This window comes from Cupressus sempervirens, chromosome 3 (assembly GCF_028749045.1).
Source record: "Cupressus sempervirens isolate cs-2001-9-10 chromosome 3, ASM2874904v1, whole genome shotgun sequence".
Lineage (NCBI taxonomy): Eukaryota > Viridiplantae > Streptophyta > Pinopsida > Cupressales > Cupressaceae > Cupressus > Cupressus sempervirens.
In genome coordinates this window covers 1,000,215,472-1,000,503,829 of record NC_143120.1, presented here as the reverse complement: position 1 = coordinate 1,000,503,829, position 288,358 = coordinate 1,000,215,472, and the positions used below count along the sequence as shown (strand labels likewise).

The window sequence follows — 288,358 nt, the reverse complement described above, 5'->3', positions numbered from 1 at the left end:
AAGGAATAAATAAAGGAGATACAATAGGCATTTGGAAAAACCATTATTGGCAATATCATAGCATATATCAGCTTTGATGATGATGAAGAAGAGTAAAAGAAGGAAGAGGCTGAGAAGAAGAGAAAAGAAGTGGAAGAAGAAGAAAAGGAGGAGGAGAAGAAAAAGTTATAAGGAGAAAGGAAGAAGTAAGAACAAGAGGTAAGGAAGAAGAAAGAAGAAGAGGAGAGAAAGGAGGAGGAGAAAAATAAAAAGAAAGAGGAAGATAAAATGAAGAAGAAAGGAGAGGAAGAGCAAAGGAAGAAAGCCAAGCACTAGGTGAGAAATTGGAAGAAGAGAAGAAGAAAGCCAAACAAGGAAAGAAGATTGCAGTTAACTCCACTCCAGTTGTAACTCCTATGATAGTAGTTGGAACAACAATAGTAGCAATGGCATCTGATGATGATGATGATCAAAAGAGATTGATAAGCTCATTGAGAAAATTGTTTGAAAAGAACAAATTAGTAAAGTCTTTGGAGAAAACACTGACAAAAGTCTTGGACTAAATGCAGAAGATAGTTACCGCAACTATTGCCATTCCAGACTTGCAATCTAAGGCCAAAAAACTTGTAAAGACCTTTGATGAGGAATTTATAACTTTAGTTGAGGTAGCATCAGCACAAGCTTAGGCCAAGCATGATGCAACATTATTTGACACAATGTGCACAAATGTGAGAAATGATTTGAAGGTACTGGATGTAAGCATCAAGGAACTTAGGAAATAGATTAATGAAGATAAGAAGTTGTATGGAAAATGTGCATTATCACACAAGTACCTGATAGACTTTGAGAGTTAGATAAAGGGTAAGATGAGTGAACTTAAAAAACTCACTACAAAAGCGTAACTTCCAAATACCAATATTGAAGAATGTGGAACAAAAGTAGAGAAGATCCATGGTATGATTTGAAGCTTGGAATTAGATAAGGAGAAGACACCAAAAAGGTTCTCTAGTCTTAGAGAAGCCTTGTCTCCAAAGATTGGCATTTTGCAAAGGCCATTAGAGGAATGTCATTCAGTAAAGACTTCCTATAACAAGTTTGTCTATACTAACTTGAGCACAGTTGAATTGGCATCCTATGCACTATGTGCACTACTCAATATCTCTAATACAATGAAGTTGAACTAGAAGAAGGAAGTGGGTAGGCTAAAACTTATTTATGCAGATTGTTTTTCTAGGATAACAAGTTGATTAGCAGCAGACCACCCAATTTTTGGATACAGTTTTTGACACCTTTGTCATTGATGTCAAAGGGGGAGTAATATGTAAAGGAAATTTTTTTGTATGTATTGTATATGTAAGGGGGAGTACACTTATGTATCAATGAAAATGAGTGATAAGGAACGTAATGATCCATCAAAACATGAATAAAATTGTTATGTTTTGAAGGCAATTTTGTGTAGTTACTTTTATTTGTTTTTGTTATTGATAACATCATTTTGGGACTTAGGAAAATTTTCCAAATGTTTCCATCAATGCCAAAGGGGGAGATTGTTGACAATGTGGTTAGACAGATGTCTTGATAGTTGTCATTTATGGCAACATGTATTCAACATTTCATTTATGCATTTACAGTTAGAAAAGTGTCTAAGTGTTAGACAGTTTGTAGCAACTCAGAGACATATGTGATGAGTGTGAACAACTCATTAAGAGTTAGCTTATGTGCAGTTGAGGAAAGATCTATGATAGTGTCATGATGATGTGTGTCAGTGTGCAACTGTATATGGTTAGTACACCATGAGTTATGATTGAAATACAAATATGGGTATTTGACAAAGCATAGAAAAGAATTGAGTTGTACGACTTAAGGAATTATTTTGTTAGCAAAATAATTACTAAGTCATGATGAGTTGACTTTGTGGATGTTTTTTATTAAGAAAAATAGGTTTTAAAGGGGTCTTGGAACCCTACAATAGAAAAATAAAAACCTAGATATAGCACTTAAAGTACCATTAGCATAAAATCCACTAACAAAAACAATAGAATCCCATAGTAAAACAAGAAACAACATAAAAATAGGGAAGCAGAGCAAAAAAAACAAGACAAGCCCAAAAAGGCAGGAGAAAGGCTCAAGAAATATCTCTGAGGATATCCATAGCCCGAATCTCTAGCTCAGTCATTCTTCCAGCTACCTCTTTTAGGTTTGAAAGATATTTCTGAGGTTCTTGGATATCCTTTTCCTTTGTGTTAGATTTGGTTCTCTTTCTCGAACCATCCTCCAAAGTCTTATCCTTCCCACTATTAGAAGATTGGTCATCCTCCTTACTATCCCTATGTTCTTCAAGTTTGTTTATGAACAACTTTATGTTATCATTTGATTCTTTTAGAATGTTATAGCTTTGCTCAACAATTCTCTACAGAGTGCCCTCATTAGTTTGAACTCTACTCTTCACTTCCTCCACTCTGTTATCCTCCTTTGTTTTCCTATTCTGCATGCAACAATTATCCCTTTCTAGTCTACCCACTCTATATTTGAGGTCCTGGATTTCATGGAAAGTCCATTTAGTGGTTTGATAACTATGTATAGCACTATTTTTAGCATTATTAAGCACATCCATATGAGGGTTTTCCTTTGTGGTGTCACTCAAAATAACAAGGGAGGGTCAATCAACTCCTCTATTTGAATTTTTACCTCCTTATTCTCCTTAACCATAATTTTTATCATCTCTCTCTTGAGTCCCATCCTCCCCAAAATATTATCAAAATTTCTCCAAACCACTTTCCTATCTTTGCCCAAAATCTTACATGTGTACTGGCTAGATCCATATTCCTCAAATTCTTGCTCCTTCTTTACCTCACTCCCTTACTTCTTATCTTCCTCATCGCTATCCTTCCCCTCCTTCTACTTTTCCTCTTTTGAGTTGATATCTCTCCCTCTTTTCAACCTCCTATTATGCTTGCCCTCAAAATCTTCATCTCTGTTGGTAGGCATCTTAATACTGATGTTTCTCTTTCCACTCGTCCTCTCATTACTTCCTCCCTCTGGGATTGTATTCCTCCCTAGCAGTGTTATCTCCCTCTATGCCCATGCCCTCCATCCTCTCATTGTATTCTCTATCAGAAGAAATCTCAAGCCCTGTATAGGTTCATTACTATCCTTTTTCCCTATTTTCTTCACATTGATTCTCTTTTTCCCCTTTTTGTGTTGTGGGGTGGCATCCTCCTCCATATCTGAATGCATGTCTTGACTATCCTCAGTATCAAATGGGGTTTAATTCTCTCCCAACTCATCCAAGTCAACTTTACCCTCCTTCTCCATCTTCCTATTCACAATTTCTTTCCCTATAGACCTAGCCTTAAAAAAATCATAAATTAACAACAAAAGCCCCTCATGGAAGGTAGGATTACTAGTGTGCTTCTCCCTTTAGTCATTAATAGAGGAATATAGGAAAAAAGGAATAGAAATCTTCACCCCATACCTAAAGTGATTAAGAAGCATGAAATGTTGAGTGCAGAGACAATCGAATCTCGTGTCGAGGGACATGTACTTGATAATGACCCTAAACAAAAACCTCCATAGAAACTTGATAGATCTCAACAAATATTAGGTGCTTCTCTTCACTAAAGCCTTCTTTTCCTCCACATCCTTGGTAAATTCAATCATCACCTGCCCAAAAATTTGTCTATCTCTATAGAATTTCTTCCAAATAATGGATATTCCAATCACCGCATAAATAACCTCCTCTGTCATCATAAAATCCACTCCATCAATCTTAACACTCCCCTCATTCTAGCTCTTGACCATACTATGTGTAACAGAGGGTTTCCACCCATGAAGTTGCTTAATAAAAGTAGTAACATCACTTTTTTTCAAAATTCTCCACACCTTAGAGCATTGGCACCACTTCTCTGCTTCATCCTCAGGTTCCCTCGTATGTCTTTCCCCAACCATGCTTTCATTCTCTCTTCAAGCTTAACTTCTAATAGTGATGTGCTTCGAAGGTTGTTTCCTATTAATATGATTTGTTTTCACAAAACACCTTTTTCACTTTGTGTACTTTATGCCCAAAATTGAACCTCAAAGTGTGATGATGGAAAAAATTAAAGTGATTCATGTTTTGGCTATCATACTTACAACCATATTTTGGCACATTTTCCATAGAATGTAACCTTTCATAATTAACCTTTAATGCTTCCCAATCTACTCAAGATCTTCTCCCTTTATATCATCTCATAAATTTTTGGCAGAATAGTGTGCTTGTTCTTCCATGTTTTCAATTCATCATTCTTGACTGCCTAGTTTGCCAACCTATCAGCCACTTGATTGGCTTCCCTATACTCATGAGCCATGTATATATTATCAAAAGACATAAGGATCTGAATGCACTCTTTAATAATATTCACAATCATCCACATAGGCTCATTCTTCTCAATAAGAAAGTCTACAATATTCTTGGAGTCTCCTTCAAGCCATAGATTTCTGACTCCCATGTCTCGAGTCAGTTTGAGGGTTTGATGAGCCATAGATGCCTCTGCATAATGGTTAGTTTGCATACCCAGAGGTGTCGAGATAGTAGCAATACCTTTTCCATGGGTATTTGTGATGATTCCACCCACCCCAACCTTGCTAGGGTTGCCTTTGGTAGGCCCATCAAAGTTAGCTTTACACCAATCCTCAGGTGGGAGAGTCCATCTGCAGTCCTCCCTCTTATTTTTGTTAATTTCCTTTGTGCTTAGAAGAGGATTATAACCTTTAATGGTGATGTAGGAGCATCAAGCTTGGATTTTGGTGGAGCTATGCTTTTCATGGTTAGGGATGTGTTGGAGACACATTGGGAAATCTTTTCTCATAATTGCATAGAGATTGGATGGATTGAGTTGTTTTTACCTTGCTACTGGAACTATGTTTTTTCTAGTTTATGGATGCTTGTTGTAGTATGTGTAACTAATTTTTCACAATGAGTTAGAGGATGTAATTTTTAGGGATTGAAGATGGCCTACAGTACTATATATGATCCAAGATGCAAGTTCTAATTTTGTATATGTTGGGAGATATGGCAATTCTCCTGGAGTATTGATTTTTGACAAAATATGCAATGGGTTTCTATATGTGACTTTCAGGATGGATGCACACTTTTTCTTGGGGAATCAGCCTTTGTGCACTTAAGGGGTTGTAGAGGACCTAAAGTAATACCTATAGTTCAAAGCATGAGCTCTAGTTCAATCAGAGCTAGGAGATATCGTGATTTTACTCAGATATCAATTTTTTGACATTTAATTGCTATTGCAGGCTGACTTGTGGCATTTAATTTATGTATGGGAATTTAATTTATATTCTAGAAGTAGGGGGTCTTGTGGAATCTTTTATTGATTCACTCAAAGGAGTGAATGTGGGAGCAGCTGAAGAGTGAGTTTTCCTAAGTTTGTGGAAAGAGCGCCAAATGTGAAGCAGTTTACAACAGGATTGTGATGGAGTTGTGAATGTGTGGACAAAGCACTGAATGTGAGATATTTTACACTTGGATCTTGGATCTTGGAGAAGAGCTAGTGCTGCAGTTGGAAAATAAGGAGGTTGCTTGGTGTTGCGAGCACAATTTTAGATTTCCTTGGTGGTTTCTTCTAGATTGCTATTATGTTATAGATGTGGACTAACTAGGATAGTGTTTGGGTTGGATCTTGAGGGATCTTGCATAACTAATTATTTTAATTTCTATTTGTATTTGGCTCTAACCTGGAAGGCCTTACAACTGGGCATATTGCATGTAATCAGTTATATTTTATGAACAAATTATTGTGTTTGGTATCAGATCTTGCATTGTTGCTTCTTACTATTGTGTTTTCACTATGTGGTTATATTGTTGGGGGCTAGGACATCTCCTTTGGGGATTCTCCCACCGTACACTACCTCAAGTGGTAGACAGATTGTCAAAGTTGAGGCAGTTTGCACCAGGACTTGGGTGGAGAAGTAAATCTGATTTGATCTTGATGTAGTTGTAAATTTTCTTTCTAGAGTCCTAGATTTCTTGGTTGCAAGGTGGCAGATCATGGTTTTGACTTGAAATTGCAGAGGACTTGTAGATAGATCAATGGATGCAAAGATGGAAGACTGATCTTGTTGAGGCATGATCGTAGAGAGTTTGTGGATTGCAGATCCGTGGTCCTAGACTTGTGATGTGGTTCTTGATTGTTCATGCGAGGTGGTAGGTTACAATCTGACTTGCAAATACTTCAAGGTTGTAACAAGTAACATGGGAAGGATTTATTAAAGAGGGTTTACAAAGATCTTGGGAGATGGCTCCAAGAGGATTGGACCCTTAGATGATTACAAATCTCCATGATGCGGTGGAGAGGAATTTTTTCAAGATGTCTGCTTGGTTTAAAGCTAGTTTAGCTTATTAAACTAAGAAGGTAGTTGCTCAATTTGAAACTAGTTCAAATGATTGAGATAAGGATAGGATAAGGAGGGCATTGCGTAGATGTTTGTGGAGTTAGATTCTACCAATCCGAAAGAGAATTGTTTTGCCAGTAAAGAGACTTGTTCATGAAAGAAGATGGCATAACAAGGTCAAGGTGGAAGAGGTTGGTTTTGTTGACTAGTTTGTGAAGTCTGATACAGAACTTGCAAAGCAACTGGAGGTTGTTGCTAAAGATATTCCTAACCTTGTTGATGCTAGGACAGAGGTTGGTTTTTATGATTAGTTGGATGAATCTGACATGGAAATTGCAAAGCACTTTGTCATGGATGATCTGATTGTTGTTGGTGATGAAATGTGCGTTGTGGAGCATCTTGTTGTGAACAATGAGATTTCTAGTGTTGTGAGTTTTTCATGTGTTGATGGAGATCTACATATTTATGTTGATATGGAGTTTATTGCTACTAATATTGAGTTTGTTTCTGCTAGTGTGGATTCACTAGTTGCTGATGTGAATGAGGGTTTGCTAATGAAGCATTATGTTCAATTTGTTCTTGGGTGTGACCATGCTGATTGGGTTGCTGATATGTATTTGATTCTAATGTTTCAATGGATGAAGCATAGATGGTGGATTCCCAAATTTGTTCTATTGACTTTAATGAAGTGGAAGGCTTTGGTAAAGATGAAGTTGGTTGCAGATCTTTCTTTGGGCATCAAAGTATGGGACATACTTTTCTATTTACTTGGGGAGTTTGATGCAGGAGCATTGAGCTTTGATTTTGGTGGAGCAATTCTTTTCATGGTTAGGGATTTGTTGGAGACACATTGGGGAACATTTCCTCATGATTGAATAGAGATTGGATGGATTGAGTTGAAGTTTGAGTTGTTTTTACCTTGCTGCTCAAACTATGTTTTTTCTAGTTTCTGGGTGCTTGTTGTAGGGCATGTGACTAATTTTCCAAAATGAGCTAGAGATTGTGCTTTTCAAAGTTGAAGACGGCTTAGAGTACCTTCCATGATCCAAGGTGCAAGTTCTAATTCCTTATATGTTGGGAGATATGGCAATTGTCCTGGAGTATCGATTTCTAATAGACTGCACAATGAGTTTTTGTGCATGACTTTCAAGATGGATGCACACTTTTCCTTGAGGAATTAGCCTTTTCACACTTAAGGGGTTGTAGAGGACATAAATTAATACCTACAGTTCGAAGCACAAGCTCTAGTTCAATCAAAGCTAGGAGATATCATGATTTTACTTGGATATCAATTTCTAGACATTTAATTATTGTTGCAGCCTGACTCGTGGCATTTAATTTATGTATGGGCATTTAATTTGTGTTCTAGGATGACTTGCAGCTTAGTTGGGTATAAGTAGGGGGTCTTTTGGAATCTTTTATTGATTCATTCGGGGGAGGATTGAATGTCAGAGTAGCTAAAGAGTGAGTTTTCCTGAGTCTATGGACAGAGTGCCAAATGTGAGGCAGTTTATAGCAAGATTGTGATGGAGTTGTGAATGTGTGGACAGAGCACCAAATGTGAGGTTGTTTACACTTGGATCTTGGATCTTGGAGAAGAGCTATGGTTGTGCCTAGAAAATAAGGAGGTTGCTTGGTGTTGTGAGCACAAGTTTAGATTTCCTTGGTGGTTTCTTCCAGATTGTTGTTATGTTATAGATTTGGACAAGCTAGGATAGTGTTTGGGTTGGATCTCGAGGGATCTTGCAGAATTGATTATTGTAATTGTTGTTTGTATTTGACCCTAACCCGGAAGGCCTTACAGTCAGGCATATTGCATGTAATCAATTATATTTTATGAACAAATTATTGTATTTGGTATTAGATCTGACATTGTTGCTTCTTCTTGTGGTGTTTTCGCTACGCGGTTATATTGTTGGGGGCTAGGACATCTCCTTTGGGGATTCTCTTGCCCTGCATTACCTCAAATGGTAGTGAAATTTTCTAACAAAGCATTAAAGATTTTGTTGACAAATTTAGCATGAGTTGCTTTCTCCCTAAAAATTATGTTGTTTTGCTCCTTCCATACTTCCTCATAGACATGAGGCAGAGTCCATTCCCACAAGCCCTTATTCACTTCCCCATAATCCCCAAGGTACCATTGTTCAAAGAGATCTAAAGTATTATTTGGAAAACACCAAACCATCTTGAAGAATGATATGAAATAGGACCATCTAACTCTAGTGAAATGACAATAGATAAAGATATGATCCACACTCTCACAATGATTTTTACAAAGAATGCATCTAATATGCATCAATTTCCCCCTCTTTGTAAGGTTGACCACCATCAAGATATGTTTTTATAGCATTATCCAGAAAAAAAAGTTGATTTTGGGAATAAGGGCAGGATACCAAGCTTTAGCCCAAACAAGGATAGTTTCCTTGTTTTGCATAGTTTTATAACCCGAGGCAACATTGTAGTTGTCATCCTTTGACACCCCCAAATAATGGTATCTTTTTTGGGCAATAGAGGAATATGCCTTATCATGTTCATCGGTCACTTTAGCTCCTAGGATAACTCTGTGAGATTCACCCATTCATTGTTATACATGTTGTCACTCACTTTACAACCATATATTTCCATACATAAATTTTCCCATTTGTTAAATGGCTCTATGTTCCATAATTACCCTTGAATTAGCCAGTCATCATGCCAGAAGTTTATATCTTCATCATTGCCCAATTTTCATATTGCTTTCTCAATGGCTAATCCCTTCATCCTTGGAATGCCATTCCAGATATTATAACCTCTTGGGTCAAGGTCCATACTAATGAATTGTTTGAAATTAATATTATTTACATACGTGTACTTAAAAATATCCCTCTACTCTCCTATGGAGTTGAAAATCCTCCATATCTATTTATCTTGAAGTGCCCTATTGAACTATTTCAGATTTCTAATCCCTAGCCCACCTTGTTTTTTGGGTCTACAAATATTCTCCCAAGACACCAATAGGTACTTCTTATTTCCTTTAACACCAGCCCATGAGAAATTCCTCTAAATGGATTCCAAACAATTAGCTACTTTTGTAGGAATAAAGAAAAGACTTAAAGCATAAGTTGGCAAATTTTGTAGGGGAGATTTGATCAAAGGTTATTCGAAAAGAGGTCAAGAGGTCTAGTCCCTAGAGGAAGCCCCAAATAAGTATAAGGAAGAGGTCCAATGACACACCCAAAAATGCCAGCAATTTTCCTCTATCTGTTCACAAGGGTGTTAATAAAGAAGACCAAGCTCTTGCTCCGATTAATGAGTTGACCAGTAGCTTTAGAATAAGTGTTAAGAATTCTCTCTACATTTCTACCTTTCTTCACCAAATCCTCTCCCCCTAAAATGGTGTCATCCACAAATTGCTAATGGGAGAAAATTAGTGGGCTAGAAGAAGGTTTTAAATCCACAATTTCCCCTCTGCTCCTTTTGTCATGAATCAATCTTCCTAGGCATTCTGCCAAAATGATGAAAAGGGTCAGTGAAAGAGGGTCACCTTGCTTAAGACCCCTAGAAGGTTTAAATAAATTAGAGGAGGTTCCATTAACCATCACTACAAAAGAGGGGGTGGAGAATATTTGAGAAATAATCTTTCTAGTTTTAATATTACAGCCAAAAGCTTCCAACACTTTATCCAGGAATATCTAGTCCACCCTGTCATAAGCCTTTGATAGATCAAGTTTAAGAAAAAAGCCTTCCTTCTTGCTTTCATTTGAGGAATGGATCACCTCATGCACAATAATGATGGAATCAAGGATTTGTCTCCTAGGGACAAATCTTGATTGCTAAGGTGCAATAATATCTGGCAGTAATTTAATAATTTTGTTAGTGAAAACCTTTGAAAAGATCTTGTAAAAAGAATTATAAAGGTTGATAGGCCTAAAATTATCAAAAGAATCCACACCTGAGACCTTAGGAATTAAAATTAAAAAGCTAGCATTTATCTCGTTTAGCAAATTCCTAACTCCAAAAAATTCTTGGACCACTTTAACAAGGTCATCTTTGATCACTTCCCAATACATCTGAAAGAAAAAAGTTGGGAACCCATTTCGGCTAGGAGCTTTTTTAGCAGGCAGGGAGAAAACTACCTCCTTAATTTCCTCAAAACTTGAAATAGCCACCAACTCCTTATTTTATGTAGTAGTTATCACATTGGGGATGGTATTAAGAATTTCCTTCTGATTGTCCTCCCCCAAGTTTAACTCTTTGGATAGGATAGAAGAGAAATACATAATTTCTTCCTCAATAATCTCTTCATCTTCCCCGATTGTATCAGCACCCTTTTTGATACCACTAATTCTATTGACAACTCTATGTTTCATAGTAGAAAGGTGAAATAATCTGGAGTTTTTATCCCCTTCCTTTTTTACCTCTACCTCCAAAATGTTTCCTCTTTTCCCACAATGTTATGAAGGTCAACCATAATAGCCTTTTCCATGTTCAATGTACTTTCATCATAACCAATAGTTTGTATCTCTTCATGCACCTCTTCTAGATCCTCAAAAATACTTTCTTTAGATTGAAAAATGTTCCCAAAGTCAATTTTGTTCCACTTTTTGATCTCCATTTTAATGTTTCTGAGTTTTTTAGCCACCTTATACATTATTGTGCCATCCACATCAATACTCCACCAAACCTTGATTTTGTCACAAAGACTAGGGTGAGCAGCCCATATCTTCTCAAAACTAAAAGGGAAAGCCATTTTCCTATTGAAGGTTTCTAAGATGAGAGTTATAGGGGTGTGATCTGATCCTATTCTCTCTAGAGAAGAAAGCTTGCATTGAAAATGGTTCATCCAATCCAAAGTAATTAGGGGTCTATCCAGCCTAACCTGAATACAATCCATACCAACTCTCTTGCTAGACTAGGTAAAATTGTCGCCTCCTAACTCGACATCTAGAAGAGCGAGATCAGTAATCAAATAAGCCAAATGTTGTCTACTCTCCAAGTCTAGTGGGAGCCCACCTAATTTCTTCATGGCCAAAAGGGGAGTATTCAAGTCTCCCATGATAATGTCCTTTGGGTCACCTAAATTGGTCATTAGATTATAAATTTTACTCCAATATAACCTTCTGCCATTTTTAGAGTTAGGGGTATAGACATTCATAATATACCAACTTTCCTGATCCTTTAGATTTTTGAATTGCATAAGCAAAATGTTAACTTCATCAAAAATGATGTTCACTTTTAAGTTGTCCTTCCATATCACTAACAACCCTCTTGAAGCCCCCTTAGAATCAGTAGCTACAGTCATCATTACTTTATTGAAAATAATGCCTTCAACTTTTTCCTTGTTCATTTTAGTTTCCTGAATCAAAAATATTTCATGCCTATGATGCCTTATCATATTCCTAACAATTTCATATTTGTGGATTCCATTGAGTCCATGAATGTTCCAAGATATGATCTTCATAATTTATTTTGAGAACATATCTCCTAGATGGTATGTTGGGTTCAGTCTGCTATATTCCTCCTTGTTTCTTTCTTTTTGATTTGATTCTTGTCCTTTCCGCTGGGAGTGCTAGATTGACTTCCTATGTTAGCTTTCACTTTGCTCCTCATAGTTGCAGGCGAGATAGGTGATGGGTACCCATTGTTCTTATTTTTCTTATTCTTAACTTCTATCTAAGGACCCGTATTTTCATCTTTATAGCTATCAAAGAGAACCTCCATTCTTGAAAGTTTCCCAGGAATAGATGTAGAAACCGTTTCTATAATCCTATTTATTTTCATAGGAGACACCGAAGTACATTTGTTTGGGTTTGATTCCTATGATTGAGAATGGACCAGCCCCTCCAAAGTTCCCACTAAATCATGGGAGTTTGGAATGGAGGAGTCCTCAATGATTTCCTCCACTATGATCTCTCCATCCTCAATATAATCTCTACCTCCAATGTATCCCTCCCCAACTTCAAGAGCATTGATATTAGGATTGGTCTTAGAGTCTCCCTTACCACTATTCCTTTTATCCATCTAGGCCTTTTTCTACTCCAATTCCAATTTACTTTCTCACTCTCTGATTGCTGGTGATTAGGAAGGTTCACCATTTTATCTTTCTCCCCTAGAGATCTCCTCTCAAAATTATTTCCAATGGGAGCTTTCTCCTTCCACATCTTCTTAAAAGCCCTAGCATGATTCAAGACTTTTTGTTGATTTTGGGTTTCTTTACTTTTTCCTTGTTTTCTATGAGCCTTGTGGGCTTTTTCCTACTAGACACGCCTCCCCAATCTTGATTGAAACTCAATCACTTGTGGCATATCTTGTCCTTCAGTCACCCGTAAACATATTTTGGCATAGGTGAGTCTTTTCTTGGCAGTAGTGACATGATCAATAGATTGAAGCTCCCCAAAAGAGTTAGCGATGTTGTCAAATAGATCTTTGTACCAATATTCTAGGGGAAGTTTCAGCAACCTTATCCAAATTAAGACCTAGGTCAGGAAATTATTGTTGAGGTCAAGGTTGGATGTTTATTTATGGAGAATGAGAGTGGATTTCCCCATCGATTAGTTTCCCACACAGAGAATCTTTGAGTAATCCTTGTGGCAAGAAAACTCAAAGGACATAAAATCTTTGGCCATAGTTGTAACTTCAACCTACCCTTTCAGATCCACTTGTTTCTTGTGAAGATACAAACCAAATCTATGTTTGTTTGAGGGCCAACAAACTTGCCAACAATAGATGCAACCATACACAAAATATTATAGTCAATAAGCTCCGCAGGCACTTCTAAGGCAAAAGTCCTCTTCTCTTTGTTAGAAATATCTACAATCTTGGGGAAAGAAGACTTACCCAATGGTTTGACTCCAAACAAATTAGTCCATCATCCCTGAGGTCCTTGGGCTCCTCCAGATGCTCTTGACTTTGGAGAATTACCCTCTTTTTCTCTTAGATGTGGTTGCAAAGCCCATGGGTCCCCATCTTCTATTGCATCCTCCTTTTCCTCTTCTTTTCCCTGATCCAAGCCCACATCTGCCCATCTTGACCCTTCTCTATAGGATTACCACTCAAACCCAAATTAATCCATAAGTTATTTTATATTATGTCAAGTGTGTGTAGACATGAAAGCTGACTGGGGAAAGATTTACTAATATATACAAGGTATAAGTAGAGATCTTATCTTGTGAAGATAAGTATGCAATATTTGTGATAGATGTGAAGTCGATGAGATGATATGCAAACTATATGATGAAAGATTTGATGTATGATCAAAGCAAGTGTAAATTATAGTAGTCAGAAAGTATTGTATGCATATCTACTCTTGTGAAGAACTCCATTGTATAAATGCATGTTAGGGTAGTGGGCTCTTCTTGCATACATTGTATTTGATCTACCAACTCCTAACAGGGTTGAAGCAACTCCTAATAGGTTTAAGGCTTCTAACAAGTCCTAATCCTCTAACAAGAACTCAAGACACTATATGTACGTCATAGACTCCTAACAAGATTCTTTTGTTTAGTGGATCATCTAATAGGTATCATCCTAAAGTTGTCTCTTCCATTACTTCTTCCTTCTCAACCAATCCAAGCTCATCATCTTCATCATCACAATCATTGAAGAATTCTTCTAATTTTGCAAAAAAAATTTCACCATCAAAAGGACAAACCTTAGGTATTCTTGACTTGTAAGGCTTTCTTGAATTCTTTACTCTCTTAGTATATTTGGATGAAAAATGACCAAATTCTTTACATGTCCAACAAGTAAAAAATTTCATACCTTCATCTTGCTTCTCATTTTCCTCTTTCCAATTGTCATAGTTAACTCCATCACACTTAGGACTTTCTTTTCTAAAATTACTCATCATTGATCTCCTTAAGTTGTTAAGCTTTTCCTTTAGGGACCTAATGCTCTAATACCAATTGTTAGAAAGTAAAGTCCACCAATATAATTGAGAGGGGGGGTGAATTAGTTATCAGATCAGTATAATTCTTATCAAGCTTATTAAACCTTAAACATGTGAACAATATAATCAACAACCTTTAGAAGATACATATACACAATAACACCAAATATATTTATAAGGGAAATCCTTGATCAGAGGAAAAACCCAATGCAGAGGGTACCCACAAAATGATCTACTAATATAAAAGTTCCTTGTAAGAGTATGGACTTTGTTAGGAGCTAAAGAAATACATTTGTTACATACCAGTCCATGTTAGAAGTTGTGCCAACCCTGTTAGGAGTTGTAGAAGACACATGGACCAATTTTCCAAATAGCTTTAGGGGCAAGACCACCGAACTTATTATCCAATTTTCCTCTATATTATTCTTTTCATAATAATAGAAATGAAATTGATCTCTACAACTCAAACTCTTATTCTATCCTCTTACTATGCCAATACCGTACCGAATACCTTCTCAGATCTTAATACCAGATCTTCAAAATTGCATCACACCGATCCCTTTTATCACTTACACGCATTTATCAATTGCATACATTACTTGCTTAGCTATATGAATCCACACATTATAGACTTTACCACAATGAAAATAACTTTCCTTTACACTATATCCTCAAAATAATTCTTTGAGTTGGCCTTGAGGATTTCCCAATTAATCATAATAGGACCTCATTAAGATATTACAATTTATTACATCTTTTTGCAATTACAAAAAATTGTTGGTTCATAGTCAATACAAATTCTCACACGTGTGACCTCAGACCTTGCAGAGTCATTGATATCATTATTAGGTTATTTACTATCATTTTCTAACTTTGTTTATCATGATTCTATCCTTGTTAAGGGATACAATCCAAACACCAGAAACCACTTCTCAAGTACTATATTTTCACACTATCCTATGTAAATAACAAATAACTATCTCATGTCTTTGACTTGTTGTAGACACATTGTCCACATAATAAGGACATACTTAGAACATATCATCAATTTTGTTTGACTTCATCATCAATACACAGTCTATACAACCTTGTTCTATGTTTGCTACTCTACCAGTCTTTACAAAACCAATACTATGTTGATATCAATGAAAAACGCAATCATGAATGTGACATGTCAATCATGTTAACAATCTTTCATTTTGTTCTATCAATGCTTAGGATACTCCCCTAATAGAATACCATCAACATTCATGCTAACGGGAAATTCAACAATCTTTTTTTTTAATGTTTCAAAACTCTTTTGTGCTCCATGTGTCCATTTGAAATCCTTTTTATCTCCTTTCATAGTCTTAGTCATAGAATTACAAATAGAACTAAAATCTCTAATAAACTCCCTATACAAAAGTTTCAATCAATGAAATGATCTTACCTCTCCAACATTCTCAAGTGTAGGCCAATCAAGAATAAATTTCACCTTTTTAGGATCCATCTTCAATCCATCAACTCAAATCACAAAACCAAGATACATAATTTCTTCCTTCATGAATGAATATTTCTTCAAATTAATCAAAATTTTCTCCTCCTTCAATTTCTAAAATACTTGTATGGTATGTTCAAGATGCTCTTCTTTAGTTTTATTGAATATTATAATGTCATTGAGATATACAATCACAAGCTTACACAAGAATTTTTTGAGGACTTCATTCGTCGACCTCATAAAAGTACAAGGTGCATTAGTTAAACCAAAAGGAATAACCAACCACTCATACAAACATTCATTAATCTTAAAATTAGTTTTCTATTCATCTCCTTATTTGATTTTGATCTAATGATATCCACTTTTCAAATCAAAAAATTATGGTTGGAGGAAGATTCTAATAACATTATAAAATGTAGATATTAGTTTTCCACAATCCATAAGAAATCTTTGATGTATTACTTCTGGGCAGATTGTGTGATAATTTTTGCATCAACGTTTTGGATCACACTCTGTGATCCATCATCAGGATGGAAGAGCTAAAGGAGAAATGTGGTAAGATTGCAGACCCAGGGTGGATTAAAAGAGCGGGTGGGGAAAAGGGGCTGGGGTTGTTAGGGTGCACAAAAATCGAGGAGAGTTTTGAGGTTTGGTAGCAAGGTGAATCAGGGAAAGATCACAGGTACAGGGAGAAAAATGAAAAGAAAAATCAAACCATGAGAAGAACTCAGCAAGAGTAAGGACACAAACTCACTCATGAAAATAAAGTAAAGATAAAAATAGCATGAATTGTTTATATATATATATATATATATATATATATATATATATATATAAAAGATAATGTGATGATGGATAATTAAAAAGAAAAATGTTTAAGAATATATATATATATATATATATATATATATATAATAAAATAAAAATTATTGAAAATATAAAAAAAAATAAACGATAATAATAATAATAATATAATTTTATATGTATAACATAAAATAAAATAAAAAATAGAAATAAAGTGCTAATAATATATGTGTGTGTGTGTGTGTGTGTGTGTGTGTGTCAAAAAATTATATAATGAAGGGTATTAGATAAAAGTGCTAAAGAAATATAGGGACGCCAAAAATAATGAAGGGTTATATATATATATTTATGACATTTATTTTAAAAACCCTTCATTATTTTTGGCGTCCCTATATTTCTTTAGCACTTTTATCTAATACCCTTCATTATATATTTTTTGACATATATATATATATATATATATATATATATATATATATATATATATATATATATTTTTTTTTTTTTTTCTTAAACATTTTTCTTTTTAATTATCCATCATCACATTATCTTAGATATATATATATAAACAATTCATGCTATTTTTATCTTTACTTTATTTTCATGAGTAAGTTTGTGTCCTTACTTTTGCTGAGTTCTTCTCATGGTTTGATTTTTCTTTTCATTTTTCTACCTGTACCTGTGATCTTTCCCTGATTCATCTTGCTACCAAACCTTAAAACTCTCCTCGATTGTTGTGCACTGTAACAACCCCACCCCCTTTTCCCCACCCGCCCTTTTAATCCACCCTAGGTCTGCAATCTTACCACATTTCTCCTTTAGCTCTTTCATCTTGATGATGGATCACAGAGTGTGATCCGAAACGTTGATGCAAAAATTATCACACAATCTACCCAGAAGTAATACAATAAAGATTATAAAATGTATTAAAGGAATCACTCAACCTTCATGGTCTATTGATGATGGATAATTAAAAAGAAAAATGTTTAAGAATATATATATATATATATATATATATATATATATATATATATATATATATATATATATATATATATATATATATATATATATATATGTATATATATATGTATATATATATATATATATGTATATATATATATATATATATGTATATATATATATATATATATGTATATATATATATATATAAACAATTCATGCTATTTTTATCTTTACTTTATTTTCATGAGTAAGTTTGTGTCCTTACTCTTGCTGAGTTCTTCTCATGGTTTGATTTTTCTTTTCATTTTTCTCCATGTACCTGTGATCTTTCCCTGATTCACCTTGCTACCAAACCTCAAAACTCTCCTCGATTGTTGTGCACCCTAACAACCCCACCCCCTTTTCCCCACCCACCCTTTTAATCCACCCCGGGTCTACAATCTTACCACATTTCTCCTTTAGCTCTTTCATCCTGATGATGGATCACAAAGTGTGATCTGAAATGTTGATGCAAAAATTATCACACAATCTGCCCAGAAGTACTACAACAAAGATTATAAAATGTATTAAAGGAATCACTCAACCTTCATGGTCTATTGCTAATTTAATTGAAGAGACCCGAAATCTCCTTCAAAATTTTGAATGTGTCCACGTCACCCATGTGTATAGGGAAGCTAACCCCATGGCAGACTGGTTCGCCAACAAAGCAGCCAGGCAAGATAAGGTGATGACCTAGAATTCAGGCAAGAATATTCTAGCAGAAGCAAGGAGTCTTATCGAACTGGAAAAAATCCAAGGTGGTACAGTAGAGATCTTAATGTAATAATGTTTATTAATGGAAGCAGGGGTGTGAGTTATTGTAATAATGGAATTTATGGCAAATGTAGTTAGAAGGTGAGGTTATCAGTGTCATATTGACACGTTTTGTGGCTAGATTTTTTCATCCGCATTTTTTCCTGGGGTATAGAAAAAAATTTGGCGCTTCATAGAGATGCGAAAACTAGAGCTTTCAAAGGATTGAGAAGGGTTTGCAGAGGTTGGAATTTATGAGAATTGTAGGGGTGGAGAGTGCAGAAATGGTGAGGGAGCAGAGTAGGAAGGGGCCTATGGAGGAAGCGAAAAAATGGAAAGAAAGGGCAAAAGTATAGGAGAAATTGGAGAAGTGAGGTATAGCAAATTACATCGCTAAACTCCATGGCTTTGATCTAGATGTAACTAACAGTATGGTCAACTCTTGGAAGGATGGGAGAGTTAAAGTGAATGAATTTTCATTTTAGATTATAGAGGAAGTCATTGCTTCAAATTTTATAGAGACAAGAAGCTATCAGTGAATGCAGTGAAGGATTTTGCAAAGAAAATAGAGGAGAGGAATAATCTAGTAAAATGTGAAACATACTATGAAATGGATTCCATCAAAAAACTTCGGAGGTATGTTTTATGAGTTGATATAGAGTATATTTCATTGGATACTAGATTTGATCGGGTGAGAACCCATCACTTTGTATTTCTTAACCATTTCCACCATGGCAACAAGATTTCTTTCCCCTTTTATTTGTTTACTTATATGAGCAAGGCTATCATAGGACACAAGAAAAAAACCCTCTGTGAATCCTACCCTACATGAGTGATTATTGTTGTTAATTTATGAGCATTTTAAAGCTCAAACTTTAAGCCAATCTCCTTAGCCTGGTGTGGATGCCTCTGAGAACTTAGACAGCTCTAGTTTTTCCTCTAATTTGAAGGATATTGAAATTATCAGCTCAAAGGGGTAGGGGAACATTTCCTCTGGAAAGAAGGCCAAAGAGTCAGAGAAAAATCACCCTCGTTTATTACCCCAAGCAGGAAGAGCCCTAGAGGACATAGGCCTAAAGTTATAGGCCATGATGATGAAGAAAACATTGAGGAAGGGGAGGAAATGAAATTTGATGAGGAGGAGGAGATGGAAATTAAGAGGGAGGAACTAGTTGCCAAGAAAAGGAAGAGGGAAAAATAGATGGATGCTGAGGGGGTTTTGGGGTCAGGGCTAGATATCTCGGTTATTCCTCTTTCCCCTATTCATTCCCAGGAGTAGGAGAAGGAGAAAATTGGAGGAGAGGGCGGAGAAGTGATTATTAAGGATAGGTGAAATGCATGGAGGAATTTCAATGTTAGAACATCCAAGATGGGGATTGTCAAAGAGACAATGAATCCCCAAATTTTGGAAGAAAAATAGGGCCAACTCTAGTTTGAAGAACTCATCAATCCTACTATGGTGGCAATAATGGATAATGCTAGGGAAACAGACATGAATCTATTGAATAATGCTTGCAATAGCATGATTGATAATTCTAGGTCAATCACATGGCTTTACCACAAATTGGAAGAGGTTAGGGAAAAAATTGGCCAAATGGAAAAAAATATGAAGGAACCAAGTCCAGGAAATTAGAAGAATAAGGAGGATAAAATTAGTTTAGCTGAGAAGAGAATCCTAAACCTAGAAAAATATAATCACAATCTGGTCAATCAGATGATCTCCATCCTCAATTCTATCAATGATAACATTTTGTCCCTTACTGGAATGTTAAAAGTTAGAGGCGTGTTGGACGAGAGTGAGGACATGGATAGAGAAAGAGCCAAGGTGGAAGAGGATGCAGCGACAAAATATATTTTTAGCAACCTAGACTAGGAAGCCCAGAAGTATTAGGAGTAGATGGCCAAGTAGACTCACAAAGTCTATGAAGTAGCTCAGACAATGCAAGAGCTCGAGCAAAAGATATAAGAGTAATCATGGTTTATTTTTTCCTGTCTTTTGCTATTAGTTTACTATTTTTTTTTTGTCAAGTTGGCTTTTTCTTGTTCTAGCTTTTTGGATGTAAGTTGAACTGGCCCTTTTGTTGGCCTTTGTTTTGGCTAGGCTTTCATGCTTATTATCAGCCTTGTAACTTGTTTGTGTTTGGTTGGGCTTTATATGCTTATTATCAGCCTTAATTTTTGTATTAACTATTGGGTTTGAGGGTCCCTATAAAACCTGTTCTTCTTATCAAAAACATTAAATGTTCCTTGCATGTCAGCTTGAATTTTTTTTACCTCAAAATCTATTCCATTCCTGACTTTTATGTAAACTTTGTGTTGCTTGACCTTTACTGTTTTCTAATGCTTGGCACTGTTGTCACTTGGTTTGTATTATGCTTGGCACATACTATGTAACTCAGCACTTGTATGCTTGAAACTGCTTAGATGATGTTGAACTTGGCTCATATAGAAAACACTTAGTGACCATACACTTACTTAGCTCCTATAAAGCTCAGTACATACTTGCTTATGTACATGACTCGACCTATATAGAGTAGTTTGATCGCAATGATGACTATCTAACTCTTTCTTGTAAATGACTAAGTGTTTGACACTTATAATTAAAAATAGTTGGAGATATTAACAATCTCGCCTTTGGACATTACTTGAAAAAACACTTTGTCATATTTACATCTTTTCAATACAATCTAATAATGAGCTCTCCCCCTAAGTATTATGACATATATCAAAAAAAAAAAAGAATATAAATCCATTTCCCCCTTTTTGAAATCTATTTCTCATTTGAATCTATTTCCAATTTCAATATATTTCCCCCTTGTTTTTGAACACTTATGTCACAGTTGTTGGGGTTGACTGGGTGGAAGAAACCCATATTTCTCAATGAATTCCTTATGAACTTGGGTGATCATGGATAGTGCATGATCCCATGTGGTTCTTGTTTCCTCCAAAAATGTGATTCTGCAACTAAATCAATTAAACTATCATCCATTCAAAGATTGTGATCTTTTGTGATAAGATCATGGGTCAATTTCATCTCCCTTTGCATGACCTGCAAATGAGGTGTCATCATTTCTTGAATAGAGATCAATTTGGATCTCATATTGTTGGCAGTTGACTAAAGCTTGACCAATGTGCCTTGAGTGTTCAGTAAATTATTGTAATGATCTATGCTAGATCCTGCTGATTGTGAAATAATATTGTTGGATCTCTTCATCTCAACTTGAATTAGGTTTATTTGTGCCTAAATATCATTTTTGAATCTTGGCAAATCTGACAAATTTTTCTAAAAATGTTGTACCTTTTGAATTAGTTATGTCATAATTTGTATTTGCTCTTGAAATTGCACTTTCTTCTTAGCAAAGGTTATGGAAACTTTGTACACAACCTTATTCTTGAATCTTCTTGTAAACTAATCCATCAATTTTCATTTGATTCCATATTACTAACATTCACTTGATCAACTATATTTACAAGCTAGGCGATGATTGGCGCGTCTTCATCAAAATTTTGAATATCAAAAGCATCAACAAAAATATGCATTAGATCATAGAGTACTTACTTTTGCTTTAGCTCTCTTCTTAACTCTTATTGTCATTACTTCTTTGCTAAAACTTCTTGTAGTAAAATTTAGGTGAGATTTGCCAAGTCTAATTGTGGCATCTCAATTATTTCATCCAGACTAACTTCAATATCTGGTGAAGTATCATTTATTATTTATTATTTTCTCAATGAAAAAGTGTTGTTGCTTACAACTTCTTTGGAAGTTGGTGATGGAATTTAATCACTCAGTCATATTGGTGGATCGATGCTCGAGACAACAATGGTCACACTTGGTTCAACTTTATTTTTTTCTTTGTTTTTGTTAATGCAAGGTGCCGAAATGATCTGACTATCTACATTTGTTTCTTTTGCCTCGGTTCCTACCTCTGTATATGTGAGCCTTGATTGCTCAACCTCTGGAGTGTCAGGGATGTCACCATGTATAGGCAACATGCCACCTTGCAAACTCGACACACCTAAAATTGTTGCAAGAATGAATGTTGATGATATTCTTATGGGGGAGTATTGTAGATATGTTACTATGATGATATGTTACATTCATGACTGAGTTTTTCATTGATGTCAACATAACAATTTTTTGTGGTATCTAATAGAAGAATAACATAAAGGTTAAGATGGTAAAAATGTCCATTTGATTATTTTAACCATCCAAGGTTATTGGAGATACTTTTGAGTATCTAGTATATGCAGTTAATGTCAGAAGAGGAAATAACAAGTCTAGAAGAAGTTATGTAATTTTTGGTGATGTCTATTTTGAAATAGAGTTTACAGAGACATGTTCTGGTAAACTTGTCATATCTCTTAGTAGAGTTGATATTTTGAGGATCAAGGCTGAGGACATGAAGAAGACATGTTGATGATGACATGGCTAAGTTCGCTCATCATAATATTGTGTGTACAGAAAGATATTCAATTTGTAAGGTGGAAGATTAATGTTATCACTAAGTGTAACATGTCCTTAATGTGGTCCTATAGTAATTATTTGAGAAGGTCTAATAGCTAACTTGGGAAAAAAAATTTAGGACACGATATAAATGAAGGACATTTTCCTTTATCATGGTATGATTTATATGGTTTTATAATTGATGATAAGCAACAGTAAGAGTGGAATGCGAAGTTAAGCAAAGTAGTGCGGAAGTAAAGGAAACTTCATTGCCAAAATTTTGTTGAATGATTTGAGGTTTGATATTTGGATCTAAGGTTCATGCCCTAGTCTAAAAGGTCTGAAAGTGATTGGTTTAGTTGACAGAACAAAGGAATGAAGAACATAATAGTAAACTACATGTTTGAGCAGTGAGATCTTCTTGTAGTTGAAATTGCATGTTTGGGCAATGGGCTCATCTTACATACATTGTACTACAACTCCTAATAGGGTTGGAATCTCGGTTGGAATCTCCTAACAATATTCAAAGTCTCCTATCAAGGACTCTATGTACTAAATGTTTTAATAGACTCATAACAGGGTCCATCCTCTAACAAGGAATATTTATATTAGTACATCATCTTGTGGGCATCATTCCCACTAGCATTTTTTGTCTGATCAAGGGTTTCTCTAGTCAACATATCTGGTGTAATTGTCTATGTGCATCTTATTATGGTTGTTGTTTACTTTGGTTGAATGGTTAAATTTTTTTAAAGAATATAAATGTTTTAATTATCGGATAACTAATTCATCCCCCCCCCTCTCAGTTATCTTGGTGGACTATTGTTTCTAATAATTGGTATCAGAGCTTCAAGTCCTTGAATATAAAGTTTAACAACTTTGGGAGATCATGGTGAGAGAAGATAGTCACAAGTCAGATAGTTGAAATTTTGACATAGAAGATAGAAACTCTTGGTGAATTATCCAAAGAGGACATGAAGATCAAGGAAGGTATTGATCTGGTTATGGAAAGAGAAAAATAAGGTTTAGAAATTTTTCCTGTTGGATATGTAATTGATTTCAGTCATTATGCATCTACATGCCCTAAGAGAGTAAGAAAAACTAGAAAGAGTTTGATTTCTAATGAAGATGAAGAAGTTAAAGCAAGTATGGAAAGATTCTTGAAAGATTGTGATAATGAGCTTGAATTGGTTAAAGAAAAGAAAGCAGTAGAAGAGATAGCTTTGGTAACTATTGTTGATTCAAAGGCTAACTATGAAAATGTGGAAGTTATCATTAACAATGAATTGTAGAATGGGAACCAAATTGAAGAATAGAGATCTGATCCTAGAGCAAAAGAAAGAATTGAGTTGAAGATCCCTGAATAGAATGGTATTGCAAAGAAAAGAAATAGGTTAATTACAAAAGCCACAAGAGCTATGTTAGTTGAGAATGATGCATCCAAGATGTTTTGGAGAGAAGCTGTGAATACAATAGTTTACACTATGAACAGAGTACAAGTTGGGAAAGACACAAATAAGACACGTTATGAACTATGATTTGGTCACTCACCTATAGTTAAGTATTTCAAAAATTTTGGGAGTAAGTGTTATATCAAAAGAGATGATTATATTGGTAAGTTTGATGCTAGAAGTGATGAAGGTAAGTTTCTTGGTTATTACTTAAAAATAAAATCTTATAGATGCTATAATCAGAGAACAAAGACTATTATGGAAAGTGAAAATGTGAGAATTGATGAAAAATTTAGGATACAAGAGAGAATAGTTTATTACAATTCAGATGATGATGTTATTACTAAGCCAAGGAATGATAAGATATTTCTTGAGACTAACAATGATTTGTAGAATGGAGAGCCAATGGAAAGCTCGGAACCTTCAGTAGAACAAAGAATTGAGATAGCAACTCCTACTTTAGGAAAGAATATGATAAAGAATCATCCATCCAAGAAGATCATTGGAAGCAAAGAAAAAGGTGTGATGACAAGAAATAGAGTAAATGAAGAAATATGCTTGATATCTCAAGTTGATCCTAAGAATGTAGATGAAGCATGTAAAGATGATTATTGGAAACAAGCCATGAAAGAGGAATTGGATCAAATAGTAAAGAATGAGACATGGGAATTGGTCCCCAAACTAGCAAACAAGAATGTGATAGGAACTGTGGGTATTCAGAAACAAAATAAATGAACCAGGTGAAGTTGTAAGAAATAAAGCAAGATTGGTATGTAAAGGTTACTCACAACAAGAAGGGATAGATTATGAGAGTTATGCTCCAGTAGCTAGAATAGAAATAGTAAGATTATTCTTAGCCTATGCAGCACAAAAGAAATTCAAAGTATATCAAATGGATTTCAAGTCAACATTTTTGAATCGAGAACTTGAAGAAGTATACATTGAGCAGCATAAAAGATTTCCTTTGATAGATGACAAGGACATAGTATGTAGACTAAGGAAAGCATTGTATGGATTGAAGCAAGCACCCAGAACCTAGTATGCAAGGTTGGACAAACATTTGACAGAACTTAGGTACAGCAAAGATATGGCAGACAATAATCTATATTGGAAAGAAATTGATGATGGTTTGATGATTTTGGTAATATTTGTTGATGATATCATATTTCAAGGTAATGATGAGGAAAGCAAGAAGTTTGCTAAGGAGATGAAGAAAGAATTTGAAATGAGTATTGATAGGAGAGATGAAATATTTCCTAGGATTGCGGATTGTACATAATAAAGGAGTCTTTATTTCTTAGACTAAGTACTTGAAGGATTTATTGAAAAGGTTTGGTTTGGAAACATGCAAACCCATTGGAACACCTATGGTAACTGGACGCAAGTTATCTACAAAGGATGAAACACCTACTATTGAGCAAAAAAAGTATAGATCTATGATCAAAGGATTGCAATATCTAACTCACGTAAGGTCAGATATAGCAAATGCAATTGGAACTATTACAAGATTCTAGGTTAATCCTAGAGAAGCACATTATGCAATAGTGAAAAGGATATTTAGATATCTAAAGGGAACATCAAAATTCAGGTAGTGGTATGATAGATCTAATGATTTTACTCTAAGTGCTTATACTGATGCAGATTGGGTGGGCCATATGGATGACACAAAAAGCACCAGTGGTGGAGCCTTCTTTCTTGGAGGAAGATTGGTTTCTTGGTTAAGAAAGAAGTAGGATTGTACATCACAAAGTACAAAAGAAGTAGAGTATGTTGCAGCAGAAAAGAATTTCAATCAAGTTGTTTGGATGAAGCAAATGTTGAAGGATGTAAGGATAGAAATCAATGAATTTGTTGTCATACATTGACAACACAAGCACAATAAATATGTCGAAGAATTCAGTGTTGCATCCTAAGACCAAGCACATTTCTATCAAGTATCACATGTTGAGAGAGAAAGTTGCAGATAAGGAAATAAGACTGGAATATGTGAGCACTAAAGAGTAGATTGCAGATATATTCACTAAGCCTCTTTATAAAGAGACTTTTGAGTATTTGTGAGGTATGCTTGGGGTTATGCCCCTTCCTACATCAGAATAGAAGATGAAGGAAGTGCATTAGTCTAGTGTAATAGAGCACCATTGGTGTTTGGACTGCATGTTAATGCTTCCTATATGGGGGAGTATCTTTGATAGAAAAATTCATTAAGGACTCTTGTTGGATATTGTTGTCAATAGTGTCTTTTGACACTCGAGTTGAGTAAGAATTAGTTGTTGCAGAATTTGATACAATAGAGTTGGTTGCTAAAAACCTTGACATTGATGTCAATGGGGGAGATGTTTGGCATGAAAAATAACATGGTAAAGTAGTATGCATGACAGTTGGAGAAGTTCAGCATGAGTACAGTATGTTCAACATAAACACATCATGGAATGATTGTTTGTCAAAAAGTACATTGAGGTATATCAATGGAGGGGAGAATGATTGATGAAGACGATTTAGATGAACAATATTTTATTGGTAATTTTGGAACTAGATTTTTTTCATCAATGTAGCCATCAATGCCAGAGGGGGAGATTTTTGCAAGCATGAATACTGATGATATTTCTATGGGAGAGTATTGTAGAAATGTTACCATGATGATATGTTACATTTACGACTGAGTTTTTCATTGATGTCAACATAACAATTTTTTGTGGTATTTGACAAAAGAACAGCAGAAAGATCAAGATGGTACATATGGCCAATTGAGTATTCTAACCATCCGAGGTTATGGAGGATACTTCTGAGTATCTGGTATATGTAGTTAACATTAGAAGAGGAAATAAAAAGTCTAGAAGAAGTTATGTAAGTTTATGTGATATTTGTTGTGAGATAAAGTTTACATAGGCATGTTCTGGTAAACTTGTTCTGATAAAGTTTACTAATACATATTAATGATTTTCTACATTTGACACATAGGTTGAGTAGAGATTATCAAAATCAAAATTGACTAGTAGAATAGGACTTTAAGTAAGATTGATTAACTGAAATTGGTTCAAAATACCAATGTGCCAATTTATGGGTATTACATTTGCCCCTCTTTGAATGAATGTGCAAGCAACATGTTAATTCAAAGAAACTAGAAATCTGAGAATATAGATCAAGAGGTCAGATTGGTTCTGAGATTTGTGACACAAAGACCAATTAATAAGATTTTATAAGTTATCTCTAGAATAGAGCTTAGCTTTAGGGAATCCAGATAGAATGCCTAGATACAAATATGAAAGAACAAATATTATCAACCTTCATAGAATTATTTCCAAAATGAGATTCAATTCTCAGGAGTCAAGGTTAGATTGCCTTGATACCTATCCATTAGGAGATGACAAGATTAATCATGGTTCATAAGATTATCCCCAGAATGAGGCTCAATCCTCAAGAGTCGAGGTTCGATTGCCCTAATACCTATTTATTAAATAGTGATTGAAAGCAAGAGTTTAGAATTATCTCCAAAATAGAGCTTAATCCTCAGCTAGAGTTTATCATTATCTCCAGAATAGAGCTTAATCCTCTAGATTCTAGATAGAACACCTAAATTCTAGTCCATAAACAAGCTAACAAGACCTAATCACGAGTCGTGGAATTATCCCAAGAATGAGGCTTAATCCTTAGGAGTCAAGGTTATAATGCCCCAATTCCTATCCATTGAACTATGACAAGGACTATTATAAGATTGATCAAATGAATAACATATGATGTTAGAATGGGGGAACAAAGATGCCCCAAGTGATGAGATGCCCCTAGCGAATAGGACATTATATTTAGATTTGAAGTCATATTTAAAATGTTCAAAGGTGTTCAATGACGTAATCATCATCTTGCCCCTCCAGAGCAAAGTCAAAAGATGACACATTAGAATGAAATTGATTTGAAGCATTTTGAAGGACTTGTTGACCATGGTTGACCAAATTTGACAAAAGTTGACTTTTCCAAAAAAAATGATTTTTTTTTTTAAAATGTGATTTGAAAATATTTGCAAAGTCACAAAGTATTGGTAAGTGGAACTGCAGAAGTGTTCAATTGCATTGGTCCCAAAAATTTAAAGTGTCTTTTTGAGTTGTTTAAGTGTGTTAGATTTTGAATTTGATCCCAAAAATGAGTTCAAAGTGGCCAAATTAGCTAACAGGGTAATTTTCATGTCGATCAAAGCACTTTGAAAAATTAGGTCAAAACCTATATAAGGGCCTAGAAGGTCATTATGAATTCATTTGTGCATTTGGGTTTTCTAGAGAAAAGAGCTCTAAGGAGAAAATATGATGGTTCCTATGCATCTTCATCGATTCGAGTGTTTTAGGCAACATAGTCGACTAGTGGACTATGAACCTCTAGTGAGTAGTCGATTAACCTCCTTTAGATTGAGAATATTATGCATTTTGATCATGTTTTAGCATTTTTTCAATGTTTTGAATGTTGTTGTCGTTGGGTCTTGCATGAGAACCCATTTTCTCACGCGACCCTATAGGAAAGCTTACACAAGGAAGTACAATTAGGACACTTTCTTGAGTGAGGTATTGGGTTACCTCATGCGGGAGGTACCCATCTATCGTGTGATAGACCCTAAATCTAGTTGTTTTTCACTTGTTTTGTTGAGTTTTTCACATGATAGAGTTTTATCGTGTGGTTAATTAGGGTTTCTCATGTGAGGAAGTTATAGCTTTGTACAGGAATGTGAAAACTTGCACAAGAATGTGAAATCTCACACGAAATTATGGTGTTATTTTTATGTTTAGTTTGATAAAAACTTGATTATTTTAATTGTCCTTTCACATTTTCATCAGTCATTGTCACATGTATTCAGTATGTTGTAGCACATGTATGGATAGTATGATGTTTCAGATGCCAGATACTAATCATACTATTATTGTTTCATGTTTAAAGATTAACTTTTTGGATGTCATATTTAGATCTCATTACCCCCTCATCGGGGCTCTAATTCACTAGTTAGATGCCATAGAGATGGCACATATTGATACCCTTGGTCTCTCACATCTTTATGATATCCTCAATCTATGAGTGAATCACAGGTTTTGATAGCATTGGTAGAGCATTTCCATTTGAAGACAAACACCTTCCATCTACCCCTTAGAGAGATGACTATCTCTACTGAGGACATATATAGGATTCTATAGATACCTTTTCATGAGCCATGGGTTGAGTATGACATACAACTATGGTCGAGTACATTGGCACCTAAGGGCCATTTTTCAATGGGACCTCATTATGGGTAGAGTTATCACATGGCAGGAGTTAGTGCAAACATACGATCTACCCACATATTGGTGGCAGTGCTTGGTGTATTCTTGAATTTCTTTTTAATGCCTGAGAAAGGCTAGAACAGGTTGGAGTGTGGTTGGGGTCAGATGTTGCAGAGGATGTTGGAGCAACTAGCATGTTTTGGATGGGGTCAGTGTATGTTGGCCCACATGTATCATGATATGCATGAGGTTGTGTAGCATGAGAAGAAGAGCATGACAGTAGGTGTTTATGTTCTACAAGTATGGGCATGGAAGCACTTGCCCATTATGAGGTTGATTTGTACTTACATGAGGTAGGATCATGAGCATTATATCTGCAAATACTGAGGGCAGATGACCCAGATGGCTCTGGGTAAGATCGAGCAGTGGCAAGGTTACCTTGACAATTTAGTAGCAGTAGTATGGTGGTCATGGAGAGAGATAGAGGCATGGGATGATGCATGAATGGAGCTCAAACACATGATTTCCTCTTGACCACTGGTTGGTTGCTCAATCTAGGTGATTGAGATATTTCCCTTGACTTGTGTGTGGCAGTAGTATGATCAACCACAAGACATATCTTAAGACTATTGCACCTACACCCACTTTTCCTTGGAGGTGGAGAAGGGGTGGTCTGTCAAATTATACACTGGGAGATCTACGATTGACATGTTCTCTATTGTCATGATGCACTAGGATTGCATGCCAACAGTTGCAGATGAGGCATGACTCCAACATACAAGGATCATTTTGTGAGTCATCCTTTTTCTCGATTTACAAACCCAGTGGGAATGAAAATACCTATACAACCAATGCAAGTACCTCAACAAAAACCACAATAGCAAATACCTAGGTAGCGTACAACATAGGTGTAGATCCCTCCTCATTAGATGAGAGAGGATCCAGGTGCTAGTAGGAGTGGGATAGGACATAGATGTCCTCGAGGGGATATGGGTATCTTGGGTGCCATTGGCAATGATGCATAGAGGGAAAAAGTGGAGGACCGGCCTACACAATAGGCAGAGCATATATTGGGTGATAAGGAGATGTTGGATCAGCCTACTCTTGAGCCACACCAAGATGCTCTAAGGAGAGCTAGGGAGAGATTGAGAGGAACACATTGACAATTGAGTGAGATGTAGATTCAGCTGATAGTTCATGATATGTGGCTAGGTGACCTAGAGTGAGAGATCCATGAGTTGCGTGAGTAGTTAGAGCTAATTATGGGCCTCTAAACCCATACACACTTCAACATAATCTTTACATGTCAGAAACATCCTGAGATGAACATGGGATTGTCTATTCGATATGATCCAACAAATTGATTTGTTGCCTTCTAACTAGATAGGATTTTGCTATTCACTCTCAGTTTTGAGAGATCAACAAGTAGATCGATTAGTACACATGATTTTGAAGGTAAGAAAATTCAATCTAATTCTAATAGGAAAAGAAACTAATCTAAGAACAATTGAAAATAAAACAAGACAAATGCATGTTAATCTAGATGATGAGCATATAAAAATAAGAGCAACTTTGAATGCAAGAAATTGAGTAATCAAATTGGCATTAATTGAATACTTTTCATGTGCCTCCTCCTAAAATGAGAGGTTGAAGGTTTCTTATATAGAATCCAAGAATTTGATCAATGGTCAAGATCGATCTAACTGCGTGGTCCTGATTGAGGATGAGATTGAGTCCTCCATTTTTTGTGGAGATGAATGAGATGAAATAGGAGATAACAATGATCTATTTAAATATGTGCTCATAATTAGATTTTCTAATTAATTAACTAATCAGTTTCAACAATTATGAGGACATATTAATAATCAATATTAGCTAAAGAGGTTGATTAAATTAAATTAAAGTACTTAGGACTTATAATTCAATTAATTCAATTAATAGGTTTAATTTAGCTATTTCAAATAATATTTAGGATTTAAGTAAAGTAAGTGATTAATACAGATTAATGATCTTATGCATTTGACACTAAGGTCAAGTAGAGATTATCAAAATCAGAATTGCCTAGTAGATAAATCAAAATTGGTTCATATTATCAATGTACCAATTTAGAGCTATTACAAGGGCAATGGGCTCTTCTTGCATACAAATGTAATTGTAATACCAACTCCTAACAAGGTTGAGGCTTTTAACAGGGTCTAGTCCTCTAACAAGGACCTAGACAATATATATATAATTCATAAACCCCTAACAAAGTCAATATCCTTAACATCATTCTTTTGTTTCGTGGATCATTCTATGGGTACCATCCCCACTAAGGTTTTCATGTTGCTAAGTAATTAATAATATCTAGTTGTGGGAAAAAGTTTGTAGAATATTAATTCCCCCCCTCCCAGTATTATCTATTTCTAAGAATTGATATCAAAGAACAATTACTTAGAAGATGCTTAATAGCTTGAGTAAGATCCCTATGGATATGGAACAGTTATAGAGGAATATTGAAGAAGCCCTAGAGAATATTGATCTTCTTAGAGAAGAAACATACAACCTAAAAGATATGTATAAAGATGCAAAAGATTACATTAGTCAAATGAAAGATAAGATTGATTATCTAAAACCTAGAATAGAATAAATAGAGTAGACTAGTGACAATGATGAAGTAGGAATCCTTAAGAAAGAAATGAGATCTTGAAAGATAAGTTGAAAATTGTTGAACTTATGTTGAGTCTAAAGAAGGATGATAGTAAGATTGAACCCAATCTAAGATATGAGAATGCAAACCTAAGATCCCATCTAACTCAAGTAACATTTGAGTTGGATTCTATAAGAACAAAGCAAGCAAAATTAGAAAATTACAATACTATTGTGAAAGGAGAATTGACATAGGCTAAATAACAGTTAGAGAAGCTTTATTCCAATAGTGAGAAAATTAATTATCAACTATTTTACCATAGATCCTCTTATGATAAGATAGGCCTTGGATATCTTGTTGGAGAGAAATTAGTCGAGAAAATTGAAGTTAGGAAAGAACCAAATCTAGTTGTTGAAACCTCTAAGCTAAAAGAAATTGATCAGAGTAGAATTCAATCAAGCATATCTATAGAAGTGTCTAAAGGAGTTGAGAAAGTTAATCTATCTAAGAAACATGATGAACCAAAGTAAACAAAGCAAGTTGAACCACTTAAGGAGGCTAGATATGAATTCAAAGGTAAACTTTTTTTATGAAATGAAGTTCATCATATGAAGAGAGATTGCACATGTAATTCTTTTAAACCTATTACTAATTTCTATCATTATAATTGTCATGGTTTTGGACATAAAGCAATAGATTATAAGAAACCTAAGTTTGATAGTAATAACAAAAATAGTAGAATGTTTAGTGATACTAATCCTACTAATAATGGAAGAAGGAGATCTTAGATTAGATCTAATGATGGAGAAAGACCTAATGGAGTAAGGAATTAGATTGTATGTTACAAATGTAACAAGCTTGGATACTTTGCAAGGAATTACAAAGCACCAAATAATCAGAATGGAGCCAATTAGAAAAATAATGTACATGTATGTTAGTTATGTAATAACTTTGGACACATCGCAAGATTTTTCAGAATGGATAGAAGAAATTTCAATAAGAATCTTAACTACAGAAGGAACAACAACACAAATGATAGAAGAAATGATAATGGTAGCAATAACAGTCAGAAGGAAGCATTTAAAGAGCATGTTAAAGAATAATAGAAGTATCTGTGAGAGAAAAGGATCTAGAAAGCTTACATTCAGTTCTAGAAGAACAATATTTTGATGCTTTTGATAAGAGATTGAAGTTAGAGATTATATGTGATTCATCTTATTTGAATTAAGCACCTTTTATTAGAGATAGAGCATTAGAAAGATAGAGTAGAAGTTAGAAGTCAAGTTAAGAGCTGTGAAGTTAGCACAAGTAGTAGAGGTGATGAGAAATCGTTGGTTAAGAGCACAAGTCATTTGGTGATCAAATAAAGGAGAATGAAGAAAAACAAGTTTACGAGTTAAATGAGTAACAATTTTACAAATTTTGGGTAGATGCACAATTAATGTGAAGTTCTATTTGAAAGATTTAAAGGATGTGAACAAGATTGAGTATCATTCAATCCAACAAAGAGTTAAGGAGCATCTCAGAGCGATTTGACAACAAGTAAAGATGAAATTGAAGCGTTTATTGTGCGAAGTTGAAACAGCCCTAGTTTCACAAAATTTAGTTATTTTATGAAGTTTCTAAAGTATTTAAATAAGCTAAAGTGGAGAATCCCACTATTAATGATATTAGTGGGAGGCTGAGATATGTATTTAAGAAGCATCCATTCATATCCCAAGTTGATGATCCCTTAGGATCATTTTTGCAAGTTCTGGAGAATGTTCTTCATGTAGAGGATGCTAGGTCATATATTCATTGAAATTTTGAGAGCATTGGAGAAAATGATGTTCATAAGGACCTAGACCTAGTGTGTAAGGGAGAGTACTTGTCATTGAAATAAAAGTTTACTCACCTACAGGAACTAAACATTGTGAACCATATGTTCTTTATGAACTTTGACAACCATGAATGGAGAATAATTATTCTGAGCCACATTCATGAAGGAATTTTTTGGGTTGAAGAGGTACCTATCATAATTGATAATGATATGATACATAGGTTAATTGGTTTGTGCAATGAGGGCAGAAACCCAGTTAATGAAAATAATGTGAGGAAGATGGTGGAGACCAATCTGAAGACCAAATCAGATGGTAGGAACATGAGGATTGACCTCATAAAGAAGACAAATGTGAGAGTGATCAACAAGATCATTGGCTACAAAATGAATCACAGTTCAAGATTGAACTCAGTATTTGCTGGTTTTCTACATGCAACTTGTTGGCTCCCGATTTAACAAAATTTGAATAACCAAGTTTGTAAGGCAAAATTGCATCTATGGGTAGCTATCTCCAATAATGGACACAATTTACCAAGAACCTGGGCCAACTATAAGGCTACACTCCTTCTACACTTCAGGCTCTGCAAAACCTAAGCGGACGAACCTCTTAGGATCCAATTATGTGACCAGTGCAATGAGCATAATCAGAATCCAGAATAATAGATGAAACCCCTAATTCTGCTATACTTAACCAGTATTTAATAAGGATGAAATAGCTAATGACCTGACTTATGAAACTAGTAAGCTAAGTGAGGGTTAAGCTTTGAATAACTTTCAACATGAAAGGGGAAACATTTGATTAATGATGTTGATTCAACAGAACCTCAAATATGCAACAGTATAACAAGTGATCCTATAGATAATCAGTGCCTAATCCATTGGGCAATTTCATGAATTCAAAAGATACGTCTATGACATCAGGACATATTTCATATATCCAGACATCAGATCTATCTAATCACCTTCTGATTCAAACATCAGTGTTCATTCAGATCTCATTTTCACAAAATATCCTTCTCAAGTAACCAGTAACCTTGTTAAACATATCAAGCATTTACTTGGCCCTTTGGTCCAACAGAAAAATACATCAAACAGACAACCTAAAGGAGATGCAAATGTATCTTAGATCTTTGTTCCAAGACCACCTAAGACTTAAAGATTGCTAAGATAGGAGACAAGAAATAGAATGAAACTAGTGAAATTATTGCTCATATGTTTTCATTTCCTTGAAACTATACATTCAGATGCATAAAATTAAAACATGAAAACACCTAACATATCAGAACTTGTTGTATTATCTACACTACTGATGTTCACATGAGAGAATTATGCTGAAGAATGTGGTCACAGTCAAGGAAACATGTGAAAATACTGGAACCAATGGTCTCGCAGCAATGAACTTTTTCTTCCCAAAAACTGGAACCAAAACAATGAGAAAGAATGAAATTGATATAGAGGAAGGAATTCCTAAATTGAATTTGCAATTGACATCTGTCCACATGAAATTCCTTCTCTTTGCCGTGAAAAGACTCTCTCTAATCTCTCTCCTCAATTGCCTATCAGATCCCCTTTTCAATTTGCTTTTAGAGCAATTAAATATCTCAAAAACATCATGATGAAAGATCATAACTAATTCTGAGGTAAAAATGAACTCAAGGTAAAAGGTAAAAATTAGTTGAAATGGCCTCAAGAATACAAGAAAACTAATTAAAAATGATTTTCTTCACTTTTACACTTCACCAAGCCTTTATATCTGCCTCATGACCAATTCTGATGATCAGTGACGAATTTTGGTCATTCTATTGAGTCACAAATTGGCTTATAGTCTGAACTAGTGAGCACCTATGCAAAAACCGACATCATATTTAGAAAATTTGGATCTTCCCAATTTCGATGGTATATTGAAGCACCCATTTTTGACAAAAATTTCCCAGGTTATGCCCTTTTGAAAATCAAGTCTCCATTCTTGGCTTCCATTGCATTATTGTAAAAATTTAACATTTTCATATAGTTTCAACTATATGATAAATCAAATTTTATTTAAAATATTATTCTGCCCCTGCACGTGAAACCTTGAGAAGAATAAAATAAACTTTTATTTGAGACATCTGAATTTCTCCTGCCTTTTCAATCTGGGTCAAACCTAGTTTGACCAGCTTGATGACACATGTCAAGACATGATTGGTTCATTCCTGTTCTTAGTCATCCACCTCTAATTTAGCACCACGTGTTAGCATGATATTTGTCCACATCGCCATAGCTTCAGTGACACGTGTCATCTTCCTATCACAATTCACTATGTCACCATGTTATCTTCCTTGCAACTTTCCTTTGGCGATATAGCGAGTACCCTCGGATCTGCCACGTGGCATAATTTGGTGCACCATAAGATCCGCTTGCCAAGTCATCATGCCACATGGCACCTTGTGATTGGACCAGAGCTCCACATCATTGCCATTTCATCATCTTGTTGATGCACACATTGTACGATTGCCACTTGTCACTCCCCGATTCGCTGACTGCCTTGAAAGTGGGACCCATGTGCTCACTGGACTTTCGTCAAATTTTCGAGTTTTTTCAGTGACTCGCTATGTCATTAGCCGAAAATCCTTGGATTTTTTGGCTAGCGACATAGCGACTAGCCAAATTTTCACCCTTTTCAGTGACCTCCAACTTGCTGATATCACCAGCTTTTGAATTGTGTGCCCGTTCAAAATTTATGCCATGCCTACATCCATTTGGCTAACCACAGGCCCACCTATGTAAGCAGTTGCCTTTGTCTTTCAGTGTAGACCACTCAAGACACTTATGAATTGTATGTTTGGGGTTTTAAATACAAATATTCATCTTCGCTCAAACAATGTGGGATATTTCCCCTCTTTAGTCCTCAAAAAGACCCGAGCCTCTCTTGTCACAACTCCGCGGGATGTTTTATTACCAATCTTTGGTGGTTACTGGATATCTATTTTCTGAGCTTAATACCCATATTGCAAACATTATTTAGGATTAAAAACTCATGGCCCATTTATACATCAATTCACGTCTTTTATCTTGAAAAATGTTTCTTCTTTGCGTGTGGAGATCCATTTGTTGTGTGGGCTTCTTTTGTTGGTGGTTGTTCGCATATGCACAGGATCTGCCCTCTGAACTTGGCGCCTCCATTATCTTCCTCCTCATGGGTTTCTCTGGCTTTTCCAGTGTCATGGATGTTCCTCTCATTGATGGCTCCCTTTGCCATGCTCTGGGTGCCTTTGAGATAAATCCATGGCATCTTTATTTAAAACCTTGACTTTATCTTTGACTAAGATCGTCTTCAAAAAGAGGCCTTCCCTATTCCACGCACACCTTTTGAAACCTGTTGTTTGTATCTCCTGCACCAAAGACTACCCCTACCATGGGCTTCCCTAGCTTGGCTTGTTGAGGCTTGCTCCTGATGATGGATGCCTTTTCCTTCATGTATTAGCCGTGGCTGCTCTTCTTTCAACACCCTCTCTTATATCTTGTTGATGCCCTCTCCTGCCCATTGCGTGAGACTAGACTTTGAGTGAACTGTCATGACTTCTCCCTTTATATGCAGCATGAACCCTCTTAATGTGTAGGTCTTTTTAACTATTGTTTCCCTTATGTAGATGACTCTCTATTTTTTGCTTGTTGCGTGGGGCTTCCTTTTCTCCCCTGCCACTTCCCATTGAAAATCCACCAATGCCCTGTGAAAGAGAGTAGTGTGTCCTTCGCCCAACAAGAAATCCAAGAGTTTATTTATTTGTCATGCAACTAGAAAGCAGACCCAAACAAGTACATGAACAATAGGTGCCATTATAGCATCAATTGCTAAACCATAGTGAGAACAAATGGATTGAGGTATAATCTCTCCAAATAAAAGAATGAGAGTCACAGGTATTAAAATAGCAAGCCATCCAAGAAAATAGGAAGTGCCTCCATAGAAAGAGCACTGTATATCAAAAGTGTACACAACAATAAATGACATTTTTTTTTTTTTACCACAGGCATAATTTTAGATGGACCCCATCCTACATAGACCATAGTATAGGGTACGTTGAGTACACTAGCACTGACCATAGCAATGACATTGTGGAATGTAGAGTATCACCATTTGCTACTTCATGGAGATGATGCTCCTTCATGATAACAAATATTGGTATTTTTGAAGATAATATTTTGAGTAGTACATCTTTTAAAAAAAAACATTTCTAGCCAATATTTAGAGCCTACTGTTAAAGCTTTGAGTCAACCAATTGCCTCGCCCAAAAGTAGATCTCCAAATGGCAATCCAAAATCATCATATCTTCTGCCATTAGACCATCTTGAACAAAGTTGAATATCTCTGTTACGTCCAAACTTCCTTTAGACCAACTACATGAAAACAAGTGAGGATCTTTGCTCATATCCTTAACTACCTTTTTGACTTGAGTATTCCTTTTACCTGCAAGCACATTCCAAAATGCCTCAGATTTGGTTCCTTCTTTTTGTGACTTGGACTATACATCAACCTTTATCTAGTCCAACATTCTCTCAACAAGTTCATGTTCATGTGTTGTGCTAAGACTACCCAACCATGTAAAATTAGTCATCCCCTCTTGCAAGATATAACAATATGATGAATTCAAGGGTGTTACTACTGGTTCAACTTAAAGTGCTTGCATATTATCTAGACCAGTTCCTTGCACCCTAAAAAATACAAGTCCATCTTCTTTGGTGCCCTGCTTGGTGCAGATCATTAAGATGTAGAGAATACATAAAATGAGAAAAGATAACAAAGAGCATCCTAGGGAACACATTATCTTTCTCAACTAAAATTGATAGAGTAATTATAACTTCCTTGTAATCAATTTCAATTTCTTGAAGTTCTATCCGATATTTCCTCAAATTCTATCAATTTGACCACTCAGGCGGGCCCCAAAGTGGATCTGACTAAATTTTTTTTTTGCTTCCAAACAACTGATAATTGTAACTGATCCATTCATCTCTTAATACTAATCAAAATCAAAATCAACCAATGGATCAACATTTGAAACTCATCTTATCATTATTTTGTTAACTATCAATTTAATGCTAGAGGGTCCTTTGACCGGCTTTAAAAACTGACCCAAACACCTGACTAAGGTCTGAGATTGAACACACTGATTCTCTATTCTGCATACTCCTACCTTGTCGAATCTCATCTCATGAAAAATTCTCAGTCAAAAGATATTGACAATTAAAGTTGACCTCTCAGAATTACCTGCAAGTAACCAAGTCAGAAAACAATAAATTGAGTTCAAATTTCGCTTTGAAAACTGGGCAAATGGACACTTGGGAAGATGAAAATTGGGGTGCTGGTTCTCTTTCATGAGGACATAACAAATTTGTGATTTGGGCTCATGAAGAAAAACTAGGCGCAAATGGCAAGTGGTCAAAGTAGACTGCTTGGATTTGCAAACTGGAGACAATGATAGGAAAGTGATTTCTGCAAATGGAATTGACCTGGAAAAGTGTACAAATGGATTCGTCAAGATGTGAAAACTAGCACACTTATTATATTTTCAGAGTACAACACAAGGGTACAATCCATTCGATCTCAGCAATCACGAATTTCAAGATATAACATCTCAAACAGGGGTACCAAACAATCTGTAAATACTGACACCAGTAAAAAGATAGAAATTGCATTTGGAATTGCGTTTGAAAATTGATCAAATGGATTTTTCATAATCTGAAACTTGAAATGTAATAAGTCTCTGACATTTAAAATGCAATGCAAAAGGAATTTCAACATTTTGGTCAACTAGGTCAAAGTTATAGCACGTCAAACAGGGCCTCCTAGAATTCAGAATTAATTGCAAAAGCATGAAAACTGTAATTGACCAACTTTGAGGGATTCAAAACCTAGTCAAACAGACTCGCAACGACTCAAAATCTGAAACATAAGTTCTCTGGTATGGAAATTAAACACTCCCAAAGTGGTGAGTCACGAAACATTTCTGGGTGCGAGATATTCACTTGCAAACATGGCCTCATGTCACTGTTTGACACAGGTGAAAATGCAGATTTGGAATTTGCTCAAAACAAGACTTCACGAAATGACTCAGAACATCAATTTAACTTCAAGGAACACTTAGATGCACTGAATGGAGGGTGTTAGAAACATTAGACACCTCATGGGGCTCAAAGTATAGCCGGGTACATGTGCACTCATGGGCATTTATAGGGCTCAATTTCTTCAATATTGCTCAAAATTTGGGCTACAATTTTGAGTGCCAACATGACTTTCATGATGATAGCTGAGAGAGAAAAGGTAAACATGTGTGATATTCCAAGGCATCAATTATTGTACAACATAGAGAAACATGAGAAGACTAGAAGTGTGGTGTTCGGGTTTTAATCATTTTTGATACACCTATTCGTCTTAGTGATGAGGGAATTCCCTAGTATGGCTTATAGGGAATGGGACAACAAGAATAAGTGCACCATGGGCTTGGTGACACATCATTACAGAAGAAAGATAGAGGAAAAGATTATTGAAGATATTAACAAGATGAAGAAAGGTTTTCAAACTACAATGAATAATAGGTATAGGATACCACCCTCATTGGTGAAGAAACACGAGGAAGACATATGTTTCATGTAACATACATGGAGGCAGTTGTGTCAAGAGTTAACTTCATAGACCTCGTGGGCTATGAGTTACGTGAAGAAATAATTGAAAGGTATGTGAAGATCATACTCGAGTCTCAAGAGGACAAGGACACTCCTAGATGGGGAACTTGTGCAGAGAAAATTTGAGAAGTAGAGAAAAATCTTTACAACAAAGAAATAAAAAAGAATGTTGAGAAGAAAATTGATTCTATTCTCAAAGATTCAGGGATGACTAGAGAAGAATTCAATGAGATAAAGGCTAGTGGTTAAACTAAGGTATTGGCAGATAATCCTAGTGCCATTGCAACACCTACAAAGGGATTAATAGTAGTAGGATCTACTACATAGATACCTATTGTCCCCTATGCCATAGTAGCCCAAGTACAACCCATTATTGCACAACTATTGAAGAAGGTTGATGAAGAGGAGGTATAAATTGTAGAAGGAAAAACCATCTACTGCTCCATCCAAGAGAAAATCAAAGAGACTCGCCAAAGTGAGTCAAGAAGTTGAGTCACTTAGAAAGAAAAGGACCAAGCAACTAGCAAGTGGCCCTAGAAAGAGGAGAAAGATATTACAAATGGTTGAATCAGATGAGTCTGGTGAATTTGAAGATGAAGATAATAGATCTATAGAAAAGGTAGTTGGTGAAGCAAGGACAACCAATGGAAAGAATCCTTAGAAGCCAAAGGTAAAAAAACTGAAATATGCAAATCATTAATGACAATAATTTCATTTAGTTGAATAAGTTTTATAGCATGTATAGCAATATGGATAGAATTCAATTGGAGAATGTGATAGTAAGTAATATGATCCTTAAGAATAAAAGGTTTGAAGATGTACAAAGAAACATTCCAGAATATTTGTATAATAGATTGATAAATAGAAGAAGAAGAGTCATTGGTGAAGATAGGAAAATAAGAAAAAATATGATCACTAAGCTTTGTGAAGTTAATAGTGATGAAGACTTGCAAGATATAATAAAGGGAATTGGGCCCTTGTTGCATAATAAAAGAAGACATATTCTTTTAGTGGGAGGAAATTATGATCAGGTAAACAAAGAGATAGAAGAAGCTATTGTTAAGTAGATGACTTTTGTACCCAAGGGAGTGAGTACAAAGTCAGGGGGAGCAAACTCTATATCTATTGAACAGAGAACTCTAGTAGTAGTAGTAGTGGAAACTAAGGACACTTGGATGATAGATCTAGCTTTGTAGATCTCCATTGGAAAAGATAATAGGCAAATTGGCACTACAAGTGTGACAATTAACATCATAGAAGATCCTTTCAACAATCTTGGGTCAAATATTGTTGATAATATCATTAATTACTCTAGTTCAGATGAGGAGGAAGAAAAGAGAAATAATGAAGATGAAGAGAAGAAGAGAAAAGTAGATGAAAAGAGAGAAGAATAAAGGAAGAAGAAGCATAGAATAGAAGATGAAAAGAAAAAGAAAGAAGAAGAGGAGAAAAAGAAGACAGAGAAAGAAGAGAAAAAGAAGCAAGAAGAAGAAAAGAAGAGGAAAGAACAAGAAGAGAAGATAAGGAAGGAAGAAGAAGACAAGAAGGAAGAAGAAGATGCAAAGAGGAAGAAGACAAAAGAATAAACAAAGAGAAAAGAGGAAGAGCAAGAGAAGATGAAGAAAGATGCAGAGGAAAAGAAGAAAAAAGACCAAGAAATCAAAAGAAAGGAAGATGAGAGGAAGAAAGAGGATGAAGAACATAAGAAGAAGAAATAAGAGAAGGATAAGATGCCAAGTGCACCCAACACATCTCTCACCCTCGCTACACTTACTAGTTTAGATGATGATGATCAATCACAATTGATATCATCCCTCAGCAAGATAATCGACAAAAACAAATTGGTAAAGAATTTGCAAAAAACTCTCATGCCAGTTACTAACAAGTTGCAGGGAGTCATGACTATGAAGTCACTTGATCCTAACCCTAAGGATAGAGCCGAAGCTATGACTCAAGTATTTAATTAGGAATTCACAAGTTCTTCAGAGGTTGCATCAACACAAGCTCAAGCCAAGCATGATGTGTAGATGTTTAATACTATATGTAAGAACATCAGAAAAAACTTATTGACTCTTGATACTTGCATCAAGTCATTAAAGAAATGTGAGCTTGAAGGAAAAGCTCTATATGTGAAGCGTGCAATGTCTTTTAGCTTCACAAAAGACATTGATTGTGAGCTTAAAGAAAAATGTGCAGAGGTGGAAGCATTGGCTAGTCAGTTGAGTCAACCTAGTGTGTAGATTGAAGCAGCTGAAGCACAAATTAGCAAGATTTATGATGAAATAAGTTTGTTGGAAGACAGAAAATCAAGGATAACAAAGAGGTTACCACTTCTAAGAGAGCAGCTACCTATGAGATTAAGCACAATTGAGTCATAGTTGGATGAATGTCTATCAGTCAAGACATCTTTTGACAATTTTATATACTTAGATCTGAATGCAGTAGAGATATCATCATATGGATTGTGCTCTCTTCTCAGCATCTCAAAAGGAGTCAAGGAATCATGGGAGAAGAACATGAGGAGTCTTGTAATCAGTTTTGGTGATTGTATTTCTCACTTGTCAACATAGAAGAGGTAATCAAACACATTTTTGACATAAATAGATTTTGACACCTTTGTCATTGATGTCAAAGGGGAAGAACAATTTAAGAAAATTGTATAAGTTGAATAGATGATGCATATATATGGAAGGTGGAGCTTATCTACGTATATAGGAAATCATTATAATAGTAGAGATAAGGAAAGACGGTAATATAATATGTGATGATCCAAGTTTTGAATAAAATTTTGAAGTTTTGAAGGCTAGTTTTGAGAAGCTTTCTTTTGTGTTATATTGTTGTTTTGTATAACATTTTTGGGACTTAGCTAATTTTCCCATATGTTATTGTTGAGTTGTCATTTTGCATGATGCTTAATAGTAGGAATCATTTTGAACTTCTCTCTTCAAAAGCTAATCAAGGATCAACTTGAAGATTTTGGGTGATTTTGCAACCTACTAGAATCCGGTCAGTTTAAGATAAATGTGTTTGTTTAAAGGGAGGCCTGTGTTGGTTCTGACCAATTTTGGATAAGATGTTCAATATGCTTGCTATTTCATAATTAACCACAAAAGAGACATGTTTTTGGTATTTTCTATTTATAAATGAATGCAATCTAACAACGCAACTATATGAATTCCTAATTTAACCAAGGGTTAGTAAAGAAAATAATGAAGATAAGGTAATGAGAGATGAAAGAAAATAGCATGAAAGGGAAATTCCTAACAGACATAAACCATAGTAACAACACATCTATGAGTTAAATCATCAAAAGGATCAGGTAGGAAACCAATGAAAATAGGAGCAACATTTCTTGAAATCCACTGATGCAAGCGTCAATGGAAACTTGGTAAAAACTGAAAGATTTTCACTTCTTATCAAATTTCAAGGCCACGAAAAGTGCACTCATGTGAGACAAGAAGCTATGTAGGAACAATAGGGTGATCTCTTCTCCAACTCGGTACGTTATTGGAATTCATCAATACATGGAAAATACCAAGATTAAAAAATTATGCAATCAAATCAACACAAAAAAACTATTGGCTCCATTATTATCATGAACAAGAGTTCACAAAAATAACACACTCCAGCAAGAATAACTATACTCAGAATGAGAGCACCAATAACATATATTATTGCATCAAAATAACGGCCCAAAATACAAATTACATTCCTAAATTTATAAGAAATTGTCTCCTCAATTTTTGTTGAGAGTGAGAGATCTCTTCATGCAAATATATGCTTAAAACTAATAAAACAAATCTAATTATATACAAATTGATTCTCTAAATGGTGCTAAGTAGGTCTCCACCCTTGTTTATATCAATTAATGGGTGCATTAGCCTTTACATGACTTAAAACAATAAAAGAAGAAGGAAGCTGCAAGAGGATCTGAGAGTCATTGGAAGTTCTAAATATGGAAGCTTGACCTTCTTTAGGAATTTCTAAGAGTTGAACCACTATCAAAATGTGTTTCCAGTGCATGGAATGCTCTAAAATAACAACTGGCAATTAATTATCAGTGCATTGCTTCTTCTTCAAAAAATGTTAGCACAACTATGTGAATAGCACACCTGCACACCTTGTGCACCTTAAGGGAATTCGTGATAAGGCAATTCACCAAAAAATCAAAGTCCTCTATTTTGAAAATGGTTTATGGGTTTTTCTCAAATGAGGTTTGGAAGCACTCTTGTGTACTTATTTTGCCCCTTTTGATGATTTATATGCTCTTTATAGCCTAACATTATCATAGAATCGAACTCCTTCTACTTCTTCTATCTGAAATCCCAAGGTACATGTGTTGAATCTTATCATTAATAGTTTCAAAAGATGAGGAACTTGTTCTAGTTCATTTGTCCAACCTCTGTATCTATGATCTTCAGTGTAAATTCATGAATCAAAACTTACGTGTGACTCCTTTGAAGGTGAAGATTACCATTTTGGGTGAGATCTTTATTGCTACTAATAATGAAGATGATATGTTAATCTGTGCACTTGCGCATTATGCACCACACCTTCATGTTATGCACACTTGCGCACCTTCGAGTTATGCACATCTTTGTGCACTGTGAAGTTTATTCCTTGATTTTTTCTCCTCTCTAACCGCCTGATCCTTCCTAATCAGATACTAGGTGATCCATATTATCCAAAACAATCAAATGTTTGAAACTTTTTCATATCTTTTTTAACAAACTTTTCTAGGCATTTTATACTGGCTTTTTCAAAGGTCTTCTGCTCAAAATTTCAAGTTGAAACTTTCATTGGTCCCTAAAATTTGGTAGCCAACAACTTACTATTTTAGGGACTAAAATTAGATTTTTAGTTCTTCTTTCCAATGGTGCAAATGGTTTTGAGTTCCAAGCTCTAGGTCAAAAGTTATGACCCTGACAAGTTAAGGATGTCTTTTTATCTACACAAAGAAGCAGACATTAGTTATCTTATGTTGAAAAACCCAAAAGAGGACTCCATAAGACTCAGACTAACAAAAAATTGGGTCAACACTAGTCAAAATAGACAAGACAGTGGATTTTTCCCCCCAAAAGCCAGTTTTGTGCACTAGCACACCTTTGAAAGTGAGCTAATGCACTAATTTGACTTGTGAATGAGAAAGTACACAGATGCACACATGTGCACTTGCATATTTGTGCATTATGCAAGTGAGGGGGGACCGGAGTGCGCACCTCCAAAGGTGTGCACATGCGCATGTGCGCATTCTTAGAGTAAAGTTGAAGTGTGCATGTGCGCACTTGGCACATATGCACATGTGTGCATGTACGCAAGTGTGCATTTGTGCACTTTAAGAACATGAAGTCTTAAACTTGATCTTTTACCTATGTCTAACTACCCAACCTTTCCCGATCAGAGACTAGGGTTTGATCTAGACCTAGGGGAAGATCCAAAATGAGTGAGGCTTCAAACTAGATGCCTCATAGGGAACTTTGAAACTAGCGGGTCCCCATTTTGTAACTCAAAATGGGGTGTGTGTTGTGAGGCCACAACAGTTGCCATCAATGCCAAAGGGGGAGATTGTTGTTAATATGGCTAGGTAGGATGAGTTAGGGTTACCATTTATGGCAACATATAATTCAGGATGAGATGGAATAATATATTGTTGAAGATTCTACAATTAGAGTTAGAAATTTGTCAAGTGTTAGACAGTTTCATGAGTAGCGTAGAGATTATTTTTGGTATAGTGAAGGCTATAGAGATATTTTGCATGTGTGAAGTTACGAGAAGGTATATCAGAGTGTCATGATGACGTACCTAAGTGGGAAAATTAGTATAGACAATAAAAACAAAGTTATAGGCCAAATACCAATAAAGGCAATAGGGACAAAAAAAAAAGGAATAAAGTGTTAAGAAATTATTTCGGTTATGAAATAATTACTTATTTATATAGGAATGAAATCCTAGATGTTTACCCTAAGTTAGCATAACATATAATTACATCAAGCTGGTTGTATAAGAGTTTTGTGAGAAGAAATAGTATAAGTAAAGAGTTATTTTATGCAAAGTATGAAGCAATGTGCGATATATGTGATATACGCGAATGCAAAGTTTATGATGAGTATGCAGACTATGTATATGACATGCAAACTTATATGAGAGATATGTGATGCAAATTTTGATGTCAGATTAGGGTAGTAAAGAGGTTTTTATATCTATCTCTTTTGTATAAGGGCACTATATTGTATAATTGCATGTTAGGGAAGTGGGCTCTTCTTGCATACAATTGTAATTGTAATACCAACTCCTAACAAGGTTGAGGATTTTAACAGGGCCTATTCCTTTGACAAGGACCAAGATAGTATATGTAATTCATAGACTCCTAATAGGGTTAATATCCTTAACAAGATTCTTTTGTTTAGTGGATCATTCTGTGGGTACCATCCCCACTGGGGTTTTCCCTTGGCTAGGGTTTTCCTAGTTACCAAATAATGGTGTTATGAGTTCTCTTTGTGTATGGTTTTATTTATTGTTAGCATTATTGGTTTACTTTCATATGCATGTTGCAAAGTAATTAACAATATCCAGTTGTGGGAAAAAGTTTGTAGAATACTGATTCACCCACTCCCCCCCCTCTCAGTATTATCTATTTCTAAAAGATTCTCCTTGTTCAGTGCGTGAATGTCCTAACCCATTAGAACAACTAGATGACTTCATAAGTTCTTCAAAGTACTTTATTGCCTCTTTAGGTTTGTTGAATCTCTCCATAGATTCTTTCTCAATTTTTAGTTCATTCTTCAGTATATCCCTTTGTGATTTGAGATTTGCAATTTCCACATCCTTGTGATTCAATACCTCATTTGCAAGCATAAGTTGATTCATTATGGCTAGTTGTGTGATTGTGAGCTTCTACACATATGATATCATTTCTTCAAGTCTTGTAGCCATAACTCTTTTGTCTTCATCATCCATGGTATTGTCTTCTTCGGCTTTCTTCTTTTGTTTAGTCACTCCACATAATCTTACTAATTAGATTTCATGCTTTCTTTTCAGTCCTCATATTTCTTCATTCAAAAGTTTATTCTTTTCAAGTAGATTTGTAGATTCTTTGTCAGTTGGATTGATTAATTCAAACAGTCCTTCAGTCTCAACTTCTTCATAGAAAAAATGTTTTATTTGGATAGCAATTTCCTTTCTTCTTTTTTGGGAATCCTTCAAATATTATTGTTCTTTCTCAAGTTTTTGCACTATGAGTTGGGTATTAATCAATTGATTGTAAATAATCCTATCTAGTTTGAAAGCCTCCATCTCCAAGATCTAATATCCAAGCGAATAAGCTTGTCTCAGAGAACAAACGCTCTGATACCAATTGTTGACTAATGGAGGTATAAATAGGATAACCAAGATAATGAGATGGGAAGTGAATAAGAATCTTAACCATTTTTACTTATCACCAATTCATTCACACATTCACCAATTATTCTATGCATGTAAAACTTGTAATGATAAACTTATGGTCACATGTAAATCTGATCTATCACATGCATGAAAATAAACAAATAACACAATATTTGTTACCTAGAAACCCTCCAAGGTGAAAGTAAAACTAGGGTGGGTATGGCACCCACAAATCTTCACTATTGCAATAATAAAATTAACTTGTTATGGTTACAATGTTTGATCATAAAATATGATCTACCCTACGAGGGATTTGCCCTAATAAAAGCTTAAGAGACTACTAGGTCTAACATTGTTAGAGGATTTAACACTTACAAAAAAGTAAGGACTCTATTAGAAAATTTAAAAAGATCTATTAAGACCACTCTATTAAGAGATTTACCCCAATTCAAGTCAGTTAGAATTGATTCAGTACCTAACTCTGAGTATGCTTTGTAAGCTGATTTGGAGTCTTCTCCTTGCTAACTAATCCTCTCCTCTGATATGATAGCACTTGTCTTCCCATTTACTACTATGATTAGGTCACTTGCTCTGTTAAGTGATAATAAAACCTTTCATTGAGTTTTGATATGATCTCAATCCTTCACTTCACTATTCACATATTACTCCTTGTTTTTATGCATACACTTCTCTTCTTCATGCCATACTTCTCCACTCTCTCTAATTTAGGTTAAGACCTTCTCTATTAAAAGAGCTCCATAAAGAGTCTTCTAGATGCTTCCAAGATTAACCTCTCCATCTCAATCATTGATCACAAATATGGGGATATGTAATCTATGTCATTCATGTTTAAAACTCTCTGTAACAACCTCTACAAACATTAAATGTTCCTTCCATGTCATCTTGAAAATGTTTTACCTCAAAATATGTTCCATTCTTTACTTTTATGTAGACTTTGCATTGCTCAGCCTTTACTTTTTTTTTTTATGCTTAGCATTGTTGTTGCTTAGTCTGTATTGTGCTTGGCACATACTATCTAACTCCACACTTCTATGCTTGTAATTGCTCGATTGATGTTGATCTCAGCTCGTATAGAAAATACTCGGTGACCATACATGTACTCAATTCCTATAGAGCTTGATACATACTTTCTTATGTACATGACTCGGTCTATATAGAGTAGCTTGGTTGCAGTGATCACTATCTGACTCTACCTTGTAAATGACTAAGTGTTTGACACTACTAGACAACAATAGTTACAGATACCAATAAAATATTGTAATGAATTTCAAGTATTAATCTATGCTTTATGAAGCATTTTGTCTTCTCTTTGTCTCCATATTGTTGTGTTTTTTGTTTGTGAGTTGGTAAGGGTGCAGCGGTCTCACATTTATTTTGTTTTCATATTTAAATCTCTTCTCGTATGTGTCCTGTTTATGGGTAGATGTTGGTGCCTTTGGTGCTTTCTAGTAAAAAGTATACCAACATTTAAATTCATTGCAAACCTTTCAAAGAGGGAGTTGTACCTCTCAATTTAGAGGAAAGTTATCAATCTAATGATAACTTTTCCAACTATTAGTAGCATTTGTACTTCTATTTGGGCATTGTGAGTTATTGTGTGTTGTTCTTTTTAAAGTGCAAATGTGTATACTAACAATGATTATATAAATCCTATTTTTCCTCAACTTGATTGGGTAATTCTAATTTTGGTAAGCTTAAAAATTAATTTTCTCCCACAAAAATAAAAGATTTTTTAACATGTAATAAAAATCTTGTTTTAGACATGAAAAGTTACACATTTATTGTGCATTAATGACAATTTTCTTTGTCCTTGTCTTATTTTATTTTAATATAAAAGTCTTTTAAATTATCTTGTGACATGTCCAAATAGAAGTAGATAATACTACTATATTAGATTTTATTATATAAAATTTATGACTTGATAGTTAAATTATATCTTATATTATTATAAAAATTAATCTTAGAATTTGAATGAACATAAATGCTTAGCTTTGTACAAGACATGTCCAAATAAAAGTAGATAATAGTACTATATTAGGTTTTCTTATAAAATTTATGACTTGATAATTAAATTATATTTTATATTATTATCAAAATTAATATTAGAATATTAATGAACATAAATGCTTAGTTTTGTAATCGTAAATTTAAAAATAAATATCTCTGATCTTTGCATTTTTTCTTTTTAAAATTTATTTCAATTATTAATTTTTGTACTTTAAATGAAATTTAATTTTTAATAGTTGTATATTTGTTTACAACATACAATATATAAGTATTTTAACAGTTATTTTATTTATAACATACAATATATAAATATTTTAACAATTATTTTATTTATTCATGTAATACATTAGCTAACTCCGCCAATTTTGAGCAATATCTTAAAAGCACAGTTGGTTCCTTTATTTCTTTCATCCCTCTCCTTAACAAGAAATCATATGTTTCATATTGAGTTGGAGATGAAACAATGTAGCAATTCTATGACTCATCTTCCCCTCTAAGTGATCAAATGTATTGACCCCTTTCTCTTGTGCTATGTAAAAAATTTGTATACACTTTACTTGTATATTAATTAATTTTCTTCTCAAACTTTTATAATTTTACGCATATTCAAACAATATAAACTTTAGAGGAAAAAGGAATGGAGAGCTTGAGCAGGAAGCTAGATGTGGTTATTGGTCATGAGGTTTCAAAATGCAACTGTGACTCAAAGTAGGCAGATGAAGCTGGAGATATGTAGATTCATGTGGTACTTGTCAACAACATTACATAATCAGTGGCAAATGAGGTCCCACAAGGAAAGGATGGCAGTGAAGAAACTTCACATGTGGAGAATATTGTTTGAGGGAACAAAGGATTAGACCCTCCACATAATCTTGGAGATGTAGATCAAGGTGATTTAGAAAAGGGGCTTCTCTAGTCTTCTTTATTTGGGAAAAATCCTACATGTAAGTCTTTGTTTCCACCTATCACTTCCAATTCTTGTTGGGAAGAACAAGAGTTTCAAATCTTTGTCTCATATACCATTATGGATCATTTGATATCTATGATGAAATTTAACTTGATTGGTAAGTTTTTTGGGATGAGGCCAGACATTACAAATATGTGGTCTCTAGTCAAAAGGAAATGGGCTCTCTATGGTCAAGATAATATTGTGGCTATGAAAAAAGGGTTTTTTTTTCCTTTCTTTTCACTTGTAAGGAAGATTTTTTATGTGGGGGTCCATGGTCTTTTGAGCAAAATACTCTAATTGTGAAAAAGTGGGAACCAAATATGGATTTTTCATATGCCTTTTTCCTTATGACCCCTATTTGGCTAAGACTTCTAGGTCTCCCACTAGAGTTTTGGCATTAAGATGTCTTTAAAGGTTTGGCTGGATCATTTAGAGAATTGATGGCTATTGATGCTAGGAAAGTTGCAAGGTCAAGGTTGATGTTTTCCATAATTTGTGTTAAGGTTCATCAACTTAAGGATCTTCCCCAAAAGATCAATGTTATTTCCAAACTTGGAAAATGGTCTTAGGAAGTTGAATTTGAGGACCTTCCAAATGCTTTCTTTTATTGTAAAAAGGTGGGACATTGGGCCAAGAAATGTCCAAAGAAGCCAAAGAAAAGTAAGAAGTAGGCTCCAAAAAAGATGAAATCTCAAGTGGAATAGAAAATGATATGGAAACTTAAGGTTGGGTAGGGTAAGGTTTATAAAGTAGAATTTAAAAAGGATTCCCAAGAAGTAGCTACTAAGACTATTAGAGAAAAACAAGCTAATGTTGAAGAGGAGAAGGTAGATTAGAATGAGATTAATGCTGAAGTAGAGGATGGATCTAGTCCTCTACCCTCTCTGAATGAGAATATTTGAAAGGAAGATACTATGATTAATCAGGAAGTGAAGGAATCACAACCTAAGAATAGTCAACATGAAAAACTATGTTTGCTGAAACTCCATACCCCTAATTTAGGATATAATGTGAATCAAGGGGATTTTATCGAGGAAGGAGAAATTGAAGAGAGTAGACATGAATCTCAATCTAGGATCTTGGCATGTAGGATAGAAGACTCACTAGAAGGAGGTAACTATCTGAAGTCAAAACCATACTTTGAGGTTCAAAAGTGTGGGGTTTTGGGTTTTGACTCCTCCTAGGTTGATTTTATAAAGTCAACCTATTCAAAAGAATGTGATAGATTTGAGGTATCACATGCTAGCAAATATATTAAGAAAGTGAGCATAGTTGTAGTGGAAGAAAAGATACAAAATCCTAGAAATAAGAAGAAGACAAACAAGGAAGTGGGTTCTACCTCTTCCTCTTCAATTGGGGTTTTAACTAGAAGAAAGAAAAATGATTAGGGATCCCCAATTGTGAAAGTGGATGTAGGTTCTCCAGGTAAAGTTGGATGGAAAATTCAAAAGACAAGAGAGAACAAGAGAGTTTACATAATTTAGTTGATGTAAAGCAGGCTACTATTTTGCAATTTACACCAAAAAAGAAATGAAAATCATAACATAGGATATAAAGGGGCTAAACAAACTCCATAAAGTTGATGTGGTAAAAAAAAAATTTTGTGACCATAAGATGGATAAGGAAAAGGTAGAGAAATTAGGCCTTTTAAAAATTGTGGAACGGTGGCTAGTAGTTTCGAAGGGGCTTCAGGAGGTACGCTGGATCTCTAGAATCAATCCTTGCTAAATGGTCAAATTGTTGATTCTAGCAAGCATATGATGGTAGTCAATCTTCACCACTCCAAATTAGATTCTAGTTGGATTATGGTAAATGTCTATTTAGCAAACAATGAGAATGCCATAAATAAGTTTTGGTAAAAACTATCATATTTATAGAATATTGTGGATGCTAGTAGTTGGATGATGCTAGGGGACTTTAATATGCCTCTTTATGATCATAAAAAAGTGGGAGGTTATCCAAGTCATTTGGAAGGTATATTTGATCGTATGGAATTCATTAATCAAGAAACTTTGGTGGATATGGATCTTTAAGGGATTAACTTTACATGGAGTAATAAGAGAGTTGATGAGAGCCATATTCAAGCTCTCCCTAATAGAGTTCTTATTTCATGCGATTGGATTTAGAATTTTGCTTGCTCTTTGTCCTTCATCCATAAGATGGCTTTTGATCAATTTCCTCTAGTTTTTCTGGTTGATTCCTATATGGGGAGAAGGAATTTTCATTTTACATTTGAAAGGATGTGGATTCAGTATCCAAATTGTATGCATGATTTTAAGGATGGTGGAATATCAAGGTGAAAGAGTTAGCTCTTTTTAGAGCTGCAAATAAATTGATACATGTTAGAGACATGGTGAAAATATGGAATAAGACTTCTTTTCAGGATATTTTACAGGTTAAGACATTTTTTGAAGGGAGAACTTAATGAGATTCAATATATAATTCAAGTTGAAGGATATTCTACTGATCTTGTTGAACAAGAAAATGCTAAGCTAGTTAGTTATCATGACATTGTTGCCAAGGAAGAGGTTTTTGGAGACAAAGATCAAAAGCTATTTGGCTAAAGGAAGGACAAAAAAACTCAAAATATTTCCACTTTATAACTATAAAGCATAGGGAAACTTTAATCCGGCCATGTGATCCTTAATTAATATGGAAACTTTCTACAAACTCAAGCCTAGGTACTGGATTTGGATAAAAGAGTGCATAGCATTGAAGACACCCTCCGAAATATTATAGACTAGAGCTACAATATTCTCAAGGCCTCCAATGAACACATTGAAATTCTCATCAGTAAATTGGAAGGCAGTCCAGGGGAGAAATCCATCATTACAATTGTTGAGGATCAAGGTGATGTTGTAGACAACAAGGAAGGGATTGGTAGGAGGACCAAGGCTAGCACAAGGAAAATGAATGTTGGGGCCCCTTCTGCTATCAATTAGTTGAAAGACTTTGCTAACAAAATGGACCAGCTAGAGCTACAAGTGGCCGAGATGATGAAGAAGACGAGATAGTTCCCTTTTGTTGTCATGTCTTTTTGGTTTGGTGTTGTCTTTTCCTTTTCTTTCCTTTTGTTAGTTTTGATGTCCTTTTATAGCTAGCTCTATTTGATTATTAGCTCTCTCTGTCTTTGGTTTGATGTTTCTTTGGGCATAATATTATATCATTAGATCCTTTTTAAAAAGGGTTTCAAGGTCCCTTCAAAACCTATTTTCCTAATAAAAAACTATGAAGCATAGGGAAACAAATTGAATTTTGGTTTGTAAACCTAAAAGCCATTAGTTGTTCGGATTTGGTTTGTAAACCTAAAAGTAAAGGGGGTATTGGTATTAGACTTGTTAGACTAATGAACAATGATCTTCTTACTAAATTGGGTTTGGAGAGTTTTTGAGGATAGTGAGGAGTGGAGGATGATATGGAAACACAAATATATGTTTAATACCCTCGTAATGCAGAATTTTATTAACTCTCCTCTAGTGGCTAATGCTTTGTCCATCGAAAATGTCATGCAAGGGGTCAATGACATCACTTAGTCAATAGATGTACTCTCTGTAATAGAGCTAATGAAAATATTGATCATTTCTTTATCCATTGTAGCTATAGCCAAGAGGTATAGAAAACTGTTCTAGGTTATTGGTCACACTCTTGGGTCCATGCAAAGAATTTGGTTGAGTGTTTTGAAAGTTGGAAATGCCCAATCAAGGGTCCTAAAGTGAAAAATCTTTGGAACTTCTCTCTTCCTCATTTGTGTTTAGGCATCTAGAAAGAGATAAATAGTCAGATATTTAGGGACAAAGACACCCCTTCATGAGTAGTGGGTCTTAAGATTATGAGGGTAGTTAAGGAGAAATTTATTTCCTATATTGTTGGTAAGGGGGACTTTAACATTTTCAACCCTAAAAGGAACTTTTATATGAAGCCTCCGTCAAAAAGGGATGGGGCAGTTTGGTTATCACCTCCCAATGGGTGGATTAAAGAAAACTTTGATGGATCTGTGAAAGGTAACCCTGGTAAAGCTGGATCTGGTGGAGTTTTAAGATATCATTATGGTAAATAGTGGATGTTGTTGTGGTTCTCCTTGCTATCACTTCCAGCCACATTACAAAGGCCTCTAGTGCTTTATTTGTGGTCAAGATGACAATGAAAGCTAGTTATAGAAATCTCTAGCTCGAAGGGGATTCTTTGAATATTATTAACACATTAAATAATAAAAATATTATTTCATGGACTATAGAATCAATTATATTGGAAATTAAGGAGCTCCTCCAAAACTTTAATAAAGTCCATATTTCCCATAGTTATAGGGAAATAAATAGGGTGGCAGACTAGATTTCCAATGTGGTTGTCATCTCAAGTAAGCAAATGACATGGGAGGATGACATAAGCATACGTTCAGAGCTTAAAGAGTTAATTAATTTTGATGCAACTAATGCAACTATGGGGAGGATTTGTTAATTATTTTCTTTTAATTTGAGGGTGTTATGGTAATAATGAGGGAAAATACTAAATTTTGAGGTGGTGCCTTTTCATAATTTCTATCTTAATGTGGCACATATTTTGGGTCTTACTAAGGGATTTTTATGGGTTGAAAGTTCTTTTTCTTTTTCTAAACGACAATGCTTCTTGATTTTTCATTTCTCTGCTCAAGATTAATTTGAACCAGCTATCTATGATGGGGGTGAGTTGAAGAAATAAGAGTTATCAAGATTCAACTTCTAGAAGAAGAAGAAATTAGTATGGGGAGGATTTTCAAAAGGTAAGGTTACTTGTTACCTTGAGAAACTTAATGGATTCAAGCCACATGTTACATAGGATTTCTTTAGGAGTTGGGTTGGGGATAAAGTTTATCTTATGGTGTTACTGTAAAAACAAATGAGGAGTTTATAGTTGGTATATTGAGGCTTCCTAATGTATAAATTTTAACAAGGAAACAAAGATTTCAAATGTCACATTAAAGAAATTCCATAAGACTTTGGCAGAGGAGAAGAAATTATTTAAAGTGGGGGATTTTCTTGACCTAGAGAAGATTAAATATTATGGTAGGAAGTTTTATCCTATGTTAGGGAGTACTTTATTTTGGATGGTTGATCTAAAAGGGTGCATAATTATCATTTTGTTTTCCTTAACCATTTTCGATATAAGGGCAGGATCTCTTTTCCCTACTATCTCAAGAATTCCCTTTTACAAGGACTTTAGGATAACCATAAAAAAGAAAGTCATCTTATTTTTCATGAAGGTTTAATTTTGTTAATTGCAGAGTATTGCAAGGATAGGGCTCCAGGGGCATCAATGTCTTCAATAAAGAATAAATGAAAACCTATTAGGATTTGGCAAAGAAGAAATCTATAAAGACGGGAAAGTAGGTTCTAGAGATGGAAAAAAAGGTATGTAGGTTCGAGGTATGGAGATAGAGTCTGATAATGAGTCTAATACTAAGGATGAGCAAGTGAAGGCCTTTGTGAAAAAGGGGAAGTTGGTTACTAGCATGGGAAAGAAGAAGGTTAAGAAGTAAGAAATGGAAATTGAATTAGACAATGATTTAGAATTTGGGGAAGACAAGAAGAAAGATCATATGGTGGCCAAGATCAAGAAGATATTACTGATAGTGAAGGGTGTAGTTCCAACAATGAGGGCTATTCTAGTAGCTAAGTTCATACCTCTTCTAGGTCTATGAACAAAATAGGTGAGGGTTTGAAGGTGATATCTGACAAAAAGGATGATACTGATGAAACACCTAAAATTGAGAAAAATAAAAGTAAAGGGAATAACAACAAAAACCTTAAGGAGACTAAGAACCAAGGTAAAAAAATATAAGCCTTCAACTGAAAATATTAGTAAAATGGAGGAGGAAGGGACCACAGATAATAAAGGGGGCTATGTGAAGGATATTGTTATAGAGAAGGAATCAAGGAAGGAGGAGGCCCTACATATTGACAAGGACAAAGAGATCCAAGAGATCCTAGTTGGCAAATTCAATAGTCAAAATGAAAACTTGGCAAATGAGAACCATACTATTGTTGAGTTGAATGAAGGTGTGAATGCGATGGATGAAAAAAATTTGTTTATGGTTATAGTGGACACTAGGATGGAAGAAATTAATGTTGAGAAATGCCTGAAGTAGGGTAACTACATAATTGATGAACCTAATGAAGTGATTGGGGAGAATCGAGAGGGAAACCTTGAATTCCTTCATAAAGCTAAAATGGGGGCTGATATTTCTCTCACGATTGATACCTGGATGTATCAAGAGGTGAACTCTTTAAAGAGAGTGGTTAGGGGTTTTTAAGTGAGCCTAGACATAGAGAACAATAAAAGGATGGAGCAGGAGGCTATGGTTGGAGACATACTAGGTAAAATTTTGGATTATGAGGCTAAAATTTTCCAACTAGTTAAAAATAGTGAGAAAAATATGAACATGGTGACTTCCAGTCTCTGTGTTACTACTACTAGTCCAGGCAAGAGAAGTGTGGATGAAATTGTGTCCCCTGTTGCTATCTCTCTAAGTGGAAGTCCAAGCAAGCATACTAGGCTAAGTACAAAGAAGACAATTGAGGTGGCTCCTTGTTCAATTGTGAAGGAATCATTTGAAGAAGTGGCTAGCCTTGGGAAGAAGTTGGCTAAGGTAGTGCAAGAGCTAGTATAACTCTCTGCTTTTCTTTTCTTTTTTGTTTTTTTGGTTCTCTTCTAGTTGTCTAGTTATTGATCGGTGGTTCTGGTCTCTGGTCTTGGCTGTGTCTGCTAGTCCCTGTTTTTTCCAAGAGTTTTTTGGTATCTCATTTTGTGGGATTTAGATTTGTGCCCTAATATTTTTTAACTAAGGTTTGAGGTCCTTGTAAAAACTGGTTTTATCTAGAACTTTGATACTATGGGCTAAATGCTTATTTCATGACATTTTATGTATGAGATTTTGGGTCCCCTCAAAACCTCATTGATGCATTGTGTCTCTTGTTAACACACAACTTTGAGATATACATACATACATACATATAATAAGTATTTTTTTCTTTTACAAAAAAAATTGTAGATAGAATAAGGAAAATACATATTTTAATAGAGGCGATCAGACATGTCTATAGTTGTAGTCAACATGTTTTTCATTGAACCCTAGTTGGTTTAAAATATCCATTTGCTAAATTTTCTTAGTTGAAATCACCTTTTTTTATCAAATGGTTTGAATTGAATATAAAATTTATAGGTTTTTTTAATTACTTAAGTTTCTCAGATCTGTTGATTTTCTAATCGAGTTTTCTTACTAACAAGATAAATGAGTTTTCTCTTTCCAAAATTCACAAACATAATCATTGATCCAAAGTCAAAACAATATTTAACAATCAATTTACATGCACCCTAATGGCCACAAAGTAAACACTACTTTTTGAATGAAATTCTACAATGGGTTTTCAAACCCTACCTCAAAACCAACAGCAAAAAAAGAGACAATCTAGTTAATTCATGTGATAAATTATTGCTAAGCTTTAAAAAGATTCTTTATCTTTGATCCACCGATTTGCTCTCCCAAAATCTGTGTCCTAAAATGAACCAAAGACCATCTAATAAAGAATCATAATCCTACCTAGGGTTTCTAATCTCCAATTTTATAAAAATTAACTCAAATTAAATATTAAATAATGTTTATACTAATCTTTCTCATGCACATTTAAAGAACTTTTAAAATTGAAATATTATTTTGTTTCTACTCTCACTTTATTTATTTGTGCACAACTTTTAAAAAGCATAATTATTATTTGTTGAGATGTATTTTTAAATACATTAAATAGTACATTTAAGTTAAACCTAAAATGTTATATGTGTACATTAAACCCTAAGTTTACATGTTATATGACAAAAGTTTTTGTGTTATTTTCATACAATATCTGATCTTAATTTTCTTGAATTTATTTAAACTTAGATTGGTGTAGGAACTTAAAGCAAACCTAGTTTCATTATAGATTACATGACACACACAATGTTGAAGTGACATGTTGAAACATATATTGATTATTTGCCATAAATTATCATGTACCAATGCACAAAAAAAAGAATTAAAACTATTGAATCTTTTGGTTTTGCTTTGTATTTTAGTAAACATATAGTGAAAGAAAACATTGACACTAACAAAAGGATACTTAGCAAAGACGCAGATTGATACAATCATGCTTACAATAAATTTCTAGATTACGTTGACCTTACAATTGTATCTCCTAGAGAGTTCAAAGGAAAACCATACCTAATTAGATCTAAATAACCATATTTACCTACACATTTTATAATATGATTTTATAACTATATTGGTTTAGTATAGGGTCAACAATATAAAAAACACCATATCAATACAACCTATATCACAAGGTAACTATAGTCAAATATTACTATCCATAAACCTTCAATATACACAAATTACAAGGCCAAGTACTGTATTAAAGCCATAATTGTCAGTAAGACTAAGAGGCAAGACCTAGCATTTATAAATATGACTATAATTAAATTCATTAGAGGCCATTGCAGAGAACCTACTCTCTTTCAATTACTATATTATAAATAAATATGAAAAACAACACCAACAATATTATTATAAATAAATATGTTTGGCTACAATTTCTCTCTTAATAGAAATGTTAGTATGCAAATTTCATTACTTGCTCCCTTACAAAACAATTCAAAATCATTCTTTCAATATTTTATTTATTATGATTATGAAGTAAAATCTCAACATAATTGATTAGTTACAGTGTCTATGTCATACAAGTGCATGATCTTAAGTCAAAAACAAAATTAAGAAGATTTGCCTTCCTTGTAAATATTTCATACTATGTGATTTTTGAAGAAACAATCTCAACATAACTTATGTCATACAAGTCAATATTCTTAAATAAAAAATAAAAGTAAGAAGATCTAACTTCCTTGTAAATATTTCATATTATGTTATTTAATTATAATATTAATTAAAAATACCAATAGTGGCTTTGTGTGATGGTTAAAATGTGGTTCTTGTCATAAGATTCAAGCCTCATTGGGGTGTTATTGTTGAATATTCTAATTGAAGATAATGTTCTCTATTTGTGAACTCACCGATTCATTACTTTAGGTAAAAATATTTACTCCTCTTTGAAAAAAATCTTGAGAAAAATAAATTAAAGGATACATCATAGTTTTAATTTAATACATTCTATTTCAAATATACATAAAGAACACAAATTTTCAGGGAGAAGATCTTGTGGAGCTCATTTTTGAAAAGCTCAATGCCACTTTTAAAAAGTAGAATGATGATAGTTAGTCAAGTAAATATCATTCTCAAGATGTGTTGAAAAGTTTACCTAATAAACACTCCACATATAGTCTAAAATCTATAAATTTGGACAATCTAAACTTCACAACCTTATGAAATACTTGTCAAACATTAGGGATTAGATATTATATAAACAAACTTAAGAGTAATTTTTTTCTTTCCATATCATAAAAATGTATTCTAATAAAAGAACAACTTTAGAAAAATAGACATTAACATTTACTCAACACATGTAATGCATAAATCTCATGTATAATGTTTATTCAATTGTAATTCTTATTAGCAAGTGTTGCTTTCATTTATTATGTGATAGGTTAACATTACACATAATTCATATACAAACTTTATTACACATTTCTTCATTTATTTAAAACCATAATTTCTTAGAAGTTTCTTATACAATATGATACATACAATTGATTTCATTTACAATTATTTATGAGCATTTCACTGTTGATCAACTCAAATACGAGAGCAACAATGCGATGGATTCAACTAGAATTTAATAAGGTAAAGATGAACTTTGATGGGGTATCTTTGGGGGAAACCAATGATTTTGGTTGTGGGTGTATCATTTGTGATTAAGAAGGAATGATTTTGATAGCTGAAGCAAGGAAGTTGCATGATAACACCAATAATGAGGATGAGTTCCAAGTCACATGGATGGGGGTCCAATTGTGTAAGCAAATGGGTTTTGATTAAGTGCATTTAGAAGGAGATTCATTGATCATCGTCAGTACTCAGTACCACTCATTACAAAGAAACTCCAAAACATAAATTGCAAAAACTCATCCCCTAAATGTGGGAGGGCTTGCTTTAGTTGGAGAATTTTAAAATATGTAATGTATACTATGAGGGCAATCACACGATGAACAAATGGGCCAAGGCAATCATCAAAATGTTGAAAAATCATTATGGAGTCTACTTGGCAAATTGTTGGGAACTCCTAGGCAAGTTTGAAGAAGATGAAAGGGCAATCGGTGGCACTAACCATTAATGGTTAGTAGGGTGGCACATGAGAAAAATAAGTGCAAGGTGGCAAGATAATGAACATGGGAGATGGATACCATATCTCCCTATTACATATAGTATAATATGTCATGAAGAAAACCATCTACCTGAATTATGAAGACAAGAAATTTCTTTTAGGGAATGGATATTGGACAACAAGCTATGTAAAATCTTTGATATTGTGAAGCAACTGTTTTGTAGGATAAGATAAGATAAGATAAGATAATAGTATTAATGTCCAACAAAATCTTGATACCTATAAATGTAAAATCTTCGACATTGTGAAGCCAACTATTTGTAGGATACGATAAGATAAAATAAGATAATAGTAGGTCATTAAATTTATTTTGGGGGAGACTTTTCTAAACTTAGGCCACACTTTCACGATCAATAGTGACATCACTATTATATTCATGACCTGTTTGCATGAAGCCATACAAGGATAATATTTTGATGAAGTTTTTAAACTCAATAGAGAATTGATATGCTACGTATTTTGTACATGACATCTATAGATATTCAAGACTTCACCTAAAGAGGAACCCTGCCTTGAATTAATATTACCATACATGACATGCATAGGTATTAAGATTTCATCCAAAGAAGAACCCCACTTGAATTAATATTACCATAAAATGTAAAATGGATTTCTTTGATCGTTTGGCAAACAAAGTAGATGATGAAGCTAAGAGACATATGAGAAGGTCAGAAAAGTATCACAAATAGTTCATTATTATTTTCAAGTTTAAATTAATGAATTTATATATTTTAATAAATTATTAATTATATAAACGAGTCATTTTGGCTTCTGTGTAGACGGTGGCCATTCGTAAGTGGAGATCGAGGTTTAAGGAGTTTTGTCTTCGTCCACTCACCACTCTAGTTCACTTTTTATCCGTTCCGCCTCTCTACTGAGAACACTATTCTTCAAACTTTGCTTCCGCATTCTTCCCCGCAGAACACCTGCAAACCATTTTGACAAGCATGGAGATTTATTGCAGTCTACACAGCACCCATCTATCTAAATCTCTTCATTCCCATTCTTTCCTTACACCATTTAAAAAATGTTACGGAATATTCCCACAACACAGAAAATTGGTGATTCAGTGTTCCATTTCAGAAGCAAAAGGAATTCGATGGGGTTGCGAGATCGACTCCATGGAGAATGCATATCGATTACAGAATTGGCTGAACAAGGAGGGTCTTCCGCCTCAGAAGCTCGCAATTCAGAAGGTCGACGTGGCTGGCAGGGGACTCGTCGCTCTAAAAAACATACGTAAAGGGGAGAAATTGCTTTATGTTCCCCAAAACCTTATTATTACCCCTGACTCTGTAAGTTTAAGATTAAAAAAAGTTAAAAAATAAATAACCAAATTGATGAGTGAAACCTTTGCAATTCATCATTCTTTTATAAAGTTTAGTGTTTAATTTGTTGTACAGGCTCCATGCATCCACCCGGTCTCTGAATTGGGGCTTGCATAATTTTTTTTAATGCAGTGATGGGAGACCTGAAACCTTTATATCTTCCATTTAATATAAGGTGTAAATTTAAGCATGTGGGTGGTTGTGGGGCATATGTGAACATAACCAACCGCGAGCGAAGCCTACACCTAGCTCACTCACGCCTTATATGCAAGGCATGCGATTCTAGGCTTACATTTGCTGTTTATTGCAATAATATTTCCGGGCCATTGCATTTTTGAACATTTTATACGTTTTTAACTCCGCCGATGTTTACCAAAATTTCGCTAGTTGCAAACTTGTTAATTCTTTGGCATTGGTAGACGTTGCTAAGTCCAATCGATGCAGCGGTCAAAATATGCTACAAACACACACACTTACTGATCTCAATGAGTATTAGATCCTTGAGATACAATTGTAATCATTTCTTACACATATACATGTGCAAATATGTTTCTTGCAGTGATACTCGCCAGCCCTTTTCACTGCATTTGTTCTGACGTTTATGATGTAACGTTCCGGGCCAAAACAATCTTGTATATCTTATTCGTTACATTTTACAAGCACTTATTAATTGAATAACAACACCATTGGCTCTAGAATTCACTAGATCTTAGATCTCAGATTAAAATTACTGTTAATGCATTAGCAACATCATTATATTTTGAACAGCAAATGGTAGAAACATCTCTCTCTATATTCTTATTATAATGAATAACAAATAACAGGTGTAAGTCCTAATCTCTTTCTTATTACAATAATGGGTGTACTGCATTCAAATAGTTGTGCAATATCCTTAGCTGCAACAGCAATGACTATCCGGATTAATAAAATGTGACTGGAGTCCATGACTAATGAAGCTCAAATATGAACTTTGTATGAGATTGGCCCCAAAATCAGTAGGGTTTTTGTCCTAGTATTCCCACACTTGAACACAAGTGCTCAAACAAATTCTGACAGGAATTTGATTCAAGTGTTCAAACAAATTCTGACAGGAATTTGATTAAGTGTAGATGATGCCCCATGAATGGATGTGTTCACTCCTTTATGTTTGTCACAACAATAATGGTTCTGCCACAATGTAAATCCGCAACTTCAAATTTGAACACCAACTATGGGTGCAAGAAGTCCTACTTTTGAAATTTATGGTGCCAAATCTGACCGCTAATAATATTTTGATGCTTGTTGGGGCATTCGGAGATAATTGGAACAAAGGTAGAAATATCAGGCTTTGAATGAATGAATGAAAGATTTTAATAACGTCCATGAGGCCAAAGCAGCCTACGGGACCCACACTCTAGCACACACCTCCAAAGGAGGGAAAGACCTAAGCAAGCTGTAATCTTTTGATTAACTCGTCTCTTCGCCAGTGGATTTTGATATCAGGTTTGCAGTTCTGCCCAACTGTTTTTCCTCAAATAAATAGTTCAGATTGCTGTCCACATACTCAAATTTGATATCACTGTACGCCAGGCATCCTGTGACCAAGTGTTGCTCCTTCTCCACAATCCCCATGTCACAGAATAAGCATGTCCAGATTAAATGGATAGCAAAAATTTCATAATGCTTATATCAGGACTAGTAGTGGGATTAAATTCCTTGATGTAATCAGATTTTTCCCGCCCCTTGTGCCTTGTCCAAATGGTATTATGAAAATTGTACAAACTTCTTTATTTCTTCATTACTAACTGGGCATGTATTAACATTAAAATCCCATTTTTGCATCCACTTGTCATTTTACTTGATCCACGTACCTTTTCTCCTATCAAGCTTTTCCTTATTGACTAACTTAGGCCAGTGATCACTTTCCATCCTTTGAGTTTTCTTTAAGTAACTTAGCATCCAGACCATTGCAACGGCTTCTAACAGAAAGGAACCAGCCTCAGCCAATAAGATCTCATAAGACACTGTAGTTTTGATTTTGAGATTGCTGATGATGAAGTGTTTTTGAATTCTTTCCACCTGTGTCCATTTCTGATTGGACATACTGCTTCCTCAAATTTCACACCTATACAAGAACACCGGGGTGACCAGCAGCCCAAGAAGCGTTTACTTGGTCTTCAAATCCCATAATTCTGAATTCCTACACTTATTTTGTAGAGAATACAACGCTTTCTAGCCCCCTTGAATCCTTTTTGATCTACAAGTATCTCAGCTGAGTTTGTTTTGAAAATCTATTCCTAGATGTTTGTACTCGTTCACAATCTCTAGAGGGTTAACTTCAAAGAGAAACGTGTCCAAAGATCTCCTATTTCTCTTCAACGAGAAGATCATAACTTTGGTTTTATTGGTGCACTTGTATTCTCACCTCATGAAAAAAACTTTCCAATGACTTCAGATGTTCTCTCAAACCATTAGTTGTCTTAGCAATTATGATGAGATCATCGGCATATAGGAGCAATTTTATTACATAGCTAGCCAGCTGCACCCCCTCACCACTGGCCCCATTTAGTCATTCTTCCAACATGTCAATGTAATGCTCAAACAAGGTTGAAGATAATAGGCACCCTTGTTTGTCACCAATGTTGCTGCCAAAACATTCACACAGCCCGTCCGTAGTTCTAATTTTAGCCTTAACATGCTCGTACAATCTATGCACAACATTCCTAAGTTCCTTAAGAATTTCCAACTCTTCCATTATATCCAATAGTTTGTTACGTGGTACTAAGTCAAATGCTTTTTTAAAGTCCAGGAAACAGCAAAAGCCTCCCCCCCTGAGTGTCCCAAATTTTCTCAACCAAATATTTGAGAGTAACCCCATGATCTATAGTAGAATGCTTCGGTCTAAAATTCGCTTGCCCCTTTGCTCTTTTACTTTCTGTTCATCCCATTTATTGATTTTCCATTCTACCATGCTACCAAATAACTTGCCGAGGAGGGCATTGACCATGATAGTTTGATAATTTGAAGGGTTGTTTATATTCTAACTTTCACTTTTGTGAGGTGAAATCACCGCACTAGTAGTCTATTTTTTAAGGCAAACCTTCTTTTTTGACATTAAAAATACGAATGATATGAGGTGCAAGAATATTAGCACCCCATTTTAAATATTCAGCCTACAATCCATCATCTTGGGCTTTACCCGTAGCTAACCTCCTTATGCCTTGTATAATATTTTCATTGCTGAATAGGTTAACAATGGTCTTGGTTATTGAGGTTCTGTGTATTACGGGTAGTAATTGGTAAAATACTTGATTGTTATTAACAATGATCAATAGATCAATATATACAAATGAATAAATGATGTTTCCTTAGGAAACAAACATAAAGAATAGAAAACATTCTAATATTTACAATAGATTGCAAATAGATGACCATTAAATAATAATAGATAATAATAGAAGGTATCTGTTATCATATTACCCTCCCTTAATGGTTAATCTATCCACAACACCAAGCTGTCCTCAGAATTTCACAAACTTATCAAGATCAAGAGGCTTGGTGAGACAGTTTGATCCGCTGTATTATCTAGTCTTCAACCAGTTGTCGTATGTAGTGATAGTGAACATCCACATGCTTGGTTCATTTGTAGAAGACTGTATTCCGTGCTAATTTGACAATGCTGCATTATCAACAAATAAAGTGGTTGGTCCTGCTAGTGACATATGTATATCCCCAAGCATCCGACAAAGCCAAACAACTTCACAACCTGCCTTAACTGTACCTTTGTATACAATCTCTGTGGAGGAGAGAGAAACTGCCTGCTACTTATTGGTCCATGTGATGACACCAGATCCAAACTGAACACATATCTAGGAGTGACTTTTTATCTTCAACAAAACCTACCCAATTTGAATCTGTGAACCCACTGACTCTAGGATTAGAACTCCGATAGTAAAAAAGTCCATAGTGCCCTTCACATAATGAAGCACACTCTTTGCTGCCATCCAATGATTAGCTTGATGAGTTGTCATAAAACGTGAGATGTAGCTGGCTGCAAAGCTATATCATTTCTAGTAGCAAAGAGGTAGATAAGGCTACTTGCTAATTGCCTGTGTGTAGTATCATCAACTGGAGGAGAATCAGACTTGGTTGATAACTTCAAGCCTTTCTCCATGGGTGTGGATGTAGGTTTGCAGTCCTGCATACATAATTTGTCTAATAGAGCCTTGACATATTTGGATTAAGAAATGAATATACCATAAGACAGCTGCCACACCTCAACTAGGCAATAATGCATGAGCTCGAGATTAATCATATCAAAAGATTGGCATCAAATTTGTTTGATTCTGTAAATCAAAGATGCATAACTACTAAGATGATCAAATCATCCACATAAATGACCAGAAGGATTATGTCACTGTTAGTAGTCTTGTTGTATAAATTTGAGACTGAATAACTCCGTTGGAAGCCTTGATCACTAAGGTACTTATCAATTTTCATGTACCATGCCCTAGGGGCCTGCTTCAAGCCATAGAGAGCTTTCACTAATTTGAGAACTTGATGTTCTTTACCAACAGCCTTGAAACTAGGAGGTTGTGTCATGTGGACCTCTTCTTGTAGGTCACCATTTAGTAAAGCACTCTTGACACCCATCTGATGGACCTTCTAGCCAAATTGAGCTGCCACGTCTAGGACTAATCTGATTGCTACATCCCAAATTTTGACCTAATTTTAAATTTATTTATAACTGTTAGATTGAACGGATTTTTCTTTCATAATCATGTGAAGTAGGTAGTTATTTATACTCGTTGTATTCATTAGGTTAATTGTTTAAAGATGGTCGTTATCGATTATTTGTCATGTGATGTTTAGCTGTTGCTTGATTTTGGAATTATGGTTAATAACTAAATTCTTTATCTATATGAAATTTTATTATGAAAATTATTATGGAACTTGTTATTATTGTGGAAATATTGCACAGGTGATTGCAGGAAGAAGATGAAGGGGGGAAGCATTGCTAAACAGGATCAACGGAATGGGATACTAGCTTAGTCCAATTATCAGGTTGACAAGTATGACCTTAAATTCCCTTGGCAAGGACCTAGCGACTTGAACTTTAGGATACAATTGAAGGATCTGCATGAGCTATTAAATAAACATTTTTTTAAAAACATAAATTAATTTAATTCAATACGTAACTCAAAGGATTTTGATTGATCTTTCCACCACATCATTGTAATAAATACCTATGTACATACACATAGACATAAGAATAAAGTGACACCATAATATTATTTTCTTTATAATAAAATGATACCACCTCATAAGTATATCTACGTGCATATAGAGATATATAAACCATAATTATTTCTGATTTATAACCTTCAAATCTTTTTCTATCTTTTTATTCATTTTTCTTGCTAGAAACTGATTGAACACTTGGCATATTTATTTAGCGTCCAAGAGCCAAGACACTTCTTTTATGTTACGGCTTCTTGGAAGCCAAAGAGACATATAATCTCTTTATATTATGAAGTCGAGAGAGGCAGAATACATTCATTTTTCTAGCACCTGACTTCCTTGTTCTAACACATGACTTCCTTGTTTATCATCCGACTTCTTCATATTACCCAACCATGTTTATCATAGCACTTGATATCCCTGCAATTATCCTTTAATAACCATTGCATTGTTTCCCTTCCATGATTCGTGGTTATACTGATGCCCTGCTGAAATCGTGAGCAATATTCATTCTGCAATTTAGTGTTCAAGATCTTTTCTGAGGTGGGTTGTTGAGCATTCAGCAAGACTCCTTTCATTCTTTCAGATTATACCAAGTTATACAGTTAACCAAAAATCCCATAACATTACAATATGATTTTTTTATCAATTGTTACAGCATTCCAATTTATATAGTAGTAAGCTATAGATTATATCATGATGCAAAATAACTTACTTAATATCATAGGTTAGACCTTCTCTAAGTTAAGTGTTTATGGCAAATAAAAGCCAAGTAACCATGTTATGAAATCATGATTTATTTATGCTGTTGGAAAACAAAATTAAATGATATTTTTTTGCAAGTCTTAAAGAACACATTCTTCAAATCACAGATTGTGATAAGCTGGAAACATATAGTATTCATAAATCAGTTGAGAATCAACAGACAGAGCCGATTGCTTTGAGATCCGAGCACCTAGGACTCACCGGCTGTATAGCCATGGAAAAGGTGAGATGGAATCTGCAATGACATGGAAATAAAGTCAGATATGATACTATAAATCTAAATTAATTTCATTTAATAGCGCATGCTTGTCCATATTATTGTTTCCCCTGTTGTCAAGTTGAGCGGTGGTGATTGGGTTAGTGAACTCATCAAAAAAACCTTGGCCAAGGTCATTTAAAGGCATGTTGCCATCTATAATCACTTGATGTCAATGGAGCCAATTATTCAGACATGTCCATCCATAACTGTGCGGACATTTTAAACACCGAAATGTTCAGGTGGCTGGACTAAGAAGTATCCCAAGCTTGATCTTGGGGTAGGGAGGGCCTTTCTATTCAATAGATTGTGTGGGGATAAATATGGTCTGAGATTGGGAGGTTAAGCCTAAGTCAATGCTTCTCCTCTTATCGAAAGCCGAGACTTGCACAACCAACTAAAGACTGATCAGATATTTTCTTGTGTGTTCTTTTTCATGTCAAACATTTACTTTACATATTGTAAATCGTTATTCAAGTTATTACAGTTGATCGTTGATACAGTTATTTCAGTTAATCGTTATTATAGTTATTACAATTGATTTAGTAAATCGTTATTTCAATTATTGCAGTTGATCATTGTTACAATTATTTCAGTTAACTGTTATTATAGTTATTACAGTTGATCATTAATATAGTTATTTCAGTTAATCGTTGGTAGTTAAAAGTAGTCAATGTCCCAAAAAAAGGAATTTAGTTTATTTGTTCAATAATTTGATGAGGAAAACTCTTTATAGATCACCTTTATTTTGTTACGAAAATCTGTTTGTTACACTGATAGTGCTCATCTTTGCTGTAGGAGCAAAGGTCTCCTCATAATCAATGCGCCGACGCTGGTGAAAGCCCTTTGCAACTAAATGAGCTTTGTACTTATCCAAAGTACCATCAGACATGTATTTTATTTTGTAAACCCATTTGCAACCAATGGGTTTCTTCCCTGGTGGAAGATCAGAAAGGACCCAGGTGTGACTCTTCAACGGGCTTTGGTGTTCTGATTTCATGGCCTATTCCCACTCTGGAATTCCTTTGGCCTCGGAGTATGTGTGAGGTTCAAACACACTGAATGTTGGTCATAAGAGAAAAGTTAACCGACTTCGTAGGTTTGCTCTTTATTCGAGCAGCTCTTCCATCAATGAGCTCATCATCTCGAACATTAGCAAGTGTCTTAGTCCACCACTTAGGCCAGAGAGGAGAAGGACCAACAGTAGCATCACAGGATGCTTTATGATCAGGTTCCTCATTTGAAGAATCTTTATCAAGCTTAGGTGAAGAATCTACAAATCTGGATGATCTTGTAGGAGAAGGCAGATATCTTTATATAGGAATCACTGGTTGAACTAGAGTTGCTAGAGCTACTAGAGCCCTCCATCAAGTAGACCTAATGGAAGTTGAACTCCCAAATCACGAGCCTGCATAGGATGATTTTCTAGATCAAGAACAGGAGAAACATACATGAATGGTCCTCACCATTCATCAACTACATCACGACTGTACAACAGATGAGATGTCTTAGTGTCGATTAAGTGGTAGGCTTTGTGAAGACTACTCTATCCAACAAGCATGAGTTTCTAACTCTTCGCATCCAATTTGGTGCGTGATGCATCAGGGATTCAAACATAAGCAAGAGAGCCAAAAACCTTCAAGTAATTGATTTTGGGTTTGCAAATAGCCTAGGCCTCTTTTGGAGTCTTACCTTTGACCGCCACAGTGGCTGACTATTTCAAAAGATAGACTGTAGTGTAAATTGCTTCTACACAAAACTTCTTTGGAACATGTCTGTGTACGAGCATGGATTTGGTCATCTTGGGGATTGTTTTGTTCTGACGTTCAACTACACTATTCTGCTATGGTATGTGGGGTGTGGTTAACTGACACTTGATGCCATGAATATCATAGAAGCTAGAGAACCAATAGAACAAAATTCCCACCCATTATCTGTCATAAGAGCAATAATAGATTTCCTAGTCTCTTTTTTAACTAGAGGTTTAAAATTCTGAAATATAGTAAACACATCTGATTTCTTTTTAAGAAAATATACCCACATCTTTCTATTGAAATTATCAATTAACAATAGAAAATACTTGGACCCAAGAATAGCAGTAGCCATAGTGCCGTAGATATCGGCATGAACAAGTTGAAGCAACTGAGAAGCGTGCCATGAATCGCCAATAGGAAAAGGTGTGTGATGTTGCTTCATAGCTTGACGTGCATCACAAACTCCAAGCCGAGTTTGAATCTCTGGCAAATTGAGGACAAGCTCTTATCTGAGCAAGCTGAGAGAGATAATGCACATTTAAGTGCCTATATCGTTGATGCCAAAGTTGAGCTGACAGAAGACTACCGAGCAGCCATGGCTAGGTCTTGAGAATCACTTGAATCAATGTCTAAAAAGAGCATGATCCTCAAGGCCAACTGCAACAACAAACTGAGTATCCCTATTAGTGATTGTGCCCTGATGTGAACTAAAGGTGATATTCGATAGTGGAGAGTGTTGCAACATCTGATTGACTGGGAGTAGATTGAGTTCCATCCTTGGAGTATAGTACACATCAAGGAAAATGAGATTCCTCCCAATAGACTGAATCTAAATGTTGCCTTTGCCAACAACAGTGTACTCTTCCCCTCCACCAGAAATAACTGAATTTGAAAAAGGCTGTTAGTTAGTGAACAAATCTCTGTGGTGGGTAAAATGACAAGAGGCACCTGAATCAATGTACCAGGCAAACAAATTCACATTATCTATAGGCCTTTTAGCCATAAAGGCGTAAAAGGTAGATTCTGTTTTCTTAGCATGCTTTGCACTGTTTTCTTTGGGCTGTGAACTAGATTGCTTAGCTTGGGCAGTTAAACGTTTCCGACATTCAACTTTCATGTGACCATACTTGTGGCAATAGTTGCATTGAATGCTCTTTTTCTCAGAGCCTTCTGCTGTTGGAGTAGAGGACTTTTGCTGAGAAGATTGCTATGAATGAGACTTGCCTTTATCTTTTTGAAAGGATTTAACAACAAAGGGTTGCTCGGTGGAGGTGGAGGTGGAACTGGAACTGCTACTGAATTGGTGTTTCCATTGATCTTGCTAAAGCAGAAGTTTGCAAAGATTTGTGAACTTCAGATGGACACTAGTAGAAGTGATGTTGAGAGTCTCAATAAAGTGCTCATAGGACTTGGGTAACCTTTTGAGGGTTATTCCCACAATGTCCTCTTCCTCCATCTTGTGTCCAACGACAAGAAAATGATCATGGATATCCTGAATCTTATTCAAGTGTTCCTGGAGCAATTTTCACTTATCCATGACAATAGAAAATAGAGAGTTCTTGAGAAAGAAGACCCTGCTTTTGTTTGAAGTCTCATGAAGTAATATTTAAAAAAAAATTGCATTGTATAAATCTATAAAACCTATGTAGTAGTTCATTGTATGTAAAATTATGATAGAATTGTTTAAGAACATTTTAGTTGTCTATACCATTCAGGTTCATTGCAGCGGCGAAACAATCTATGGAAATAGCTGTACTATCACTGTAGAAGGTGCACCACTAACTCACTTCACACATGCAACAACGACAATCTAAAAATAGTAGCTTTCTTGGACAAAAACCCTTTATGGTTTCTTTCTTTGTACTAAGTAGTTCCTTGGTCTTCAGTGATCAATGCGGTTCCTAAGCCTTCACTTGTGTTGTACTCAACTTCCCCTCACCATGCCTTTGATACCATTTAATGAAAACTAAGCACACAAAGAACCTAGATGCTTGAGAGAAACCTTGGAAAATGTAATGATCTAACCCAAATTTTTAATGCCAAATGACACTTTTTAGAAGTATATTGCACTGTAACATTAAACAGTTCATGTACGTGTTGTCCTACATTTTGTCACTACAAAATGTTGATAACATGAAACTTTCTCAAGCTAGTTTCACATTTCTCTAAGCTTGAATTTGATATTCAATTGCTTAATGTTGATTGATTGATAAATTTCAATTTGTATATCAAATCTTTTTACTGAAGACCTTCGTCATGTCTTTTTCGTTTTGTTTTCCGTGAAGCCTTTGCTTGATTTTTTGAAGCCTTCATCGTCCTTTCTTTGCTTTTGAGTTTGCGTTTTTTATTGTCCTTTGGTTTTGCTCATGTCATGCCTTTCGCTTTTCTCGTCAATTCGTACTTAGAGCTCAATCGGAGATGTTAGTCAAGAGATATGCCCGTTTTAGTGCCTCAAAAGTGGACCTTTTTGGCGCAACAACACAAATTAAAAATATGATATTATATTTTTAATTTGACTTTCACTTTTTGATAAATATTACTTATATTCACTTTTTGTTATGTTTTTAAGTTACTTTAACTTTAAATTTTTAACTTAAGGTGACTATAGTGCACTTTATGTTATAATTTTAAGTTGAGTTACTTTTTAATTTTTCACTTAAAGTAGCTATATAACTAAATAATTCTAGTTTAATTTTTGGTTTTTAAATCAAATTCTTATTTAAATGTTGCTTTTTAAATGATGTTTATATATTATATTTTTAAATATGATTGATAGCTATTGTTTATGTCCCATTTAGTAACATTTTTATAAATTTAAGTGAAAGTGGACATTTTATATGTATTATGCAATTATATGTAAAATCCATCAAAAGTGGAGTTTTTACGTGTCACTGCATATAAAGTTTATTTTGGTGGACCTTTTTGATGTCATTACATCAAAAGGTTATCATAAGTGGACCTTTTCGATGCCACTACATCAAAAGTGAAGTTTTTATACCTTCACATCTAAAATGTGAGATGCATTTTAAAATGTGCATCCTCTTTCAAAAGGTCCGATTTTGCTTGTAGACATATTTTAAAGCATGCATCCTCCTCCAAAAAGTGCGATTTTACTTATATGCACATTTTAAAACATGTTCTATTAAGACGTTTTATATATGCTATGGCCTCCAAAAAGTCCGATTTTGAAGTACTCCATGTTTTTGCTCTCCAAGAACCCGATTTTGATCATAAGTGGAGATTTTCTCAATGGATTTGCATGAGGTTTCTTCCATTAGAGGTGTTTTTGGTTGACAATGAGTTTTCTTGCATTTAAAATGGATTTAGCAAGCTCAAAAACATTTTTGAAAGCTCCAATCTAGGGCGCGTTTTTGAAAGAATCAGCAAATAACTTCATTTTTGATCCATGTTTTGGCTCCAAAGCAAATTGATTTGGCTTCTTTTTGGGATTGAATTACATGTTGATACATATTTTGGTGTTTAAACACCAAAATATTTTGATCTTGCATCATGGTAAAATACGTTTTCTACTAAAAACGTCCCAAGCATATTTTCTTCAAAATGTTGGATCTTGGAGTGATTTTAGGGCATGTTTTGGCATCTTTTACCAACTTCTCCTTGATTGCTGCCTTCTCCAATTCGAATTTGTGAAAGGTTGAAAGATTCAAACATTTTTTGAAGAATTTTTCAACATTGGAGCATCTTTCTCCTTCATTTTTGGCACTTGATCTCCATGTAAGTGGACTCTTTCTTTCTTGCTATTTAGTTTGTGCTTATCTTGCTGATTTTATGCACGTAATTGCTTGATGATTGCCACTTGTTGAAATTTTTGTCATGGAAAGTGCATTTTTTCTTTAAAAATGAAGAAATTGTTCATTTTCATATTTTTGGTTCTTTCCCAAGTCCCAATTTTGAATTTGAGTGTTGAAGTGTATTGCATCTTGGCATGTTTGAGTCACTTTCCAAAGGTACATTTTTCTTTGTGTTTTGTGTTTGCTGGCCGGTTCTCTCCACTTTGGAGAAGTTACAAGTTCTTTCCCAAGAACTTGTTGCTTCACTTTGTGCGAAAGCATCATCATGTTCCACTTTCCATTACCATGTCACAACACCTCATCTCTCACTTAATGAATGCGATTACATGTTTTCCATCTCATCCACCATCCGCACATGCATGTAATCTCATTGTCCGTTTCCATTTTCGCTCATCTCACTTTTCGCATCCATTTGTACGACGCGATTAGACAAAATGCCTTCTGTGTAATTGCATCCAAAAGGTCCGCTTTTGATTAAAAGTCACATTTTGAAAAGTCAAAAATATTTCATTTTCATCTTCCATGTACTTTGACTTCCCCCTTTCACCAAAAGTGACTATAAAATTCAAAATCCCTTTTCCATTTTCCATTTCCATCCCCTCATATATATTTGCGCCTCCATGAGCAAATACATATTTTCACTTCTTTCCATGGTTTCCATCTCATCCTCCATTCACACTTACATGAGAAGTGCATCCTCCACTCGCATTCGCATCTCATCTCACCTTCCATCTCTCGTTACATGTTGCGCTTACATGTACTCATTTTTCATGCAATAATGCCTTGAAAACACTAAGTCACTTTTGAAATCAGCAATATTCATTTGCACACATTTCCATGCGTTTCATCTTGACGCATTCTCATTTCATTCCGTTTCATTTCATTTTTCATTTTTCCATTTTCATAACACTTCATTCCGCATTTCGTTCTTTTCATTTTCATCCATTGCATATGCATATAATTTCTTCGAGATCATTTCATTGAATCTACCAAGTCTCCAATTTGTTTCCAAATCATTGTTGAGCAAAAATCAACTTGTATGGCGATTTCATTTGATGATATATTTATGTTTTGGGATTTTTTTGTTGCAGTACAAGCACAAGAAATGTCCTCACCTTTAAAATCCAAAGGCAAAATGAAATATCAATATGATAAAGAATTGACTCATGTAGCTACTTCATCAGTCATATCTATTTTGGATAATATAATGGACACAAAGGTTGGTCATGTGGACGTGGCTGATTGTCTACAGAGAGTTGAAACTCCAATTGGTCAAGAAATGAAGCGTATCAAGTGAAGCAACATTCACCTAGTGTCTACGTTTCCTATGGCGGCCATAGAACCTGATTTCATTCTCGGATGTGCACGACCTTTTACTCCAAAGACGAAGACTATCAAAGACGCTGACGTCAAGGTTATCATTAGCCTTGATCTTGAGGTCATTGAACAAATCTTCAAGGTTCCACATAAAGCAGCATGTGCAAATTTGACCAAGGAATCATCTTTGGCAAGCTGGAATAGGCAAAAAGGTGATCATCAGAAGTCTGTCAACCTATATTGGTTAAACAATAAAAGAAGTAACTTCTCTAGATGGCCAAAGATCGTTCATCGGTCTAACTTTAAACAAGAATTTAAGAATCTCATCATCCTTCTCAGCAGAATTTGTGGCCTTAAAGATTCTACTGATTTCAAGCCATGGATGCATAAGTTATGTTTGAAATTATGGAGAATAAAGAACACATCTTTTGGGGAGAGCTTATTAGCATTGCAATTTGTCAGCAAATAGGCAACGTGGGAACATCAACGCCTTCTACATGAATTCTTATCTTGTTTACATTGCTGCTACCATGGGATCTTTCTCTAGTCTTTCTACCAAGGGAGATCATCTTCAGGTTCCTATTTGGGATTATTATGATCAAATCACTTTGGCAAATAGTAAATTCCATTATAAAGAAGTCCAAGATGCTTTCTTTGGGCACTTTCAGTGTTTGTTCAATAAACATTTATCTATCAAAAGAGTATCAATGCGGCATGGGAGAAGGTGAACCAATATAGCTATATTTTTATTTAGTTTCCCACTTTCACATACTTGAGAGTTGGATATTTCAAAAGGGAGCCATATACCTTACCTAGATATGTTACATAGCAAATTATTTTGATGGAGCTAGCTAGACAGCTTATGAACGTGCAGAGTGATCAACATGCTATACATAGGCCTGGTTTTGGCATTACCTTAGCTAAACCGTTGTCTATTGGCAACTATTCGATCATTTCTGTGCCTAAAGCAAAGAACATGGAAGTAGAGTTGCAGTTGATCACCTTGAAGAAGTTCAAGGCCAGATTTGACTTTGACTACCGAGAGATGAACTCTCAAATGAAAAGAGCTTACACTCATGTTCATCTCATCAAGGACATTTAGATTGATATGAGGACAAAACTTGACATCATGAAGATGGACTACTGTAGATTAACCCTGTAGTAGATAATTGATCTTAACATGTTGGAAATCCCTTCAGATTTTCAAGTTGAAGATGATGGCAACATCCTTGATCATCAAGCTAATTTTGATAAAAAGTGCCCTTTTCTTATCTAGTGGCAACAAAAGGAAGGTACGTCTATCATGGATAGATTTCAATCCATCTTGGTAAACACCAACAAATGGTTGAAAAGTAAAGGCCTTAAAAGAAAAAATCCTAAGATGGGCTTGGATTGTGGAAGCTTTGGTCTTCCTAGCAAGAAGTCACAACTAGAAATCGTAGGGAACGATGGTGCTTCATCTTTTGATGCTAAGGGTTCTCTCAAATTCAAATTGAAGGGTGGAAAATGAGCTAGAGCATCTCAAATTTCTGAACCAATTCAAGAATTAGTGGAAGAATTAGAAGAGGAATTGGAAACAAAATCTGATAAAGAAGATTCGGATGAAGAAGTGGAAATCATGATCATATCTCCTCCAAAGCCTGCACAAGCTTGTACATCTTCTATACATGAAGAGCCTTTTCTGCATGAGATTGATGATGATGTGGATTCATTCTCTACTATTTTCACTCCTTCCATTCCAGTTTTGGAAGTTAATACCATGGCTCTTCCTATTTCCTCTGTTGCTCTTGGCATCCCTGGGAATGAACAATATGAACATTTAGCAAATGTGTTTGAGGATTTTCCAACTCTTACCCATGGTCAAGTTTCTCAACTTGATATATCTTTGACAAGGTTTGAGCTTTTCATGACGGAGTCTTCTTAGCATGTTCCTATGCCTTCAATTGTGCAGATTGAATCCTACTCTGTTACAACGGAAATATAATCAAGATCAATACTAATGGTTTCCACTGTATCTGCATCTACGAATGAAGGTTTTAGCCTACCTGCATGGTTGAGCAAAATAACAACGAAGAGGAGAAAAGTGGTTATTCCCCCGGACAATCTCCCTGTTAAGACCAAATCCAAATCTTTGAAAGATAAGATTGTTTCTAGGATTTTGGTTGATTCATATAAAACCAAATTTGTTGAAGTTGCTGAGCCCCTAGTAGACAAATTTGTTTAGGAACTTACTCGTTTTGATGACAAGTTTACAAAGGTTGAAATTGGAAAGCAATCACATTTGAGTTGTTTGCAAGATGCCCAAGATACATTGGCTAATGTATCAAAGAGCAATCATGAGCTTTGGGAAAAGAAAAATCAATTGAAACAGGAGGTCTCTTGTCTGAATGAGGTCATTTAAAAACAATCTTCTCAGAGTGTTGTTGTTATGTCTCAAACATCTAAGGAGAGAAAGCTGATTGAAGCCGCTAAGTCTTGGATACAGGAAATCATTTTTGAAGGAGTTCGAGCCATCACAGAGACATTTGCAGTCCTTAGGCGCAACAAAGAGATGAATGAAATGGAGCGAAACTTAATTTCTTCTTTGAATCAAGAAGAAGATAACTTGAAGGAAATCCTCAATGATTGGCATGTAATGGTAAGATTTGATTTGGATGCCTTGGTCACATGTGACGTTCTTCCATCGTGTGAAATGTTCTTCAAATATCAAGGACTCATTGATTACAAAGAGGAAACATTTAGGAAGCTGATCACAAAGTTGTAGGCGGCCTTTGGAGATTGTCAAACAGTTGATACCAGTGTTACTTGTGATTTGGAATAGATGGGATGCCATGATATTGATGAATCTGGTAATCTCATTGCAGTAGAATGAGTAAACTCGGAATATACAATCAGGATCAATGCTGATGTAGATTCCGAAGATTTTGGTTCACACACGATGAACAAGTTTGTCGTGTATAAATCGTCCACAAAACACTTGTTGGATACTATGGCAGCAAATTCCAAACTTGTACAAATAACATATGCAAATGTAGTGAGAGTAGAAGTCATATTGAAGACCATGGAAATTGTTGATCTTCCCACAGTGCATGACATCATTGTCAAATTCAAGGCACTGAGAAACAATCTTTAAGGTTGTTTTTGTTTTTATTTCATGTTAATTTCATGAAAAAATGTAATTAAATGTAATGCGAGTTACATGTATTTAAAAGGATGTAATGCGAGTTGCATGTAACCCTTTATTTTCTTCTGTAGTTAGACTAGGTCAAAGTTGGTTGAGTTGCTCCCACTTTTTCTTCCACCTTTTTCTCAACTCCTGTGCTTATACAAAGGAGTTCCTCCTTATTGTAAAATCATCATTATCTTTATGCAAGAGAGCTCTTGAGAAACTGTGCTGGCAGAACTTTGTTTGTGTAAGCACTATTTTGAGAGAAAGTGAATACAAAGGAGCATTTGAGACTTAACTTTGATTAAGTGAGATTGTTATTTGTTTGAGTTGTAAGCTTTGTCTATAATTCATCCAAGTTATCTTTGATTCATATTATTTTGTGTTATTAGTAATTATATCTTGTGATTTGAATAGAAAAGAGTTAAGAAGCAATTGGAGCCAAAGCTTTGACCAGGAGCAATTGTGGAAGTGTATAGCTAGAAGCTTTGTCTATATCTTATACTTCTTTCTTAATTCGCAAAATAGTAAGTTATTCTTACTTTTAGGAGTCTTTGTGTTCTTGATAGAAGTTTAGTTAGAGATTCACCTTGCCCATTACTCGCTTCACAAGTAAGTGGATTCTTTCTTGAAAGATAAGAAGAAAGGATATTGGTAACACACATTTTATAAAATCTCTCAACTTCTTGCTTACCTTGAGTTGATCCAAGGAACAGTGAGAAGGAGGAGCCTTCCCTTTAAGGTAGGAGAGACTCCGTCTCACACGTTGTGGTCGGTCATCCTATTTTGTGACTGAATTTTTACCCAAAAACTATCGGTTGCAAAATATCCACCCAATAGTGCATATTTGTTAAAGAGTTTTGATTTAAGTGTTCTACATACTTGGTCTAATGGTGTTTTGAGCACATTGACATTATTTAAACATACATATATTTAGGAGGAATGCAGCAAGTGCTTTGCACCAATCAAAACGACTGAGAATATTAAAATTTTATATGACAGTCTTCTGTAATGAATAGCATATTACAGAGATAAGCACATATAATGTTCTGATCTTAAGGAGAGCAGATTTAAATATCATGAATTAGTCCCAACAAGAATTCCCCACCATGCAAAGGCTCTAAATTACTTCCATTCCAACGTTGCATATCCCAATGTTCTACCAAAATTAATAATTATAGTGCCTAGCTTATGGAAGCCCACAATCCTCATGCCTTAAATCTGTTCCAAACAATCACGTCATGCAATGTATATTTGATGCCCATAAGAGTCTGCTTGGAAATGGATAATTCTTAAGCCCACAATAGAGGAATCTAATGCCCAATGATGGCTAATATCTATGCGCAGCAATGTATGATGTCAAACAACTATAATCCTCACACCTAGCATATCATCTTCAGTAACCCCTTATAAATGATCCAAATTTCACCTTCAGGCATTCATGTTGAATAGCTTCCAAAAATATTTAATATCATGAATCTTTCATCCAAAATTTAGATTGATAATAAATTTTTTGTTTGCAAGTAAATTTTAAAATATGATGCAATTGATGACAATACAACTTTCCTTCTAAGTTTCTTTGTTTTTGTCATACCACATTTACTGTGGGATTTTTCTTGGGCTTTATTATGGCTTTGGCCAACTTTGGCACAACAATTGATGTTGGTGTTGGAGTTGTTGCTGTGTATGCTAATGGCTCTTCCGAGCACATGCCTTCATAAGTTCATTCTGAAAGTGTTTCACAAGGTAATTCCTCCCCGAATATTTTTCTTAATAATGCTTGTGTTTGGCTTGAACAACATACCTTGATAGGGCATTTTGTGGGTTGTACTCCTTCTGAAAGCATGCTCAAAGAGTGGGTTGCCAAAGCCTGGACTCCTCATGGAGTGTAGCTGGATGGCATTCAAAGCCTCAACAAGGGCTTTTTTTTTGTTTCGTTTTGGTAACCCTAGTCATGCCGACTGAGTTTTTTCCCATGGTCCTTGGTTGGTTAGGTCTTGCCTCCTAGTTTTTCAGAGGTGGTCTCAAGATCTTATTGTCTTAGATGACAAAAAACTTTGGATCCTTGTTTGGGTTGAGTTCTCAGGTATCCCTGTTTCATGCTGGTCTTTCATGCAACCTATTGCACAAACCCTAGGCAAAGTGGTTTGCATGGAGCTTCCTAAGCTTTATAATGCTCGTGCTCAAAGGAGAGTATGTGTTAAGGTCGACCTTTCACGGGATCTCAAGGAAACTGTTGAGATCTAGGTTGGTAGCACCACCTTCACTTAGAAGGTGCTTTATTTGAATTTGCTCAACACCTGTTACAAGTGCTAGTCTATTGAGCGCAAAATCATAGATTGTCCATTTATTGAGTGCAACAAACAACCTCCCAAGGAGTTCTAGCTGGTTGCGGCTCCGAAAATGGATGAATGGACGGTGGTTGCCCATAAAGGGCAAAGCCCCGACGACTCCAAAGGAAACTTCCACTATTGCTGTTCAGGCTTCTCCGAAACCCATTACGGTGATTTCAAGTGTGGTTCCCACTTTCAAGTTTGCTCCTTTGTTGTTGATTTCAAACCCTACTTCTATCAGGATATTTGGGCCTATCATACCACCGTGGGAATTAAGAGAATTAAGAAAGGTCAACAGACCCTTTGTGAGCTTCCTGACATTCTCCAGGTATTTGTTCGCCATTCTGTCAAAGTTTTCACTACTCAGGGTCATTCCAATGCTAGAGATCAAGCCTTGCAATCCTACATTTCTGTGGTGCCTAATAGGCTTTAGGTTGAGCAACATGCTTTTTGTGAGAAAATGCTCACCATTAGTGATCGCAAGGAAGTCGTCTTTTCCATGCCGGATGACAAGGCTGTAATGCCTCCTGTAGGTAATAAGGACAATTGCTTGCAATCCCAAGGGTGGAGATTAATTTTTTAAGTGATATTTCTTGGAAATGCTTTGAATGGATAAATTGCTTCTATTTCTGATATGGAAGGTAAAAAATATAAAATGATTATATATGTCTGCTTGTATCGATAATGGTCATTATTATCTTTATAATCTTCCAATGCTATAAGAGTTACTGTTGAATATAGTTACATAGTTAGATCTTTTCTGAAATGTTAATAATAACTAATAAACCTCTTACAGTTCTGCCTTATAACTTGTTTACTATGTAATGATTGTTGAGTGGCATGACTGCTATATCGACATGTTTGGACAATCACGATGTGTTGCTATGTGGATGTGACAATATATCCATGCGATAGAGATGGCGATCTTGCTTTATATAAATGGTTCCTTTCTTTGATCTGATTATGTCTTCTTGCCACCCGAAATGGGAGTAATCTCTAATTGATACTGGATATTCGTAATTGGATTGGCCAATAAGGTAAACACTTGATCTAAGAAAATACACCGGGAGAATAAATAAAATAATGATATCCTTAGCAACTGCTTGCTAATTGCAACTGATGTATATTGTTCTTTCAAGGATTGTTTTGCCAGCGTAAATATCTTGCCTTATTTGCTGTTAGACATAGTTTGTATTGTTTGTTGTTTTCAATTCCCTTTGTAGTATTTGTACGCTGGAATAATTCTCTTGTATGTCTGATATCGTACAAGATTTATACTCAAGAATATGCAACAAGATTGTTCGATGCCCAATAGAATGAGGTCATTTCTCATTATATATTGTGCCAATCAAATTGTTTTTGAAAGATGCATCACATCTCTTGGTAGTTAATGGTGATTACAATCTTTGATTATGTAGTTTATACAAGGTGGGTATGTAAATAGATTACTTTAAGTAGTGTAATCCTTCCTAATGTTGATTGTCGCCTCAAATAATCTATTCATAGTTAACCAAATTTGATTGGATCCAAGTGCGATAATCTCTACTTGCATTGTCATGGCTATTGCTTGGAATACATAGGAGTCTATCGTGGTTGTCAGTATGGACTGGCCCTTCATATGTGTTGATGTTGTAGTCTATCATTGTTGATATTTGTGGATTATTTAATGACTCCACTTGGTGACCAACAATGTAACAGTGGCTATCTTTGTTTACGGCAATGAAGTTTCCTTTCCCCATCGTATCAATTATCTTATTCCTTTGCTTCCACTATTTGAGCATTACCCATCTATAACTAATCATAGTTTGTCAAATCGATCCTTGGCAAACCTCTAGTCACCACTAACGTAGATCATTGGTTTATGCTTTCTCAGGTCTTGTATAAATTGACCTTATCTCTATTATTGATATCGAATATATGTTAAGCTAATCTTTGGCTACTCTTAATTATTTTGTATTGTTGTTTTATTATTAATGCATTTGTTCATATATATATATATATATAGTTTATATTATGAATTATGTTATTATCATTGTTATATGTTAATGTTTGTCTTAGCAATATTAGCATAGTAATACTAGGCCTCCAAATTTTTATTTATTTGTTTATTTATTTATTAAGATTTAAATATTATTATTACACATAATATATTATGTGATGTTCTCGACCTCTGGATACTAGTCTGATTGGTAATATCAGTCTGACTCAACAAAATGTACGAAATGCAAGAAAAATGTTGAATGTATGGTATGCGAGATTTGCTGTGACCATACGACAGTGATTGGGTTCGTATGGTAGGGGAGCTAAAGCAAGCAGTCTGTACAGTAACCAAACAGGAGGCAGTGTGTTACGTATGGAAGCACTTGAAGGCTGCACGGTAAGCAATTTTTGACCCTACGGTAGTGAAGAGATTGTGCCGTACAGAAGTGGGAAGACAGGGCTGTACGGGAGTGGGAAAACAGTGTCTTACGGTGTTAGAGACAGGACCGTATGGTAGCGGTAGAGTGTATTGCAAGGAGGGTCATATGGTAGTAAGGACAAGATCGTATGGTAGTGTGAAGGGCATCTAGGTATGGGAGAGAGCAGTGAATTAGGCTGTACAATAGGCTTGAAGGCTGTACTACTGAACTTGGAGGTCGTATGGTAGGCTTGTGAGGTTGTACAATTGAACTTGAGGCCTTCCGAAATGTGGAGATCGAACTGTATTTGATATCAAGACAACACATTCACCAAATATGCTATAAAATGATAGAATAAATGATTCAATACAATTCCAGATATATATATGCATTTACTACAAAGATTGTGCTCCGATTTGCTAGATCTGAGCGAAGTATTTCAGGCGATGGAATAGGGTGAGGGTTGAATCCCACCAAAACCGGACAAGCCAAGTAGGGAAGATATTTCACTTCTAAAATAACAAACAATAGAGAATTTCAATAGAAATTCATAGTACAGATATAATAATCCAAATTGCATACCTACGACTACCTACATGCCATGCTTAAATAATTGTCGGGAAAACCTTCCAAGGGTGTACAGAGATAGTTGACAACCATACTTACCTACAAAAATAATTAAATTAAAAATGGATTCGAGATATATTAAATCAATTGGCCCATTAACAAGGTTTAATTGAATACATTTATTTTATGACAAAGACATTACAGTCCTCCCATCCCAAAATTTGCTTGTCCTCAAGCAAATGTAGATCCGGTTCTAGGAAACCTTCCATAATCAGCCTCTTTAGTTCTGAGTTAGGTACTAAGTAGATCTTCCTGTCGAAGTAAATGATATCATCAATAACTTTGTATCTTTCATCACGTACATAGCCATCCATCAACTGACATGCAAAAGTGTTCTTGGAGTACTCGACCAATAGATGGGCTCGGCAATTATCTAAGGAATGGGGTAAGGTGTTGACTGTCATGTTTTTACTTGCAGCTTTTGGGATCAAATCATGTTTAGAAATGGCCTCCATCTTCTTGATTGTGACTTCCCTTGATCCTTTATTTGACATTCCTCTTAGCAACACCTTCTTGCCATCTGTCTCGAATGAAAAGTCCATCCTTTTGAAACTTTGGGTGTACTTGTCAAGAGTTTCCAAGCACTGGATGCCCAAAATGATATCTGTATCAACCAAATCTATGACAAAGAAATCATCTGTCATGGTATAGTTTCCCATGGAAATTTGTAGCTGTGGGATCACATGAGTGCAAGGTAACAAGGTTCCTTCTACAACCTTAACCTCAAATCCTCCATGCTCAACTGTTCGCAAGCCTTTACTAGTGACCAAAGATGAATTGATGAAATTAAGTGTGGTGCCACTATCAATCATGATTGGGACTTGTTTTCTGTGAAGTGTGCCACGAACCCTAAAGATACCACATCCAGTCGCTGTACTGAGGGTAGCAATGAAACCCCCTTTTTGTATCAGGGTATTTATTCTCTCCTGCTGGAAAATTTCTTCATCAGTCCCTGCAGGTATTTGTCCTTCGTCATCATCAGGAATCACCTCAATGTAATGAATCTTTCTCTTCCCAAGGCAGCGATGACCAGGTCTCCATGGTTCTTTGCACGTGAAATAGAGCTTTTTCCTCTGGAGCTCTTGCCAAGAATCTTCATCAAACTGAGGTTTTTTTTGAATTGGCTCCTTGTCTTTATCTTCTTTCGGGGATAGTGTTGGTGTAGTTGCGTGAGTTTTGGAGGAGGATGCGGCCATGTTACACACCTTCTTAATAGCTTTGTTGAGTGCACACAGGTTGAACCCTTTGATCTAGCCTCTCAAAGGCTCTCTCAGCCCATCCATGAATAACACAATTCGACGTCTTTCAGAAATGTCTGTGACTAATACCGACAGCCTTTGGAACTCAGTGATGTTGTTGTCTACCATGCCCGTTTGCTTAAGTTGAGCTAGATCTTTGAAGTTTAGCTCAGCATCCTTCCCATCAAAACGGTCAATGAGTCTCACAGTGAACTCAAGATAAGAGGTTACTTGGTCGTGACTGAGAGTGTCCATCCATGATGCCACGACTCATGCGCCACTCCTTCGAGATGAAGTGCCGCAAATTTGATTGCTTCCTCTTCGGGCATTGGATTGAGTTGGAAATAGGTATCTACCTTCAAAACCCATGATTGTGCGGTGTTAGCCGATTGGATGGGTCCGGCGGTGTTTCTGTAGCCGACGGATTGACTGTCGTCAGTGTTTTGTATTTTGTAGCCGACGGGTAAATAGTTTGTAGCGGATGTAATGTTGTGGCCGACGGACTCCTTCGGGAAGGTTCGGCGGTAGTATTTATATCCCGTCTGGGATCATTGTAAAGCATCATTCATTCGCTATTGCGAATATTATGAAGCCTAATGTATGTTCTGGCATATGCGAATATAATTCTGCTGTTCGTGTTCTATTGTCTGTATGCCATTCGTTGCCAGAAGGAAATTGAATCGTGCAGGGGTAGCAGTTCTCAGCGGGAGGGGCAAAGAAGTTTGCTGGCTAAAAAATCGCACAGGATGAGAAGATGGATCTGCACCACCACCACCATTCTTTCCAACTGAGTTGAATCTACCATATTTGAAGCAGTCGTAGACCCAATCACACAGAACCATTTCGACTTATGCCTGTAATTTTCGGTGGCACAATAAAATCTTCATTCATCTCAAGCACTTTTACCGGCGGTTTTGGAAATCTTGAACGGAAGTGAGTCGATGGGTTATCAAGTACTACTTTTGATTGGAGGATCTCACTTGACCATGCCCATAAGATGTAATAGCTGAAGGAACGGGATTGGAGGTTCTTATTTGAGTCGGACTCCTCCAATGGTTATCTGCTACCGTAACGGTCCGTGGGAAAGGTGACTTCGACACATCCAGAGTGAGATTTTTTGTAATGGACGGAGGAAACAAATATAAGGAGAAATAAGCCATTTTTGCATGGAATTGACAGACAAACAGAAGCAGGAGGGTTTGCTAAAAATAATTTAAAAAAAAAAAAAAAAAAAAAACGACGACAGAATCAAACTGTTCGGAATGAGTAGCAGATGATGCCAAAGGGAAGGGGAAGCATCAGTGGTTGCGAATATCAGTCGTGGGAGTCTGACCAGTTGAGAAGAGTTGAAGTTGCTGCAGGCATGGACTTTCTGTGTACCAGAGGCAGTGGGAGCTGGTGTTGGCTGTGAGGCTGTCTTGGTGGATGCGTAGAGAGCTTGGGAGGAGCTGATCATCTAGTTGGAGGCAGTGCAGCGACACTTGGCTCAGGGTACCGAGGAGTTGGACAGAGAAAGCAGCACAGGTGGCTATCAAGGTCAGCTTAAGGAGGCAGTGTTGTGTTAGCAGAGGCTACAGGCACGGGACGAAGGTGACAGTGATGTGTCAGAAGCAGATTTCTCTTGTTGTAGTCACTTTGTTAATGTATTTTGTTTGTTAATTTGTCTTAAATATTTTGTCAGTCGTTAGGAGACGACTTTTCTTTTTTGGGGGGATGGTGTTAGCCGACTGGATGGGTTCGACGGTGTTTCTGTAGCCGACGGATTGACTGTCGTCGGTGTTTTGTATTTTGTAGCCGACGGGTAAATAGTTTGTAGCGGATGTAATGTTGTGGCCGACGGACTCCTTCGGGAAGGTTCGGCGGTAGTATTTATATCCCGTTTGGGATCATTGTAAAGCATCATTCGTCTGCTATTGCGAATATTATGAAGCCTAATGTATGTTCTGGCATATGCGAATATAATTCTGCTGTTCGTGTTCTATTGTCTGTATGCGTTGATTTCTTTACCTGTGTGGTAAACATGCGATAATGGCTCCAGATCCATCAGATGGCGATAAGTTTACCTTTCCGATCTTTCTCCTGAGATCATTAAAATAACTGCAATTTCCCTCGCTAGAATATCTCATTCTTAGATTAACATAGTCTTTGTAATATATATTACCTTCCATATTCATGTTCTGCCAATCTTCCCAAAGTTTTTCTTGCATTTCCAGAAAAGTAGGCTCTCTTTTTCTGCACAGTGCTTCTATTCTTGGAAAGATGTCGATGGTTGAGAGTGAGAGGGTTGAAAGTTTTCCCTTTTTGTCGCTATGCCCATTTTGTTCTCCTACCGTCTTTCTCTTGGATAATTTTTGTAGTGTGTCCTGCATCAGCCTTTGGGTTTTGTTGATTTGTATTTGGTTTCTGTTGAGCTCTCTTAAAAGATTCATGAGTTTTGCCGTAGGATCTTGATGATTTGCCATTCTAGCAATGAGGTTATTTTGCCTTCTCCTTCAAGTATAAACTTGCATTCACTTCTAAAGGCTGGCAGAATCAAAAACTCTGATACCACTTGATGTTCCCGACCTCCGAATACTAGTCTGATCGGTGATATCAATCTAAATCCTCAACAAAATTTACAAAATGCAAGAAAAATGTTGAATGTATGGTATGCGAGATTTGCTGTGACCACACAGCAGTGACTGGGTCCATATGGTAGGGGAGCTAAAGTAGGTAGTCCATACGGTAACCAAACAGGAGGTAGTGTGTTCTGTACGGAAGCACTTGAAGGCCACACGGTAAGCAATTTTTGGCCGTACGATAATGAAGAGATTGTTCCATATGGAAGTGGGAAGATAGGGCCATACGAGAGTGGGAAAATAGGGTCATACGGTGTTAGAGACAGTACTGTATGGTGGCGGTAGAGTGTATTGCAAGGAGGGCTGTACGGTATTAAGGACAAGACCATACGGTAGTGTGAAGGGCATCTAGGTACGGGAGAGAGCAGTGAATTAGGCCGTATAGTAGGCTTGAAGGTCGTGTGACTGAACTTGGAGGTCGTACGGTAGGCTTGGGAGGTTGTACTATTGAACTTGAGGCCTTCCAAAATGTGGAGATCGAATTGTATTTGATATCAAGACAACACACTCACCAAATATGCTATAAAATGATAGAATAAATAATTCAATACATTTCCATATATATATGCATTTGCTACAAAGATTGTATTCCGATTTGCCAGATTTGAGCGAAGTATTTCAGGTGACAGAATTGGGTGAGGGTTGAATCCCACCAAAATCAGACAAGCCAAGTAGGGAAAATCTTTTACTTCCAAAATGGCGAACAATAAAGAACTCCAATAGGAATTTGCAGTATAGAGATAATAATCCAAATTGCATACCTACAACTACCTACATGCCGTGCTTAAATACCCGTCGAGAAAACCTTCCAAGGGTGTACAAAGATAGCTGATGGCCATACTTAACTACGAAAATAATTAAATTAAAATGGGTCTGAGATATATTAAATCAATCGGCCCACTAAGAAGGTTTAATTGAATACATTTATTTTATGACAGGGACATTACATATTATTGTAATAATAATTGATTATATTTTAGTATTTATTATTAATTAAATATTGTATTCATCATTCTGTGATTATTTATCTAATTTGACATCTGAGATTGGGGACATCACAAAGGCCCCTGGGAGTGATGAGTTTCCCCGTGAATTTTATAAAACCTTTTGGGAATCCATTGGCCTTGACCTACATAAAGTTTATTGTTACCTATTTGACCTATTAGCTCAAATAGAAAGGTCATACTGCTGAAATGATTTATTATCAAACACTTGGCATTCCATGCCTATAGATTACAGTTTATGACGAAAAGCATTACCAAAAAGAGCAAATATAAAACAAGTATTATAAGTTTTTCCGAAAATGTAATTTTATTTATTAAATGTCCATAGTGTTTCACACAGGCAGTGAAACTGACTAGTAAGGAAAAATAAATTAGAACCTGATTTTTACACATAAATACAAGTGCAGAAAGAAAGAACAGAAAAGCAAAAGGGTTCATAGGTGCCAGCCATGACTGGCTTGTTGCTGGTTGTCCACACGCTTGCTTCCGCTGTCCTGCTTTTCCACGTTCCTGCTCCAAATCCTGCAAATGCGAAAATGAGTTAGATCAAAATGATCTAAGCAATGGCCAACAAACTATCCTCTTGCCCTACACATGCATTTACATCCAAAAAATCTTAGAATCCTGATTTATTTTTTCTAACATGTTTGTTTCCTGTGCAACATCCAATCTCTTAACAAGTACGCGGATATAACCGTAGGCTCCCACAAGGGTTATTGAGCCTAGCGTGCTTATAAGAGGTTGGATCATTAGAGCTGATCAAAAGTACAATAAGGATATTAAAGGTATGTATTCATTTATGACCTTTTATTCTTAAAACAAAGAATGCTACAGCAAGTTATTCAATAAGGAAAAAGGACATGGTATTTTCTAATTGTTTAAGGGACAAATTTACATCAGTTTGAAACCTTACAGCTAGCTGCAATATCTTTTGCCAAATAGTTACAAGTCCATTCTTGCTTGAAATCAGCTTGGAAATGAAGTGCATCAATGATTCCATAGAAACAAGCAGAGAAATATATTCATGATTTTAAACATGCTACAACAATGGAATTAAATTTACAACTGAAAGAAAATGCTGTAATATATTTAAAATCATCAGTTAGTGCTGATTTTCAAGACAATCAGCAAAAGGAGAGCGAAAGTAAATGCCCAGCTGGAATAGAAGTTTCAAGAGAGGAACAACAGAATTTTTTTAACCCTCAAGCAAAGCTGAATTGAGTAAAACTTTCAAGAATAATTTTGAGACAGGATTGGACAATATGTCCAAAAGATTGTATGCAGGCTGGACTATAGATAAATTTCAGTAGGAAAAGGCATATGAGAGCATCTGTATTTGGTGTCACAATCGTGTTAGTCAATCACAATGATGAACAACTGAGGAAAGATATACATATATTATAGTTTAATGCCTCTGGGATGACAAAATAAAACTTGTTGAAGCAATGTGTGAGGTAGCATATATGACATTGGCATCTTTCCCTTCAAATGCTATAGCGTCTTACGTACGACATACTATATATACAGTGTTGGGAAAGGTGATGTTAAAATACAGCATCAAAAGACCAGAAATAGTTGAAATTGTAATTGTAGATATTGCTTTTGAAGGTAACATTGGTGTGAAAATACAAAGTTCGAGAATAATAAATATTTGCCTCAATATTCGTCTGAGTGTGTTTTCTCGCTTCCATTCTGTAAAAAAACAAGAGAAAAATGGTTTCTCTTCTAGGTCGTTGCAGTCAAATAATAAGAAGGAATGCTGTAAGGAAAGATGCTGTTAAAATCTCATACATCCAGAATAATTTATTATTCATGACTTGATAGTAGGGAAGTATTCAAGATATCAAAACACCAGAAGAGGTATTGTAGCATGAAACGATTCTGGTGCGAAATACCATGAATGAAGGAAAACCCATTTTGGGTTTCAAGTTAGTTTTAAGAGAAAAACACATTAGCAAAACAATATATGTCCATTTCATGATATCAAACTCCATAATGAGCAGAAAATACTAGGTACATCTATGGCGTCCAACAAAGGGAAAATCAAATGAGATGCATATATTATCATGACAAAGACACTGAATCTAGGGATATATTTGAAAAAAATGACACAATTTCCTTTGCTTGTTGACCGTTCTGTTGGAGGTTCAAGTGTCTTTGATGGGGAGCTAGAGCTGATGCTTCATAGGCGGTTACTCCATGATGATAATACGGGTGCTACTGAAAACTTGAATAAAATAGTATGCTTCAATGACAACAAGACACGCGACGACTTAATTGTACAAGGTAAAATATTTTTGAATATAAATCCTATAGAACAAGCTTCAGAATGGAGACATACGAAGGGATAGAGAGAACTCTTTCCTCTACAAATTTTCTTTGCAACTGTAGAAGATGAAAGTTACATTAAGGAACCCCAATTTTCGGCACTGGCAAAAGGGTATGAGCTACCACTAAATGTTGCTATCATCACACTACAGGAATTGGAAGATGGACTAACCTTGCTATGTTTAACACATCTTTACGAGGCTAGCGAAAATACCAAGTTCTCGGCACTTGCAACTGTTGATATTTATAATTTATTTCCAGGAAGAAAGATTAAAAAGATTGTGGAGCTTAACCTCTTTGGTGTCCTAGATAAATCAAAGGTGACAACTTTAAATTGGAAATGAAAGAGAGATTGTGGCTCTAACAGCAAGGAAAGTAGAAATAACCATTAATGGCGGCCTCGATACCTTCAACAACAAGAGAAAACATAAACATTTTTTGCATTTTTAGGAGAAAATCTTACCCAGTCGCTGTTAGCAATTAGCTACAACAAAAGCATTAGAAACTCCAGAGGCTTCAGAGGTGGAAAAGCACAGAAAACCCATAAATGACAGTATGATAAACCCAAATAATCATGCGTATAACACCTTCATAGTGGCAAGAGATGGTAGAAGAAGATGCATTATGTCCATTCATGACATCGAGTTTCAGAACTCCACACTGGAAAAAGAGATGTCCAAGGTTGGCTTATGGCAATTGCCTAAACCCTAACCACAACTCTCATGATTTCCAACAAAGCTCATGGCAAGAATGAATTTTTTCCAAGGCAAAATGCCAATGTATATGCCCCCAAGTTGTATTTCATAAATTTTGGAGTTCGGGCATATTGTGTTTTTTTTAAATTGATAAATCCATGTTACTTATTTTGCTGTTGGGGCGGGGGGGGGGGGGGGGCGGATTTTAATATCCTAGTCTTCCTATGTCATTGTTTTTGTTGCATTTGCACTTTGTGAAACAAATTATTTAATGGTATTTATAAACCATTCAAATACATTAGTTATTATTATTAAAAATGCATTATAAGATCAAACATGACACGTGGAGTTTAGTATTTATTAGGATATTATATTTGACTTATGAGTTACGAGTCAGTTTGGAGACATGTGGAGGGAATATAGGAGACTGGAGGTCAAATTTGACTTTTGTTTGTCAGTTAAGAGGTCTTTATGGTCAGTTTGAGCCTTTTAGGGACAATTAACGATGAGTCATAGGTCTTATTATGACTTAGTGGGCTTGAGGGATTGATTGGACATTACTTTGGAGGTTTCTAAGTCCTTTTTTGGGGGCTATTTTCTGGCATCTAACCTAAGGGTTGTTTGAGGTGTACTTAGTGAGTTTTTTGAACTCATTTTGTTTTTGAGTTTTGACTAGTGACTTGGAGAGACTAAGTGACTTTTATCCTTGGTTTTTTTTGGCATTATTGGTTTGTAACTCAGTTTTTTAGTGGAAGATCGAATATATTTTGTAGGTCTTATCTCATTTGTAGAGCTCTTCATCTTACTTGATATTGTAGTTCAGTATGTCAAGTGCTAGTTTGTGAATATCATCTTTCCTTATTAGTATTTGCATCATTCACGCTAGTTAATGAAATATTTATTCATTGGGGTCCATAATAGGTTATGATTTTCTTTTTCTTCGCATCTGGGACAAAGTATCATTCATAAGTTGTTCGTCTTTGTTAAAGTTTTTAAGCTCAGGCTTTAAGTTTTATGTTTTTTCAGTTTTCTCTCTTCCCTTTTCTTGGAAAGTTAAGTAGTTTTGAGGTGTGAGCAAGCTAGGAGCTGGCCTTATCTGGAGATTTACTCCTTTTATAGTTCACCCACAGCTTAGGAGTGTTTCCATTGTCATCTTGAAATGTTAAATTATTGTTGAATTTGATAAGGATGTAATTTATCTCGAAGCTTTTCATTCTAAATGTCTAGGCAGTCTTATCAATAAAGGAAACATTAAATTCATAGCTAAGGCTGGGGATTTTGAAGATATTTGTAACTAGAGACCTATCACGCTTTTGAATGTCTCCTATAAGATCATTGCTAAGGCATTGGCCCTCAAGATTTGCCATCTCTTGCCATTGATTGTGCGCCCTGAGCAGACTAGCTTCATCAAAATCAGATACATCTTGGATAATATCATTAGCTGTTTGGGAAGGTATGGAGTGGGCTCATTAATCTAAGCAACAAACACTCTTCAAAATTGACTTTGCCAAAGCCTATGATCGGATTGAATGGTCTTTCATTCTTGCTATGATTAAAGCTCTTGGGTTTGGTTCTATTTTGCTTCAGTTGGTGCAAATGCTCTTTGGGGATGCTTTTGCTTGCTTCACTATCAATGGCAGGCAATCTTCTTCTTTTGGGTTGTTTAGATCCATCCACCAGGGTTGTCCTCTTGCCCTAATGCTCTATGTGCTTGCTGCCAAGGGATTTGGGTATTTGCTTGCCAATGCCATCTCCTCTGGTTTGGTTCGTGGCATCTCCCTACCGGATTCCTCTTCCCAACTGGTCAATGGGCACTTTGCTGATGATTTCTTCCTCACTCTCATCGAGGATGATGAAAATATTGCCAAAGCCTTGTAGTGTCTGGACACCTTTTGCTTGGCCTCAAGCTCAGCTATTCAATGGCATAAAACTCTTTGCTATAGGCAATCCTTTCTTCCAGCTCTTTCTTGGCTCAACCAGTACGAGTGGAAGAAGATTCAACATGGGGATGCTTCTGCTTTCTAGGCATTCCTTTTGCTTTCCAGGATTTTCCTGTTGAGCTTTGGAATGTCGTGCTTGCCAGAATTAAGAAAAAGCTTGAATACTAGATTGCCAAGCCTCTTTCTCTGGATGGTAAATTCTAGATTTGCTCAAAGGTTCTAGCTGATACCAATGTTTATTATTCTTCATGTTGGGCTCCCTCTAAAGCTTCCTACCTAAAGTTTGTAATGTCCCCATTTGTTGCTAGCATCACAATTTCAGGGATTAGCCTAATATTGGATCCTCATAGGCTATGAGGATGGTTACAGGGTCTTCTAAGGATTGATTCATCTCCAACATTCAGCGATTTATGGATTTGGCCTTCGTTCGATATCATTTGGACTCCATTTGCCATACTTACTATGCATAGTAAGTTAGGAGTAATAGAGATGGACCCTTTCTATTTTTAGAAAGTGTATTTGGTCACATGGGGAATTATGAGGAGAGATTCCTATTTCAGATGACATGACAATCAGACAAGTATTTCAAGAGATATTAAAGTTTGAGTGACTTAAGTGATTTATTTAAATATTATAATGTTATTATAAAGTTATAAAGTAACTTAAATGACTAAAAGACGAAATTGGCTTTTAATCCCACATTGCCTAGTTGTTTGTGTCGTCCCTCATATCAAGGTTATAAAAGCGTAGAGCTACATTGGGATTGGGAGCATGAAAATTATGAAATATGTTATTTTCTCAAATCCTAAAGGTTGCTTAATGTGATTGGATATTTCCTAAGGACGAAACCCCTTAAGGAAAATAGTAAGGATGGACACAAACCGGTATCTCACCGTTATTGGTTCAAGTCAGAATTAGAGGCAGTACGCTGAAGATTATATGCATTCTTCCTGAGATTGCGACAAGTAGAGATAAATGTACGGTCAGCCAAAGGGAAGGCTTTGAATATTAGATCACTGGTACGGAGCTCATGAGGCAATAGGTTGGATGACAGCTTGAAGATATCAGCTTGATAGACGACAGGTGTGGGCAGATAGCAGGTAGCGTGGGTTGTTCTCCAACCGTAGCAAATGCCCATCATAGAAATCGTGACCTGCACATCTTTCTCAGGTTTCTTCCATCACGTTTTCTTCTGCATATTAAGATGTCATCCTACGTGAGCTAGGAGTTACTTCATTTAATTTTGCATTCCAGTCAGTAATTTCTATCAGCAGTTGTAATAGAAGTTATATGTATTAATTCAATAGTACTGTTATTCTTGAGTTACCATTTGTACAAACTACTTTTGGATGTCCATATATCATTTGTTTTGAACAGTCACACCATAAATCGGAATAACAGTCACAGCAAGAATATCATAGTAATATCAGTACTTTCATCTTTGGGAATGCACACCAACTGTTTGTAAAAATGCCATAGACAAATTCTGAATTCTTTTGCAAATATAAGGGATGGGATAGTATAATTGTGCACTATATACTGTGATGTGTTATGAAATTAAATCTAAACATATAAACTATAAGAATTCAAAAACAAAAGTTTGCTGAGCGAGGAGGTATTTTTTAGACTTGTAGCACTTGTTTCTATTGTTTCTTCTGCTGTTCTATAAAAGAAAAATATTCAATTTCAAGTTTAGAATAGAGATTTTCTTGTTGCCTGAAGACGAGATGCAAAGTGTTTGGTAAAATGAATTTCAAAGATAAGTGAATATTTCAGAATGCTATACTCATACAAATGTTTGACAGAATGCCTATGCTATGAACTTGAAATTTGTGGTTTAATATTGGCTCAGTTCTAGTAAGGGTTCTTATAGTGGTATTAGAGCCATAAGTCCTGCCAACCTGTGGGAAAATTTATTATGTAACAGGTTGGTTTAAACAGGAAACATGACAATTAGGCATGAGGAAGAAACCTTATAAATTTGGTCTCCTCCAACCTAAACAAGCAGAATCTTCAGATCAAATTGACATTGAGGATAGTTATTCAGTTGATGAGGACTTAATTTTTGGAACAGGTAAACAGGTTGAATCAGATTGAGCAGATTGAACAGGTTGAACAAGGTGAATAAGTACAGGATATCTAGATGGCTCGTAATGAGAATGAACAAGAACAGGAAGTGAGGGATACCTTGAGGGCTATTAGAGATGGACAAAACAATATAGCTATTGCACTTCAGCAACTTACAGGTGCTATGTAGAAGTTAGCTCTGCCTCACAAGGCAACCCAGAGTCATCACAGTGGAGGTGGTAGTGTGGCAGGATCACCCCGAGTTGCTGGGCCCCCCACACGGAACACTGACAGGCCTTTGATGCCTGTTTTTAATGTAGAGGAAGAGGTAGCACCACCCGGGAAACCAAACTTGCTACCAGATAATGTTATGAAAATATACGATGAATGGGATTTATTCCCCTGATCCAGTTAAGCAAAATTTGTCCTTTGTTCAATACTTAAATCAAAAAAGGAGAGCTTGTCAGATCCAGAGATAGTTGAGAGGACAATGAGGTATATGGTTTTTGCCTTTAGAAGGCCGACATTGAGATTGCAGGGAAGGAAGCTTGAGTTTTCCACGACACGTGTCCATGATGCAAATGTACCTGTATTTAATACGACACCTGCTAGTCCTATCTGTAGTGTTGGTGATGGACCCATTTCATAGAGATCGGTAGATGTATCAGTACCCTTGGTGGATAGCGGCACTAAGCTTCAGCATGTTGAGGTCCCTAGAATTGTTGCAGTTAGTGCAGAGACAGTTGATGCAGTCATTACTACTGATACTTTAGGCTCTCTTGAGGAGGGAATTATTATTGGAGATTTGTATGGGAGTTGTCATAGTGTTGCTCCAGTACAAGAAGCAATTGCTTCCTTAGGTGGGACCGATGCATGTATGGAGTCACCCAACTGTGATGTCGGTGATTTGGGTGTTACAATGGAGTTAGTAGATATGGGTTCATGCTCTAGCATTATTGATTCACAGCCTGACATAGAGTCATGTGTGCAGAGTCAGGTGACGATAGTTGAGGCTCTATTAGGTGATGGGGATGTAGACAGTATGGACCCCTCTGGTGATTTGTTGGATGATGCTATGAGTTGCACCAGGTATGATACCCCTTGTCAGATATTGGGTGATGACTCTATGAGGTTTTGGATGAGTCCCAGGATCAATGTTTACACGATCTTACTATTGAGGTGGAAGTTGAGACATGTGGGGAGATTGAGATTGCGAGGGCTTCTATTTCTTTAGAGGAGTTGTTTGAGGTACATAATAGTTGTATCTCGAATGCTAAGTTGTGCAAGGACGATTGCGCATGTATGAGTGATCTTGTGGTGGATAGTTCCTATCACAGTGCAGTTTGTGAGACACAAAGCTTGTATAGGAGTCAGGGGTTACAAAGGCATCATGTGATTTATCAGCTGAAGGTGACTGATAGTGACATTTCTTCATCTCTTGATCATTATGATGCTATTCGACATATGGTAGCTACATCTGGTTGGGGTGCCTCTGTGTTAGATGAGCACGATGATAATAGTCTTTCTGTAGCAGAGGTTCATGCACTTCGAGAGGCTGTTAGGATCTTGAAGCATAGCTACTCTTAGTTAGTTGATGACAAAGATTACCTTCTGGAGTGGGGTAGCACTTGCTATGAGATGTTAGAAAAAAAGGAGGTGGTTGAGCTCACCTGGGACCTTGAGGTGACGGTGGACTCTCTTCAGTTTACTCAGTTGGCTCTTTAGGAGTCACAATCACGGTTGGATGAGGTTACCGTGGAGTTAGAATGAGTATAGTCAACACTAGCCTTAGACCTTGTTTAGTTACATATTGTGGTTGGTGGTGAGTTTGCTTCTACGATTGAGGATGAGGGATGTGATGTTGTGGCAAACACATTCGTCCAGGATATGAGTGTAGTATGTATAGAGGAGGTGAGAGTATCACTGGACACGGGATCTCATGTTGATTTGCTTCCTTCTCCTAGAAGTGAATCTATTTCTTCTTTTCATAGAGTTGGTAGCATTGGACAATTGGCATTGTCACATTTTCAGAGAGATAAAAGCTATGGATTGCGGGGGAGTAGATTGATGTTTCCACATATAATTTGTACTGTACTGAGTCATTCATGGAGTATTTGCTTGAGAGCTCGGATTTGCAGGAGGTTTCATACATTATATCTGAGGGTGCTCTCATTCGGGGCTATTTGACGATTAGTGAGGAAGATTGTAGAGACCTTGGCTACAATGCTTCCCAATAGGGATTTTCTGGTTGGGTTTGTTGAGAGGGTTGCCCAGGATCATGCCCGACCAACAGTTCAGAGTCGAAGATTGGAACCATCTTCTGATTTCTATTTTGATGACGATGAACCCTTGATAGAGATTGGGAATTTTCATTGGCATTACACTGTGAGGAGTGCTCATCACTTTTCTTTTGACCCACAGGTATAGGACTTTGTTTTAAATGTTATGGATGGTGACAAAAGGTTTGGTATTCATTACACCCGTAGAGGGCGTACTTCTCCGCTAATGGAGGGAGATTTTGAGATACAGGGTATTGTGAAATAGTTGGATGTGCTAGTGAATGAGATGTTTCAAAATCACAAACAAATGACCCAACTAATTTCAAAGCCGAGATTTGAGCAGAGAATGATGACACTTTTTTTAAGAGTGGAAGGTGATGATATGGTTGCGGCTTCAGATTTGCGGGATATTTCTTATGAGACATTGCAATAGTTGGGCACAATTGAGGTGGAATGTGATGAGGATTTATGTCAGGTTAAGTCAGATGATGCAGTTGTTGGTATGAGTTCCTTGGATCATGTATTTGATGGCGATGTAGCGATTGTGGGAGTACGAGCATGTGAGGATATTGTCATATCAGCAGCCACTTCTGTGTCAGTTGAGCCATACAATGAGGAGTTTAGCAATATGCAAGCGATTGTATATGTGTGCTCCGATGATAGTACACTTGTTATTGTTGATGAGGTGAGCGATGTAGTGATAGAGTCATATACTATCGATCAACTAAGTGGTGATGTTCACTTCATGAATAGTCTTACGTTTGACATGGATGCAACATTGTCTTATGACAATCCGTTGTTGGAGGTTGATGGTGATCACTCACCTGAGTGGAGTTGGGCTACACTTGTGGTTGATACAGTTGGCATGAGTGCATATGGTTCTTTTGAAGCTACATCTCTTCAAGGGATTGTTGATCAGGATTCCAATCCAGTTTATATTATATGGGTGAGAATCAGGATGAAGATATTTCTTGTGGGGGATTCTTTTGGTGATATTCTAACTCCTACATCATTAGCACAAGTTTTGAGTGCTATACTGCAAGTTATGTTGTTGGTCCTAATGATGTTAGTTGTATGCATTGGTTCAATGTTAACAGGGGTGTCATGTACTACTTCATTTGGGATCCAGGTGGAGGTTGGAGTTCATTGTCATTGCTGGATTGCTTGAGGGCAAGCAATGTTGGGAAGGGAGGACTGTAATATCGTCATTTGTTGCTAGCATAAGAATTTCAGGGATTAGCTTAATATGGGATCCTCGTAGGTTGATGAGGATGGTTAGAGGGTCTTCTGAGGATTGATTCATCTCCAACATTCAGCGATTTATGGATTTGGCCTTCATTCGATATCATTTGGACTCCATTTGCCATACTTACTATGTATAGTAAGTGAAGAGTAATAGAGATGGATCCTTTCTATTTTTAGAAAGTGTATTTGGTCACATGGGAAATTATGAGGAGAGATTCCTATTTCAGACGGTATGGCAATCAGACAAGTATTTCAAGAGATATCAAAGTTCGAGTGACTTAAGTGATTTATTTAAATATTTTAATGTTATAATAAAGTTATAGAGTAACTTAAGTGACTAAAAGACAACATTGGCTTTTAATTCCACATTACCTAGTTGTTTGTGTTGTCCTTCATATCGAGATTATAAAAGCATAGAGCTACATTGGGATTGGGAGCATGAAAAATATGAAATATGTTAATTTCTCAAATCCTAAAGTTTGGTTAATGTGACTGGATATTTCCTAAGGACGAAACCCCTTAAGGAAAATAGTGAGGCTAGACGCAAACCTGGTATCTCACCATTAATGGTTCAGGTAAGAATTAGAGTCAATAGATTGAAGATTATATGCATTCTTCCTGAGACTGCAGCAAGAAGAGAGAAATGTATAGTCAGCCGAAGGGAAGGCTTTGAATATTAGATCACTGGTACGGAGCTTATGAGGTAATAGGTTGGACGAAAGCTTGAAGGTATCAGCTTGATAGATGACATGTGTGGGTAGATAATAGGTAGCATGGGTTGTTCTCCAACTGCAGCACATGCCCATCATAGAAATCGTGATCTGTACATCTTTCCCAGGTTTCTTCCAACATGTTTTCTTCTGCATATTGAGATGTCATCCTACGTGAGCTAGGAGTTACTTCATTTAATCTTGCATTCCAGTTAGTAATTTCTATCAGCAGTTGTAATATAAGTTATATGTATTAATGCAATAGTACTGTTCTTCTTGAGCTGCCATTGGTACAAACTACTTTTGGTTGTCAATATATCATTTGTTTTGATCGGTCACACCATAAATGGTAATAACATTCACAGCAAGAATATCACAGTAATATCAATACTTTCATCTTTGGGAATGCACACCAACTGTTCGTAAAAATGCCATAGACAAATTCTGAATTCTTTTGCAAATATAAGGGATGGGATACTACAATTGTGCACTATATACCGTGATGTGTTATGAAATTACATCTAAACATATAAACTATAAGAATTCAGAAACAAAAGTTTGCTGAGTGAGGAGGTATTTTCTAGACTTGTAGCACTTGTTGCTATTGTGTCTTCTGCTGTTTTGTAATAGAAAAATGTTCAATTTCAAGTTTAGAACAAAAATTTTCTTGTTGCTTGAAGATGGGATGCAAAGTGTTTGGTAAAATGAATTTCAAAGATAAGTGAATATTTCAGAATGCTATACTCATACAAATGTTTGATCTCAGAATGCCTATGCTATGAACTTGAAATTTGTGGTTTAATATTGGCTCAGTTCTAGTAAGGGTTCTTACAAAGTTGGAGCGTCTCTTGAGGGATTTTCTTTGGGTGATGGACTCCGAGCATCATGGCTTTCACAGAGTGGCTTGGGAGTACTGTTGTCTCCCCAAAGAGTTTGAAGGCCTTGGCCTCCTATCCATTTAAAAGCAAGGTATTGCCTTGTGTGCCAAATGGGTCATTCGTGCTCTCACTGGCAATGAAGCTTGGAAGATTCTCTTGAGGCACCATATTTCTTTAGTGTATCCAGTCAAAAAATCAACCTAGAAGGGGATTGGTTTTCAAACTCTTCTCATATCTCCTAAACCAATGCAAATCAAGGGCACTTTTGTGGTGAAAGCTTGGGAAGCCCTCACACCTTGGCTTCGCTGGGCTAGAGATGGCATGTCTATGAACCAACACAACATTTGGTGGGCCCCCTTATTTATTGTTGAAGGAATCCCATTGGCTAAGGTTCAAGGGGCCAATGCTTTGCATTTTCTCAAACGTGGCATCCTGACTCCTAAAGACCTTTTTTAAGGGCCACCATGAGTCTAAGCTCATGGGAGGACATTCAAGTCCAAATAAGGCTTAATTGTCCAGATCATCAGACATTTGATCTTCTAGTTTTTGTGGTGCCTCCTAATTCTACACAAACTAGGGGTTTAGTTAGTGAAACCATGGTGGAAGGATTGGAAGTGGTACCCTGCCACTCCTATGACCAATTACAAACCCAAGATGGGTTATCTCTGGCTGGTTACTCACTTGCCTATGGTTGATGTCCTGATCAAAGATTGTAGTACCCTCCCCTAATTTGCCCAAATAAAGAAACTTGCAAGCTACTTTATGATATCAATTAATTTGCTTAATAACTCAACATAGCATTTTTGTCAAACACTTGGCACGCATACTACAATATATAGGAAAATCTGAAATTTCTTATTTGCTAATTAAATATTGATTTTTGCCATGTAAATGTGCTTATACAATTGTTTAACATGCTGCGAAAAATATCAGTCTCGTATTCAACAACTATAATGCAAAAGTATAAAAATTTGACAGAAGAAACTTGGAATTAGTTGCTGTAGTATTTTTGCAGCTGTAGTTGGCAGCCTTCCAAACGCCAAAATCAGCAAGAATAAACAATAAACTTGTTGCAAATACTGTTCACGCACTGTAGCAAATTCACTATTCATGCGCACTGTAGCAACCACTATTCACGCGCACTGTAGCAAAACACTATTCATCCGCACTGTAGCAAAACGCTATTCACGCGCACCATAGCAAAACACTATTCATCTGTACTGTAGCAAAACACTAAATGAAACCCAGTGTGTTTGGAAACACCGTTAATCCTCCTGACTATGTCTTTCAACAGCAAAGAGAATGCTAGCAAAGAGGGATTCCGTCCTCCAAGCTCGATAATTAGATATCCAGCAACATAACATTAATCTTCATGCAAGCATACTAAAAAGAAGCTCTTCCATTTTTTTTATAGTGTTCTCACTAGAGCTCAATTCTTCGTTTTCTCAATGTAGGATAAAACATAACTCCCTTTATGTAACTTATGTCTCCAATGTGTTATAAAATAAAGGGGACTCTTTTAATTTAAATATTTCTCACAAACTATAATCTATGCATTAATAAAGTTAAATATTTAAATTTAACTTTATGAAATAGCTTTATCAATGTATAACAAATCTTATCAATGATAAACAAGTCTTCTTGTCGATTTTACACAATTACCATCGACATACCGCTGCCACTGGATGTCCGACTATGTCCAAGATGACTTACTATAAATAGTAAGTATGTCCAAAGTTGCCTCAAAACCCCTCAGAAAGACCTGCAACTGAAACTATCTAGGCCAAGTGGCCTCTAAGTCCCTTTAATGTCCTGGTTAGCCTACGAGACCGTGGGGAAATAGGCTAACGACAACATTATGCTATGAATGCTAAAAAGGGGACATTACAAAGATGGCATTTGCTGTCTCCTCAGAAAAATTGGAGTCTTGGATTCAATACATCTGGAATGCTATCACTAAGCTAAAGATTCCACAGTTTACCTGGTGTGTTCTTTTCCAAGGTTTGCCTTTGGGCCCTTGGCTCAAGCATTTGGGAACCCCAGATCCTAGGTGCCCTTTCTGTGGGAAATTTGAAAATTTTCTTCACATCTTCTGGTTTTGTAGAAGGGCCCAACAATATTGGCTCTGGATTCATGAGTTTTTCAAATCCTTCCAGCTTGAGCCCTTTTCTTGGCATGTTGGGAGATTCTCCTTGAATTCCTTTCAAGTATTCTCAGGTTTGGCATGCTTTCAGACCAGAGATCTTATTTACTTTGTTAAAGGATAAAAGTGCTATTTTGTTTACTCTGTTTTTTGGATATTAATATCTCCATGTACACTAAGGCTTATATGTAACAACGCCATGATGCAAATTCAAGTACAAATTTACAAGGTTGCGTTGGAGGTGGCCCACCTTTAGGAATTGTTGAACCATTGGGGTAATACGCCATGTATGGTTGCCAGAGTGCTGTCGGATTTTTCCTCCATGGACCATACTCCTCCCTGTGGTCATTTGCAGTGTTGCAGTTCCTCTGCTATCCGCTCCTAGATGCCACATTCTAAGGCTCCCCGCCGCTCTCCCAGGGGTGAATTTGTTGGCCTGCGTCGCCACTTTGTCTCTTTGCGGTGGGGTTCTGATTGGTCCCTAGTTGCTCCTCTTTTGCTCTTGCTGATTTTGGTTGGCCCTCCTCTAGTAGTGACCCAAAGTGGTCGTTCCCCCGCCCGGACTTGGCGATCTCGCCTCCCAGGGTGAAGGGAGAGAAAGATAAAGATAATGCTGTTGCTGATGACGGGTGGGCTCCTTTTGATCCACCTACTAAGGTGACCAACATGATCCTGCTCCATTGATTGTCACTGCTTTGGCCGCATGAGGGCTGCTTATCTTTTTTTTTTATGAATAGTTGTTAAGCTTTCTAGGCTTTAGACGAGTGAACTTTCGTGGGGTGGTGTTTGTATCCCCCGGCCCTTTTTTTGTGAATATGTAGCTTTAATATTTTAATAAATAGAAAGGGACTATTCATCAAAAAAAATATATTATGCAATCTTCAATGGTTCAACACGTCTATTAAAACTATGTTATTCACCTGCAACTTGACTAGGTTAGACATCTCACCATGGAAACCAATTTTTGATTGTCCACAAGAAAAATAGAATCAAGCATATGTAAATGAGCTTGCAATTTACCTTTTATAATTTCTCGTAGAGCTTTTGCCCAAGTTACTTTAAAATTCTTGTCATAAAATAATTCATTAAAGTACTTTTATATAGTGACTTTATAATATTTGTCTTTTAAATCAATTAAGTCACCTCTCTAAATTAATTAAAGTAAAGTCATTAGGAAAATTACTTTATAGGACAACTTTACTTATATCACTCCCAAACAAAGCTCAAAATTGTCCTTCGAGAATTAAATAGGCTAAAAGGGATGCTTTTGATTACTCAGCAGAAGCGGACATTACAAAAGAAGAAATAGTCGACTGATAATAAAATAGAGTCAACATCTTTTCATTGAGACGATGCCATAAACGTAAAATTAAACACTTGAATAACTTGAAGTGTACCTTAAATTATAATTTTATATGACTGAAGTGACTACTATAAAAATTACGTAAAGTACGTAAGGATATCTAAAACAATTAAAATGACCATTATAATGTTAGGAATTGATAGGTGAAATAAATAGAAAATGACAATTGTAATGCATATTTAAAAAGTAGATGAATAAAAATAGGAAGAATGTACACAACACACAATTTTACATGGTTTGCCCAATATGGGGAATCTCCACAAAGAAATCAGCCATCAAATTTTGTTATTATTCAGCAACATGAATTACAGACTTACAGCAATATCCATTACCTTATTGAAAACCTACCAACACAATCTGTTGCTATTTGTTTTTATCAAAACACCTATTGCTGCTTCAAGAAACCCTGATGTTTCATTTCACAGAACCATTTAGTTTCATACATTTTATTGTTCAACCAATTATAAGTTATAATTAATATTTGACTTCCTTCCTGTGGCATAGTTAACATATTAATGACCTACATCATTGATGTTCTGCAGCGTGTACTTCCTGCAGTGCAAATGTCCTACATTATGTTTTACATCCTTCAGCATGATCAGTCAACACATATCATTATATAATTATATACTAATAAAAAAAACATATAGTACTAACATGTTAAAGGTTCTTATAGTCAATGATTCATGTGGTTATGACCAACAAATTGTTGATGGACAGCTTTTTAATGAACCTTTGTCCAGACTCCAAATGCAAGGGTTGATTATAAATTTATAAATGACATTTTAAAAATAAAATTCTGTTTTACAATTTTGATTGCGGCATTGTTTTGGTATTATGCATCAGATTTATGATGTTAAAGTGAATTGAGAGAATTTTCAGGATCTAAGGTCATGGTCATCATCAATCAATTTCTGAAGATTTTTTTCTTTGTGCTTGTTTAAGGTTATGTAACTGGTTTATATTGGCTCACTATTTCTTTTTAATTTTACTATAGGCCTGGAGTTCTCCTGCCCTTGGTGATATTTTGCGTAGGAACAGTGTGCCTGAGTGGCCATTTCTTGCAGTATATTTAATCAGTGAAGCGAGTCTGAATAGGTCTTCAAAATGGAATGCATACATTTCAGCCTTGCCTCAACATCCATACTCAATTTTGCAGTGGTATTTTATTCTTGCTGGTATTATTCATTTATGTAATATGGAATCATTGTTAGTCTACATTTTTGGGTTTCAGAAGATGATTTTTATCTCTTTTCTTTGTCAGTTGCCCTACTTTCCTAGATAAGTGCAATGTTCTGCATTTTCTTTTTCCAATTTCAGGTCTCGTGCTGAAGTGGAGATGTACTTGGCTGCCTCACCAGTCAAAATCCAAGCCATAGAATGTATCAATGATGTTAATGAAACGTATGGCCATGACTTTTCTCTCTGAAATTTTCTCTGGCATTATTTGGTTCTTTATATCTTGGTCACATCGTTCATTGGATATGGCATTTTGTAGTACAAAATTCAATGATTAATGTTTCTTTTAAATTTTGATTTGTTAAATATGCTTACTATTGTAGAATAGTTTGTTCGGAAAGTGTGTCAATGGGAACCGATCATCACAGTAGAAAAGTTGTTGCAGGCACTGGGATTTGCAAACCAGGATATTTTCCAAGTATCCTGACTTATTTCCACAAAAGGTAAAACTTTATTTTGACATCATCCAATTCAAAGGATAATCTCAAAACACAGACTATATTTGTCATTTACATTGAGTTTTCAGGTTCATCTTTCCACATTCGCTATCATCAAAGGTGATGGTATGGATGCAGTTATGTAAATAAATTAATCATTCAACTTTTCTTGTATCAACCTTGCTTCCCTGAATGGATACATATCACATCTTATTGCTTGACTGGAGATTGTTTCCAAACTGTTGTGCTATAGTAGTATTAAGCATGCAGACACTGCATATGTTCTTCTTAACATTTAACATGCTTGAAATGATCTGTAGCAAGCTCATGATGCAATGCTCGGATGCTCATGGTCATAACAAGTTCAAGCCTATCCATGATTAGGAGCCCAAGACTATTGCAATTTTTTGGTGGAAATTCTGAAGGGATCAATTAATGGATAATCTCAAAACTCAGACTATGTTTTTGTTACATTGAATTTTCAGGTTCATCTTTCCACATTAGCTATCATCAAAGGCGATAATATGGATGCAGTTATGTAAATATATTAATCATTCAACTTTCCTTGTATCAACCTTGCTGCCCTGAATGGATATATATCACATTTTATTGCTTGACTGGAGACTGTTTCCAATCTGCTGTGCTATAGTTGTACTAAGCAATCAGCCACTGCATATATTCTTCTTAACATTTAACATGCTTGAAACGATCTGTAGCAAGCTCATGATGCAATGCTAGGATGCTCATGGTCATAACAAGTTAAGCCTATCCATGGTTGGAGCCTGAGACTTTTGCAATTTTTTGGTGGAAATTCTAAAGGGATCAAATAATTGGTCACCATCTGTTTATTAGTGGTAAATTTGATGTGAGTTTAAAGTTCAAACCTATGGATGAGGGTGTGTTAAATCTTGATAAGTGTTCAAAGAGTACAGATATATGGGTGGTCGTTTATTGTGTATGGGACCCAAGCATGAAAGGCTGAATTTTCATACTTAGTATACTGTTTTGAAATCGAGCCGTTCAAATAACATAAAACAGTCAACTATAATATTGCCATTAATGATGCTAACTATTCAAATGCATGGTTTGGTGATTGATGATGAAGATGACAAAATATGCGGAGTACTCAACTGAATACCCAAGAGCCTATGCATGGATGCCATCTGTTGAATGGTGTGATTTCCAGCTTCCAAGGGTGTCATTTGGAAATTAAATAAATAAACTCTTTGAAAGAGCAAAAAGCATGAGAGAGGAATGCCAATGTAGGTCACATCTTGTGACTAATGATCAATGGACACGACTAGTGGCCTTTGATTGAGGATCATGACTGGGGACTGCTAATTGATGATGAGACTGGAAAATGATGGTTATTGTGCCTTAGTTTGTTTATACCAAAAGACATCAATAAAGCATCATTTAGAAAATTTGAATTTCAAATGATTGTGTGCCACTATGATGGATTCATAAATAAAATAAAATGAGAGTATAGAGTTGAAATGAAATTTATTTTCAACTCTATTGCCATGATAGACATTACATTGGACTTAAGTTGTGCACATAAACATAATTATCGATAATTCTGTAACACCAAAAGTAGATGGTGACGAGTTTGTCTATCTTTCAAGTTCTGTCTATCTCTTAGGTGTAGGGTAATGCAGGTGGCATAAAGAGTACTTGGATATGTTTTCTGTAGAATTAAGCATCAGGTTCTCTGAGTTTAATTATGCAGCTAAATTATAGTTTATTCTAATTTAGTTAGTATATCTAAAAAGTATCAACAAAGGTTGCCCTCGAATGTAACTTCACATTTGTAAACAAGTGAGCTCATTTCAAGTAAGGGATTCATCAAGCTATATCATTCACTTTCTATTCATTGCAATTTACATTATATTACTTGTTCTGTTGTTATACCGTTTTCTATACTTTCTGAAGTAAGATGTAAGCACGCACACAGCAGAGTGCATGCTATCACTATCAATTATAGAAGAAATGTGTATATATATTCTGCTTCCCAACTCATTAAAAAAATTCATTTTGTTGCAATTTGTTAACAACTTAAGCTCTTTTCTTTTAGAATAAACCAGAATTTTTTATTTACAGAAATAGAATCAAGTGAATGCAAGTATAACACCTTTCACATTTTTTGTGGCATTGACATTAATTCTATATGTAATTGTTAAAACAACTTTTCAATTTTATTTCAGGTGTTTAACTTGGAGACATTAAAATGGGCATTTGGTATCCTTTTCTCTCGTTTGGTGAGTTAGACTTATTTCTGCAATCAAATTTTCATCAAAAGTTGCTTGATCAAATGGCACACATGATAAATTTTTTCAATTAAATAATAGATTTTGTAGTGTAAAGCAAGTCAAAGTGCTTAGTGACAACTTTGAGGTCAAGATAGAAGTCTTTTGAGGTGTAATCTCATAATAGATTTTGAACCAATTCCATTGATTTGTTTAGTCCATAAAGCTTGGCTCAAAGCTCGCTTTCAACTCAGATGCATTCTTATCAATGATACTCCTTTGCATACTTGCATATCATAGTAGAGGATTCCTAGTACTGATTAGCTATTCTATCATGGGTTTCCTTTTAGAATCATTGGGGTTGAGTTCTATAGATAGATTTTTGTCTATATTCTTTGCACTGAACACAAAGTAGATTTACCACATCTGTTTTGTGGCATAAATGAATCATGACTCTATTGGGATTATAGATGGAGTAATTGAGATGGGGGGGGGGGGGGGGGTGAATGTGAATCAGTTACTACAAAAATAATTTCACAGATCCCTTAGATGTCTTAAATAATTAGTTATTGCTAATACTCGGTAAACAAAAATGCTGTAACTCGGTAAATTGACTTGTTACTAATCTTCAAGGATTCATGCATGCAAAAGTAAATAAAATGAACACGAGAGACACCAGATTTAACATGGAAACCCAATATGGGAAAAACCACCAAGTAACTAGCTACCAATTTTCACTCTTCTGAAGTGAGCCCTGTTAGGAGCCAACCCTGTTAAAGGTTACAATACACACTATTAGGTGTGACCTTGTTAGAGGATTTAATCACCCTGTTAGAAGTGGCCTTGCTAGAGGTTTTTAGAACAATTCAACTGAATTGTCACCTTGTTAGAGGATTTACAAAATGGCTGTTAAACCAACTCTGTTAAGAGATTTGAAATCACTGCTATAATGATTAGAAAGTAACAATGAATTGACCTGAATAAGATGCAACTGAATTTGCTGATTATAGATCTCTATTCTGCACTATTAGATCCTTTTTCGATCAAATATATTTTTTCTGCTCCTCAATAATCTTTGATCATCCTTCAAAATTCGCTTTCACAATAATCAATCTTCCTTCTCATTCATATTACATCAAATCCATCACTTACACTTAGAATTTGCAACTTGACTTCTCATATATACCATTCAGATTATCAAGTCGGCTCATTCATAAGTTACATTTACCAATAAATCATACATCAGTCGGCTACAGATATTACTTTAAACAAATAAACATTATTTCATAAATCAATGAAATCCTTCATTGGCCGACCCTGCTCGGTAACTACTGCTTCCAGAAATAATTTCTTGAGTTAATTGTCTTGACTCGGTTAACATTGCAACATTTGCGAAATCCTTTGGCTGTCGAGTTAACTCGGTAAGAACTAAATTCCTTCGCTGTCCATGAGCTCAGTAAGAACTGTTTCTGCCATATTTCCCTTTGATGACTGAGTGAGCTCGGTAACAACTGAATTTTTTTGTTTAACCTTGAGATCTCGGTAACAACTGTTTCCTCAAGGTACAGAGTGAGAACGCTCGGTAGACACTGTAAACCTTCTTTATTAACCTTCTGAGCTCGGTAGGCTCTGTCTTTTGCCTTGTTGACCATCTGAGCTCGGTAGACTCTGTCTGATGACTAATATGACATTTGTGTAACATTAAAGACAACACACAATTGAACAATTGTATCCAACAATCTCCCTCTTTGGCATTGATGGCAACACAACATGTCATAGCAGAATGAAATTTGAAGACAGGTCTTTACTGACAAAATACTTCACCCTCTTCCTCAAATATAGTAATCTCCCTCTTTCATAATAATCTCTCCCTCTTACACAAACTCTTATTATTTTTGCAAATTTCAGTAGGATATGACAGTATACTCTCCCTCTTTGACAACACATGCCAAAGACAACACAAATCAAATGAATAGCATTGTACTTGATGTACTGATTCATATGCAATGTCTTCATTACTTTGCTGCATCAACTGATCTTCAATTTTGTTTGTGTTGATGCATCACTAAAACTGTATTTTAGTAAGCTTCAAATAGGGGAATGACCCCTAACTTACCTCTTAGATACAAGAATGCATCCTTAGGTAAAGGCTTTGTGAATATGTTAGCAATTTATTCTTTTGTATGGACATATTCCAATCTGATTTCCTTTTCTTGTACCAATTCTCTAATAAAGTGATACTTTATAGCAATATGCTTGGTCTTTGAATGCATCACTGGATTCTTGGATATGTTAATTGCACTTATGTTGTCACAAAACATAACAACAGGTTCTTTGATTTCTTGCTTCATACCTTCCAATAATTGTTTGAACCACACAATGTTTGAGCAGTTTGCTGCTGCTACAACATATTCAGCCTCTGCTGTAGATTGGGATGTACAATTCTGTTTTTTACTTGTCAAAGAAACCAACCTCTTTCCAAGAAAGAAAGCTCCTCCACTTGTACTCTTTCTGTCATCAACATTCCCTACCCAATCTGCATCAGTGAACACTTTTAAATCCAGATTTCCTCCAAGTTTATATCATAATCCATAATCTTCAGTTCCTTTTAAGTATCTCATGATCCTTTTGATTGCCATCATGTGATTTTTTTTTGGTTTTGTTGAGAATCTTGCTACAATTCCTACTACAAGAGAAATGTCTGGTCTTGTGTGCACTACATATTGTAACTTTCCAATCATAGATCTATACAATGTCTGATCCACTCCCTTTGATTTATCATCTTTGGTAAGTTTCAATCCAGTTACATAGGAGTTCCAACTGGTTTGCAGTCTTCCATACCAAATTTTTTCAATATCTCCTTGATGTATTTAGATTGAGTGATGTAGATACCATTCTTACTCTGATGAATTTGAAGACCAACAAAGAATTTGATTTCTCCAAACATTGACATTTCAAATTTTTTGCTCATTTGTTTTGAAAATTCTTTGCAAAGATCATCATTTCTTGTGAACAAGGTATCATCAACAAATATTTTTGTCAAAACAATCTTATTATCTGGTCCTTTTATGTACAAACTACTGTTGTCATTAGTTCTTTGAGAACCAATCTGAATAAGATAGTTATGCAGTCTTTCATACCATGCTCTAGGTGCTTGTTTCAGACCATACAATGCTTTATGCAATTTGCAGACTATGTCCTTGTTTAGATCAACAAAACCTTCAGGTTGTTCAATGTAAACCTCTTCATCTAATATGCCATTGAGAAATGCTGACTTGACATCCATCTGATAAACTTTGAATCCTTTGTATGCAACATATGCAAGTAAGGTTTTGACACCTTCCAATCTTGCAATAGGAGCAAAAGTTTCTCCATAGTCTACACCTTCTTCTTGAGAGTATACTTTGCATACCAGTCTAGCTTTGTTCTTTGACACCTTACCATCTTCATTTATCTTGTTTCTGAATACCCACTTAGTTCCAATCACATTCTTGTCTTTAGGTCTAGGTACAAGAGTCCATGTTTTGATTTTCTCTATCTGTTCTATTTCTTCATTCATAGCTTCAATCCAACTTTCATTGTCTAATGCATCTTTGACATTTCTAGGTTCAAAATCAGCAAGTAAACAAGTGCTTTTCAACTTACTTCTTGTCATTGGTCCTTCTGATTTATTTCCAATGATTTGATCTGGTGCATGATGCTTCTTGACATACTTGGCTAACACAGGCTCCTTGTCTTTTAAGTGACTTGCATTGTTATCCTTCTGTGCTTCAACTTGTGGTTCTGATTTTGGTTGCTCGAGCTCAGTAGGTGTTGATTCGGTAGCTTCTGTTTGCAACTCGGGTTCTTGCAACTCGGTAGGTATTAGCTTGGTTTGAACTTCCTACGACTTGGTTACTAAAGACTCAGGAGTTGAAGATTCCTGATTGACAGGTGTATTTGGCATTGTATTAGGTTCAATGTAAACAAATTTCCTGTAATCTTCAGGTTCTCTTTTGCTTTCTTCTTCAGTTCTTTCTGCAAACTCATCAACTTTCACATGTGCACTTTCTATGACTTTGTGAGTAGATAAATTCAAACCTCTATATGCTTTGCTTTTGCAAGAGTATCCCAAAAATATTCCTTCATCACCTTTTACATCAAATTTACCTTTTCTAGATTCTTTCAAAATGTAATATTTGCTTCCAAATACTTTTAGGTAACTTACATTGGGTTTGTAGCCATACCATAACTCATAGGGGGTTTTGAATGAGTCATTTTTCAACTGTACTCAGTTCAAGGTATGATTTGCAGTGCTAATAGCATCCTTCCAGTATTTGATAGCAATGCTTTTCTCAATCATTAAAGTTTTTGCACAGTCCATGATAGATCTGTTCCTTCTTTTTGCTATTCCATTTTGTTCAGGAGTTGCAGGTGCTAAAACTTGTCTTTTGATTCCCCTTTCAATGCAAAAGTTATTGAACTCATGTGAAATGAATTCACCACCTTTGTCAGACCTTAAGCATTTCAATCTTTTACGTGTTTTCTTTTCTACTCTGGCCAAATACCATTTGAACTTTTCAAATACCTTTGATTTCTCTCTTAGGTACATGACAGTCATCATTCTTGAATAATCATCAACAAAAAGAATGAATATTTTTTCACCAGTATAACTTTCAATGCCAATGGGTCCACACAAATCAGTATGCACAATTTCTAGTATTTCTTCAGACTGATAATTCTTGCTTTTAAAGCCAGTCTTTCCCATTTTGCCAATTTGACAATTCTTGCATAAACCAACCTCAGGTTTCTTTATGTTAGGAATGCCTCTTACTTTCCTAAATTTACTTATTTTTACCAAATTGTCAAAGTTTACATGACATAACCTCCTATGCCATAACCAACTTTCTTCAACTTGAGCAATAAAACATGAACATTCACCAAGTTCAAGATAAAACAAGTTACCTTTTGTTTGAGTGCCTGATCCAATCAGCTTACCTTTGCCATCCAGTAGTCTTGCTTTTCCATGCATGAATTCTACTTTAAATCCATTATTGAGTAGCTGTGCCACACTTAACAGATTGTGCTTTAGTCCTTCTACCCAATATACATTATCACATACAAGTTCCTTGGTCAGTGAGATTCTTCCTTTTCCTTTTATACAATAAAGTTCATTGTTACCAAATCTTACACTGCCACCATCATAGTCTTCAAAATGTTCAAACTTAGTTTTATCACCAGTCATGTGATGAGAACAACTACTATCTATAATCCATGTATCATTTCTATTCATATGAGAAATGAGTGCCATTTCTTCATCATTATCAGACTCATCTTTTACAACAATGTCAACAATTTCATCTTTTTCTTCATCATCAGAATCATTAGAATCTTTAGCCATGAAACATGTTTTCCTACCTTTATCCTTGAATGATTTGAAGTCTTTCTTAACATTGCACTTGTGACCTTTCTTCTCATCCTTGTTCTGCTTATTTGGGCACCTAACAGCAATATGTCCAATTTTTTCACAAGAAAAACAGATTAGAAGAACTTTACCTTTGTATTTCCCTTTGCCTCTTGAATATTTCCTTGCTAGCAGAGCTTCAACCACCTCAACATCACTCTCTGAACTCTGTTCTGATTCTTCATCACTATCTGATTGAGGATCCTTTATCTTCTTGCCTTTTTCTTTGAGTGAAAGCTTGGCTTCAAATGCTGATTCAATGTTCTTGGCAACTGGAACATAATTATCATAGTTGTTTAGCTCAAATGCAGTCAATCTTCCAACTATAGCCTCTAAATTTATCTTATGATTTGCTTCACATCTTCTTTCTTGAATTGCATAGACTCTGATTGCATAAATAGGAAGTAGAGTTCTAAAAACTTTACTTATAACTGTCTCCTCCTTGATATCTCGTCCAGATGCTTTGATTGCACTAACACATGCTTTAACTCTTTCAACATATTTTGCAATATTTTCATCCTCTCTCATCTTCATTTGATCAAATCGTCCTCTCAAACTTTCTGCTTTGGCTCTTCTTACATTATCATCTCCTCCATAGATTTCTTTTAGCTTGTTCCACACTTCAAAGGCAGCTTTGCAATCCTTGATGTCATCAAATTCTTCATAACTTAGAGCAGATGCTATATCTATCATCATGTTGTTGTGAGTCTTTTTTTCAGCAATATCATTGATAGAGAATATACCAGCAGGCTCTGCATATTTTTCATCAAGGTACTTTAGTCTTGAATCACCAATAGAAGCCAGATGAAGTCTCATCAATCCCTGCCATGTTGAGAAGTTGTTCCTATTAAGTCTTGGAATTTCTCTCTTGTAAGACATCCTGATCTTTAGCTTAGATTCTTGAAATCTTTTTCAGAAAGCATCAAGAGCTCTGATACCAATTGTTGGGATTATAGATGGAGTAACTGAGAGGGGGGGGGGGATGAATCAGTTACTACAAAAATAATTTCACAAATCCCTTAGATGTCTTAAATAATTGGTTACTGCTGATACTCGGTAAACAAAAATGCTATAACTCGGTAAATTAACTTGTTACTAATCTTTAAGGATTCATGCATGCAAAAGTAAAAATGAACATGAGAGACACCAGATTTAACGTGAAAATCCAATATGGGAAAAACCACCAGGTAACTAGCGACCAGTTTTCACTCTTCTGAAGTGAGCCCTGTTAGGAGCCAACCTTGTTAAAAGTTACAATACACACTGTTAGGTGTGACCCTGTTAGAGGATTTAATCACCCTGTTAGAAGTCGCCTTGCTAGAGGTCTTTAGAACAATTCAACTGAACTATAACCTTGTTAGAGGATTTACAAAATGGTTGTTAAACCAACTTTATTAAGAGATTTGAAATCACTGCTACAATGATTAGAAAGTAACAATGAATTGATCTGAATAGGATGCAACTGAATTTGTTGATTACAGATCTCTATTCTGCACTATTAGATCCTTTTTCCATCAAATATATCTTTGCTGCTCCTCAATGATCTTTGATCATCCTTCAAAATTCACTTTCACAATAATCAGTCTTCCTTCTCATTTATATTACATCAAATCCATCACTTACACTTAGAATTCGCAACTTGACTTCTCATATATACCATTCAGATTATCAAGTCGGCTCATTCATAAGTTACATTTACCAATAAATCATACATTAGTTGGCTATAGATATTACTTTAAACAAATAAACTTTATTTCACAAATCAATGAAATCCTTCATTGGCCGACCCTGCTTGGTAACTACTGCTTCCAGAAATAATTTCCTGAGCTAACCATCTTGACTCGGTTAACATTGCAACATCTGCAAAATCCTTTGGTTGCCGAGTTAACTCGGTAAGAACTAAATTCTTTCGCTGTCCATGAGAGCTCGGTAAGAACTATTTCTGCCATATTTCCCTTTGATGATTGAGTGAGCTCGGTAACAACTGAATTTCTTTGTTTAAGCTTGAAAGCTCGGTAACAACTGTCTGCTCAAGGTATAGATTGAGAATGCTCCTTAGACACTGTAAACCTTCTTTACTAACCTTCTGAGCTCGGTAGGCTCTATCTTTTGCCTTGCTGACCATCTGAGCTCGGTAGACTCTATCTGATGACTAATATGACATTTGTGTAACATCGAAGACAACACACAATTGAACAATTGTATCAAATAGACTCTCCTTATCATTTACGGTTTTACCATATATTTACATGTATATATCACCTCACATTGCATTCAAATTGTAAAATTCGTTCTAGCCAAAATAAGTGTCTTTTGACAAGTTAAACCTTTTGTTTCTGTTTGTGTTTGCAATATGTTGGATTTTTTCCTAGGCTTGTTATGGCTGGGTATGGCTGTAGACATCGTGGGTGGATATTTTGGAACCAATAATTTGTTCAAATCTAGTCGCAAAATAGGTAGACCGACTACATCATATGAGACAATGTCTCTCTTACATTTAAGGGAAGAGTCCCCCTTTTGACCGTTCCGTGGATCAACTCAAGTTAAGCAAGAAGTTGAGAGATTTTGTAAGGGGTGTTACCAATATTCTTTGCTCTTATCTTTCAGGAAAGAAGTCACTTACCCGCGGAGCGAGTAATGGGCAAGATGAAATCTCTAACTACACTTGTATCTAATTGTTGGAAATGGTGATACTAATAAACCAACACCAACTCAAATGCTGACTGAAAGCGTAACGATTTGGCTCTAAGTTATGTTTTAATCTGTTCTGTAAGAATAACCTCTACCATTGGGGTGCAAAGACTTTCAGAAGTAGGAAATTCTAACTATTTTTGTGAATTGAGATGGTAGTCAAAGCTTCTATAGTCTATGTATTACCACAGTCACTCCTAGTCAAAAGCTTCTGCTCTGATTACTTCTTAACTTTTTATGCTCTATTATTTGAAAATACAATAATTGTTACTTAATTTTAACACGTTAAAATTCAGTTCTAAGAATTCAAATTTTATTTGCTGAAAACGCTTTTTCCTTACCGTACGGGTAAAATAAATGAACGCATACAGACAATGAACATGAATAGCAAAATTCCTTAGATTATTTGCATATGTCAGAACATGACATTATGCTTCTTAAGATCAAATGATAGAAGATCAATTACAATGATCTCGGACGGGATATAAATACTATCCGCCGAACCTTCCCGAAGGAGTCCATCGGCCACAAACATTATGTCCACTACAAACTATTTACTCGTCGGCTACAGAATATAGAAACATTGATGACATTCATCCCGTCGACTATAGAAACACTGACGACAATCATCCCGTCAGCTACAGAAACACCGACGACAATCACTCCATCGGCTACGGAAACACCGACGACAATCCAGTCGGCTGACACCATCCCCCACAAAAAGAAAAGTCGTCTCTTGACGACTAACAAAATATTTGAGACAAATTAACAAACAAAATACATTAACAGAGTGACTACAACAAGAAAAATCTACTTCTGTCACATCAATTCCACATTCATCTTGTTACATCTGCAGCCTCTGCTAACACAATAGTGTCTCCTCAAGCTGACCTTGATGGCCACTTGTGCTGCTTTCTCTGCTTCCAACACTGGTTCCACTGAGCTAAGTGTTGTTGTACTGTCTTTTGGATGACCCACTCCTCCCGAGCTCTCCATGCATCCACCAAGATAGCCTCTCGGCCAACACCTACTCCCAGTGCCTCTGGTACACAGACACTCCATGCCTGCAGTAGCTTCAAGTCTTCTCTACTGGTCACACTTCATGACTGATATCTGCAATGACTGGGGGTGCCCCCTGCGAGGTCTGCCCCTGGCCATGAACCCAATGATATTCTGTTTGTCCGTCTCAAATCAAAACCCATGACTTGCAAATGCAGTATCGGCAACAGGCTCTTAAATCAGCTCTTGTCAAATACAATTAGTTTGTAGCACTTAATTTTATTCTTGCCGAAAAAGAGGCTTCTGTGCATGCCAAATTAAGACGCTGTGCTCAAGACTGGTGGAAAACGGCAGAACAATTTTCGGAGAAGGAAAAATTTCCACGACCTGGTATACACGCAGCGGGAAAGAACGCGCGGGTTGTCTTCGCCCAAACGTAGATCTTGTGGAGCTTCTTCAAGCTACGGAAACCCCTCAAAGACGACACTTGAATTGGTTTACACATGGAACAAACAAATGCCGTGGTTAATGAGAGGATGCCGCGAGAATACAGTGTTACATCTACGGAAGAGTCCTTGACATCCAGAAGAAATCATTGACGGAGACCTTGCGGACACACCAGCGTGGAAAAAAAAAAAGACCTTGCGGAATAGCTTCCGCGGATCCGTCCTCCAATTTCGCCCAAGCTGAGCAACGCTAGGTGATGCTAAGCTGAATTGGCACTGCTGTTGCCCTTCCCATGGAATCGAATACCAGCTTGCGGATGCTGATTACTACGGACTCGCTTTGCTTAGATTGCCTTTTCATGTGCTTTGTATCCTTGGAAGGAAGTGGTATCACCCGCTGGAAAACTATTCGCCATTGCAACAGGTGAATTGGAAGTTACCGTGGCAGATAAAAATGGACAGGTGCTCGCGGAGAACCTCCCGTGGAACATCTTCCGCGGACAGGTGCTCGCGGCACTTTTTTTTTTTTTTTTTTTCAAATTTTTTTTTTTTTCAAAAATAAAACAAATAAATAGCACCTCAATTTTGCCTCTAAGCGTCGCCATTCTGCAATGACGAGGGAGTCAGCTGGCCATTCTACGACAGCAACGGAGTCTTCCTGGCACCGTATATTTTCAATTCACATCAGTTCATTGCATGAGGTACCTCTTGCCCATCCAACATCCCCAGCTTTATCTCTCCCTCGCCGACCTCCCGAATCTGATATGGTCCAACCCATCTAGCCTTAAACTTTCCCGGTTTGATTTCATTCCGACCGTCGTACTTGAGTACCAACAGCCCCGGCTGAAACCTGTTGAGTTTGTCATGCCACGCCTTATGTCTATTCTGTGTCCCCTCCGTCACCCACTGTGCCTGTGGTCGTCGCGCATCTAGCTTATTTCCTTGTTGTTGCACCCTTCAAGTAATTTTATAGTGTGATGCATTCTTTTTTTCCTGTGTGGTCCGTTCGTTGTGTACAAGATGATGGAATTTTTCTTTCTCTTGGGTTTGTATTGTATGTCCTTCCCTTCTTCGGCCGTAACCTCCTTTGCTTCATCCGCTTCTCTGTATTCCTTCGGACATTTATTTTCCTCTGTTTTCTCACCTTCATCGACCCTTAACATATTACAAATCAGAAAGAGTTCGTAGTCTTCTATTTGCCAGTGGTGAAGGCCATTCACTGAGTCTAGGTCGTCATCATTCGATCCTCCTCCTAGTGTCAATACTCCTTCATCCGGTTCCATTCTCCTCTTTACTTCATCGTCACTTTCGCCTTCACCTTCTGAATCTGACGATACTACCTCCTCACCTACCATTTGTGTGTGCAGGTCAATTATGAATCTTTTGCCTCCGTGCTCCATTGATAGGGTGTTACATTTTTAATCATGTTTTACTTTTGCTTGCAACAACCAATTATGTCCCATAATAGCATCATATCCTTTTCTTTTCAATGGAATGACCACTAAATCCAATAAAAATGGCTGCGTTCCAATAGTTACCAGTTGTGCCCTTAAGGTTTCCAATGGTTTGATCTCGTGCTGATCTGCAATGAGCAACTGGAATGTAGGTGGCCATAACATCGGCTTTCCCAACTTCTTCCAGGTATCCTTCGGTAACACATTCACATCGGACCCTCCGTCGACAATTGTGTCTATCAGAACATTTTCCAAAATTCCCATCTCGACGACCGTCGGATGCCGTCTGGATGTGAGGGCTAGCAACATTGGGTCTTCTCCACTGGTGGCAATTTCCTTCCCTCTGCTTGGTTCTTCTGGTAACTTGGCAGTTGGCGCAATATTTGTGATTGCCGATTGGAGCTGAGGCATTGTGAGCAATAGATTGCCAATTTTGACAGGTACCTACATTTGTAAAATCTGTCGTACGATGTTTTGTTCCGCAGCATTCCTTGCCGAGGTGCCGGTGGTGTCTTTCAGTTGCGAGGTCTCCGCTTGCGATGCCTTTTCAATCTCTGCCCCTGCTTCTCCAAATTTTCTCTTTTCTTTTGCCAGATCCGGGTACTCTTTTGCTTGCCTCTGCGTAATTGCCAGAACCTCTTCTTCATCCATCCAGACGGTGATCAGATTCACTCCAGACTTCGGCCACTTGGCATCTTCATGATCGCCAGGTTCACACCATCTGCATAATAATTTTGGTGTGTTCGCCATTGTATAGTCCCATGCAAAATGACCCCACAAATTACATGCTTGGCATTGAACAATCGGCCGTCCATTTGCATCATACTAGATTCAACTTCGGCTGCCATTATTATTGTTATTATTCGCATTGTTGTTATTTTGCCCTCTGCTATTATTCCTGTACCCATCCGGAGTGGCACCATCAATGTTTGCATTTCCGTTCCCTCCTGACGTGGAAGCTGCCTGTGTAAGAAGCACCTGCGGAGATCCTCTTGTTTTCATGTTAAAGGGGCATTCCTTTGTCGAATGGCCCATGATCTGACAAATGTCACAGAATTGGTTCTTTGGACAGGATCCTTTAGTATGACCGTCGGTTTTACACTCTGTGCACCACAGCTCACTGCTCTGTCTCCTCCTGCATATTTTTGAACTCTTTCATCATGCGGATCATTTCCTTCTGTAGGGCGCGGACTTTCTTGCTACTGCCTTCATCGTCGCTGCTATCTTCTCTGGAAGGCTCGTCATCAGAATCAGAGGAGCTAGTCTTCTTCTTCGTCTTCTGTTCACTTTCGAGGTTCAATGCTCTGTTATAAGCTTCCGTGTATGACGATAGTGGCACAATTTTCATTTTCTTCCGCAACTTCGAGTGTAGGCCTTCCATGAACCATCTTTTCTGAAGTCCGTTCGCTGGCTTATTTTTCATTTTATTTATCAAATCTTTTAATTTCCTGGCGTAGACGCGGATAGTTTCATTCTTTCCCTGCTTGGTATTGAAGATCTCGCCAACAATTTCATTATCATCGTGCAACAGTTGAAATTCGGCCAGAAACTCCTTTTTAATATTATTCCAACTGTCTAGCTTCTGCGGATCTGTACTAGTAAACCAGTCAATTGCCACACCTCATAGGGTTGCCAGAAATTGTCTCATCCAATCGTCTTCATCAGTTATGCCATTTTCCCTCTAGATCATTTCACATGTTTTGCAGTGTCGAATGGGATCGGTTGTACCATCGCCATCGAACTTCGGCAGTTTCTCTTTTGGTGCTGCCATCACAATTGGTTTTTGTAAATAGGCGTTGCTCGATCCTGCAACACTAGCACTGTTCACTCCCACATCGTGGCTTTGCACTCCCACACCGACGAACTGGTCTCCCTCACTGGTGGACTGCACTTCCACACCGGCGGACTGGTCTCGCACACCGGCGGATTGCACTCCCACATCGGCGGAGTGGTCTCCCACACTGGCGGACTGCACTTCCACACCGGCGGACCGTTCTCCCACACCATCAGACTGTTTTTCCACACTGTTAGACTCAACAGTTGCCAACCTTGGTGAAGAGGGATGTTTTGAAGTTGTTCCCTGCGGAAGTATATCTCGGACGAAGAGTTCACTCCACACTCTTGCTCCGTCAGCACTCCGAGCCGTGCAAGTCGATGCTCTTCCGTCTGGATTCTCTTTCCTCGGTGAACACATTCAAAAACTCCTCCCATGCTTCTTCCACCAATTCCACCCGCTGTCAAGTTTCCTCCAACAATTCTTCCACGCTTCGGTTTCCGTTGGCAATCTTCTGGAATCTCCTTCGGCGTTCGGCTTGGAGTGCCAGAATTAAATTTTCTTGCGCAGTATAGATCCCATCTTTTCCCTTGACCTTATTTTGATCCTTGTTAAGCTGATTTGGCATTAATCTTCATTCCTCCCACCTTCCAGGTTCATAGGGCAACGACGCCAAATGTTTACCGTACGGGTAAAATAAATGAACGCATACAGACAATTAACATGAATAGTAGAATTCCTTAGATTATTTGCATATGCCAGAACATTACATTATGCTTCCTCAGATCAAATGATAGAAGATCAATTACAATGATCCCAGATGGGATATAAATACTATCCGCCGAACCTTTCCAAAGGAGTCCGTCAGCCATAAACATTATGTCCGCTACAAACTATTTACCTGTCGACTACAGAATACAGAAACACAGACGACAATCATCCTGTTGGCTACAGAAATACCGACGACAATCATCCTGTCGGCTACAGAAACACCGACGACAATCACTCCGTCGGCTACGGAAACATCGATGACAATCCAGTCGGCTGACACTTTTCATTTGTTATTTGAAAGAATATAAATGTCCTTGTATCATTCATTTCTTGAATATACAATTGATATTTTACAAAATAATGAAATGCTGAAGGCAAAGTATTTCACACAAGTCGTGAATACAGTTGCTATCTTTCATATGTACGAAAGAACAAGAAAAATAAAACATATGGGAGAAAGTCAGAGATAACCAGTCATTGCCTTTTAGACTTTGACTGGTTAGGTGTTTTGTCGTTGCATTTTTGCTCATGGTACAGCCCTCGATTTGGTAAGCTCCTGGTTCCTCTTTCCCTTGCAAGAGAAAGAGGTGGGGTTAGATCTTTATGATCTAAGCAATGACTAGTTATCTTCAGCCACATTTCTTGCACACGTCATATTCCTCTTATTTTTGAATACATAAAAAAAATAACAAGTGTATTCTAGGTTTTCAGATGCAAATTACAGAGAAGTATTTTGTGAGTGTCACGAGCCCGTGCTCGAACCTCATAAAAGACCATTTCAAATATCAGAAAATTGAAAAGAGCGAGTTGCTGGAAAACAGAGCACTGTGACAAGGAACAAGCAGGATTGAAAAGACGAACCCAAGGAAAAGTTTTGTAAGGAAAACCTTCAATGCTTTGTCCAAATTCAGCATCAAGGAAGATCAATTTTTATAACATTCATGGTAACAAACCAAATAAGCTATCTATGCTACTGTCAACAAACAAATATGAGTCTGCGTATAATAAAGCCAATCTTGTACTGATTCATCATCAAGTTTTACAGTTCCAACAATAAATTTTCAAATATTCTCAATGAGAACCCTGATGCAACAGCAAGCAGAGATAAGAACAAATTGAAAATTGTTAACAGTACAACAGATTAGTCAGATACATGGAAGTATTTAAAAGGTATGAGCAGAGAAGGATAATATGATTTACAACTTGTAATCTATCCAAGGTTTTATAGCACAAATCTAATCCTAAAAGAGAACATCACTTATAACCAGCATGATGCAGTAGCAAGAAGCAATATACAGATGCAGAGAGATATCTTTTCAGAACAATGCAGTGAGTACAAAGTTTTAAAAGTACAGAAAGGACAGAAATGTGTATATAAAAATTGAAACCTTTTCCAAGCAGCTGCAAATAGAATCATATTGCATGCATTTTCAAAAAACATATTATCTGGAGTACTGAAGCATAAACATTAAAAGCAAGCAACGCCATGAGTAAATAACTCAGCTAATACACCAGCAAAGACGGAAAAGAAGATACATAAATCTTAATCATAACAGAAAAGATGGAAAATGTCACTGTTCTAAAGAGAGATTCTAATGAGTAGAGTACAGTACAACAGGAAATAATTTCTTGACTCAAATAATTTTGAGCTTTAATATACTTGAACTCATTGAAATTGGAAATAATGCTGGAGATACAAGCAAATTCATCTGAGCTATGGGGCTTGCCAACCAATGAAACTGATACGGGACGGTGGAATGCAAAGGGTTTGGTGGGTGATGATGGAATACATTTAATCTTGAAGAGCCATTGAATTTAGATCAACTTAAACAAAAGATGTCAGTTCAGATTTTTTTTATTCCTCAGGAAAACCATTGGAACAATTTGTGAATCAAACTACAACTGAAAATGTTCTACAATGAGCATGACAGATGGTGCCTGAGCAAGTCGCTGATCAAATTTCAAAAGACAGGAGGTAAAGAGAAAATATGCCCAGAATTTTGTTACAGCAGTAATGGTGGGTGCATATTTTCCATGTAGAGGTGATAAAACTTTCAAACAACCAGTTAAAGCAAAACCCTTATCATAACAGCAGCGAAAGTTGCTTCAAATGATGGAATCAAAGCAGCAGATCATGCTAACAAGATGATGAAATATGCCCATAAAAATGTGCTTCCAGCACTAGTGAGCAAAACATTTTCTTTTGCTTCTAAAACGCAATATTGATGTATACCTAGAAAACAACAAGCAAATCTAAAAGATACTTGCAATATATGGTCAAGTGTGACAGTTTTCCAACAAGGAAAGACAAAAACGTGCCCTCCAAATAAGATCAAAGTAAAACCCTGCAGACGGTTTCATAAAATGGCGACAATATGCAAAAAAATAAAAATAAAAATAAAAATAAAAAGTGCTTCCAGCATTAGTATGAAATGCATTTGTCATGGCGTTTCAAAATATACCATCAGATGTAACAGACAAAATACATGGCGTTTCTCAAAGATGTAAAACGTCACCTCCAGCAGGTAAGCCGTAAAAGATCACGGTGACTCCAAAACAACAGCAAAAGAAGAAAATCATGCTTCTAGCATTGAGTCACATCACAGAATGGGCACAACAATGTGATTCGAATGCTACAGCAAGCTGGTGATGGCAAAACAATGGAATCTTCTCTAGCAAACCCTAGCCGACTACCTCTCTCATTTTCTCCATGCGATGTGAAGCACAAATGAGCAACTTTTAGGGTTGCTAATACCTCTAATATCTCTAATGCCTTTCCTGCATTGAATAAATTTTGAAATCCGTGGGAGACTTAAGTTGTTTTTGCTTTTTCTTATTTTCTTTTCACTATTTGTATGTGCCATGGGTTAGAAGTGTTTATAAACACTTAATTGTTTTTTGCAAACTCATTTGAAAATGAAAATATTTAATAGTGACCTTATAAACTATTCTATATTTTTGTTTTAATGGCAAATCTTTATCAACATGTGTCCCTTATATCATTATAAGTGTGACGTGTTTAAAGAAAGAGAAAATGGAGAAAGATTAGTTGAAGACTTAGTATTTCAAATCCTTTGGATTATGAAGAGAGATTGTAGAGATTTCTATTTTGGTCGAATTCATACTTTGACCAAGCTTTTTGGAGATCTTTATGGTCAGTTAGAACATTTTTAGGGATTTTTAACAGAAGTCATGGGTCTCATTATGACTTAGTGCAGTTGTTAGAAAGTGAGTCATCTTCTTGATAAGTTTTAACTCCCTTTTTGTAGCCTGGATTCCTGAATTCGACCCAAGTGCTAGGATTGTATTTAGGGAGTTTTTTGAATTCATTTTGTGGGGTTGGGAATTATGCAAAGAAGACTTATGTGACAATTTTTTTTGTCCTTAATATTTTTGTGCAGAAATTTGTAACCCGTTTTTGGAAAGATCAAATACAAGTGACAGTGGTTGAGTTTATGATAATCTGAATCTATTTTGGAGCCTTCCCTTCTTTCTGTAATTCTGTGTATGTTCAGGTGATTTGATAAAGACAATTAGTGAATCATCATTTTTCCATGTTGTTTTGTCTCACCCAAACACCTAGTTGCAGAAAAGTATGTTTCTTTGCAGGTTGTAGTTCATATTTTGAAAGGTGAAGATTATAAGAGAAATATTCGTTTTCTTCCTTATATTGGTTTATTTTCAGACTTTATTACAAAATATTTATGCAAGCCTATACAGAAAGGAAGTGTTTTGTATTCATTCAGATATGCTAGTAATCCCTCCTAGTTATTAGTATTTGAATTTTCATATCATTTTGGTGCATCACCTGATTCTCTAGTTTAGAGTTTAAGATTTTAAGTTTATTTCAGTAACTTCTATCCCTTTCTCTCACAATTTCATCTTAGTTTTTTGGAGTTATTAGTGATTATCCGATAGGAATCGGCCTAGAATCCGAAGGTTTCATTTTTACGCATTTCCCACATGCAAAAATGAATCCCATGTTAGGCAAGATTGTTAAACTTGTTTAGTTTAACAGGGTACAAAATTTTAGTCTTAACAATAACATCATGAATCAAAGATAGTAGACACAAATTACAGTAACAACGTGTAATTTGTACTATCACAATTGCTTTGAATAAAAGTTTTAGCTCCAGTTGTTTCTTTGTATTCACTTTTCTTCAAACAGTACTACACAATCAGAGTTATGTTTGCACAATTTTATTAGAGCTTTCTTGCATACAAATAAAATATGATTTTTTACAATGAGGGAGGCACTTCTTATATAGGAAAAGAAGTGAGAGAAAAGACGAAAAAGTAGGAGCATTTCAACCACTTTGACTCGGTAAAACTAGGAGAGAAGAATTATTGGATTACATGTCATGAGGACATGCAATTGCATCATATGCAATTCATCTTCTCTAACTACAAAGATGAAATGCTAAAAACTAAAAAGAAAAAGGCGGAGAGAGTTAGATCAACCCTTGACATTGTCAAGAAAAGCCTGATATTTGGCAATACAATTATGAACCATAGGAAGGTCTCGGATCTCCATCGTCTTTGAAATCGTTTTAACTTCGATTGCATTTGCATGTGCTGATTTTACTACTTTGTAATTCTCTGCAAGAGAACCCCACAAGTGTTTTGCCATAAACTTGTATGCAGAGAACCTGTTCATTGTATGCAACTCGAAATCTTCAGAATCAAAATTAACATTGACTCAGTTGATGTACTCCAAAGTCATTTCCTCTTCTGTGAATAGGTTATCATCCTTAGTAAGGACCTTGCATCCCATCTGCCTCAAATCACTCATAATCTTCATTTCCACTGCTTGATAGCTTTCTAAGGCTCCCTATAGTTTTGACAAAAGATTTTCCAGTATATGCTCTTTATGACCCATGAGTCCTTGATATCTATAGAACATCTCCGGGCATGGAATGACATCACATGAAATCAAGACATCCAAATCAATGTTTTCCATTTGATCTCAAATACCCAAAACTTCTTTTAGGGTATTGGTCTCTTGGTTAAAGGAAGTGATCATGTCATGGAGTCGTTCTTCAACACCTTTGATATGTTCAAGGACTTCAATTGCATCTTTGATCAAGTGAACTCCTTCTAAGATAACCTCTTTGAACCAAGCCTTTGCCACTTCGACTTTCCGATTCACTTTGACTGTCTGAGACATGAAGACTACAGGTTGCAAGGATTGTTGGCGAATGATCTCATGAAAACAAGCATTCTCCTGCTTCAGTTGACTTTTCTTTTCCCAGAGCTCGTGATTGCTTTTGACAAATTCAAGAGTGCATCTTGGGCATCCTGTAAACACCTCAGTTGTGACTGTTTACCAAGTTCAATTTTGGTGAACTTGTAATTTGAGTAAATAAGCTCCTCAGTTGGTTTGTCCACCAAAGGCTTTGCAATCTTGACTTATTTGGTCTTTTTAGAATCACAATGATTCTTGAAATGACCTTTGCCTTTGGGAGTTTAGATTTATTCTTCTTAGTAGGGAATCATCTAGTGGTAGAACAACCTTCCTCCTTTTCATGGTGGTTTTTCCCAACCATAGAGGCAGATTGAAACCTTCATCTGCTGAAACTACAATGGAGGCTACAACACATTGTTCTTGATTGTATTTCTAACATCACAGTGCATGCTTTACTTTGCATAGCCGGAACCATGGGTATTGTTTGAGATGATTCCATCACACACATCTCAAACCATGCAACCAAGATATCATGTTGGGAAACCTGACCTTCTGTGAGAGTTGGAAAATCATCTAATATATTTCCCAACTTCTCACATTGCTTTGCTATGAGGATAGGAGGAGTTGCAGAAGAGATGGGAAGTGCTGACATGTTCACTTCCGAGATGGAAATGGTAGGCGTGAATATAGTGGAGAATGTGTCCACATCATTATTTACGGCATCCAAGAATGGTTCTTCCTAAGTAGATGGTTCCTAGTTATTTGTTGGCCATGGGGGAGATATGATCATTATCTCTCCCTCGTCCTCTTCCTCCTTTTAATTAGATTCTTCTTTTGATTCTTGAGTTTGCATGGGTGCTTGAGAGAAATCTAAGCGTGGATTTGATCCTTTTCCTTCTTGAGCTTAAACTTGAGTGTTTAACCAACCCGGATGAGGAAGAACTATCTTTCTTCTTGATCTCCACTTGTGATCTCTTCCCAACCAGCCCAAAGTGATTGCAATCTACCCCGTTCTTTGAATGTACTATCTTGAGGCATTTGCTTTTCAACAAATTGTTAGTATTCAGTAAGATAGGTTGGAATCTAGCAGAGACAGAAGTTCTTTCCTTTTGTTGTCATTGAATAGGAAAAAGGGGCAAGATTGTGAAACGGAGTATTGTGATACTTTGGATCTAGGATTATGCTATCATCTTCAATCTCAAAGCCTTTTGGAATCTCAACCATATTAAGGTTGATGATTTACTGCAGCATAAGCCTGCAATAGTCCATCGTCATGATGTCTATCACTGTGCGCAAGTCAATCCATATATTGTTTATGCGATGAACATGGGCGAATGTCCTCTTGATCTTTTAATGCATCCCTCAATAGTCAAAATTGAATGTAGCCTTGAACTTCTTCAGAGTAATGAGATGATGTTCTGCTTCCATAGCTTTTTCTTTATACATTGAATTGAGCGTATGTAGACCAATTTGGAGGGGTTTTAGCAGTGGTAATGTTGAATCCTAGCCTATGTTGATTGTGTTGGTACGATTGCACCTCCATGAAATATCTAGCCAACTCCATTACAATGATCCTATTAGTAGGATATCTAGGTAAGGTGTATGATTCTTCTTGAAAATAACCAACTCTCAGATAGGTGAAAGTTGGAAATTTCAAGAAAATGCACCCGAACTAGTTTACCTCTTGCCAAGCTTCATTGATATTGTTTTGAATACTAACTCTTTCTCAAAAAGACACCGAAAATTTTCAAAGAACCCTTTTGCAATGAAACTTGCTTTGTGTTAGTGTAATCTGATCATAGTAGTTCCAGATGGGAATTAGAGAGTGATCTCCTTTGGTGGAAAGTCCTAAAAATGTTCCCATGGCTGCAACAATATAGACTAAATATGAATCATGTAAAATGGTGTTGATGTTCCCACATGAATTAACTGCTTGCACAATGCCGTGCTAATGAGCTCTCCCTAGTAGATGGGTTCTTTGTTTTCAAAGATCTAGGAGATGAACTTATACATCCAGTGTTTAAAGTTACCAGATTCTTTGAGGCCACAGATTTTGCTGAGAGTTACCGAATCGATAACTTTTGGGGAGAAATAGATATGTGTATTGTGGGGAGAAATAGATGTGTATTGTTTTAGGCCATCTAGGAAAATTAGATTTCTTATTCTCCAACCAGTTTTCATTGGTATGCCTCTGATAATCCAATTTGCTTTGAATCCATAGTCGTAGAGACATCTCTTTAGACAAATCCACGCATTCTGAAGTCTGAGGGACTTTGAAGATCTGCTCAATAACATCAGGATTCAGGCTGATAATGACTTTACCATCTGTATCCTTAATTGTTTTTGATTTAGGGCTGAAGTGACGAGCACATCCCAAGACAAACTTAGGATCTAGGGCAGCTATATACTAGATGAATGTTACTACTTTTGATACTCTTGATTTCCTTGTTGGCAGGAGCATTGGTCCTCTGCAAGAAATTGGCCATGTTTACATGCCCAATCTCCCTATCAGATATTTGATCGAGAGTAGATGAAATGAGCTATGCAGTTGTGTGAGCCAGCTCCTTATCATACTGATATTTCATCTTTCCTTTGGATTTTGATGGTGTAGACATATCTTGCATTGCAATATGTAAATTCCAAAGATTGAATACATCTTTTGAAGGGATTGGATCCATGAAGGTGTTGGACTTTGGTTTGCAATAGAAAATCTATGAAGAACAAGGTGTTTGAAGTATTGATTAGATACTCATGGAACACGTGATGGCTGGAAATGAACCGGAGAGAACATGCATTTGGATAAAATGGGCCAAAATTGGACTTAGAAGTATGGATTGCATGTGTGATGTAACACAAGGTAGGTTGCTAACACTTAGTATCCTTCTTTGCAAGGTTTTAATACCCGTTTGTTTCCAGACCAAAACTACCCAAAATAGGCCCAGTTAATTAGGCCTCCTAGTTAGACAAAACAAGAAATATCTCAAAACTTCCCTTAACAAGGTGGCAAACAAATTTGATTTATGAGTACCCTTTTGGAAGATCTCAAGGATTTTCAAGGTTTTAGGTTCTCAAGGTGTCTGTACAGCAGAAAGCAAGAATTTAGCCTTAATACAAGGGTTTCAAGCAAAAATTGCAGCATTACCTAGGGCCTCTTCACAAGGGTAGCAAATTTGATCTTGGAAACTTCTCCTTTGGCACAAAGCTTCATTTCTTGTCCCTCTACCTTCTCCAAGTCTGGTTTGAAGTATTAGCAACATTCAAACCTTCATGTTTCTTTCTTTTAGCAGTGTGATTCTCTAGCCAAGTGCACAATACTTGCCTAGGGCATCATTGGAAAAATAGAAAACTTCATTTTCAGTGCCCAAGCTTTATAATACATTATGTACATGATGTCCTCTCCCATTTCCCTCATTTCCATGATGATTCCACGGTGGGAACTCATGGGAGAGTCATTTTTGTGTGGGCTGCCTGGTAGGACCAGCAAACAGGGTGTTTCCAAAATAATTTTCAAAACATTAACAAATGAACATTTGAAAGGAAACTTACTGAAGAAAAAAGTACTGTACTATCATGAACTAATTGAATCTAAAGTTAAACTACAGCCATCAATCCGCTGATTTGATCTTGCATTGCAAAAACTAAAAACTTTAAAGGGAAAAATACTCAAAAATGTTTGTATTCAAATGCAATATATCTTCTTCCAACGTCCAACCTTTTGATCTTCATGATCCTTTCAGGTCTTATAAGGCCTCCGAAGGCATTGGTTCAGTTACACCAACCATTTTCCTTCTTTTCCATGCCATTTCAAGAAAAATGGAAAATTTGTTGTCAAGCAACTTTGGCAATTTTTACATTTTTGACTTCTATACCCTTGAAACCTTTTTGGATGGATATAACTAGGTCCAATAGAGGTTATTAGGCATACCTTAGCCTCCTTGCAACCAAAATACTCATTTTTACCCTCTAGACCCCGCTTGACAACTTTTGGCAACTTAGCAACTTTTTACAATTTTTGACAATAATTGATCAACTTTGCATTGTAAGAGTTCCAAACACTCGGAGAAGATGGAAAATCACTACTTAGCACTTGGGTCATATTCCATTTCCCAATGACTTGTACGGACTTTGACCCACTTTGACCACCTAGTGTCCACCCAGAGTTTATTAGCACCCCTAGACAAGGCTTAGCCAAACCAACTTGGCCTAAGCACACCAACACAACACAATGACTTGGCTAGAGTCACAACAAGCCTCAAAACAAAAAATGAACACAAACCAAACCAAAAACAAGGGTTTAGGTGCCATGCAACATACTCCCCCAAACAAAAGGAAGTCAAACCATCCTTCGATTGACTAAGGTGGGATCAATGCCCAGGCTGTTGATGTCTGATTCTTTCACCCATGTAGCCTCATCATCATCCTTTCCTAACCACTATACCAAGTGTTCCATGTAATCTTTGTTTCTTGTCTTTTTGTAGGCTCTTGAGTCTAGGACCTTATTTTCTTGTAGGGGTGGAGTGAGAGGGAGCTTAAGATCTCTTATCGCTTGAGTGATCTCAAGAATATTTTGAATGGCATCCATTGCTGGTCCTTTGTAAGAGACCAGGTCTGTAATATTGAAGATAGGAGACAATCCTAGGTCTACAAGAAGATCCACCTTGTATGCATTGTTGCCATAGTTGGCAAGGATTTGGCAAGGACCCAACCTCCTCATTTGCAGCTTGTGTGGTACACCCTTCTGTAACCTTTGCTTGTTTAAATGCACCATTACCAAATCTCCAACCTGAAATTGAACCTCACTTTTAGAGGCATCCACCTTTTGCTTCAGTTTTTTAGTATTGTCAAGTAGTGTTTTCCTGGCTGTCTCATGAACCTCCTTCATAGATTGGGCAAAGTCTTCCGCAGACCCACTGCCTTGTGCTCCATTTTTCAGGTCCCTTAGTTCACATATGTCTCAAGGATGTAAGCCATAAACCACCTCAAAAGGGCTCTTACCAGTAGACCTATTTATTGTGTCATTGTAGGCATATTCAGCTTGTCCAATGAGTTGTTCCCATGATTGCCCATACACCTTTGTAAGGCACCTCAACAAGTTTCTAAGGCTCCTATTGATGATCTCTGTTTGGCCATCAGTTTGTGGGTGGTAGGCTGATCCAAATGATAAATTTGTTCCAAGTTTATGCCATAATGTCTTCCAAAAATGGCTCATAAACGTTGCATCCCGGTCTGAAACTATACTGAGTGGTAGGCCATGGATCCTAACCACCTCTTTGAAGAATAGATGAGCAATGTTAGAAGTATCATGAGTAGTTTTGCAAGGCAGAAAATGGGCCATCTTACTAAACCGGTCCACAATGACATAAATGTTGTCATATCCTTGTCTTGTCTTGGGTAAACCAACAACAAAATCCATGCTAAGACGTTCCCATGGTCTGCTAGGTGTTGGAAGTGGCTGATAAAGTCCAGTATTAGAGGATGTCCCTTTTACTTTTTGGCATACAATGCAACTCTTCACATATTGCTTGATGTCCTTAGATATTCTAGGCCAATAATAGAACGTAGTGACTAGCTTGTTAGTTTTGTTGACTCCAAAGTGACCACTTAGTGCCCCATTATGTTTTTCTTGAATTAAATTCTCCCTTGTGGACCCCCTAGGGACGCAAAGCTGACTGCCCTTAAACAAAAGATCATTTTGCAATGTATAATCAGAAAATTCACCATGAAAACTATTCTTAAACTCCTTGCATACCTTGTAAATATGAGCAAAGTCCTCATCATCAGCATAAAGGGCCTTGAAGCTATCCATCCCTATGCTTTGGAGTTGTATTTCTTGCATTGTGAGGAGCTTTCTGCTCAAAGCATCAGCAACTTTGTTTTGTACCCTTTTTTTTGTGCTTGATTGTGAAGGTATAGGCTTGTAAGTACTCTAACTTCATGTGCTTGCTGCTTAATTTGTCTTGAGAGTTTAGAAAGCTGAGAGCTTGGTTATCAGAATACTCCACAAACTCTTTAGGGAGCAAGTAGTGCCTCCGCTTTCTTAATGCTTGTACTAGAGCATACAACTCTAGGTCATAGGAGGAGTACCTCTTTTTGGCATCATTAAGTTTCTCACTATGAAAGGCCACCGGTCTGCCTTCTTGGCTTAGAATAACACCAATGGCTACATTACTAGCATCACATTCCACTTGGAAGAGCTTGTCAAAACTAGGGAGTACCAAGGTAGGCAATTCTGCAATTTTCTTCTTTAGTATCTCAAAACCTTGATCAGCTTGTGGAGTCCAAAGGAACTTTTTCTTCATTCCACCCTTGATTGTATCTAGCATAGGTGCACATATCCCACTGAAGTTTCTAATGAACTTCCTATAGTATTGAGCCAAACCATGGAAGTTTCTCACCTCTGATGCAGTTCTTGGAGTAGGCCAACTTAGGATGGGACCTACCTTCTCTTGATCCATCTTGAGATCTCCTTGAGACAAAACAAAACCAAGGTCAACTAGCTGCTTCTTCGTAAAGTCACACTTCTTCAAATTGATCATTAGCTTTTCATCATGGAATTTCTTGAAAACAATTTGCAAATGCTTTAGATGCTCCTCTTTAGTTTTACTGAAAATTAAAATGTCATCTAAATAGATAACAACAAACTTACCAATGCAATCTGCCAAGACCTCATTCATGAGTCTCATGAAGGTTGATGGCGCATTAGACAAACCAAATGGCATAACAAGCCACTCATATAAGCCTTCAGTAGTTTTGAATGCTGTTTTCCATTCATCCCCTTCATTGATCCTTATTTGATGGTAGCCACTTTTCAAGTCTGTTTTGGTGAAGTATTTTGGCCCCCCTAAACAATCCATTAGGTCTTCAATTCTAGGTATTGGAAACCTATACCTAATGGTGATTCTATTAATGACTCTAGAATCGGTGCATTGTCTACAAGTTACCCCCTTTAGGTGCTAACACAGTAGGGACTGCACATGGGCTAATGCTTTTCCTAATCAGTCCTTGGTCTAGGAGTTCTTGGATTTGTTTGGCAATTTCTTCATTTTGCTGTGGTGTCATCTTATAGGCAGCTTTCTTGGGTAGGGTGGCTCTTGGGATAAAGTCTATTTGGTGGCTAGCAAGTCTCTTAGGAGGTAGGGAGGCTGGTTGCCCATCACACGCTATGTCCTTGCACTTCTCAAGTAGTTCTTTCACCTCACTAGGGATCTCTGTTTTCTTACTAGCAGATTCATCTTTGGGCTTCAAGACCAAGGCATATCCAACTCCCCCTCCTTCCTGTAGGGTCTTTAGAAACTCCTCTCCAACCATGAGCACACTTGGTGTAGATTTCAGCTCTCCCTCTTCTAGCAAAGATTGAATCTTGAATGTCACTTCATCTTTCTTGAAGGAATAGGAGTTCTTAGTACCATCATGTATAGCTTGACTATCAAATTGCCATGGCCTTCCAAGTAGAAGGTGGCATGCATCCATGGGAAGAGTGTCACATAGGACCCTATCTTTATACTTCCCTTTAATTAACTCCACCCATGCTTGTTCTCCAACAAGTATATGTTGCTCCTTGTTGAGCCAAGTGACCTTGAAGGGGTTTGTATGAAGGATTCTTTTCAATTTCAGTTTGCTGACAACTTCTTCACTGATAATATTATCAGTTGAACCTAAATCTATGATCACTCTACATACTTTCCCCAAGATTTTGCATCGGATTATAAAGAGGGCTCTCCTTTGGCTTGGTTCCTCCTTAACCGGTTCTTTGATGAGTGTCCTCCTTATCGTGAGGTTCTCTCCTCCTGATTCAAGTGGGACCTCAGAGTGTTTATTGCTTCTGCTACACTCTTCTTGTACATAATTTACCCTTTTTGTACTTCCTTGGGAAGTTGAGCTCTTCTCGGGACACTGGTATGCAGGATGTCCTAGTTGTTGACAATGATAGCATTTCATGGTAGCAAAGTAGGAGGAGCCTCTTCCTTGGCTGTTGCTTCTTCCCCTCCAATTGGTGTTAGAACTTCTGCCCCTATTTGAGTTTCCTCTTCCAGAACTTCCTTTTTGCTGATCATAACTTTTAGTGTCTCCTTGGGGTTTGTAGTCCAGTCCTCTTCCTCTATAGCCTCTACCTCTTCCATCTCTTCCCTTGCCTCTACCCCTTTGATTTGAATCTGCCTTCTTTTTGTACTTTTTTTCTACCTTTAAGGCAAGTTGAAAACATTTATGGACTGTTGTAGGAGTCCACAAACTGATTTCTTCTTGAATGCTCAATTTAAGGCCGCCTAGGTACCTAGCCACTTTAATGGCTTCACTTTCTTGTACTCTAGATCTTAGACATAACTTATGAAATTCTTCAGTATACGTGGCTATATCCATGTCCTTTTGCTTTAGACTTCGCCTCTTCTTATGCATTTGGATTTCATAATCCCTAGGCAAATACTGTTCTTTTATTTTAGTTACCATTGCCTTCCAATTTGCTATAGGCTGCTTGCATAACTTCTCCCTTTCTTCCTAGAGGTATTTCCACCATGTAAGTGCTACTCCTCTTAGTCTTGACTTGGCCACTTTGACCTTTTGTGCTTCAATAATGCCTTCACATTCAAAATGGTTTTCCATCCCTTCTATCCAATCCATCACCAGATTAGGATCCATCTTCTCATTGAACAAGGGAACACCTTCTAGGGTCTTTCCTCCCAAGGCCTTAATAGCTTTCAAAAAAGGCTCTTCATTGATATGAGGGTCAGGTTCAGGGACAAGGTCTTCTTCATCTACCTTCCCCTTACCACTTGTGCTGCTTTCACCTTCTTGATTCTTCTGAGTTGCCTCAGCAACTTCCTCTAACTTTGCCTTCATTTCTTCCAATGCTTCTTCTAAGATTCTATTCCTCTCTTTCTGTTCACCCATCTCTTTGGCTAGCTCTGCATTGGTCACCATGGCTGACTCTCCAATGGATTCTTGAGTTTGAAACATCTACCCACTTTCCCAAATCAGCAAGCTCTGATACCAATCTGATGTAACACTAGATAGTTTGCTAACACTTAGTTCTAACTCTCTTAGGACTTTCTTAGGCCTATGCTCAGCCTAATAGGGTTATTTGCTCAACCCCAACCAATAGAGGATCTTTATTAGATTCTTCCACAAACTCCTACCAAGGTAACATCAATGAATTGCTCGCATGCTCCTTTACAAGGTACTCTTCTTAGGCACCTCCATACACCATTTTGCAACCAAATGGAATATAACTTCTTTTTGATGGGATGAGGGTTTCCCCAAGTCATATTTGATCTTCCCTAGATTCTTGGTATCCTTCTTTGCAAGGTTTTAATACCCATTTGTTTCCAAGACCAAAACTGTCCAAAATACGCCTAGTTAATTAGGCGTCCTAGTTAGGCAAAACAAGAAATATCTCAAAACTTCCCTTAGCAAGGTGGCAAACAAATTTGATTTATGAGTACCCTTTTGGAAGACCTCAAGGATTTTCAAGGTGTTAGGTTCTCAAGGTGTCTATACAAAGAAAAGCAAGAGTTTAGCCTTAATACAAGGGTTTCAAGCAAAAATTGCAGCATCACCTAGGGCCTATTCACAAGGGTAGCAAATTTGCTCTTGGAAACTTCCCCATTGGCACAAAGCTTCATTTCTTGTCCCTCTACCTTCTCCAAGTCTAGTTTGAAGTATCAGCAATATTCAAACCTTCATGTTCCTTCTTTTAGCGTTGTGATTCGCTAGCCAAGTGCACAAAACTTGCCTAGGACATCATTGGAAAAATAGAAAAATTCATTTTCAGGGCCCAAGCTTTATAATACATTATGTACATGATGTCCTCTCCCATTTCCCTCATTTCCATGATGATTCCATGGTGGGAACTCATGGGAGAGTCATTTTTGTGTGGGCTGCCTGGGCAGGACCAGCAAACAGGGCTTTCCAAAATAATTTTCAAAACCTTAACAAATGAACACTTGAAAGGAAATTTACTAGAAAAAAGTACTGTACTATCATGAATTAAGTGAATCTAAAGTTAAACTACAGCCATCAATCCTCTGGTTTGATCTTGCATTGCAAAAACTAAAAATTTTAAAGGGAAAAATGCTAAAAAATGTTTGTATTCGAATGCAATATATCTTCTTCCAACGTCCAACCTTTTGATCTTGATCCTTTTAGGTCTTATAAGGCCTCCCAAGGCGTTGGTTCAGTTACACCAACTATTTTCCTTCTTTTCCATGCCATTTCAAGAAAAATGGAAAATTTGTTGTCAAACAACTTTGCAAAGTTGTTGGTGACTTTGGCAATTTTTACATTTTTGACTTCTGTACCCTTGAAACCTTTTTGGATGGATACAACTAGGTCCAATAGAGGTTATTAGGCATACCTTAGCCTCCTAGCAACCAAAATACTCCTGTTTGCCCTCTAGACCCCGCCTGGCAAGTTTTGGCAACTTAGCAACTTTTTACAAATTTTGACAATAATTGATCAACTTTGCATTGTAAGAGTTCCAAACACTTGGACAAGATGGAAAATCACTACTTAGCACTTAGTTGAGTCATATTCCATTTCCGAATGACTTGTACGGACTTTAACCCACTTTGACCACCTAGTGTCCACCCAGAGTTATATTAGCACACCTAGACAAGGCTTAGCCAAACCAACTTGGCCTAAGCACACCAACACAACATAATGACTTGGCTAGAGTCACAACAATCCTCAAAACAAAGAAAAACACAAACCAAACCAAAACCAAGGGTTTAGGTGTCCTGCACCAATGTGGGCAAAGATGGGCTTTCGTTTGTATTGTCAAGAATGCAAGTTGGATGCATATGAATACATGCGCAAAATGAAAACTTTTGTTTTTAAAATGTGACCTTTAATTAAAATTCGGTTCTCTAGAGGTAATTACATGTGGTAAAAATGAATGATCTTTACTTAAGATAAATATGTAATCACGTTTTGAGGATGTAATTGCATGTGTTGAAGAATGGAATTTGGAAAATGGATGAAGTATGGATTGGCATGAAGGATGAAAGCATGTTATGGACTTGTATTCTCACGTGGGAATCCTCAACTTTTTTCCAAAAAGAAACCAAAACAAGCAACAAACATCCAAGAAAAACTAAGAACAAAACAAAAACATACCTCTTGCTAATGACTCAAATACAACAAACTTCAAGATATCCCTTTACATGCAACTTTCGCTTTTGGAGTTTGGAATAGTTTTTACTTTTGCAATTGAGAGAATTTCAAACTTATTTAAAGACAAATTACCTAAGACGTGGGCTGTATTTGAATAAATGGGAAAAATGAACCAAGGAATGCAATATTGTAGCAAAACAAGTAAGAAATACGAACAAAATTAAATCCTTCTACTTACTTGGAGCTCAATGAGCCAAAAATGGAGGGAAGAGAAGTTTAGATGAATAAGTCTTCTCCAAAATGGGATTCTACCATTGCAAATGCATGCAACAACTAAGAGCCTTTGACTTATTTGAAGTTACGAATTGTGACCTCCAAGGCCAAATGCATGGATGATTTTGCTTGTAGATGCCAAAATGTGATCTCAAAACTCCTTTACATGCAAAAAGTTTTTTGAAAATGCATGTTCTTGGGCGTTTTTGGAGAAAAACATGCCTATAAATGCAAATTCATAAGGTGTTTTGGCATGAAATAGTGAAAAGCATTGATCCTAGATGCAAATGCATGCATTCAAATGCCAAATTGTTTCCTCAAGGTGCAAACACATGGGCTGGAAATGAATGTTTTTGGGCGTTTTGACGAAAAACACAGTCCTTGGCTGCCTTTACATTTAACGTTTTTTGGTGTTCTTGCATTCTTTCATGGAGAACGTGTCCTTGGAATGCTTTAGCATGAAATGTTTATGAGAAAATACATGCATTTAGGTCAAAGTCGCATTCTCCTCATGCAAGTCCATGTTATAAAGGGGCATGTATTTGTGACTTTTAGTGCAAATTGCACTCTTGAGATGCCATTACATATGATGCATGGTCTATATTTGGGAAAATCTGCCTTAGAAATGCTTTTGACATGAAAGTGAGATTCAATCACACTCTAGGAGCCTCGTTGCATATTTAAAATGACTTGGCAATAACATGTTATGATTCTTTTAGAGAAAATCTCACTCTTGGAGTGCAAACACAAGTGACGTTTTGCATGTAAAAGACATATCTCATGGATATCGGACTCATTGAAGCCTTTTGCATGTTTTAAAATTTTCTTTTTAGTTTGCTTACGTCAATCTTTTTTCCTCAAAGAACAAATCTTTGCACAACTTAAACTTCCTGTTTAGCACATCTAATTTATCATTGAGTAAGAATCACTTAAATGGGTCAAATAGAATATTTATACTATATAGTTAACATATTGTGTAAATATTTATTTAAAAGCAACATTTTACATAGATGTTTTTAATAAAACATTTAAAGCAAATCTTAACATTAAACTAGACTATATAGTGCATTATAGTCACTTAAGTGAAAAATTAAAAAGCAACCCAACATGAAAATATAACATAAGGTGCGCTATAGTTACTTAAATCACTTAAGTGATTAATCAAAAGTGATAAAGTAACTTAAAAACATAACATAAAGTCATTTTAAGTTGAAATTTTCAAAATGTGAAACTCAACATTAGAATATAACATTGATATTTTAAATATGTGATTGAGTTTGGAGAGTCCACTTTTTGGGCACTTAAATGGTCATATCTTTTGACTAATAAGTCTGATTAAGCTCTAAGATGTATCGAATCAAAGGGCAAACCAAAAGCAAGAGATTGCACGAAGCAAGAAACTTAAAGGAAACTAAACAAATACTTGAAAATGCAAATAAGGACTTTGAAGGCTTCAAACATAAAGCGTAGGATAATAAATGAAAAATCGGAAAGGATTTGAGGAAAGGCTTCAGTAAAAGGATTTACTATGCGAATTGGGAATAATTGCTTGATCAATATTAATTAATTAAATAGTGAATTTTCTTAGGGATATACGAAGCTTAGTTGAAAAGTTTCATATTGTTACCTCCATTTTGTGATGCAAGTGGCTCTATCTGGGGGATGTTACTTGTTTGTTCTTGAAAACAATGTGGCATATAATCCAGTTCTATAAGTGGCTTCATTGACTCCATTGGGTTGTAGAGTTAGGCAACTAATAAAAACAAAAATCCTAGGACCAAAAACATAAAAATTACCAAAAAACTGTTTTTGCTTGCAATCTAGTGAATTGTGAAAGGACCTCGCCAAAGAGAGTCAAATTTGCCATGCATTCCTTTTGGTTCTCATCTTTTGTCCTAGAGTAGAACAAGATTCCCAACTTGGAATTCTTTGTATTTGGTCTTCTTATCAAAGAGAACTTTGACTTGCTGTTGATGAGTAGCAAGTCGATCCACCACTTCTTTTCTTTGTTCTTCCAGTTGTTGATAAAACCTGCTTATCCAATGAACTTGAATAAGTTTCATCCTCAATTGATTGCATCAACTTGAGAGCGGGAAGCTCTAAAGTTATAGGAATCTCAGTATTGATCCCATATAGCAATAGAAAAGGTGACATGCCAATAGCCTACTCTGGAGTAATCTGGTCAGCCCACAAAGCATCAAACAATGCCTTGTGCCAGGTTCTTTGATTTGGTTCCACAAGCTTCTTGAGAATAGTTACAATGTTCTTATTGATTGATTCCACTTGACCATTACCTTGTGGATAATAGTCTAAAGCATGTGCTAGAGTTATCCTGTGATTGAAACATAACTTAGTTACTTCCTTGGAAGAGAAAGCAGTTGCGTTGTCCGCGAAAAGCTTATTTGGAACACCAAAACATGAAATGACGTTCTGCTTCAGAAAGTCTCAAATTATTTCTAATGTAGAGCCCTTGATAGGAATTGCTTCCACCCACTTAGTGAAGTAATCTGTTGCTGCTAGGATATGAGTGTGGCCTTTAATGGAAGGCGGATTGATGGTACAAATGAAATCAATTCCCCATTGTTGAAATGGTTCCTTGATCACTACTGGCTTCAATGGAAAGCAACAAACTTTTTTTTACATACAAATTGTTGGCATATTGGCATTTCCTTAACAATTAATGACATTGTTAAATAGCGTGGGCCAATAATATTGGGCTCTCAGGATCTTCTGTGCTGTAACAGTTGAAGAGAAGTGTCCTCCACAAGCTTGATTATGGCAACACTCTAGAATCCAAGCTTGTTGAACTTTATCCACACAAAGTAGAAAAATCCCATCAATTCCTCATTTGTAAAGACAATTCTCCCATAGAATAAAGTCAGCAGCCTTTCAGTTGAGAGTCCTTCGTTCTTTGTATGATAAATGGAGGCGACATTCACCATATGTCAGATAATGAGCCATATCAGAATACCACTCATTCATTGTACTGAAGAATAGAACAATAGGAAGAGAAGGAGAGTTCTCATTCTCTACTTGCAAGAGTACATTTTAGCCATAAGCTAACAAAGTCCCTTGCCATGAACTAGCTTGGTTGGTCGTATCTCCATATCATATTCCTGGATTTTGGCAATCCAGTTTCCTCTCTTTGTACCAAAGTCTTGTTGCGTCAAGATGGTCTTGACAGTAATATTCGGAACTGGAGCAATGGTATGCGAGTTCAGAATGTAGATCTCAAATGCTTCACTTCTTTGACGACAACATAAGCATGCTTCTCTTTCTAATTGTATTTTTACCTTCAAAGGGAAACTCATGAATGAAATGGGCGATTCAATACCTTCATCATTCCTCTGTATCAGGATGGAAGACATAGTATGCTCGGAAGCATAACTATACATGAAACTCTTTGTGTAATTAGGGCACTAGCACGGGTGCATGTGCTATTGCATTTTTGATTTTTGCGAATGCTTTCCTCCCTTCTTGACTATAGTGAAAGGCATCTTTTCCTTTCTTCATATCAACAATGTGACGAGTCCTTTTGGCAAAATTAGGCACAAATCTTCTCAAGAAATCCACCTTCCCTAAGAAAGAGTGAACTATTGTCTTATTTTATGGCAAAGATAGGCCTTGAATTGCCTGCACCCTATGTGGATCAATTTTAATACCTTCTTGGACATGCCTTCCATCAGACCAAAAATTGACTTCTTGGTATTCAGTGATATGCCATGCTGTCTGCATCATTCGAAGACTTGTCGGAGATGATAGAAATGATCTTGATGTGTTTTGGAGAAAACATTAAAGTCATCTAGGTACACAATGATGCTTTCATTGATAAGACCTTTGAAAGCAAGATTCATCGCTCATTGAAATGTGGCCCCAACATTAATTACATTGAAAGGCATCCGCTAGTATGCAAATGTTCCCAATGGGTTAGTCAATGCCGTTTTATATTGATCATCTTCACAGATTTCAATTTGAATGTAGCTTGAGAAACTGTCTAGCATAGATGACATCTCTGAACTAGTAACAACTTGTAATACTTGGTCCATGACTAGCAGTGGATAGTTATCCTTGCGGGATAAGTGATTGAGATTGCGGAAATCCACACATGCGGATTTCTCCATTCTTCTTTCTTACAAGAACTATGTTAGCTACCCATGATGAATGATGGATAGGAAAGACAATACCTGCCTCCAACATCTTTTGAATTTTGCATAGAGTAGTAGCCAAAATCTTTGGATTGTATTGCTATGCTTTTGGTGGAAAGGAACTGCGCCAAACTTCAGAGGAATACCATGTTGGACTTCCTTGGGATGGAAAGACTTCAGATCTTCATAAGAGTAAGCCAGAACATCCTTGTATTCATGAAGCAATCTTATGAATGTCTCCTTTCCTTCGTCATTGCAGTAGTTATCGATGTTAACCAATTTAGAAATCTCTAGTCACAATGTTGTACTAATCATATTTTCCCAAGGAACTCGTCCTCGTCTTTTCTTGCTCTTAGACATACATGTGCTTGTTAAATAGCTTTTCTAAGAAAATTAGACCCTTGGGGATCTTATTCCCTTTTAGTTGAATAACTTCCTGACTGGTATCGGGATCTTCATTAGAAATGACTTTATTTGGCGAATTTTCACCTCCTTCAAAGTACACATCATTAAATCCTTCCTTGGTTTCAAGGAAATTGATGATCTGAGTATCATCATTGAACACTTGACAATGTTCACAGTTATCTGGGACACTTGGTCGATAAAACAACTGTATCTCATATATGCCATCCTCAAAGTCTTGATGAGGGATGAGCAGAGTGCTTGAAATGGCAAGTGAAACAGCCCTATCATTTAGTTCCCGAGGAATCACTAAAATATTGAAAGCATCAAATATCTTAATGAAGTCCCATACTAAATCATGATAATGTCTAAGCTGGTTAGTTTAGGCTTGATATTGACCCTTGACATACTACTAACTTAGCATCTCCTTTAACATGTAGGTTTTGGATTCCTTTAATCTGTGCCATATTCAATCCCAATATCAAGGCCTCATATTAGCCGTGTTATTGATATTCGGAAAGTGCCACTTGTATGAACAAGGGAAATATTCCCCTTCAGGTGAAATCAATACAATTCTTGCACTAGATCCCATAGAGGCACAACTTCCTCTTGATGTTTTGGTAGCTTTAGTAGGATAAACCTATGAGATCAAAGAGAAATTAATATAATGGCAATGATTCATATATATATACACACATCTAATGTCCCCATTTTTTGTTAGCATCATAATTTCAGGGATTAGCCTAATAGTGGACCCTCGTAGGCTAATGAGGATGATTAGAGGATTTTTTGAGGATTGATTCATCTCCAACATTCAGGGATTTATGGATTTGGAGTTCATTCAATATCATTTAGACTTCATTTGCCATACTATTTATGGTAAGTAATAGAGATGAAGCCTTTCTATTTTTAGAAAGTGTATTTGGTCACATGGGGAATTATGAGGAGAGATTCCTATTTCAGACGGCATGGCAATCAGACAAGTATTTCAAGAGGTATTAAAGTTCAAGTGACTTAAGTGATTTATTTAAATATTTTAATGTTATTATAAAGTTATAAAGTAACTTATAATAATAAAGTCACTCTAATATTATAAAGTGCAAATATAAAGTTACTTTATGATTTAAAGTCACTTTATGAGAAAAGTAACTTAAGTGATTAAAAGACGAAATTGTCTTTTATCCCACATCGCTAAGTTGTTCGTACCTCTCCTTGTAATGTCCCCTTTTTAGCATTCATAGCATGACGTTGTCGTTTTTTACCGTACAGGTAAAATGAACGCATACAGACAATGGAATAGAATAGCAATATTATATATGCATATGCCAAACATACATTATGCTTGATAAGATTCATGATAGAAGATGCTTTACAATGATCCCAGACGGGATATAAATACTATCCGTCGAACCTTCCCAAAGGAGTCCGTCGGCCACAAACATTATGTCCGCTACAAACTATTTATCCGTCGGCTACAAAATACAAAACACCGACGACAATCATTCCGTCGGCTACACAAACACCGCCGGGACCATCCAGTCGGCTGACACCATCCCCCCCAAAAAGAAAAGTCGTCTCCGGACGACAATTACAAAATATCTGAGACAAATTAACAAACAAAATACATTATCAGAGTGACTACAACAAGAAAAATCTGCTTCTGTCACATCACTTCCACATTTATCCCGTTACATCTGTAGCCTCTGCTAACACAATACTGTCTCCTCAAGCTGACCTTGATAGGCACCCGTGCTGCTTTGTTTGCTTCCAACACTGGGTCCACTGAGCTAAGTGTCGCTACACTGCCTCCAATTGGATGATTAGCTCGTCCCGAGCTCTCTATGCATCCACTAAGACAGCCTCCCAGCCAACACCTACTCCCAGTGCCTCTGGTACACAGACAGTCCATGCTTGCAACAACTTCAACTCTTCTCAATTGGTTAGACTCCCACGACTGATATCCGCAACGACTGGGGGTCCAGGGGGCAACGCCCCCGGCGGGGTCGAGGGGCAGCGCCCCTCGCCGCCAAGACCAAATTAGCACTGTGAAACCCACACAAAAATGCACGGAATAGACTATTTCTGACATTTTCTGCCGATTCCACTCTTTTTGGCAATCACTGATGCGTCCCCTTCCTGTTGACATCATCTGTAACTCATTCTGAGCAATTTGAATCTGTCGTCGATTTTTTTTGTTTTTTTTGTTTTTTTATAAATCCATCCTTGAATCAACCCGCAGGAGCATAATATCATCAACGAACTTTCTTCGTTCGTGGGGTAGAAAAATAGCTCGCGGAAAGCAAGACGCGGGGGAATGCTACAACAGCTGGAGCCCTTAACCATAGCATCCGTAGCTTCACCACAGATCGCAATGCCTAGTTATGGAGGAGATCGAACGCCACCGACTTCTTCATCTTAGGAAGTCTGTCTCCAAGAACGGCTATGCTTCCAATACCCGAGGGAGAGAAATAACACGGCTTCTTGCACAGTCTGCTCCTTAGTAATGTCCTCTATTACCAACACCCTACAGAAAACATGAGAAAGTTTGCAAAAAGAAGGGATCAATGCCCGCGGAAGAGTGCGAACTTGAAGCCGCGGCCACCACCAAAGCCCCCCCCGCGGGAAGGAGTCAAGCTCGTGGTTGAAAAAAGTCCACGGAGGAATAGAAGCAGTTACAAAATACCCACGGCCCCTTGCACAGTGTGCAGAAAGAGCGGCAGAAAAACATAAAAAAATTTGTGCTCGCGGCTAAGGAAGGACACTCGCGGAGAAGTAAGAATCACCCACGGAATACACAACATCCATGGAAAAATGGAAGGCTTGCGGACAAGTGGCCGCGGACAGGTGCCCACGGAGCACCTCCCGCGGACAGGTGCCCACGGAGCACCTCTCGCGGACAGGTGCCTGCGGATAGATGCCCGCAGAGCACGTCCCATGGACAGGTGCCCGCGGAGCACCTCCCGCGGATTTGATTTTTTTTTTTAATTTTTAATTTTCCAATTTTTTTTTTTCATTTTTCTTTTTTTTCAAAAATAAAAATACAGAAAAATATAGAGGTACCTCAATTTTGGTTCCAGGCGTCGCCATTCTGCAACGATGGGGGAGTCAGCTGGCCATTCTGTGACAGCGACGAAGTCTTCCTGGCACCAAATATTTGCAATTTAAGTCTGTTGACTACCAGAGGCACCTCTTGCTTGTCCAATGTCTCCAATTTTATCGATCCATTGTCGTCGACCTTCTGGATCTGATATGGTCCAACCCATCTGGCCTTAAACTTTTTCAGTTTGAGTTCCTTCCAGCTGTCGTACTTGAGTACCAACTGGCTCGACTGAAACCTGTTAAGTTTGTCATGCCATGCTTTATGTCTGTTCAGTGTCACCTCCGTCGCCCATTGTGCCTGCGGTCGTCGCGCATCTAGCTTATTTCCTTGCTGTCGGTATCCTTCAGGTAATTTTATGGTGCGATGCCTTCTTTTCTTCCTGTGCGGTCCGTTCACCGTGTACCGAATGGTGAAATTTTTCTTTTTTCTAAGTCTGTGTTGTATGTCCTTCCCTTCTTCAGCCGTAACCTCTTTTGCATCATCTGCTTCTCTATATTCCTCCGGACACTCATTTTCCTCCTTTTTCTTACCTTCATCGACCCTTAGCATATTACAACTCGGAAAGAGTTTGTAGTCTTCTATTTACCAATGGTAAAGGCCATTCACCAAGTCTAGGTCGTCGTCATTTGATCCTCCGTTTGGTCTCAATATTTTTTCATCGTCCGGTTCCATTCTCCTCTTTCCTTCATTGTCGTTTCTTTCATCGTCATTGTCGCCTTCACCTTCTGAGTCTGACGATGCTGTCTCCTCACCTACCATTTGTGTGTGTAGGTCAATTATGAATCTTTTGCCTCCGTGCTCCATTGATAGGGTATTTCAGTTCCAATCATGTTTTACTTTTGCTTGCACCAACCAAGTCCGTCCGAGAATAGCATCATATCCTTTTCTTTTCAATGGAATGACCACAAAATTTAAAAAAAATGGTTGCGTACCAATGGTTATCGGTTGCGCCCTCAAGGTTCCTAACGGTTTGATCCCGTGCTGGTCCGCCGTGAGCAACTGGAATGTAGGTGGCCACAGCGTCGGCTTTCCCAACTTCTTCCAAGTATCCTCCGGCAACACATTGACGTCGGACCCTCCGTCGACAATTGTGTCTGTCAGAACGTTTCTGAAAATCCCCATCTCGACGACTGTCGGATGCCTTCCCGTCGTGAGCGCCAGGAGCATTGGGTATGTTGTCATCACTTTCCTGCTGTCCCTTCCTGTGTCCTCCGTTGCTTCCAAAAACAGTGTATGATTTAGAATGGCCATCCGTAATTGGGGCATTGTGAGGAGGAGGTCACTTATCTTGACTGGTATCTCCGTTTGTAAGATTTGCCATACAATGTTTTGTTCCGCGAAGTTCCTTGCCAAGGTGCCAGTGATGTCCTTCAACTGAGATGTCTCCACTGACGATGCCTTTCCAATTTCCGCCTGAGCTTCCCCAATTTTCCTCTTTTCTTCTGCCGGATTTGGGTACTCTTTTGCTTGCCTCCGTGTAATTGCCAGAACCTCTTCATCTGTCCGGACGATGGTTAGATTCACTCCAGACTTCGGGCACTTGGCATCTTCATGATCGTCGGGTCCACACCATCTGCATAATAATTTCGATGTGTTTGTCGTTGTACAATCCCGTGCAAAATGACCCCACAAATTACATGCTCGGCATTGAACAATCGGCCGTCCATTTGCATCATACTGGGTTCGACTTCGGCTCCCATTATTATTGTTATTGTTCGCATTGTTGTTATTTTGCCCTCAATTATTATTCCTGTACCCTCCGGATGTGGCACCTGCGCTATTTGTATTTCCGCTACTGCCCGACGGGGAAGCCTCTTGTGTAAGAAGCACCTGCGGAGATCCTCTTGTCTTCATGTTAAAGGGGCAGTCTTTTGTCGAATGGCCCATGATCTGACAAATGTCACAGAATTGGTTCCTTGGACACAATCCTTTAGTATGACCGTCGGTCTTACACTCCGTGCACCACAGCTCACTGCCTTTTGGCTCCTTCTGCATGTTTTTAAACTCTTTCATCATGCAGATCATGTCCTTCTGTAAAGCGCGGACCTTCTTGCTACTGCCGTCATCGTCGCTGCTATCTTCTTTGGCAGGCTCATCATCATCAGAATCAGATGAGCTAGTGTTCTTCTTCTTTTTTGTTTTCTGCTCACTTTTTAAGTACAATGCTCTGTTATAAGCTTCCGTGTATGACGACGGTGGCACAATTTTCATTTTCCTCCGCAACTTCGAGTGTAGGCCTTCCACGAACCATCTTTTCTAAAGTCCATCTGCCGGCTTACTTTCCATTTTGTTTATCAAGTCTTTTAATTTCTTGGCGTAAACGTGGACAATTTCGTTCTTCCCCTGCTTAGTATTGAAGATCTCTGCTACAATTTCATTATCATCCCGCAACAGTTTATATTATGCTAGAAACTTCTTTTTAATGTTATCCCAACTGTTTAGCTTTTGTGGATCTGTATCAGTGAACCAATCAATTGCTACGCCTCGTAGGGTGGCCGGAAATTGTCTCATCCAGTCGTCTTCATCAGTTATCCCATTTGCCTTCCAGATCGTTTCACATGTTTTGCAATGTCGAATGGGATCGGCCGTACCATTGCCATTGAACTTCGGCAATTTCTCTTTTGGTCTCGCCATCACAATTGGTTTTTGTAAACAGGCGTTGCTCGGTCCTGCAACACTGGCGCTCTTCACTCCCATACCGGTGGTTTGCACTCCCACACCGACAGTCTGTACTCCCACACTGGCGGATTGGTCTCCCACACCGGCGGTCTGCACTCCCACACCGGCGGACTGGTCTCCCACACCGGCGGTTTGCACTCCCACACCGACGGACTACTTTCCCACACCGGTGGACTGCACTCCCACACTGGCGGATTGCTCTCCCACACCGGTGGACTGGACTCCCACAGTGGTAGACTGCTCTCCCACACCGTCAGAGTCAACAACTGCGAACCTTGGTGAAGAAGGGTGTTCCTTAGTTGTCCCCTGCGGAAGTATATCCCGGACGAAGAGTTCACTCCACGCTCTTGTTCTGTCGGCACTCCGAGCCGTGCGAGTCGATGCTCTTCCATCTGGATTCTCTTCCCTCGGCGAACACAAATTCAAAAACTCCTCCCGTGCTTCTTCCACCAATTCCATCCGCTGCCGAGTCTCCTCCAACAATTCTTTGGTGCTCTGATTTTCGTCGGCAATTTTCTGAAATCTTCGTCGGCGTTCGGCTTGCTGTGCTAGCATTAAATTCTCTTACGCAGTACGGATTCCATCTTTTCCCTTGACCTTATTCCGATCCTTGTTAAGCTGCTTTGGCATTAATCTTCATTCCTCCCACCTTTGAGGTTCATAAGGCAACGACACCAAATGTTTACCATACAGATAAAATGAACGCATACAGACAATGGAATAGAATAGCAATATTATATTCGTATATGCCAAACATACATTATGCTTGATAAGATTCATGATAGAAGATGCTTTACAATGATCCCAGACGGGATATAAATACCATCCGCTGAACCTTCCCGAAGGAGTCCGTCGGCCACAAACATTATGTCCGCTACAAACTATTTACCCGTCGGCTACAAAATACAAAACACTGACGACAATCATTCCGTCGGCTACATAAACACCGCTGGGACCATCCAGTCGGCTAACAGTCGTTAGCTTATTTTTCCATGGTCCCGTAGGCTAACAAGGACATTAAAGGGATTTAGAGGCCATTTGGCTTAGATAGTTTTAGTTGCAGGTCTTTTTAAGGGGTTTTGAGGCAACTTTGGGCATACTTACTATTTATAGTAAGTCATCTTGGACATGGTCAGACATCCAGTGGCAGCGTTATGTTAATGGTAATTGTTTAAAATTGACAAGAAGACTAGTTTATCATTGATAAAATTTGTTATGCATTGATAAAGCTATTTTATAAAGTTAAATTTAAATAAACTTTATTAATGCATAGACTATAGTTTGTGGAAAATATTTATTTTATAACACATTGGAGACATAAGTTACAAAAAGGGAGTTATGTTTTATCCCACATTGGGAAAATAGAGGATTGAGCTCTTGTGAGAACACTATGAAAGAAATGGAAGAGCTTCTTTTTTGGTATGCTTGGATGAAGATTAATGTTATGTTGCTGGATATCTGATTATTGGGCTTGGAGGACGGAATCCCTCTTTGCTAGCATTCTCTTCGCTGTTGAAAGACACAATCAGGAGGATTAACGGTGTTTCCAAACACATTGGGTTTCATTTAGTGTTTTTCTACAGTACGGATGAATAGAGTTTTGCTATAGTGCACGTGAATAGTCTTTTGTTGCAGTGCGGATGAATAGTGTTTTGCTACAGTGCACGTGAATAGTGTTTTGGTACAATGCGGATGAATAGTGAATTTGCTACAATGCGCGAACAGTATTTGCAACAAGTTTAATGTTTATTCTTGCTGATTTGGGGTTTGAAAGGCTGCCAACTACATCTGCAAAAATACTACAGCAACTAATTCCAGGTTTCTTCTGTCAAATTTTTATACTTTTGCATTGTAGTTGTTGAATACGAGACTGATATTTGTCGCAGCATGTTAAACAATTGTATGAGCACATTTACATGGCAAAAATTAATATTTAATTAGCAAATAAGAAGTTTCAGATTTTCCTATATTTTGTAGTATGTGTGCCAAGTGTTTGACAAAAATGCTATGTTGAGTTATTAAGCAAATTGATTGATATCATAAAGTAGCTTGCAAGTTTCTTTTTTTGGGAAAAATAATAGGGGAGGATACTACAGTGGTATCAGAGCTATAAATCCTGCCATCCTGTGGGGGTCTTATAGAGAATTTGGAACAGCCGAATAGAGAGGAAAGTGTTTGACAAAATGTCAAAACACTAAAATCAAAGCATTTATGTTTGAGCATGCAACAGGGGCCTTATAATTTTTGCAATACCAGAGCAAGACAAAATAGGATTTCAAATCTGTAGAGAGAACAGTCTAGTTCATCTATGTAGGTGGACATAGAATCCAATCATACAGACACAGAGGTGGTATTCTTTGATCAAGATAGCAATATGGGTGATCGAGATGACAGGAATACAGGATTAGGCAGAGGCGGGAATGCCGGTCCAAATCAGGGAGAGGAAAGATTCTTATAGTTATTAGACACCTTGGCATAGGGACAGCGATTAGCAGAGCATAGAGCATAGGAACAGAGTTAGAGATTGGAGCTTATGATGCAGATGATGGCTCGTCAAATGGGGTTGAATGCTAATGTGGGTGGAGGAAATAATCAAAATGGTAATAATCAGGATGGGACACATAATGGAGGCGAACAAGTTGGGAACAATTTCGGTCATGCACCCTAGCAAACTAGGACAGTGAGTTCGAGGCCCATGATTCCCATATTTCCTCCTACAGCTCCAGAGCAGCCCGTACCAAAGCCCCAGATCACTGATATATAGGACCAGTTCAGGAGAGATTAGGAAGCCGGAGGTCCAGATTTTACTGCCGCAATTACCTTTAGGGAGTATATGGATGTGCGGATGAAGCATATGCCACGTGGACATGACAGGAACCAGAGCTATGAGCTACGGAAGAAAGTAGGAAAATTTCAGTTACCATATTATGATGGCTCGGGGAAGTCTACAGCAAGAGCTTGGGTTCAAAAGCTTGACACATACTTTCAATTGAACCCTGTGCCTGAGGAAGAAGCTATTAAGTATGCAGCAATTCACCTGGATGGGTTAGCACATGAGTGGTGGCATCATGGTATGGTCACTATGGGTCATGCACACATTACCTCATATGTGGAGTTTACAGAGAGACTGACTGAACGTTTTGACAGGAAGGATCCAGAACTCCATTTCAAGGAGTTAGCTCAGCTTAAACAGTGGGGATCATTGGAAACATACATTTTAGAGTTTCAAAAACTTGCAGTACTAGTAACAGATGTATCTGAACGAAGGATATTGGTTCTATTTATGGATGGGTTAGCTGATCCGTTGAGGGGGTGGATTAAAGCTCTTCACCCTCCCACTTTGCAGGAAGCCATTAAGAAAGCTCGTGACATGGATTCCTCTTCAGCTTCTAAAAATAAATTTCAGGCAAAGAGTTTCCCTTCGAGGAAAGATAAGGACATGAAACCTTTCCATAGAGAGGCTCAGCCACCTAAGAGGAAAGTAAGAGGTTGGACAATGAGACACTTAATGATCTTAGGAAGAAGAAGCTTTGTTTTCATTGTAGGGAGCCTTGGGGTTTGTCACATAAGTGTCCATTGAAAGCAAAAGCTAAGCAGATGGAGTACTTTTCAGCCGAAGAGTCAGCGGATGGAGATTCAGAGTAGTCATCAAAATCAGATGGAGATGATGATAATTCTTCACATGAGGAAGCACGCAGTGATAGCAAAATAGCTTAGCTGTCCAGTATATAGGAGGTCGTCACTTTCAGAGTTAGGGGAACTTTGGATGGACAGAGATTTGTGGCACTCATTGATACAGGGGCAACACATAACTTCATTGATGAGAAGTTTGTGTTACGCAGAGGGCTACATACAGAGTAGCATAGGGGATTTAAGGTGATGGTTGCCGATGGCTTCAAAATCGACTGTAACAAGAAGATCTCCAACTTGTAGCTTTGTTTGGGAGATTATGACATGACAGGAGATTTCTTTGTGGTCAACATTGGCGATCAGGATATGGTGCTTGGGATGAACTGGATGAAGTCTCCGAAAGAGTTCACATTTAACCTCCAGAAAATGGAAATGAGGTTTGAGGCAAATGGTAAGAAGATAGTGGTTAGAGGGTTGTCAGATGAGAAACTTCGGGTGGTGTCGCTCAAGCGGATGCATAATTTCTTTAGACATGATCAGGTACAGTGGGCAGCAGCAGAGTTCAGAGCAATGCTTTAGATGACAGAGCAGCATGCACAAAAGTATCCACCTGATGTAGAGGAACTAATAACCAAACATACTAAGGTGTTTGGTGAGATACCTCTCGGGAGACCCCCGAATAGGGGAATCGAGCATGTTATTGAGTTAGAGGAAGGGGCAAAGCCATTCATCATCACACCCTACCGCCTTCCAAAGAGATATAAGGATGAAATAGAAAAGGCAATCAAGGAGTTGATTGACATGGGGCACATACGGCCAAGCAAGAGTCCTTTCGTTTCTTCAATGGTATTGGTGAAGAAGGATGGTACAATGAGGATGTGCATTGATTATACAGAGCTAAACAAGAAGACAATCAAGAACCGGTACCCTATTCCACGCATCGATGAGCTTATTGATGAATTGCACGGTGCATGCTACTTCTCTAAGATTGATTTGAGATCCTGCTACCACTTGATACGGGTTAGAGAGGTGGATGTGGAGAAGACAGCTTTTAGATGCCACTACGGACATTTTGAGATCTTAGTCATGCCCTTTGGGTTGACTAATGCCGCCACCACTTTCCAGTCTTGTATGAATAGAGTATTCAGAGATCAGTTGAGGAAGTTTGTGTTGATTTTTTTTGATGATATATTGATATACAGCCGTACTTGGGAGGAACATTTGAAGCATATTGATGCAGTGCTCAGCATTCTAGAGAGGGAGTCATTATATGCCAAGATGAATAAATGTGAGTTCGGAATGACTGAGTTGCTCTATCTAAGGCATATTATTAGTGTAGGAAGTGTTCAGGTTGACCCAGACAAGATCAGGGCCATTCTGGATTGGCCACCGCCAAGGAACACTTTACAACTCAAGGGATTTCTTGGGCTTTGCGGGTTCGACCGCAGATTTGCGAAGGGATTTTCACAGATAGCAGCACAACTTACAGATTTGACATGGAGAAACAGTTTCAAGTGGTCAGAGAGGGCTCAGGATTGTTTTGACAGGTTCAAGGAGCTGATGAGTACATGTCCTGTTTTAGCCATTCCAGATTTCACCAGGCCTTTAGAGCTGCAGTGTGATGCCTCGGGAGAGGGCGTAGGAGCTGTCCTCATGCAGGACAAGCATCCCATCGCATATGAGAGAAAGAAATTACAAGGTGTTGAGACAACTTACAACATCTATGACAAAGAAATGCTAGCAATCATGCACGCGCTAGCTAAGTTCAGGCAATACTTAGCAAGGAGCCGATTCACAGTAAAAACAGATCATAACCGTTTGAAACATTTCCTTGGACAGAAGGATCTTAATGATAGGCAACAGAAGTGGTTTAGTAAATTACAGGCCTATGATTTTGACATAGTCTATGTCAAAGGGAAGACAAATATTTTCGCAAATGCTTTATCCAGAAGGCCTCATTTGCTTGCTGTTGGGATAGTCATGTATGATTGGAGAGAGTTGATCTTGGCAGAGTATGCCAAGGATAGTTGGGCATCTAGTGTTATTGAAGGAGCTATTCAGGATAGTCGATACACTGTTGTAAATGATTTGATCATTTACAAGGGAAGGATTTATTTGGTACCTGGGTCTACCATGAAGCAAAAGATCTTGAGAGCATTTCATGATTCACCAATAGCAGGACATCGAGGATTTTTTAAGACATATCGATAGGTGAGAGAGCGCTTCACTTCGAAGGGGTTTAAGTTAGAAGTGTTACAGTTTGTTAGGGAGTGCCCAGTGTGTCAGCAGAACAAACATGAACATTCCTTTCCAGGCGGTTTACTATAGCCCCTACCTATACCGGAGAAGAAGTGGGATAGCATTTCCATGGATTTTATCACAGGCCTTCCAAAGGCACAGGGTTGGGATTGTATTTTTGTTGTGGTAGACAGATTGACGAAATTTGCACATTTCTTTGCGATTTCGTCCACATATTCAGCAGTACAGACAGTAGAGCTATTGTTTCAAGAGGTATTTAGATTACATGGGATGCCATGGAGCATAGTCAGCGACAGGGATAGTAGGTTTATGAGCCACTTTTGGCAAGAGTTGTTCAGGTTGTGTGGAACAAAGCTAACTCCGAGTACCAGTTACCACCCCCAAACTGATGGGTAGAAAGAGATAGTGAATAAATAGGGTGCGGGGTACTTTCAAAACTACATTGCAGGAGAGCAGAAGGCTTGGGTGAAGTGGGTACATCTAGGGGAGTACTGCTATAATACCTCTTTCCATATGTCTATTCAAATGTCCCCTTTCATCGCATTGTATGGGTATGATGCTCCTAATTTTTTGGATTTATTATTTAGAGACAGTAGGGTGCCTAAGGCCAAGGAAATTTTGCAGGAGTGTCAGGACATTATGCGATCCTTGAAGGAAAATTTGCAAAAGGCACAAAATCAGTAGAAGCAATATGCTGATCAGCACAGGTTTGAGAGGTCTTTCGAGGTAGGAGACATGGTGTACCTCATGTTACAGCTGTATAGATAGTCCTCTCTCAAGAAGAGTGGAGCAGAGAAATTGAAACCACGCTACTATGGACCATTCAAAGTAATCAGGAGAGTGGGCGAAGAAGCTTATGAGTTGGAGTTGCCTGTAGATAGTAAAGTGCATAATGTGTTCTATGTGTCACGCCTTAAGAAGGCATTGGGCCACAATGTGGTGCCTTTAGTAGTATTGCCACCTCTTAATGATGAGGGAAAGCTTATGTTGGTTCCCGAGGCAATACTTGACTGTAGGGAGAGGGTGCTTTGCAGGCGGATCATCAAGGAGTACTTGGTCAAGTGGAGGAATCTACCAGTGGAGGATGCTACTTGGGAAAATGAGCAGATATTATAGCATCCAGAGTTGAAATTGCTTGAGGACAAGCAATTTTGGGAAGGGCAGACTGTAATGTCCCCTTTTTAGCATTCATAGCATGATGTTGTCGTTAGCCTATTTCCCCATGGTCCCGTAGGCTAACCAGGACATTAAAGGGACTTAGAGGCCATTTGGCCTAGATAGTTTCAGTTGCAGGTCTTTCTGAGGGGTTTTGAGGCAACTTTGGGCATCCTTACTATTTATAGTAAGTCATCTTGGACATGGTCGGACATCCAATGGCAGCGTTATGTCGATGGTAATTGTTTAAAGTCGACAAGAAGACTTGTTTATCATTGATAAGATTTGTTATTCATTGATAAAGCTATTTTATAAAGTTAAATTTAAATATTTAACTTTATTAATGCATAGACTATAGTTTGTGGGAAATATTTAAATGAAAAGAGTCCCCTTTATTTTATAACACATTGGAGACATAAGTTACATAAAGGGAGTTATGTTTTATCCCACATTGGGAAAACGAAGGATTGAGCTCTTGTGAGAACATTATAAAAGAAATGGAAGAGCTTCTTTTTTGGTATGCTTGGATAAAGATTAATGTTATGTTGCTAGATATCTAATTATCGGGCTTGGAGGACGGAATCCCTCTTTGTTAGCATTCTCTTCGCTGTTGAAAGACACAGTCAGGAGGATTAACGGTGTTTCCAAACACACTGAGTTTCATATAGTGTTTTGCTATAGTACGGATGAATAGTGTTTTGCTACAGTGCGCACGAATAGTGTTTTGCTGCAGTGCGGATGAATAGTGTTTTGCTACAGTGCACGTGAATAGTGTTTTGCTACAGTGCGGATGAATAGTGAATTTGCTATAGTGCGTGAACAGTATTTGCAACAAGTTTATTGTTTATTCTTGCTGATTTGGGGTTTGGAAGGCTGCCAAGTACATCGGCAAAAATATTACAGCAACTAATTTCAGGTTTCTTCTGTCAAATTTTTATACTTTTGCATTGTAGTTGTTGAATACGAGATTGATATTTGTTGCAGCATGTTAAGCAATTGTATGAGCACATTTACATGGCAAAAATTAATATTTAATTAGCAAATAAGAAGTTTTAGATTTTCCTATATTTTGTAGTATGTGTGCCAAGTGTTTGACAAAAATGCTATGTTGAGTTATTAAGCAAATTGATTGATATCAGAAAGTAGCTTGCAAGTTTCTTTATTTGGAAAAAAAAATAGGGGAGGATACTACACTCCTCATTTCAAAGTTATAAAGGAAAGCATTGGCATTGGGATTGTTACAAAGAATATATGTTATTTTACAAATCCTAAAGGTTTCTTAAATGTGACTGGATATTTCCTAAGGACGAAACCCCTTAAGGAGAATAGTGAATCTGGACGCAAACCTAGTACTCACATTGCATTTTCAGAGCTGAGAGTTGAATTGATACATTGGTGTATCAGAAGTTGGATTCTCCATTGTAGGTAGAAGCAATAGAGATTCAAAGGTCATACCAGATAGTGGTAACCTATAGGCAGCAGGTTCAGGCAGGTTGGAGTTCATAACAAAAAGAAGATTGGGCATGAGAAACAAGTCTAGAATAGTGGCACGTACAGGACATGGTTTGGTCGTTTGGAGTTTGAATAGCAAACAGATTGGACAACCATTACATAGTTGATATAGAGTTGGCGTGAGTCTAGTTCTAGGTCATTCAGAGGCCATTACATAGCCCCAGAAAGTTTTTGAAAGAGCTTCAGCAGAGAAAAACACAGATAGAGAACAACATCACAAGAACCAAATGGCTGGAATATGCCAAGACCCTCTACGAGTGTGATTTAGAACATAGAACCATTGTAATCGAGTCTATAGGTGAGTTATTCAGCCAGAAGGATATTATTCAAGGCATAAGGAGGTTAGCTGCTGGTAAAGCGCAAGATATAGATGGGCTACAAGCTGAATACTTAAAATGGGGTGCTGAAACCATGGCACCACACATCACTAAGATTTTCAATAGTGTCAATAGAGAAGGCTTCCCTATAAATTAGACAACAAGTGTGGTGATCCCACTCCACAAAAGCGGACATATAAACAACCCTTCTAATTAGCGAACCATCATGATCAGTTGACTCTTCGGAAAGTTATTTGGCAGAATGGTAGAACAAAAATTCAGTAAATGGGTTGAAACAGAAGGCAAAAGAGCAAAAGGGCAAGCAGGCTTTAGACCGAAACATTCTACAATAGATCACGACATCACTCAGATATTTAGAGAAAGTTTGGGACACTCAAGGGGCCGACGCTTTTTGTTGTTTTGTGGACTTTAAAAAAGCATTTGACACAGTACCACGCAACAAAATTTGGGACAGAATGAAAGACTTGGAAGTTTCTAAAGAACTTAGGTCTTCTGTTCACAAATTGTATGAGCAGGTCAAAGCTGAAATCAGAATGATGGAAGGGCTATCAGAGGATTTTGGCAGCAATATCGGAGTTAAGCAAGGGTGTCCACTATCTCCAACATTATTGGGGCTCTATATTGACAAGTTAGAAGAATGGATAAACAAGACCAATGGTGAGGGGGTACAACTGGCCCACTTTGTGATAAGATTGCTTTTATGTGTAGACGATCTCATAATACTTGCTAGAACAACTAAAGGTTTGAAAGAACACTTGAAATCACTAGAAAGTTTTTGCCATGAAGTGGGAATGCAAGTGAACACTAGCAAAACCAAAGTTATGATCTTCTTGCTAAAGAAGCATAGGGGTATATAGGACGAGTTCTTGTTTGAGGGTAACCCTCTTGAGATTGTGGAGGAGTACAAATACTTGGGCATAGATTTTCAAAACAAACTCAATTGGGATACATGCAGATCAAAAAGGATCCAAGGGGGCTAGAAGGCGTTATATTCTTTACAAAACAGGTGTAGGAACACAGAATTATGGGATTGAACGATCATTAAAACTCGTTTTGGTTTTCTGGTCACTCCGATTATTCTATACGGATGTGAAGTGTGGGGTAGTAGTATGTCCAAACAGAAATGGCAACAGGTAGAAAGAATTCAAAAACACTTCATTACATGCAATCTTAAAGTCAAGACCACGATGCTGTATGAGATCTTATTGGTGGAGGTGGGTTCCTTTCTGTTAGAAGTTGTCGCATTGGTCCGGATGCTAAGCTATTTAAAGAAAACCCAAAGTCTAGAAACACATCGCTGGCGCAAGCCAGTCGTAGAGGAAAAAACTTGTCAGGCGGAAAAATACATGGAGGAAGCAAAATGACAAATGGATGCGAAAATGCGATATCAACATCCATACTTGCTCGAATAACATTAAGGAAACAAAGAAGTTTGTCATGGAAAAATTTCGCAATATTTTATGGACAAGGCACATAGGGTGGAAAAAATCTTATTACATTAAAGAATTTAACCCCACTTCTAGTTATGATGAAAAGGCCTTAAGAGCACCTATTAATTGGAAAGAAAAAATGTTGATGGCACAAATCAGAACTAGTTCACACCAGCTGCAGTGAGAAACTGATAGATGACAAATTCCAAAGGAAGAGTGGGCAGACAAAACGTGTTTATTCTGTAATATGGGAGCAGTAGAAATGGAGCAACACTTTGTCAAGGATTGCCTGGCATACAGTGACATTAGATCTGGTTATACAGAGATATTGCAAAACAAGGACTTCAACTACTTATTCGAGGAAGATCAATGAAGAGAACAACGACTTTGATTATCAAACTTTAGAGGAGAGACAAGTTAACCAAAACTTTGCAGCTAGATTAGTTTTCACTCCTGCCTTGCGGGGGGTGATCGTGTAGGTACCATAGGCTACTTTAGCCTTGTGGATGTCATTAAGATCTATCATATCATATCATTATGTTTTTAAGTTACTTTTAACTTCAATTTTTTAACTTAAAGTGATCATAGTGCACTTTATGTTATAATTTTAAGGTGACTTATGTTGATGTTAGTTTTGTACCACTACGTAACATATAGCAATTAAACACTTGATATGGAATATCAAGTCCTCAATTCCTCTCTTGAAAAGTTAATACTTATGAAGACATAAGCAAGAACTCCAATGTTCCTTACACCTGTGGATACTAACTCAATATATCGATGTGATTTGCTGGTAATCACGTAGGCGGCTTATGTTATTCATTCGAAGATAACTTGGTGGTACTTCGCTTGCTTGACTTGTTTTTTTCCTCCTTGATCACTTTTACTTTCAACTACTGCTACCACTAATGCTTATTGCTCTACTACTACTCCTATGGATGGAGAAATTAAGAAATGGACGGGGATCTAACCAAATGAAAGCTTTTCAGCGGTGCTATCTCCATTGGTGCGATGATTCTAAGGGATACTCGTAGGATTTTCACACTGACACCTATCTTCCAACTCAACTTGAAGTACAAGCGGAAAGATGATATGCAAGTAGAACTTAGGAGCGATTGGACTAGATTACCACACAAGGCTTCCTAACAAGCCGCTAGGATGCTAGTGGCCTAGTATATAGGTCCCTACCAAACATTCACTAACATCACCATACAATTAGCCATCTACTACTCTAGCAACGTGAAATGAAATCCTACTTTTAATTTGAGAGATGAGAAGAACCATGCAATACACCAAAATGATCATGTATATCCACCATGCAGGCCACAACAATGAATAGAGAACAATTTTGATAGTATTTTGGCAACAATTCTCTAACATAACTCCCTCATAAATGAGAGCAAAATGGCCTTATGTAGAGGCTCCAAATTACAATAAATGGCCGAGATTAAGAGGCAAAATCAAGGGCCAAGATTATATCTTACAAATCTTAATTAGGGTTACCATTATTCAACAAGTTACATGAGGGCACCAACTTTGTGGGCCAATGAGAAAACTACAATAATTTGTCAACCAATGAGAACATAGGACACTTGGCATGATTTGATTGCATGTACATGAAAGTGCCACCTCATCAACCTTATCTTATAAATTTATTCAATCCTTGAGATAAGGTGAAGCCTTGGATGCTTGAGCTTGTCCTTAGAAACTTTCTCATCACCACTCGAACTTGCTTGTACTTGATGTCCTGACCTTGAAAGGATGAGGTCTTCATGCACTTGGGGTAATCTTGCCTTGGCCTCAATGGCTTCCCTGGATGTGAACTTCTTTGCAACTTGAGAGCCTTGCTCTTGGCCACTACCTTGAAATCAAATTGAACCTCCCCCATTATCCTTGCCTTCCTGGTGTTCCAACCTTCCCATTCGAATCGAACAAAGCTAGTTTGCACGATTAGCGAAGCCTTGCCTAGCCTCAAATATTTTCAAATCTCTTCTACTAATCCGCTCTTTCTTGAAATTGTAGGGCTTCTTGAATCTCAATCTTCAATTAAATTCGCCCTTCACCCGATTTCATTCTTCACCAAAGCTCGCACTTCAACCTTTGCCGACTTGCAATCAAATAGAAGGGCTAGGACCCCATGTGGAATTGCTTCTAGTTTTGCACTGCCCTAAGTTATAATTCTACCTAAGTTGTAATTCTAGATTTTCACTTATAATTCTAACCCAATCAAATTTGCCCTTTCCATTTACAATTTCATCAATAAATAAATATATCCAATTCTCGAATTGCATACGTTGTGAAACGCCCATGACTCAGTTGAGCAGCACAATTAGGTCGCCATACTTTGATTTGAAGTCTGATCGGATGAACCTTGACACCTTGGTCACTCCCTTCTTGCCTTCATGTACCCAATTCTGTTTTAGGAGAGTGAAGTAGGCATCTTGATTACCCTGGTGGAACTTGGCAGCCTGATCCATTGCTTGTCTCTCAATTGTATCATGTTTATAGTGCCACTGTTGGTGTTACAAACTTGCTTCAATTTCGAGAAGGTGGTCTTTGACATTATATCTTCTTTGTCTTTTTTTGGTATACGTTCCTCTTGGGTTCTTGCTTGCACTAACATCTACCATCCTAAACACTTATTTTTGTGCCTTCGTTCTAAGTGATATGGACTACCCTTATCAGTCTCCAACTTTCTTTCTATTGATGGATTCTAACTTATTTTTGCCTCGCCAAGTCCTATCACTACACCTATCAATCTCCAATCTTCAACCTAGGGGTGGGACTACCACTTATTTCTGCCTCTTCGTGCCTTATGATGGACTATACTTATGACTCCCTCTCCAATACTTAGGGTGGTCTAGCTTATTTCTGCCTCCCCAAGTGACCTATCATGAAAACTACACTTATATCTCCCAACTCCAACCTATCAATGGGATGATGAAGTGGTGGATGAAAAGTACAAGTAAGAGAAGAGGAACGAAACCAAGCAAGAACAAGAGAGAGACAACCTTGCCCTTAGAGCGGCCTCCAAACACAGAATAAAGTTCGTCCTTCTACCAGCAAAGAACACCTTTGGAAATTTGTCTCACATGTGAAAATTTAGTCCTCCAAGAAAGAATGTGAAGTCGTGGCTATTGAAATAAGACCCTAGGAATTTTGTCTACCTTATGCAAATATTGAAAATGCTGATCAAAGCTCCATGTCTAGGGCACCAAAATGTGTGTAAATCTGCCCTTATGTTGTCCAAATCAGACTTGATCAAATTCTGGAAATTGTCATTGAAATACTTGATCTAGGGCACAAAATAATGTCCTCAAATCTGCCTTCAATATCCTTCAAAAAAGTTGCCAATAGTAGATGTCAATGAAAATTGCTAGAGTTTGGTTATGACCCAGCTAGGGTATGAAGTGCTGCAATAAAACTTGTCAAATCAGGCTCTCAAATTTGTCATAAATGATATAAATCAGACCTCCAAAACACTATCCAAATTTTGTCCAAAATGCCCTAGAAGTTGCCGCCAATAAAACCCTAACATGCACATGCAAATTACTTAGAATGAAGGTGCTCAAATGTGATGGATTTTGCTGCCTTATGAAGACTGGAATTGATGCAAAAGGATCAAATCTGAAAATGAATCAAATGCTTCCCAAAACAATCCACAATGGAAGCAGCAAAACCCTAGATGCTAACACATGCCTCAAAACCCTAGGTCGCTGCCCATGAATAGATCTGATATAAAATTGCCGCCCCTTTGCAGGAAAAAAAAAATGAGGCCTCCACAAAATTCGCCCAAAAATTAGGTCTCCACAAAATTTGACCAAGCAAGAAAAATCTGAATTTGCCTCAAAATCACCTATGTTAGAAATTCGCCCAAGATGGAAGAAGGAAAAAAATGCCTCCAAGCAAGGAAAATCTGCTCTAAGAAGAAAATCACCTAGGCTGGAAATTGCCTCTCCGCAAATTTCGCCTAGCACGTGAGGAAGAGGAAGATGGAATGAGAAATGAAAGAGGGGGAAGCCTTTCTTATACCAACATTTCACTAATCCTCCAAGCTGGCCGACTTGCCCTGGGAGAGACAAAAAAATTAAATTAGGCCACCATTCATGGTTCAAATTTAAATGCATTATTAAAATTACTTCTTCCATAGTGAAATTAGCATGTTTAATTGCCGGTTAGGACCAAAATTGCAAAATAAAATTAAGAAATCCTTAGAGATGTTAAAATTTCCATTTAATAAAATTTTAGTAATTAAAATATCATTTAAAATCAGATTTAACAAGCTAAAGTTGATTTTCAACTTTAATTTACCAATTTTTTTTTTTTAAAAATAATTTTAAAATCTTCAAGGCAAATTTAACCAATTTAATGCAAAATTTTGCAATTTTATCCATTTTCGATTTTGCAATGCAATGCAATTTTTTTTTTATACCAAAATAAATCATTTCTCTAACATCCAAAATCAATTTTTTTCAATTCAATTTCACTATCACAAAATCCTCTTTTCACCAAAAAAATTAAAAATTTTCCGAAATAATTAAATCTAAAAAGATTTTTTATTTTGAAAAAATGCTCAAGATATACAATTACATCCAATTTTCAAGATAAATCGTCTAAGTCCAAAAATATCCTGCCGAATATTGTTTTAATTATCAAAAAAATGTCGTTTTTGAAATTTGTTTGGCCTAAGGATAAAATTGTGAGTTCCGAAAAATTGAGCTAAGACCAGGTGAAAAATAAATTTAACCTCCTCTCTCTTGACCCAAAGGCGTCCAAGGCGTAAAATTTTCTAAAATCAGAAATTTTTGGACAACTTCAAAAAATTATTGCCAAGGCGATAAAAAAAGGGGGTCCCCAAAAATTTTGGGGCGATGATGTGAAACTTCACAACAAGTTACTTTTTAATTTTTTAGTTAAAGTAACTATATAGCTATATAGTTTCGGTTTAATTTTTGGTTTTTAAATCAAATGCTTATTTAAATTGTTGGGTGGATATTTTGCAAATGCTTATTTAAATTGTGGGGTGGATATTTTGCAACCGATAGTTTTGAGTAAAAATTCAGTTGCAAAATAGGATGACCAGCCACAGCGTGTGACACAGAGTCTCTCCTACCTTAAAGGGAAGGCTCCCCCTTCTCATTGTTCCTTGGATCAACTCAAGGTAAGCAAGAAATTGAGAGATTTATAAACTGGGTGTTACTATTTTCCTTTCTTCTTAACTTTCAAGAAAGGATCCACTTATTCGTAAGGTGAATAATGGGCAAAGTGAATCTCTAATTACACTTCTATCACGAGCTGGGAACAGTGATACCGATAGATTTTAACTAACTCAAAAGCTAGCCAAAACGTACCAGTTTGGCTCTAAGTCCTGTTGTACTTCTATATAGTAAAATCTCTACAATTAGGGCACAAAGACTCCTAAAAATAAGAACAATCTAACTATTTTGCAAATCAAGATGAAAATACAAGCTACAAACAAAGCTTCTAGCTATGGATTTTCACAATTGCTCCTGGTCAATGCTCGGGCTTCAATTGTTTCTTAACTCTTTTCTATCAATCATAAGATACAATACCAATGACAAAAGATAGTACGAATCAAAGGTAACTTGAATGAATTATAGACAAAGCTTATAATTCACACAAATAACAATCTCACTTAATCAAAGTTAAGTCTCAAATGCTCCTTTGTATTCACTTTCTTTCAAAATAATGCTACAAAAACAAAGTTCTGCTAGCACAATTTCTCCAGAGCTCTCTTGCATAAAGATAATGATGATTTTACAATGAGGGGAGCACTCCTTTATATAGACAAAGAAGTTGAGAAAAAGGGGGAGGAAAAAGTAGGAGCAACTCAACCAACTTTGACCAAGTCTAACTACAGAAAATAAAGGGTTACATGCAATTACACGTGCAACTCGCATTACATCTTTTACATACATGTAACTCGCATTACATGTAATTACACTTTTTCATGTAATTCATCTTCTCCAACTACAAACATGAAAGAAGAAGAAAGAAGATGGAAGAGGAAAGAACAATTCTGAAAGGCCTTGTACTTGATGATGCAATCCTAGATGATAACAGGATTGGGAGTTCCTGTACCATGTACTGCTGCATTCATGTTGATAATCATAGTGTTGTGTCTTTTGATAACCTCTAGCTCTCTTTGATGAATTGTCCATTATCATGTGGAAACTTGATGTGATCCATCTTTTCTCGCTCAAGTTGTCGTGAATTCTCCTTTGTAGATGAGCACAAACTGGAGTCTTTGACACTTTGAAAACCTTCTTGACGATGTTCGGATGTACACTCGAAACAACTTTCCATCAGCACTTTCAGCTCCTTTTTTTTTTTGAAGTAAAGTGCTTGGCGCATGGGAATGCGTGTAAATGGAAATTGCTGATTTTCAAAAAGTGACTTGGGCTTTCAAGATGTCATTGCATGGAAAATGGATTACATGTAAATGCAACATGTAACGGAAGGTGGAGGGTGAAATGAGATGCAAGTGTGAGTGAAAGATACACTTTACATGCATATGTGGATGAAGGCTAAGATGAAAAGCATGGAAAGATACAGAAATATGTATTTGCTCATGGAGGTGCGAATGCATATGGAGAGGAGAAAATGACATCTTTTTGACTTTTCAAAAAGTGACTTTTAGTCAAAATTGGACCTTTTAGATGCAATTACACTTACGACATTTCGTGTAATCGTGTCGTGCGAATGAAAGCGAAAAATGAGATGGATGAAAACGAAAATGAAAAATGGGATTACATGCATGTGTGAATGGCGAATGATGGTGAAAAACATGTAATCACATTTGTCGGATGAGATGTGAGATATAATGACATGGAAATGGAATGTGAAAAATGAAAAAATAATGCGTTCGCATATAGTGAAGGAAAAACAAGTTTTTGGAAAAAAACTTGCAACTTCTCCAAAATGGAGAAAAACCGGCAACAAGCACACAAAACCAAAACAAAAGAAAAACAACATACCTTTGAAAACAACTCATAACATGCCAAGATGCAATGCACTCCAAAGATGAAATTCGAATTTGGAACTTGGGGAAGAACCAAAAACATCAAAATGAAGGAGAAATTCATATTTAAAAGAAAAATGCACATTCTAAGGCAAAGATTCTTACAAATGGCATCCATTCAACGATTTCATGCATAAAATCAACAAAGATAAGCATGAATTAAAATGCATGAAAGAAGATGTCCACTTACATGAAGATTAAGTGCTAAAAATGAAAGAGAAAAAGCTAAAATAGCAAGTTTTATAGTCTTAAGACCAATTCTCCCTTAAATCCGGATTTTCAAACAACCTTTTGACTTTTTCTGCACTTGCATGTAATGGACATTCGATGGTCGGATTTGACATGAAAGTGCCAAATAAATAGTCTCCAAAAACAATATCATGCATTTAAAACTCAAAAACAATCCCTTTTGATCAAATGTATGGGTTGAAAATGCAATTTTTTGAGTTTTTTGAACAAAAACATGACTTTTTAATTAAAAAATTTAGGCCATTTTTGCAAAAACGTGGCCAAAAACTGCATGTTTTTGAGTCATTTTTGACTTGTGAATGCAAAAACGACTTCCCCAAATGGATATACATAGATCCAAATGCAAAAAAGTTGCTTTAAAACACATAAAAGTAGATTAAAACTCCAATTTTCTGAGCATTCTAATAAAAAACGTGTTTCTCCAAGCAAAAACGATTTGGTGTTTTAACACCAAAATAATGATCACAATGTAATGGAATCAACAAATAAGGTCAAAACGATTTGATTCCAAACAAAAACATGTTCCAAATTTGAAGATTTATGGAGTTTTTTGCAAAATTGTGCCCTAGCTTGAGAGTTTTGAACACATTTTTGGGTGCAATAAACTGATTTTTGATAAGGGCAAAATGATCACATCTCTAAAATGTTTTGAATGCAACTGATTTCATCCAAATCCATGGAGAAAAATAAAAGTTATGATCAAAATAGGAGGTTTTTGGAGCAAGAACATGTTTTCTTCACATAATAGGACATTTTTATGTTCATTAAATATTTTAAAACATGTTGGAAGGCAAAAGAGGACCTTTTAGAGTCCATTACATGTTTTAAAATATGTCTTGAGACATAATCTCACTTTTTGAGACTCATTGCATATTTTAAAATGTGTAAGATTCCAAAATCTCACTCTTTGGAGTCACTTATATATTTAAAAATGTCTCACCTTTTTGATGCACAAGCATAAAAACTCAAATTTTCATGTCATTGCATCAAAAAGGTCCACTTTTACAAGCTTTTGATGTAATGGCATGAAAAATATCCTCAAAGCGAATTTTTAAGTGCAATAGCATGAAAAGTTTCCACTTTTTATAGATTTTTATATGCATTTGCATATAAAAAGTCCACTTTGAGGCATTTAAGTTATGTATTTCACTTAATTTTATAAAAATGTCATCAATATGGGTCAAAAATAACATTTATGCATCATATTAATCAATATAATACATAAACATTATATTAAAGTGACATTTATATAAGTATTTGATTTAAAAAAAATAAAATTTAAAAAGTAACTATATAGTTCTATAGTCACTTTAAGTGAAAAATTAAAAAGTAACTCAACTTAAAATTATAACATAAAGTGCATTATAGTCACTTTAAGTTATAAATTTAAATGAAAAGTAACTTCAAAACATAATAAAAAGTGAGTAAAATGTTATATTTTCAAAAAGTGAATGTCAAAATGAAAATATAACATCATATTTTTAATTCGTGCTGTTGCACCTAAAATGTCCACTTTTGAGGCACTAAAATGACCATATCTTTTGACTGACAACTCCGATTGACCTTTAGGTTAGACCGAATCGAAGGGGAAAACGAAAGGCATGACATGAGCAAAACCAAAAGACTAAAAACAAACAAACGCAAACTCAAAAGCAAAAAATAGACTTTGAAACCTTCAAAAATCAAGCAAAGGCTGGATAGAAAGCAAAACAAAACGACTTGACGAAGGCCTTCAGTAAAAAAATTCATTGTATCAATTGGTACTGATTGATTGATCAATACTAACCAATTAAATAATGAAATAAACTCAGAGAAATGCGAAACTAATTTGAAAAAGTTTCGTACTGTTACCTACATTTTGTGGTGACAAAATGCAGGACAACATAAATGTTACTTTTTAAATGATGTTTCTGTATTATATTTTTAAATATGATGGATGAATATTGTTTATGGCCCATTTAGTAACATTTTTATAAATTTAAGTAAATTAAATGACTTAAAGTCATCTAAAGTGGACATTTTATATGCAATTACATGTAAAATCCATCAAAAGTGGACATTTTACATGTCACTACATATAAAGTTTATTTTGGTGGACCTTTTTGATGTCAGTACATCAAAAGGTTATCATAAGTGGACCTTTTTGATGCCACTGCATCAAAAGTGAAGCTTTTTTGCCTTAACATCTAAAATGTGAGATGTATTTTAAAACATGCATCCTCTTCCAAAAAGTCCGATTTTGCTTGTATGCATATTTTAAAATATGCATCGTCCTCCAAAAAGTGCGATTTTACTTATATGCACATTTTAAAACATGTTCTTGACTCCAAAAGGTCCGATTTTATAGTAAGACATGTTTTAATATATGCTATGGCCTCCAAAAGGTCCAATTTTAAAGAACTCCATGTTTTTGCCCTCCAAGAACCCGATTTTGATCATAAGTGGAGATTTTCTTGATGGGTTTACATGAAATCTTTTTGATTGAGGCGTTTTTGGTGGGCAATGAGTTTTCTTGCATTCAAAATGGATTCAACAAGATAAAAAACATTTTTGGAAGCTCCAAACTAGGGCACGTTTTTAAAGATATCAGCAAATAACTCCATTTTCAGTGCATGTTTTTACTCCATTCTAAATCGATTTGGCTTTATTTAGTGTTTGCATGGTATCTTGGTGCAAATTTTGGTGTTTAAACACAAAATCGATTTGATCTTGCTTGTTGGTAAAAAACGTTCTTTACCAAAAACGTCCAAAGCATGAACATCTCAAAAACGTTGAATTTTGGATCAAATCTAGGGCACGTTTTTGCATCTTTCAACAACTCTTCCTTGTTTGCTGCCCTCTTCAATTCAAATTTGTAAAAGGTTGAAAGATTCAAACAATTTTGGAGAATTTTTAACCATTGGATCATTTTTCTCCTTCATTTTTGGCACCTAATCTTCATGTAAGTGGACTCTTTCTTTCTTGCTATTTAATTCATGCTTATCTTGCTGATTTTATGCACTTAATTGCTTGATGATTGCCACTTGTTGAAATCTTTGCCATGGAAAGTGCTTTTTTCCTTTAAAAATGAAGTTTTTGTTCATTGTCATATTTTTCATTCTTTCCCAAGTCCCAATTTCGAATTTGAGTGTTGAAGTGTTATGCATCTTGGGATGTTTGAGTCACTTTCCAAATGTACGTTTTTATTTTTATTTTTGTGTTTTGTTTTTGCTTGCCGGTTTTCTTCGCTTTGAAGAAGTCACAAGTTCTTTCCCAAGAACTTGTTATTGCTTCACTTCATGCGAAAGCATCATCACATTCCACATTCCATTTCCATGTCACAACACCTCACCTCTCACTGAACGAATGCGATTATATGTTTTCCATGTCATTCACCATCCACACATGCATGTAATCTCATTTTCTATTTCCATTTTCACTCATCTCACTTTTTATATCCATTCACATGACATGATTACACGAAATGCCTTACATGTAATTTCATCCAAAAGGTCCAATTTTGATTAAAAGTCACTTTTTGAAAAGTCAAAAAGATGTCATTTTCATCTCCCATGTATTTTAACTTCCCCTTTTCACCAAAAGTGACTATAAAAATCATTATCCCTTTTCCATTTTCCATTTCCATCCCTCCATATGCATTTGCACCTCCATGAGCAAATACATATTTTCACTTCTTTCCATGCTTTCCATCTCATCCTCCATTCGTAGGTACATGTGAAATGCGTCCTCCACCTGCATTCACATATTCCCATTACATATTGCACTTACATGTACTCATTTTTCACGTAATAATGCCTTGAAAGCACTAAGTCACTTTTGAAATCAACAATCTTCATTTGCACGCATTCTCATACATTCGACCTTCGCACATTCTCATTTCATTCCATCTTTCATTTTTCCATTTTCATAGCATTTCATTCCACATTCCGTTCATTTCATTTTCATCCATCGCATATGCATATGATTTCTTCGGGTTCATTTCATTGAATCTACCAAGTCTCCAATTTGTTTCCAAATCTTTGTTGATCACAAATCAACATGTATGGCGATTCCATCTGATGTTGTATTTATGTTTTGGAATTTTTGTGTTACAGTACAAGCACAAGAAATGTCCTCACCATCAAAATCCAAAGGCAAAATGAAATATCAATATGATAAAGAATTGGCTCATGCAGCTCCTTCATTAGTCATATCTATTCTGGATAATGTGATGGAGACAAAGATTGGTTATGTGGATGTGGTTGATTTCCTACAGAGAGTTGAAACTCCAGTTGGTCATGAAATGAAGCGTATCAAGAGAAGTAACATTCATTTGGTGTCTACATTTCCTATGGCGGCTATAGAACTTGACTTCATTCTCGTATGTGCATGGCAGTTTACTCCAAAGACGAAGATTATCAAAGACGCTGATGACAAGGTTATCATTAGCTTTGATCCTGAGGTCATTGAACAAATCTTCAAGGTTCCACATAAGGCAGAATGTGCAGATTTGATCAAAGAATCATCTTTGGCATGCTGGAATGCAAAAGGCTAATTGTCAGAAGTAAGTCAACCTTTACTAGTTAGACAATAAAAGAAGAAACTTTTCCAGATGGCCAAAGACTGTTCATTGCGATTACTTTAAACAAGAATATAAGGATCTCATCATTCTTCGCAACAGAATTTGTGGCCTTAAATATTCTACTATTTCGAGCCATGGATGTATAAGTTCATATTTCAAATTATGGAGAATAAAAAACACATCTTTTGGGGAGAGCTCATCAGCACTGCACTTTGTCAACAGGTACTCAATGTGGAAACTTCAGCGCCCTTCTACATGAACTCTTATCTTGTTTACGTTGCTACTGCCATGGGGTCTCTCTGGTCTTTCAACCAAGGGAGATCGTTTTCAGGTTCCTATTTGGGATTACTATGACCAAATCACTTTGGCAAATGGTAAATTTCATTATAGAAGAATCCATGATGCTTTCTTTGGGAATTTTTGATACTTGTTCGATAAACATTTATCTGTCAAAAGAGTATCTGATGCAGCATGGGAGAAGGTGAATCAATACGGCTATATTTTCATGCAGTTTCCAACTTTCACATACTTGAGAGTTGGATATTTCAAAGGTGAGCTGTATACCTTACCTAGGTATGCTACAGATCGAATTATTTTGATGGAGCTATCTAGATAGCTTATGGATGTGCAGAGTGATTAGTATGCTATGCATAGTCTTGGCTTCGGCATTACCTCAGCTAAACTTTTGGTGATTGGCAACTATTCGATCATTTCTGTACCTAAAGCAAAGAACATGGAAGCAGAGTTGCAGTTGATCACCTTGAAGAAGTTTAAAGACAGATTTGACTTTGAATACTGAGAGATGAATTCTTGTTAGTGAACAGATTGTCCTTCGAGAAAATGTATGCAATTCTGACCCTAAATGCCCAAGTGAGAGGACAAACTAACACCAACAGTTGGATAGGTTATTATGGATTGATAACCTTCCTCTGAATTTTTATAAGGTACAGCTCCCCGTGTGAAATATTCAATGAATCAAATGTGAATGCTTTTACCAGAAAGCATAAAAGGATAACAAACATCTACCTATAAATATAGTGTAGATGCAGGAAAGACTACACAACTACAAGAAATTAAACGGTAAATGACACAAAGTCCATTCACCTTGACATGCTACAAAAGACGGAGTCAAGAAACACATTATCCATCTTGAGAAAGTGCAGAAATTAAGATATGGAGATATAACAACATATTTCAAAGAAAACTAAAGTGACACAAAGATCACAATTAGTGGAAAGTAGATTGCTCAAACTCAAAGTTTTGACAAACAATTAACTCTCAAGTCTCCCTCCTCTGAAAGCATAAAATGCATCACTATTACAAGCACCATTAATAAAATCATGAGGTTTTCTTTGCATTTTAAACAAAATACAACTCTCTCGACACACAGTTCAGAAAGAAAAGAAAGAAAACCCTAGCTTTGCTTCCCACGACCTGCACAAGAAAATGAGCTAATGCTTGAAAAATCTAGAAAAGTTTTCCCCCTTTGCTGAAGCACCAAGACTACAGTTCCAAAGAGAAAGATCTGTGTCACCCCCTTATCACTGTATTCACAGCCTCTGTTTTGCTGTAGCTCAAAGTCTCCCAGTCAAAATTCAGAAAAATTGGAACCCTGTTTACTTTGCCGCTGGCTTATTTAATCTTTCTTCTTCCCGTGACCTTTCAGTTTCATAACTGATTCTTGGAGGCCTTTTTATCTGCATCCTTTCACCTTCTTCGTAATTTCTCAATTATTAAAACTGACTTATATTCCCCGCATTACTACATACATCCATCTTTGCTCTATTAAAGTACGTTATGATAGTGATGAGTCATCATTAATATGAATTTGATTTGTAAAATTTTAATAATACCTTCGAGAAGAACTTTGTGTCTTTTACCCATGTTTCCACATGCATAGGCTTTAATTCCTCTTCTTCATGTCAAGAAATCAAAACATCACCCATGTTGATAGAGGTGCATTTTACCAATCAATTCGTTCCATTTGCCCGTCGTCACATGATTTTAAAATAAAGCCCTATATCTATTGTCATGAAGAGGAGTTGATCTATCCATGGCATATTTCCTTGTGACCCTTCCTTATAGCTATAATAGCAGACTCATTGATGAGATTTTGAATATTTGCTCCAGAAAAACCTGGTGTATGGAATGTAAGCTTCTGAAAACCTACATCCTTAGTTAAGTGTTTCTTGGAAGTGTGCATAGAAAAGATCTTTACACGCTTTTCCTCCGTAGGCAATCCCATATATATTTTTCGTGCCGTGGACTTCAAGTGTTTGGGCACGATATATCGTCAAGGTGTCAACTTATGGATGACCACAACTCACTCCTTGTATTTCAAGATGTTTTGACATCGAGCATATTCTCTTACCATTCCTTTAATTCACTTTAGCCTCATGATCTCAAACTGAGATCGAGACCTTCATGGAATTGTCCTTGCGAGTTCTAACACTATTTCTCCATAATGTCTTCATTCATAGGCGAGTCCCTATGACTCGATATGTGCTTACTCCAATGTTCTTTGTTGAATACTCCACATACATTCATCCTGAAGCTCAAATGATATGTTGTCCAAGTTCTGTGTAGCTTGCAGCTTTAAGAATCTCCAATAATGGATTGACAATTATCATCAAAATGCTCCAGCTCACGTGTTTTCCCGTAATCTACTGCAACCATGTAAGTCAAGATGTGAGAGGGACACCTGATTTGTGATATTTTAGGGCAACACTTTTAATTGCTCGCACCCACAAAGGTTCACATGCTCGAGCTCTGTCACTACTGCAGTCACCAAGAATACGTATGTATTTGTTCATCTCTCTCTTTGAACAACCTCATTGAATGATGGATTATTGCTGGTTGTGGCTCTCTGTTGTGAGGTTATTTGTAACCAAACTCCCTTTATTCCCTTCACCTCCCTGCCAGATGACAGCGAGGTTGTGAGGAACTGCAGATGACGACCCTATCATTGATACCTGTCACCTCCGAGAGCTATGACTTGTCGTTACATTGGGATTGCATTAGGAATAACTTTCTTCTCTGTCACCTTTTCCCGGTTAGACTGATCATATGCTTTCATTAACATCTGGCTAATCCTTACTCTATTACCAATAAACATTTTGAATGCCGCGGCTCCATCCTTTACATTTACATCTTTGAATCCTTTGATCGACAGATTCTACTAGCAGAAGGTGATGATGTATGGCTGTAGGGTGCTATCATCATCGTGATAAGATACCAGGTTGCAATCATCTCTATAAAGCCCACGATTATTCTGAGATAAACCAGCATGAACAGCAGAATATGCCGCTGATAAAACTGTTGTAAGTATTCCAAGTATGAGAATGCCTGTTGAAACAACTTTACATGACTATGAAGACCGTTGCACTCATAATCCCAATGTTCACTCGAAAGCCCACTGTAGCATCAGTATGAGCAGTTCGGTGAAATTATTGAAGCTGGCAAGAGATTTTCATTCACCTTAGCATGAAGTGCAACTATGACAAACGTAAATGCGAGAGCCAATGTAACAACAATGAAGAATGTATTCGGGCTTCAATCATAGCCTGCAAGGTGGACCATTTGAACTACTTTGAACTACTTCGAACTGAGGTTCAAACTCTGCACTTAAAGTTTTAAAACTGTGACCACCTTGGGTACTAACAATTCTCAAATGAAAAGAGCTTATACTCATGTTCATTGCATCGAGGATATCTCGATTGATATGAGGACAGAGCTTGACATCATGAAGATGGACTATTGCAGATTAACCCTGCAGTAGATAATCGATTTTAGCATGTTTGAGATCCCTTCAGATTTTCAAATTGAAGATGATGGTGACATCCTTGATCCGGAATTTCGTCAAACCAGTTTTGATAAGAAGTACCCTTTTCCTATCCAATGGCAACAAAAGGAAGGTACGTCTATCATGGATAGATTTCAATCCATCTTGGTAAACACCAACAAATGGTTGAAAAGTAAATGCTTTAAAAGAGTAAATCCTAGATTGTGGAAATTTTGGTCCTTTTGGTAGGAAGTCACAACTCGAAATCATAGGGAAAGATGGTGCCTTGTCTTCTGATGCTAAGGGTTCCCTCAAATTCAAATTGAAGGGTGGAAAAGAAGCTAAATCATCTCAAATCTCTGAACCAATTCAAGAATTAGTGGAAGAATCAGAAGATGATTGGAAATAGAATCTGATAAAGAAGATTTGGATGAAGCAGGGGATATCATGAACATATCTCCTCCAAAGCCTGCACAAGCTTGTACATCTTCTATACATGAAAAGCCTTTTCTGCATGAGGTTGATGATGATATGGATTCATTCTCTACTTTTTTCACTCCCATTCCAGTCTCGGAAGTTAATACCATGGCTCTTCCTATTTCCTCTGTTGCCCTTCGCATCCCTGCGAATGAACAATATGAACATTTAGCAAATCTGTTTGAGAATTTTCCAACTCTTACCAGTGGTCTAGTTTCCCAACTTGATACATCTTTGACAGGGTTTGATCTTTTCATGACAGAGTCTTCTCAACATGTTCCTATGCCTTCAACCATGCAGACTGAATCCTGTTCTATTACAATGGAAATACAATTAGGATCAATGCCAATGGTCTCCATTGTATTTGCTTCTATGGATGAAGGTTTTAGCCTATTTGCATGGTTGAGCAAAATAGCAACGAAGAGGAGAAAAGTGGTTTATCCTTCGGACAATCTTTCTGTTAAGAAGACCAAATCCAAATCTTTGAAAGACAAGATTGTTTCAAGGATTTTGGTTGATTTAGATAAAACCAAATTTGTTGAAGTTGCTGAGCCTTTGGTAGACAAACCTGTTGAGGAACTTATTTGTTCTGATTACAAGTTTACTAAGGTTGAAAATCGAAAGGCAATCACGTTTGAGTTGTTTGCAAGATGCTCAAGATGCATTGGCTAATGTATCAAAGAGCAATCATGAGCCATGGGAAAAGAAAAATCAACTGAAACATGAGGTCCCGTCTAAATGAGTTCATTCAAAAACAATCTTCTCAAAGTGTTGTTGTTATGTCTCAAACATCTAAAGAGATAAAGTTGATTGAAGCCGCCAAGTCTTGAATACAAGAAATCATTTCTGAAGGAGCTTGAGCCATCACAGAGACATTTGCAATTCTTAGGTGCGTCAAAGGGATGAATGAAATTGAGCAAAGTTTAATTTCTTCTTTGACTCAAGAAGTGGATAACTTGAAGGAAATCTTCGATGATTGGGATGTAATGGTAAGATTTGATTTGGATGCTTTGTTCTCATGTGATGTTCTTTTGTATTGTGAAATGTTCTTCAGATATCAGGGTCTCATTGGTTACAAAGAGGAAACATTGAGGAAGCTGATCACAAATGTGCAGGTGGCCTTTGGAGATTGTCAAGCAGTTGAAACAAGTGTTACTTGTGATTTAAAATAGATTGGCTGCCATGTAAGTGATGAATCTGGTAATCTCCTTGCAGTAGAAAGAGTAAACTCAGAATATACAATCAGGATCAATGCTGATGTAGATTTCGAAGACTTTGGTTCACACATGATGAACAAGTTTGTCTTGTATAAATCCTCGACAAAACACTTGTTGGATACTATGGCAGCAAATTCCAAAGTTGTACAAATAACATATGCAAATGTAGTGAGAGTAGAAGCCATATCGAAGACCATGGAAATTGTTGATCTTCCCACAGTGCGTGACATCGTTGTCAAATTCAACGCATTGAGAAACAATTTTTAAGATTGTTTGTGTTTTTATTTCATGCTAGTAGTTGTAAAGGATGCATTACACAAAAAAGTGTAATTACATGTAATGCGAGTTACATGTATGTAAAAAGATGTAATGTGAGTTGCATGTAATCCTTTATTTTCTTCTACAGTTAGACTAGGTAAAAGTTGGTTGAGTTGTTTCCTCTTTTTCCTCCACCTTTTTCTCAACTCCTATGCCTATATAAAGGAGTGTCTCCTTATTGTAAAATCATCATTATCTTTATGCAAAAGAGCTCTAAAGAAATTGTGCCAACAGGACTTTGTTTGTGTAAGCACTATTTTGAGAGGAAGTGAATACAAAGAAGCATTTGAGACTTAATTTTGATTAAGTGAGATTGTTATTTGCATGAGTTATAAGTTTTGTCTATAATTCGTTTATCTTTGATTCATGTTATCTTGTGTTATTGCTAATTGTATCTTGTGAATTGAATAGAAAAGAGTTAAGAAGCAATTGGAGCTAGAGCTTTGACCCGGAGCAATTGTGGAAGTGTATAGCTAGAAGCTTTGTCTATCTCTTATATTTTCTTCTTAATTCACAAAATAGTTAAGATTTTCTTGTTGTTAGGAGTCTTTGTGCCCTAATTGTAAAGCTTTCCATATAGAAGTACGATCGGACTTAGAGCCAATCCGGTACATTTTCAGCTAGCCTTTGAGTTAGTGAAGGTTTATCGGTATCACTGTTTCCAGCTCTTGATAGAAGTGTAGTTAGAGATTTACCCTACCCATTACTCGCTCCACGAGTAAGTGGATTCTTTCTTGAAAGTTAGAAGAAAGGATATTGGTAACACATTTTATAAAATCTCTCGACTTCTTGCTTACCTTGAGTTGATCCAAGGAATAGTGAGAAGGGGGAGCCTTCCCTTTAAGGTAGGAGAGACTCTGTCTCACACACTGTGGCTGGTCATCCTATTTTGCGACTGGATCTTTACCCAAAACTGTCAGTTGCAAAATATCCACCCGATAGGATCAACCCTTGAAATTGCCAAGGAAAGCCTTATATTTGGCAATACAATCATGAACCATAGGAAGATCTAAGATCTCCATTGTCTTTGAAATGGTTTCAAGTTTGACTACATTTGCATTTGCTGATTTGAGAACTTTGTAATTCTCTGCAAGAGAATCTCGCAAGTGTTTTTCCACAAACTTGTATGTAGCGAACTTGTTAATTGAATGCAATCCAAAATCTTTAGAATCAAAATCCGCATTGACTTTATTGGTGTACTCCAAAGTCATTTCCTCTGTAGTAAATAGGTTATCATCCTCAGTAAGGACCTTGCATCTGCCTCAAATCACTCATGATCTCAATTTCCACTGCGTGAGAACCTTCTAAGGTTCCCTATAACTTTGACAAAAGCTTTTCCAGTATTTGCTCCTTATGACACATGAGTTCCTGATATCTATAGAACATTTCCAGGGATGGAATGACATCACATGAAATCAAGTCATCCAAATCAACGTTGCCATTTGATCCCAAATACCCAAATGTCTTTCAGGGTATTGGTCTCTTGGTTGAAGGAAGTGACCATGTCGTGGAGTCTTTCTTTAACACCTCTTATACGTTCAAGGACTTTGATCGAATCTTTGGTCGATTAAACTCCTTCCGAGATAACCTTTTCAAAACAAACCTTTGTTGCCTCGGTTCTTTGATTCATTTGGGATGTGTGATATGTGATAACCATGGGCTGCGAGGATTGTTGGCAAATGATCTCGTAAAGATGAGCATTCTCCTGGTTAAGCTGATTTTTCTTTTCTCAGACCATGACTGGTTACCAAGTTCAATTTTGGCAAACTTGTAACCTGAGTAATTAAGCTCCTCAGCTGATTTGTTCACCAAAGGCTTTACAATCTCAGCATATTTGATCCTTTCAGAATCAACAATGATTCTTGAAATGACCTTTTCCTTTGGGAGTTTAGATTTGTACTTCTTGGCAGGGGAATCCTCTGGGGGTAGTACAACCTTCCTTTTCATGGTGATTTTTCCCAACCATGTAGGTAGACTAAAACCTTCATCTGTTGAAATTGGAACAGAGGCTACAACAAACATTGATCCTTATTGTATTTCTATTGTTACAGTGCATGCTTCAGTTTGCATAATCAGAACCATGGGTGTCCTTTGAGACGACTCTGTCATAAATATCTTGAACCCTGCAACCAAGGTATCAAGTTGGAAAACTGACCTTCTGTGAGAGTTGAGAATTCATCAAATACATTTCCCAAGTTCTCACATTGCTCTTCCGTGAGGATAGGAGCTGTAGAAGAGATAGGGAGTGCCGACATGTTCACTTCCAAGATAGAAATGGTAGGTGTGAATGCACTGGAGAACGAATCCACATCATTATCTATGACATCCAAGAAAGGTTCTTTGTGAGTAGATGGGTCTTGGTTGTTTGTTTGCCGTGGGGAAGATATGATCATTATCTCTCCCTCTTCCTCTTCATCCTCTTCATTAGATTCTTGATTTTGCATGGGTGCTTGAGAGGAATCTAAGGGTGGATTTGATCATTTTCCTCCTTTGAGCTTAAACATGAGAGTTTTAACCAATCCGAATGAGGATGAACCATCTTTTTTTTCTTGATCTCCACTTGTCATCTCCTCCCAACCAGCCCAAAGTGATTGCAATCTACCTCGATTTTTGGATGTACTCTCTTGAGGCCTTTTCTTTTCAGCCGCTTTTTAGTATTCAGTAAGATAGAATGGAATTTATCAAAGACAGAAGTTCTTTTGTTTTGTTGCCACTGAATAAGAAAAAAGGCAAGCTTGTCAAACTGAGTATCTTGATATTCTAGATCCAGGATCATGCTATCATCTTCAATCTCAAAGCCTTTTGGAATCTCAACCTTGTTAAGGTCGATGATTTGCTGCAATGTAAGCCTGCAGTAGTCCATCTTCATGATGGCTTTCTCTGTGCGCAAGTCAATACATACATCCTCAATGTGATGAACATGGGTGAATACCCTTTTGACCTTCGAATGCATTCCTCGGTGATCAAAATCGAATCTAGCCTTGAACTTTTTCAGAGTAATGAGCTAAAGTTCTGCTTCCATAGCTTTGGCTTTATACACTAAATTGATCTTATATAGACCAATTTGGAGGGGTTTGGTAGTGGTAATGCCGAATCCTGGCCTATGTTGAATGTGTTGGTGATTGCACCTCCATGAGTTGTTTGGTCAACTCCATCAAAGTGACCCTATCGGTAGGATATCCGGTAAGGTATATGGTTCTCCTTGAAAATAACCAATTCTCAGAGAGATGAAAGTTGGAAATTACAAGAAAATGTGTCCAAACTGATTTACCTTTTGCTAGGCTTCATCTAATACTCTTTTGAGTACTAACTGTATCAAAAGAAAGCCTGAAACGTCCAAAGAATGTATTTTGGACCCTTTTGTAATGATAGTTGCTTTGTGTTAGCATAATCTAATCATAGTAGTTCCAGATGGGAACTAGGGACCGATTTCCTATGGTGAAAAGTCCTGAAAACATTCCCACGGCCACAACAATATAGACTAAGCACGAATTCATGTAGAATGGTACTGATCTTCCCACATGAATTAACTGTTCGCACAGTGCCATGCTTATAAGCTCTCCCCAGTAGATGGGTTCTTTGTTCTCAAAGATCTGGAAGATGAACTTCACATCCATGGTTCTAAGTTACTAGATTCTTTGAGGCCACATATTTTGCTAAGTAGAGTTATCAAATTATTTAACTTCGGGGGAGAAGTCAATTCTGCGTATTGTTTTAGGCCATCTAGAGAATTTGGAACTCTTATTCTCCAACCAATTTTCATTGGTATGCCTCTCATAATCCAATTTGCTATGATTCCACAATTGTAGAGACATCTCTTTGGACAAATCCATGCTTGTGAAGTTTGAGGGACTTTGAAGATCTTCTCAATAGCTTCAGGGTCTAGGCTGATAATGACCTTACCATCCGTATCAATAATTGATTTTCATTTAGGGCTGAAGCGACGAGCACATCCTAAGACAAACTCAGGATCCAGGGCAGCTATAGGAAATGTAGATACTAGATGAATAATACTCCTTTTGATACTCTTCATTTCCTTGTTGGCAGGAGCTTTGATCCTCTACAAGAAATTGGCCATGTCTACATGTCCAATCTTCGTATCTGATTTTTGATCCAGAGTAGATGAAACGAGTGATGCACTTGTGTGACCCAGCTCCTTATCATACTGATATTTCATCTTCCCTTTGGATTTTGATGGTGCGGACATATCATGCATTGGAACATGGAAATTCTAAAGAGTAAATACATTGTCTGAAGGGATTGGATCTGTGAAGACGTTAGACTTTGGTTTGCAATGGTAAATCTATAAAGAAAAAGGTGTTTGAAGTATTGATTAGATATTTATGGAACACATGTGATGGCTGGAAATGAACCAGAAAGCATATGTATTTGGACAAAAGGGCCAAAATTGGACTTGGAAGGTTGGATTGCGTGTGGGAAAAGATGCAGTCAAGAATGCAAGTTGGATGCATATGGATACGTGCAAAATGACAACTTTGGTATTTAAAAGTGTAACCTTTTACCAAAATCAGGTTCTCTAGAGGTAATTTGATGTGGTAAAAATGAATCATCTTACTTGAGATAAACATGTAATCAGGTTTGGAGGATGTAATTGTATGTGTTGGAGAATGGAATTTGGAAAATGGATTAAGTATGGATTGGCATGGAGGATGAAAGCATGTATATGCACTTGCATTCTTGGGTGGGAATCCTCAACTTTCTTCCAAAGAAAAATAAAAATAGGCAACAAACATGCCAGAAAATCTAAGAGCAAAACAAAGATATACCTCTTGTTATCGATTCAAAACCTCTTACTATTGACTCAAACATGACAAACTTCAAGATATCCCTTTGCATGCAATTTTCATTTCTGGAGTTTGGAAGACTTTTTATAGTTGCAAATGAGAGAATTTCAAACTTATTTAAAGACAAAATGCAAAAGACATGGGCTACATTTGAACAAATAGACAAAAATGAGCTAAGGAATGCAATATTGTAGCAAAACAAGTAAGAAAAACAATAAAAACTGATCCTTCTATTTACTTGGAGCTCAATGAGCCAAAAATGGAGGAAAGAGAAGTTTAGACAAATAAGTCTTCTCCAAAATGGGGTTCTCCGAGTGCAAACGCATGCAACAACTAAGAGCCTTTGACTAATTCAAAGTTGCAAATCGTGATCTCTAAGGCCAAATGCATGGACAATTTTTCTTGTAGATGCCAAAATGTGATCTCAAAACTCCTTTACATACAAAACATTTTGGAAAATGCATGTACTTGGGGACATTTTTTGAAAAAAACGGGCCCTAGAAATGCAAATGCACAAGGCATTTTTGCATGAAATAGGAAAAACATTGATCCTAGATGCAAACACATGCATTCAAATGCCAAATTGGGTCCTCAAGGTGCAAGCACATGGGCTGGAAATGACTGTTTTTGGGCGTTCTGATGTGAGACGCACTCCTTGGCTGCCTTTACATGTAACGGTTTTTGGTTTTCTTGCATTCTTTCAGTAAAACGTGCCCTTGGAATGCTTTAGCATGAAACCTTTCTGAGAAAACATATTCTCCTCATGCAAGCACATGTTTTAAATGGGCATGTATTTGTGACTTTTAGTGCAAATGGCACTCTCGATTTGCCATTACATATGATGCTTGGGCTGTATTTGGGAAACATGCCTTAGAAATGCTTTTCAGATGAAAGTAAGATGCAAATTGCACTCTAGGAGCCTCATTGTATATCTAAAATCACTTGGCAATATCATGTTTTTAGTCCTTTAGTGCAAATTGCACTGTTGGAGTGTAAATGCATGTGATGTTTTGCAAGTAAATGGCATTTCTCATGCAAATCAGACTCTTGGAAGCCTTTTGCATGTTTTAAAATTTTCCTTTTTATTTGCCTAAGTCAATCTTTCTCCTTCAAAGGGCAAATTGCACTCTAGGAGTGTAAACACATGTTTTACTTTTGGCCTCAAGTGCAAATTGCACTCTCCAAGAGTATTGGCATGTGCTGAAAATATGCTTTGACTTTACATGCATTTGGGTTTGTAAGACAAAATCGTACTCTAAGGATGCAGTTGCATGAAACATATTTTAAGGACATGTTATTGAGTCGTGCAACTTAAACTTCCTATTTAACATATTTCTAATTGATTATTGTGCAAAAAATCATTTAAAATGGGTCAAATAGAAGATTTACACTATATAGTTTACATATTGTGTAAATATTTATTTAAAAGCAACATTTTACCTAGATGTTTTAAATAAAACATTAAAGTAAATCTCAACATCAAATTAGTCTATATAGTGCACTATGGTCACTTAAGTGAAAAATTAAAAAGCATCTCGACATGAAAATATAACATAAAGTGCACTATAGTTACTTAAATCACTTAAGTGATAAAGTAACTTAAAAACACAACATAAAGTCATTTTAAGTTATATTTTTCAGAAAATGAAACTCAACATTAGAATATAACATCCATATTTTAAATATATAATTGAGCTTGGAGAGTCTACTTTTTGGGCACTTAAATATCCATATCTTTTGACTAATAAGTTCGATTAAGCTCGTAGATATGCCGAATCAAAGGGAAAACCAAAAGCAAGAGAATGAACGAAACAAGAAGCTTAAAGAAAATTAAACAAACACTCGAAAATGCAAATAAGTACTTTGAAGGCTTCAAAAACCGATCATAGGATAATAAAAGGAAAAAAAACGGAAAGGACTTGACGAAAGCCTTCAAAAAAAAGATTCACTATGCGAATTGGGAACGACTGGTTGATCAGTGTTAACCAATTAAACGATGAATTATCTCAGAGATATACAAATCTTAGTTGAAAAGTTTCTTATTATTACCTCCATTTTGTGATGACAAAATGGAGGACAACAAGACACACATGCATTTAAAATAAAAAAATGATATGTATTATAAATAAATAGAAATATATGAAATTATTTCGATTAAAATAGTCAATACCACATTAGAAACATATTCAGAAGGTTCAAAAGACTAGATTTAAAGAGACCAACCAACCCCCATTAGTATTAACAATTACAAAATTGGGGGAGGTGACTTGAATATATGGACTTTCTCCTATCTATTGCCTGCTAATTTTATATATGAGTGTCTTTACAGTATAGCTTGTCAATACAAAAATCGTTTACAACTTTTCATCTAAACTGTTTGAAGCTGAGAGCTTAGTCCCAATCCCCTTGCTGCGGAGTAAGTGCTATGAAACTTGATGCAGTAACATTAGGAGCCGGTTCAACTGCACTATTCCAGTCAATGTTTGCACAGGATCCTCTGTATTAACCACTGTATTCAAATGACAGTCTTCCATTAGCTTGTTAAGATTATCAATTTCATTTTGAGTAAGAAACTTTGGTAGTTATCAATGTAAAGTGCTGCTTTCACTTCATCTTTGTATTTTAGCAATGAGCCTTCTTGAACCAGCTTCATGAACCCGCTTCTTGGGATATCCAAGCATAATGAAACTTGAGGGATTGTAGAAAAGTGTGTGAGTTTAAGATTAAACTCAATAGACCTTCTCCTTTCATTTTGAAAGATCTCTTTATTCCCGTCTTTACAAAGCAGCCATAAGATCTCACCAGTTAGAACAAACTAGAACCTATTTTGCGTAAAATCAAATATCTCAACATAACCAGCCAAGACTTCTCTCTAGGACAGACCAGGCTTTTTATTCCACACAATAGAAAGACCAAAAAATATAGACCAGACTTTTTTGGCATAAATACAATCAAAGAACAAATGTGCAAAACTTTCAACCTTATTAGACAAATCACAAATGTTAGGCTCAATATTGATAAAAGATAAGACATGTCCTACTGCAAGTTTTTAATCAACAATAACCATCTAAAATAGATCTTTTTAGGTTCAGATGGGCCTTTCCAAAGTACTAAATATAGAATTAGCCAATTTGAAAAAGGACAGTCTAACCCCCTCCAACATTGAGACATGCGTGTGACTATAGATTGATCATTATTGAGCAGGCTATATGGTTGTTTCTTGTAGCATGCAGGAGAAGAGTGCCATCAATCCATTTTGAGGATTTACCGTATGTATCACTATCCATAATTATGCCCATCTGTTCACTGTTAATCACTTTAGATAATAGAGTATATGTTTTCTTTTGAGAATTGGGGATACTATATTTATTAGAAATCTCATCCCACAACCCTAGCTTATTATTGACCAGTAGATCACTGATGATAGAAATACCTTTTTGATTCCATTTTGTTGCCAAGCAACTCTGTGTTAAAGCTAGTGACTTGTTATTTAAATATAGTCCCCACTGGATCAATCTGTCAACAACAACATAGACTGGAGTTCCACCAAAAACACCTCTGAAAGTGACAACTCCCTCAATTGAGACCAAGCATTCCAGAAAGAATTGAATACTTTAGACCCAAAAGTCTTCATTTTAAAGTCTCCCATTATGATGTCCCAAATGAGATGTCCTTCCATTGTGTAGCTTTTCTAATCACTGATCTTTCAATATTGTTCCTCACTATGACCTAGTGTTCATCTCCCCAAAAGGCTTTGTATATCCATTTAGAGGCAAGAGCTATCCCATGAGCTTTAAGATCTTTTAAGCCAAGACCCCCCAAGTCTCCTTGGTAAACACACCACTCCCACTTTACATAGTGCCTTCTCTTTGAACCCGTCCCATCTGACCTAAGAAAGTCTTAAGAATCTTTTCAAGCATTTTAGTCTGATATATAGAAAACAGCCAAGAGGAGGCAAAATAAAGATGATGTGAAGAGAGCACTTTCTGTACAACTTGGACTCTCCCAGCAAGAGAAAGGGAGTGAGTTTTCCACTTAATGTGTTTCTTATTTATCTTACTATAAATTTGGAGATTGAAGGCTCTATAGCAAAAGGAATACCAAGATATCTCACGATTTTGCTTTGGCAGCCCAATTCCAACCCATATTGGTTAAGCATATACGAGGCGTATCTGGCCAACCAAGGACTGAAGACACGAGGGGCCACTTTAGCACCAGATGCTAAACAAAAAAACATAATTCTATCAAAGGGCATTTGCAAAGTTGGACTCGGAAAGGTTGAGAAACAGATATGGCCTTCGTTTACTGATAACTTGAAGACTACCATCTCATAAGCTGATTCAGGAAGATTGTGCCTAGTAACTACATTCAGTCATTTTAAGAGTCACAAGAGTGTAGGATTCTTTGCAATAAGCTTAACTCAAATAACCATTTAAAGTGCATTTTATTGTTTCATTCTTATTACATATTCACTTTTTCTATTGTTCCTTATGGTGTTAGCTTGCCTATCTACAATTGGACTATTGGCTAATCCTTTCTACCATGCCTCATGGAAGTTGCTTACATGTCATAAGCATCACTACCTCCATTCACAATAATGTAGGCCTCAACTCATGTCTCCCTTCATGGGCTTCTTGGCTAATTTTTCATTTATTTCTGCTACCATCCCTGTTGGAATGGATTGCAATATTTCATCCATTTGTGTTAAAATCCAGAAGACAGTAGGGTTGTCTCAACTTTAAAGCATGCCCCTATGAATGAGGATGCTAACTCATCAATCACTGCACCACCCATGGGCCTTCAATCTATTCAATCAGGCCATCATCAAGGATTTTCTTAGTATGAATTTACATATTTGTTAAAATTAGTCAACCATGAATTGCACAAATTTCTTTTTTGTAGCTAAATATTTTTGATGTTGAACTTTCACATACTTAATTTGACATATTTTTGTGTAATTTTATTTGATTCAACACAAAATAAAGTTTATCAAATCCTGCAGTAAGTGCATAAGATCATCATGTTTGTGGTCATGCAGGTTCGTTTACCATCAATGAACAATCAAATTGCATTAATTCCATGGGCAGATATGCTTAACCATAGTTCAGAGGTATATTGATCTTGGTTATAATTTGATTTCTTTCAATTAAAAATCAAACCTTATGCCAGGAAGGAGACTAATTCTTTAAGTTTTTTACCTTTTTATTTGCATTAGAAATTTCTTACAAGATCTTAGTGGTTTTGTTCTTCAGGTAGACACATATTTGGACTTTGATCTTTCATCAAAGGGGATTGTTTTTGCTGCTGACAGAGCATATCAACCAAGAGAACAAGTTAGTAAAACAAAAAGTTTTGACTTTGCAACAATAAAATCCTGATTTGTGTACAATTTATGAGGAAAAATAATTTAACATGAATATAAACCCAAACTATTTATGCTATAAGAAACCCTAACTTACAAGTAATATTATTTAAAGTAATTCTAAGCCATAAACTTTTTTCCTGAACACGTGCTTGATTATGTCCTAAGCTACATAAAGAGTATGGTTTGCATGATGAAATGCTATGGTGACTAACCCCAATTTTTCTTGAATTTGTATGCGAAATCTGAAGGTTTTTGCTTGCTGAACTGAATAAGTTTATTGCATGTGTCTACATGGAGGTTTATGCCCACACAATGCCTTTCATAATGTAAGAAAACAAATACTATAAGTCTGAAGATTCAAAACTGAAGAGACTTAAACCTTCAGCCAATTTAAAGGTTCAGATGTACCTTCATTAACACTCCAGATTCAATGACATCTGATTACAGCATCTCAGACTTGTACAAACAGAAACAGAAGTAGATTATCAACAAGGTAAATCCTTCAATCTCCCTTAGATTGGCCTCCCACAAATATTCTCTGAATATACTCTATGTAAAATTAGAGATACAATCCACAATGAAGTCTAGCTGTGATTCTTGAATGAAACCCCGAGTCAATCTTTCAGATTGGGGCTTTCGCCAATGTAGAAGATGTTCCTTGCAAGAGTTTTCGTTCCCACAAAGCCACAAGATGATCAAGTTCAACCGATAAATGCATTCTTCAAATCATAGTTGTAAAATTCTGCGATATATCGTGAGTTGTATTTGAAAATGAATTAAACACCAAATTACTCAGCAACATTATATCCCAAATATCACGGCGGTATTGTGTAGTTTATATCACTCCAAATAGCAAAGTCTGCAAATTAATATCATTGACTGCTTTGTCAACGGGAAAAGAAAAAAAATTTAGGTTGTGCTTCAGTGCTTTATAGTTTTGACTTTTAAGTTTATATTGCATTGTTTTAATGCCACAGGTCCGAGGAAAGTCAGGTTTGAGAAAAGCAGTGACACAGTTTGAGGAAAGTCTGGTTTGAGAAACGAAATGGGGCCATGCCATATACTCAAAAAAACGATGCTGTATGAAAACGACGCCAGACAAGTAAAAATGCCTCAGTCAGACTAGTCACAAAAACACTCCCGGGGAAAAATCCGATGCTAGAGAAAAATATACAGGAACTAGAGAACAAGAGAAACTCCCTTATTTGCTGATACCTAACCTAGCTCTGATACCATGTTAATGTTTTGCCCAAAAATAAAGATAAACAACAATAACCAAAATAAGAACAATAAGACACAAAGCACAACTATTTATCTTGGGAAAACCCTCCAACATGAGGGGAAAAACCCAGCCACACAAAAAAAAACCTGTTTTATTAAATTAAAGAAGTTCGATTAAAATACTTTCAACTGAATACAATACTTATCACATAAAGAAATTATATATAAATTGAATTGAGAGACACATTATATCATAACCAAAAGTCTCTCCATTTTTCCGAATGCAAGTCTCTTCATATTTCTAAATGCATGTCTCTTCATATAATAAAATGTCATATATTTAGGATGAGACACCTAGCACACCTTGAATGTCACATCGTGCTCACTTGGTTATAAGAAAGATGTAAATGAATATGACAGAAATATCATCATAAATCTCTTCTCTAGCAATATCAGAGGTGAAGATCTCTATTGAAGCTATAATTTTCAACAACAACATGGGTTGGGAGAATGACAGCAAGGTATTTGGCTATGTACATGCCAATTGCATTTGCTTCAAAGTTTGTCAAGTAACTCCCTTAATTGTAAAAGAAATTATGTGGGTGCCTATAAATAAGATTCGATCCCTTTGGTAGTCATAATAACTACTTCCTTTGGCTTTTGAGCAGAAATGAGAAACTCCCTTTGTTGGAACGTTTTGCAAATTGGTCAACTTATGATTGTTATTAAATTGCTGATACAATATTATGTTTGTCTTTTCGGTATGTTGTGAGCCTTGCTAAAAATTCCAAAACTCCGATGACTTGAAACTTCCTGCACCATTATTCCTTTTGTCCGCATTCTGAGCAACTTAATAAACTTGGCTAAATGACTTATAGACATCATGGTCACTTGTTGCCTTTATTTGACATGCTTGGCCAACTTTGGGAATATGAAGTCGAGATAATGCACCAATAGAAATAGCTTTCTTATTCATCATCAGACTTTGGATGCACTTTTGTTTTCGAGAGTTTTGCAAGTGGATCTTGTCAGTCACCTTTTCTTTTTCAGCTTTTGGAGATCTTTTATCAACTTTGAATTCCCTACTAATGTTGTATGATGTATTAATAATTATGAAGCTATCTTGTACTACCACCCATCACATGCGATCCCATCAGTGGTTTGGAAATTTGAGTTGGTAACTGGACCAATATAACTATTTCGTACATCCGTTATGTAAAAGAAGAGCTCATATTGTTGATCATTTTAGAAAGTTTATTATTTGACTGATGGCAGGATGACTTTACAATACGCATGCATCCATTTTTGTTCTAGCAAGTTAACATTAACTTATAGATGAGACCTTTTATGGAAGGTTTGAATGATTTTTCACATTATTCTCAAACGGACTTTTAAAGTCATTTTAATAACTGGACTGAATTAGTGATGTTTCTTCTTTTGAATGGCAGAGGATTCAACATGTACTCTTTCAAACTCCAAATGCTTTGGGCAATGATTTTGATGCAAAAATTTCATATTTTGGCTTGTCAAAAAGGGGCTAACACAGATCAATTCTTGAACGTTTGCAACCTCAGCCTATGTTGTTTTTTATTAGTCTTCTATTCATGCAATCCCGGTATAGTCTCTGATCTGATTTTTTTGATTATAATAGCTTTCTGGTTTTTAACATTTATAACTGTACACCCAAACTAAGATAACTGCTGCATTTCCATACTGGATATGAAATTCCTCCCATCTCCATTTAATAAGTCACAAAGGGATCCAATTGTGGGTTGCCAGCCTTATTCACCGCACCATTTGACTGATTGAACAAATAATTCCTGTGACTACTTTAGACTAAACTAATTAATTAACCATTTTTTTCAATTGATATTGGTTTGAAGCCAATGCCCTAGTTTGGCAGATATTAAGCATCATAATTATGTTGGTGTATGTTGTCGTCGATAGAAATTGTGTATCGGCCGACGGGTCTCTTCGGAAAGGAAATTGTGTATCAGCCGACGGGTCCCTTCTAGAAATTGTGTATTAGCCGACGGGTCCCTTCGGAAAGGAAATTGTGTATCAGCCGACGGGTCCCTTCGGAAAGGAAATTGTGTATCAGTCGACGGGTCCCTTCGGAAAGGAAATTGTGTATCAGCTGATGGATCCCTTCGGAAAGGTTTTTATGTAACGACATGTATGTGGCCGACAGACTCCTTCGGGAAAGTTCTTCGAAAAGTATTTATAACCCCTTCCGGAAGCATTGTATTCATCTTATCATGAGATATCATATCATCGAAGCATAATGTAATGTTTTGGCATATGCGAATAATAAGGAGAGTTCTGCTGTTCGTGTTCGTGTTCTTTATCTATGTGCAATTCTTAATTAACCTATGCGGTAAACATTTGGTGCTATTGACCTGGTACGCAGGCAGGTGGATATGAATTAAATGCCGAATCAGTTGAGCAAAGATAAGAATAAGCTGAAAGAAAAAGATGACATATGTGTTGTGCAGGAAAATTTAATTCTGGCTCAGTAGACAGAGCGTCGAAGGAGATTTCAAAAAATTGCCGACGGAAACAAGAGCGCAGAAGGATTGTTGAAGGAGACTTGACAACGGCTTGAGTTGGTGGAAGAAGTGAGGTAGGAGTTTCTAAACCTGCATACGCCATGGGAAGAGAATCCTGACGGAAGGAGATCGACTCGCACGGTTCGGAGTGCCGACGGAGCACGAGCGTGGAGTGACCTCTTCGTCCGAGATATACTTCCGGAACGAACGGCTTCGGTTGACGAACCCTCTTCACCAAACAGCGCAGAAGCAGAAAACAGCGCGGGTATTGAAAACAGTGCGGAAGCAGAAAATAGCGCAGGTGTAGAGAACAGCGTAGGTGTGCAGAACAGCGCAGGTGTCCAGAACAACGCGGCTGTGCAGAACAGCGTGGGTGTTCAAAATAGCGCGGGAGTTCAGAATAGCGCGGGTGCTCCAAATAGCGCGAGAGTGCAAAATAGCATAGGTACACAACAAAACCCTCGACATACAGTGATAATGGCAGGTCCGAAGGAAAAATTGCCTAAATTCGATGGTGATGAAGCAGTTGATCCCATTCGACATTGTAAAACATGTGAAACGATCTGGAGGGCAAACGGCATAACAGATACAAACGAATGGATCCAACAATTTCTTGCTACCCTACGGGGTGTTGCGATTGATTGGTTTACTGATGCTGATCCACAAAAATTAAATAGTTGGGATAACATTAAGGAGTTCATCGCAGAATTTCAACTTTTGCGTGATGATAATGAAATTGTAGCGGAGATATTCAATACCAAGCAAAAGAAGAATGAAACAGTACGGGTCTTCACCAGGAGATTAAAGGACTTAATCAGTAAAATGGAGAATAAGCCGGTAGATGGGCTTCAGAAAAGATGGTTCATTGAAGGCCTTCACCTGAAGCTGCGAAAAAAGATGAAGATCGTGCCACCATCAACATACAATGAAGCGTACAATCGGGCAATGAACCTCGAAAGTGACCAGAAGACTAAGAAGAAAAAGAAGACCATCTCATCGGATTCAGATGACGATGACCCTTTAGGAGAAGATAGCAGTGACGATTACGAGGGAAGCAACAGGAAGGTCCGTGCCCTCCAGAAGGATATGATGTGGATGATGAAGGAATTCAAAAACATGAACAAGGAGACTAAGGGTAATGACCTATGGTGCACGGAGTGTAAGAAAGAAAGCCATACGAAGGGGTCCTGGCTGAAAGATCAATTTTGTGAAATTTGCCAGATCCTGGGACACTCGGTAAAGGAATGCCCTTTCAACTTAAAAACAAGGACACTGCAGCAAGTGTTCCTGTCGCAGGAGGCATCCCTGTCAGGAGGGAACGGGAACACCAGTACGGAAGGTGCCACATTAGGTGGATACAGAAACAACCGGTGCGGTCAAAACAACAACAGCAATAACAACAATGGTGGCAATAACAACAATGGAGGAAGGAGTCGAATTCAGTACGATGCGAATGGTCGGCCAATTGTTCAATGCTGCGCATGCAATCTGTGGGGTCATTTCGCCTGAGATTGCACAACGACGAACAAACCGAAGTTGTTATGCAGATGGTGTGAACCTGGTGATCATGAAGATGCTAGGTGTCCGAAGTCAGGAGTAAACTTGATCACCGTCGGGACGAACGAAGAAGAGGTTTTGGCCATCAATCGGCAGCAAGCGAAAGTGTACCCCGACACGGTGGAAGAAAAGAAAAGACTGGAGGAAGCACGGGTAGAGATCCAGAAAGCAACACAGGTAGAAACGACACACTTGAAGGACACACCGAGTACTTCCGTACGGAATTGCGTAAAACAAAACATTGTACGGAAAATTTTGCAAGCCGAGATACCTGTCAGGATAAGTGATCTGTTGCTCACTATGCCTCAGCTCCAATCGACACTCACAAACATCGTTCCCATTGCCCAACTACCAGGAGAACATGGAAGGAAGCAGGAAAGTGGAGAAAGTGCAGCGGACAAAAAAGATAAGGAAAGTGGCGCAAGTGCAGAAGATCCGATGCTGTTAGCTCTTTCATCCGGACGCTATCCGGCAGTTGTTGAAATGGGCATTCTCGAGACTGTATTGACGGAAACAATTGTGGACGGAGGGTCCGGTGTCAATGTGTTGCCTGAAGACACTTGGAAAAAGTTGGGACGATCGACATTATGGCCACCTACCTTCTAGCTGTTAACTGCCGATCAACACGGAATCAAGCCATTGGGAATACTTACAGCGCAACTAGTGAAAATCGGAACACAACCATTCCTGTTGGACTTCGTTGTGATTCCTCTCAGGCGGAAAGGGTACGATGCCATTTTGGGCTGGGGGTGGTTGATACAAGCGAAGACAAAACACGATTGGAAGAAAAATACTTTATCACTTGAAAGCAAAGGCCGCAAGTATGTCATCGATCTACACACTCAGATGGTTGGAGAAGAAGCTCTATCGTCTGATTCTGAAGGAGAAGACGATGAGAGGAGGCAGAGTATGGAACCTGATCAGGAGGGAGTCCTACGATTGGAAGGAGATGACGATTTGGATTCAGTAAATGGTCTTTACCACTGGCAGATAGAGGATTACGAGCTCTTTCCAAGTTGTAATATGCTAAGGATCGACGAAAGTAAGAAAGAAGGAGGAAATGAATGTCCGAAGGAACACATAGAAGCCGACGGAGGAAATGAATGTCCGAAGGAACATGGAGAAGCCGAAAGAGGAAATGAATGTCCGAAGGAACATGGAGAAGCCGAAGGAGGAAATGAATGTTCGAAGCAACACAGAGAAGCCGAAGAAGGAAACACAGATATGACTGAAGCTGGAGGACAGAACATATAGTACGAACCCAAAAGAAGGAAAGATTCTACTGTACGACTGCGTAGGAAGAAAGTATTATGTCAAACCACAGATATAGCAAAAGGTACCGGCGGCAAGGAAGACACACGATACGGTCTGCACAGGCAACAAAGAGGAAGGGTTCAATAAAAGTTGTAATAGTACAAAGTGAATGTGTTATTGACGGACAGAAGGGGCAACTGACGAAGTCCATGGTAGCGAACTTCGACAAACTGGGCGATATGGAGATGACACAGAACAGGCGTAGCAGGTTTCAGTCCGGACAATGGGTATTGAAGTATGACGGCCGGAATGAGATCAAACCGGGCAAGTTCAAGGTTAAGTGGGTTGGGCCGTATTAGATTCGGTAAGTAGGGGACAATGGAGCAATCAAATTATGGACTTTGGATGGACACAAAGTGCCTCAGGCGGTGAATGGGTCGAAGTTGAAGATATATCACGAGCGGAAGACTTTTGTGTCAGAAAATGGCCTTTCGGAGACCCCTTCATCATTGCAGACCGACGGTGACGATGGTCGAAGGGTACTGACTTAGCTATTCTTTCTTAAAAAAAATTTAAAAAAAAAAAAATTAAAAAAAAAAAAAAAATCGAAAAAAAAAAACCAAAAAAAAAAAGAAAAAAAGAAAAAAAGAAAAAGTACCGTACGGTACCGTATGGTTTCATAATTACAGGGGACAACATCGTACGGGTTTTCATTTGAAGGGAAAAGGAAGTAACGTATGGTTTTTCATATCTAAAGGAGGGTGTACGGTTTTTCAGATAATTTAATAATTGCAGCACGGTTTTTAAAGACAATGTACAGATTTCATGTTTGTAGTACGGTTTTTAAAGACAATGTACAAATTTCATGTTTGTAGTACGGTTTTTAAAGACAATGTACGGATTTCATGTTTGTAGTACGGTTTTTAAAGACGATGTATGGATTTCATATTTGTAGTACGGTTTTTAAAGACAATGTACGGTTTCCATCTTCAAAGTTGGTGTACGGTTTTGCTGTGGTACGGCTTTTTCTTGCACTGTACAGTTTTTAAAAGTTGCATATTGTAACACTGAAACCATCGTACGGATTTTGATAGCTTCAGAAGGTTAACGTACGGAATTTGGAGCCAAAATTTGTTAATTTCCATCATACGGATTTTGAAGACTTGGTGGGATATTGCAGTACGGCTTTTCCAAAAGATTGAAATAGTGAAGACGCCTTCAGAATTGTTTCATCAAAACCCGTGTGCATGGTAGCTCTAGGAAGGAGGCATCCATATGCAATCAGCAGACAGTGTCAAGATTGAAGCCGTACGGATTTCATCACAGAAGGGTGGTAGGAGGTTTTCTAAAGAAAAAAAAGAAAAAAAAAAAAAAACGACGACAGAATCAAGTTGTTCAGAATGAGTGACAGATGATGCCAAAGGGAAGGGGACGCATCCGTGGTTGCCAGAAAGAGTGCAGAATCGGCAGATAATGACAGAAATGGTGTGTTCCGTGCATTTCTGTGTGGGTTGCGAAGTGCTAAAGCGCACCAAGGGCGCTGCCCCAGGACCCCGCGAGGGCGCTTCCCCTTGACCCCGCCGAGGGCGTTGCCTCCTGGATCCCCAGTCGTTGCGGATATCAGTCGTGGGAGTCTGACCAGTTGAGAAGATTTAGAGCTGCTGCAGGCCTGAAGTGTCTATGTACCAGAGGCACTGAGAGTAGGTGTTGGCCGTGAGGCTGTCTTGGTGGATGTGTAGAGAGCTCGGGAGGAGCTGATCATCCAGTTGGAGGCAGTGCAGCGACACAGGTGGCTATCAGGGTCAGATGTCAGATTGGCTAAGGTGACAGTGTTGAAGACCAATTAGTCAGTCAATGTATTTTGATTGTTGATTTGTCTCAGAGATTTTGGAATAGTCGTCAGGAGACGACTTTTCTTTTTTGGGGGGGATGATGTTGTCGGTAGAAATTGTGTATCAGCCGATGGGTCCCTTCGGAAAGGAAATTATGTATTAGCCGACGGGTCCCTTCGGCAGAAATTGTGTATCGGCTGACAGGTCCCTTCGGAAAGGAAATTGTGTATCAGCCGATGGGTCCCTTCGGAAAGGAAATTATGTATCAGCCGACGGGTCCCTTCAGAAAGGAAATTGTGTATCAGCCGACGGGTCCCTTCGAAAAGGAAATTGTGTATCAGCCGATGGATCCCTTCGGAAAGGTTTTTATGTAACGACATGTATGTGGCCAACGGACTCCTTCGGGAAAGTTCTTCGGAAAGTATTTATAACCCCTTGGGAAGCATTGTATTCATCTTATCATGAGATATCATATCATCGAAGCATAATGTAATGTTCTGGCATATGCGAATAATAAGGAGAGTTCTGCTGTTCGTGTTCGTGTTCTTTATCTGTGTGCAATTCTTAATTAACCTATGCGGTAAACATATGTAATGACTATCTCACAACTCTTACCACTCAATCGTTGGTGTCTTGATAGGCATCATGACTGATAAACATTGGTTAACTATTACTGTCGACTCTTCTTGATTAGTCGACTCCATTAGTAGATGAATCTCATAATCCTTACCTCTGAATTGGATGGGCAATCACAATATGCTTTTACTACCAGCATTAGTCTATATTTGCCCACTTTGTTGTAATTTTTGCCTCGCAAAGGATCATATTTGATGGGTGCCTGACATTGCTGTCCTTGTTTAATTTTAATTTTATTATATTCCATTAATGCTATTACATTTGTTTATTATTTAATTTATATTATATTCATATTTCCATTATTGTATTTTATATATTTTTATTATTTGTCTTTATTGTTCATATTTATAGTATTTTATTAAGATTATATTCATATCTTAATATACTGAAATATTAATATACTGAACCATACATCTAATGAATGGTTCATAAGGCACAACACTTGGTGAAGGTTTTGCAAATGGGGTTGCAAGCTTTGGGTTTAACCATGGAGGAAACTCCGTAGTTAAGCGCGCTCAAGCTGGAGTAGTATTGGGATGGGTGACCTCCTGGGAAGTCCCGGTGCTTCACCCTTGTGAGCATCACCTAGATCCAATGAGTGCTAAGTGTTCCATTTATTCTCATGAGAGATGGATTCATGTTGAATCACTACTCATGAAACATGGGTCAATGAGTTTGACTCAAAATCACAGTTTAATCTTGATAGCAATATCACAATTTGACTTGCTGTGGAAATTATCTCCGACTTATCAATTCTTATTATAGTTATAATATACTATTACTTTATTATATATATATTTTTTAATGTTTTAATAAATTATTATATTAATATTTTAATATAATATTAAGGATTATATTGTATTTTTTAATTAATTGTTAGTGTTTAATTATGATTTACTACTCCAAAACGGGGACATCACATCATATTTGATGATAACCTAATTTCTTGTGTTGCAAACTAGGGGTTGGACGTTCCCACTTGGCATTCTTGTGTCTATTTTGATTATCTCTTACCTTGTTAATGCGCCATTCCTAAACTTTAATATTATGTTGGATGTCAAATATAAAGCAATAAAGGCCAAGCCATTCCATCAACTATATAGATCATCCTATGATCATGGGTAGATAGTTTCTTCTATCTATCCAATTCTCGGAGACAAGCTTAATTCACCAAAGATTATGAAATACTTAACTAGAATCCTTACAGTTGTAGCCACTGATATGTATGCCAATAGAAGGTTTGATGCCCCAATATAGATACTTTAATGATTGATTTGTACGATGACATACACAAGAATGATTTGACTATAATGCAGTTGTGGTGATATCTGATATAGTTGTTTGATTATGCAAATTATTTTGAAGTATTTACAGAATTATCTTGCTGTTTCAGATATGACAAATAAAGTATGAAATAAAGATTAACACAGCTAAAAGAATATATTATGAAATTAAGATGGCTGTGCTTACAGGGCAATCCCTGCAATCTTTCAGATTACTGATAATGTATGAAGGCAATCCTTGTGATCTCTTAGTTTGGACAAACGAGAGACTCAATTAATTACAATGCTGAAGATGCTCTATATGATGTATCTTTTAACAATATGCAGTGACCAATAAGGTTATTGTTTCAGCCATATAATTGTTGGTTCTGAATATTGAACCTTTCACCTGTGCAATATAAATATGTAATGCTGATCTGATAGTACAATATAAGTCTGCAAATGGGGCTGTCTCTGATATAGAGTTATGAACTCACAACCGGTTAGCCAAAGTGGCAAATGCTTATAGAGGCAATCCAGTCTGGATTAAAGAAACAAGCAAATTATTCGATGATGATTGAAAGGATAGATCGAGTTTCTTCTTATATTCATGTTATGGAATGAAGAGTCATGTGGTTTGGATGCATCTCATCCCTTCATCTATAACAACACCTTTATTACACCCTTTCAGTTAATGACAATTTTGTAATGATTCCATCAGATAACATCTAAAGTTTGTTATTATTAATCATACCCTTATGTGAATGATAATCACTGCTCATTTAATTGTTTTTATGTCTTAATTGACATAGTTTTCATTAGTGATATCTTCTTTAGCCGATTACTTGGTAATCTGGTTTGATTTTTAACTGTGGGTCTTTATGCTCTTATGATAGAATTGATACGCCACATGTCTTCTTTGCAAGTTGACATATCTGTGCATGAAGTGTGGTATGTATAGGAGACATTACTTTCTCTTTTTCTTGGAAAATGCTTGCCCACAGGCATTCTTATATTGTCATAAAGATTACTGGATCCCAAATAAGTCTCTAGAATGATTTAACATACATCCATTGCTTTAGGTTGATATCATCTGACTCATCATGCAATTCACTCGTCACGTAGATTTCCAGATACCAAAGACTAAAGCTGCAACTGAAAATTGAACTAAATTGTCCTTGTGTATCATCATATAGATGCTTCGTTTTTTTTTATTTCAACAATTTGACTTTCATGTCCAAGCTGTAAATGCCTCTTTGGAGGTCTTGGGAAGTGTTTAATGGACTCAACCTTCATTGATGATTAAAGAACATTGTTCAACCATTGAATCAAAAGCCTTGTATCTTTTTTGAAGATGCCAAAAGAATAATTTCTTAATCTTCTGTTATGTCACCTTCTTCGTCATGGGGTAGGTGGTAGTGTATACTTATAGCATCCTCTTAGAATGTTGATATGGGTGGATATTGGAATGATACTTGCAGACTTAATTAGCTTCTCTAAAGTTTGCCATGATCTAGCCATTTGCTCATCAACTAATGTCATCTTGAGCAATGACTACTTTTGGGTAGAATGCACTAAGGGTTACCCCTTCTCATTACTAAACTCAAACATTCAACATCTGATTGTCTAAACAAAGGAATCCAAATTTGAATTACAACCTTATGTAGATCACTTAAATAATGTTTACTACCACCTTTGTTAGGGTTTGATATACAAATCCAAATTGGTCTGATTTGCTCCTTGATTAAATATGCACTGGGATCACAATTTTTTTTCATCTTTGCCTTTGTGTGATTTTAAAATAGCCTCTTCCTTCACTTGAAGGAGTGGGCTATCGTAGGTTTTGTCTACTTCTGTTTCAAACAAGGGATTACAATGTAATGTCCCCGTTTTTGGCTAGTCTATGCAGTTGGTAGAGTTAGCTCATCATAGCGACCCTTGTGAGCTGACAATGCATTTTGGGGGTCTCAATTATGGATTTACTATTTTTAGTAAGTCTATTTTGAGTAGTTGCTATTTTGGCAGTGCAGTGGGTGGCTTGGCAGTTGGTTGTCACCTATGGTTGATCAGGCTAATAATTGCATGAGCTCTTATTTATTTATTATTTATTGAATTGCATTATTATAATAATGTTTATATTATTATAATAATGACTTATAGAGATATTTCTAAAAAGCAAGTTGAAAAGTTTTTAGTGTTGAGTTCTTTTGAGAAACTTCCATGTTTTCTAAAGGGGGGTTTTATGGAAACTTTTGCCAACAAAAGCTTATAAACGAGAGCTCATTTCATTGGGAAAAGGATGCTCGATTATAGATTTAATTTTGTGCCTTTGTGGCTTTTTCCTGGGTTCTTAACTGTATGCCCTTGCTGATGTATAAGGGTCTCTGAGTTTCTGAAGTTTGTTTGGAGTTACTGCTGATGTATAGTGGCTTCATTGGATAGATCTCTTTACTGTGTTTTTCTGTGATGGGGGATTGGTTTCTTAATTCTGAGAATTCTGAGTGTTGTGCAAATTATTGCTGATTTATAATAATTTGCTACTTTACTCCTACTGTTTTGCCTGTGTCTACGGAGAAGCTGATATTGGAGTTTGGAATTTGAGACATTGGCTGAATTGTGGAGATTCCTGTTAGTATTCAAATACTGAATTGAGGAGATTGTGTGTCTTTGCTGGGAGATATTATAATTTTCATTACTTGTGATTTGTCTAAATTGTTAGCTTTGCCTGCGATTTGTAATGGGGAAGGAATGGTGATATTACAAGTTGGTGTTACTGTTTGAAAGGAGCCATGCACAAATCTCAAACACAAACCTGCAAATTGAGTGGTTATGATTTAGTTAGGAGACCACACGGATTTTGTGTAAGCTGTGATCCTTCTTCATAGCCGGCGGCCATTGTTTGTGACCTGTGATTCACCATTGAGAGTCGTGATTATAGCTGAGGAGGTTGTAGCATTAGTATGGGCCAGTGTCTCCAGTTTGCATGGTAAAATCAGAGCTACAAGTCAGCATAAGCTTACACTTCAAAGAAGCAGCCATACCAAGACAGGAAAGGTGACACGTCACAGCAGCTAGTTCCTTGCATGTGACTAGTAACCTGCACATTAGTTGATGACAAGGGCATTCTTCATTACAGCTGGAATTGGTAGTTAAGGACGGATAATTGGCAGCACAGCTAGGCATATTTGACTACAGTGCAGGTGCCCATAGTTATATATGCAATTCTGGTTTGAGATTCTCAATAAGAAATGAAAGAATTTTCCTTGCAATTATAATCTGATTCTACATCTTCTTTTCAAAATTCTTGCAATTATTATTGTGTAGTGGACTTGGGAAAGAATTAAATAAGTTAGAAGCATATAAACGTTGCTAACAATAAATTGTGCACGATATTCAAATTGGGAGCCGGCAACGGTTTTTTACATACAAATAAGTTGAAGTTTATCCTTGTTCTTATGATCAAGCTTTACTTCTTCAACTCTCCTCTATCTGATCTCTTTGGATGGCTTTTCAAGTTATCTTCATCTCTCTTGTTATGATTTTGGGTTCCATGACATGTAGATGCTCTTCTATTTATATTTACTATTTCTTGTAATTCATCTCTCCTTACCTTTAAAGTCAATTTCCCTTGTTTAACAACTTCAAGATGATGAAGCGGAATACACAAAGTGACTTATGATGGACTAGAAGCACTACTCATAGTTTTTCACAATCATGGTTGATAATCGCTGGCCATTTAATCATCTTTATGTCTTAACTGACATTGTCTTCATTAGCGATCTCTTACTTAGCTGATTACGTGGTAATCAGGTTTGATTTTAATTATGGGTCTTTATTCATTTATAATGGAATCAGTATGCAACATGTCTTCTTTGAAAGTTTATATATCTACACATGGAGTGTGGTATGTAGGGGACATTACTCTGCTTCTTTGTAGAGTGGAAATATCACTCAAGTTCACAGAGATATACATATGCTAACCATACAAAATAGCCCAATTGAAATACATATGATGTAAAATGTAGAGCATACCATTCATACCACAATACCATCAGGCGAGGAAATGATTTCTTTATTAATACCAAAAATCAACATGAGTACATTGACAATATTCCAAATATTTATAAAAGGGTCGGTTGGTTGGAAACCAACGGATGCATTCCCTCACCTCCTAACTACGTACCCTGACTAGTTTTAACAAGTACTAAACATAATAGTTACTTTATTCCGACTACATCTATTCCGCCCCCCCACCCCCACCAAAAAAAAGAAAAGTCGTCTTCCAAACAACTGCGGAACATGAAAACAACAAAAACAAACTTTGACTCAAGAAGAAGGATGGGAGAACATCCCTGTGCTCGGAGCTCCCCTTAGCCGTTGCAGGTCTCGTTCAGCTGTTTTCTGCTTTGTCCAAACGCCTTGCAATACCTGTAAAGCATCCATCTTCTTGGCTTTTGTGGTGGTGGCCTTGCTCTCCAATTCAACTTTTTCTATGTTCCAAGCTTCCTGCATGGCAACTTTCTCAGCTGCCCACTGATGTTGAAGATTCTTCCTTTCCATCCCTCGAAAGGCAACCTCCATAGCTATAAGTGCCTCTATGAGAGGCGATTGTTCCTGTTCAATGGAAATGATAGAACTTCCCCTCCACGTAGCAGCCATGCCCTCTGAATATCCACCCTGTTCTAGAAGTCCCCAATTTGTATGGTAGTCAGTCTGCATAAAGGGGGCCAATGCCTCTGCTGCTGTTATGATAGTTTACAAATTCTGAGCCCTAGGTTGTTGCATGAGCTTCCTAGTAGAATGCTCCATGGCATGAAGCTTAGTGAGGAACAGTTTGGCCTTGGCTGCAAAAGAGGCTTTGTCCGGTAGTTCCCTACGCTCGCTTTGTATCTCTACCTGTTCCTCAGCAGTTGCCTCTAAGGGTGAAGACACTATGCCTTCTTCCTCGAGTAACCTGTCAGCCTCCTCCAGGATTGTATCTGCTTTGGCAACATTCGTACTAGCTACTATCGTCATGCTTTCCTAAGTGTGAATTTCCTTGGTTTGTTTATCCTCTCCTCCTATTGGCTGTACCACAAGAGCAACTGGATGGACTATTTCTGGGCCAAGAGGTATTTGTAACCTCAATTTATGGACACACTTTGGCTGGCATCTTAAGTCGATTACCTTTGTACAGGAGTTGTTATGGGTAAATAAGTGGTGCCAACCTCGGAAGTGATATTCTCGATGCCCCCCATGTCAAAAGTTGTTGCTGGCCGCTTGCTCCTTGATTTAGTTCAGAAGTATCAGTTGTAATAATTCCTTTTGAATCACCAGTCATGTTAGGGTAAATCTCTGGGGATTCTGATATTCTCGTTGGCAGTGGCCCCTATGCAAGTGGTAAAAAAGTAACATCCCCTGGAGTCCCCTGTAGGTGACTTAGGTGGATTTTTGCTTCTTGTGAGTCTAAGGAAGATAAATCCATATTGTTGCCTTCCTATTCTAAACTCCATCCTCTTCATCCTCCGCTTCTTTGATCACCATTGCTTGTTTTAGTTTCTTTTTCTTGGGTTCACCTCCATTGTGAGATCCTACACCCATGGTATCTAGATGGAGCCCATATGTTATAGCCAGTTTGTAGGGTTCTACTCTATTAGCCGGTATCAGTGTCCCTCGGTACTCACTGCTCACCTGAGTGCGTACTGCTTCTAAGAACAAGGCCACCGTATGATGAGGCATATAAAAGGCTTTGTGTTTCAACTCCATGAATTCTTGAGGTCTATCAGAAACAAATTTAGCCTAGTTATATGCCTGTCCTTTATAGACTTCATTAAGGAGGCAATATTGTGTTAGCAGAGGCTACAGGCATGAGACGAAGGTGAAAGTGATGTGTCAGAAGTAGATTTATCTTGTTGTAATCAGTTCGTTAATATATTGTCTCAGATATTTTGTAATTGTTGTCCGGAGAGACTTTTTCTTTTGGGGGGGATGATGTCGTCGGTAAATATTGTGTAGCCAACGGGTTGATGTCGTTAGTAGAAACTGTCAATTGACTTGATTGTCATTGGTGTTTTTGTATTTTGTAGCCGACGTCGTCGGTAAATATTTTGTAGCCAACGGGTAAATAGTTTGTAGTAGGCATAATGTTTGTGGCTGACGGACTCCTTCGGGAAGGTTCGACGGATAGTATTTATACCCCATCTGATATCATTGTAAAGGATGGATCTTATGAAGCATAATATAATGTTCTGGCATATGCGAATAATACAAGGAGTTTTGCTGTTTGTGTTCATTATCTGTGTGCATTCCTTAACTTAGCTATGCGGTAAACAATTTGTTCTTGGATAATAAGGACTTGAGAATGAATGAAATTTTTTATATTGGTAAGATTCACAAAATGTACTCCTCGGTCACTTGTTAGATGGAGTGGAATCCCGAATCTTGTGACCATTTGTTCATAAAGAAATTTCGCTGTGCTCAGAGCTGTGTTGTCTGGGAGAGCCTGTACTTCAGCCCATTTCGTTAAGTACTCTGTTGCCACCACTATGTACTTACATCGATGAATTTTTTCTTACCGTTAATGGTCATACAAAATCTAGTCCCCATAGCTCAAATAATTCTTGTGGTTTGGACAGAAATAGTGGCATGAAGTCTCTTTTGAGTGGTCTTACTACTCTTTGACAAGTGTCACAACTCAATACCCATTCCCTCGCATCTACGAACAATGTCGGCCACCATAGTCCTCTCAAAAGTACCTTCCTCGCTGTAGTATCTGGTCCTAGGTGACCTCCTGCCAGTTCTTCATGGGCTTCGCTTAAAACCCCTAGAATTTCTTCCTCCATTATAGATCTCCTCAGTATTCTGTCCAGTCCCATTTTGTACAATAACCCTTCAATTAGCTAGAATGTGCACTTTTTAAGGCAATTTTTCTCCTTTCCACTGTAGGCATTTCCTTTTGAAAGGTTGTTGATAAGTAGTGTCCAATTTTTTCGTACCATTGAGGTAACATTGCAATTTGAAATATGGGTGCATCTGGAAAATCCTCACACACCCCACTACTTGAAGCTTCTCCTGACTTGATCCTTGACAATTGATTAGTAATCACATGAGATTTTCTTGGCCGCACTATAATTTTAAATGTAAATTCTTGTAGTAAAATTAGCCATCTACTTACTCTCCCTTGAATCATCGGTTTGTTTACTAAGTACATTAGTGCTTGGTGATCAACAAAAAATGTAAAGGGTGTAGCTAGTAAGTAATGTTTGAATTTTTGTATTGCATACACCATACCTAATGCTTTTCGCTCCGTGGTACTTTAGTTACGCTCTGCTTTAGATAGAAGCTTGCTTGCAAAATATACAGGATGATCCGGCCCTTCCTTCCCTGTTTGTGCCAAGGTGGCACCTATTGCATAATTGGAGGTATCCACATGGAGACGAAATTCAGTCGGGATATATGAGGATAGGGGCCCTAACTAATCTTTTCTTTAGTTCTTGGAAGGCGTCTTCCTGCTCTTCCTTCCACCCAAACCGCTCACCTTTCTTGGTTAATCTCTCCAGTGGCATTGATACTTCGACAAATCCTTTTATAAATCTTCTATAGTATCCTACATGACCCAGAGATGATTTGATACCTGTTACATTGGACGATGCTTCCATTTCCAAAGTCACCTTGATCTTATTAGGATCTTCCTTCAATCCTTCTTTGCACACAATATGCCCAAGAAGTCTCCCATGTGAAACCATGAACCTGCATTTTTTTGGATTGAAGGCTAATCTTGCTCTTCGACATTTCTCCATGCATTCTCCAAGAATTTTGAGGTATTGCTCTTGCTCACTGTACATCAACCAGTCATCTAAGAATGCTTTAAAATTCCTTACAGAGATTCCAACGAAGATATGTAGTATGATCCTCTCGAATGTGGTTGGTGCATTGCATAGTCCGAAGGGCATCCTATTATAGGCACATACCCCGTCTTCAACCACAAATATAGTTTTTAGCTTATCCTCTTCCGCAATGCTAATCTGATTGTATCCTAAAAATCCGTCGATGAAGGAATACATCTCATGGCCGACTACCTCCTCGAAAATGCTATTAGTAAATGGAATGGGGAATGGGTCTTTTATTTTCATTGCATTCAAACATTTGAAATCTACACATCTGAATTTGAGCGCCATCCTTCTTGATTGATATGACTAGGGGAGAGGACCCAGTACTTGAATGCATTTCGATAGTTGTGATAGGAGTTGTTCACTTGATACCTACACTTATTGACTTAATCTCCAATTTTTTTGACAACATTGTACCAATACTTGTGACTTTAAAGTTCTTAGTACAATGCTAACTACTCAAAATTGAATAAAATGCACCCTTAGTTATAAAAGTTAACCAATGATGTGATGAAACATCAGCTGTTCAACTATGGGTACCCTTTATGCATGACCATTGGTCTCACTTTTTTTTTGGGCTGTTGTGGACAACTTGGCAAAAAGCATGCTGATGTGGCATCATAACGGGTGACATGGACTTGAAACCTTAGTTATCAGTAGGCGACTCGCCAAGTAAGCTGCTGTAAAAAATTGGGAGCTATTTGAAATTTTTATGTAGGGTTTTGATAAGCACGAAGTTAGGGTGTTCAAGTACTGGGTCCTCTCCCCTATAGGAGATACCCATTCACTTGTTTGTACTTAAAATATTATCCCTGCTTCCAACATCTTTGTGATTTCTTTCTTGACCCTCTCTGCATAGTTTCTATTCATTTTATAAGGCCTTTTCCGCACTGGTCTTTCTCTGGGTATCAATGGAATCCGATGGACACACAATTACGGGGGTACTCCCTTCAAATCTTTGTACGTCCAAGCAAAGACATCCTTATATTCCAAAAAGATTCTAAAGGCTACCGCTTTTAATACTGGGTCCCAATCATCTCCTATCCATATTTCCTTAGGTTGGTCCCCTTCTCCAAGGTTTAACGCCTCGAGCTTGGCCTCTTCATAGTCCACTTTTTTTTTTCAAAAATGTGTGTAGGTGTCTTGTTGAGAGTTGCCATCCCTTCCTTAATACTTTGTGTAGCCTTCCAGGTATTGTTCCTCTGACTCCAATTCTTGTACTTCCAGCATATTACATTCCACATGGAAAACTTCATAGTCTCCCATCTACTAGTGAAATAATCCATTAAGGGAACTTGTGTCGTCTTCTGAGCATTCCCCTAATCTAAGTACTCCTTCCTCATCAGGTTCCATCCCTCCACAGTCTTCTCCTTTGGAGTTTGATGCCAAGTCTTGATTTACTGACTGGTTCTTGAGATCTATGATGTATTTTCTTCCCTCGGACTCAATAGATAGAGTGTTCCGTTTCCAGTTATGGGTAGCTTTTGCTGCAACCAACCATCCTCTTCCTAATAGAGCATCGTATCCTTTCTTCTCTAAGGCGATGACCACAAAATCGAGAAAAAATTGTTGCGTACCAACTATGACTTTTTGTCCCATCAGCATTCCTATACTCTTGATTCCATGTTGGTCCGCCCCTACTAGTTGAAATGTTGGTGGCTAGAGTGTAGGTTTCCCTATTTCCTTCCACATTTCTTCTTATAAGACATTTATGTTGGAACCTCCATCCACAATAGTATTTGAGAATTTGCACTCGAGTATCTCCATCTCTACTAGTGCTAGTGTTCTCCCCATTCCTATGGTGAACAGGGTATTGTCTTTTACCCATACTTCTCCCTCCTCTTTCTTTGAGGTTATCCTTTTTGAGTTTGCCCCCTATGTTAGTGCTACCTGTAGTTGGGGTAATGTTTCTAATAAATCACCTATTTTCATGGAAATAGTAGTTTCAAGAACTTGCCGCACAATATTCATTACACCCTTACTTGAAGTAGGCTTTTCTAGCTTTGTCTTTCCTTCCTCTCTCATGCTATCTTGAATGTCGTTCTTTATTTCCTAGAATCTTTCGGTCTCCGTAGTAGCATCTGGATAGGTTAATTTTTTGGCTTGCATCCTGGTGACTGCAAGAATCTCGCCCTCTGGATCTTCAATGTCTAGCATATTTACCCCCTTTTGTCTTGGGTAATTTGCATCCTCATGATTGCTTGGCTCATAGCATTTGCAAAGCATCCCTCCATTTTGTCCTCCTTCACTTTGACAATCTCATGCAAAATGTCCCCATTCATTACATCTTCTACATTGAATCATTGGTATCCCCTTGGAATCATACTGAAGTGGTCGCCGCGGTGTGTTGTTATTGCTATTGTTGCTATTATTATTACTCCTCTCCTGTTATTTCTGTATCCTCCTGGTGAGGCTTCTGTATTTGTGTTCTTCGATGGAGTGGAAGGAGGTGTAGATTCCCCCTTTGGGTTAGGAATACTTGAGCTCTCCTTGTTTTTAAATTATAGGGGCAATTTTTAATTGCGTGTTCCAGTACTTGACAAATCTAACAAAATGCTTTCTTGGGGCATGCTCCTTTTGTATGGCCTTCTTTTTCACACTCAGTACACCAAAGTTCTCTCCCTTCTTTCTTTTCTTCTTTACTCCCTGTCACTTCCTTCATCAACCGCCTTAGGTCTTTTCTCAAGGCTTGAATGGTTTTGGATTCTTCTTCGCTTTCCTCCGAGCTTTCACTTGCACTTCCATGCCTTCTTGCCTTGGAAGTTTTACTCTTGCTTTCTATGTCCATGACATGGGTACACGCATCTCCAAAGGTCGATGGTGGGACTATCTTCATCTTTTTCCTAAGAGATGGTGTTAATCCTTCAATGAACCATTGTTTCTTTAGTCCATCTGCTGGCTTGTTGTCTAGTTTCCCTATCAGCTCTTTCATTCTTCTGTTGTAGGCTTTGATAGATTCACTCTTCCCTTGTCTTGTGTTATAGATCTCCGTTACAATTTCATCATTATCTCTCAAGAGTCTAAGTTCTTCCTCAAAGGCTTTGTAGATATCATTCCATGTGTTTTTCTTTGCTGCTGCCAAATCTGTAAACCAATCAATGGCAATACCCCTTAATGTGGCCGGAAAGGCTTTTAACCATTTTGTTGCGTCATTTTGCCCATTCGCTTGCCATATGGTTATACATGTTTTACAGTGACGAGTGGGGTCCTCCGAGCTGTCCACTGTGAACCTTGGTAATTTTTGGTTGTCTATTGCCATAATGTGAACACCTCCCGATGGAACACCTCCACTCGGTGGAACACTCCCTCCCGACTGGAAGTTCATTCTTGAGGAGGAACCACTGAAAGTATCCCCTTCTTGACTTTGCTCCTATCGGAGGTTTGTCCTATCCGGTGTCCCTAGATTTTTGTATCCCAACTTCCTTGCTAGTGTCTTTGAGATGATCAAATTTGCTATACCTTCGATTGTATGCTCGATCAACCCTTCTTGGATTCTCGTGGAATCCTCTTGTCCTCCATTCCAGCTATGACGTCTCTCCTCCTGTTGCTCGAGACGTAGTATCCTCAAAGCAACTTCTTCCTCAGTTTCTTCTCCTTGTACTCGCCTGGGATATATGTTTGGAATCAGGGGCATGGATCATTTTATTGTTTGTTTCCCTTTGGAATCTTCATGTTCTTCGTGCTCCGTGGTCCTTCTTTTCGCAAATTGTTGTAGTACTTGTCTCCTTCGTTCCCTTTGTGTCTCAACTCTTTCCTCTTCCACTCTTGACAAATTTTGTGCTAACAGTCAAGGGATCTCTCCCAAGAGACTGTACACTGTTGGTGGCATTGAAAGTTCGTTCATACCGCACCTTCAGGGACCATTCTCTCACGGACTTCCCTTTGTACGTACTGATCGACCGCAACTTCCCAGGCCGTTACCAGATCACGTGTCAACTAATCTTCCTTGGTTGTTTCCTCCTCTTCCCCATCACTATTTGTTACTTGGATGAGTGGTACATATGGCCTTCCCATTATTCCATCCTGCCAACCTCCAAGTTTGGACTTAGGCAACGACGCCAAAAATATAGAGTGGAAATATCACTCAAGTTCACAAAGATGTAATATGCTAACCATACAAAATAAGCCCAATTGAAATACATATGATGTAAAACGCAAAACATACCATTCATACCACAATACCAGTAGACAAGGAAATGATTTTTTTTTTAATACCAAAAATTAACATGAGTACATTGACAATATTCCAAATATTTATAGAAGGGTCGGTTGTTGGAAACCAACCGACGCATTCCCTCACCTCCTAACTACCCAACCCGACTAGCTTTAACAAGTACTAAACATAATAGCTACTTTATTCTGACTACATTCTTTCCTTATCTTTAGAGTTTTACCTCCCTATGTGCAATCATCTTAATTTTATATAAATAGATCTCTCCCATTTCTCTTTCTTTATGTGTCTAGGATTCACCCACTTTAACATCTCCCTAGTTAGAATTTCGTACTATTTCAGCCTTTTATCATTAATTATTTTTTGGTTGTTGAAGTTTCTTTTCATAGTCCTTGAAAATGGTATTTTTGTTTCTCATCAATCTACTTTGGTCATTGAGGATCATTAATATGATGTCTTTTATCCGATTTTCCTTGCAACTTCTTCGTACTCCTCTTTTATTGAATTACTGTACAAAGTTGTTGTTCGCAAGAATTATAAAAGAAATATCATAATATTTAGTATAATGGTCATGTAAGTAACTTTCTTTTAAGTCAGTTTTTAGTAACTTTCTGTTCTTTAAGTTGTTTAGTTCGATAACTTTCTATTTTGTCTTTAATTCTCGATCGTTTCTCTTACGGAAATATCTTGTAATTGCTTATTCAAGGAGTATTCCTTTCCTTTGTTTAACATTGAATATCTCATTCAATTATCATTTCAATAATATCACTTTTAAGCTACCTAAGAGTGCTCTTTGATGAAAATTATCTACAATTTGCAATAAAGCTTGAACTGATTTCCACGTTCCTATTGAACATGCCACACACTTTCTTTTGTTAAGTTGCAAACTTCTCTATACATTTTAACTCAAGTTAATTTCGTTAGTTATTTGTATGATTCCTTCAGGTGTTTATATCCTATGGAAAGAAGTCAAATGGTGAGCTTCTACTTGCATGTGGATTTGTTCCAGAGGAGGGCACTAATGCAGATGATTCAGTGGCAATATCGTTAGCAATTGATGAAAGTGACCGTTGCTATGATCAGAAAGTGGAAGTTCTGCAGAAGCATGGTTTGTCAATGTAAGGATTGAAGTTATCAACATTGGTTCTTTATGTGCAAAGACTAAATAGAAAGTATCTAATCTTCATCACCCATTACTTCTATGTTATTCTTTCAAACTTTCAGAAGCAATTGTAAATGGTTGCATTGCTTTAATATCAGTATATCAGGCCTGGATTAGAGCACACACTTCTTGCTTAAAATTTTGTAGGATATCTGCTTGAACCCATTGCACCATGTCATTCATATCCCCTCTGTAAATGATGTTGGCATATAGTGTCATACCCATAAATATTGCAGTCTACCAGTCTGACTCTGAACCTTTATTCACACAATGTCATATGTCAGTTCAAAGTATATGATGATGAAACATACTGTGATTACGATGACTTCTCAGCAGCACCATTCCATGCTTGGAAACTATATGGTAGGTCTACAGTCATCATTGCCAATACTTGTGGTGAAACTTCTTAGGGAGAGGATTCACCAAAACTATGTCTATTTTTTTGTGCACTCTTCTAATCCTCAATGCAACTATGAAAAGTCTATTTCTCGTTGATTTGAACTTTATTTACTAGACAGAAATCATTAAGATCATATGTCAAACAGAGTGAGACACAATGATGTATTGATTTAGGAAGGATTGTATAAGCAATAAATCAATCCATGCCATATAAGATTTATAAGGATAACCCCCTAAGCAATGTTGAGTCCATCCTTCATAGTTGCCTATTTGACTTGTTCCAAAGCCTTTATTTCTTCTTTTTTCATTTATCTTTTATGAATATTTTCAAGTGATGGCTTCCCTATAGATAGTAGGGCAAAGCATTCTCCCTCCCACCTGGAATCAGCCCCCCTGGCTAGGTAGGTGGATCCATCCATTATATATGTGATACAATCCATAACATGAGAAGGGCTGCCACCAAGCCCGTAGTGCGTAGGGCCCCCAGGGGTTTGATAGTATGACACTGCTTTACAAAGGAGGAGAAACATAGGAAGGAGGAGATTTAGAGAAAAGAAACAGAATTATGTTGCTGTTAGTGATAAAAGGGGAGATTGTTAAAATGTTTTCATTGATGTCAAAGTTACAACGACAAAGTTGTTTTTGATGTCAAAGTCATAAAAAATGGTTTCATTATCTGAGCATATAATTGTTGATGTATGGATGAGATTGTTAGAAGGTTCTTATTGATGTCAATGGTGTGTTTAAGAATGTTGGTAAGGTAATTGAAATTAGTTAACAAAGGATGTTTTCCTTGAAGAATTGCCCTTCTATATGAATGGTATGCCTCTCTTCATAAGAACATGCAATGGTATAAAAAGAGTGGGAAATAAAATATGTAAGTCTTTTTGCAATGAAGATTAGTCGAATAGAAGAAGATATAAAATCAGACTGATTTGAAGATAACTAAAAGTATTTTAAAAAGCAACCAACATAAAGAATTGTTAACAAAAGGTGATGTCTTTTGAAAAGGTCACCTCTATTCAATGAGATGTCTTGTTTCATGAAGAGGTATAAGGATGTGTAGATTCGAAATGTGATAGTGAAATGTTGAGAAGAAGAAATTGTAAGAAGCAAGGATGTCATATTCAATGAAAAAGTGTTATACAAAGATCTGTTGCAGCAACATGAGAAGAAAGAAAATGATTATGTAGTACTGGATGATACTCCAAAAGATGATATTTCAAAGGTCTCTCATGCTCTGCAACAACAAATACCACAAACCCCAGTGAATGTTAGACCGTCCACAAGGCTAAGTATACATCTAAAAGGTCTTTCCCCCCCTTTGTACTCCATTTTATTAATAGATGCTGGTGAACTAGAATGTTATGATGAAGCTATGCAGCTAGATACCAAGGTTCAATGGGAGCATGGAATGAAAGAAGAAATTAAGTCCTTGTTGAAAAATCAAACTATGGAATGGAAGAAGAAATGGACTCCTTGTTGAAAAATCAGACTTGGGATTAATGTAAGTTGTTTGCAGTTAAAAGGACTTTACGAAATAAATGGGTTTTTAGGTTGAAAGAAGAGGATGAAGGTAAGAAAAGACTTAAAGCCAATTTAGTTGTAAAGGGATTCGTACAGATAAAGGGCATTGATTTTGATGAGATCTTTTCTCCAGTTGTTAAAATGGCTTCTATTCACGCTATTTTAAGTATTGTGGCTATTGAAGATTTGTATATGGAATAGCTTGATGTTAAAACAACTTTTCTTCATGGTGATTTGGATGAAGAAATATACATGGAACAACCATACGGGTTTGAGGTCAAAAGGAAGGAGAATTCAATGTGAAGATTGAAGAAAAGTTTATATGGCTTGAAGCAAGCACCTATGCAATGGTATATTAAACTTGATAATTTTATAAGTGACCATGGATACAGTCGGTGTCACTCAAACCATTGTGCTTACTTTAAGAGGCTGGATCATGATAGCTACATTATTTTATGTTTATATGTTGATGATATGCTTGTAGCCATGTTTAACATAGACCATTAAGGGATTGAAACAACAGTTAGCACATTTGTTTGACATTAAGGGATTCACACGGACTAGTACACCTTTGCTTAGTCATTTGAAATTAAGGAGATGTGTAGAAAGACACAGGAAGAGGAGGACAAAATGTTCAAGGTACCTTATGCTTCAAATGTATGCCATAGTATGCAATAGACCGGATATTGTGCATGTTGTGGGAGTCATTAATAGGTATACAAGTCATCCTAGAATGAGCATTAGAGTGTAGTCAAATGGATTCTTAGATACTTGAGAGGTACATCTAGTAAATGCTTACATTTTGGTGGCTCTACTATTGATTTACAAGGCTATGTTGACTTAGATTTGGTAGGTATAGGCGGAGTACTATAGGATATGTATTTACTATTAGTAGGACAACAGTGAGTTGGATTTCTTAGTTAGAGAAGGGGAATGCTTTGTCCACTACAAATGTCGAGTATGTTACTGCTACATAGGCAAGTAAGGAGATGATATGGATACTGTAAAAACCCCTATCTGGCTATATCCTTAACAAACGTCAATTTGCTTTTGCTAATCAACAATTTGATATTTTGTCAAACATTTGGTAGGCAATTTATTATCACTCAATAAATAATGCTTTAAATTCACAGCCAGCTGCTCACAAGTTTAATTAAGTCTTTATCAATTTGGACCTAAACAATTCAAGAGTAATTCTATAATTGATGGCAATGCTACTAATATCCAATTAAAAAAAATTGACTTCTGAAAATTTACAAGCATGCAATAATGAACCTAGAAGTTGACTTCTAACAGATGAAATATGAATCGCAGCTCTCATGAAATAATCCAATTTAGTCGCAGGTTTAGAAATACATGCTCCTTATAATCACAGGTGCTCTAAAACCTGATCGCTGCCCTCCAATAATTGGTTGCAGCCTTCCACAAAGTCTGAAATCGCTGCCAAATACAAGGATGACAGCCACAATACATTCCTCTTATAACCATGCCAAACAGTAGATAGTAGTGGCATTCCAAATCACAAATTTTCCAGCCACAATGAAATTTCCAGGTACAGTACATAACAGTTGGGAAATACTATAATTTAATTAAGACAATTCTTAGAATTAATTCACAATACCTCAGTTGTGAATTACCAGGCACTTCTTAATTCCTAACTCTTATACTTCAGCAAGGGCAAAGAAATCGGCAAACTAAGAAATCGACAAACTCAGAAACTCTTCATAGGCAACAAAAGAAAAATAATCAATCGAATGCTTTACTTATCAAATGGGCTCATATTTATAATCTCCAAATGGCACAAAGTTTCTTAAATGAACTTCACTTAAGAAGCTTCCCACACATAACATTAAAACATAATAAACTGCCATTATAAGCTAATTTATTAATTGCTTTTGGCTCCGAAAATGACCTTTTCCACCATAACTTCAAATTTTGACATGTAAGGCCACTGTTTCTTGTTCCTATGATTTAAAACTTTTTGTCCTGGTTCCAACGAGCTATGATACTGAGGTGACCAACCAACAACACCAACAAAAATAGCAACCTCAACGTATTTAGATGAATAATAATAATTCACCTCTCTTGCAAAAATAACTGAAGAAGCATCAAAATTAAAATCTGACAACACCAAAGTGATCTTGATGATGAAAGATGATGAATGAACCAGACGAGGTGACTTACTATAAATAGACGCTCCCTCCAAGATTCTTGGAACCCAAACTGAAAGCCCAAAATAAAAGCTGAGAGCATCCTCCAACTCCTCTGACTGAACTAAGCTCATCGAAACCAATAGATTGACTTACTATAAATAGTAAGTCCCTCAAACGAAGCCAAAACACACCATAGGTTGTTGGAAAGCCTATAAGCACACAAGTGAGACCCTCAAATCCTACTGTCAGCTCACGAGGGTTACGATGGTGAACTAACCTGGCCAAATGCAGGAACCTACTAAAAATGGGGACATTACAGTCCTCGCTTCCTAAGATTGCTTGTCCCTTGTAAAGTGTCTTGACAATTTTTGAAGTTTTATCCCTATTTTTTTGCCTTAGGAATTTTGTCAAACACTTCCCTTGCAGCCTTAGTTTGTTGATGTTTGTTGTTTTGCTACTATTTTTGAATGCCAATGATATTGATGAATACAAATGATTGCAAAATAACTAATTGGAAATCAAAGTGATATGCAACTTCTTTTTATTATTTTCCAAATGCAAGTACCTGAAATTCTAATGTAAAATGTACACCTACAACCAAGAGGTTTTTTCACAAACACTTGGCATGCATCCTATGAATGACTATGTAATTAGACATTTTTACAAACATTTGGCATACAAACTGAACAACTGAATTAAGTTGATTTCCCTTCAATACTTCAATGTTTACAATGACTGAATACTTTGGTAACAAAAAGACATATATTACTTGTCAAATGTATCCATCTACAATTGCCAAATGTAAATACCAAAAGAACCTGTAATAACTAGCTGAGATGACATGTTTTTTGGCTTTGCTTTTTTCGGATTTGCTTTTTCGGACTGCTTTTTCGGCTTTGCTTTTTCAGATCCGCTGCGAAAACTAAAACCTTTCTCCTTGCCAACTGATGTCAAAAATTAGATGCACGGGTTGAACAAAAATCACTGAATATTATCTTCCAATAAATCACAAATGAATTGGTTGAATACCAATTCCTCCACTCCCAACTAGGGTTGATATCTCACAACCGAAATTGGCACCTTAGAGTCTTCAAACCCTTAGCTAAGTATGCAAGCACTAAGGCTCTTAGCACAATAAATGAATATGCAACTCAAGATGTGTAAAATGACCCCCCAAAGGCTCCTTATAAAGATTTCACAAGCAACTCCAAGAAGTTTCTAGAGGAATCCAACACTTTATTCTTTTAATTGACTTTTTGATATTTTATTATGTTAGTCACTTTAATATTAAATCAATTAAATATAAAGTTACTTTTTAATATTTCATTGTTTAGTAACCTTATAAGTAATTAATTTAATATATCTTTTCCCCCTTATTTCTTCCTTTTTAGCCTTCGGGGAAAATAAAGTCTAAAATGAAATAAATAGTTGTTGCCTGTCAAAAAGGGGACATTACAGTCCTCCCTTCTCGAAATTGCTTGTCCTCAAGCAATTGCAAACTCGGGTGCTGTAAAATCTACTCATTCTCCCATGTGGCGTCCTCTGCAGGCAGATCCTTCCATCTCACCAAGTACTCCTTAATCACTTTGTTCCGCAATTTCCTCTCTCTGACATCAATGATCTCTTCAGGCACCAAGACCAAATGTCCCTCGTCATCAAGTGGTGGAAGAGATAACCTGGTGACCTAATGCCTTCTTGAGGCATGAAACATGAAATACATTATGAATCTTGGTGCTCGTAGGCAGCTCTAACTCATGCTACCTCCCCAATCCTCCTGGTAACCCTATATGGACCGTAGAACCTTGGTCTTAGTTTCTCTGCTCCACTCTTTTTAAGAGAGGACTGTCTATAGGGTTACAATCGTAGATATACCATATCACCAATCTCAAAGCTACGCTCAACCCTGTGCTTATCTGCATAAGTCTTTTGCTGATTCTATGCCATTACCAGATTATCCTTGAGTGCCTTCAATATATCTTGGCTTTCCTGAATCCAATCTTTTGCTTTAGGTGCCCTACTCTCACCAAAAGCCATCTCCATGAATGAAGGTGCATCATACCCGTACAAGCCTCTGAAAGGACTCATTCCAATGGACATATGGTGTGTGGTATTGTAACAATACTCTCCTAAATGCAACCACCTGATCCAAGTCCGTTGTTGTCCTGTTAGTCTAAACAGCTCCTGCCAAAAAGCACTCATAAACCTGCTATCCCTGTTGCTGACAATGTTCTTAGGTAGCCCATGCAATCTAAAGATCTCCTTGAAGAATAGCTCAGCCACCTGTGAAGCCCTGTACTCTGTCGGAATAACAAAGAAATGTGCATATTTTGTGAGCCGGTCTACCACAAAAAAGATGTTGTCTCTCCCTTGTACCTTGGGTAGGCCTGTGATGAAGCCATCGAAATGCTCTCCCACTTTCGCTCAGGAATGGGCAAAGGCTGAAGTAACCCAGCTGGATGTGTATGCTCGAACTTATTCTGTTGGCAAGTCACGCAGTCCTTCACATGCTTCAACACATCATCCTTGAGGCCTTTCCATGAAAACCTCTCTCTAATCTGTCTATAAGTTTTGAAGTAGCCCTGATGACTTGCTAGGGGTGTATCATGGCAAGATTGTAGTATTTTCTCCTTCAATTTTGATTCCGGTACCAGGTAGATCCTATCCTTGTAGTAAATCATATCATCAACTATCCTGTACTTGTCATCCCGAATCAATCCATCCATCAACTCACAAGCAAATGTATTCTTGGAGTACTCCACCAGTAAGATGGATTCCCAATCTGCCGAAATCTCAGAGAGTGAGCAAGCTGAAGGCCTCTTGGAGAGGGCATCTGCAACAATGTTCTTCTTCCCCTTAACATACTCTATGTCGAAATCATTTGCCTGTATCTTGCTAACCCACTTTTGTTGTCTCTCGTTCAAGTCCTTCTGCTCTAAGAAGTATCTGAGACTATTACGATCCGTCCTCACCGCAAATTTTCCCCCAACTAGATACTGTCTGAACTTTGCCAAGGCATGCATAATGGCGAGCATCTCCTTATCATAGATGGAGTATAGTCTCTTAGCTCCCCTCAACTTATGGCTCTCAAAGGCGATAGGGTGTCGATTCTGCATCAATACTGCACCAATACCTTCCCCTGAAGCATCACACTCTAGAATGAAAGGCTGCATGAAATCAGGAATTGCCAACACTGGACAACTGCTCATCACCTCCTTGAGCTTATCAAAAGCTCGCTGCGCCTCTGTTGTCCAACAAAATGCACCCTTCTTGGTCAAATCTGTCAAAGGTGCCCCCAACTGTGAGAACCCCTTAACAAAATGCTTGTAGTAATTGCACAGTCCGAAGAAGCCCCGTAGCTCTGTAAGCGACCGTGGTGTGGGCCAATCTAGAATAGCCTGTATTTTCTCTTGGTGCACTTGGACACCCTCTGCACTGATCACGTTTCCCAAATAAAGAATCTCTCTATGGCCAAACTCACATTTTGAAGCCTTAGTGTACAAGGATTGCTCCTCCATGATGGTAAGGATCTCATCAAGTTGCTGCAAGTGTTCTTCCCAAGTTTTACTGTTTATGAGAAAATCATCAAAGAATACCAAGAGGAACTTATGCAACTGTTTGTTGAAGATATGATTCATACAAGAATGGAATGTGGTAGGTGTGTTAGTTAATCCAAATGGCATCACCAAGAACTCATAGTGCCCATAGTGGCATCGGAAAGCAGTCTTGTGCACATCTTGTTCCCTCACTCTAATCTGATGGTAACTCGATCGAAGATCAATCTTTGGAAAATATACTGCCCCATGTAACTCATCCAATAACTCATCGATCCTGGGTATCAGGTACTTGTTCTTGATTGTTTTCTTATTGAGGGCTCGGTAATCTATACACATTCTCATGCTCCCATCTTTCTTCTTCACTAGGACCATTGAAGAAGCAAAAGGGCTGGAGCTAGGACAAATGTGTCCCATATCAAGCAATTCCTTGATTGCTTTCTCGATCTCATCCTTAATTTCTTGTGATGGCGATAAGGGGTAGTAATCACTGGCTTGGCCCCTTCTTCCAACTCAATTGTATGCTCGAAGCCTCTATCCGGTGGCCTCCCTAGGGGTATCTCACCAAAAACCTTGTCATGTTTGCCCAATAGCTCCTTCATGTCAATGTGGACTGGCTGTCCTGAATTTGTAGATTCCTTAGGAGTGATCACACACTCTGCTGCCCAAACTATGTCATCATGCTTGAAAATACTCTCCATACGTCTAGCTGAAACAATCTTAGGTGCTTTAGATGCCATACCTCTAAGCACCACTCTACGCCCATCAGCATCTCTGAACTTGAGTTCTATGGTTTGGAAGTTCTGTGAGTACTTCCCTAATGGCTGCAACCATTGGACCCCAAGTATGGCATGGATATCACCCAAGTCAACCACATAGAAATCATTTGTAATTGTGTGGTTGCCCATCATAATAGACAACTGTGGAATCCATTGAGTACAAGCTATCTTACGCCCATTAGCCACCATCACACTGAATCCCTCAAAATCCTCTAGAGGAATTTGTTGCTTGTTCACCAATGATGCATCAATGAAGTTATGAGTAGCTCCACTATCAATGAATACAACTATCTGATGACCTTGTAGGACCCCACGAACTTTGAAAGAGTTGAACTTAGGAGCACTGGAGATAGCAGCAACGATCTCATCATGATTTTCCCCATCTGAACCATTATTGTCTTCCCTTTGAGGTTTCTCTTCCTTAGAATTGCTCTCATCATTTGATATCACCTCAATTAAGTGAGCCTCACCTTTCCCTAGGCAATGGTGTCCACTAGACCATTTCTCCTTGCAATGATAGCAAATCCCCTCAAGCCGACACTCCTGTCTATAGGCTTCATCAGAGTTCTCCTTATTATTTTTTTTCTGGAATGGCTTTTTCCTCTAATCCTTATGGGATGTGAAAGGCTTGCTAGGAGCCCTAATGCTAGATGTAGAATATTCCATGTCTCTAGTCTTCATGATAGCATCCTGAAGAGAATCTGGTTTGAAGGCCTTAACCCAACCATGAAGAGGCTCTGTCAATCCCTCAATGAAGAGCATAACCAACCGCTGTTCTAAAATATCTGTCACCATAACTGCCAACTGTTGGAACTCTGTGATGTAAGCATCCATTGAATTAGTCTACCTGAGTTGTGCTAACTCCCTAAAGTGGAGTTCAAGATCCTTACGATCAAACCTATCAATGAGCTTCTGGGTGAATTCCAAATATGAAGTAATGTTGGCATGCCCCAAGGTGACAAGTCCATGGTACCACCATTCATGTGCTTCACCTTCCAAATGGAGTGTGGCGTACTGGATAGCCTTTGTTTCCAACATAGGATTGAGCTGCAAATATGTGTCGAGCTTTTGAACCCAAGCTCTAGCTGTACCTTTGTTACTTCCGTCAAATGATGGTAAGGTTAGTTTTCCCACCTTACACTGCAAGTCTTGATTTTGCACTCCCCGTTGATTGTTTCTTGGTCTATTTCTCAATTTAAGACCACAAAAGTCTAGTAGTGACATGGCAGCCTTGAAATCATCACCTAGAGAGTTGTACTCCCTCAAATAATCACCATATCCCTCTTCTCTTACTTGCTGGTCATGATTTGCAGCACCCTGTTCTCTCAAAAATGTAGGCATAAGAGGCCTAGGAGTAACTCTACTTGCTGTTCTAGCACTGCTTTGAGCTGTGTCATTGTTTTCTTGACCTCCATCGTGTCCATTCTGCCCATTAGTCCTGTTATGGTTCCTATCATTTCCACTGTTTCTGTTATCTACCAGCTGTCCAAGGATAAGTGACAGTTCTTCTTTTTCTTTTGTCATTTCATCTCTCAACTCTTGTTGCCCTCTTGCAAGAGCATTAAGCATTTGCTGGGTACTGCTTTATTCCATGAGTTCTAAAAGACTTAAGCCCCTTTCTTGCCCTGTTATAGAATTTATCCAAAGGATTTATGAATGGAACATTTGGAAACTCTTCACTCAACCTGTACAGGATGGCAGAAACTTTAGCTCTGATACCATTGTAAAGTGCCTTGACAATTTTTGAAGTTTTATCCCTATTTTTCTGTCTTAGGAATTTTGTCAAACACTTCCCTTGCAGCCTCAGTTTGCTGATTTTTGTTGTTTTGCTATGATTTTTGAATGCCAATGATTGCAAAATAACTAATTGGAAATCAAAGTGATATGCAACTTCTTTTTATTATTTTTCAAATGCAAGTACATGAAATTCTGATGTAAAATGCACACCTACAGCCAAGAGGTATTTTCACAAACATTTTGCATGCATCCTATAAGTGACTATTCAATGAGACGTTTTTACAAACATTTGGCATACAAACTGAAAAACTGAATTAAGTTGATTTTCCTTCAATACTTCAATGTTTATGACTGAATACTTTGGTAACAAAAAGACATGTATTACTTGTCAAATGTATCCATCTACAATTGCCAAATGTAAATACCAAAAGAACCTGGAATAAGTAGCTGAGATGACATGCTTTTTGGCTTTGCTTTTTTCAGATTTTCTTTTTCGGACTGCTTTTTTGGCTCTGCTTTTTCGCTTTGCTTTTTTGGATTTGCTTTTTCGGATCCGCTGCGAAAACTGAAACCTTTCTCCTTGCCAACTGATGTCAAAAATTAGATGCATGGGCTGAACAAAAATCACTGAATATTATCTCCCAATTAATCACAAATGAATTGGCTGAATACCAATTCCTCCACTCCCAACTAGGGTTGATATCTCACAACCGAAATTGGCACCTTAGAGTCTTCAAGCCCTCAAGCAAGTATGCAAGTACTAAGGCTCTCAGCACAATAAATGAATATGCAACTCAAGATGTGTAAAATGACCCCCCAAAGGCTCCTTATAAAGATTTCACAAGCAACTCCAAGAAGCTTCTAGAGGAATCCGACACTTTATTCTTTTAAGTGATTTATTGATATTTTATTTTGTTAGTCACTTTAATATTTCATTGTTTAGTAACCTTATAAGTAATTAATTTAATATATCTTTTCCCCCTTATATCTTCCTTTTTAACCTCCGAGCAAAATAAAGGCTAAAGTGAAATAAGTAGCTGGTGCCTGTCAAAAAGGGGACATTACATCCCCAAGCAATCTTGGAGCAAAATGAACACACCACCACCTGGATCCCAAAGGTAGAACTGTGTACCATCCCTGATGTATACATGCATCTCCTGTAGCACTAACACCCAAATAACAGACATCAACATCAGAATCATTTGAAAATTGACCCGAGGTGCTAATGAAGGTAACAACCTATTAGAACTCAACGCAACTGAAATACCAAATCTGTCTACAAGTTCCCATCAAACTGATAATCATACCCAACTGCATTGTGGAGATGGTAACAACCATAGGTACCTGAATCACTAACATCGACTCCAACCTTTACCAAAATGTCTGAGGTGTGTAGATACTGCAAGCAACTATCATCCCATCTGCAAAAGATGGTGCTAACCCATCACATAATGGATGGTATGAAATTGGAGCCAACCGACATGGACATGTAACCAAGTCCTCTACCTCTAGGTCATTAGAAAAATGATGAGCACTTCTTACAGTGTAATGCCGATAAAAACCCTCAATCTCTGTCAAGGGCTCATCATCATCGAACTGGGAATCAGAAGATGGCTCCAATCTCTAACTTTCAATTATTGGTCAAGCAGGATCTTGGGCAACCCTCTTAGCAAACCCATCCTCAAAATCCTTGTGGAGAAGCATAGTAGATAGAGTCTCTACAATCTTTCCCACCAACATCTGAATAGCATGTGAGCCTCAGATGAGAGTACCCTCAGACACTCTGTATGAATCCTCCCTCACATCTGAACTCTCCAACAAATACTCCATGAAGGATTTTGTGCAATAGAAATTATATGTGGAAGTATCCACCTGGTCCCTACGACCCATAGCTAATCCCTCTGAAAATGTGGTACTGCCAACTGTCCAATGCTATCAGCTGTATGAGATGAAAAAATAGATTCGCTTCCAACAGAAGGATGCAAATCAGCATGAGAGCCCAACTCCCCTAATACTCTCATCTCATCCATACCTACGACACCCATATGTTGGACAGATTTGTCGGCCCCATCATCTTGTTCATCATCCCCAACCGTAAAAGAAAACTCACCACCAACCACAATATGCAATTGAGCTAGATCTGGGGCTGGTGTGGTCCGAACATGCTCCAACTCCATGGTCACCTCATCCAATCGTGACTGTGACTCCTGAAGAGCCAACTGAGTACACTAAAGAGAGTCCATAGTCACCTCAAGCTTCCTCTTTCTCTAACAATGTCTCATGACAAGTGCTACCCCACTCCAGAAGGTAATCCCGGTTAGCAACTAGCTGCGAGTAATTATGCTTCAAGATCCTTACAGCCTCTCAAACTGCATAAATCTCTGCTAGAGAAAGAGTACTTTCACCACGCTCATCAAACATAGGAGCACCCCAACTAGATGTAACTAGCATCTGACGGACAACATCATGATGCCCAAGAGTTGAAGAAATGTCACTGTCACTCACCTTTAGCTGACCGGTCACCTGATGTCTCTATAACCCCTAACTCCTATGCAATATCTTTGTCTCACTAACGACACTGTGATAGGAAACTGAATTAGAACTGTCCACCACAAGATCACTCATATTTGTGCCATCATCCTCGCACAACTCCTCATCCTAAGAAATGGAAGCCCTCGCAATATCAATCTCCTCACATATCTCAGCTTCCACCTCAATCGTAAGATCATGTAAACATCGATCTTGGGACTCATCAAAAACCTCCTCGGAGTCATCACCCAATATCTGATAAGGGATATCATACCCTGTGTAGCTCATAATATCATCAGATGTGTCCATATCATTGGCATCCACATCTCCCAACTTCGTTGTAACACCTGTATTACTAACATCATAGTTGTGTGACTCTATACATGCCTTGGTCCCACCTAAGGAAGCAACTACCTCTTGTACTGGAAAAGCCAGATACAAGTGGAAAAGCAAGTATATTGCCTCTGCATCAACATTATTGAACGAAACTCATTAGGCACAACCAGTCAGTAGTGACACAAACTGAGTCCATTGCAAACGTAGGTGACATAATAAATCAAGCAATAAAAGGCTTAGACAGTAACCAAATTAATCTCCAATGAAGTGATAAAGCCAGAATAAGAAGAGACCTCCAGAATTAACATATAATAGTAAAGTACAGATAGAGAATCATATAGGACTGTCATGGTTGCAGACCCAAGTGTCAACCAACTGGATTGTCATTGGTGTTTCTGTAGCTGACAGGATGATTGTTGTCAGTGTTTTTGTATTTTGTAGCCGACGGGTAAATAGTTTGTAGCGGACATAATGTTTGTGGCCGACGGACTCCTTCGGGAAGGTTCGGCGGATAGTATTTATATCCTGTCTGGGATCATTGTAAATCATCTTCTACTATCATTCATCTTATCTTATTAAGCATAATGTAATGTTCTGGCATATGCAAATAATCTAAAGAATTCTACTATTCGTGTTCCATTGTCTGTATGCATTGTTTAATTTACCCGTACGGTAAACATTTGGCGCTGTTGCCCTATGAACCTGGAAGGTGGGAGGAATGAAGATTAATGTCAAATCAGCTTAACAAGGATCGAAATAATGCCAAGGGAAAAGATGGAATCCGTACTGCACAAGAACATTTAATTCTGGCACAGCAGGCAGAGCGCCGAAGGAGATTCCAGAAGATTGCCGATGGAAACAGGAGCGCGGAGGAATTGTTGGAGGAAACTCGGCAGCGGGTGGAATTGGTGGAAGAAGCATGGGAGGATTTTTTGAATTTGTGTTCGCCGAAGGAAGAGAATCCAGACAGAAGAGCATCGACTCGCACGGCTCGAAGTGCCGACGGAGCAAGAGCGTGGAGTGAACTCTTCGTCCGGGATATTCTTCCGCAGGGGACAACTTCAGAACACCCTTCTTCACCAAGGTTGGCAGCTGTTGAGTCTGACGGTGTGGGAAAACAGTCCGCTGGTGTGGGAGTGCAGTCTGCCGGTTTGGGAGACTAGTCCACCAGTGTGGGAGTGCAGACCGCCGGTGTGGGAGTGCAGTCCGCCAGTGTGGAAGAATAGTTTGCCGGTGTGGGAGTGCAGATTGCCGGTGTGGGAGTGCAGTCTGCCGGTGTGGGAGTGCAGACTGCCGGTGTGGGAGTGAAGAGCGTCAGTGTTGCAAGACCGAGCAACGCCTGTTTACAAAAACCAATCATGATGGCGGGACCAAAAGAGAAACTACCGAAGTTCAATGGTACGGCCGATCCCATTCGACATTGCAAAACATGTGAAATGATCTGGAAGGCAAACGGGATATCTGATGAAGACGACTGGATGAGGCAATTTCTGGCCACCCTACGAGGTGTAGCAATTGATTGGTTCACTGATACAGATCCACAAAAGCTAAACAGTTGGGATAGCATTAAAAAGGAGTTTTTGGCAGAATTTAAACTATTTCGGGATGATAATGAAATTGTAGCAGAGATCTTCAATACTAAGCAGGGGAAGAACGAAACTGTCCGCGTTTACGCGAGGAAATTAAAAGACTTGATAAACAAAATGGAAAGTAAGCCGGCAGGCGAACTTTAGAAAAGATGGTTTGTGGAAGGCCTACGCTTGAAGTTGCGGAGGAAAATGAAAATTGTGCCACCATCATCATATACAGAAGCTTATAAAAGAGCATTGGATCTCGAAAGTGAGCTGAAGACAAAGAAGAAGAAGAACACTAGCTCATCTGATTCTGATGATGACGAGCTTGCTGGAGAAGATAGCAGCGATGATGAAGGCAGTATCAAGAAGGTCCGTGCTCTACAGAAGGACATGATCCGCATGATGGAGTTTAAAAACATGCAGAAGGAGCCAAAAGGCAGTGAGCTATGGTGCACGGAGTGTAAGACCGACGGTCATACTAAAGGATCGTGTCCAAAGAACCAATTCTGTGACATTTGTTAGATCATTGGCCATTCGACAAAAGAGTGCCCCTTTAACATGAAGACAAGAGGATCTCTGCAGGTGCTTCTTACATAGGAGGCTTCCCCGTCGGGCAGTAGCTGAAATGCGAATAGCGTAGGTGCCACATCCGGAGGGTACAGGAATAATAAAAGAGGGTAAAATAACAACAATAATGCGAACAATAACAATAATAATGGGAGCCGAAGTCGAACCCAGTATGATGCAAACAGACGACCGATCGTTCAATGCCGAGTATGTAATTTGTGGGGTCATTTTGCGCGGGATTGTACAGCGGCAAACACACCGAAATTATTATGCAGATGGTGCGGACTTGGTGACCATGAAGATGCCAAGTGCCCAAAGTCTGGAGTAAACTTGATCACTGTTGGCATGGATGAAGAGGAGGTTCTGGCAATTAAGCGGAGGCAAGCAAAATTGCTGGCGAAGGAAAAAAAGAAACTTGGGGGAAGCGCAGGCAGAAATTGGAAAGGCATCGTCGGCAGGGACATCTTAGTTGAAGGACATCACCGACACCTTGGCAAAGAACTTCGTAGAACAAAAGATTGTACAACAGATCTTACAAACAGAGATATCGGTCAAGATAAGTGACCTTCTCACAATGCCCTGATTACGGACGACCATTCTGAATCATACACCGTTTTCGAAAGCAACGGAGGACACAGGAAGGGACAGTAGGGAAGTGACGACAACAGACCCAATGCTGCTGGCACTCACATCCAGACAGCATCCGGTGGTTGTCGAGATGGAGATTTTGGAAAATGTTCTGATAGACACAATTGTTGACGGAGGGTCCAACGTGAATGTGTTGACAGAGGATACTTGGAAAAAGTTGGGAAAGCTGACGCTGTGGCCACCTACATTCCAATTGCTCATAGCAGACTAGCATGGGATCAAACTGTTAGGAACCTTGAGGGCACAACCGGTAACCATTGGTATGCAACCATTTTTATTGAATTTTGTGGTCATTCCATTGAAAAGAAAAGGATATGATGCTATTCTCGGACGGACTTGGTTGGTGCAAGCAAAAGTAAAACATGATTGGAAACGAAATACCCTATCAATGGAGCACGGAGGCAAAAGATTCATAATTGACCTACACAAATGGTAGGTGAGGAGGCAACATCATCAGACTCAGAAGGTGAAGGCGACAGTGATGACGAAAGAAATGACTATGAAGGAAAGAGGAGAATGGAACCAGACGACGAAGGAATATTGAGACTAGATAGAGGATCGAATGACGACGACCTAGACTCGGTGAATGGCCTTTACCATTAGCAAATAGAAGACTACGAACTCTTTCTAAGTTGTAATATGCTAAGGGTTGACGAAGGTGAGAAAAAGGAGGAAAATGAGTGTCCGGAGGAATATAGAGAAGCAGATGACGCAAAGGAGGTTACGGTTGAAGAAGGGAAGGACATACAACATAGACCCAGAAAAAAGAAAAATTCCATCGTCCGGTACATGATGAACGGACCGCACAAGAAGAAAAGAATGCATCGCATCATAAAATTGGTTGAAGGGTGCCGACAACAAAGAAATAAGCTAGATGAGCGATGACCGTAGGCACAGTGGGTGACGAAAGTGACATAGAACAGACATAAGGCGTGGCATGAAAAACTCAACAAGTTTCAGCCGGCGCAGTTGGTACTCAAGTATGACGGGCGAAATGAAATCAAGCTGGGGAAGTTCAAAGTCAGATGGGTCGGACCATACCAGATTTGAGATGTTGGCGACAATGGAGCAATTAAATTGTCAACCTTGGACGGGGAAGAGACCCCTCAGGCGGTCAACGGGTCCAAATTGAAAACATACCGCGCCCAGAAGATTTCATCCCCGTTGGTATCGCTGTCGAAGAAATCATTGTAGAATGATTCGACATTGTCGCCGTCATTGAAGAAGTCATCGCCGAATGATCTGAGGGCTCCTTCATCGTCGTCGTTGCAGAATGGCGACGCCTGGAGGAAAAATTGATGTACCTCTATATTTTTTATTTTTGAAAAAAAAAAAAGAAGAAAAAAAAAAGAAAAAAAAAGAGGAAGCCGCGGGAGAATGCCTTGCGGGAAACTCGAGATGGCCCGCGGACACATCTCCGTAGGAGATTGTTCCGCGAGTAACTCTCCGCGGGAGATGGCCCGCGGGCACATCTGTGCGGGAGTTTGCCGTGGCCAACTCCCCTGTCTGCAGGATGCAAACCGTCGGAGGCCTTTTCCCCGCGGGCTTCGCTTTAACCGCTAAGTCAATTGCCGCGGGAGGTTGTTACTGTTGTTTTGCACGGGAGGTTGTTACTGTTGTTTGGCAGTGATTTTCTTTTCTTTCTGTGAATAAACCAATCTCCCGCGGGGTTCTCCATAACAAACCTTCTTCCCGCTGTATACTAGTTCTTCAGAGAGCCTCAACACCACACTAAACGGTGGATGGAATCCATCATCGGTCACGGCCAGAAGGGCATCTGCAGCAAAATAAACCGAAAGGAGAGCTCAGTGTGCGTCTCCAGTAGCCAGGCTTTAAATCTAACAATATGACATACGACTTGCATCTGTTTGAGCCCTGATCCTCTATAGCTCAGAATTGACAAAAGCAAAACAAAACCTAAATCCCGCTGCTAGGACTGCCAGAACGGACTTTTACAAGTCTTGGGATCGAATCCCCTACCATCAGATTGGCTGGAATCTCAACCCGAATGGATTCATAGTATTTGGTTGAAGGAGATACATCCAAGCGTATACAGGTGCATCGAGGGACTTGTTTTTTCTACGGATGAGTCTGGAGTTTTTCCCACAGAGTAGCCGAGTTCTCGCGGATGTTTTTCATCTTTCCGCAGAGGGTTTTTTCTCTATTTTCCGTGGATGCTTTTGACCGTCCGCGGACAGGATTGGTCTTGCATTCCGTGGGAAGTCTTCCGTGGGCGTGTTTGAAGAAGGCCAAGGTTCCTACAGGCGTTATGTTCTCTTCACCCTTCTGCGGGCGTCTTTCCTTCCGTGGACATCAGTTGTCCCTGCAGATCATTCTCGTCACAGTCTTTCCGCGGTGGTTTATTCCATGAACTTCCTTCAGAGGTGTCTTGATTTCGGTAGGGGAAGGTGGCAAGAAGCTTTCTTAAAAAAAAAAAAAAAAAAACGACGACAGATTCAAGTTGTTTGGAATGAGTAGCAGATGATGCCAAAGGGAAGGGGAAGCATCAGTGGTTGCCAAAAAGAGTGTAGAATTGGCAGAAAATGTTAGAAATAGTTTGTTCCGTGCATTTTTGTATGGGTTTGGAGTGTTAATTTGGTCTTGGTGGCGAGCCTGCCAGGGGCGTTGCCCCCTGGACCCCCGGTTATTGCGGATATCAGTCTTGGGAGTCTGACCAGTGGAGAAGACTTGAAGTTGCTGTAGGCATGGACTTTCTATGTACTAGAGGCACTGCGAGTAGGTGTTGGCCGAGAGGCTGTCTTGGTGGATGCGTAGAGAGCTCGGGAGGAGCTAATCATCCAGTTGGAGGCAATGCGGCGACACTTGGCTCAGGGTACTGAGGAGTTGGAACAAGAGAAAGAAGCATGGGTGGCTATCAAGGTCAGCTGGAGGAGAAAGTATTGTGTTAGCAGAGACTACAGATGTAACGGGATGAATGTGGAAGTGATGTGACAGAAGCAGAATTTTTGTTGTAGTCACTCTGTTAATGTATTTTGGATGTTAATTCATCTCAGATATTTTGTAATTGTCGTTTGGAGACGACTTTTTTTCTTTTGGGGGGGATGGTGTCAGTCGACTGGATTTTCGTTGGTGTTTTTGTAGCCGACGGGATGATTGTTGTCGGTGTTTTTGTATTCTGTAGCCGACGGGTAAATAGTTTGTAGCGGACATAATGTTTGTGGCCGACGGACTCCTTCGGGAAGGTTCAGCAGATAGTATTTATATCCCATTTGGGATCATTGTAAATCATCTTCTACTATCATTCATCTTATCTTATTAAGCATAATGTAATGTTCTGGCATATGCGAATAATCTAAAGAATTCTGCTGTTCATGTTCCATTGTCTGTATGCATTGTTTAATTTACTCGTACGGTAAACACCAAGAAGATTAGAGGTAGGTGATATATAATAATTAAGACTAAAATATTCTATATAGAGAATTACAAACATAAGAGAACTGATAACTCTCTGAGAGATCCAACAGAGCCTGGACAGAGGACATTCATTACGGATGTCGAGTCTCTCCTAGAGAAGACTCTGAGTTTAGAGGGAATTTGAAATTTGAATGTCGAATTTAGAATTGAATCTAGAAGAAGAGATTTGCAGAGAATCTCTTAGAGGCAATATATATTGTAATGATTAAACATATGCATATGTCAGAGATAAGAGGCTTGGTAGGGGTGGGATCTCTACCAGGTTATTAATCAGAGATCCCCAAAGAGGCCTTAGGAAGATTCTCTTTATATGACGATTGACTAATCGGGGAGCAATTCCCAGTAGAGGGTTAAGTGATTTGAGAAGAGTTTCTTTTGAAGGATTAGGAAGGGTTAGATGGGGTAGTCTTTATACTATTAGTTCAATATTTCTAACATAATATTATACATTTTCTATTGTACTAACGATTTGTTGCAGATTATAACATTCAATCTAAGATCTAGACGAGGGGACATCACAATCTTTCATGGTTCATCAGCCTCAATGGCTTTCACAATCCATTTGTTTGCTAAGGCAATACCCTGAAGTCTAAGATCTTTAAGACCCAATCTACCATTATCTTTACTCATAGTGCACTAGTACCATCTAACTGCATGCCCAAATTTACCTCCTCTCCCATTTAACCACAAGAAGTTCCTAATAATCCTTTGAAGATAACAAAATTGTCCCACATTGAATAACAAAGCAGATGAAAAATACACAGTATATGAAGACAAAATCTTATGGCAGACTTGAATCCTCCCAGCCATGGTTAGATATGTGGTGTTCCACTTGTTAAGTTTCTCAGTCACCTTATCCTTTATCGAACACCACATGTGATTGATATTACGATTAACTGCAAAAGGAATACCAAGATATCTAACTATGTGATTTGGACCTCCCCAACCAATATTAAATTTCACACACCAGGTTGGAGGAGTCTCATCGCAACCTAACATGATAGATTTACTAATAGATATCTTATTGCTTGATGCTTTACAAAAAAAATCCAACTTAGTCATGAGATGAGCCATATTTTCTTCCTCAAGAACAAAAAGGATTGCAGTATCATCAGCGAATTGGATGTTTGTTATTTTCTCTTGATTGGGTAAAATATGGCCTCTAATTTTCGGGGAAAGAGCATGATCTCTAAGCAAAAAATGCAAGGAGTCTGCAGCAATAACAAAGAGGCAAGGAGCCAATAGACATCCTTGCCTAATTGATCTAGATAGACTTAATGTTCCAGATCTATCCCCATTAACTTCTACAGTTGCTGAAGCATCTTTAATTAAGGTAGAGACCATACGATAGAATTGTTGCAGGAATCCTAAGGCCTCAAGCATCATCAAGATGAAACCCCATTCAATTCTATCGTATGCTTTTTCATAGTCAATGAGGAGCATACCAATTTTCTATCCAGAAGATTTAGCCCACTCCATGGTTTCCCAACAAGTTATAAGGTTTTCCAATATATAGCGTTCTTTAACAAATCCAGTCTGTGTAGGATTGATAATCTTAGGAAGAATATTCTTCACCCGTGCTGCAAGAATTTTGGCCAAGATCTTATATGAAACATTGAGTAATGTAATTGGCCTCCAGTTTTTTTATAAGAGTTTTATCCCCAGTTTTGGGAATAAGTTTAATAAGACCAACATTGATCTCTGGTCCTAAAGATCGTCTGCTAAGTGCAAATTCATATAACTGTTTGAGTTAATTGCTGATCCACTCCATGTTTATTTTGAAGAACTCTACTGGTAAGCCATATGGCCCCAGGGCTTTCTCTATGGCCATACTTTGTAGAGCTCCTTTGATTTCCTCAAGACTGATAGGAGCTTCTAGTGGTAGTGAATCTGCTTTAGAGAGTTTTTTAGGAATAATAGAATGGATATTCTCTCTGGCTCCTTCCATACAATTATTAACATCTTCCGACCTGAAAAGTGTTTTATAATATTTGGAGAAGGCATCAAGGATAGATCTCGGATCTGTAACACAAACAATCTATCTTATCCTTTGTTTCGTTAGATTTCAAGATCTTAAAGATCAACTTAGAACCCTTATCTCCAAAATTTAACCAATTAAGCGTTGACCTGATTCTGGCTCCTTGAGCTTTCCTAGTTTAAAGTTTCCTAAGGTTTTGTTTGGCTTTGGCCACTAACTCCACCATTATATTGTTGAAGGGATAGGATTGAGCAGATACTTCAGCCTCATGGAGGAAGAAAACCAACTTGAACTCTTGGGCCCTAACATCTTTAGTTTTTTTCCTGCTCACTGTTTTAAACAGATTCTGCCATGAATGGAGGTTTTAGGTCCATTTACTTGCAGGGTCCTTATGTTGCCAAACAAAGGAGTTGTACCAATTTATGATTGAGACTGAAGCCTGAACATCCTCATCATCAAGAAGAGTACTCAGAGAAAAAGAGTTATGCTTCTTATGTTGATGAATAGGTTGGCTAATCCTAAAGATTTCCACCAAGGTGGGATGATGATCAGAAAGTGAAAAGGGGACAACTTCAACTAGATTATCACCTTGAGGTTTGGAACAGCTGAAGGTGTCTTTGTTATAATATACTCTATCAAGTCTAGAGTAGATTCTCTTATCTTCTTTTTGGAAATTTGACCAAGTAAACCATATGCCTTTGGAATGAGTTTTAAGCCCAGCCAGGGGATCAATCAAATTAAGTTTATTAATCATCATGTTCCACATATATTTTTCATTATTTTTCTAATCGAATTTACATCCACCGCTCTTGTCGTGAGCATGTTCTATCATATGGAAATCTCCACCCATGATCTATAGAAAGTTAGGAAGAGAAGGGAGCCATTGCCAAAGGTTGATCCTATCAATGGATTCATTAGGAGCATAAATAGAACACACTGAATTCAAAGTCTTTTACTTTGAAAGAAACCCATGTTATCCGATTGCAAGGAGAACACCCCAATTGACAGATAAATTTCTTCATTTTAGGCCCTACCAAAATAGAGGTGCTTCCTTTACCTTTTTGGTGATTAGTGGAAAAAACTGAAGCATCCTTCCAAATGCTCCTTAAGGCAATTTCCAATGAAAAGCCAACAACCTTAACTTCTTTAATAACAGGATATCAACATCTTTCACCCATCTTAGAAATCTTTTAACAATATACTTTTTGTTAGAGGATTCCAATCCTTTGACATTCCAGGATGCCAACTTAAACATATCCATAGCAAATATTCATATATCAGTTTCCATAGGGGATTAGAATCCTCTATAGTAGTCTAGAAGCTTCTCTTGAGCTATTTTAGAGGATTTAGGATTACCTTCAGATTGCTAAGGTCTCCCTCTTTTCTTCCTCACTACTTCCCCTTTACCAAGAATGAAGGGCTCTGACTTAATCGACTTTTTATGTTTGCTTCCCTTATATTTAGCTTTAAAAGAAAAAGAGTTTGGTTCCAGTGAAATCTCCTTTTCTACATCCGTCCTAGCCGTTCCATCTAGGGGAACACTAATCTGCATCTTCTCTTCAACCTGGCAAACTCTCTAGGGGGACTGATAGGAACATATTTCTAGGAATTAAGAGGAGGGACTGGAGGAGCTGGGATAATAACAAGTTCAAAATTATTCAACCTCTCCTCAGGGAGAAGACAATTTGCTACTAAGGGAATAATAATCTCCTCTGATTCAGTGGCTTCCTCCACCCTCTGATCGTCAAGATCAGCCTCTATCGAAGCTTAGATAGGAGGAAGAGAAGGGAGTCTAAGAATACATGTGTGTGACTGCATGATTTTGATGGGCCTACCCCTGTGTAGTGACGACTTGTCACCAGAATGTCGGAAGATTGACATCAAATTCAGAGGGAGTTTGACAAACATCGTTGGGCGAAGAGAACTTCTAATGGAGTAAGTAGAGGATTTGACTTCCCAAGATCATTGTTCAAAGGGAGAATTTTGCCTTGTTAATGATCTCTTCTCTATAAGGGAGAAGTTTGAAGTCAAATTCTTTGTAATGTACTCTCCTTTGTGAGAGAGAAGTTTGAGGTGAAAACCCTTGTTCCACCCTCTAGGAGCAACTATGGTGGGTCCACCCTCTAACTTGGTTCTTGTTTACCGCATAGGTTAATTAAGAATTGCACATAGACAATGAACACGAATACGAACAACAGAACTCTTCTTATTATTATTCGCATATGCCAACTCGTACATTATGCTTGAATCATAAGATGAATACAATACTTCCCGAAGGGGTTATAAATACTTTCCGAAGAACTTTCCCGAAGGAGTTCGTCGACCACATACAACATGTTGCTACATAACAAAAACCTTTTCGAAGGGACCCATCGGCTACATAACAAGAACCTTTCCGAAGGGACCCGTCGGCTGATACACAATTTCTACTGACGACATCATCCCCCCCAAAAGAAAAAGTCGTCTCCGAACGACAATTACAAACAAAATACATTAACAGAGTGACTACAACAAAAAATTTGCTTCTATCACATCACTTCCACATTCATCCCGTTACATCTGTAGCCTCTGCTAACACAATACTGTCTCCTCAAGCTGACCTTGATAGCCACCTGTGTTTCTTTCTCTGCTTCCAACTCCTCGGTACCCTGAGCCAAGTGTTGCTGCACTGCCTCCAACTGGATGATCAACACCTCCCGAGCTCTCTACGCATCCACCAAGACAGCCTCACGGCCAACACCTACTCTCAGTGCCTCTAGTATACAGACACTCCATGTTTGCAACAGCTCCAAGTCTTCTCAACTAGTCAGACTCCCACGACTGATATCCACAACGACTGGGGGTCCAGGGGGCAACACCCTCGACGGGGTCGAGGGGCAGCGCCCCCGCGGGGTCCTGGGGCAACCCACACAAAATTGCATGAAACACACTATTTTTGTCATTTTTTGCCGATTCTACACTCTTTCTGGCAATCGCTGATGCTCCCCCTTCCCTTTGGTATCCTTCGTCACTCATTCTAAGCATGCTTGATTTGTCAACGCTTTTATTTTTTTTATTTTTTTAAGAAAACCCCCTGCCACCCTCTGCCATGTTACGCCAATTCCTTATGCAATAACCTGGAATGCCATTCAAAATCTGAATGCAATAACATGTAGAAGCCGTATGCCCAAACTTGTAGAATCCATCTGCCACATTATGCAAAACTCAAACCGCACAAGGCTTAATCCGTACAACAACAATATTTCAAGCATATAATGAAATCCGCACACCAAATTTTGCCTGAGAAATCTGTATAGAAATTGCAAGTTACAGGCCTTCCCAAATCTGTACGCCAGAGAAAAAAATGTGTAGGATAAATTGCAAACCCCTGGTAATGTTCCTACAATCTGTACAAGAACTATCAAATGTGTACGGTGGCAAGGGTAAATGTTTCACACAATTTGCATTAAGCCATCCAAAAACCACACCCCAATCTTCAGAATCTGTGATCTTGCAATCCAAATCCGTACACAGGATATGCTTGAAAAATCCATACAATCACCTTGCATTCCCAATTGCAATTTCCATACGCTGCATTCCTTTAAAAATCCGTATAGGAAAATGGCTTTTCTCAAAATCCGTACAGTTTTTTTCCAATTTTTTTTTGTTTTTAAAATTTTTTTCACTTTTTTTGGAACAATTATGTACAATATTTACATATATACAGTACTTACAGTCTTCTCTCAGTTGTTCGTCTGCGGAGGTGCATTATCATGGTAGACATTCAACTTCGACCTCTTCATTGCGTCGGCAACTTCCTTTCCGTCTAGCATCCATAGTTTTATTGCTCCGTTATCACCCACTTCCCGAAGCTGATACGGCCCGACCCATTTCATTTGAAACTTGCCTGGGTTGATCTCGTTCCATCTGTCATACCTCAACGCCCATTGTCCTAGTTGGAACTTGCTCAATTTCAGATATCTATCGTGCCATGGTTTGCACCGGTTCTGTGTCCCCTCTGTGGCCCCCTGTGCCTGCAATTGTTGCTCATCAAATTTATTTAAGGCACACGATCTATCGCCCAGTTTGTTCCCGAAGCTTCGTACCATCGACTCCATCAGCTGCCCCTTCTGTCTGTCAGTAACACATTCACACTGTAGTGCTACAACTTTTATTGAACCCTTCCGCTTTGTTTCCTGTGCGGACCGTATGATGTGTCTTCCTTGTTGTTGGCACCTTTCTACTATATCTGTGGTTCGACGTAATACTTTCTTCTTGCACGGTCGTACAGTGGAATCTTTCCTCCTTTCGGGTTCGTACTGTATCTTCTTTCCTTCAGCTTCAGTCATACCCGCGTTTCCTTCTTCAGCTTCTCTGTGTTGCTTCGAACATTCATTCCCTCCTTCAGCTTCTCCATGTTCCTTCGGACATTCATTTCCTTCTTCTTTCTTACCTTCGTCGATCCTTAGCATATTACAACTTGGAAAGAGCTCGTAATCCTCTATCTGCTAGTGGTAAAGACCATTTACTGAATCTAGATTGTTATCTCCTTCCAATTGTAGGACTCCATCCTGATTGAGTTCCATACTCTGCCTCCTCTCATCCTCTTTTCCTTCGGAATCCGACAATAGAGCTTCGTCTCCAACCATCTGAGTGTGTAGATCGATGATATACTTCCGGCCTTTGCTTTCAAGTGATAAAGTATTTTTCTTTCAATCGTGCTTTGCCTTGGCTTGTATCAACCACCCTCGGCCCAGAATGGCATCATATCCTCTCCGCTTCAGTGGGATCATGACGAAATCCAACAAGAATGGTTGTGTTCCAATCGTCACTGGTTGTGGTGTAAGGACTCCCAATGGCTTGATTCCATGTTGATTGGCCGTTAACAATTGGAATGTAGGTGGCCATAATGTCGGTTGTCTCAAGCTTTTCCAGGTGTCTTCAGGAAAAACATTGACACCGGACCCTCCGTCCACAATCGTTTCCATCAATACAATCCCGAGAATTCCCATTTCGACGATTGCCGAATGGCGTCTAGATGAGAGGGCTAATAGCATCGGATCTTCTGCACTTGCGCCACTTTCCTTCTCCTTTTTGTCTGCTATACTTGCTCTACTAGTTGCTTAGCAATCGGAACTATATTCGTGAGTGCCGTATGGAGCTAAGGCATAGTGAGCAATAGATCATTTATCCTGACGGGTACCTCAGCTTGCAATATTTGTCGTACAGTGTTCTGTTCTGCGTAGTTTCGTACGGAGGTACCAAGTGTGTCCTTCAGGTTTGCCGTTTCTACCTGCATTGCTCTCTAGATCTCTGCGCGGGCTTCCTCCAGTCTCTTCTTTTCCTCCGTCGGATCAGGGTAGAGCTTTGCCTGCTTCCGAGTGATTGCTAGTACTTCTTCCTCATCCATCCCGACAGTAATCAAATTTACTCCGGACTTCGGGCACTTAGCATCGTCATGATCGCCAGGTCCACACCATCGGCATAGCAACGACGCCAAATGTTTACCGCATAGGTTAATTAAGAATTGCACACAGACAATGAACATGAATACGAACAACATAACTCTTCTTATTATTATTCGCATATGCCAACCCGTACATTATGATTGAATCATAAGATGAATACAATGCTTCCCGAAGGGGTTATAAATACTTTCCAAAGAACTTTCTCGAAGGAGTTCGTCGGCCATATACAACATGTCGCTACATAACAAAAACCTTTCCGAAGAGACCCGTCGGCTACATAACAAGAACCTTTCCGAAGGGACCCGTCAGCTGATACACAATTTCTACCGATGATAGTTCTTAGTGGATATCATGTGAGTTACTACATGATGATGTTGTGATTTATGTCATAAAAGGTGATGATCTTTCATTTGATATATTTGTGAGGTCACTATTGTAAGGTGACGATCTTAGCAATAGCTTGACCATGTTATCATGATAGACTTCATTAAGTTGTTGTCCTAGAATGTGCCGATAATCATGTTAACAAAACGTATCATGATCAACTACATTAAATTGTTGTCTCAGAATGAGTCGGAAACCATGATACTATGGTATTTGTATTGTATTCTTGATCCATTGTCATGATAGACTACATTAACTTGATGTCCCGAACTGTGCCAGAGGTCATGACAATAAGTAAATCATAATAGTATTGGATTGAACTGGAAATTATGAGATCAAAGATTGATTATTTGATTGACTATGTTTGTGTCCCGGAATGTGCCGGAAACTAGATAGTATATATTCCTGAAGGGATATAATTGTGTATAAGCATTTTTGATGCAAACTCAAATTTTATTGAGATTAAGAAATTGATCATATCCTCCCTCGCTAAGAGGGAGTGTTAAAGTAATAGCTTCGGTTGGATCCGATATCAGTATATGGAACATAAATATACATATATATATATATATATATATATATATATATATATATATATATATATATATATATATATATATATATGATTTCACTTTACCTACTGATATCTCAAGCTATTTGATACTTTATGATCATGCCCTGATTGGGCTATATATATTGTGACAGTTCCTCTCATGTATCAATTATTGATTCATGACATTAATGATACTATATTTGTTGTTCTATTATCTGATAGACTACATTCAATTGTTGTCTTAGAGTGCCAAAGATCATATAATGCACATTTTTCTAAGATATAACATATTATTTTGGTAGGCATCAAGGATTTGATGCCAGTGCACATACCAAAAGAATATAAGTATATTGAATATCATATGATTGATAATTTTTGTTGAATCATACTTCGGATTATATTGAAGGATAACATCTAAGTTGATGGATATATGTTGATATGCCATTCTAGGAATATCATATTGATATGATATCTCTCCATATGCTTGAGAGCATAATATGCTCTATAACAATCCTCCCTAGCTAAGGAGTGTTGAGTTTGTAGCTTTAGTTAGATACATTATTGATGGTAAATCATCATTTAGACAAATATTCTTATATATATAATATATTATATATATATATATCATATTATATTATATATATGGTTATTTATATTATTGTAAATATATTATTAATGTCTAATGATGAATAACCATAGAGACATGTCTCCTCTCATATTTATAAGTCTTCAAATCTGCATTTGGAATATACTTATAAAAATGACAATGTAATTACATTTGTAGAAAACGATCCCTGTGACTCAATAGATTTTTCTAATTTATATATTTATTATAGAGATAAATAAAAAGGATGAAAGGAAGATAAAATATATATAGATATTCAGACTTTTGTGAAAAATACTTGTATCAAATATATAAGTGCAAAAAAGAAGAGTATAAATATTGGCTGACTTTAATCGGGATATAGTGCATCCATCATCAGTTGAGTGAGCAACATTATCAGGGTGGAACAAAGTGTGTGTGCAATGGGTTGGTGCTTATGAAGATAACAAAGTGAGTTGGAGCTTTCTGTAAGTCGAAGCCTGCAAAGTGTGGGAGTTGGAGCTTCCAGTGAGTCAATGCTCATAGACATAGAGGTCGTAGCCTCAAGTAGGTCGAAGCCTACAATACATTGCAAAAGAACAAAGTTTATATAAAAGCATTTATTGTTGTCGTTTTCTCACGCATTGGGTTTCCACGTAAATTTTGTGTTATCGTGTTCATGTGCATAATTATTGATTACATCATTTAAAGTTATTTGGATAAAAAGTTTTAAATTGGCAAAAGTTTTTATTATACTAATTCACCCCCCACCCCCCTCTTAGTATAATCGTGTGCTCTTCATACCTTTCGTTGTATAATAAGTGTGCGATTCCATTATTATGTCTTTAGTTAGGAAGACTGTTGTATTGAACAAATCGCTGTCTTCATGATTGATTCAATAATCACTTCCACACACCTTCAAACAAATCGAACATATTAAGAAATGCATTAATAATTTATTCACTTGATTGAACCGACAGCTCCAGTATCTTCTAAATCCCAACTTTATCATTATCTTCCACAATTCCATACTGACTAAGGTTCGAAAATCTGACGACATCTTTGGCTTTGGCAGAGTTACAACTAGTATATAGAGAGATTTTGTCACATATCATCAGAGCTAGCTTATGTCCCTGCTTCTTAGTTGGTTTAACAAATGAGACAAAATACATATGATTGCCGTAGAACTTGTACCGAGTATTGCAGCTGATAATAAACGTGGCTTTCGCTGTTTGCGTATATGCACATGATCCTCCTTTATAGATATGTATGTCATCGACTATTTTGTATTTTGGATTTACACAGTAGTTGCTGAATAACAAGGTTTCCTCCTCTCCAGATTTTGTCGCTGCAGGAAACTTCTTCTAATAATGTTTTCTTAGTCTTACTATGAATGTTACAGTTGGCCTTCAATCCTTTGAAGACACTCGATGACATATATGAATTTAATGGAATTTCTTCAAAGATCTTTGCAGATTTAATTCTGTGCTTTATTGCAATATAATCTCCTTTCAAGTGGTTATTATTGGTTGTTGACTTGCTTTATTCCTTGATCGATGATTGTAGTTTCCAACTCCGATTAATATATGGTAGTGTAATGTTCTTGAACTACCTAGGAGCTGAATGTGGCGCTCTGGAGGTGTGTTTGACGTATGGTGGAGACAATGTCAATGGGTCTGTACATAGTCAAACTGCCAAGTGGGACAACCTGTATGGTGGAGGGAGATAAGATCGTATGGTGGTGGGAGATACTCAATTCGTATGATGTCTATGAGTTGTCTGCTGTACGGTTTGCAATTGCATGGAAGTTCATAGAGATGGGAATGGCTGTACAGTGAATAGACAGAGTGTATAGTGAGATTAGATGGATGTTGTAGAGTAGTAGGAATGTTGTATCGTAGTAGTAAAGGTAGCTGTATGGTGGGGGTCTAGTCCATACAGAAGAGAAGTGGGTACTGTATGACGATGGAGTGCACGGTGGAGTGTGGAACTGGAGGAAGATTGTATGACGTGGGAAGGAGGGGAAGATGGAGTGAAGGAATGACCCAACATAGGAAGATGGTGCATTTGGTGCCTTGAGTGAAAAGTAAAACCTTCTGAGTATGTTGCCAAGAAATATACAATGAGTATTTGCCACAGGACACAAGAAGAACAGAGAGATAAGCAATATTGTTGCCAAATAGTAATTATATTTGCAAACAAAGGTGGTGCTCCGATTTGCCAGATCTGAGCCAAGTAATACACCGATGGAATAGGGTGAGGGTTCAATCCCACCAAAACTAGAATAGCCAAGTAGGGAAGATCTCTCACTTTTGAAATGGCTAACAATAGAGAACTCCAATAGGAATTTGCACTACAAAGAAAATAATCCAAATCGCATACTAACTTCCTACGTACTACATATAAATATCCCTTTAGAGAAAACTCCCGAGGGTTTACAAAAAAATGCCGACACGGAAAACACCTATGGATAATTAATAAAAATTGTGTTTACCGTACTGGTAAAGTAAATGAACACATACAGACAATGAACACGAATAGCAGAATTATATTCGCAATAGTAGATTATTCATGCTTTACAATGATCCCAGACGGGATATAAATACTACCGCCGAACCTTCCCGAAGGAGTCCGTCGGCTACAATTATTCTATCTGCTACAAATTATTTATCGCCGGACCGTCGGCTACAGAATACCGAAACACCGCCAGACTGTCGGCTACAAAATACAAAACACCGCCGGACCGTCGGCTACAGAATACCTAAACACCGCCGGACCGTCGGCTACAGAATACAGAAATACCGTCGGACCATCGGCTACAGAGTACAGAAACACCGCCGGACCGTCGGCTACAGAGTACAGAATACCGCCGGAACCATCCAGTCGGCTAACACCATCCCCCCCAAAAAGAAAGTCGTCTCCGGACGACAATTACAACATATCTTAGACAAATTAACAAACAAAATATATCATCAAAGTGACTACAACAAGAAAAATTTGCTTCTGTCACATCACTTCCACATTCATCCCGTTACATCTGTAGCCTCTGCTAACAGAATACTGTCTCCTCAAACTGACCGTGATAGCCACCTGTGCTGCTTTCTCTGTTTTCAATTCCTCGGTACCCCGACCCAAGTGTCGCTGCACTGCCTCCAACTGGATGATCAGCTCCTCCCGAGCTCTTTACGCATCCACCAAGATAGCCTCATAGCCAACACCTGCTCCCATTGCCTCTAGTACACCGAAAGTCCATGCCTGCAACAACTTCAACTCTTCTCGACTGGTCAGACTCCCACGACTGATATCCGCCACGACTGGGGGTCCAGGGGGCAACGCCCCCAGCGGGGTCAAGGGGCAGCGCCCTGGGTGCACGAAATGCACCATTTCTATCATTATCTGCCGATTCTGCACTCTTTTTGGCAACCACGGATGTGTCCCCTTCGCTTTGGCATCATTTGTCACTCATTCTGAACAACTTGATTCTGTCGTCGTTTTTTCTTTTTTTTTTTGGTTTAGTTTTTATTTTTTAACTGCTTCCTCTACAATCCACCACAAATCCCTCTGCACACACTCCTTCTGGCAGAACAAGAACTCTTCTTTATGTCTCTGTTTCCCTGCGGAAGTCTTTTCCCTTGCAGCGCGGAGGAGAAACTCTGACTGGTGGAGGAGGTTGAAGTTTCTTGACCCGCAGCTAATCTTTCTACCCCGCGGCCTGTGTGGCGGAGAGGTGATCGCTTGAGAGCCCGCGGGGCTTTATCTTCTTCTCTCGCAAACCGTTTGTTGCCCGCGAGGCTTCCAACTTCTATGCCCGCAAAGAAATTTTCAAACTGATTGCTTGATGCAAAGAAATTTGAAGATAATACTTTGATCAGGATGTGCTGCTGAATCATTCAAATACTAGATAATACTATAAATGTTTACCATACAGGTAAAGTAAATAAACGCATATAGACACTAGAACATGAACAGGAGAATTCTATTTGCAATAGTAGATCAATGATGATTTACAATGATCCCAGATGGGATATAAATACTACCGCCGAACTTTCTCGAAGGAGTCCGTCGGCCACGATTATTCTATCCACTACAACTATTTACCGCCGGGCCGTCGGCTACAGAATACAAAAACACCGCCGGAACCATCCAGTTAGCTAACACTATCCCCCCAAAAAAAAACAGTCATCTCCTGACGACTCACAAAATTAGGAGACAACTTACAGACTACAGAAAAAACTAGAGAGAAGGGGGCGTCCCAGAGGTGTGCTGTTGGCGACGTAACTCATACACCTGCTCTGTCCTGATGCGGAGATCTGCCTGAATTTGAGAGTTGACTTCAACAGCCTCCTTTAGAAGAAGTGCCGCGTCCATGGCCTGCGTCCTGGCTAACTGCATCTCGTGCTCAGTCGCATCCTTATCTCGAACCGCTACCTCTGTACTTTGCTTAGCCAAGTCCTTCTCCTGCACCGCTGTTGCCAAATCTGCCAGTAGTGCTGCCCGCTCTGTGGCCCATGCTGCCTGCTGGTCGGCCAAGTCGGTGGCTAGCTTCTGTCTAGCCTCAGTCTCAGCTGCCAATGATCGCTCTGCTGCAACCCTGTTCGCCTCCGCACGCTGACGACCGTAGTAAACATCTTTGTACAGTCCCACAACCTCATGTGCCAGCTTCATCATAGGAGTGTCAATGGGTCCCAATTCCGGCTCCGTGGCCCAGTCTGCCAGCATCTCAGCTGTCTCCGTTGCCGGCCAGCCCTTGTCTATAAAGAAAGTCTCGAATCGCCGAGGACAAATCCCACGGATATATGCTCTGATCAAGTGCCACTCCCTCCGCCGAGTCAGGGCCTGAATTGCCACATCATAGACCTTCTTCAATGCAAATTTCATAGTCCTAAGGTAATCCCGACACCTGTCCTCATCTGACCCATAGTCCTCCTTGGCGAAGGCCTCCAATGACCATTCTGCATCACTGTTTCCCTCCTCGTCAGCGGGAGCCATGCCCACATCCGGTGCCGCCATCTGTGTTGTTGGCGCAACCACGGCATGTGGCATTCCCTCCTCCTGAGGCTGGGGTTCCGCTGGCTATGTTCCTGAACGCCTAGGAGACTGAATGGAGGGACCCCGCTTCGCCGGAGTGAGTCGGAACTGCTGCCTCAGAAACTCACTAGCTCTATCCATTACCTCCGGTTGGTCGACCTGCGCAAGCTCCATGTTCATCTCCGGTACTGGCTGGGCTGACTCGGCCTTTGCTAAAAAAGATGATGAAACGGTGACCACTGCATCACAATCAATGAACTCCAACCGAACCTGCGGCTCAGACTGTGGTAGTGGTGACTGTGCTATCGGTGGGACTGCAAGGGTGACATCCGTTGGTGCAACTGGAATCACCTCCACTACAGCCGTCGACAATGACTCAGCAACTATCCGTGGAACGGCATCCGTTATTGCCTGTGGAGCCACCTCCGTCAATGTCTGTGGGACATCTGCCTCCGTTGGAGGAGTCATAAGAACCGGGGCATGGCGCTAACCAAAGGTCGGAATGACTATCGAAGAGGTAGTCAAGTGCGCTGAAGTTGACAGCTGAGGCGGGGTAAAGAATGTGGGCCCACTACCTGCTGTCTCACCGTCAACTTCAGCTGATGTGCTCTCCTCTTCTTCCACAGATTCAGCCCCGTCACTCATCGAAGTGCCCTCCCGTCCGCTATCTGTCTCTCTGGAAGGGGCCAATTCGCGGAGTACTTTCTTGTGACCAGCTGCTGACCCTCCTGTATCTAGGTGTTGCCAGTAGAATATGGGAGGCTCCCCGTCTGCCAACTTGCCCCTTGGAGGAGCCTCAAAGCCATCCATTGGGATCTGGTTAGCTGTTGCCTCTAGAAACAACCCGATGGCATGGTGCGGCATGAAAAATGTTCGGTGCTGAAGTGTCATGAATTCTTCCATCCTGTCGGCAAGCACTGAGGCCCAATCATATACCACTCCCTACATGATACCATTCATAAACACAATCTGTGGCAATACGATATCTGAAGCTCGGGTGGCACCTATCAACCTGCTCTTGATGACGTCCATGATACAACGCCAATGACCCTCTCGAATAAAGTCTTTGCGAAGCCCTCTGCACCTTGTCCCCTGAACTGCTGCCTCCCTCTCCATGGGTGTAAGGTCCCTGGATACTAGAGCTATCCAATGCTCCTTCCGTTCCTATGATAGTTTATGATTCTTTATTTCCACTTTCTTCCCGCCGGGGCCAGGAATGCCGAAGACCCTGGTGAAATCTCTCGGTTTAAAGGACACCGTCATCCGCTGCTTTTTGTACAAGAATGTACTTGTTCTGCTCTGGACACTATATGTCTCTATCATGGTGCGCAATACTGATTCGAACATCCGAATGGAAAAGATGGGAAGCTGAATAGCCCAATGTACCTGTGCCCGCATCAAAATCTGTTTAATCTGGTCTGCCTCCGGGGTCTCCTGCCACCACTTCCGGCATTCGCTTCCACTAAGACTCTCAAACTGGACGGTGAGATAAGTGAACCGCCGGACCGTCGGCTACAGAATACAGAAACACCGCCAGACCGTCGGCTACAGAGCACATAATACTGCCGGAACCATCTAGTCGGCTAACAAATTGGGCCTCTTTATTAATTAAATATGTCCTTGTGATATTATTTAATTTTTAGGACCATTTAATTAATTTACCTAATTAAAATATTTTATTGAAAATTAGGGACATTACAGGTGGATATTTTAGATTGATGATTTCCAACTTGAAATTGCTGTTGACTATTATGTCACTTCTTTAGGCTTGTTATAGTTTGCTGCAAGTTGATATGCTCATCGTTTTAGTGCTGGGAGCATTCTATCGCCGTAGTATTTTTGGATTGCATACTCTTACTTTCATCAACTTCAACCTTTATGTTGTTGCTTGATAACATTCACTGCCTTGTATCTCACATGTGCTATCTTATAGACAATCTTACAAACTATTCTATAATTACTGTCATTGGTAGTTGCAAGTTCAGTATCATTGCTGTAGTGAGTTAGATACCTCTTAAGTAATTTCATCATCCACCCCGTTCATTGAAATCACTTCCTCTAATGCATTCAAATCTTTTGGTCTTTCTAGTAAGACACATCTGGTCTTAGTGCGATGTTTAATATTTTCAATGCTAATATATTTGCTAATGAGTCCTCTTAATTCCATTAATGCCTTCATCTATAGATGTCATTTGTTTATACTACCGTTATCCATATATATGTTGTTGTATACACAAACTGCCACCATTCTCTTTGGTTTGCATATTAGTTCATCACCTTGAATCTTTTACTTGATGATTCTTACACTAACAATTTGTCCATGTTTTTCAAGCCCTTTGATATCAATGACAATATTTCCATTATTTGGGGAAGGCAAAAATTGAGAGCCGCTTCATTTTCCGCTGTCCCATCTACTACGAGATCAGAGGGAGGTTTTACTGCCTACCCAGAGAGTGCAAATCCCTATCAACTTTGTTCCGTTACACCGACCAGTGATGCCTTATGCTTTACCTTTGTGAGACCATACAACTTCGTGACCACACTTTATAGCTCCTATTCCCTCAAAGCGAGGCCTTGGAGCAGCTTATCATTGCCTTTTTCCTGCCCATGTCTCATGCTAGGGGTGTGAAGCGGCCACACAGTAATTTGATCTCTAGCCACACCAGATTTGTGACACCCCACAGTGGGTTCACTCGTCAGTGGCACTCCATCTTTGGCAGTATTCAGAGATGAACTAGGGCTCCTGGTCGCTCTAGAACGTACCTTTTGGTCCTGGACTTCTTCCCACCGATGAAGGACCTCTAGTCCTTTCCTTCGCGGTTTTCTTTTGCTTTCTTGCTCACTCTTTTGCGGGCACCGTTTGGTGCTTCTGTTGTAGGTTGTTTCCTTGTTTGTAAGCTTTCAGTCCCTTGGACCCTTTTGGCGGTCTCTTGTTGGACATTAATACATTTATCTTATCTTATCTAGAGTTAGGCATCCATTTTGGAGTGATAGTTTGCAATTTTTATGAACAACTATTACTATTGCCATGCCGTATTTCCTAGATATGTTTGAATTAGATATCTAATGTTAATTAATGATCTAGGTTGTTCTTACTTTCAGGAAAAAGTTTATTATCAGATAAGAAATAAAATCTGGAAACTTTAGCTTCATATATTTTTGAATTTTGTCATTTTTCTGAGTTTTTGTTTCCTGCAAGTTACTTTATTTTCTGCACTTTATTTGTCATCTCAAAATCATCACAAAACACAAAAAAGGAAAGACAAAACAGAGCAGCTTATTACATTGGTTGTGTTGGACGACTTAGTAGCCACCTTTCATGGAAGATTTGTCTTGTGCAATAAGTGTGACATTTTTCTTAGAATAGTTTAATTTCATGCTCTAGAAGGCTGCTGGCTTGAATATTAATGCTGTTATTTTGCATGGCATGACCAACATCTTGCATAACAAATTACACTGTTCTAATTGGTTATGTCTTGCACAACATCTCTGATCCTTCTGAACCCTTTAAAATACACAAAAACACCTGTACCAAACCAATTTCAGATTACTAGTCCATTATATCTTATTCTTGTTAGAAAGCAATCAATTCATTCATAATAATGATAATATAAAGCATAAAACACTTGATTTGTATAATTGTGTAATGTGGATAGAAACTGGTTTTGTTAGGAGAGTTTTTATAATACAAATAACCTTATGTATATAACAAGGATGTAGAATAATATAAATTTTAAGGGCTCATTAATCAGTATAATATACAATATAAATTATGATTAGTTGTTGAACAATTGCTGACAATATCCCTAGTAAAAGACAGACCATCAAATATGGACAGCATAACTAACGACTTGGATTATTCATCTTGAACTCAATGTATTTGCATTGCTTGAACATCAATAATACACCATTCTGTTGACTTATAGAATCACACATTGGTTGTTCTTGGCTATCTTATCTTTGTGTTTTAACAAATTATCAAAGAACGCTTCCAAAATTATGGACTTGACAAAAGTCATTGTAACAATATTAAGAGACTATCGATTTTATAATACTGTAAAATTACGCTTCACGTGTAAGTAAGATTGCATATATTGCATGTATTGCATTTGAGGTGATCTATTTTATCAAATAGAAAAATGTTTGGACTCAGTTTAAAACCTCAAGATGATATATAGGAAGTACAACGTGAACAATAGTTGTGTGGGATTTGATCCTTTAGTTGTGTTATCTTCATAAGTTGAAAAATGTGGTCAAGTTGTTTTGCTCTCTATATGAATATCATTATTATTTTTTTACATAGAGACTATTTCTTCTGTGCCGTATGGGAATTGCTCATGGTACTATCATATTGAAATACATCAATTTTTTGTTTCATCTACTTCAATAATTTGAATGAATAAAAACAATAGACTTGTTACATCTCAAATATAGGTTGAATAGGTTGAATTCATGTGGGTACTAGTCATCTGGATTGAGTACATGTTTAATGGAAAACATTCCTTTTATAGAATGCTGTCCACGGCTGTCATTTGGATAACATATTTTAGCTTTTTAAATTATTCACGACAAAATATCCACTCCAATTGAATTCTTGAGAGACTTGATGTACTGAACAGTTTCTTTTTGATATTTGACAAAAATTTAGATTTTCATCTGGGATGTTGTTTATAGACCTAGTTTTATTATTTTGCATACATGGTATTATTTGTTTTTCATGTTATCATTGGAAGCTAAAACAGTAGTAAATTATTTTTATGGTCATGTGGACATTCTGCAATGAACAATGATGTCTATTACATCTTTCATGGAGTGATACTTTCTAATTGGTGATTAATTTATGATGGTTTAACTTGTAGGCCTCAGAGCTTTCCTCTTAAAATGACTGGCTGGCCCGCACAATTAGAAGCTTATGCTTTCTTGGTTGTTAGCCCTCCATCTATGGCTCAACAATTTGAAGAGGTTTGCAACCATCATTCAATACTGTGCATTCTTTTGTCTAAATCATTGTGGTTTTTCATATATGTAATTATTGAATTCTTGTGATAAATTGTGTTTGTCTACAAAGAAAGGAAATTTTGCAGATAAAGATAATAAGTAATACCTAAAATACTTGTGTTAGTAGAAAATTTAATTGGATACCATAGTTTTATTAAATGATTTTTATCAGACTAGAGGAAGCCATTGTTGAACTTCCAAGAGAAGCTATGGACACTGGTTATCCTAGACCCCACATCAGGTTGACTTGTTATTAAACTTTGTTTCGAACTCATCTAAGAAGTGTGACATAATGCAAAGCCTTTGACAGCCTATGGAAATAATCTGCTTATACTTTGTCAAACCAATCAAGTAAGCATTTTGAAAATTCTAATTTGTCACCTTATCCAGTAGGACTAACTGCTGAAATCAAATGACTTGCCAGCCACGTTGGCAACATATAATTCACTTGAATATGTATAAGGCCATTTATACTCATTCGATGCTTATTCATCTCCATGGGGACTAATGAAGTGCATATAGCTGAGGTGGGAACTATCTTAGGATCTGAGCAGTGACAGTGAAGGTTGAACTGGTGATATCAGAGAGGTAATGCAGCATCTGCTGACTGAAGTTTCATTTTACTTAAAGTGTTTGAATAAGCAATGCATCTGTGACAGAGTGTATTTTTCGACTGAGTGTATCATTCATCTTCACTGTTAGGCATTACTTTGATATAGTGAATTTATCCTTTCCCTTCACACTGATGCCAAAGGACCCAAGGTTCTTCGCAAATGAAGCATAATTTTTTGTCTCCTGACTTCTTGCCTTGTGTCGAAGTCAAGTTTAGGTCTTGCAGAAGATTCCTTATTGAGTTCGCAAAAGATTCCTTTTGGATATGAACTTCCTTGTTATAGGGTTTTCTTTTTGTTAATCCAAAATCCATGTCTCTAGCCTTTTTTATGGCTTCTTGTAGGGAAGGATGATTCAGTGCCTTTCTCCATCCTCTCAAGGGGTCCTAGAGGCTATCCATGAAGAGCACAACCAAGCGTCGCTCGGATATGTTGGTAACCAGTATTTATATCCTTTGAAATTCAGTTATATACTCTTCTATCGATCCTCTGAGCTTGAGTTGAGCCAGATCTTTGCTGTCAAATCATTCTATTAGCCTAATGGTGAACTCCACATGGGAAGTGAATCTGGAATGGCCATGGTTATCATCCTGTGATCCCACCATTCATGTGCTATTCCATCTAAGTGGAGGGCTGCATATTTTGTGGCTTCCTCTTCAGTCATGAGATTTAATTGGAATTAAGTATCAAGATTTTGCAACCATGGCAGATACCAGGTTTCCCTACCTTCCTTTTCAACTCCAGAAATCCTTCCTTGTTCTGTCTTCAGGGCGTAAATTTCGTTCTCAAGTCAACGTATTCCTTGAAGGACATCACTTCTTGTAGGTTGCTTACTTCCCAATCCTGTTTGATCTGTTCTTGGATTTCAATAAAAGAGGGTTCTTCGCTTGTTTGTCTTTCTAATGGTGTAAAATTTGGTGTCCCTAGTCTTGAGCTTTGCCTTTTTGGGCTACTGTTTTGTGATTGCTCCCGTCTTCCATTTGGTGTTTTATGGTTTTCCGCAGCATGGTTGAGTGTGGTTAGGGTCAAGAGATCAATTAACTAAGATGATTTGTTTTGTAGTTCTCTTTGTTCACTTAGCACTTGACCCACCTTGCTTTGTACATTTTCTTCTTCGCCCATTTGTACTCCCATTTGTCCTGTTTTTCTCAGGGTGTAAGTGATAAGTGGTTTGCTCATTCACCTTTGGATAGGAAAGGTGGCTCTAATACCGACTGTAATGCCCCCTTTTTGCTAGGTTTGAGACACTACGGAGTTTCTATAATTCTAATTTGAACAATTATATAATTCTGATTGGTAAGTCCAATTTGCTGACTTACAATGAAATAAATAATGCAATTGATTGAATTGTATGATTATACATAAGTGCACACACAATTATAGTGCTAATTACTGGTAATTCAAATGCAACCACTGACAGTGATGGAAATTATGTATAGTTCCAAATGCATACACTTCCAAAGAAGGTCGTATACAATAATATGAATGCATTGATATGATAATATGATTTATGCTTATCACTTGAATGGCTGTCTCTGATATACAATGTTTTATCCACGCTGCATATACAGACTGAGAATATCTCAATTACAGAGATATAGGCTGTGTTTGATATTCCTTTCTTTATATGAACCAATACTCTGATAATGAAGCCGTGTCTTGTTAAGGAATATTGGATCTGAGATAGAGTTTCAATAGACTTCAAATATTACTTACTGATATTGTTTACTGTTTAAACAATTCTGCTACAATATAATTTCTGCAATGTATATACAGTGAGAATTCTTTATATTTATATAACTGTACTGCTGATGCCTGATAATTGCAAGTGTAATGGACAACCGACTCCAGGTAATAGAATGTTTGTGTGATTGATTGTTTCCCAATAGTGACCAATAAGGAATATAAATATGCATTTGAATGGTCTCCTTACATGTAGAGTCATGACTCTATGTGGCTTGGGCAGAGTAACGAGAATCGCCATAAAATCGCCTGAATCGGCGATTCAGCGATTAGATTCAGCAATGGCGATTTTTTTGGAGTCGGAAATCGCCATTGCCGATTTCATCAGGTGAATCGCCTGAATCGCTGATTCAGGCGATTCATCCAAAAAATCGCATGAATCGCCTGAAAAAATCGGCATGAATTGCCCGCGGCCAATAAAGTATAGACTTGTAAAATTTAAAAAAATTGCTTTTTTTTTTTAAACTTTGTTTTTGACCTATTCTCTTTATTATAACCCTAAAGGGCCTTCTATTTGTTTATCATGAGTAGAAGAGAGGAAAAGTGAGAGAGAAGAAGAGAAAAGAAAAGCCATAGGTTTCTAACCGGCAAGAAGAAAGAGCACAAAAGAGATCAACAATCCATTTGGGGAGGCCATCAATTGCATTGGGAGCATTAAGGAGCCAATCTCAACACTCCTCAACTCATTTGCAAGAGGTAAGTGCTCTTTTTTTTTGCATGTTAGTGTATTATGCATTTTTTGTTAAATTTTTATAGTTTTCAAGATTTTTAATTTAGATCTTGAATGTTCTTTATTTTTACTAAGTTGCAAACTAGGGTTTGTTGTTTTGTAGCTTTTATTAGCTTCAAACTTTGATATTTTACATATAAATTTTTATTGCAGCAGCCTTTGCTTTCATTTTTCGCAAATTCGCAATGGGTAGAAAAGATGAATGTTGGAAATATAATGAAGAGTTTCCTGGAAGAACCAAATATCAAACAAAATGTATTTTTTGTAAAGAAAAAATAACTTCTGGGGGTATTTATAGATTGAAATACCACATTGCTGCTATACCTGGACACGATGTTACAATTTGCACTCACCAAACTCCTGAGGCAAAACGCATTTGCTTAATGGCATTAGAAAAAATTGAAAAAGACAAAGCCAATAGGAAAATGCAACTTGAAGGGTTAAGGGGTATTGGCTCCCATGTTCTTGCATCCGCATCCGCAGCCGCAGCCACATCTGCATCTGCATCAGCTTCTGCATCTGTAGGTTGTGTTGGAGAGGGTTCTTCTACGCCTCCTTTTTATCCTAGTTCTTCTGCTCGTGCTAGTGCTAGTCGGACACATACTGAGACAGAGTCCCACACCAACCTATTGCAGCCTAGAGTGCGGAAAAACAGAATGGATAGTTACTTTGTGCCCTGCACTACTCCTGGTTCCCAACCCACGCTTGAGGGCATGGGTTTGAACAAGGCGATTCATGATGCTGCCAGAAAGGAGATATGCAAATTTTGGTACTTTTGCAACATTCCATTTATTGCAGCCAGGTAATTGATTCTTTTTTCATTGTTTTCTTTAAAGTTAAAATTAAAAGTAAAAGTAAAACTTTAATTATATTTATTTGTTTTATAATTTGAGTCTTTGACTTCTAAATTTTTATTTGTGACAGGGCTCCTTATTGGTAGAACATGATAGATGTGGTTGCTATTTGTGGTCCGGGGTTTAAAGCCCCAATTGAGGCTGAGTTGAGCGGATACCTCTAGGATGAGATGGTAGAGGACATGAGGGCTGAGCTCGAGGAGAACCGAAAGGAGTGGATTACAAAGGGTTGCACCATCATGACTGATGGTTGGACAGATAGGAGGAATAGAACACTTCTCAATTTTCTTGTATCCTGTGGAGGTAATTGATCATTCTACTTTCCTACATACATAATTGTAAATTTTGATTTGTTGAATGCTAATTTGTTGATGATCCATTTAATTTTAATATTCTAATTTGTTGTTTTGTTACTTGTAGGATATACCATGTTCATCAAATCCATTGATGCTTCCGCACATGTAAAAAATGCCACATACTTATGTGAGGCTATTGAGGAAGTCATTGTAGAGGTGGGAGAACAAAATGTGATCCAGGTGGTGACGGATAATGCAACAAGTTATGGTGCTGCAGGTAAACTTTTAACTTTTCAAGTTTTGAAAATAAATTTATTTGATTTTGAAATTTGAATTTCTAATTGACTTAAAATTGTTGTAGGTAAACTTTTGATGGAGAGGCACCCCACCATATTTTGGTCCCCTTGTGCGGCACATTGCATTGACCTCATGTTGGAGGAAATTGGCAAACTTGAGTTTGTCAAGTCATGTGTGGAAAGAGCAAAAAAATATGCAAATTCATTTATAATCATTCATTTGTCCTTAGCACAATGAGGAAGTACACAAAAGGCAAGGAGTTAGCTCGCCCAGGTATCACGAGGTTTGCCTCGAATTTCATCACCTTGCAGTCCTTGTTGAAATCAAGGGATGAATTGAGGAGCATGTTTGTTGGGCGGGAGTGGATTTCCTCTTCCTATGCTACGACCACTGTAGGGATAGATGTGACGGATTGCATATTTGATGAGGATGGTTTTTGGAAACCCACTAGAGAAATCCTGTAGGTAAATTTATTGCAATTTAACATTTAGTATTTTACTTTTACTTTAAGTTATATTATTTTATATTTAAGTTTTGACTCAAATTTTTTGTTTTACTTTATATGTAGGTCATTGAGCCCCTTGTAGCTTTGCTGCGAACTGCTGATGGGGAGAAGCCCTCTATGGGCTACATTTATGAGAGCATGGATAGGGCCAAGGAGGCCATCAGAGCCCAATATGCAGGAGTGCAGGAGAGGTATGGCCCTATTTGGGACATCATCGATAGGAGATGGCAGAATCAGCTCCATCGACCCATCCATGCAGCAGCTTACTTTCTGAATCTGGCATATCGTTTCCGTCTTGAGTTCAAGGCGGATGCGGAGGTTCTCATTGGCTTATACACAGTGATTCAGAGGTTGAGTAGCGATGAAGATAGCGCTGCTGCGATTGTTGAGCTAGACCAGTTCAACAATAAAGAGGGGCCCCTTTTCTCTGGCAAGATGGCCATAAATGCTCAGACAACACTACAGCCAGGTAAAAATAAAATAATATATTCAATGTTCATGAATCTAGATTCTAATCTTAAAGTTGATTATGTAATTTTAGAGTTAACTTGTAATTTGTAAATGAGACTAATTGTTTCTATTTTCAAATTTTCCCTTATTGCAGATAGATGGTGGCAAATGTTTGGGGCCACAACCCCAAAACTTCAAAAAATTGCCATTCGTATTCTGAGTCAGCCAAGCAGCGCTTCTGGATGTGAGCACAGTTGGTCCATGTTCGAGCACATCCATTCGAAGAGGAGAAACAGGTTGACAGTGCAGAAGTTGAATGATATTGTCTTTGTTCATTACAACCTCCGTCTTAGGATCAGACAGATTTTGGGCACTGACTCCTCTCTGATCATTCTGGAGGAGATTGATCCAGAATCACAGTGGCTCACAGAGGTTGTGGATCCAGTCTTCACTGAGGAAGATTGTGTGTGGGTTGACCAGGTGGATATAGAGGCTGAGGCAGCTAGAGCACGTTCTTCAGGCATTGGTAGAACTAGACGCACACGTGCACGCACAGGCACAGGCCCTAGTGACGTTCATGAGCCCATCTTACATGCGGGAGATATGGCTCGGCAGTCCTCTAGGACCTACATTAGACGCCTTGCTACTAGGCAGATTGGATACTCAGAGGCTGAGGCTGAGGCTGTAGCCGAGCTTCAGGATGATGTTGAGGATGATGAGGATGACTATGAGTCTGAGGCTTGAGCTGGAGCCTTGTTTTTATATTTTGTTTACAGACATTGATACTGAATCATTGATAGACATATGTTTCAAACTTTCATGGATCTTCATCTTAGATTCTTACATACATTTATGATTTGATGTCTTATGGATCATCTTACATACATCCTATGATTTAAATCATTATGATCATTTGATTTCTATTTACTTCAGCTAGCCTACAATTTACATTTTAGATAACATAGTTACATATGTGATGGATTTTATGTTCCATGTTTATGTATGTTAAGTTTTAACTTCTATTTGATGATGTTATAGTGTGTTTAAGTTATATTCAATAAAGGGTGCATGAAATAAGTTTTAAATTGTTAAAATCTTTAAATTTAAAGGGTTTTTTCAAATTTGCCAATTCATCGCCGATTCATTGCCGATTCACGATTCGATTCGGCCTTGCCGATTCCGATCCGATTCCGATTCTTGTTACTTTGGGCTTGGGCCATGTAGGTTCATGACCCTATGCAGAAGGTGACCTTGTTAACCAAAGACTTATCCTTAACAATTGCGGAGGACACACGATATAATATGGCTGATTTTAATATGATCTTTGATATCATAAATCATGTCAGATAATGTGCCGTTTAAAATGTAAGTTTAATCAGTGATTACCATAAGATAATGGTAACGATTAAAATGCAAGCTTAATCAATGAGAATTTTGGTTTGGTGTTTAGCAAAGGAGCAATCATATTATATACAATGTACATTTTATATATATATATATATATATGTATGTATGTATGTATGTATGTATGTATATGTATATTTATATGTATATGGTTATGTCAATCAGAATTATATCCAATTGATGCTACATCTTCTAAAATCCCTCTTAGCAAGGGAGGATTCAAACAATACAACCATCTCACAAGATGGTAATCAGAATTTATGTGATATTTATCAATCTCATATTCTTGTGGCATGTACACTAGCATCAAATCTATGATGCCTACCAAAAGAATATGTTATAACCTAGAGGATATATGTTATCTGATTTCCGACACATTTCAGGACAACAACTAAATATAGTCTATGAGATAACACTCACGATCACAAGGCTAACAACTTAATGTAGTCCTATCATGAGAAGTAATCAGAATGTCATGATCTCCAATACATTTTGGGACAACAACTTAATTTAGTCTACCATGACAAGTATCGGGATCTCCGATACATTCCGGGACAGAAAATTAATGTAGTCTATCATGATATGTTCGTTATCATGATCTACAACACATTCGGGGACAACAACTTAATGTAGTCTATCATGACAACAGGTCAAGTCATTGTTAAGATCGCCATCTTACAATAGTGACCTCACAAATACATCAATCAAAGATTGTCATCTTTCATGATATAACTGCCATATGCAAATAGTGACTCTTTGAACATTTAAAATATAAATGAATATATATTAAATTTAAAAATGAATGAAACTCATGCTCGGGAATTACAATTACATTTTGATCATACCAAGTTTACCTCTAAAGTACTCCACTTTTATGTTTGCAAGAGGTTTGGTAAATATATTGACAATTTTCTCTTCAGTGCTGATGTAAACCAACTTGATGATGTTTCTATCTACCATATCTCTGATGCATTGATAGGGAATCTCTATGTGCTTGGATTTGTTATGGAAGACTGGATTATTAATAGTTTTATACAACTTTGATTATCACAGTGTATGACTGTAGGGCTTAAGGACTTCCCGAATACTCTAACAAGTAACTTTGTTAACCATATTGCTTCTCGAGCTCCCATAGGAGCTGCTATGTATTTTTCTTTAGTAGAACTCTGAGCAAATGCAAATTGCTTCCTGCTAAACCAAGATATCCTTGCAGATCCTAGACTGAAGCATCTTGTGGTGCTTTTACGATCAACAAAACTTCCAACCCTGTTTGAATCTAAATATCCTTGAAGTTGTATTTCAACATTTTCATATGTTAGACCGAATCAAATGGTTCTATGCAAGTATCTCAAGATGTGTTTGGATGTTATGAGGTGAATTTTCTTAGGTTCACACATGAATTGACTCAATGCATTTTTGCATAACCGATGTCAAGGCGAGTGTTCACCCAATACACTAGTGATCCAACTATCTGTTTGTAGTGTGTGAGATTTGTAGGTTCAGATTCAGATGCATCACTTCTAGGCTTGTGAAGATTTGTTTCTTTTACAGTCCATCATTCCAAATTTCTTCAAAATGTCAATAGTATGTTTTCCTTGATTTAGGAAAATATAGTTGTCCTTTTGCCTTACTTCTAGACCTAGAAAATAGTGCAGGAGACCTAGATCTTTAATATCAAATCCAGATGCAAGATCCCGTTTTGCATTTTATAATGAGATGATCTTCCCTTATTAGTAAATCATCAACATGGAGAACAAGTATAGTAAATCATCAACATGGAGAACAAGTATTAACATGTCACCATCTGATACTTTGAAATATATATTTGTATCTGCTTTATTTTTGGAGTATCCTAGTTTGGCAAGATAACTATCTATCCTTTTATACCATGTCGTGGGGGCTTGTTTAAGGCCATAGAGAGCTTTCTTCAGTTTACATACATAGGAGTTCTTATCATGGATGAAAATCCCTATTGTTTTTTTTCTAAATATACCTCTTAATCAATAACACCATTTAGGAATGTGGTCTTTACATCCATTTGATGTATCTTCCATTCTTTGGGTGCTGCAATGGAATTATGATTCTTACAGGGGTATATTGAGCAACAGGGAAAAATGTTTGTTCATAATCAATTCCAACCTTTTGAGAAAATCCTCTACTAACAAATCTAGCTTTGTGTTTTTCACTACTACCATTTGGTGCATGTTTGATTTTGAATAGCCAATTAGAGGAGACAACTGATTTGTCCTTGGTCTAGGTACAATATCCAAGACATCAGTTTTCAATATAGTTTCATATTCCAAAATTCATAGCATCTTTCCAAGCTTGGCATGTTAAGGCTTCTTCAAATTTGATGGTTTAGATTTGCTGAGTTCGGTGATAAGTGCAACATAATATGATTGACCTCTTGTTTGCTTACTTTCTCTAAAGATTTCTTTAGGGGCTACATTATTTTCTTCAATCATCTTCCTTGCCTATAGTGGTCTTTTCTTGTTGTTCGGAATTTCAACATGTTCAGGATTCAATGATATGGGCTCACGATCTTTTGAACAATTCTTCCTCTAAATCTCAACTGCAAAGTTTTCATCTAATCCTATAGTTGGTTTATCATTTGGTTCTTCAATATATCTTCAGTAAATATGATGTATGTCGTCAGTATCAGGATGTATGCCGTTAGTATTAGGATGTATGTCGTCGGTATCAGGATGTATGTCGTTGGTATCGGCCAATAGGGTGTATATTAGGATGTGTGTCATCGGTATCGAGAAGGTTCTACGTTGGTATCGGTAATAAGGTTGACATGTATGTGGCCAACGGACACCTTCAAGAAGGTTCCTTGAGATGTGTATATACCCCCCTCCAAGATCATTGTAATCATCTTATCATTAGAATCATTATGTACTGTATTGGCATATGCGAATAATAAAAGGAGTTCTGTTGTTCTTGTTCATTGTTTGTGTGCATTAATTCATTTACGTAGTACGGTAAACACAATACTCTTAGAAAGTTTATATGCAACATCTTCAAATTTGACATCTCTGCTGATTTCAATATTTATTTATCTTGGAATATATACTCTGTTGGCTTTAGAGGTCTCATTATAACCAACAAATATGCCTTTCTTCCCAGAGGGTTCTAGTTTGGACCTCTTTTCTTTAGGAACATGAGTATACACAGGACAACCAAAAATTCTGAAGTGACTTAAATCTGGTTTGTTTCTTGTAAAGGCTTTTTCATGTGTTATATTTTCTAAGATTGAATGAGGACACCTGTCTTGTATGTATACTGTCGTATTTGAGGCTTCAACCCAAAATGAAGTGTGAAGATTTTGATTGTGTATCATAGCTTTAGTAGCCTCAATGATGGTTCTATTTTTTCTTTCTGCCACTCCATTTTGTTGCGGATTATAAGATATTGTATACTCCCTCTTAATCCCAACAAAAATGTAGAAATCTTTAAAGTTTTCAAAAATTTATTCATCCCCATTGTTTGATCTTAGAGTCTTGATTTTCATCCCAGTTTGATTTTCTACTAATGCCTTCGATTCTTTACAATTCAATAATACTTCATTTGATTCATTTGGTTTTCTTGAAGTAGTCATCAACAAAAATCACGTAATACAAAAATCCCCCTAATGAGGGTATGAACATTGGACCACACAATCAGTGTGAATAAGCTCAAGTACAACTTTTGGTATATGTCCACTACATGGAAAAGACCCTTTGGAATTATTTTTTAAGTACATCCCTTGCATGTTCCAACATGTTTAGATTTTAGACTAAGTATGCCAGTCATAATCTTTTCTATGGAGGGTAGGTCACGAAAATGGAGGTGTCCTAGACTTCTGTGCCAAATTTCACTGGTTTTGAAAATTTCGTGATTTAAGGCTAGGTTTTGAGTGTTACAAAGTTAATAGAAACTTCCATTTTTGAACCCTATAATTATTGCATTCTTAAGGTTAGAATTCTTAGGCCAAGATAGAACCTTATCTTCTTGAAAAGTGACTCGATATCCTTAGTTTGCTAGACCAAGATGGGGACCATATTTCTCTTGATGCCTGGTACAATTTTTTAGTTGTAGGGCAACTCCAATTTTCAATTGTATTGAACAAGTCCCAATTCCTTTCACTGGATAGGTGGAGTTATCCTCTATTGTGACTTCTTTAGTTGATTGTCCTTAAAAGGTTTTTAACTGCTCTTTGAATCTAGTTATGTGTTGAGATGCTTCGCTATCAATTACCTAAGTATTCTTGTTAGTATTTAGTTCACTTGATAAGGCTGAAATCAATAGTGAATTTTCAGCTTCCTTGACTTAAGCTACAAAGACATGAGTTTTCTTTCTTTCCGGGCAATACATGCGAGTGTGACCAAATTTATCACACTTGTAACATTGTATTTTTGACATATCTCTTTTCTTGTAGTCTTGATTATTCTTCCCCCTTTTTCATTTGAAATGTCTTTTCTTTCGTTTATTGCTTATGTTAGCTTGCAAGTCTTGTATTTCTCCCTCTTTATTTGGGCTGATCCCTCTTGTAATTAATCTTGATTCTTCCTAGGTGCAGTTATTCTTAAGTTGATCGAATTTTGGTAGTTCAGGCGCGGCACTAATCCCTTGAATAAAGGATTCCCAAGAAGTGTTAACCCTTTATGGGCTATCAAGGATAAATTCCTTGTCATCTACATATTTTTATAAAATATGATGTAATTGTTTCTCCTTTATTCATCTTTATATGAAGAAGTTGTTTCAAGGTAAGTAGTCTGCTTGTATTATTGATTTCATATGTATTTTGAATGGTCATGAGCATATCATAGGCGGTTTTTATTTTTGGTATAGTTGGAAGTATATGATCCTTTACAACATCTATAATAATTTTCATGGTTTTATTGATACGTCTTTTCCAAATTGTTTTATCTGGTTCATTTTTATGCATGGATTTTTTTTATTTCACATATGATTGCAATTCAAGTTGTCAAAGAATGATCATTATTCGAATTCTCCATGATACAAAGTTTGATGCACCTTTGAGTTTGTCCTCAAGTTTGACACCATTCACCATGGTTGCACTTTTGATTTGATTGTGAGTAAGTTTTAAGTATGAGTGATAATTTCAATATTTTGTTTATATGGTGGATAGATACCATGGTGATTGCCAAGCTCCATCTATCACTAGATCAACTCTAACAATATGAAAATGCAGATTATTTACAAAGACAAGGTATTCTTCTTTGCTTGCTTACTTATTTACACATTGCTTGTTATTGTCTTATTTATTGGGATATCACAATTTGTGTTTGAATATGCCCTTGTCATCTTTGTTGCATTGGGACTCGGGCAACAAATTTTAAATCTGAAGCATTTTGCTTTTTTTTTTAGTGCCTTGGGAAAGGTGAAAAATGACATCATTAATGAATATAATGCTCAAATGCAACCATAAGCTCAATGGAAAGCATTATAACACTTGGAAGCAATGTATGCTAACTATTTTTGAGTACTGGTACCTTGATGTAGTTGTTTGGGCATGTCTACATGACCTACCACTTTTGGGGAAAGATTTGGACAAATGGGATGAGCACGATAGCAAAGCTATTATGTTCATCAAACTTTCCATCATTGATGATTAGCCACGAGTGCCTTTAGGCAAGTTAGTTACTGAAATCTGCAAGCATTTGAAGGATCTCCATGAGACTTTAGATAAGAGCAATGCATTCTTTCTTAAGAATATGCTCTTCTCAATTATGGTGGATGAGAAAGGTAAATGGAATTCATGATCAACTTGAGACTATTGGAAGAAAATTAGAGGAAGAAGATATAGCGGTCATTACTTTGAAGAATTTGCAAAATCTTATGAGCTTTTCATAGAAGCACCCAACATTACTACAATTGACGTTGAGTTGAGTTCCTAGACCTCTGCAACATGCTCCTACAATAGGACCATTGGGAGAAGCAATAGTGCCAGATATGACTTCACGAAACGAGTATTCTTTGCAAAATAACGCCTTCATTGAGAAAGAGTTAGGTTCTCAAATTGTTACTTTAAGGTTAGATGGGGGGGGAATTTTGTTCATCTAACTTCTCTACTTTTTGTACTACACATGGCATTAAGCACCAACTAAGTACACTATACACCCCTCAACAGAATTGTGTTGGTGAACATAACAATCACACCATTTCTAAATGGCTCATTCTTTGGTGGAACATATAAATAGTCCTAAGAAATAGTGGGCTGAAGCATTTTATACTACTGAATACCTTTTGATTTGGTCACCTACACATTGCAATAAGACGATGACTTGTGAGAAGCCTTGTCAAGACTCAAGCCTAAGGTGGTCCATCTAAAAGTCTTTGGTTTTACAGCTTGTGTATGGATTCTAGAAGCCAAGCATGCCAAGCTGGTCATCAAGGCATGCGTGTTGATTGATGTGGAGGCAGGTCATCTCATAATTAGTCATGATGTTGTTGTTAATTAGACTCTTGTTCTATTTCTTTTTACTCCTAGTCCTGAGGATTGTCTTGTAACGACACCTAATGTGCATGTTTATCCTCCTTTAGGTTCCCCTGACGGGAGGGCTTTAGATCATTCTGACTTTTAAGATGAGGAGTCTAGCAATCATGATATTGCACTACCTGATCTTCCTCAGGATCTACATCCAAATGATTTGGTTCCTTCTTCTCCTGGAGATTTTATTTGTCCTATGCCAAATGTGTTAGAAATAGATAATACTGAGAGGGGGGGGGGGGATCACTATTCTACAACCTTTAACCCACAACTGGATATTATTAATTATTGTGTAACATGCATAAGAAATTAAACCAATAATGCTAAACATGTACATTCTTCACAATAGTTCGCATGTCATTACACTTCGCACTTAGCTGTGCAAGATATGATCTTTACTTATACCTTGCATTTTAGCAAAAACTCTATCCTGTCGACCTTGATGCTTTCACATGCTTGACTAATTATAAAATTAACTTAGGGTTAACATCTAGGATGTCGTCCCATCATAGTTAAGTAGTTATTTTATTACCAAAATAATTCCTTAAGTCGTAATACTCAATTTTTTGTCGTGCTTTGTTCTGCCTTGCTAATTACCTGTACTGGTAAATCCTTTGTAACTATTGCCATACTGTCTGTACACATTTGTACACTGGCACACATCATCATGACACTGTCAACTATACTTCCTTAACTGTGCATGTGTCAGCTCTGACTCTGTCATCCATACTCACAGAATCTATCTCTGTGTCGATGCAAATTGTCTAATAGTTAGACAATTTTCTGTCTCTGATCACACAATGAAATACCAAAATATATATTGCCATAAATGACAACACTAAATCGACTAAGTATTCAACTGACTTAACCATATTGCCAATAATCTCCCCCTTTGGCATTGATGACAACGTATGGAAAAATTGGCCAAGTCCCAAAATGTTGAACGAAATTGTGGCTTTAACAAAATTTCAAAACTTCAAAAATTTTATTCAAAAACTTGGATCATTACATATTAGCATCTTTCCTTATCTCTCCTATTACAATGATTTCCTATATACATAGATAGACTCCCCCTTACATATATATTCATTTTTTACATTCCTTCTTTACATATCTCAACTATACAATTTTCCTTTACATTCTTCTCCCCTTTTGACATCAATGACAAAGGTGTCCAAAATTATATGTACAAAACAAAATTGTGTTACCTTCCTTTGTTTTAACTAGAGATTCTTGATATGAATTCTCAAATTCGAGTTTCAGCCTCTCAAGCTGCTTTCTCTTGTTTTCTTTTACTGCAGCTGATATGCTGAGAAGTGCACATAATGCATATGATGCCACTTCCATTGTGCTCAAATCTGTATAGGTGAATTTGTCATAGGGTGCCTTCGCTGTAAGACACTCCTCTAATTGCCTCTGCAAAATGCTAAACTTAAGAGATAAATATTCTCTAAGGATAGAGAATCTCTTTGTTACCTTCTCCTTTTCAAATTCAATGCCTTTGATAGCATTATGAACTGCCTCCATTTCTGCTTCAATGTCTTCAATGCTCACATCGGGCTATTGCAATCTGATAATGAGTGTTTGAAGCTCACTCATTCTTCCTTTGATCTGGTCATCAAATTCTGTTAAGTAATTGTATGACATTGCACATTGTCCATACAATTTCTTTCCTTCATCTATGTTCTTCCTCAATTCCTTGATGCAAACATTCAAAGTCTGCAAATCATTTCTGACATTAGTGCATACTGTATCAAATATAGTTGCATCATGCTTAGCTTGAGCTTGTATTGAAGCAATATTAGACAAAGTAGTGAACTCCGTATCAAATGTTCTCATCATTTCCTTAGCCTTCTTCTGAATGTCTGGCTCAACAATACTTGTCTGCACTGTCTTTTGCATCCTCTCCAAAACTTCTGCCAAAGTTCATTCTAAAGTCTTGATTGACTTGTTCTTCTCCAACAATTTACTTAATGAAGTCATTAGACCCTTCTGGTCATCATCATTATCAGATACTATAGGTAATGTAGTAATTGCTGCTGCTAGGGTAAATGCTGGAATAGGTGTAATCCCTAGTGCAACATAAGGTATGTCAGCCTTATGCTAGAACTCTACCTTAGCATATTCTATTTCCACATGTTTCAAATTAGGCAAAAATGTTGTTTCTTGTATCACAATTTTCCAAGCATTCTTCAACTTGTCCTCTTCTTCCTTTATTGCTGCTATCTTTGTTTCTTCTTCCTTCTTTTTGTCTTCCTCTTCTTCTTCTGCAGTCTTCCTCTTTCCTTCATCCTTAGCTTTTCTCTTTTCTTCTTCCTCATCATTCTCCTCATTTGAGCAAGAGTACTCAGTTATATTGCCAACAATTTTTGTGTCAAGATCCTTGAAAGGATCTTGTTCTACGTCATCAACTGTTATAGATGTGTTATCCACTTGCATTGATTTAGTATCAATCACTATATGTGGAGGTGAGTCAATTTTTTGAGTTTCCTCAACCTCTTCTTCACCAACACTAGGTGTACTAGCCTCAACATACACATGGCTTGCTCCCTCTGATTGCGCACTCTCCTTAGTGGCTTTTAGCATAGAAGTCATGTAACTGAATATAGCTTCTTTTGTTTCTTTATATACTTCATAGTTTCCTCCCATCAAAAGAATGTGTGTTCTTTTATTCCTTAGTAAGGGCTCAATTCCCTTTAATATATTTTGCAATTCTTCATCATTGTTGACTTCACAAAGTTTCTTGATCATGTTTTCGCTGATTTTCTTATCTTCTCCAATCACTCTTCTTCTCCTAAAATCTTCTACGTAAAGCACATTTGGTGGAATTTGCAAAAACGCTCCCAAAGGATCATCAATTAGAGAAACAAACAGGTGCTTCTTTAATTTATACCTTGGTCTCTCACTAACATCACACATAGACTGGCTTGCTATTATGCTAATTGATTATGCTGAAAAATTCAGCTGAAAGCTTCGTAAAATACCTTAATTATCGTGTATTAGGGAAACTTTGCACTTTCAAATGCTTCAATTCTCTTAATTTGATGTCAAATCACTCACAAATGCTCTAGAACTCTTCACATGATCAAATGGTACTCAAAATCTTGTTCGCAATCCTTAAATCATTTCAAATTTAACATCGCATTAAATGTGTATCTACTTCCTCTGCAAAAGTTGTTTCTGATTACTAGTAAGATTGTTTTCTTCCTTATGACTTACTGTGATCATAAAATTGTTTGTGTGCTTAACCATAATTTCCTCATTATGTCTTCTACCTTCTGTTGACTGCACACATTCTGACTCGACCTCTAACTTTAGTTCTAATCAACTAATGCTCTGTCCTTTTTGGAAATGCTTAATTCAAATATGATGAGTCAAATAATTGCTGATTTCAAGCTTCCATCAGGTGCATCAAAGAATTCTTCTTCTATTACTGTACGTGAACTTGATAGTTCCTTTGCTTTGACAAATACTTGAATTCTTCTGCATGCTCTTTAAGCGTTTCCTTCTAACTATCATTTCTGCCATTATCATTTCTCGTGAGATTTTTGTTATTGTTCCTTCTATAGTTAGGATTCCTGTTGAAGTTCCTTCTGTCCATTCTGCAAAAATCTCGCTATGTCCAAAGTTATTGCATAATTGTCATACATGTGCATTCCTTCTTTGATTGGTTACATTCTGATTATCTGATGCTTTGGAATTTCTTGCAATATGTCCAGGGTTGTTACATTTGTAACATACAATCTATTTCCTTTCTCCATTAGGTCTTTCTCCATCATCGGATCTGCTTTGTGATCTCCTTTCATTACCTGCAGGGTTAGTATTTCTAAACATTCTACTATTTCCATTATTGCTATCAAACTTAGGTTTCTTACAATCTACTGCTTTATTTCCAAACCATGACAATTATAACAATAGAAATTTGTAGTAGGTTTGAAAGACTTACCTGTGCAATCTTTCTTCATATGACCAAGTTCATTGCATATAAAACATCTACCTCTGAATTCATGTCTAGCCTCTTTAGGTGATTCAACTTGCTCTGTTTTCTTAGGTTCATCATGTTTCTCAGATAGATTAACTTGCTCAACTTCTTTAGGTACTTCTATAGATATGCTTGATTCAATCCTAATCTGATTAGTTTCTTTAGGCTTAGGGGTTTCAGCAATTGGATTTGGTTCCTTCCTAACTTCAGTATTCTTGGCTGATCTCTCTCCAATAAGATATCCTAGACCTGTCTTATCATAAGATCTTTGAAAAAGTAATTGTTCATCAATTCTCTCACTATTGGAATAAAGTTTCTCTAACTATTGTTTAGCTTGTGTTAATTCTCCTTTCACAATGATATTGTACTTTTCTAACTCTACATATGTCTGTTCTTATCGAGTCTAATTCAGATGTTACTTGAGTCAAGTGGGATCTTAGGTCTACATTCTCAGATTTCAGATCTAGTTCAGTTTGACTGTCATCTTTCTTAAGACTCAATTTAAGTTCAACAATTTTCAACTCATGTTTCAAGATCTCATTTTCTTTCTTGAGGGTTCCAACTTCATCACTGTCACTAATCTACTCTTTAGCTTCCTTTCTAGATTTCAGCTGATCAATTTTATCTTTTTGTTTACCAATGTAGTCTTTTGCACCTTCATAGCTATCTTTTAGGTTGTCTCTTTCTTCTGTAAGAAGATCGATTCGCTCAAGAGCTTCTTGAAGATTTCTCTTTAATTGTTCCATATCCATAGGGATCTTACTCAAGCTGTTAAGCCTCTTCTGAGTAGCTACGCTCTGATACCAATTGTTAGAAATAGATAGTATTGAGAGGGGGGGGGGGGGGGGGGTGGGTGTGAATTAGTATTCTACAAACTTTTTCCCACAACTGGATATTATTAATTACTTTGCAACATGCATAAGAAAGTAAACTAATAATGTTGAACAGTAAATGTAACCATACACAGAGAAATCATAACACCATTATTTGTAAACAAGGGAAACCCTGGCCAAGGGAAAACCCTAGTGGGAATGGTACCCACAAGATGATCCACTAAACAAAAGAATCCGATTAAGGATGTTGACCTTGTTAGGAGTCTATTATGTATAGATAGTGTCTCGAGTCCTTTTAGAGGACTAGGCCCTGTTAAAAGCCTCAACCCTGTTAGGAGTTGGTAGTATAATTACAATGTATGCAAGATGAGGTCACTGCCCAAACATGTAATATACAATTTTCTTTACAAAAATAGATATACATACAATACTGTCTCATTGCTGTACTTCGCAATTCTTCTGATCATATACTAGATCTCACATTATACAAGGCTCACATGTCACATGTACATCCTTCACAATAGTTCGCATGTCATTACACTTCACACTTAGCTGCACAAGATATGATCTTTACTTATACCTTGCATTTTAGCAAAAACTCTATCCTTTCGGCCTTGATGTTTTCACAAGCTCGGTTAATTATAAAATTAACTCAGGGTTAACATCTAGGATGTCGTCTTATCATAGTTAAGTAATTATTTTATTACCAAAATAATTCCTTAAGTCGTAAACTTAGTTTTCTGTCTTGCTTTGTTCTTCCTTGCTAATTACCTGTACTGGTAAATCCTTTGTAACTATCATTGTACTGTCTATACACATCTACGCACTAACACATATCATCATGACACTATGAACTATCCTTAATTGCGCACGTGTCAGCTCTGACTTTGTCACCGTACTCACAGAATCTATCTCTATGCTGATGAATTGTCTAACACAGACAATTTTCTGTCTTTGATTACATAATGAAATACCAAAATATATGTTGCCATAAATGACAACACTAAATCAACTAAGTATTTAACCGACTTAGCCACATTGCCAACAAAATGTTGGTACTTCTACCCTTTGGCCTAAGTGGTGGGCCAAATCTATTGAAGATCTTCATGATGATGAGCTCATTGAGGGCAATATTAGCTCGTACAAAGTGAAGGAAACAAAAAATAGTCAATTTTGCTCTTATGACCAGCATCCATAGCATCTATGAGCCTTAAACATATTTAGAGGCTAAAAGAATTCTAGTATGGCAAGGGACTATGGTGGTAGAATACCAGTCTTCTAAAGATTCACACTTGGGTCCTTTTTGATCTTCCTCATGGGAAGAAACTTATTAGCTACAAATGTGTTTACAAGGTCAAGTATCATGTAGATGGTACTTTGGATAAATACAAAGCCAAGTTAGTAGTTCGAGGATTCACACAACGAGAGGGCATTGACTTTGAAGATTCTCTATTGCAACCTAGTTTGGATGGAGAGTTCATCGGATGGATGTTAAGAGTGCCTTCCTCAACAATGAGTAGTAGGAAGAATTCTACATGATGCAACCTCCTAGTTTCAAGGTTGCCAGCAAAGAACATCAATTATGTAGACTCTTGAAAGCATTCTATAGGCTTAAATAGACTCCTTGAGCATGATATATCAAGATTGATCAATATTTGGTTAATCATAGTTTTCAAGGAAGCCCTTTTAGCAATAATTTGTATGCCAAGAACTTTGGTGATGATATTCTCTGTTATTGCTTGAGTCTTGAGGTTAGGGAGACAATTGATGGTATTTTTATTTCTCAGTCTAAGAAAGCTAAAAGTTTACTTGACAAGTTCTTGATATAGGACTGCAAACTTGCCTCCATAGGTATGGAGAAGGGGCTGAAGTTATCAGCCATATCTGATTCATTTCCAGCAAATCAAACAATATTCAGATAGCTAGTGGGTAGCCTCATCTACCTAATTGCCAATAGACTTGATCTCATCTTTGTCGTGAGTGTTGATGTTTGGTAGCTTCAATCGGATAAACCTACGAGACAATACTATTGTAGATATATATACATCTATATATATTTATTATAAATGAGATATAATTTATATAATTTGAGTATTATTATACGATAAAGTAAAATAATAATGATTCATGGAAAATGTGTATACATATATGATTATTAGTAAAATTTGGCATATTAATTACCTAATAACAAATAGACATGTCCCATGAAGGGACATGTCTCTTCTTGGCTTATTCTCAATATAAATACAAGGGATTCTTGCCATTGCAAAACACATACAAGTCATGTAGTGCTATTACATTTGCAGCGATGACAATCTCAACATGGCATCAAAGCCAGGATGCAAATGTATTAAATTATACCATTAATTTATGGAACATAGCAGTAGAAATATGCAGTGTGTCGATGAAATTAAAATCTGAATGATGAGTAGTAATAATGAGTGTGTTGGAACTGTTGACACAAATGCATGTATTGTGGTATTCTTGACCTCCGGGTGGTGTCTGAAAGCAACTCAAACAATAATGTACAATATGCAATATGTGCAGGATAGTGGAAGTAGGGCAGAACAGTGAAATTGACACTGTACGGTGAACACAAACAGGTGTTACTCAAGCCGTATGGTGGGAGTAAATGGGGTGCCATACAAGGCCGTATGGTAGGAGGAATGGAGAGGCCGTACGAATTCACTTGATGGCTGTACGGAGTAAGTGCAGAAAACTACAGTGAAGGTGCAGGTGTCTCACGGTAGGCAATGGAGGGTCATACAGATAGGTTGTACGGTGTATAGAGAGTCGTACAGTATGTAGCAGAAGGTCGTACGACAGATGTGTGCAGGTCGTATGGTATGTAAATGGATGCCATACGGTTGGAGGGAGGGTGATATGTTTGGGTTCTGTGGCCGTACGGGTAGGGAATGCAGAAGTGGCATAGAAGGTCGAGTTGCTGATGGGATATGGAGGCGAAAGTGAGCCCCATTATATATCATAAGCTACTAATCCTGAGATTATCAAACAATGCCAACAACAATGGAGATTTGAACATGAATAACTTCCAATTAATATTTGTCAGAATATGGTGCTTTGATTTGCCAAATCCGAGCAAAGTAATACATGCAACAATGGAATAGGGTGAGGGTTGAATCCCACCGAAATTGCACGAGCCAAATAGGGAAGATCTTTCACTTCCGAAATGGCGAACGATCCAGAACTCCAACAAGAATTTGCAGTACATAGAAAATAATCCAAAAGCATGCCTAAAGACTACCTCTAAGCCGTGCTTAAATACCCATCGAGGAAAACTTTCCGAGGGTGTACAAAGATAGCTGACGGCGACACAAACTACGGAAACGAAAATAAGAATGTGTTTGAGACACATAAAATCAATTGGCCTGTTACAATAGTTTTGATAAATGATTTATTTTATAATGGGAACATTACATGTATAAAATAATTGAGTAGAATCCCATTGTTGAACAATTCAAAAGAGAACCCAGTGGACACGTAGTTATCATTCGATGTCAAACATAGAATTTTTTTGTCTCATTCTACAAGGATAAAGAAAATAGAGAATATAGCGGTAAATAATGGTAAGCACTTTGTGTTTTATAGCCGATAAAGTCAAAATTCAAATACTTGAAATGTTCAATATTTATCAGGCTGTAATATCTTTTGGGAAACTTGTGCCATTTTGGAGATTATAAATATGATGCCATTTGATGGGAAAGACATCGAATTGAATATTATTTGCTTTTGTTTCCTTTGTGTGTTTTCTAAGTTTTGATTTTTTGTGCTCTTGCTGAAGTATAAGGGTTTGTAGCTGATTGTGCATTCCACTACTGAGGTATAGTGGTTTGATAGGAGGGCCCGGATTTAGAGCTTCCTCTTTCTATAGGAACTGTGGCTGAAGAGCAATTGTCTATTGAAGGGATTCAATGTCTTCTCTCACTATATCAACTATGGCTGAGAGGGCAAACCCTTCCTAGAGAGATTTTCCTGGAGGACGTGGGGAATATTTAGAGCTGTTGGTGTCTTGTTAACTAGTTTGGCAGGTCGGACAATTAGATTACATCAGGTTTGGGCATCTAGTCCTGTGGATGTGGCTGCTTGAGATTACTTGTTGAAGCACATTTGCTAGTATATTTTGAGCATATATAATCATGGCTGCTGCAACTATGCTATGGGTGATTTACTATTAGGTTCTTCCTTGTAATTAATAAAACCTTTGCAGCCTTACTATAATTAAATAGGAACTCGGTATTCTCAGTTTGAGAATGCTTGCGACACTGAATTTTAAATAGCAAATACACTAGGCAGAATTCATATGTGTTTGGTATTTATCAAATGAAAATTTCTTGAAGTCTGATTTATCTAACGATTGTGAGTAGTTCGCTACACTTCCTGGTATTGTGTGTAGAATTTATAAACATCAGACATACACTGATATCAGAATGCTTGCCAAGTGTTTGACAAAATGTCAAACTTTTGAATTGTGAAAGAAATTAGGGCCCGTTTGGTTGCTAGAATATGATGGGAATGGTCATTGAGAATTAGAATATATTTTTGAATTCTTTGTTTGGTGCGTGGAATGGGAATGGGGAATAGGAATACGTATTCCCATTTTAGCCCAAAATGAGCATAAGTCCATTCCCAAAAATATCAGTTATTGGAATGGAGAATAGGATTACTTATTTTTTTGCTATAGGATTCTTCATCACCTTATTTTTTGGTTACAGCAAGATCCACAGCAGAATCAACAGGGATAGTAACACTCTGCACATCATGCTTGTTTCGACCGTGTACTAATCTTTGAATTGCAGCAACATCACCAGCTTTGGAAGCGAGAAAGAGATCCCTATTCATCCTCTCTCTGGGTAAAGTTTGCCAAGAGAATGATAAACAACAAAGCAAAGTTCACTACAAGATCGCTGGGTCTGACTCAATTATTTTAGAGGAAAGAAACTCATACAAATAACAAGTGGGTAGTTGAAAACGAGAGGCGGGAATATTTCGGGACAGCCTCCCTAGGGCGCACTTCTACCGGTTATCGCTATACATTCTGCAATGGGAATCCTCTTCCTCCTTCACCGATATCCTCAGCTCTCCCTTGCCCTTGCCCTTTAAAATTTGAAAGGATTTCATACAAGTACAATTTTTTTTAGAAAAGCCCTAAAAATATTGATTGCAAGAAGTGGTAAAGAGAAGCCATAGATCTGGAGGAGCTGTTGCTCATTGATTTGTTGAGTAGGAAAGAAGAAATTTGTGTAACATTGCAGCAAAGAGAAGTCAGAGAAGCCATTGCTTGTCTAACGGATTTATAGAATAAACAAAAGGATTGTCAAACAAATTCTCAAATAGATTTTAGGTGAACCAAACAGGAATGGGATTGTCATTTTCCATTCCCATTCCCTACTCTGACTCCCATTCCTATTTCCTATTCTAATTTTCTATTCCTATGCTTGTCACCAAACAGGTCCTTAATGTTTGATTAAGCTATAACCTGGAACTGGGTTATTACAATAGTATCGGAGCAATTTCCTGCCATCCTGTGGGGTAGAATTTTTTTTATTAATTCAGATCTGTTGTTGTATTGGGAGCGACCAACACTCTTGCATTTTCTAGACATTGATAGACATAGGAGAATCGGTAGTTCTAGAAGTCGGTGGAGTAATGAGGAAGTTAGCATGAAAATGAATGCTTTGTAGGAGAGTATGGAGAAACTTAAGCTTCATCAATAGAGGTTGGCAAAAAGCTTGTTCGATCAAAAGACAGTTGAGAGGGCAACAAGGTATATGGTTTCCGCATTTAGAAGGCCGACATCGAGGTTGCAGGGAAGGAAGCTTGAGTCTTCCCCAATAGGTGTCCATGATGCAGATGTACCTATATTTAGTACGACACCTGCTAGTCCTATATGCAGTGTTGATGATGGACTTATTTCAAAGAGACATGTGAATGTGTCAGTACCTTGTGGACAACAACACTGAGCTTCAACAGGTTGAGCCTCCCAAAGTAGTCACTACAGTTAGTTCAGAGGCAAGTAATGCTGTAGTTGTCACTAACAGTTCAAAGTCTCTTGAAGAGGGAGTTGTTATTGGAGACTTATATGTCAGCTATTGTAGTGTTGCTCCAGTGTAGGAGGTAGTTGCTTCCTTATGTGGGACTAAGGCACGTATGCGAGTCACCCAGCTGTGATGTTGGTGATCTGGGTGTTATAGTGGAGTCAGTAGATGTGGGTTCATGCTCTAGTATTATTGATCCATAGCCTGACGTTGAGTCGTGTTCAGAGATAGGTGTCAATAGTTGAGGCTTTATTGGGAGATGTGGATGTAGATATTATGGACACATTTGATGATGCTATGAGTTGAACTGGGTATGACACCCTTCTTAGATAATGGGTAATGATTCCAAGGAGGTTTTGGATGGGTCCCAAGATCGATGTTTATAGGTTCTTACTATTGAGGTGGAAGCTGATACTGCGAGGGCTTCCATTTCTTCAGATGAGGAGTTGGTTGAGGTACATAGTAGTTGTATCTCAAATGTAGAGTTGTGCGAGGATGATAGCACACATATGAGCAATCCTGTGGTGGGCAATTCTGATTCAATTTCCTATCATAGTGTAGTTAGTGAGACGAAGAGCTTGCATAGGAGTTAGGGGTTACAGAGGCATCATGTGACTTGTCAGCTAAAGGTGAGTGATGGTGACATTTCTTCAGCTCTTGAGCATTAGGATGCTTTCTGTCAGATGCTAGCTACATTTGGTTGGGGTGCTCTTGTGTCAGATGAGCATGTTGATAGTAGTCTTTCCCTAGCAGAGGTAAATGTGCTTCGAGAGGCTGTTAGGATCTTGAAGCATAACTACTCTCAGTTAGTTGCTGATAGGGATTACCTTCTGGAGTGAGGCAACACCTCTTCTGGGATGTTGTTAGGGAAAGAGGAGGAGGTGGTTGAGCTCACCCAGGAGCTTTAGGTGACTATGGACTCTCTTCAATGTACTCAGTTGGCTCTTTAGGAGTCACAGTCACAGTTGGATGAGGTTACCATGGAATTAGAGTGGGTACAATAGATACTAGCCCCAGAGCTTGTACAGTTACATATTGTGGTTGGCGGTGAGTTTACTTCTATGGTTGGGGATGAGAGTCGTGATGATGTGGCAGACACATCTGTCCAGGATATGGGTGCAGTAAGTATGGATAAGGTAAGAGTATAAGTGGAATCAAGCTCTCATGTTGATTTGCTTCTTTTTGCTGGAAGTGAATCTATTTCTTCATCTCATACAACTGATAGCATTGGACAGTTGGCAGTGCCACATTTTCAGAGGGATTAGCTGTGAGTCGTAGGGGAGCAGGTTGATGCATCCACATATAATTTCTACTACACACAGTCTATCATGGAGTATCTATTGGAGAGTTCAGATGTGCAAGAGGATCCTTACAGAGTGTCTGAGGGTACTCACATCAGAGGCTCTTGTGCTATTTAAAGGTTGGTCGGAAAGATTTTAGAGACTCTGTCTACTATGCTTCCCCATAGGGATTTCATTGTTGGATTTATTGAGAGGATTGACCAAGATCCTGCTCGACCAGTAGTTTGAAGTTGGAGATTAGAGTCGTCTCCTGATCCCCAATTTGATACCTATGAGCCCTTGACAGAGATTGGGAGTTTTTATTGGTATTACACTACAAGTTATGCTCATCACTTTTCATTTGACCCACATGTAGAGCATTTAGTTTCACATCTGTGTGGGTTGGCTCTAGTTTCATACCATCCATTATGGGATGGGTCAGCTCCATCTACTGCAAATGGGATCGACAACTGCAAGTTAGACCACTTGTAGGGTCAACACACTCAGGACACTTTATCAGTGGTTGGAGTTGATGATAGTGATTCAGGTACATATGGTTGTTGTCACCTCCCCAGTGCAATTGGGTGTGAGTGTCAGTTTGATGGGGACTCAGTTGTGGACAGAATTGGTATTTCATTTGGATTGAGTTTCAATGGGTTGTTATCACCATCAATGCCTATAGTCAGTTTCCAAATGATTCTGTCATTGATATTAGTTATTTGGATGTTGATGCTATAGGAGTTGGTTATACACTGCAGGGATAGTACGTAGTTCTACCCTTGGGATCCGGGTGGACTGTGATGTTTATTTGTTCTGGGATTGCTTGGGGACAAGCAATTAGAGAGGGAGGATTGTAATGTCCCCATTTTTAGCAAGTTCCTACAGTTGGCTCGGTCAGTTCACCAACGTGACCCTCATGAGATGACAGTGGGATGTGACAGTCTTAGTTGTATGCGTATAGGATTTCTAGTAGCCTATGGTGTGTTTCGGCTCCATTTGAGGGACTTACTATTTATAGTAAGTCAGACTGTTGGTTCCAATGAGCTCAATTGAGTTAGAGGAGTTGAGTGATTCTCTTAATTTTATTTTCAGGCTTTTGGTTTGGGCTCCAAGAATCTTGAAGAGAGCATCTATTTTTAGTAAGTCACCCCGTCAGTTTCATTCATCGTCTTTCATCATCAAGATCACTTTGGTGTTGTCAAATTTCAATCTTGATGCTTCTTCAGTTGTTTTCGCAAGATCGGTGAATTATTAGTATTATTCATCTAAATACACTAAGGTTGCTATTTTTGTTTGTCACCTTAGCATCATAGCTCATTGGAACCAGGGCAAAAAGTTTTAAATCATGGGCACAAGAAACAATGGCCTTGTGTGTCAGAATATTATGTTATGGTGGAAAAGGTCATTTTTGGTGCCAAAAACCATTGATGTAAAAATCGCCTGAGGAGATTAATCGCCTAGGCCTGAAAAAGTTTAATCGGGAAAAATCGAAAAAAAATCAGGGAAAAAATCGGGAACTAAAAAACCACTAAATTTTAATAAAAAAATGCGATTTTTTTTACAGAATTCAATGTTTTTCTGCATCTAATGACTTAATTACTAACAATACATAAGAAACAATCATGTTTAGATATATATCAATGCAAAAAGAGTTATTAATCGGTAAATTACTAACAAGTAAGTAGTGACAAGTTGTAAATTGCTAACAACTAACAAGTTCACAACACATGAGAAGTATTCTCATAAATAAAGTGTCAAATGTAAAGAGTTCAAATAAGCACATCAACATGACTACAAATAAGTACAAATGTCAAATACAGGACTACGTCTTCCTCTTCCCAGTCACTTTACTAGCGAGTGCGGGAGAGGGTAAAGCTCTAGAACTAGAACCCCGCAGGGTTTGTGCTCGTGTCTGTGTCTGTGCCAATGCAGGAGATGGTGTAGCTATAGAACTAGATGTCGGTAGCTCTACATTCGCTGCGCGCAAGATGTCAATGTCCTCTGCAGTAAGCTCAATGTCATCATCCTCATCATCGCCCTCCTCGATGTCATCCAAATCGATGTCTTATCCAGTTCCACCCCCTTCCTCCTCCATAGCCTCCTCCCCGGCCTCCCTCTCCAAATTGGAGATGTCCTCCTGTGTAAATAAGGGAGCTTGCTCCTGTGCCGTCCAATCATAATAAGGATCTATCTCATCCAAATCAATTGGCCTAGGAGGATCTTGTTGTGCCTTTTTCATGCGCAATTTAAGATTATATTGCACATAGACCATGTCATTCATCCTCTTTTGGGACAACTTGTTTCTCTTTTTTGTGTGGATGGCCTGAAACAAACTCCAGTTGCGCTCACAATGTGATGCTCTACAAGGCTGTGATAGGATTCTGAGAGCAAATTTTGCAAGATTTGGAGTGCTTGCACCCCAAGTGGTCCACCAAGCCACTGCATCACAAAAATTGTACAAGTTAGAAAATACTAATAGACAACAAAAAGTGAAACATAAATATTAATTTAGCATTTGAGATTCAGAAGTTTTCAAATGTATTACCTGGGGTTTGTGTAAGCCTTGCTCTCTTGCAGAGAGAAGTGGAGAACACCTTGCCCCCTGCTGAAGTGAAGATCTCCTGCTCAGCGATGATTTTATCTCTTGTTTCCTCGCTGGTTACCATCTTTTCGACGCACTCACTTAGGCCTCTGATGACCTCTCCATCAGGATCTGCATATGTACCATTAGCCCTAAAACCAAAAACCAAAAAAAAATAAGTCTTGCAATTTTAGTACACACCCAACACCCTACGAAAGCAAAATGAACTCAAGTCTTCGTTAACTTAAATTTGAGTAAGAATGAGCTTACGGTATACCTAAAACGTGGGTTGAGAAAATATCCTGCTGCATGAATGGGTTGGTGGAGCTGATTATTCCACCTTCTATCAATGATCTGCCAAATGGGTTCATATTTGATGCTTTCCCCTTTGTAGTAATTTTTGACAGATTCTTTGGCCTTGTCCATGGCCTCATATAGTTCACCCATTGGCGTTTGGTCTCCATCAACCAAACGCAGAACTCTGACTAAAGGCTCAGACACCTGCAATATAAATTTGAAATTAGTTCACAAGTTACAAAATTATTATTTACTTGAGTTACAAACTTAGTATGTTATAAAGTTGTAAAGTGTAAACTAAAACTTAAAGTTTTGTAGTTACCTTCACTATTTCATCAGCCTTATCTTCAAAATATTTATCAAACACAATCCGCACAACATTCTCTCCTTCACTCTTCTTTGAAAATGTGGAAGCAAGCCATTTTTTGGAAACAAACATTTGCTTCAAAGAAGCCAAATTATCGAGAATGCTTTGCAATGTCAAAAAAATCGTTGCAAACCTTGTGACGGCAGGCCTGACAATTTCTTTGCCATCAGTGTGCTCTCTCATCAGGCTAAGGACCCATGGGTGATTGTATATGTATTTTGTCACCCGCCTTGCATCCTCCACAATTGGAGTGACCCACTCAAGTTTGCCCATGTCCTCCAAAAGAAGGTCAAGGACATGTGCTGCACATGGGGTCCAAGAGAGAGTGGGGTGCCTTTGCTGTAGGAGTTTTCCTGCCAATTGTAAAAGAAAATACTAATTAGTTTCCAACTTTTCAAATATATCAAACTATTAAAAATTCTTCTTGTGAAATTCACAATGCACATGCAACATAAAATTACGGTTTACCTGCTGATACATATGCAGCAGCATTGTCTGTGATGATTTGCACCACATTTTCAATACCAATCTCTAAGACCATGTTCTCCAACATCAATGCCAATGTCTGAGCATTTTTTACCTTGTTGGAGGCATCGATTGATTTCAGGAACACCACATTATCATTATAGCAGGCCAAAAAATTAATTATGGTCTTGCTCTTCCCATCCGTCCACCCGTCAGAAAGAATGGTGCAACCAAATTTTGTCCATTCTTGTTTCTGTTCCTCAACAAATGCTTTGGCCCTCTCAATAGCATTTCCAATAAGCCTACAAAAACAAAATTTAGTTATGTCTTAGATTCTTAGTAATTTAAAATTGATTTAGACTTTAGTAATCAACGTTCTAATTTCTAGATAAATTAATTAAAATTTAGAACTAAGTAAAAAGTTAAAAATTAAAAGGAAATCGAGTGTAATAAAATTATTCGCTTACCTGCCACCCAACACAAAACGAGAAGGGGACTTGTACCCCTTTCCTGCAACTGTCAACCCTGTGGCCAAAGCCTCCCAATAGGGACTGTCAACAACACTAATAGGAAGGTTGTTGAAAACCCAGAAATCTGCTAGTGCATTGTCCAACTGGTCATGGACATCCTTATTCCATCTAGTGGCCTCTAATGAAGTTTGTGCACCAGGTGTGTGCCTCGGCACAAAATAGCTCCCTATCCCAGAAGCACTTGCTGATCCTGATGGTGCGGACGTGCTAGGAGGTGTAGGAGTGGGAGTGGGAGTGGAACTTGTGAAAGAAAAACCACCCTGTTTGCGGACACGCGGCCCATGATAAGAGCCAGCCATGCTCTCAATGGCTGCCTCCTCCTGAATATCAATGAAACTGCCCTGGGTCTCTGCTATGGCTGCCCTGACATGCAATTTATTCCGCTCCCTTTGCAATTTTTTTGGCTCTCCAGCTGCAAGCAAGGCATTTGCAAACCTTTTTATTTCTTCTGTTGTACTCTCACAAGGATTCGTATCATGTTTTGAGATCCCTGCGATGTGATATTTGAATCGGTAAATGCCCTCGGATATTACTTTTTCACATCAAATGCAAATCACTTTGGTTGGTTCATCGGGTGCTTCATAGGCATATTTCCATGCTTGATCTCTCGCATTCTTTGGCCTGGTGCCAATGTAGCCTGAGGGGCATGGAGTCAATGGCCATTTGTCTACCATTTAAAACTGTTGCGGGCTGCCTACACATACAAATTTAACAAAAAAACTATAAATAAATTATAACAAGATCAAAGTTAACAGTTAAACAAAGAATTCAAGCAACATTCCAATAACAGCACCAATAAATTGAAATCCAAATAACATTCAAACAAACTAGCTGCTAGGGTTTCAAATTTTTTTAAAAAGGGCAAATTTTTAGCATAAATTCGATCTAGAATGGAAAAAAATGCAAATGAATGCATTTAATCTTGCTTACATTCATCAAATGCATTCCTAACTAATTAGGAATGTATTTTTATCCATTTACATGCAAGAAAAAAAAATACAATCTCTTGCAAAAACTAAAAACAAAGATTCAAATCACTTACCTAGTAACGAAGAAATCGAATCAAAAGGCCTCCAAATGCACTTGATTCTGCCTGTTTCTTGCCAAGAACTCCTTCTCTATCCTCTCCTCTCCAAAACGCCCTAAGCAATGTAAAAACATAATGAAAAAAATGTGTTTTTTCGTCACTTTATGTGACTGCCGGGCGCAGGCAATTTTTTTGCAACAAATTGTGATTTTTAGGCGATTTTTTAGGCGATTAATCTGCAATTTTTTGGAAAAAATCTGCAAAAAAAAATCGCGATTTTTGGGGCGACTAAATCGCCAGCCCCAAAAAATCGCGATTTTATCTCGTATCGCCGATTAATCGGCGATACTCACATCTATGCCAAAAACAATTAATAAATTATATTATAATGATATTTTATTATATTCTAATGTTGTGTGTAGGAAGCTTCTTAAGTGAAGTTCATTTGGGAAACTTGTGCCATTTTGGAGATTATAAATATGAGGCCATTTGATGGGAAAGGCATCGAATTGAATATTATTTACTTTTGTTTCCTTTGTGGCTTTTCTAAGGTCTGACTTTTTGTGCATTCCATTGCTGAGGTATAGTGGTTTGATCAGAGAGGGTCTGGATTTAGAGCTTCCTCTTTCTGTAGCAGCTGTGGCTGAGGAGCAATTGTCTATTGAAGGGATTCAATGTCTTCTCTTACTGTATCAACTGTGGCTGAGAGGGCAAACTCTTCCTGGAGAGATTTCCCTGGTTGACTTGGGGAACATTCAGAACTGTTGGTGTCTTGTTAACTAGTTTGGCAGGTCGGACGGTTAGATTACATCAGGTTTGGGCATCCAGTCCTATGGATGTGGCTGCTTGGGACATTTGCTAGTATATTTCGAGCATATATAATCAGGGCTGCTGCAACTATGCTATGGGTGATTTACTGTCAGGTTCTTTCTTGTAATTAATAAAACCTTTGCAACTTTATTGTAATCAAATAGGAACTCAGTATTATCAGTTTTAGATCTGATTTTTCTCATGGTTAACTGCTGGAGTTCACACCTTTATCTGCCCTGATTTTATACCTTGCCGGGAATTTCGTCCTAATTTCTGACTTAATTGACTGTAATTCTGATTTTCTTCACCTTCTTGTCGCTAACTTCACCTCTAATATGATTCAAATTTGCCTTGGTTCTGGTTTTGATTTGTCCTTTAGTCTGATCCTTTTTCACTTTTCTGCTAGTAATTTTTCCTTTAAATTCTGATGTTATTCAGCTTTTTTCTAAGAAACTCCCCTTAATTCTGATGCTATTTGCTTTAAATTCTATAAACTTCGCCTTTTAGGTCTTAATTTGTGAATTGCATTGCACTTCTGCTAGGGAATTCATTTGTCAACTCTGATTTAATTGCAGTAGTTTGCTTCAAATACGCTCTTTTGCTGGTTTATTCACTATTGATCTGTGTTTGAATGATTATGAAATCATTCTCTTTTGACTCGTCTGATAAGACGGTTCACAAGGAATTGTATTTTTTTTTTATCAAAGGGCAACCTCTTTATTTTCTGCGTTTGGAGCAGGATTTTATCTTGTAGCTGGACTTTTCTGCAGGGATCATTACTTGAGCTGGATTTATGAATGGAATTTCCTCATTCTATCCTTAAGAATTTTTTTCATTCTAAATCTAGGAATTCCTGACTTGACTCACCTATTCTATAAGAGCTAGGAGACTAAGAAACCGAAAAAATGTTGCCAAGCTGCGGGCAACCAAGCGAAACACCAAGCTACAAGTGAAAAAGAGGGGGTCCCCATTTGCATTAGTTTGTGTGTTTACAACACAACAGATCCACTTCTTGTTAGAGCTGCTGCTCATATGGACCAGCTATGAGTCACATCTAGGACCTTCTGTTGCTATTGAAGTGCTGTACTGAGCTATTGGCCCCTCTTGGCTAGCCATCATCCATCTTGGTGTGGCTTATTTGCAATGCTTCTTGTAAACCACTCTGCTGGTGGTTGGGGCTCCTATCCTGGCTCTGATATCCACTTACATTCAGCTCACACCAGCAACAATATAGACTCAGTTTTCAAAAGAATCTTGTGTTGTTCTACAAGTAATTGCTATATGAGGGGTCCATGCCTAATGCTAGAAAAGTTAATAGAGAGTCTGCAATAATCTTCTTTAATGTTCGTCAAATAAAATATCAATCTTGATGAAATATCAATCTTGCCAAAATGAAATAATAGGTGGCTTCATCCAATATCAAAGATTCCGTCATATAAACATTTGCCTATGCCTTCTATTATTATTCCAATATTTGGATATAGCAACCAATACTAATGGTTCACATCAAATATCAAAATTGAAATATTTTCATTGGGAATCTCCATGACATTGACATTTGATATTAAAGATTCTTAGGGGCAAACATGTATTATATTGACATAAATTAAAAGAGCTCCATCCAAATATATTATGCCAATCTAAAGTAGACACAATAACAGTTCTATTTTCCACATAAGAGAGATCCAGTTATCTTTATTTCTGAAACAAACTCTAAACCTCACAATTTTTTTATTAATACAAATTTGTCTTTGAAGAAAGACATCACAAATTTGGCCCAGATGTAAACTCCGTCACAAATTGACCTCAAGTAAAGTCAGATATTCTTCCAACCTTCGTTGATCTATTGAAGATTTTTGCCCTCAGCTTATCATAAATCATCTCACAATTTCTTCATATCAAATCCATGAAAGCATGCTTTGCTACAGCCTTAAGAATCTTCTTATAAAGGCTTCCAGGAATCATATTGAAGATTTGGCTGACTTTAATTCTTTTCGTAGCTGGAGAAATTTAGTTAATAAAGTGACTTTCATTGTTAAAAATATTAATTTTTGGACTACTTAATTAATTTAAGTCACTTAACCATCTGTATGAAGAGCACTACATCACTCTACCTCTCTACTTTAATGCAATCAACATTACTAAAACCTGTAACTTTTTCATGCTGAAGTATTGCCATGATTATGCTGATCAATGGTTCCCGAGTGTTGGAAATATCATGATTCCTAATGGAAAGATCTGGTTATCTGTTAACTACTCTCCTACCAACAATGTCATGTCATCATTCCACCACTCGATACTCATGGTGTAGACTGAAAATTGATTTACAACATGGCAGATACTCATTAGTGTTTGTATGCTCATCCATCCCTGAAAATTGATTTACAACATGGCAGATACTCATTAGTGTTTGTATGCTCATCCATCCTTATAATCTGCAAACTGCCCATTATAAATGTGTAAGTTTCCTGCCCACCATAACTGCATAAGAGTTGGGGAACTCATTGTAACGTATCATACCAAAAAAATCTGTTGCATCAAATATCATATCCACTCCTTGGAATATCAACTAGTATTGTTGCCTAGTTAGTCGCATCATGATTGTTCACCGATATCATCATTCTTGCTGCTGTTGCCATTGGTGCTTCATCCACCAAAGCCTTGAGTATAATTGTCTTCCCATCCTTCATGAACTCCAACTCCATCTATTGGAAATCCTGAATGTATCGTCCATGAGAATGCAACTCCTGAATTCCTAACATGATACAAGAGCCTGCAATCTCAATCATGTAGAAATCATTGGTGATTGTGAAATTCTCAAACTCAATTCTCATTTGCTGTAACCCTCTTGTTGCATCTCCTTTTAAATCCATCAACCATCATGGCACAAAATGCTGAAAAGTTATCTAATGACAATCCTTCTCCTGTCACCAATCTATCACTCATGAAATTGCGACTTGCACCAATGTTGACCAATGATGTCACTCGCTTCCCATTAACTACTCCTCTTACTATAAATGGTTGATACACCTTTTTGGAGAAATAAGAGTATATAAAAGTATGCGACTTTAGTCTTCTAAATCATATATGTGCGAGTCATCCATTTGTAGAGTTAGCTGAGTGCTGTTGGAAATTGTACCATCAAATTTAAAATTCAATTGAATGCTGTTGTACCAGTTGGCTATTGCTGCTTCAAGTACCAGTGCATATGGATCTGGCTTGACCTTCCCTGATGAATTGAGAGTAAAGGCATTTCAGCTCCTTTTAGACACTTGTGAAAATAGCATCTCAAAATACACTGCGTTCCTAGAGGTAATTGTAAGTAGATTTGTTGGTTGTTATTTCATTCTCAGTACCTTATGCCTATAGCTTCTTAAAGTATCTTTTCTAACAATTGAATGTGTTATTGATCAGAATATGCAGGAAAATGGAAGCCAAAATTTGAGTGGGATTGTTCAGGAACAATTTAAGAGACAGTCATTGCTTAAAAAATTGTCTGTGGACTTATGTTCCAGTGAACAAAGAATTTTATTTCGTGCTCAATATGTATTTTCTTATCCATGTTCTCTTCTGCTATTTTCCTTTTTGTTTAACATAATTCACAATGTTAATGGACTAAGGAAAATGCAAACCTTACATTTCAAAATGTAGAATATTTTTTAGATGAAGCTTACAAATATTTTAAAATGGTGTAGGTTCTGCGAACAAAACTGAAAGATCTACAAGGTGTTGGATTAAAGGCATTGAATGTGTTTAATGGAGTCAAAAGGTTGTTCTCATGAGATGGAAAAATTCTTGTAAGGTCTACTCAAATATAACATGGTTTAAAAGAAGAGCTTTTTTGCATTTCCTCGAAAAGGTACACATATATAATGTTTAAAGTCAGCTCATGATTATTAGACTGCTATAACTATATGGTTCTTGATTGCTATTGATTCAGTAGAACAGCTTTTGCCAAATATGAGAATTTAAATGGTTAAATTTTGCCTCTTGAATTTTATGCCATGGGCAGTTGTCAAGCTCATGGCTAATCTGATTGTTGTGAAAGGTAGAGTAGACAGAAAATAGAAAATAATACATCCAAAGATGGCGGATCTCGTGGGAGCTACCAACAAACTCATCATACCTAGTAAATGTTGTACTGCGGTCTTCTAGCAGCCTGTGCAAGACGCTGCCTATTTGTTATAAATACCAATTTGCTTTCATTTATACAATTCATCTATATGTTTGATTAAAAACTAGGAGAGCAATTTTCTTCCTATACACAAATTTTTTTAAATGTGGGAAAAAGCTTTTAGCAATACCTCAATAAATTTATCAAAAATTAGAATATTTAATAGATTTAAAAAGCATGCATCTTGTTAAATTTATGTATCATATTACTGATTTCGTTCACATCTAAATCAGAACTAAAGTTCAGTACACTTCACAGGTTAAACATTGGGCACTATCTACACAAGTGGAAACTTATAGATATTAGCAAACCATTGTTGAAAACCTACCTCAAAGTAGACTCCACCATTCATGGTTCAAACTTTGCTGTTCCATTGTTGTGTATGAAAATAATGTAGAAAAATTAAAAAAGTTTAAACCTTCTCATCATAATTTTTGATGTTTTTGTCAGAGGTTTGACTTTTGTATAATGTAGGCAAATAATTGTGCTTTATTTAAAATAAAACTCCATGAATTTGTCATGTCCTCCTCCCTTGAATGGCATCCCATTAATGATTTCATTTTGTAGCCCATATGGTCTCCAAATTCCAATGCAAAGGGATAGCTTATTTTGTGCAAGCTCTATTTGCACACTACTCAAATTGACCCCACTCTTTCTTTGGAAATTTGGCACCTTCTTCAATTCATTTTTAGAGTGCTTATGGTGGGAACAACCTCATATTTAATATGGCCTCTTGGTGGAGACTTGGACGAGCATCAAGCATCTATTTCTTGTTTTGTAATTCCAAATTGGAATTCTTTCTTGTGTTTATAGTTTCAAAGGTGTAATGCCTTGCCTAGTCTACAACTATCTACAATTTAGTGAAGTTTCCTAGTACAAACAAAATTGTCTAAAGCATCCAAGGATTAGATCTCTACAACACAATTAGGCGTATCCTTGGGTAGAATTTCACATGGTTGTAGACATATTGATATTACCTTTATATGAAGTCAAAAGCTTGTGACATCAGGTCAACAAAATCGAGTATTTGAAGGACTGCATTGAAAATGAATTCATACACCAAGTCAATCATGTCAAACATGTGGACAATCAGTAGTGAGATGACATTTTGTTATATTCGATATTAGCCTTGCTATTAGTTTGTGACATCCCTATCGCTAGACATATTCATTCGTTGTTGGGTTTAGGTGACATCCATTGCATTTGACATATGGTGAATATTAGACTCACATTGGACTTCATTGCTGTAAACATTATCATCAAGCTTAAAGAATACTGTTCTTGGATGTATTAGCAGTTAATATCAATCTATAGTAGATTATAATAGACATCAACATTATTAGTCATTAGTATTTTCATTAGTAGTAGCTTATTGTAGACCAAGGTGTATAAAATTCTTGGTTGTACTCAAATTTATGATGTAAATACAATATATTATGACAACTTCCTTTCGAGACATTATTTTTGGCATGTTTCTTATTGTTGCATACTTGATATATTTCAATCGTATCAGAGTCTTGACCCTTCCAATCTCTTGGGTTGAGGTTAGTGAGTGGAGAGAAACAAGATCATATGGTCTACGAAAGGAGAATATAGCCCATAGTAGATACAATGGGAGACACTTAATCAAACCTAAGCGGTTTGGGTAATTTGGCTAGAGGACAGTAAATGATAGTTGATGCACTTGCGCTAGTGGTGGAAACAAGGAATAATGGTGCTAACAATGGGCAAAAAAAATGTCACATTAATAATTCAGTCAATAGGACCTACACAAATTAGTTTCGTGCCACCAATTTAAGACCCCTTCTGCCCACATTTCTACTAAGGACTGAGCAACATAAAAACCACACTCCATGGAAGAATTGCAAGAATAGTTCAAGTAGGATTGGTTGAATGGAGGACTACTATTTGATATGTTCCTTAAGGACAACATGGACCTAAGGATAAGACACCCACTATGGATAATAGTGATTATAATAATAATTTGAGGTGAAAGATTGGCATATTAACCCTCCCTTCTTTGGATCTAGAAAATCAATAACATGTGCTTGGGTGCAAAAGATGGATACATACTTACAACTCAATCTCGTGTCAAAGATTAAGCGATCAAGTACACGACTTTGCACCTTGATGAGATTGCACATGAGCGGTGGCACCACCAAGTGGTAACATTGGGCCATGATCCAAATGCCTCTTAATGCAACTTTACAGTAGAGACACAATGACAAATGCGTCGAGAATGATGCATAATTGAATTTCAAGGAGCTAAAATGGCTAGAGAAAAAATATCAATGGATAACTATATTGCCAAATTCTAGAGGCTTTTGTTAGTTTGTGATATATATATATATATATATATATATATATATATATATATAGAAGGTTGATTACTCTTCATGTATAGTTTGATGTATGAATTGAGAGGTTTGGTCAAAGGCCCTTAACCTCAACACACTCCCAAAAGAAATGAAGAAGGTTTGTGATATGGTCATGTCTACCTCTCAGAATTGAAGTCTTCCTAAGGTGCTAGTTTTAAAGAAGAAAAAAGGCAAGAACCCATACTATTTTTGATGGATTGACCTAGGAGGACCCTAATGCATGATGTGACCAAGTAGGACCTAAGAAGAAGGAAGGCTTGTTTGAGTTGCAAGTAGCCATGGGAATTAGGTTATAGATGCTTGAGCAAAGGGAAGATCCATTATGTCAAGGTTGCATCAAATAGTAGGAAATATGACCACTTAGTTGAGGATACCAAGAAGCCTAGTGAGGATAAACCTGATCTAGAGTAGACAACTAGAATAGTGAAGAAGGGAGGTAACATTGCTGCCTTATGTGGTTTACCATGCTACAACGTATTTTTGTAAGAGTCATGCTAGCTCACACTATATCAATTCTAGAGAGTGTTTAGCTTTTTTGAAGTTTTTTCTTTTTATGCTTTTTGAATATATACATTTTTTTGAATTTTCAGAAAATATAAGTACTTAAACAAGTAACATGTAAATGAAACTACTAACATTACCATCATAAATCCATGAATTGCAATTATTACAACTATAGCCTATAAACAAATAGCTAACAAGGAACCTAAAATGTTTGTTGGTATTTGAGACATAAGCATGAACCAATAACTTCCATGCCAACTCCAACTATGGAAGCCAAGGTATAAGTGTTGCAAATGCTGGTAGTAAGAATCCAAATGCCACCTCCCAAATCTTGTCTGTACCGACACAATTCCAAATGCTACATCTAATGCATAATTCACAACCCTTAAGATGCCTACCCAAATCAATAGCAAAGGCGAAATTTGCAAAAAATGACACCCAACCTCTTAGTGCTCTAAACACATATTTAGATATGAGACACTGCTATAGAAATTCTGTTAGAATCTGATAAGATTAATAACCCAGAAAATTAGTGCAAAGAGTAAATATCTAAACTATGAATGCAAATGATACAAAATCAAAATAGCATCATAGAGTTAGTCTCCAAGAGAGTAATACAAATGTTGGAAGCAAAATAGCATTAAGAGGATGCAAAAAGAATAGATCCAAATACAAGCCAGATAGCATGCTTATATAGGCTAGGAAGAGGGAGGAGGTGGCAACACCAACCAATGAGGAGCAACCATCTATCGGACTAAA

General features: G+C 37.4%; 4 protein-coding genes across 4 annotated transcripts; 3 read left to right on the top strand and 1 right to left on the bottom strand.

Moving 5' to 3' along the window:
* Positions 1–61,974: 61,974 nt before the first annotated feature.
* LOC149570115 (Rubisco methyltransferase family protein) lies at positions 61,975–284,781 on the top strand. Its single transcript, XM_089822778.1, has 12 exons — positions 61,975–62,492; positions 105,680–105,843; positions 106,003–106,086; positions 106,307–106,364; positions 108,563–108,616; positions 186,885–186,956; positions 187,099–187,179; positions 210,507–210,679; positions 248,791–248,893; positions 283,721–283,855; positions 283,958–284,089; positions 284,239–284,781. The coding sequence occupies exons 1-12, from the start codon at positions 62,145–62,147 to the stop codon at positions 284,323–284,325; spliced, it is 1,491 nt and encodes a 496-aa protein (XP_089678904.1). The 5' UTR covers positions 61,975–62,144; the 3' UTR covers positions 284,326–284,781.
* Positions 253,022–253,918, top strand: LOC149570118 (uncharacterized). Its single transcript, XM_089817865.1, has 2 exons — positions 253,022–253,170; positions 253,288–253,918. Exons 1-2 carry the CDS (start codon positions 253,038–253,040, stop codon positions 253,494–253,496), a joined length of 342 nt encoding a protein of 113 aa, XP_089673991.1. The 5' UTR covers positions 253,022–253,037; the 3' UTR covers positions 253,497–253,918.
* On the top strand, positions 253,884–255,315 carry LOC149570117 (uncharacterized). The gene is made up of 3 exons (XM_089823436.1): positions 253,884–253,892; positions 254,029–254,434; positions 254,570–255,315. Exons 1-3 carry the CDS (start codon positions 253,884–253,886, stop codon positions 255,157–255,159), a joined length of 1,005 nt encoding a protein of 334 aa, XP_089679562.1. The 3' UTR covers positions 255,160–255,315.
* On the bottom strand, positions 276,315–278,794 carry LOC149570116 (uncharacterized). The gene is made up of 4 exons (XM_089817864.1): positions 277,845–278,794; positions 277,325–277,548; positions 277,012–277,199; positions 276,315–276,905 (listed from the first exon to the last, which is right to left on the bottom strand). Exons 2-4 carry the CDS (start codon positions 277,492–277,494, stop codon positions 276,532–276,534), a joined length of 732 nt encoding a protein of 243 aa, XP_089673990.1. The 5' UTR covers positions 277,495–277,548; positions 277,845–278,794; the 3' UTR covers positions 276,315–276,531.
* Positions 284,782–288,358: the final 3,577 nt, after the last annotated feature.

Bases quoted from the DNA above. Each gene is read 5' to 3' on its own strand.
- LOC149570117 (XM_089823436.1), top strand. The intron at 254,435-254,569 runs GTAAAAATAAAA...CCCTTATTGCAG, and splicing joins TCAGACAACACTACAGCCAG to ATAGATGGTGGCAAATGTTT.
- LOC149570116 (XM_089817864.1), bottom strand. From the start codon at position 277,494: ATGGGTGAACTATATGAGGCCATGGACAAGGCCAAAGAATCTGTCAAA. The intron at 277,200-277,324 runs GTATACCGTAAG...TTTTGGTTTTAG, and splicing joins TTTCTCAACCCACGTTTTAG to GGCTAATGGTACATATGCAG. The intron at 276,906-277,011 runs GTAATACATTTG...TTTGTGATGCAG, and splicing joins AAGGCTTACACAAACCCCAG to TGGCTTGGTGGACCACTTGG.
- LOC149570115 (XM_089822778.1), top strand. From the start codon at position 62,145: ATGGAGATTTATTGCAGTCTACACAGCACCCATCTATCTAAATCTCTT. The intron at 62,493-105,679 runs GTAAGTTTAAGA...ATTTTACTATAG, and splicing joins TTATTATTACCCCTGACTCT to GCCTGGAGTTCTCCTGCCCT. The intron at 108,617-186,884 runs GTGAGTTAGACT...GTGGTCATGCAG, and splicing joins GTATCCTTTTCTCTCGTTTG to GTTCGTTTACCATCAATGAA.
- LOC149570118 (XM_089817865.1), top strand. From the start codon at position 253,038: ATGGTAGAGGACATGAGGGCTGAGCTCGAGGAGAACCGAAAGGAGTGG. The intron at 253,171-253,287 runs GTAATTGATCAT...TGTTACTTGTAG, and splicing joins TTTTCTTGTATCCTGTGGAG to GATATACCATGTTCATCAAA.